This window comes from Falco rusticolus, chromosome 5 (genome assembly GCF_015220075.1).
Source record: "Falco rusticolus isolate bFalRus1 chromosome 5, bFalRus1.pri, whole genome shotgun sequence".
Lineage (NCBI taxonomy): Eukaryota > Metazoa > Chordata > Aves > Falconiformes > Falconidae > Falco > Falco rusticolus.
In genome coordinates, this window is record NC_051191.1 from 88,320,423 (window position 1) to 88,601,283 (window position 280,861).

The window sequence follows — 280,861 nt, forward strand, 5'->3', positions numbered from 1 at the left end:
GCTAATAATCAGTCATTTATCTCCTCCACCAGTCCCTTCCCCAGCCACAGGAGGATGAAGTCTCTGTCCTGTACCGGGGGATGCTGAGAGACTCAGCGCCTTGCAGGGGGGGTGGGCAATCAATCGGTGCAGGTTTGCCTAAAAGCAAGGCGCTGCGGAGCTGGAGCACCCCAGCTAGCTAATTCCTGGAGCAGGGTAATGCTTCTGCCAGTAGTGCAGGAGTAATTCAGGCTTCTGCTGAGCCATCTGCGGGGAAGCGTCTCGCCATTTCCTGACACCCACATGCTGGCTCTCAGCCCTGGGCGCACAGGACTCTTCTGGGCCCAACGTACAAACCTGGGGGCTCTGCCTCCCGCGCTGAGGGCAGCTGGGTGGCTGGCGGGGTGGCTAGCTTGCTCCCGGGGGCAGCAGCCTGGGATGCCAGGGCAGGATAGTGCCAGCCCTCAGCGCCCTCGGTGAAGGAGAGCGGCGATTCCTGCCTGCTCCGAGGGAGCGGTGCGTGAGGATACAGGCAGCGGGTGGGCACAGTCAGGGGCAGGGGCACGGCAGCAGGGAGCGGGGCAGGAGGTCCTCAGAGCATCTCTCTGGCAAGGGGAGAAGTGGGTGAGCGAAGGCACCGGCACACACGCGCCTGCTGCTCTGCCCGTGTTGGGTTCGCCTCTGTGTTGCACTTTGTAAATGTCATTTGGGCTGTAAAATGTCACTTGATATCTTTCCTTCTGAGGTGTTTGCAGCAACAACCTGCTCCAGAAACGTGGCGGAGACCTGCCAGCTAACCTAGGCAGACAGACTTCTCTTGTTCTTCTCCAAGAGCACTTTCCAGCCAAGGATCTCAAAACATTTTGCCCTGCTTAGCTGCTTAGTGCATCCCCCAGCAGGAGCTTTGTTACCTGAAGCCAAACTTGACCAACAAGTCCCCGCCTGAGCCTGGGACTGGGCTACCTTCTGTGCCTCCTGCTCTGGTGAAAGCTGCGGCAACCTCTTCAGGAGAAACTCCTGGGATGTGGCAGTCACAGCCCTCAGGAGAGTAAGCAGGGGGCAGATGTGTGCTGCCCAGCCCTAGGCGAGAAGGCTGGATGGAGAGAAGTCTCTGACCTGGGCTGGGCTGTGACAACCCTCACTTCTCCTGCCTTCTGCATTCGGCCCCAGCTGAGAAGCTGAAGAGTCGCTTCACGCACCCCTTCAAGCAGCACGGTGACTTCACGGCTGGGAGACGCAGCTCTAAGCAAGGCTGGCAGGGCACAACCGAAGTGGGCCCATCTTCTGCTCCCACAGAACCTGCCGGACAAACCTGGGCTGCAGCTGCTCGTGTGGCCAAAACAAGACACCACTCCACGGCCGCCACAGCGGGAAGTGGTTGCACTGACACGTTGCACTAACCTTCCTTGCCCACCTCAGAGCTAGAAGGGAAACTGAGGCACGCAGCAGCGATGTCAGCCACCAGGCAGCGAGTGGGGGTGACCACAGTGCTGAAGCATTGTGGCCCCCGGCTTCGGGCTGTGCCCAGTTGGTTGCCTTATCGTTAGCCATCCCTCCCGCTCAGTTAGCCGTGGCCGGTGGCTCCTCCTTGGAGCAGCCTGAGCCTCGGTGGGGAGCGAGAATTCAACCCAGCGCCCGGTCAGCGGCAGAACAAGCCCCCCGGGACGGATAAAAACCATCGCACCCGCTCGTCCTTCCCGCGGAGAGCACGGCCCGGCCCGGGGGGGAGCCCGCCCCCGCCGCGGGGAGGGGAAGGGCAGGGCCCGGCTGCGGGGGCAGCGCTGCGGTGGTGCCCGGCCCCGCTCGCCCCCCCCCACCCCCCCTCGGGTCGCCGCTCTCGCCCCTTCCCCGCTTAAGGTGGCCCCGCGGGATGCGCGGCGCGCAGGAGCCGGCTGCGGGCGGCCCTCGGCGCTCCCCCACCCCCGGCACAGGGTGGCCTTAAATCGGCTCCGCGCCGCGCGTAGCCGCATCGCCGGCGCCGTCTGAAGGCGTTCGCCGCCATCCACCGGCAGCGCCGACGGGCCGGTCCCGGTCCCTGTCCCTGTCCCGGTCCCGGAGGACGCACCTTCGCCCGGCGGCGGGCGATGCGCCCCCGGCAGCCCCCGGCTCGGTGCCGCCCCGCGCTCGGCGCCCCGGCATCTCCGCCGTGACCCGGAGCATCTCGCCAGGTAAGCGGGAGCCCCCCGCGTTCGGACGCTGGGTGTTTGGGGGTGGGGAGCGCTCGGGATGCAGGGGTGACCTTGCGGTCCCCCCGGGCGCTCAGTGCTTGGCACCGGGAGGGGTACCCTGCCCCGTCACCAGCAGCCGGGTCCCCAAACTTCATCCGTGCTCGGTGCCCAAACCGGCGCCGCTTTTTACGAGGACCCCCTGTCCTTGCACCATCACTCCCCCCGCCCCGGCCCGGGCACCTTCCAGAGGAGCAACATCCCACTCCCAGACTGGAATTTTCCAGCTGTGGGGTGATGCCCCCGGTCCTGGTGTCTGTCCACCCGTGGCTGCAGCAGCCGGTGAGCCGATGCCGCCGGGGTCCCCCACCGGGTCACCTCAGCGCGGGTCCCGGCCACCCCACTTCCCGCCCCCCGCCTCCCCCCCAGGTTTTATTATGCTTCTTTGTGACAAACACCGTGGAAGTACAGGGGGGCGACGGGGGTTATGTGCAGCCCCCGTGGGAGCCGACCCCGAGTGGGCGTCCATCCCCACCAGGAGCCCTAGAGGGGGGGACTGGGAGAGGGGAAAAGCCGGAGGGCTGAGGAAGGTCCCGGCCCTTCTCATCCTTGCCTGGCATACGGGTGTCTGCCCAGGGATGTGCTTGCTGGTTTTCTGGAGCAGAGTTTGGGGGTGGCTATTCCTAGATGAGTTGAAAAGTACTTCTGGTGGTGGCTTTTTTTTTTTTCACCCTCCTGCCACTCACCCAGCCAGCCTGCGGTCAGGGGAGAGGAGTGGTAGGCTCAGCAGCTAGTGAATGAGAGGGAGAAACCCCCCAGGTGCTGCAAATCTGGAGAGAAGCAGCTGGTTCCTCAGGAACTCCTTAGGGAAACCTGCCAAGGGGCAATTCCTGTGTGCACTTGGGAGAAGGGGTGTTGGGATCAGCAGGGCAGCACCGTAGCAGAGCAGTAACGATAAGTGATAAATATCCATCTGGTAAGTTGTAGTCTGCACAGCTCCGCGAGGGAGTGGGAGAACATGAACGATGCAGCCTCTGCAGGTGCTTTCAGCTCTTTCCCTGGACCCAGAGGAGGCCTCTTTGTGCAAAGCACGCGTATGTGGAATGTATAGCAGGGTACAGTGGCTTTACACACAAGTGTGATCACCCACCTTTGCTCAGACTTAAACCTTGTCTGGTGCAAAAAGGCAAAAATGGATGGCGAGGTTCGTGCCTTGCATCCCTGGACCACCAAACGGCCTCAGGCAGGGCTGGGAACAGGGGCCCGATAGCTAGTTGGGAGATGGGTGCACGGAGACGGCAGGATGGAACCCTCACGGAAAGGAGCCTGTTGTTGCTCCAAAATGAGATACCTTGGTAGGAGATCATGGGGAGATCAGACCCATGTCAGAGAGAGGGTTACAGGGCCGGAGGGGGCCACCAGCAGAGCTGCGTGTGACAGCCTGTGTCACATCTGTTTGCAGCTGCGCATGCCATTAATACCCTTCTCTCTGTGCCTTGGAGCAGGATGTAGGGGCCGGGACCGCTTTCGGTCGGTGCCTGCTCCATGATTTCCTAGAAGCTATCCGTTAGCGGGCACGCCTGGGACACAGACCATACGTGAGTGCCGGCGGCCGAGCACACGGTGTGCTGGCCCTGCACGAGGCCAGGAGCCCGGGGGCTGTGATTCCTCCCCTCCCTCCCTCCCGGGAGCTACTTCAGTATCGCTTTCAGGGCACTTCAGTCTGCGCTGAATTAAGGCTCCAGAGGGCAGTTAATACACGGAGGTAGATGCACTGAGCAGATAACACGTAGTATCATCGGGTATTTCGGGAATCGGATGAGATCAAATTAAAGCTCTTGGCTTCTTTGACATTTTCAGTGTAGTAATAATAATTACAATAATTGATAAACCATTTAGGCAACCTTGCAATCCCAAAGCAATTCAGCAAGCTGATACGGAGCACAGCTGAGATGCAGCCACCTTTACAGTGCAAGGGCCTCAGCCTGACTCGCAAGATGTTTAGCAGCCACCAGATAGAAGGTAAGCAGTTGGGCTGAGGACACTTGCTCCCACGGCAAGGATTTCTAATGAGCGAGGCTCCTGCACCTCTGAGCTTTGTTCTGGTGTCATTTGGGAAGGAAGACTGTTGCCTAGGGAGCTGTACAGAGCTATAGAGCAGCTAAATGTATGCAAGAGAGAATAAACTTCCAGAGTACAGCCCTTAAATTCACATTCTTTCCATGGTTTGGGAACATCTTTGTGACAAGTGCTTGTGTCCTCTAATGGCATCTTCCCTGCAGAGTGTCTGAGGTGGTACTGGACAGCTCAAGGCTGTCTCCCGCATACCCAGCATCCTTTCCTCTTGCCTGTGAGGCATCTGTAGAGGTGCTTTCTGGCAGGGAACTTCCCTCTGCTTCAGCGACAGACCAGGAGATGTCCGTGTTTGAGAGCAAAGTGGTACCTAGCAGGCAGCTTGCCGGCAGGAGCCTGGAGTGGCTTCGCTCCAGCCATACCCCTGGATGGCCTTCCTCCCCTCTTCACCTGCCAGCGGCACTGCCCTGCACCCCCCCTGTTTGTCAGTGTCTCCATGGCTCTAGCCCCCCCTGCCCCCCTGCCTCGGGGTGCTGGTGCTGCAGGCACAGTCACCTCCAGCTTCTCACCGATGCCCCAGTAGGCAATGTTGCTGTCCCAGCCATGAGGAGCCACCCCACGATCCCATCACCTCCCAGAGCTTCTTCCAAGGCCTCTTCTTCCTCCTTTTCAGCACTCTCAGTTGTCTTTCTTATTCCCAGTATTTGGGAGCAATAAAGAGATCTCCTGAATTATGCTGCAAGCCTTCATGTTATGCCTACGAGGGATGAGATATTTGATAGGCTCCGAAGATGCCCTTTACTAAGCATGCAAAATTGCTCTGGAAAGCTCTGCAATTATTCTGCAGGATGTACACAGGAAAGATGATATCTGTCCCCTTCCTCCTTGTATTTAATTGTTCCTAATAAAAGAAGAAGCTTAAGAAGGTGATAATAAACCAGACTGGAAGCCAGGTCCCACACACCTGCAGGGGTCCGGAGAAGTCCAGAATCGCTGTGCTCTTTTTGCTCCTGGCCTTTCTGTCTAATAATAAGCATTATGCTTGTCTGCACTGCTTCCCATCCCGAGATCTCAAAGTACTCCGCATATGTGATTAAGAGTATTCCCTGCCCACATACAGAGCTGTTTGTCAGGATGACTACCCCCACTTTACAAGGGAGACACTGCAGCTGACAGCGTCAGAGCTGAGACAGCCCCAGATCGTCTGTCTCCCAGGCAAGGCCCCTGTATCTCTGAGAAGCACTTGCTGGGAAGCAGCTCAGCCAAACCAGACTGCAATTTAAAACCTACCAGTACCATCGGAGACTAGTAAATACGGCGTGCAGATGAGAGCCGTGGCTGTCGGCACCCTCCTCTTGGGTGCAGGCGTGACTGCCTGAAGCCTGCTCTTCGGAGGGGACACTGGTCAGACCCCACTGATTCCTCCAGGTTGGGGAGTATCTCCAAACTGCACCCTGAGCTGTGGTCAGCACACTTGTAATATCTTGGTCCATTATCCTTCCGTGCTCTTTTAAGCTGTGCAGGCTCATAATTAAGAGCTTGAAGTCTCTTCTAGCTCACTCTCATGTGACATTAGTGCTCTCGAAGGACTTTCCTTAAGAGCTCAAATTTATCTACTTTGCCAATGTTCCCAAGTGTTCAATCAACTGCCTTGTTGGCTTCCTCCGCCGCGCGGTGCAGGGAGATGTCTGAGATCCTTCTCCCTGAGACAAAAACATTGCCCTTTGCAAATGCCTCAGATTTATAAAATGTGAGCTGAGTTTCCTCAGGAAACACGACTTCCCAGGGCTGTGACACAGAGCTGGGATACACAGCTCTGGCACAGGGACCTTTAGATTTTGTTTGCCGTTCATCCCTCCTCTGAGCAGGTAATCGCACTAATGCCTGATGCACATAGAGAGACTCGTTAAGATGGGGCTAGTTAGCTCAGGGAGACAAATGAGGAGGGACATTCGGGTGAGAAACAAAGCCATCAACAGCATAGAAGAGGGAGAATGAATTTGTCTCTACACAGCTCTTCTGAGTAGAGGATCTGGATTGCATTCAGGAAAATGTGAAAGGTAGCAATTTGATGATAAAAGTAAGTATTTTCCCATGCTGTGCATAGTGACATACGGAACTCGCTGCTACAAGATGCTGCTGGTGCTGAGTGTAGGATTCAGGAAAAGAGGAGACATTTTGATGGATAGCAGATATTCATCACTGGACAGGACAGTCCATTTGAAACAGATCTAAATCTTCAGGCTTCAACCTCCCACAATTGTCTAGCATAGGATTTCTTGTACTTTCCAAAACGCACAACATTGATCAATGTAAGAGACAAAGGACAAAAGGAGGCAGACATGTTTGAGTGGAGATCACTGGGGCATATTTTCATTTCCACACAGAAGCAAAAAATATGTGTTCTCCAGCCTGTGTGCTGACACTTAGCTCTCATCAGTTTGGTTCTTGTCAGCTGGAGCGGGTTCAGGTTAAGTTCTGATGAGATTTGCGCTGATCCAGTGTTGCTTATGCTGCTGCTTCCCCTGCCTGTGCTGTTGATTTTAACAGACTGCCAGCATCCTGGCAACTTTGTGTGGTGCCGGTTTATGAATATGCTGCATTATAAAAGAGAATGGTATGGTCCTATTCTTTGGATGTTACCCCTGGCAATGAGAGCAAGGGCATTTATTCCCAGTACAGCCAGCCTCTGGCCAAGCAAAGTGCTGGGATTACCCGAAGCTGAACAGGGTTAGCAGTCAGACAATCTCAGCTCTGGATAAAACATTTTAGAGCGGCAATATTGTCTCATTCTCTAAGTTCGCGGTGGGTTTGTGTGTGGGAGTACAGGGCACATGGGAACTGCGTTTTGCTAGGAAAGCAGGATTGCTCCTCAGCAGTCCCTGTGTGGGAGAACTTGGAGGAAAAGCCAAGGACCAGGCAGGCAGCAGTAGCTTGCAGACCCTGAGGTGACGCTCCGTGTGGCATTACAAGGCAGCCTGGCTCCTAAAGACACTTCCGTAAGGGCAGGGGTAGAGATGTGGTTTTAGCAAGGTCCTCTGTGTCCGACAAAAATCTCCCGGTACCTCTTGCTAGAAGCAGCATGGTTGATCCTTGCCTGGCAGGAGCAGGGGTTGCTGGCTCCTCTCCCCTTTCATGCCCCAGTCATTAAGGCAGGATAATTAATAATCATCTCTCCCTCAGCCTTCCTTATTCTGAGAGCATGCTAAAAAACAGCTGTAAGGGGATACTTCTCCTACGAGTGGCAGGTTTAATTTATCATTATGGCTATGTCCATAGCCACAGGTCAGGCAACAGTGCTGGGCTCTGTGAAAGCCCTGGCTGTGACCACAGCAATAGGACTGCCGTTCACCGAGGCAAAACGGCACAAAGCGCCACCTCGGAGGCCACGCTGGGACAGCCTGGGTGGCAGCAAGGGGTCTCGTCGTCCCTGCAGTGCTGGGGTGCCTTCCTCACTGGAGCTGGTCCAGCCTGGTGTGCTCCTTGGGTCCTCCCTCCACTTTCTCCTGCACAGATGCCAGGGCCATCTTAGCTTTCTCCCTCCTGTCCCCCCATCCCCTGGATCCTTCCCTCCCGCAGCCCTTCCCCCAGCCCAGATCCACACAAAGGTGAAAAGGAAGGAGGCGCAGATGACTTCCCTGTATCTGCCAGCTTCTCTCTCCACCTCTGATGTGAATGAGGCCCTTCATGTGCTCCTCTTGAGCAAACACAGATGCTTTTGTTTTATGGGCTGGTGGGACGGGATGGAATTAATAAATCAGAGCGCCAGTGCTGTGCTGCCACATTCCTGCAATTTTAAGGCAAGATCACACACAAAAAAAGGCAGAAGTAAAATAGGCAATCTCTTCAGGGAGAGCTCAGATGCTTTGACTGTGCCTCCTGCTTGCTGTCCCACTTGGTCTCCTGCTCCCTCACCCTTGTTCATTCCTCCTCCTACTTTCCCCCACTCTCTCATTCCCATTAACCTCATCTCTTTTCCTGTTCCCTCTCCTTCCCTCAGGAACCACTTCCAAGTCACACCTTAGTATCTCACCTACACCTATTCTTCTTCCACCACCTTCCTTTCACCTATGCTTCCCTCACCCCCACCCCACACAACCTACCCGAGGCTTGTGCATTCAGGTAGGATGTTCAATGTCCTGCACGCGAGCCCAGGAGCCAGGAGCACGGCAGCTTTGACACTGTGGACCGAAATCCCTCCTTTTATACCTCCTTCCTCCACCCTGCCTCAGTTTCTCCTCACAAGGAGAATGGTGCTGCCTGAGAGAGTCAGTGAATGACTCTGGGAATAAAGCACATGAAGCGTTACTCTTCTCTCGGGCACGTGCCTGTGAGCAAAATTAGGTCCTGCCCCAGAACTGGCAGGCCCTCTTTCTCCTCGAAGGGTAACCAGAAATACTTCGCCATGCTTTGCCTAAAATTAATTCTTTTGAGCCAGATAACAGGTTTTTACCATCTCTACTTGGCTACCACCAGGTGGTAAGGGGTTAGGGGAAGACCTTTTTTCCCCTCCCTATAATTAGCAAACTGTACATCAGGCTTCAAGAGGGCAATGCGGACCGTGTGGTTCGTATAAGCTACTCTCAAGGGGCTGAGGCATTTTTATTCACTGCAAGGGTTGTTTTTTCTCTAATGAGCTTAGGCACTTGAAAGTCATTTCCCCAGAGTGCTTATACATTGTTGTGCTTATCTTACCTGTGGGGGAACTGAGGCACTGAAGCAGGTGAAATGATTTGCCCAGTTCCACATACTTACACATAGTTGAAGCCAGAAAAAGAACCAAGAAATCTTGTTTCACAGTTGAGTGCTTTATCCTCTGGCCTCAGAGGAGGCCAGCAAAGACCTTTATCTTGTTTAGATGAGTGGATAGTCATTCCGAGAGGATGCTGGGGCAAGGGTATCTTTCTGTACTAATATGTGTCTTAATGAGTCCTGTTGCTAAGTGGCTTCAATGATAGATCACGCATCTTCTTCACTAAGCACTGAAATAATTTTTTAATCATTAAAGCTAATATAGAATCCTCAGAAACATCCAAATCTCACAGCAGGGGCTCAAATTAGCAAGCAAACAGAAACCAAATCCTGATTATCCCTGTGCACCTCTACAAAGCCCACAGGCAGCATCTGCTAAAGTCCAACACGCGCCTGGCGGAGCTCTCTCTCAGGGCTGGGCTGGGTACTCGGAGGCAAGCTGGCAAATCCTACTGCTCCAAGGTCCGAACCAAGTTTCTTTCCTCCCTCAGACATGCGTGCCAGCTCCTTGTGCCTGTGGGGCAATAGGAAAGGCAGTAAGGGCTCCAGGCAGCTGAAATATCCTTTGGCATATCTTTAGAAAGGACAAATTATTTGCATTTTGGCAAGCGCTATCAAGTGGTAGATCTCAGCCTGGCCAGCGTTTCTCCCCCACCCCGTTGGTTTTTTCCTCCCCCTTGGAACCACCTCCTCCATCCTATTCCCATCAACTCCTTGCAGTCTCTGTTTTGTCAACAACTAGATATTTCAGGTGTTCTTTCCAATCCAGCCCCCTGCTCAGCCTTCACTCACACATCCCCCCTCCACCTTGGTGTATCGGCTCCTTTTGCACTGTAGCAGCCCGTAGGCTTCTCCATAGCTCCTCCAGTAAACCCCAGTGTGTTTCCCATTCTGGTTAGCAGCTCTTTTGTGTTGTTTTCTGTTTCCCTCAAACCTACAGCGCCTGGCAGCACATTATCAAATTATAAAAGGAGCTTTCTTTACAGCAGAAGTGATGTTTCTAACTTCTGTGTTAGAACAGGACTCCTGGAGCATTAAGGAAAACACAACAAATCTCTTATGACTTGATATGCATCAGCAGCTCCATTACAAGGGAAGGCACAGGACACTGCTAAGCACTTTGCTAAGATCCAGTCATCATTGCTGACCACTATGCACCAAAGACTTTTGAGGGTGAATGTAGTTTACCCCAAAAGAATCTTTGGGAAAGGATAAATAAAAATTCCTCTTGCCACCTCCAAGAGCCTTCGTGCATGGTGCTCCCTTCTCTTGTCACCCTCTTGAGAACAAACCCAGTACTGTTCATGTATCATGAGCAGACTCCTTGCTTGCACTCCCAGTAACATTAGCCCACTAGACAAACTCTGCACACTTCATCCCACCTAGCAGGCTTTTCCAGAGGTGCTGCAAGGGATGCTCGTGGCTCTTCTGTCAATGCTTGCTCCCATTCATCGGCAGATAAGCTGCCATCAGCAAGCTCTGTTCATAGTACCTCAAGACAAGCCATGCTTGGACTGTAGCTCCCTGGAAGTCAAACCAAGTCCTGTAGCTGTTAACACTGGTGCAAAACAGTCACTAGGTATGAATTCCGTGCTCCCTTCTGCATTGCACTTACCAGACAGATAAAATCTGATACTAGGTGTTTCTCTCCTAACCCCAACATGGGTCCTGCCCTGAGCATCAGAACAAACAAATAGCCTAGAAATTAGTTACAACAGCAGGACCACGAAGCTAGTTTCTTCCTTCTTCTTCTTCAAGAGGTTTTGGGATGTTTCCTCTGCCTAGGAACTGTTGCTGGCCCTTCAGGGGTATTTTTTGCAGAGCTGGTGAGGAATAGAAGTAGTTCACGCATGCATGTGGGAAGCTGGGAAAGCCTCATCTGGCTTGTTGACTTCCACAAATGTCCTCTTAGAGAACTGCTTTTGGCCTCGTCCTGCTGTAGCTCAGAAACACCGAGGTGTCTGTCATGCTGAGAACACACTTACAAGACAACTGTTGACAGAAGACTGGCACGCCAGGCACCAGCCAGAGATGGAGGGTGTGTGCACGCTTGCAGGGGTTGGGAGGGGGAAGTGGATGGGAGCAACCTTAGTAACATCACCCTGAGGCCAGTCCCGTTTGGGTCATAGCCAGCATCCCTCTGCTGGGAGACAGTTAATAAGTTGAGGGAGACTTTGCTGCAGAGAGAAAAGACTGTTCACCAGTCACATAATGTACAGAATCTGGTTAAAGACAAAGGCTGTGAGAAGCAACCAGAAGTGTGCTCCGGGGCAGGGGTTCGTTGTCCAGCAAGGACAAATCGGACCTCTGTTTTAAGGTGTTCCTGAGTTTCCAGAGATCCAGTTTCTAGTTCTGCAGCTGCCACTTTTACCAGCTTCACTATCAGTGGGGAGACTTACCCCAGTGCTCAGAAAACTTTTAAATAATTGAAAGGTGCTTTCCTCCCCCCAGCACAAGGAAAGAGCCAGATTCACCCCCAGAATCAGGAGAGAATCATATCCACCTCTAAGATTTACAGCAGCAGCCCATTTCTTGTTTCAACGAGAGCCTGCTTTTTGTCTGCCTTGATGTTTCAGGCCAACCTGATCTGCCTTTGAAGTGAGCTCAAAGGGCTCTTAAAGTGCCGAGAAGGGTTCAAAAAGCAAAGCCCAGTCCATCTTTACCCTCCAAGCAGTTGTATCTGCTTCTCAGTTGCTCTGTCCAAGGCTAACTGGCAGCCCGGGCATGTGGAAGGGAGGCAAGGAGGACAGCACTCCCCAGCAGACCCGAGTGCAGAAATGTAAGAGTTGGGCAGAGGAGCTATTTTCTTGCTCTTATTTGTGCAAAGACAACACTCCAAGCTCAAGGGACAGATGGACCAGACAACTTACCAGCTTGGAGGGTAGCATCCAACCCCTCCTTGCGTCCAGATCTCAAGCTGCCCCGAAGCACACAAATTCACAGGTAAGCCCACAAGTACAGTACAGCGTGGGCCGGCCTCCCTCCCAAGGGCAGGTTTGTACACACCACCTGCAAAGACCACTTTCAGCCCATGTGCAGTTATGGAGCACAGCAGAGAGCAAGCCCTACACAAGCAAGCCCTATGCACTCTAAGAGGGAAAGCAGAGGCTGGTTCTCATGCTGTGAGCGTGTCTGCCCTCAGTTCCCTCTCAGCTTTCCTTGCCTTCCCAACAGACTCTTCCATTTTAACAGTGCAAGACATGGAAAACCAGAAACCAAAACCTACACCTTTTCTTTCTGGTAGGACTGGATTGCTGTCAGAAAGGGGTATTTAGCTCTTGCTGCTCCTCAGCTCTACCTTTCTTTGCCCAAATGCATCCACTGTCTACTTTTTCTACAAAGAAAAACTCAATGTTCATGAGGTAGGCTTATCTTCTGGCAGCTGCTGCTGGTGCCTAAGTTAGATATTTCTACTGTTGCACTGACTGCTCTCCTGGCATTCCCAGAAGGTGGGAATTGAGTACGAGTCTCTTGATCTCAGATGCCCTGGCATCTAGTTTGGCTGTGGCCTGCCTGTGGTCCGGAGGGAACAGCTTCCCTGTTAGGACAGGGGAGGACAGCAGGACAGCCCCGGCAGGACACTGGCTGTCGCCTTCCTGCCCCTTTTTTCCTGTGCTCCCTTCCTCCCTCTTCATTTCACACACAGAGGGCAGGAGAATAAACATTGTCATCTTCTGACTCTCTCATTTTCATTCTGGTGTTTCTTTTAATCGAGCTCAAGCTATACCAATCAGCTGTGGCATTTAAGGTACAAATCAAGCAGCGGACCATAACATATATCTATTGCAAAAGACAATTCTCTAGGTGACACTTTATTTCTCCGTTCTATGTTCGTTTTTAAAAGTGTCTGCACGACACTTGGATGCCACACAGCAAATGGCAAATCTAATGAGTGCTGATGATTTATTCAGAGGAAGAAATCAAAATTAGCATTTTGGACCATCTCAGCTAGTTACAAAGCGAGCGTATTTCACACAGCTCAGAGAGCTGCAACAGCAAAAATGTCCATCAAGGAGACCAAAGTGGTGTTTCTCCTCTTTCCACTTCTCACTTAACCAGCACCTGCGTGATGCGGTGGCAACACATTGGTGATGGCCAGCGTCTGCTCTCTGCTAATCTATGGAGCATCCACCCACAAAAACATTCTCCCAGATTTGCTCTTTGCGTGATGCTTTTATTGATCACTTAATTCAGTCAGCATTCCTAAATAAAAACTCCGGGGGATTGTTGCCCATACCCTGCACGCATCCTCTGCCCACAGCTGTTTCCGTGAAATAAGGGGTCTGGACCCTGATTCTTCAGGGTGCGAGCACACATGTGTAGGCTTTAAAATGTCAGTATTTCCACAGGTTTCGGGAAGACAGTAGACATCTTTAGGTACATCTGTGTTTTAAATGACATAATTACTGTTCCGCTCATTTGCAGTGTGATTTCAGCCACAGCAGCTTCTCCTTCGGTTTCTTTTGCCCTCCCTAGGAGTAACCAGGAAGTCCAGCAGGGAAGAGCATTTTAACATTGCCTTTGAAAGCAGGAGGAAAACAAGCTGTCTAAATCAATCAAGAGTGTGCATTAGTGATAGTGTTTTCCTCTGGAGGTCTGCATTTGATGTCATATTGACACATAGCTAAGATCAAAGCCCATCTCTGCATCCTGGCTGCTACCAGAGGAATAGCACTGGCCTTTGGGCCCCATATCTTTACAAAGAGCTTGTGATCAACGTGATATTTTATTTTTTTCCCCTCAAACAAGCACCTGTGAAATGTAATTATCCATCAACTAATACCTTTTTTCTCTGAAAAAGTAATTCCTCTCCGTCTTTGAAAATGTTCTGGAAGCAAATACTATGGGTTTTTCCTTTCTGCTTTTGTAAGAAACCTGTAAAATGACAGCTCCCACTCCTGCTGAACAGGCATCAGCTGTTAACTCACTAGGGAAAGCTCTGGATAAAATGTACAGATACTTTGGAACAATCCGGTATTGTTTTTGCTTCCTTAGAATTATTTTGCTTTCTCAGAAAAAAGCAAGCCCCCTTTTTTTTTTCCCCCCCTTTTTTTTTTTTTCTGATAATGCAGCTATTGGGCTGATTCATGCTGATACATTTGGAATGATTATTCTGTAATAGTCATCAGTGTCTAAAAAGGATCTCTGTTCTGCCAGAGCTCGGCAGCAGGAGAGAGAAGCCGATGTTTGAATAAGCCCCAAACTTCCCTGTCAGGAGAGGATAACTGCAGGCAGAGAGCTCTGTCAGGAGAGAGCTGGCTTTCTCAGGAGACATCTGGTACCTCCTGCTTCTGTTTGGGCCGGAGCTGCCAATCATTTCCCAGGTATTTCTGGCATCGCTGGATTATGACTTTGCAGCACAGGGAAATTGGGACAGGGCAGAGGGCTGCGTCCCTCTGAGTCACAGCCCACCCTCACAAAAGCTCAGGGGGACAGGAAGGCAATGGCAGGTCGCATGGGTCAATCATGAAGGACATTTGGGTCTGGGCTAATTAAAAATAGCCTGGTTTAGACCTCCTTTGCAGGCTCTGGAAGGCTCCCTGCATAGCTGGGCTTTGCAGCCAAGTTCAAGGTCTAGCCTGTATCTGAAATGGGTTATCTCTGTCCCTGCTGATAGCCCAGATAGGACCTGGATACCCTTGATCTACCTGGGGATAGCAGGCTGAGCCACGTGCTGTCTCGAAAGTATTGGCTCCCGCGGGACCTAGCCAGCAGATTTAATTAGCTTCGTCGACATTTCTTTTTTGTTTTCTGTTGGGTGTTTTTTTGCCTTTTTTTTTTTTAAAAAAAAAACAACTTCAGAACAAAGCCCTGTAAAAAGCATCACCCTCCCCCACTCCGTGCTGCTCAGGCACTAGCCACACGTCTGGGATAAGGATGCTCTTGGGAAAGGTGCCGTGCTGAGCTGTTTATGGACCAAGCTTGGAGGAAGATGCTTGACTTGGGCTTGCACAGGTGGTGGCGGGATGGGGGGGGTGCATGGCGCATTCCCCAAGGACAAGCCTGGTTTCTGGGCTGAAGTAACCGCACTCCCATATGGCGAAGAGATTGGAGCTGGCAGGGAGAGGATGAAGCTTTTCTTTGCATCTGAGGAAGAAGCGCGGGGGCTTGGGAAGGGCGGCTGTTCGGCTGGGAGTGACTCACATCCCGGGGAAGTTGTCCCTGCAGGAGCCTGTGCACTGAGTGACAGAGCGTAGATGGGGCTGAGCCTTGAAACCCCACAGCTGCTGGTAGTTCTGCTCTTCCTGCCCTGGGGAAGGACCTGGCCATCCTTCCCCGTATTGTTTTATTATTTGAAGTTCTCTGGGGTTTGTCTTTCCAGGGGGCTCAGTTAATTTTGCCTTGCCCTCTGTCCCCACAAGCGGTAAGGAGGTGCTCACCCCGTTCAGATGGCAGCATTGCTCACCCCGAGCCATTCCCAAGGTCGGCAGCAGAGGGGTGATTACAACCCCCAGCAGAAGAGCACCCTTCTACCTTCCACCAGGACCACAGTGGTCCTCATTGTCTGTGCTACTGGGAGGATAAGATCCCAGTGGCGGGTTTAGCAAGGAGCCTTTCCCTTCCCTGTTCCATCATTAACATTTCCTTTCCTAGAAAAAAATACTTTTCCTTCTTTTTTTCCCCTCCGCTTTTCCACCCCCCGGTTCCAGCAGAGTTTAAGGGAGAAATTCCTGCTTCTTGAGCAGAAAACCTAATCTTCCGTTCCCCTTTCTGCTTCCTACCCCCACGAGAAGTACAGCTGGACTTGAACCCTCAGGCTCTGTCCTTTAGGTCTAGCCTGCCCTTTCTGTCCTACATCGCTGTCGTTCCTGCGGACCTGTCTGAGGGTCAGAGGAGTCCTGCTGCTGAGAAATATCCTGTTGCGGCTGTGTTTGCACAGTAATTACCCCTGCTTATCCCAGAGCAATAACCCGTTCCACCCACTTCTGTGGTTCCTTGAATCCGTCCTCCCACTTGATTGTGCACATCTCGAACAGGCAGGAGGCTGCCCGGCGAGGGGAAGCGCTGCGGCATCTTGGCGTGTCTCAATTTTAAACAGTATTGAAGTTTCGGCTGAAGGCTCTGACGGGCCCGAGGGAATGGGGGGAGAAGGGACAGCAGCTTCCTGTGGATCTCAGCAAAGCAGAGACAGAGCCGTTGCTGATCACCACAAATACCGGCACCGCCATGAATTATGCATTCCTTGTTTAAAGAGAGGTCGCTCTCATCAATAATTGAAAGCTCCCTGCTCTGCCTTCAACATCGCATCTCCCACACCGGGAGTTAGGGAACTCATGAAATCTGCATGGACTTCCTCAAGGTGGCTGTGGGGAGAGGCAGCACAACGCAGGCAAAACAAACCCAAAACCCTGCTGACAGTTTCAGTGGGTGAAATTGAGAGTCATCTGCACCTGCCAGCAGCTCTGCTCCAGTTCTGCCCCTCCTGCCCCTCTCCCCTCCCCGCACATCTCTCCTCCCAGGGTACACACAGAACAGTAGCTTCACAGACATGGTACAAACCAAGATTACGGGGTGTTTCTGGAAGCTTTTGGCTCCGTTAGCTGAGACTAGTTTGCTTTGGGTGATTGCCTAGAAAATCTCTACACTGGATGGCAGGGTGTTCCCGGGGGACAGTTTGAACTGTGAAATTTGTCCCTCTGGGAAGATAATGATCTTTAGAATCTGCATCTCAGGCTACAGACAGACAGCCCTGGGGCTGGGGTCGGTCCAGTGTTCAGGGTCTTCTAAGCCCAGCTCAGACAGGCTGGCTGCCCTGAACCAGAGGCTGCAAAAGCACCTTTCTTGCAGAGCAAACTTTTTGAAAGGTATGGTTCTCATGCGAATCAGGCAGGTGGAGGGCAGAACTGAAACCTCAGAGCAGAACTACCAAAGGCCGTATGATCCTCACCATTTCTGAGTTATCAAAGAGGATGTAAATTGAGCGGCTTTTTGGCAGGGTTCTGGGAGAATCGCAGGAACCTGAACTCCCATGTCAGCTTTACAATTCCCAGTTAGCTGGGCCTCTTCCTGACTTCCACCTTTCTCTACCATTCACCCTACGTGTCCTTCCAAACTACTCTGCAACTCAGGGAAAAAGTCACATATGTGAACTCTTAAAGTTGTATCTGAACAGTGAAGCTGCCTGAGTTGTTCTCCAGCCTGGGAATCCTTATCCCTCTCCCAACATCTGAGCTGCCCTGCCTGTAACAAATTGTACCCTGTTGGTAATTAGTCAACAGCAGTTGAAGAGATCAGTCACATGCGATGCTCTGAACCTCAGCCAGATCTTGCTTCTCTTCAGCACCAATCTGGGGCATCCAGGCTGGGGCTGGGCTTTTCTCCCCTGCATGTGCTGCTTTCATTCTCTTCTCCTGAATCCTTTCAGGTTAATGCCCCCTGCATCAGCACATGAGCTTAAAAAGAGACTGGCTGGTGTTGTGTCCTGGGAATTGAGAAGACTGTCAAAGCAGCGTGAAGCGAGAGTAGTACGAGAAACATTTTGTCCCTATCATACTCAGCTTTGTACTCTGTGAATGTGTTTTTGTTTATTTTTTAATGGAGAACGGAAGATTGATGGATGAAATTAAGAAGAGGGATGTGTAATTGGAAAACAGCTCAAGAAGGCTACAGGCAGCATATTGAAGGCATCCATCAAACATCCAGCTAATGTTGTTAAGGGTGTGTGTAACACAAACAAGGGCTGCAGGAGACACTAGGGGAAAAAAAGAAAAGAAAACGGAAGGGAAGAGAAAGGGGAATAGGCAGGACAGGGGAAACAGCAAGGGAGGAAAAGAGCCAGCAAGAGAGTGCAATCAATAATATTTGTATTGCAAACGCATCCAAAGGCTCCTGTTGGGATCAGTTCGGGACCGTACAAGCACATTAAGAGACAGTCCCTGCCCTCTACAGTTTAAACCCAGGAATTACGGGATGATCGCTGGAGGTGGGCCTAGATCATCACAAAATTTTCTTCGGATCTTGACTCTCATTTAATAGGACCTGCTCTGAATGGGTTTAAAGGCAGAGGGAAGGTAGCTGGTTGTGCCAAGAATACACACAGCAATGCCTGCCAGCCAGGCACGCAATTCATCTGAGCCACTTAGGAGACTTGGGTTTTAATTATAAAAAGGTAGGTAGAAATACGTGCTGTAAACCTCTGCAAGCCCCACTGGGGCCATCAGCAGGCTACCCAGAGGCATTGATGTGTGACTGGGTTTTGATGCTGTGTTTACAAAAGGATGGGCTGATGCTTTAATGGACCACTTAGTGGGAAATATTCCATGTGGGATGGACATGAAGAAAATGCAAAGGGTCTTTGTGTGGGGAAGGAAGGCGAAAAGACAAAGGCTAAAATTATTAGTAGGCCAGGGGATTCCTCTAGTCCTGGAAACAGGGGGAAAGAGACACTCTCAGCGACTGAGAAAAAGCAGGTGAAAGATGTAAACGAACCAAAAAGAGCACAAGCATGATGGATGCAGGGGATGGCAGTGGGAGAGAGAATGTAATGTTTTAACGAGAAAATAAAATATTCCAAGACAGATTGTCTGAAAATGGGGTTAAAGTCAGCTCCTCTGTGAGGTTCGCAAGCAACCTGGTGCTTTGTGTGGGGTTTAACTTGTTCAGCATTGCATGCTTTGGAAAAGCAATAGAGAGAAGATGTGTGTAGAAATAAATGAGCCAGGAGCACCAGGGGACTTGCACACACAGACAGCATCTCCACTTGTTTGCAGTGTCTGGGAAGCATGAACAGGGCTGGCTGTGAGGAGGAGGAGAAAGAACTAGAAAGGGAATTTGTTAAAGCTCTTCTAACTCTGATCCACTCTCCTCTGTGCTCTCTTGGTAACACAGCTGCCACCACCACCTCCTCCTCTCCTCACTCCAGAAGCGACCTGAGTTTGCAGCAGTGGCAGGCCTGCTGCATAGAAACTGTGCCTGTATTATCAAGGCATTTTATCAAAGGGAAAAAACCCTGGCTGCCTCACTTTAGTGCAGGGACATTTGTAATTGTAAGCATACTAGAGGAAGCAAAGAGCTACAATGACCCCAAGCCAGGGCCCAGGGTGGACCTAGGTGTCTGCTGCCGTTACGAGGCAGTGCAGAACCCTCCTTGTATTTCTTTGGTGGCTTTGTCTGTTCTCATGGCCCTGAGTGATGGGAAGCTTTGCTCTGTACTGGTACACTGGTAAGGGAAGGGATTTCCTGGAAGGAAGGCAACCCCTGGTGTGGGTAACACCGCACCCCCCCGCATCCAGCCTAGATCTCTACCTTACCAAACACGTACACCTTTGGCACTAAAGCTTGAAGGAGACATTTGTACTTGCCCTGGACCCAGCTGTCAGAAAGCAATGGAGTTATGCGAGCCAGCATGTTTGCTGCACAAGGCTGCTGCTGGCATCACCAAAGCACTCCTATGTGCCCCTGGCCACACAGGTTCCTTGGCCCACTTCTTCATCAGTTTTCCATCACTTGATAGTAGAGGAATGGGCACCAAGGTGTTTCCTGAGTGAGGAGTAAGAAGCGTTAGAGATTATCACCACAAACAGTTAGTTTGGGTAACAGTGAAGACAGGTTTCCTTGGGGGTTTGTTCCAACGTTGTACCGTTGGTGTCTGACAAGGAACAAGCTCATGTTACAGCAATTTCCTTGATAGGGCTAGTGAGTATCTACTTGCCTGCCAGAAGACTTGCTGAGACATGCTAGTCTTCTGTCAGATTTGGCTGAAATGGGTTTGATGGTTACTGGGAGTCGGGCACTGATGAGCCCTGCAATTGCATAATCCTTGGGTTTTTAGGATACCAAGGTAAAATGTCAGGGAAAAAAAACAAAGACAGGCCCTAAGAAGGTCCCAGAGGATCAATTTAGAATAGCATCCCCTGACATCTTCCAGGTGCACCATGTGGCTGCTGTCACTGCAAAGCAGAGCCCTGTTGGACCAGTCATCACGTTTCCTCTCACACGGTTCTCTGAGGCTGAAGCAAGGCAACCCTTCCCCTTCAGACAGATGAGGAGCTGCTGAGCCCCGATCCCAGCAAGGAGTTTCCTTTGCACAAAATGTGCCCACATCCCTTTGAGGACCCTGGTTTTAGATGACTGGCCTTCTGTACACCTAGGAAACCCCTGGCAGAGCAGGAATTTAGAGCCAACTGGTTTGAACCTCCTTTCCATCCTTTGTACCAGTGTGATGCTGTCGCTGTCTTCCCTCAAACTGCCTTCAGCCTAGGAGAGCAAGAGGGCTCGGTGGGGCTGTGCTGTTCAGCAGCTCTCCAGTTCCCAGGGCATGTGACTGTAGTTTCCCGACAGAAATCTCTCTGCAGGAGGCTAATGAAAGTTTTATGCTCCCTTTGCCTCCTAGTGAGCATCGCTGTGGTAGTGAGGAAGTCCACCAGGAGAAGTATTTGGCATCAGAAAGGTAATCCCAGAAGAAACAGATTACAGACGTTACCAGGAAAGAGAGGGGAAGGAGAGAGGGGGGAATAAAACCCAACTATCAAACGTCAGGCAGCCTGCTTGGAGTGATAGCAGAAAGGCCTCAGGTGGTAACAAGTCGCTCTGCTCTGCATCCTTCTATGTTTCCACAGGCTGCTGTTGTGCAGCAGCAGAAGTGGATCCCTCTTTCTGGAGCACTGCTTTTGTTGCTGGTGTGTAATAACAGCACTGGGAGATTTTATACCCTGAGAGGGACTAAAGCAGAAGCTAGAAGAAAATGTTCCTGACCGTATGGCCAGAGCCTACAGAAGGCAGCACATGCACTAGGCAAGCCCATCTGATGTTGGATTTCCAGAAGTCATCTCTGGGTTCTCATGCGTCTGCGATTTACTGCACACAAGGGTCTTTCAGACAGGTGAGCCAGGACTGGGATCTCATCCCGCTATGGCTTTACACAGGGCTGAGTTATGTCCCTGAACAAGTAAGTGGTCTGCAGTAGACATCCTGAAACTTCAGTCTGTACTTTCCAAATGGATCATTAATGTTGGATATTTTGTTGAAGGCACGGCTACCTTGAGAAGCCAAGGATCTGACCTCCAGGCAGACGGACCGCTTACTAATCATATTAACTAGTGGGAGCTGAAGGTGCTCAACAATTGCGAAAAATCAAGCACAGGATTAGGATCACTGTATCTTGGACCATCTGTAAATAAGCCACCCCCTGTAGCTGACTGTTCCTGATACTTCTGTCCTTTATTTCTCTTTATTTTCTTTTAGTTCCTCTCATCTTACAGAAAGAGTTTTGAAAATAAATATTGCGATCCCTCAGATCTCACGACTATGTACATCACAGAAATGCTAAGAAAGGCATTAAAGTATTCTGAAGTCTGTGATTTAAACTAATGCTGCTGTGGCCAAACACTGCAAGCCAGGAGTAGAAAGGGACATAGAATAATTAAATTTTCAGCAGGCATCACCAGCACTGTGGAATGACCGAGGCAGGGATTTTGTGGAAAACTCAGTAGGTGATAGTGTACATCCCTGATTGCCTCAATGTATATGCATAAGGAGAATGAATTAAAACTGCAGGAGTGAATGAGATGCTTGCTGTCTTGAAGATACCTGACATTTTCTGGTTTGTCCACTTGCATATGCAGGAACACAAATCTTGCACACAGTTTTAAAAAATTCGACAAAGGAAGCAAATGAAGCGGTCATCACAAAGCTCGGGATTGAATACCAACTCCAGAGAGGGGGCAAGTAACAGTCCTCTCTGGCTTCAGAATCAGCAACATGATCAACCCTAAGTCAAGGACAGTGGGTTCATCACGGGGCAGCAGGAGGTTCTTTATAGCAACATAAATAGATAAAAACTTCTGTTCAATAGCACAGGAATTGGCCAGGGCAGCTGGATAATGGTTCAGGCCTGCCACATTAATGGGGCTCCTTGTAAACTTATACTTAGACAAACGCTTCGCTGGATCGGGGCCCAACATTTATCGTGCCTTCCCTCCAAGCAAGTCAAACACAATCCATTAATTTGGCCTCTAGACTTACTGCCCTAATGTTTGCGGTGACTGATATTTCAGGGCCCTTACACTTTTTTTTCTGCTCTGAAAGTTAGAGAGATGCCTGGGCATTGGAAGCTCTCTGCAGCATGCTGAGGAGACGTAACCTTCTTACCACGCTCCTGATTGCCTTGCCATGGGCTCTTCTCCTAACCTTGTGGCACCAGTACCCAACCACCCACTACCTCAGCCTGCTGAGAAGTAAGTGCAAGAGTTCTGCTGTCAGTGTGCTGGTGGTTGTGATGATTGCTGGTGCGAACCCTCTATAGGAGATGCTCTCTTGAGGGATGGGTTAAACAAAGACAAACTTGCCTGCAGGCCCCCTCAGGGTTTGCCTATAGCAGGCACACAAACTGTTTTTAAGAGTGCGTTAAACATGCACCTTAGGCTGGCTTTGGGGAGAGGATGCTGATGTGCTGAGCCCTGGCTCCAAGCAGATGTGTCCCCAGCACTCCCTGGAGAGGAGGCAGCCCAGCAGCGATTAGTTCTCTAACATCTTTCTTCTTCTTCCTTCCTTCCTTCCTTCTGCCCCAGAAGAAACAGATGAGAACGTGACCTCTAAAGCTCTCCTCAATGGTACATCTGCACTGAGAGAAGAAGGCCTCCCGTCATGCATTCGGCAGCAGCAAAGCATAGGGGCAACGCCTAAAGTCATCCAGAATTATGTGTACTCCAGGCCTCCACCATGGTCAGACACCCTGCCAACCATCTTCGTTATCACCCCTACCTACACCCGGCCAGTGCAAAAAGCTGAGCTGACCCGTCTGGCCAACACCTTCCTACACGTACAGAACCTCCACTGGGTGGTGGTGGAGGACTCGCCCCGGAGGACCAACCTGGTATCCAACCTGCTGGAGAAGGCAGGGCTCAACTTCACCCACCTCAATGTGGAAACACCCAAGAGTCTGAAGCTGGGGCTGTCCTGGATCCCATCCCACACCCCAAGGGGGACACTACAGAGGAACCTGGGGCTGCACTGGCTGAGGGACAGCTTCAGCAACACAGCGCCTCCAGAAGGGGTAGTGTATTTTGCTGATGATGATAACACCTACAGCCTGGAGCTCTTTGAAGAGGTAAGAACTGTAAAATTACTTGGGACAGAAAAGCAGCACACAGCTACAAAGCCTCTTAAGGCCAGGCGCACTTGCAAAGACCTTTAAGAAAGGGCTACCATCGGACTCAGCATCAGCCGGGAGGCAAGGGCTCTGGCACGCTGCCTGGAGCCTTCCTCACCTGCTCTGCACTCAGCGGGAGCTGGGTCTAGGGCAGATGCAAACCTATAGCTATGCAAACCCAGCAGCCGTGCTGCAAAGGGCTGAAAGAGCAAAGAGCACATCTGCCATGGTATAGGCTGCAGATGCGGCTCACACAGCACTGCACTAGCCAGAGCCCCTTTTGCCAGGGACCAGAGGATATATACTCCAGAATTTATACCTCTCCTCAGGGAGCACTGACCTGATTTAAATAAGCATCAAAGACAAACTCCTGGCAAAGCACAAATCTGCACTGTTGAAGGGGTGCGATGGGTAGGAGATGTTAGAAATGTTGACTGACTTTTTAATCCACCTTTTCTCCCTGGCTGCCCTTCTGTACTGTGAGTTCCAGCCACCACAACAGGGCTGTGCCCCTGGGATCACAGAGCCTTGCCCAGACTTCTGCTGGAAACCTGGATTTTTTGAGATGCCAAGTCTATTGTAAACTTGCAAAAATCCAGTAAAGTCCCTCGTTGCCAATTTAAGCCAAACTGTACTATGCCACTTGCAATACAGAGTTATGCATCAGAACACATTTCCAGTTTTCAGAATTTTTGAAATCTCTGTTACGCTCATCTTTTCTTACTTCTTTCCTGATCCTTTCTGATCATTTCAGTAAAACCCCACTCTTTTAGGTAGTAGCCATGGATGGAAGAACAAGGGTGGAGGGAATTCACAATAAATGAGGACAAAGAAGCATCAGTCAGGGAGGGAGATTACTTGCATGAGGGTGAAGCTGGTGTGAGTGGAGTTGATAATACAGAGCTAGAGGCTTGGTAGAAGTTGTGTTTGGCATTTACCAAAATGATAGCATTTTAAAAAGATGATAGAAGTTCAGATGAGAGCAGAAAACCAAAGGTTTTCCTTCTTCTGAGGGACTGAACGCGAGCACAGAAAAGCAGTGAGTTTGGTGGTCAGAGAAGTCCGTGCTGTAACAGCCTCGTGTCTCTGCAAGCTGTAGCTTCAGGCAGTAGCACAGGCGAACAGGAGCTTGTGCTGCCTGGAGCTGTGTGATTGTGTGGGAGCTCCGCGGGGGAGGACAGGTGCAGAAGATGGTACACGAATGGGTCGGGACAGACAATGCGGGGTTGAATTCTCACAGCACTGTTTCTTTCTGGCACACAGATGCGCTACACGAGGCGGGTGTCCGTCTGGCCGGTGGCTTTTGTTGGGGGGCTGCGGTACGAATCCCCAAAAGTGAGCCCAGCAGGGAAGGTGGTGGGCTGGAAAACCGTCTTTGATCCTAACCGACCCTTTGCTATTGACATGGCTGGATTTGCTATCAGCATCAAGCTGATCCTGGAGAAGCCTCAGGCCAGTTTCAAGCTGGAGGGTGTTAAAGGAGGCTACCAGGAAACTAGTTTGCTGAAGGATCTAGTGACTATGGATGGGCTGGAGCCCAAAGCAGCCAACTGCACGAAGGTGAGTAGGACAAGGGACTTTGAAAGATACGTTCTCCTCGCCGTGTCCTGGCTGCTTTTACAGCCTCCTGCCATGCTCCTCCACCCTCCACTATGCCTGCCCTCTGCTGGCACGTGTCAGTGCCGAATGGTGCTGGGACAGATGGGCAGAGCCTGCCAAATTCTTCACAGATGTGAAGCTCAGGGAGTGCTGAGGAACAGTCTGTGCTATGCACTCTGTGTTAATAAACAGCCTCAGGCATAAAATTCGTGTCCAGGCTACTTTCTTTGAAGAGGAGGGTTGGCAGAAGGTTGAGTCTGGGTTTTTGCTCCAGAACAACCCCTCCTCCTTGACACTGTTTCATGAGCATGTAAAGTCTCTCCCAGGCTCAATCCGGTTGAATCATCGCATGCTTCAAACAGCTGTGAGCCCCAGGTTGCTGAGGATCCCACCCGAGGGATGTGTGCTGCTCTCAGCATTTCCATGGCATCCAGAGCCCCTGAACTCTCCATGATTCCTTCTAGGTGTTGGTCTGGCACACAAGAACTGAGAGGCCCACTCTGGTTAACGAAGGCAAGCGTGGATTTACAGACCCCAGAGTAGAGGTGTAAGCAGAGAGCCAGCTCCAGGGTGTGAGTACTCTTGTCCTTATTGGTTTTGGCAAGGCAAATGATCTGTAGCGGTTTCCTTATTTATGCTATTATTTCCTTAAAGGCTCCGTATATAATTGTCCCAGTAACTCCCTTACCATGCCACCCTTTGCATAAGAAGTAGATCCTCATCTTTACCCACTTGTGGTCTGCATTTCATACTCATTCAAGCCTCCCTGCAGTCCACATGGAAGCTTTGCCTGCATACAGACAGAGAGAAAAGTGGCAGAAGAATCCCATGGTTTCACTGACTAATAATGACAAGCCAAATTCCTTGCTCTCCTATTTCTGCCAGGTCCAAACTCCCTTTAGTGTGGGAGTTGTCCTACAGCGTGTGGCAAGACATCACACTCCTGCAGACGAGCTTTTCCCCCAGCAGCCCTACCACCTCTGTAGGTGGCATCCACCTTCAGTTTTCATCCTGCATTAACAGCCGTGGTGGGAGCGCAGCAGGGAAAGGCTGATGGGACACTTACACCACCTCAAAACAGGAACCAGCAAAGCACAACCTATACAGACTTTCAGAGTTTGAGGGGCTTGCTACCAACATTACCACAGCCAGGAATACATCTGTTGTTGAGGAGAAATAATGAAGGCACTCGGAGTGCCTCTGTAGTCCACAGAGCCAGGTTTAGTGGCAGGATGGGGAACTATGGCAACCACCATAGCTGAGGGCAAGAACATATTAGAGGTGATCAGTGATATGTTCTTAGAACATAGTGATGATATGTTCTTAGAGACTGATGAAGAACAGGCTTCAGAGGAGCTGTGACCTCCTCTGCCAGCTGCCATGCCATCTGATCCCAATATTTGCTCTTGGCAGATTCCTAGCCCAAATGTCCCAAAAGAATAAAGGTATCCAGTTTAGGAGTGCCCAGCTCTTCCCGGAATCTGTGGCAGACTACAGGATGCTGAATGATTTACTCCTACTTTGGAAGATATTCCAGGGCTGCTTTCAGTCCTGACCCCAATGTACATCTCATCTCAGCTCTACCAGTGGAAATAAAACCGATAGCTTTTGTATAGGCAGTCATGAGTATTTTAACTTCTGCACTGACCTGCTGTGTGCATTACTAGTAGCTGCATACAGCATTTCCACGTCATCTCATCATCTCTGAATGACAGCTGTACAAAGAGTGCAAAGCAATCCCAGCGCCTGCACACCCAGCAGCAGACAGGCGGGACAGGAGTCAGCTGCCGAAACCAGGCACGTGGTGCTGCCGCAGGGACCCTGGGGTGGCCTACCTGGCCCTCCTGTGGGGCACAGACTCTTTACTGCCTCTGCCAGCTTTTCATTAATACATCAGATATCCTAGCAACCCATAGATGATGCTAGACACCTAGGCTTAGGCAGCAGCCCTTCTTTTAACCTGTGCTTCTGTGAAATCCACTAGCAGTACCAGGCTCATTTCACATACCCATCCATGCTGGGTTTGCAGTAGCTAAAGCTATGACTGCCTAAACTCAGCTCATAATGACTTAGAATCCAGTTAACTGATCTGGAGGTACCACTTAATTTGTAAAGGATGAGCAGGCTTATAAAACCTCAGACAGATTAGACCTGCCTTGCCTACTTGTCAGAGGAGGGGTTGACTGCACCCCTACAGACGCAGAGCGTGGATGGGACGTTTTCATAAATGTGCCGTGTATGTATCGGTGCTTTCATCCTCACCCTCTCTCCCTGGCCAACAACTCTGCCATCCTCTATGAGCAATGCCACACACCCACTATGGATTTTCATGGGAATGGTTCCTCATATGTCATTTGTTGTGGGAAAGGGAAGCAATCAGTCTGAGAGATCAAGCCACTGCCACTCATGCACCAGCACCCTTACCTAGCGCCGGCCCCCCCCGGTGCATTCAGGCCAGAGTGCTGGCTGGGCCAGCTCTGTAGCTTTTGAAGGAGCTTTCACATGCATTAACAGCAAATTCGACCACAGTCCCTTCCACACCATGGTCTGCTATGTGGGGCAGCTGCTCTGACCTAAGTGGGCAGGTGACACCACTTCAGGAGACACCTGCAAGGTAAATTGCTTGACTGGGTCCTTACTATCAAGGCCACTGAGCTTCAGAACCCTGACAGACATGATCTAGATAAGCCATCCCTGAGGAATAAAAAAAAAAAAAAAAAAAAGAGGTAAAATTGCTCCCCTGAGGATATTTTGTTCTTAGACAGAATAGGGAGACTATTTCTGTCTTTCCCTCATGGCAGTTAGTCCTCGTGGAGGATCAGATGAGTCCCAGACCTCCCAGAGGCCTCCTTCCCCTTTCACACCTGCAGATATGAGCCAGGCAGACACTGTCTGGTGCTCTGTTAACCTCTGCTTTGACCGCTTGCATGGCTGCTTGGCACATGTGCCTAGTTGGTGGGTTGCCACAGACACAGTGTCAAGGGACCTGCTGATTATGTGAAGATCGGGCTCCAACAGGTGCTGAATAAATAGCAGATATTTTGTCCCAACTGGAGTCCACCCTTCTCCACATTCCCACCACCCAGCTGAGTCTGGGGGGAAAAAACTCTTTGCGCCAGATCAGGGCAGATCTGCACAGGGGGAGCAATAAAACACATCAGGGTTTTGTTTTTCACAAGAAAAAAAAAAATAATAACTCAACATTTAGAAAAAGGAAAGCATTTTTCTTTTCTGCACTAGAAATTCTGCTTTTTTTGCTGCCCTGAGAACCATCAGGCAGGATCTGAGATATGCTGGGATTGCGGATCAGGGCTGAGAGCCTCAGCTACTTCCCCAGCCTCTTTATGCAAAGTGGAGAAGCAGGAGGGACAAAAAGGGGGTCTCTGAGCCCATCTTCGGCTGGACAAAGGCTTTCACTGTGGAGATGTGGAAGCTGGTCGTAAGCCTGGCCTCTGAGAAACACTGGGGTCACGTAGAGTATGAAGGGGGATGTGGCGGATGAGGAAAATCCTTGGGATTGTCTGGATTGCAACAGGGGCCACAGAGCAACCGAAAGCTGTGACAGACACGTCCCTGCTGACTGTATTGAAACCCCCTCGAAACACAGGTTTGTCTTCTGAGAGTAGGAGACAGACATTAATTTCTCTTCATATTTTCCTTTTTCAAAGCCCTGAAAACTATCACTTTAAGACTGATGTTATAAAACCCTCCCATTCTTATTACTAACATCTATTTACAGGCAACTGAGAGAAGAGTTTGCTTAGGTTAGCATAGAATTCCTCCTTCCTTCTGATATTTGGAAAGGGGGAAAGAAGTTCATCTGCATTTCAGAGCTTCCAAACAGACTGAACAAGAATCCTCAGACCTCATCCTCCTGTTGTTTCTTTACAAAATTATCAGAAAGGTTAAAATAATGATTTTTATGGGGAGGGGAAAAATAATCCTTCAAAACCTTTTTCTAATTTATAAATAAAATCTCCCAGCTAGGACTTTGTAGTGCGGATAGAACAAGCAGCTCTTCAGCCACGTCCCAGCCCAAAGCTGTGCATAGTGTGGTTGAGGAACCTGTTTACTGATGCCTGCCTGGCATCTACCTGAGCCAGGGGACAGCCTTGTTGGAAAAACGTCTCCTGCCCTGTTGCACTGGATGTGGTATCAACACCTCTATCTCCTTCTTACCCCGTCTTGTGTTTCTTTTGACAGAGGCAGTGGGCAGTGATTGTTCCCAAAGTCTGTCAGCAACCAGAGCAGCTGTGCACCCTGCCTGTTCTGCCCAGCGCTCTGCTCCACTGCTGGAGGATGATAAACACCCCCAAACGTCACCACGCCGATCAGCTCCCACTGCCCCAATGGTGGTAACCAGCAGGGACAGAGCTGATGTGGTGCCCTGCAATCTTACAGCTCTTCACCTTTGACTTTGTGCGCTGGCTCCCGTTCCCCACCTGGGAGAGGAGTGCTTCCCTTCCCCTGCAGGCTCTGTGTTTTTAACCATTCGTTAAAATTTATTAGACGTGACCTCCATTCTCGGCTGTGTCAGCATACAGGCTGAAATCCAGGATGGGTGCGGGTGCCTCTGAAGGTCTCTCCTGGCATACTGTAAAACCTGAGCTTCAGTACAGCAGCTGCGAGCTGCGGTGGTTCAAGGACAGGAGTTGTCGCAAGAGCACAAACACAGACATGTCAGCCTGAGGCTGTTATGCTCTCAAAACAGCTTTCAAACAAAGCTAGCCTGAGAGAGACTTTCCCACTGAAGGATGCACTCAGATACCTACATGGATCAGCCTTCAGTGTTGGAGAGGGAGCTGTGCTGAAGCGCCTCATTTGGGGTTTGGGAGTTCGGAAGGGATCTGGTGCTTACGCCTTGGCTGACACCCTGAACTGCCCTCGCTTGAAGTGGTTTTGGAAAATGCTGCCCCAGATCCCCAGGCCCAAAGGCCTCTGGATAAAGTTTCTCTCCCACTCAGGGAGACCCGGCAGATACTGCACCTCAAAGGCCATCCCTCCATGTCTTGCTGCAGAGACCAGAAAGCAGGGGCAAAGATGGGTGGACTTGAAAGTGTTGTTCCTAGCCTGGAAGCCTGCTGCTGCACCATCAGGTGCTTCGGTAGCCGTAAATTGTGTATACAGACTTGCTTCCTAGAGCTCCAGAGAGGGAAACACCTCTCTGAGGTGAAGGTGGGTGAGAAGTGCTTGTAGGAGAGGAACCCTCAGCCTGCACTCATCTCCTGTGAGAACATCAAGAAATGCAGAGAGACATCATTGGGAAACAGCTCTTGGGCACATAGATGACAACTGAAATAGCAAATGTGACAAGCTCTTCCAAGTGAATTTTGAAAAGCATGTGTGGCGCTGTGAAGAGAGAGGAGACGGTGTCACGTGGAAGGGTTTCCCTTTCCCTTGATAAAACAGGAAGACAGCCAGGTGGAAGGCAGCCCACAAAGGAGGAGGTGGCAAATGAGGGCTGAAGGAAGCATGCACTGGATTAAAAGCACAAGTGTTGGTACCATGTGTGTGCGTGGGGAGTGATGTCGCTGTGACTTTTCCAGGAAGATTCCTCAAATGACCCAGAAACCCCTCTGAACATATCTTGAAAACCATCTTCACTCAGGCCATGAGAACCAAGGCTTTAGGCATTCAAAACACATTGAGGTTTTCACAGCTGGGGGAAAGTTATGAGCAATTGAATCATCTCCTGCCCAAGAAGTTCTGGGCTGGCAGGAAACTTATTTATTTGTTGATTTATTTATACTAGAGTTCTTCTCTGCCTATTCCTCGTTTAGTTTTGTTTTTTAGCTTAGATCACCTGATGCGTTCATGAAGAAAGAATGTTTCCCCCTCGCCCTGGAACAGTAGAGCTTAGCGTTCACTGATGAATGTCATATGTTCTGCGCTCCCTGGGGTTTCTTTACAATGGTGTCTTAAAGTGACAAAATAATCAGAAACACAGCAAGGAGGGGAGCACAGCGAAGGGAATTACAGTTCCTTTATGCAAGAGACGTGGGTGGCACTAAGTTTCTGACTCCTGAGCAATCATAGTGAGGTAAAACCTTGTGCAAAGGAGTGCCTGGCTCAGCAGATAGTCCCCATGGGATCTCAGGAAGCCTCCGTGATGGGGGCTTTTTGAAAGGTATCTGGGAGAGGGAGTTGGTCAATGTTCCCTCAAAAGGGAAACGAGCAGCCACATACCCTGCTATAGGAGGGACGCTGAAGTGCAGGAAGGGGCAAGAGGATGAGATGCCTCCTAACAGAGAGCGGGGCAGGAGAAATCAAAGAATAGGCAACAAATAGAGTAATGGAGACAGTGTTTAGTGAGGCTTAGGCCAGGGTCTTTCTGGATGAACACGCCCAGCACGACAAGGCCACCCTGCCAGCCATCTCAGCACGAAGAAATACCAAATGGGCCATGAAAGCATTGTCTTCTCTGTGCCCTAGAAAGGTCCTCACAGAGCAAGGGTCTGACGTGCTGACACTGGGTAGCATGAAGGAAGCCCAGCATCCACAAAACACTTTTCGTTCTCCATTTGTCAGAGCTTTGTGTCCTGTCCTCTACAGGAGGTAACAGGCCTTGCAGTCCAGTGGGCTTTGCCAACCCATCCTGCTCCAGGCAGGTGGGCTCAATGCTTCCACCCAGCGTGAAACCAAGATTAAGTCCTCTTTGAGGTTTCGGTGAACGAGCAAGAGCAAGGGAATAAAGGAGCTGATTTATGAACCTCCGTTTTCTCCTCTGAGATGGGCAGAGTTTCTGCCCGTATGAACAGGAGGGAATATGGTGATTAATTCCCTGGCTTTTGGTCTCACACGGGTCCTACATAGGGTTTTGGCACTGACAGTGGGTGTTTGTAGCAAGGTTCTACTCCAATTGCAAAGGATACCCACACACGTTTTTAGAGAGTTGTTCTCTCTGCATCCCTGTAAGAAAGCAAAATTATTATTCCCATTTTTCCCACTGGGGACCTGGATCCCAGTGGTATGTGTTACACTGTCAGTTCAGTGATGGTCAGAGTCTGCTCTCAAGGCCAGGCCTATCGCACCATCTCTGTTGTTGCCCCAGTGTGGCCCTGTGGAGGAGAGTTTCTGTGAATCAAGAAATTCTGTCAGTCACTGAATTGTGCAGGACCAAGACCTTGTATGGACAGCATGGATGTACAACAGCTGATATTCCAGGCTAGCAGACATTTGGACCTGTTCAGCACAAACACTCTTTTCCCTGTAGAGCAGCCTAAGGACAGCAAGGGCTGCTGCTGCTGGCTGAGGTGTATCAGCTAAGGGTGGGTGAGTAACAGACGCCACACGATGGCTGTTAGCAGAGCTGGGTGGGAGAACCCAGGCGTGGAGCAGCGGTCAGAGTTACAGGCTTCAGGGAAAGTGAATGCAATAAGGAAGGAAGCTGCAGATCAAGCCTGAAGTATTCAAAGAAGAGAAGGCATCCCAGCGCCTGATTTTTACTAGCATATTAGTACCTGATATTCATGTTCCCTGAGATTCATCCAATTCACCAACCAGTGAATATTACTAACATTTCCTGTTGCAGAAAATACTATTGACAAAGGAAAGAGAATGTCAAGAAAGTACTTTTTAATGGTTATTTATTTATATTGAATGGTACTAGCGCGTTATTAAATATGATGTGAATAGTACGATATTGCACCATTGTCTTGTCTTGCAGTGTAAGTGCTTACTCCTTTTCTAGGAAAACACAGCAGACTGTAATGGAGAATGTATCCGTTTTAGCTGTTCTTGTTTCAAGGGTACGCGCTTGAGTCTTCATCTGACCCAGATGCTACAAAAGAAATTCAAGCAAAAATATTTCAGTCCCTGAGACTGCTGCGATATACGGAGGTAAGGGAAAGAGACAGAAGGAGACAGGAGAATATAGCCTAAGCTCAGTAGGCTCATAGCATCTCTAGCTGCCGTTTTGGTGACATGGTGACCATCGCTGATAATGCTTTGCAAAGGTGCTGACCACTACTCAGAAGTGAGTGGTGGTCAAAACACAGAGCAGGCAGTCAGTTCTCCATCACAAGGAGAGGGGAAAGGTGCCACAAGCTCTCTTAGTGAAACAGCAAGCAAGCGGCGTTGCACGGTCACACCTAAAGAAGGCTGCTGCTGGCAGTGAGCAGGCTGCCTGACCTCTGCAGAGGTCTGCTCTGCAGGTGCTCCGTATCCAGTTGAGCTCTGTTGGGCCAGGCAGCTCCTGCTCACTGTCCTCCCCTCTGAGAAGAGCCAGGACAAGCTCTCCCAGCAGCAGTATGGTAAGTTACAGTTGGACTTGATGATCTTAAAGGTCTTTTCCAACCTAAATGATTCTAGCCTCTGTTCCAACCCCCCTGCCCTGGGCAGGGACACCTTCCACTAGAGCAGGTTGCACAAAGCCCCGTCCAACCTGGCCTGGAACAATTCCAGGGATCCACAGCTTCTCAGGGCAACCTGTGCCAGTGCCTCACCACCCTCACAGTAAAGAATGTCTTCCTAACACCTACTCTAAATCTACCCTCTTTCAGCTTCCCCCTTGTTCAAGCTGTTCCCCCTTGTCCTATCACTACATGCCTTTGTAAAAAGTCCCCTCCTGCTTTCTTGTCAGCCCTGTTAAGTACTGGCAGGCTGCTTAAGGTCTCCCTGGAGCCTTCCCTTCCTCAGGCTGGACAACCCCAACTCTCTCAGCCTGTTTTCACAGAGGAGGTGCTCCAACCCTCTGATCACCTTCGTTGTCTCCTCTGCATTCGCTCCAACAGGTCCGTGTTCTTCTTATGTTGGGGGCCCCAGAGCCAAACACAATACTGCAGGTGGGGTCTCATGAGAGTGGAGTAGAGGGGGACAATCCCCTCCTTCAACCTGCTGTCTGTGCTTCTCATGATGCAGCCTGGGGTACAGTTGGCTTTCTGGGCTCTGAGCACACATTGCTGGGTCATGCTGAGCTTCTCGTCCACCAGTACTCCCTTCCACTTCCTTTGATAGAAACCCTGGGGACTGGGAGGGCAGTGGATAAGACACATCAACTGACACTGCATGAGCACCCTGCTTGGTATCACTCGCGCATCGTTTCTTCCCTCTTTGCTCGGCATTTTCAGGGCCAAGCTTCCCAGACACTCTGCTGCATTTTCAACAGGCATCTGGTGCAGGCCCTAGGAGACAAGGCATGGCAGAGAAGGGGAAAGAGCAAGAGCAAGAATCTTATTAAACAGAGTGAGGTACTTCTCTCAGTCTCTCATCACGTTCAGGGCCGATTGGAGGTGAAATTGCACTTGGAGGGAGGGGAAGCCCCCTCCCCTGGGACAATCCAGAGGCTCTCACACAAACTTAATTTCAAGCTCTGTTGAAGATGGTGTTTGTCTTCTTTTTTTTTTTTTTTTTGGTATGCATTCAATTTAATTTCTCAGGCAGACATGTGAAAATGAGAAAGGCAGACCTTTGACTGTGAAGACAGCCCAGTGCCTGCTTCTTACAGATCCAGGCTCACATTGTTTTCCTCCATCACTGCCCTCAATAAATCTGTGCACAGGGGTTGCTAAAATGCCCGCCGCTTCCCTTCCACGCTTTGGTGCAGGCAGTTAATTTTTTTTTTTTTTGCATTTAAGCAATCCAATTCATTTTTAATTCAAAACACACCCCAGCTTTCCATGGCTCTGTTTAAAACAGGAGCACTGTGACCTTGAAAAGGCTCAGACCTGCAGGCACCATGAAGTTCTGATCTGTACTCTGCTCTCCAGTCCATCCCAGCTTGCCACCTTGTGAGAAAAAGGCTCGTGGTGGTTTCTGATCCACCCATTTCAGTGACAGTGGCTGAAGGGGAAGAAGAGGAACTGCATTTGGTTTTGGAAGGCTCCTGAGGGAGATGTTCCTGGAGATTTAGCTCTCCCAGCCCGCCCAGAAGCATGTGCTGTTCGGCTCCTCTGCAGCTGATCTGGCTAGTTGTGTTTTCCAGTCTTGAGAGCACATATGCACATAGGTAAACCCACCGACTGGGGTAGGCTGTTGTCTTTCCAGCCAACCTGCTGCTTCTGCCCAGGGACTGACACATGGTGACAATTTTTACAGCTAAACCCTGACTGCAAGGAAGTCAGCAGAGCCACCAGCGCAGGACAATTCCAGTGGGTCCGGCATCTCCCTACTTCTGAGATGGATGGAAGCAGGCAGGCCTTGCCCAAGTTGTTCCTACATCGTGATTTCCTACTGTAAGCCAAGGAAGGATTGCAAGCAAAGGATAAAGCGTAAAACAGCACCAGGTCCTAAAACAATTGCTATCTGCAACCCCAGGTCATACCATGAAAATCTTGGTTCCTTTGTTTGTTTCACAGTTGACGCAGAGATTAATTCTTTCCTGTCTGTGGCATTGTACTCGCTGGAGCTTTCAGCAGAACAGCGAGTGTTGCTTTGTTTTACGGGGGGAAGACAAGCAGGGTGGGTTTGCTGTGGTCATGGTGGGAACAGCACAGGGAGAATGTAAATGGTAGAGGCTCACAGCAGTGTGCAAGCAAAGCAATCTTTGCAGCAGCAGCGTTGGGTGGGTCTCAATAAAGCAAAGCTTTGCCCAGGCAAAAAAAAATGTTAAACACATATATATTTTTTTTATTTTAAAAACCTATTAAGCTAAAATTAAATGTGAGATTATGACAATTTGCATCCAGGCCTCAAGCAACCCACTGAAACTGAATGTTCTGTGCAGCAGAGTGACTGAGGTCAAATTTCCTGTAGACATGGCCCCTAAGTCTTGGTCCAGCTCTGAAGCAGGAGTACTCCCAGCTCCCCACATAAATGCTGTCACCCTCTCCCATCTGTTCCCCATGCCACCCTGTTCGGAGGGCAAACAGCCCTGGCTTGGGGCCAGGGCAGTGGCAGGGGAGCCAGCACAGGCTGGGCCTTGGAAAGCAGGGTGAAAGGCTGAGCTGAGGGTGCTCTCCCAGGCACAAATTTCCTCTGTGCTGCTCTCCTCAGTGCAAACCCAGCTGCCGAATTTCGCTGAAGCCTTGTAGGGATGCAGCACCTGCACAGACCTTTTCCTCTGCCAAATTTAAGTGAGCAGGGGGAGCATGTTGCGAACCCATTATGAGAGCAGGCAGACAGGCTGACAGTTCAGCTTGTAAGCCCCATCTCGTTAAAAAATCAGTCAGGAATGAGATGGGTGTAAAAGCCCAGATTTGTATGTGCAGCCAGACCATGACAGGAGGCCCCCGCTGTGGAGGCTACGCGCGTCCCTTCAGGGGTAGGCAGCGACTCGTGTATTCATTTCAGTTCACCTCTCTGCGCAGTTCGATCACTAATTTAAAGCCGGGCCGGCGGCCGCGGGTTGACAGAGGCCCAGGGTACAGCAGCCCCGGCCCCTCTCCCCTCAGCCCCACAGCGCCGCTACCCGGCGGCCACCCCGGCTGACGGCGGGAACTACATCTCCCAGCATGCCCTGCGGCATGCCGCCCGGCGGGGGCCGCCCTGCCCCGCTGTGCATGCTGGGAGCTGTAGTCTCGCCTGAAGGCGGGCGGGGGCGGGTGCGCGGCGGCGGGGCGGGAAGGGCCGCGCTGCCGGCTGTGAGGCGGCCGGGGGGGAACTCCCCGCCGCACCCCGGGCTGAGGCGGGGCGAGGCTGGGCAGCCGGGAGCCTCCGGGAGGCGGTGGTACGGGGCGGTACGGGCGAGCCTGTCCCGCGGGGGTAGGCGTGAGGGCGTATGAGGGCGGCCGCTGCCCCCGTCGCTCTCTTTCCTCCGGGCGGCCTTGGACGGCTTTTTCCCTCCCTCAGCTCGCCGGAGCGGGACGGGGCGGCTCGGCGCCCAGCGCCCTGAGGAGGCCGCGCTGGAGGAGCGGGCTGCCGCCTCGCCTCGGGAAGTGTGGCCAGGAGGGTCCCCGGGGCGCGGCCCCTGAAGGCGGCTGCCGGAGGCGGTTACATCCTCACCCGCCTGGCCCCGGAGCATGGGCTGGGAACGATGTCCCTCTCGCGCGTCGAAAACCCTTGCTTTCTGCTCTTTCTGTTCGTCTTCCAAGCGATATTTATCCTGATACTCTACCGAGGTGGACCTTCAAATGTGTTCCGTGGGTTTTTAGACTCGTCTCAGGTGCTGGATTACTCCAAAACTCACGACGTGTACACAAACCTCAGCTTGTTTACCCCGGCCCCCGACGAAGAAGCTATGCCGTACTGCTCGGCGCAGTCACCGATATTCGGTAGGTATGAACCCACGGTGTCTGGTGGCACTGCTTTGGTACGTGGGGACGCTGGGCACTTTGTAAATCCAAGTTCTGTATTTTTCAAACTTTTCCACTTTAAAAGTGGTATACAGATGTAATACATTGACAACGTTTTCGTGTGTTAATTAACTCGGTTTTATTGGTTATGCGAGAAAAAGTAATTAGTTAAAAGAATCTGATTTTAAGGATTTGGCTACACAGAGATTGCAGAACATGAGCGAGCACAGTGCATGGTGTTAATACCAAGTTACTAACCCTTTTTTTTTCTTGGCACTCCTGTATAAAATTTGCCGACAATTGTACTTGAGTAACTGCATTGAGGCTTCTGACTCAATGTAACTCCTGGGTCCTTTGTCTCAGCCCTACATCAAACCTGTAGTTCAACGTAAGTTGGTTGCATTGGCTTTAAATACTGCCTGTATGAGAATGTAGCTTGGTACCTCGCTCTTCATGGTCGTCTTTTTGGCCTAGGATTGTTGTGCATCCTTCAGACTTAGAAACTTCTCCCCTGGTCACAGGTTAATTTGTGTTTACATGAGGACCAAATTGGAGCTGGTACTAGAGGCAGCATTCATCCAGCTGCTGCACAACTAAAACAGTTGAGAAACTTTTAAGTGAACACAAAGTTAAACCCATAATGCAAGTTTGTTGTCAGTAAAGCGGTACGTGTCTGATAATAATGAATCAATTCAACTCTGCCAGCCAAGAATGGATGAGCTCTGTAAGATGCACTTACAGCTGGTTTGGGGACACCTACTTCTTAGAGTTCTGTGTATAAGGTACTCTTTGTCTGGTTTTCCATACTGCACAGGTTGCTGCATATCTGAGTCTTGCATATACTTATTCTTGGAGCACTACTTAATAGTTGGCCTGCTGTTCTAGGAAAGCTGATCACTGCACGTGGAGCACAGTAAGAGCAAATGGCTGACCTTGGTTCACAGGTGAAAGTATTATGGGAAGCCAGCGCTGTGGTTAGTCTTCTGTCGAGTTGCTTACTGCTGGGACGTTTTGGATGAGCCTTTTTAGACTGCAGTCTTTGGAATGATGCTTGTTCTTTAGGGAAATTTTCTTCCTTCATCCGTTGCTGAAGTTAAATGAAATACATGCAGTATGTAGGATGAAATTGTATGACAACTTTTGGGTATATGCTTCAGCATTTCCCTTAGAAACGGCTCTACTAAGTAAATGCTGAAATACAAATAGTACAGAGCCTTTTTGCCCAGGTACCAGTTGTAATGGTCTTGGTGCAGTCTCTGTTCATCACTGTCTACAGCCCATCAGTTCTTTAGGGAAGCTACAATTCCATGTTTCAGACTTAATTGCTTTCTTTGAAAAAGCATGGCAGAAACATGCCTGCACCCTGCTTGTCTCCACTACGGGGAGAATCCACTGTCCTGAAAAATGTCAAATGAGAAAGCTTTGGTCTCAAAAAAACCCAACACCACAACAACAAAAAAAACCCTAACAAAATGAGATGCAATTCTGAGCAGCTTCACTGCAAACCATCAGATAAGCAAGAGTAGTGACGTATATGGAGGAGGCAGACACAGAGTAAAATTACACTAATCGGTGTTCTCAAAGCTATGAAATCTTTCTAAGACTCCTTCTGCTCATCCCTGAGAGTCTTGAGGGGATTGGCCTGCATGTGGTACTTCAGAGTTAAAATGAAAACATCATGTTAGATATAGACAGAAACAAACGGTAGGTTGACTGGGAGCAAAAAAAATAGGAGGCAAAGTAATTGTGGGAGTTTTGCTGCACAAAAAATTAAAGTTGAGCATATGAAGCGTTGCTGTAAAACATTATTTGGAGCATTGATATGGATTCAGCTGAAGTTGCAGCAGAGCACTTGGATTTCTTAATTTCTGCTTGGTGATATTTCCTTTTAAATATAAAAAGTAAATTATTCCTTCTGGTATGACTATGTGCCAGCCTTTTCTGGGTGGTTTGTGTGTTTTGGTGGGGGTTTTTTCACCCAAGAAATGCATACTACTCTGCTAGGTAGCTGCCCTTTGTTTTGTGTATGATGGGTGCATATGAGTAGACATATAAATACTTTATAAATGTCTTGATTGGTTGTTACCATCTTCTCTTGTGGGACTGATCTCTCATGGAAGCATTACATCAGAGAGAATGATGCCTTTTAATATTAATTTCATAAACTCCATTAAATGAGATTTCAAATCAATTCTTGAGGGCTCCAGTCTCCAATTCAGAGCTGGTAATAAGTCACTGTGTCTACTGCAAAGCGTGTTAAAGTAACTGGAAGAATGCCAAATGGCTTAAATGGTTTCTGCATCAGGGCTTTTATGAAGCGCAGCACTTTTTCCACTTATGTATATAGTAGATCATTTTGATAACTTTGAATGTAAGATCAGCTTGCAGCTCATCTGTCTTTTTCCTACCTCCTGAAGCTACAGCATCTTGGTTCTTCTGGGGCTGTGGAGTGAGAATTAAAGTATAATTGCTAAACACCTCTGCCTTGGAAGAACTAGGGAGTTGCTGACTAATGTTACTTTTTTAACACATAGTGGTTTCCGTTCAATCTTTTGTGACCGACAACTTGTAAAGCATTGTACTAGATACTCAGTGTCTTCATTAATATTGTGAATAAATTACTCAATTTCCTTAAAGGTTAAAGTTTCTACAGAAGTAACCAGTTGACTGTTTCCACCACCTTTTGTTTTAGGGGAAAGCAAAATGTTTACATGCTACCGTTGTGCTTACTCAAACTTAACGAAGTAGCATTTAAATTAAAAATCTGACTTTCTTACATTGTACACAAGATGTGTCGCTTCGGTTCATCTTTTCTTCTTACCAGGAAGAAGTTATGCTAGAAGACTCAGGGTTGGGTTTTTTTATTATTTTTTTTTAAAGAGGTACCTTACTTCATGCATAGTATGTGCTGAACAGGTTGGTTTGGCCCTTGAGGACTTTAATAGTTGAAAGTTCTGTTTGTAACTCTGCTGTTTATGATTTGCTCTTGCTACAGAAGATTTACTTTTTTCCAAGCCCTTCTCGTAGTAGTTACTCCCTTTCGCACCCATCTGTCATAACCTTTTCATAAGTGTGACCATCTGTTGTGGTAATGAGTAGCTCCTGCTACATTTTCTAATGGATGCTCTCCCACTGGAGTCTCTTCTCTTGGATTTAAAAATAAGTTGAAAGGTTGTGATGCTGAGATTTATTTTCAGGTGAAGTTGAGGCAGCCTTGTATTCTGCCATTAGAAAATGGTGCTTACATTAAGACTGTTGGTCTGCTTTTTGTTTTCCCCTTCCATTCAAACAGTGGTAGAATTATACAAATACAACTCTGTTAATGTGGTGTGTGGTGCTGTACTTTCTCAGTGAGGTATTCATCCATGCTGCTGTTCCCATTTGCTTACCTTGCGTAAGTTCCTACTTATTCTGGTTGAACTCAGTAATTATAGCTGCTAACTCTAAATGTGCAGCAAGATGCTTAGGAGTTACCTACTTTCTTTCTTAGGATAGATCTGGTCAAAATCAATAGATCCCCCTGATAGTTAAATGTGTTACCTAGAAAGCAAAGCAAGCAGGGAGTATGCTGTCACTGGCAGCAGCTAAGAATACAGACAGGGAATTGTGAGTTTTAACCCTACACACTAAATTTTCATATTAATTAAACACCCTCTGTATGATGGTGCAGGCACAGAAGGATCTTAGGGGCCAGAGTACAGAGAAATTGCTTCGATGCTTCGGGATGTTGATTCTGTCTGTACCTTGTCTGCATTGGGATCCTGTGCTTTCTAGTATGTGTAAGGTGATTTTTTTTGTCCTTTCTCAAAGCTGTGGTTTAGCAGTTTTATTTTTCCCTATTTGATCCAGCCTGCAACTGCTCTGTTCGCATCTGGGTTTGAATTGGATTACAGTGCATTAGCCTTTTGTTAATTGGGTAGGAAGGAGACCTGAGAGCCAGAATTTAGCTTGTAGCCAAGGAATGTAGGGCAGTCAGAGGTTTTGGTGATATACGTCACAGGCTAACTTCTTTTTTTCCCCTTTTCCTTGGCATATAGTTTCTGAGTTTGAGCTGAGTCATCTGAGGTACGGAGCCAGGCAGCTTGGGACAACGTGACATCTTGAAAAACCTGAAGAATGCAGATGTTACCCTAATGGATCATATGGGCCCATGAATCCATTGGGTATGGAAGGAGACGACAGGAGTGAAACTGTTGCACATTATCTTAATCATACCCTTATGTCCAAATTTAGATTTGATTCTTTGGAATTTAAGGATTATTGCTACAGAATATTACTCTGCAATACAAAGAGCCCAAATTCCATTACAGAAAACAAAACTCTGCCTTTGTGGGAGAACAAAAGGGATTAATTCCCTTTCTTGTGTTTTCCTTGGAACAATGATCTTTAGTTGAAATCCAGCCTGAATATAACATTTCTTTAGCAAGCTCCAGTTGTCATCAAATCAGCGGTTAATGGTGCTTTAGTTAAAAGAGCTGATAATCTGGGAGTTCATATATCTAAAAAGCAACATAAACTACAGGTTAAAAACAACCTTGGACTGAAATGTGGTAGTTTTAAAGACAGAATAGGAAATTGTCTGCATAGAAGTAGGTAATAACATCATAAAACCTTAACTGTAAATGTGACCTAGATTTGTGGACCCACAGCATGATTCTCTGAAGAACTACACTAATATTTTGGGTACAAAGCTATGGCAATGTTTTCTAGATTCGTACTTGAGGGTAATTCAGTCAAAATCAAATTCCCCCTGCATTTTAGATACTGAGGGAAGGACTGGAAAGTGATACCTCGGAAATGTGAGGTGTACCAACTTCTACATACTAGCAAAATGTTTCCCAGTTCTGAATCTTACACCAAATTTAGTCCCTGAGCCTTGTTAGTGCTCAAAAAAAAAAAAAAAAACCCAAACAAAAAACAACCCAACCCCAAAACCCAGTGGAGGGATGTTGTTTCTGTGTCAGTTAAACAGGATGTGGGTGAGTGCAGGCTTCATTTTTTTTTTTTTCATTAAAATTATAGCACAGGCTCGAGTATGGAATGGGTTGTAAGAAATATCTTCTGGACTCACCTGCTGAAGTGCTTAGACTGAAGACACGTGTACCTTTCCCTGCTTAAATGAAAGGTACTAAGCACCAGACCTAAATATTTGCTCTTTTTCTCTCATGCTTTATTATAGAAGTTTTTTGACATTATATTTTATTTCAGTGGTTTAAGAGGGAGTCTTGACTTACAAGGTAGTAAAAACTTGCTTTAAGACAGCCACGGCATTAACTATGAGCTTGGAAGGAAAAGAATTTTATTTATAGCTATTTTGCGTCACGGGCTTCTGATGCAAAAAAAAATTGTCTTTGTGTATCATGGCCTGTAGAGAATTGTTGGTCCTACTTAAAACTCATTTGAAATTGTCAAATTGTCTGCTTTTAATTGTGATATAGGTAAAGGTTTCTTCCTAGTTCATTTAAGTAACAGATTTTAATCTGGTTCGGCGAGTGTGCTTTATTTTCTTAAAGTTGATGGTGGTTAGAAACCATTAAGACATGCAGACTTGTGTATAAATATAACTCTTCTGCTAGTTCTGGAATCTTTTCTCACTACCCAGAAGGACAGGCATTTAAATAACTAGAATTTGTTTATTCATATTGTAACAATATGAGGCTTATGTTGAAATGGTGATTGACACCTTATGTTGATTCTTTCTTACTTATGACTTGTCAAGCTTTTTCCATGTGATGAATTGAAGAATTCATATAAAAATGCAGATTACTTTTTTAATTAGGTAAAAACTGTTGAACACATCTGGTATGTTTTGTATTCAAAATTGAGGTGCTGGGTAGAATAACTATTATATGTAGTTTCTTTTGCTACTCTGTGCCTGTTCCTGAAAATGTACCATCTCTCTTCTTCCTTCTCAGTTCTGTCATCTGCTTCTCCCAAAATTTTGAAGTACTGCCTGTTTGTCACAGTGTATAAAATTCAATAATACAGCAAATACAGCCCTTGTGGCATGTGATTAGAACATAAAATTGAACTTGAAACTTCTTTTTAAAGATAAAGCTAACATTTCCTGAAGCAGCTGTATTCACCCAAGCTTTAAACTATTTCTACCCCAACCTGCTGAATATCCTTATGAACATATTTGTCCTTGAAGAAGCTTAGGGACGTTTTCCTTATGGGTAGCAAAAGCAGGTATGTCTGTTCATCTGGGTTCATTTCCAGCGCTATTCTTACAGTGAATACATTTATTCATGAATTTCATCTAAGCAACACAAGGCAAGAGAGTTGCTTTGTGTAGCAGTGAGCCCACACCAGGAAAAAGCAAGCTGTGCAGGAGCCTGGTGGGACTTGCTGGCTGTGCTGGGATTTGGGGTGCGTTGGGCAGGTCGCCTTGCTGTCCTGGTGCTGAGCCCAGCACCCCTCCCTGGGGAGCCCTGGGGAGGTGGCCAGCAGGCTGTGGTGGAGTTCATCATGGGGGCACATCTGTGTGGCACTACCTCCTCTGTGGTGGGGCTGGTGCCTGGAGTAGTAAACATACATAGCTAATCTGATAGGTTTGAATGAAGGTTGAGAAACACCACTGATCTTACTTTTTTACCCCCCCTCCTGTCTCTCCTTACAGTTGGTCCGTTAACCATCACCTTCAGGGTGCTCCCTACTGAAAGAATGATCATCAAAAAAAATCCTTTTGTTCAACCTGGTGGCCGCTACAGGCCACCTCACTGCTTGGCCCGCTACAAGTCAGCCATCCTCATAGCCTACAGGAACCAGGAGAAGTACCTTCACCATCTTCTCTACTATATTCATCCATTCTTGCAGCGCCAGCAGCTCAGTTACAGTATCTACTTGATTCAGCAGGTAAATGTAAATCAAAAGTGCCTGGTGGCGTAGCTGAGCTTCCCGGTTAAGGGCTAGGTTCTGAACAAGAAATGTGGAAGTACCGTTTTATGCCTGGATTGAGAGCAGGTCAGTTATGTGCTGTCCCATCTCTGTGGCTGCTAGTGACTGAAATGTCATCCCACTTGTCGACATCATCATTCTGCTATTGATGGGTTCTGCTATTCCCCCCCCCCCCCCCCCTACTTTTAGAGGATTAAAGTTGTCATTAAGTGGTAATCTGCACTATCAGCTGTTCAGGAGTTGAATGTGGTTTGCCCCTATCTTGGCAATGTGGCTACTGAGCCAAGCAGTTCAGATGGAATGCTAAAGTGAAGTTGGATATTTTTATTTTCTATCAAATAAAAATATCTGGCTTGACCCTGCTGTGGAGCAGCCTGTGCAAGTCAAACGGCCATTTTTAACCGATATGGACTGGTGTTGCAACAGATCAGTGGCAAGAGACCAAGTTTTGGAATCATTAATTAAAATTCATTGTTGATTGGGGTGAAGAAGAAGCTTTTTTGTTTGACCAAGGTTGTTTGGTCCCCATGCCACCCCCACCCCCCTCCTTCTAAGCTTTAATAAGCAGCAGCAGTCACAGAAGAAGTGTCGATGTGCAGGTGTACACCTGAGGATTGACTCGCTGGTCTCTTAAAAGTCAGCTGCTTCGGGTGCCCACAGTATGTAGCCCCTGACACCAAAAAGCTTACAATTGTTAAGAATATCGTGAAGAGAATGGTTGAAATTTTCAGAGTCTGGGGCATGAAATTTGCAGCCAGTTTTGATTCATTCCAATTGAATAAGACTTTTTTTTTTTTTTTTACTAATGTAAATTTTAATTGAGTTATTGTCTTTGTTGTTTTGGTGAAGAAACGCAGGTTTTCTTTTCCAGGTGGGGAATGGTACATTTAACCGAGCAAAGCTGCTTAACGTTGGTGTCAGGGAAGCCCTGAAGGATGAAGACTGGGACTGCCTCCTCCTGCACGATGTCGACCTTGTACCTGAGAATGATTATAATCTCTATGTTTGCGATGAATACTATCCCAAGCACATGGCTAGTGCCATGGACAAGTTTCAGTACACGTAAGTGCCTCTAGTTGCTTTGGATGCATGTATGCTAATCTGTTCGCTTCCTGATAGGAGGTATGAACGAGGACAGTGAGAGCTGCAGCCTTTAGGACATTGTCTGTTAGTTTTGCAGTAGTGACTTCCCCAGAAAATAGTATCCTTGACGGAAGCGTGCAACCTTGAGCAGTTCCTTGCCTGCAGTTCCCTGTTGCGCTGTCAGCTCAGCTTGGCACACGGCCGGCAGATTTCTGTCTGCTTTCCCTTCCGGAATAAAAGTATAGGGGTGGGAATTACTGGATCATGTGGAAGATGTGTGATAGGATGCAGGTATTTTGAACTGACCCAAGCTGTGAATTTCAAAACCAGTTTTAGTGTGGTCTTTGAGGGGGAGGGTGGGGTGGAAAGTGGTAGGAATTACACTGATTTTGCTGTTTTGGGTTTTGGCGCTGTAATGACAGTTGTCTGTAAGGTGTACGAGTAATATATGGGGGACTTGGATCACGTTAGTTTGTGGAGGACTGTATTAGCCTTCAATGCTGATGCTTTTTTTTTTTTTTTCTTTCTTTTGTAGCCTACCATACAAGTCCTTTTTTGGGGGTGTATCTGCTCTGACTCCAGAACATTACATGAAGATGAATGGGTTTCCAAACACATACTGGGGCAGTGGTGGTGAAAATGATGACATTGCTACAAGGTACTAATAATGTACAGGACAGGCTTAAAATAGAACCAGGCTGGCTAGTGAAACATGTGGCATTACCTTAAGAAAGGAACTAAGATATTGTTCCTTAATGTGCTTGTGGTATCATTCTAATCCAAAATGCTGTTGGCGCTGGGAATGGTTCATGTCAGAAGATGCTCAGTATCTATGAATCCAATCCTTGTGTGCTGGGAAGACAAAGCTTTTCTCAGACTTTCGAGGGCAGAATGTTACTTCACATCCTTGTGCCTTCAGTCGCTCTGGAGTGCATCCGAGGGATTGTAACTACCAGTAGTTGACAAGTGACTCCGTTGACATCTAACAGCCCCAAGGGAGGGAAGGAATCTGCAAGCTTGATGAATAAGACAGCCAAGAAGGTACCTATTAATTCTCAGACAGTTGGGAATTTAAGTTATGTTAAGTGCATCTAGACTGCTCCAAGTATTACCTAATGACCGATAGTTGGAATTAAGGAGCACAAGGAATTCTAACTGCTGTCTGCAGTGCTGGGTGATGGAGAAGCCCGAGTGTACTACTGTGAGTCACTGACAGCAAGATCTGATGGGGGGTTTTGTACTTTAGTTGCCATGGCAGCACATGCTATAGAAGTGAATACAATGAGTTTAATTCCGGGTACTCTGCCTAATGTGATTTCTTCAAGTGCAAAATCATGACTGTAGCTGCTTTATTGAGCTTTGTAGTTGCACTGTGCACCTTTATCATCCTGCACTGAGGCAAGCTCCTGGGGAGTTTATAGAACTAAACTGACAATAAAAGCTTTGTGTGTTTTTTGGTCTTGCACAGTGTGACAAGGTACACAGTTTTGGTGGAATGTTCTGTTCGAGGACTGTAGGAGTTTTTACAAAGCAGTATTCTTCTGGGAATTGACAGATTTGCTAACATAGAATTCCTCCTTTTCCTTTCAGAAAAAGCTAACTAAAAGGGTGTATGATTGTTTAGAGATTTACTGAACAGCATTTATTAAAGGAATAGAATGCCAGGAAAATAGATCTTTACATCAAACACTACAATGCTCGTTCTGTTCAGCTGTTCTTAGTACAGCTTAGGCATTTAGTAATGTGGGTTTCAGTGCTGAGGGTAAAGAGACATGCCAGTTATACGTAGGAGTGCACTTCCTCACAGGAATCTCTTAAGGCAGGTAGGTTGGTTATGTGGATCCCAAAATAGCCCTTTCTTGAAGGGAAGGAAATTGTGTTGTTTCTCATGAGAACTTCTACTATGATGAGCATTGTTCTGGCCCGTAGGTACACGGGGGCCATGGACAGTGCCTGTTAATGATTTATTCACATACTGAAGTCCCAACCTGCAGAAGTTAGGAATGAGCTGGCTATTTTTAATGGCCAGCTTGATGCATCTACTGGGATTTGGATTTTTAGTAGGTGCTCAAGCACTTCTAACCATGTAGCAACACAATTAATTAGTATTTGAAATTGGACACTGAAATGTCAAAAAAAAAAAAAGTCCTGTGTAAAGGTGTTTTTTTTTTAGCTGGGATACTGCTTATTAAAGCAGTTAGTGCAAAAACATACTGGCTGCTACGTATTGTTGGCAGACTGCAGTGCTCTATAGCATTAGTCCTAGCAGACACCAGGATCTCCCTTTTATTAGAAGAAAACACTACTCTAACCACTTCTGTGTTAACATTATCAGCTACAGGAAAGCCTGTTGGGTTCTTAACAGTAAGTGAATACATTAACTGTTTCATATTATAGTTTTGGTTTAATCTTGCAATGCAAAACCTGATACAGCAAAGACAGTTTAGCATTCTTGCTTTTTCTTGTCTTTTTCACTGAATGCACAATAAGCTTTCGTTCAGAAAACAAGAAACCTTGTCTAAAACTCAGTCAGACTGTCATACTGTCAGTGAAGTGTTCTAATCATTTGATGGCTCTAGACTAACAAATATTTCCAGTTCTGTTGCCTCTTTCAGCTTTATAACATTCCTGCCTCAGTGCAGCTTGCTGCTGTACCAGATCTCAACAGAAGGCAATCAAACGTTGCAAACATGCCAGTTAGATAACCTCAATTGAGCAAACATTCGTTCTTAACCTCCCCAGGAATTTTCTCTGTCTAAGAGCTGCCCCATGATAACGGAGGTTTGCCTGCCCTAGCACTATTACAGGCGCTTTTTATTGGTGAACTAACACAGATTCCATTAGCAGTGGGTTGCTTGAAAGTCACCCAAAATGCTGGTTTTAAGAGCTCTGTTCTGGAATTCTCAGCCTTTGGTTCACTTTTTTCTTATCTAACTGTCCTGCAGCTGAGCAGCTCGCATTGGTTTGTCTGGTGCCTGTATTTATCGCTAATCTTTTACGAAGCCAGCACTCTAATCGGGGCATCTGAATGAATGGCACCTCTCAAAGAACAGAGGGAGGCTTAAGCTGGATCTGAAACTCGGGACTGGCTTCCTTTCAGCAACCGCAAGTTTGGGTTGTTTTGGTTTTTCTTAGATTTAGGTGAGGGACCTCGAGGCAGTAAAAGCTCCGCTCTTACAAGGAAGTGAAAATAATGCTTAATTGTCAGATTTGTGGGAATTGCTCTTGAATGCTCTGCATGCTGTTGTTCATTCCCTGCTTGCTATAATCCTCTTTGTACCCTGTCGAAGCGCGCTGGGGCTGGGAGCTTTCCAGGCCAAGCCTGGTTAGAACCTGCTAGAGAAGATAACGTGGCACTGTGGGCTTAAAGTCACTCCCTTAATCTTCCGCATTTTGCTTTTATTGCATTAACACTGAAAATCATCTCTGACTGAACTTTCCTCTAACTGAGCCTAGAAATGGCATCTTTATGCCTAAGCAAACATTTTTGTTTGTTTTAAAGGATTCGTTTGGCGGGAATGAAAATAGTCCGGACATCACCTCACCTTGGGCGCTACAAAGTGATGGACTACGATGATGAGGCAGAGAGACAGGAGCTGTGGAGAAGGTAACTGTTCGGGGGGCGGTGGCTGGGAGGCTGCTCTTTGCCTTGCGGCAGGTTGATTCTTACCGTCATCTTCCTCAGAAGAGGCAGTAAGTGTCCTGATGCCACTGCTTGTTTTTCCACCTTAATGTGGCTCTTTAAAGAAGGGTGCCAGGCAGTTTTAACTGAACCATTCTGCTCATCTCTGCAGTTGAAGGATTTCTCCTCGTTTCTGACTTTCTTCCCATTGTTAAGGACGCACGCTAGGTAGGAAGCCAACAGATACCAGATTTAAGCGTCAAATTATTCTGGGAATAAGACTTAAAAAAAAATGCTGCCTGTTTTGTAAATAGGGGGAGTTCAGTTTGAAGAGGCACTTTGTTACAACTTCCCTGTCACAAAAAGTTGCTCTTCGGTCTGGGGGAGTTTACGATGTGCCATTACAGTAGCAGAAAGCAGGATGCAGGCTTGGAGACATGCAAGAGCTTAGCAAAGGCTTAGTTTTATTTAAGAGCTGGAGGAGGGTATTGGGTCAGGTGCGGTGGAGGCTTCTCATACCACACCAACAGTGCAGGTTTCCCTCTATCATCTCAAACCTCAGGTTTCCGTAAGAACCCTGGCTTAACCCCCACCTCCCGCAGGCTATGGCCACCGTTGCTGCCAGCCTCTGGGCTCTCCCAGTTCCCTGGGTCTTACAGGCTGTAGTTGGCACCTCTCTGGTCTCCCTGTCCAGTGAGGTTCCAGTCCCACTTGCCCTCCCTGCTTAGAGCACTCGGCATGAACTTCCTCTGGTCTGTTTAGTCTCACACAGTGCCTTCTCTCTGTACTCTGTGAGAATTGTTTGGGGCTTTTCTGCTAGCAGCTTTCATCTGCTAAGCCCTTGCTGCCTCAGGGAGGCTGGTTTCTTCCGCAGTGTCAGTTGCAAGCATTGCCTTTGTTCTTCTAACTGCAGGTATTCTTCCTTCTTCAGGCCTGCTTCCCGACACAACACCCAAAAAACGTGGAAAGATGACGGAATGAATTCATTGGAGTTCAAGCTCCTTTCCAGGACAAAGCATCGTCTTTATACCAACATCACCGTGGACATTGGATATGTTCCCCCGTTTTCCTAAGAGAATGAAAACAAAAGCAGAGTTTGGGCTCGGCCTGGCAGCATGCATACAGGTGCTCTGCCACGACCTCCTCTTGTCCTGTGGACCCTTCACCACCTGAGGCGGCTACTCCTCTTTCATACATTTCACTGTTCTGTTTAAGATTTAGAAGAAAAGGCTTCAGGAACGGGGTACGAGAGCTAATAAACAGGCTCTGACTTACCCGAAAAGTTGTCAAAAGCACTGTCAAACTGAGCCAGACCCGCCTCCTGGGCCGGGGGGATCGAGGTCTCCGTGACAGTGAGCTGACCCCGGGTTTCTGGACCCTGTGTTCCACAGCTGGATCGCTCTGTCCTGCTTTCTATTGAAGTATTGATCGGGACGCAAGCTGTTCTGTCTGGGCCCCTGAGGGGTGAAGCCAGTTACAGTTCTGTAAATATCTGTTGTGAATTCACTAAAATAAATGGAGTTATGTGTTTGGGTTAAGACTTTCTAGAATATTTCAGAAGAATGTAATAAAGGAGGAAGTTGCCCCAAAACCAGACAAAACTAGAGCTTCCATCTTTTTTTCTGGCCTGATCCGTAAGTGTTTAAATGTTTTTATGGTGGCTCTAAGGGAGGCAGGCTGAATGGGAGCAGAGGCTGTCACCTAGTCTAACCTCCTGCTCAGAGCATGGAAACAGTATTTCAGCTTTTGCTCAAACATTAATTATCTTTCAAGGATCTGTCTTCACTTCTCAGAAGTATTTTATGTTGAAATACTAGAGGAAAACTGAAGTCAAACCTGTCAGCAGTGGAGCTCTGCCCCTGGCAGGGCTGCACTTGTACTTCCCTGACTGGGACTGATGCTGACTGCCCCAGGCCGTGCCCTTGCTGGAGTCTGTCTTCACCGTCAGTCAGCAGCGCTGACCAGCTCCAGTTACTTTGCAGGCACGACATGGGCTGTTGTCACTTGGAGATGTTAAAATTCCGTGTACACATCTATCCCACCAAGACCCGAGAACTCATTTAAAGCTTCAGCCTTCCCTGCAGTTGGAATAACATGCCTGCTAGCCAAGAGTCACTCTTCAAGATTATAGTAAGCCAAAGTTGCTTTTTAATATGTAATTCTTAATATGTTATACCCAAGAGAAACTCTCCCAAGCCTGTTTTGCATCTACCCACAAGGGCCTTGTAGCCAACAAGCAGATGTAAGGACAGTTAGGTATAATGGGGTATGGAGATGCTTTACTCAAGATTTCTGCTTAGTGGGGCAGTTAGCTATCCCCAGGCCGGTACCAGCCTTCTAGAACAAGAATTGCAGACAGCAGCAGCCTGGGCACGTACACAGACACGCTCTAACAGCATGGCCCAAACCACTGAAGGAGGGGGACAGGAATTTCTCTCCATCTGACACAGCCAGCCCCTGCAGAACTGAGCCTCTCCTTTTGCCCTAAGACACTTCAGCAGTCCCACAGCAGCGGGAGCTGGGCTCGTGAAGGAAGGGCAAGAGAAGCCTTTTGAGTTCAATGGAATGCATTTATTGAGAGATTTGTAACATCTCACCCATTACCATTATTGCCCTTCCCTTACACATAAGCAGTTTTTTTCTCAGGCTGGAAAAAACCCTAGCTTTTCTCAGGCAGCGTGTAGTTGGTGAAGAGTCCTTGTGCTTTTAATAAGCAAATTTTTTTGCGGGACTTAACTAAGTCCCTTCCACTGGCCCAGCCCAAACAAGGACACTTTTGCAAAAGTCCCAGCAGCAAGTGCCCAGAGCAGGAGGACCTGTCCCTCGGGGCAGTCCCCACCTCCAGTCCTCACAAAAGGAAACTCAACCAACCAAGTAGATGCTGTGAAGAAAAACTTTCTTCTGTGCTACTGCAGTACTCTTTCAAGGAGCGCACTGGGAGGCACCGGCTGTAACAGCAGCCACAAACACAATCCGTTGCTGTTTCCTGTAACCTGTGTGGTGCTCGCCCTTACGAGACCTTGGGCTGCGTGCTGAAATCCACCGTGATGTTGACATACAAAGGGTTATGTTCCACCGAGAGCAGTTTATAGGAACAAGAGTTCAGCCCATCTGTTTTCCACGTTCTAGACACCTGACGTAGAAGCTTCATTCTGAGGAAAAAGGGGAGAAAAAAAAAATAAAAATCTTCAGTGACATGCATAAGAGAGGAGTTTTGAGCTCTTTCCTACTACTAGTAAACTTGGCAGCAGAGCTACCGCTGTTCTGTATCTACTGGGCGTGTAGAGTTATGCCTTCCCTGTCCTCAGCGTGGACAATCAGATGGGGGATGGAAAGAAAGTCCTTTGGTTTTATCTCTGAAATCATATCCACGTTACTACAACTTAGGTGGTTTCCAAGGAACACCCTGTCGGATGTACAGAACAGCTGCCAGCTGGGGACAGGGGTGTCACAGGGGTGTCCCCCAGAGCCTTGGGTACCACAAACGCCTAGAGCAAGGAACTGGGTGCCCAGGTGCCCAGCTCCGAGCCACAAACCGAGGACCATTCAAGGTGGAACGCTGTTCTTGACTCACCTCTCTCCATTCTCCTCGTTACCGTGGTCTCGTTTGTGGAATATCATCGTGTACCTGGCCACATCAGCAGACGGCCTCACCACTTTCATCTTCTGCATCTCAACCCTGGAAGAAGCAATAGTGCCCTGAACAAGATGTCACCTATAAACAAGTGCTTAAGGAGGAAAACAAAACCCCACAACATCTGGAGACCTGATCTCCTCTAGATGCCACGGAAGCAAGCACAGGGAACTGTAGGAAACTCATCTGCATCTCTTCCACAAGCCATTTTGCCACAGCAATGCGGCGCAGAGTTGCATTTCTGCAGAACAGGTCCAGTCGGGTGACGGGTGCCCCCTTCTTTTGAAGAGAAGCAGGTAGCTACTGCAGCAGAGGCAGGCAGAGCTTTAAGCACACGTTATCACAGAGCACACTTAAACCAGCGTTGTCTGGTCTCGTCAGCACTGCCCCGCGTTACCTAGGAGGGCTGTATTTTGCCACGTGTATATTTCCACGCATGTATATTTCCACGTGTGTATTTCCACAAGCTCATCTCAGCTCCTGAATAAAGCCCCTACACTTGATTGTTCTCCACTTAAAAAATAGTTTGGTTTTTTTTTTTAGTAGTTGGCAGACAGCTGCAAAATTTTTGTTATTAAGAAGGAAAAATTCCTTTCCCAGAACAGTGCCAAGCACTAAGCCCCATGCGTGGATGTAAGTGCCTGACGTCAGGCACCTGATTGGAGCTTTCGGCCTTAAACACAGGTGCCTACATTTAAACCGCTTAACCACTCTGCTGACATTTGCTCTGTCGGCAGAAAGGGTTAACTTCGTGACAGTGGAATGAAGGGAATAGCCCAGGTCTTTGCTAGTCACAGCAGCAGCTGAAAGAGCAATAGGAAACCCAAGAGCTGAGGAAAACCCGAGCCCCTCACAGCTTCCCAATGACTGACCGTCGCAGTCGGTTACCACATAACAACAAGTGACCTGAAAAATCTTCATGGCACGCGCCACGCAAGCACAGAGGCAAAACAGTGGGACCCAGGAGCACCCTGGCCCGGGCTCCTGCCACCGCAGGGGACGCTGCCATCCGCCGGCTCCGCTGAGGAAGCCTGCACGGCTCTGGGTGACAACCCACCGCCCAGCCAGCTTCCCACGGGGCCTGCAGCGGCAGGCAGCCAGCCCAGTCCAAGGTCCCACCCAGGGGAAGGGCATGCGCCAAGCCCAGGGGCAGGGTGACTCTGGGTCATACGATTTGGTTTCCACACCAAGATCTCAACAGCTGCCAGGTTCAGAGGTGCCACGCACAAGCGAGCGGCCCTTTCCGATTCCAACCGCTTGCAAACGTTGCGGAGACCCTCAGTCAATCCTGCTGATGTGCTGCACGGCTGGTTCTCCGCTGCCCGCAGGAACATTTGAAGGAACACTGCTGTCACCTTTGTTTGCTCATTAACTGTGACAGTTCTGGGGACTGAGATGGTACCAAGCCTTACCCCACCACTACCACAGAGGAGCTGGTGTCACTAGCCAGGGGTAGGGAGGGGAAAAAAAGAAAAGAAAAAGTTGTGATTAAGAAGGGACAGAAATCCACGTCTCCAGTAGACCTTTTAGATTTCTTGAGATACAGCTGACTGATCTGCTGAACTGACACAGAGAAAAAAAAATTTCATTTGGAAGTTCTTAACTTCAGCATGCTCGGTTTCACCAGTGGCATTGTTTAACATCACCGGGGATACAAACTGTACGTCCCCAAAATGTTTGTTTGCATATTTAAGCAACTGAAAAGAATAAACACTTCAGAATGACAGAGCGCACCCAAGTTACAAACTGACAGGCTCCGCCAGCAGAGCTTGCAGGGTTGTGGTTTTATGGGGGAGGTGTGTGGGGGGGTGCACGCGCTCCCCCCCCTTCCCTCACTAACAGTGATGCAAGATTAGAGGTTTCCTTCTAGGCAAAGGGCAAAAGATCAACATAAAAGTTTTGTTAACTTTTTTGTCCCACTAAACCTCTCCAGCTAACAAGTTTCCCTTATTTGACAGGCACATCTGCAAAACTAGATTGAACACAAGCAAAGGGCGTACGGATACGTATGCAGGCTTTCTAGAATTCAAGTTATTCACCACCTTAACTATAATCACCACCACCCACATACCAACGACGACCTGCTTGGAGTAAATCGTGGCAGTCAATGAATGCAAAAAACCCCAATCCCACCAAAACCAAAACACTCCCACACTTTTGCAAAGTACCGGAACTCCACACATTTGTGTCTCTGGCAAGCGACACTCCAGACTTCAACCTTATTTCCATTACAACCCATTTCCACATGAGAGTACAAATACTGTGTGGCTGAGAAAAACAAAACAAACCAACCCACCCCCCCCAAAAAAAACCCCAAAACCCAAACAAACCCCTGACAAAAGGCACACACAACCAACAACGCTGCGGGAGGAGGCCCAGATCTCAGGCGCACCTGAACTTTTGCAACGAGGAAACTGTTCACAAAACTGCACCGTGCAGCCCAACTCCCCACTGCAAAACTGGTTTGCACTGAGGCTCCTGTAGTGTTCCACCTCTGGGGGCTAGGTAGGAAGTCACACTGATATTTATTTTTTTTTAAACCAATTCCTCCACCTCTGACATCCATTTCCCTCTAGCATTTTTTTTTTTATATATATTTTACCTGATTCGAAGGTCATCATCTTCTCCACCCCAACCCCAGTAGTTGTTAGAGAATCCATTCACCTTAGAAAACTGATCTCTTGTTAGAGCAGTTACACCTCCAAAATATCCCTGGTATCGTAACCTAGAAGTACACAAGAGAGAATGAAGAATTAAAAGTCAGATTCTAACAACAATGAAAATACCACCTTGAAACTCTGGATCTAGACCTGTCTTTCACAGAGCTAAGGATGCACAAATCCATGAGGTGGCTCTTGTTCTCTTCCTCTTTTCACCAAAAGATGGTAATTTGTTTCAGGCCAGAAAAAGTTAACTCTCCAACTTCGTTTCTCTCTCTCTTTACATAACTCCCCTTGCCAGCCAAAAAGGCACTGCACCTCAAGGCCTCCAATGAGCCGAAAAGGAACAAAGCTACACACTCACGTAGCAGCAGCTTGGCAATCACAATAGCGAGCCACCGACTATGTTAGAGCTGAATCTGAAAAACCTGGAGTGAAATCAGGTCACAGCAGCAGGGCACATGCTATGGAATATCGCAGGACCGTTCCAAGGAAGGTACAGTGCAAGTTGCTAAGTAACCTAATGTGATAAAGCTCGGCTCTAAAGGAGATTAATTTCTACCTTCCTTGTCCTGGAAGCTGCACCTACTTAAAAAAAGGTATTTAGATACCATGCTTATTTATCTTCTTACACCATTTTGCTAATTGCTTTTTCATGATACACTCCTCCTTGGCCCTTAAGGCAAGCATTACAACACAGCCTCTGTGACACTGCAACGCTTCAGAGGTGATGTGCACATGGTTTCATATTGAGTTTTTCTTTCTCATTTAAAGTGAATCTAAACAGATGAGCAAGTGGCCAGGGCTAGGAAGTATCTATTACGGCAATTTACATGGCAGACAAGCAAAGGCACAAAGCATATTACCATTTCTAGTTTACCACAAACCCAATTTAAACACACCCAAAACACACCAACAAACCACCCAAAAAACACCGTACACAGCCTACCCCAGAGTATTTTTCCTGGCTGATTTCTGCTTCTGGTTTTCATTTCATACTGTCCCTGGATTTCATAGTGCCACTGGAGAACTGCACAGGCTGAAGGGCCCCTGGAGATCACGCAGCCCGACCCCTCTGCTCAGAGCAGGGTCCGCTAGAGCAAGTTGCTGAGGACCGTGACCATTCCGACTCTGAGCATGTCCAAGGACAGAGACTCCACCACCTCTCTGGGCAGCCTGTTCCAGTATTTGACCACCCTCACAGTAAAAAGCTTACGTTTAAATGGAATCTCCTCTATTTCAGTACGTGCCCACTGCCTCTCGCCTTTCGTTGAGAAGGGTCTGGCTCCACCGCCTTTACTCCCTTCCATCAGGCGTCGCACTGACAAGATCCCCCTCTGCCGCCTCTGCCCCAGGCTGACCAGTCCCAGCACTCCCAGCCTCTCCTCACGCCAGACACCGCGTTCCCTTACATCACCTCCACGGCTCTTTGCCGGCCTCGCTCCAGTACGCCCGTGCTGTTACCGTGCTGGGCAACCCAGAACCAGACCCAGCACTCCAGGTACTGCCTCAGTGGTGCTGAGTAGAAGGGAACAACCGCCTCCCTCAGCCTGCTGACAACACCCTCCCGACGCAGCCCAAGGTGCTACTGGCCTTTCACGAGGGCACGTTGCTGGCCCAGATCCTGCTCCGTAAAGCTGCCCGCCAGACGGCTGGCCTCCAGCACCTGCCGGTGCACAGGGCTACTCCTCTCCAGGCGCAGGACGCTGCACTTCCCTTTGCTGAACTTGATTCCTTCTGGCCACATTCTCCAGACTGATGAAGTCCCTGGAACACCAACCACCCCTCCAAGATTTCTATCTTCTGAAAACCTGCCGAGGGTGCCATCTGCCCGAGCATCCAGGTTACCAACGAAGACACTAACTAGTACCAGCCCCAGTACCAAACTCGGGAGTCAACCACTAATGACTGGCCTCCAGATGGACTTTGCTCTGCTGATCAAAACCCTTTGAGCCCAGCAGTTTGGTAGTTCTCAGTCCATCTCGTTGTCCACTTACTAGTCTGTACTTCATCGCTTTGTCAACGGGGATGTTATGGGAGACAGTGTCAAAAGCCTTTCTAAGTCAAGACAAACACTATCCGCTATCCCTCCCCTGTCCACCCAGCTAGTCAAAGGCGGCTATCAAGTTTGTCAGGCGTGACTTGTGAGCAGATTTGTTTCCTCACCTTCCCAGGGATTAAAAGGTGAGGTTGACCAGCCTACAGTTCCTGAAAGCCTCCTCCTTGCCTCTCCTGAAGGTAGAAGCAACATTTGCTTTCTTCCAGTCCTCAGGAGCCTCCCCCAACCATCATGGCCTTTCAAAGATAACAGAATGGCCTCACTCTGACAGCAACCAGTTGCCTTAGTACCCATGGATACACCCCACCAGGTCACACAGTTTTATGGTGTATGCCCAGTTTGTTTAAGTATTCCTTAATCTGATCCCACTCCAGCAAGGGTAAGTCCAGGCTCTTCCACCGGCATCAGATGCCTGGGATTCACGAAGGCAAATCTTGCCAGTAAGGATCAAGGCAGGGAAGGCATTGAGTATCTTGGCCTTTTCTTGTCTTTTGTCACCAAATCCCCTGCCACACAGCAGGTACACATTTTTCCTAGTCTTCCCAGCAGCTGATGTACCTGTAGAAGCCCTTCACATTGCCCTTCATGCTTTCAAGAATTTCAGGGGGGGGTCTGGTTTTCATAACTCCATCCCTGCATGCTTACACAGCATCTCGTGTGTCCTCACAAGTCACCTGACTGCTTCCACCTCTTCCATGCTGCCTTTTTCTGTTAGAGTTCTCAGGCATGTGCAGGCCTCCATCCAACTTCGCCTGACTTCCTGCACATGGGAATGGACCATTGTTGAGCATGAAGGAGGCAACTGCTGAAGATCTACCAGCTCTCCTGAACCCCTCTTCTCACCAGGATTGTCTCCCAAGTGATTCAGCCAAGCAGATCCCTGAATAGGAAGTCCAGGGTTATGATCCTGCTATTTGCCTCATTCTTTTCTGTTTTCTAACCTTCACGTCCCTGACCAGTTCTTCCTTGTCTGTAAGTATAAAATTCAGCAGAACACCTCCCTTCACCAGCTCCGGCCACCTGTGTCAGGAAGTTATCATCAATTCACTTCAGGGCACAAGTAATCCAGGAGACTTCTGATGTGTTGCCCTTCCAGCAGATACCAGGACGATTAAAGTCTTCCACGAGGACCACAGCCTGCATACATGAGGCTTCTTCCAGTTTTCTGTAAAAGGCTTCAACTACCATCTGCTGGGACTGTGAGATACTTCCCCAAAGATGGCGTTATTTATATAAACATACAGAAAAGGATTGTTCTAGGCAGATGCAGTCTCTCATGCTCTACCTGCATTTTATTTCTTTTCTACCTCAGGAATTTTTAACTCTCCCTTGCACTGTCCCGTTTATCTCCTCTCCTAGAGGAGACCAACCATAAGGTAGGGCAGGCACTATCAAGTTTTAATTATGCATTACTGCCTTGAGATTTCTGCGAGGAGGGCTCTAGAGAAATGCAGTGAACAGGTGGAACGGACAGCCAGGAGGTCCCACAAACAGCAACAGCAGGGAAGAGCCTTCCCCAGCTGTGCTTTCAGGCTGCACTGCCAGTCCCCGACAGTACCACATACTGCCACCCACACATCCACGTACACACCCCACTGCTTGCTTATGCACCCCATAATTCTCCTGCACCACTGGAGAGGCAGACAGCAAAGGAGCCAGAGCTGTAACTAAGACAATGCTGCCCACTGAGCCCTCCTCGGGCAGAGCGGAACTGGCAGGACCCAGGCACGTCTCACTCCTAGATGCCATCGCCTGCAAAAATCCACCCTGCAACAGGGTTCAACCACCTCATCCCTGAGAACAAGACAGTATCGGCTCCTTTGAGATTTTTAAAATCGGACTGAAGAAACTATACAGTACAAATGGTCTTTAGGCAAGGATGTTGTGCTGGTGTCACGGAAACAGCTAAGATAAAAAGTTTTCCCACCCTTAACTTCAAAGTTTTAATATATAAACTTTTTTTTTTTTTTCCTAATCTGAAACTGAGTTGCACTTTACGTGACTAAACCTAAAGGTACTTGCTCTCTAAAGAAGCACGGCTGCTAAGAACACCACACACTGTATCGCCACAGAAGACATCCCCTGGAAGAAAAACAGACAAACAAAAAAACCCAGGAAACCCACAAAACCCCCACATTACTGCCCAGGATATTTTGGTTTAATGCAGAACACATATGACTTCAGCATTCTCAACCTCATCTGAGCAACGTGTCTCATGATGCCCACCTCAGCGCAAGCAGAACACCGAGGTCACTCAACTGGGATTTCAACCTATGGTCTCAGCTCAGCTTAGGTATCGTTCTTGAGCTCAGGATCTGAATTCCTTCAGATGTGCCCAGGAATTCCCTTGGAAGTGGAACAGTACTGTCTCCACTTCTTGGATGTGTGAACAGAGGTACTGACACAGAAGATAAAGCGTGACTCAAATTCAAACGACCACTGCCCTAGCGAATACCCTGCGTCTAGAATTCACAACTGAAACACTTTGGCCATACTCTTCTAAACAAAAGCTTAAAGCTGACCTGTAACTAACAGCTAATTTCCACAAGCAGAAAAAGCCTGAGGAAATTAATAGTAAGAAGATCCCTTAGCGTAAGCAAAAAATCCATCTGCATGCTTAACTAAGCAAAACACCTGCGGTAACTCGGGCACAGGCGGTTAAGTAAAGCACCTCAAGCTTTGTGCCATGTTGCTAGCCTGGTTTCTACATGGCTGTCAATTAACAAAAGCTATTCAAGGCACAGCGTTCCAGAAGCCTGTCACAAGCCAAGTTCACATGTGTTTGTTCCAGTTTTCCCTAAATGACTGGAAAGTGAATATTATTCCATGTAAGAATTTGCACATCCCATCCCTTTCTTGTATTTGGGAAAGAAAACCCAGAAGCAAAGCAGAGCTTTACTTCAAAGTACTCTGAGATCAGCTTTTGAAAAGCCCACTTCTAATTAATATTTAGAGTGACATGACATAAGAGGTGAATCTTCAAAGAAACAAGTTCAATGAAGAGATTCTAGTCATTGAAATTACCAAGCTCAGGAGCCTTTTTTCTCAGGTAGACTGAACCTGACTTTTCACTTTTAATTATTTATATCACACTGGCACTAAGGGGACCCTTTTAAAAATCATAACGATCCTGTGTTAGACACAGCCCAGCCAAATAATTAAAGGACAACCCCATCCCTTGGCAAATTTTCAGACTTGAGCTCTCAATACCAGATGTTACCTCTTCAGCAGCAAAAGGTAAGTGGCAAGTTTCATTATAGTAAGATCGCACCCTCAGATCACAGCCCTGGGAAACTGCAAATGCATTTCTAGCTTTGACAGAAGGTCTCTGCACAACCTCTGGCACATTGCTTTCCTCTCAGAACACCCTTTGCCTCACCCCAGAAACCAGAAGGATGACCATGATCATTTGTACAGGTGACCACAAGGCTGACTTCAGAGAGGTCTGTACAGTTCTCTTTTGACAGAACACACTCCGCAAAGGTGAAATGTTACCACCAGAAACCTGGTGTGAGGAGGAATGCAGATACCAGCACACAGCACCATCATAAGAGGAACATTATCAGTAACACGGCATTTCCCAGTTGGTATTCTTTCCATATTCCTGGTTTCCTACCTGTATCCAGTATTGTTCCTGCCAACTACAAGGTGCTTTGGTTGTCTGTCACACATGTAAATGTTAAAGTCATTTTCTGGCACCAGATCCACATCATGGAAAATGAAACAGTCCCAGTTTGCTTCTTTTAGGGCCTCTAGGTATCCTACATTCAGCAGTTTAGCTCGATTAAATTTGGTGCTGCCAGCCTGTGGAAGAGAATGGAAAAAACCTCTGAAGAAGGTGTCAAGCCTTTTGAACCAGAACCGCTCGCAGGCATTTGTTCTGATCGCATAGTTTGCCACCGCATTTGTGCGTCATAGAAGTATGTAACAGTAACTACACTAAGTAGTAACTACGCTAAAAGCTGCCCCATAACACTGGACACAGTATCAGACTGGCCAGTGATGCAAAGTATTTCTTTGGTCTCTCCCTTTCCTGAACAAATGCAGCCAGGGCCAGGAGTATGCATGCTGTCCTGGAGTTCCCATCAGGCTACATAGCAAAAGAGGTATCAGTAAACAGTTTAGAAACTGGCACTCCATACACCTGTGTCAGTAAGGCTTATAGAAGTTTTTTTAAAAGCCAAAATCAAAAAAACCAAGCACCCTTACTGCCATACTAATTAGTTTACGGGTGTCAGAGCACCTGCCACAGATGATTTATGCTTACCCACTCAGTTAGAGGCCAGCACTGCTGGAAGAGCTTACTGCGTTCCCCGAGGTCACACAGTAGGTGGCAGAGCGGGAAACAAAAAGCAGGTCTCCATTTTTAACTCCTATCTATAACCTAATTATTACGCTGCAGAGGGACTTTCCCCAGCGTAGGGCTTCGCTTGACTTTTGCCAGTCTTCATTGTTTGCTTTTGCTGGAAGTTATTGCATCTTTGCTTTTGAAAAATACCTTTTTTTCCTTGAGGTATACGTAATATATACACACACCTGGCAGTTTTGCAAGCTACCAAGTCACCATCCACTCTGGGGCAACAGGTCTGCGTATCTTGCTGTTTATTTTTTACTGGTCTGTACAGACACACCAGCCTGTAGAAGGCTTCCTGCTCCTGAGGACAAGGTGGCAGGTTGCCTCAAGTTCCCACCTGGGAGTCAAAGGACCAAGTCCTGCGCTCCCAGAAACTGACAGGACAGTCACATTCCAGAGCAAGGAACCTGATGTACTTGAAAGAATAAAAAAGCGATTTTCAAGAGAAAGGGGTCATTTGCTAGAAGGCCCCTGGACCGAAAGAGGCTTCATGGAAGATGAGAAAGAAGCTGGCCTCCCCAGACTGAGAGCAAGCTATCCACAGGGAAAAGCAGTTGTACACAAAACATGTTTTACTGTTCTAAAAAGTAACACTTTGCACTGAAAAAGCCATTTGTTCACCATCACTAAGAGCCATCTGCTCCTGCACAAAGATGATTTATGGCTCCATACCTGCAGTTAGGGAAATACAGCCCAGTGCCCACTCTGAGAAATCAGTTGCTTCCATTCTGAGTCAGGGAAGGAATTTTCAAAGAAAAATTTAAGTGCAATTCACCCAAAATCTATGACATCAAATTTCTGAGTGGGTTCTTCTTTGTTTGGCTAGTGGTTTTGGTTTTAAGTGTCCTGTATATCCATCAGATAATCTTCTCCTGATGATGAAAACACACATTACTGACTGAACAGAACGATTCAGATGACCGGTAAAGCACATGCAGCAAACTTCACTTGTATTGGGTACCAAACACAGCCTAGTTCAGCAACAGCATCCACAATTTGCTGCAATTCTGTCTCCCCATTGTCAGCCACTACAGCCCACTTCTGGCACAAAGGTAGCCAAGCAACAGCTACAATTGCCTGGGGCATTTTAAATGCCAAACCCCATGCTGAACAAACAGCAAAGTTTACTCTCATCTTTTATTGAGGACAGAATTATCCTTGTTTCTATGGTAGAAGGACACTGACCGCAAAACAAACTTACATTGGGAAAGAAATTATTTACCCTTTCGGAATTTCAATCACATTTTTCAGCACTATACTCTTCTCTGCACGAATGTGCACACAATTGTGTGCAGAGAAACATGATTTTCAAGATGTTACAAGCAGCCCATAAAGAAGAGAACAGGAGTATGGCCTTCAAGGCTCACAGAGAAAAAAACCACACCACAGAAGGCCCATTTCTTAATCTTCCTCCAAAAGTAAGTCTGTGTATTTTAATATTAAAGTCCTGGTTTTACCTATTTCTTCCCTCAAAAGATACTTAAAACAACTAATGACATCACAAACAGAAAGTGAAAATGGATTTTCCATAAGAGTTTTTGTTAGACCCACTTTCTAGTCTTTGGATATGCTTATATACACGGAAAGGCTAAGCAGAAGCTTCCCATCCTCCAAGTAAAAACTCTGATAGAACAAGTCCAGACTCGACACTTCTGCCTGATGTGAGCAGTACTTTCATACTTCTGTATTACTTTTTGCTAACATGACAACGGCCATTCTCCACCGCACATATTTAAATAAAGAACACATGCCCATGTCCCAATGATTTAGTGCTAACCACTGCGTGCTAGCTGGAGTGAGTCATTAGATGTACAATTACAGTACATACTAATGCAGAAGAAAAGCCTCAGTTTTTTCCACTCTACAGGCCACATGATGACTCTAAACAATGAAAGAACAGTCTATTCCAACAGAAAGTATATCCTGCCATGACAGTTCGCTACTCTTCTGTGCCACTGAACAAAAGCATAAGCTTTCACCTAGAATGCACTGCCTCACGCTCGTAATCGACTCTAGCCTCTTTAGAGAAGGGGAAAACTACATTAATTTACCATCTTTTTTCTCCTGCTGTCCGAAGAGCCTGTTTAGATTCAAAGCAGAAGTAGTAACAGTAGAAGAAAGGAAACAATTAAAAAAAAAAAATCAAGAAAAGAATAACCTATTACCAAAAAACCACAAACTATACTGCTTTTAGGTCATGCAGTAGGCAGATGTTGATGAGTGGCACTCCTCAGGGATCAGTACTGGAACGGAGCTGTTTAACATCTTTGTCACGACACGGACCGTGGGACTGAGTGCACTCTGAGCAAGTCTGCTGATGATACAAGCTGTTGCAGCGCGGTCACACGCTGGAGGGAAGGGATGATGTACCGAGGGACCTTGATAGGCTTGAGAGGTTGAGCTTTGTGTGAAGTTCAGCAAGGCCAAGTGCAAGGTCCTGCACCGGGGTCAGGTCAATCCCAGGTGCAAATCCAGGCTGTGTGGAGAACGGACTGAAAGCAGCCCTGAGGAAGACCTGGGGGTGTTCATGGACGCAAAGCTCAACATGGCCCAGAATGTGCGCTCAGAGCCCAGAAGGCCAACTGCACCCCAGGCTGCATCAAAAGCAGCATGGCCAGCAGGTCAAGGGAGGTGATTCTCCCCCTCTATTCCACTCTTGTGAGACCCCACCTGCAGTGCTGCGCTCGGCTCTGGGGCCCCCAACATAAGAAGGACATGGACCTGTTGGAGCGAGCCCAGAGGAGACCACAAAGGTGATCAGAGGGCTGGAGCACCTGTGAAGACAGGCTGAGAGAGTTGGGGTTGTCCAGCCTGGAGAAGGGAAGGTCCTGGGCAGACCTCACAGCAGCCTGCCAGTGCCTAACGGGAGCCAACGAGAAAGCTGGAGAGGGGCTTCTTGCAGGGGCATGTAGTGATCGGACAAGGGGAACAGCTTTAAGCTGAAAGAGGGTAGATTTAGAGCAGGTGTTAGGAAGACATTCTTTACTGTGAGGGTGGTGAGGCACTGGCACAGGTTGCCCAGAGCAGCTGTGGATGCCCCGTCCTGGAAGTGTTCCAGGTCAGGTTGGACGAGACTTTGTGCAACCTGGTTTAGTGGAAGGTGTCCCTGCACATGGGAAGGGTATTGCAGCTAGAGGATCTTTAAGGTCCCTTCCAACCAACCATTCTCTGTGATACTATGACTAGAACATAAGCACCACTATAGATGAAAGACAACACGGCACAAGTCTGTACGCTCAAATTTTACCCCCTTATTCAGCAGAGCTAGGAAGAATGCAAATAGAGAAATAAATCTTTCAGGAACCAAGTGCTCTGCCATGACTACTTCTTCCCACAGCCCTTACTTGGCAAGTCAAAGCACCCTATAAGCAATAGCTGCCAGGTTTAGTTTGAGACAGCAGAAGTACAACCGCATGATACACGCAGCTTACTAAGCACAACAGGCAGCAAGCAGATGGGAGAGAAGAGCTAAATAGGAACTGAGGCCTTTGATCCAAACAACTCCAAATTCAAAGACCAAAACCATGTCAGCCTAGTTAGCATGTGTATACTACAAGAGAAGTGAGTTGAATCAGTAATGCAAAAGACGCTTACCTTGAATGCTAACTCAGAAACAGTAAGTATTTAGACACCAGTAACACTTCCCAGCTCTGCTACAGCAGCCTGAGACCCTGTAGTGCTACCAACAAAGGCTGCACGCACCCCTGCAAACCTCGACAAGTGTTCAAAGCAGGCTGGAGGGCCAACGTTAGACAGCAGAGGGAGCATCATGCCTCTCTTGGACTGCAGAGCACTGACAGCATCCCACCTAAACACGTCTCTGCACAGTGCCTCACCTGGTGAATAACGTAGATGCCATAGTCCAGCTGCTGCCGTTGCAGGAAGGGGTGGAGGTGCTCCAGGAGGTACAGCAGATGCTTCTCTCGATTGCGGTGTGGGATGAGAATGGCCACATGCTGTAATGCTGAGCACTCCGTAGGGTGATACCGGCCCTCAGCTACCTGAGGGTTCTCCTTTTGCACTTCTTCTAGCGTGAGAGATGCTTTGAAGGTGAGTTTGCTGGCACCTCCTGTAGAAGAAGCACAAGAAGCTTTCCCGAGTCATTTCTGATTGTGGCTACTCCAGTCACCTAACGAGGTGCTCTGCAACCAGTGTAAGAAACCCAGGTGCAAGCCCCAGTCACTTTCCTTGCCTTTCCAAGAAAAAAACCAGTAGTGCTACAAGGATATTACGCAGGTAGTGGAACAAGAGAGCATGAGCATTCAGTTGCTTTAAACTGCTTATAGAGTAGTGATGATAAAATACATTAAAAAATAATAATCAGAAGTTCCACCCTCCTGCAGGAGGATTGGCTAGAAACAGCTACCAGGGCAAAGCAGAAGAGAGGGAAGTAGAAAGAGACACAGGACTGTGGTCATGAGAAGTCATCTTTACAAAGCATGAACAAGAGCATCACAGGCTTAAGGCTATAAATTTGTAAGATAAATGTACCAAGGCTTTCTGTAGCTAAATGAAATTTTCATCACTTCCGCACTGAGCTACCATTCCAGCCCCTCCAGATTCCATGAAAGAACAAAGCTGGCAACTGTGACGGCTACAGCCACAGTGCATGAAGCAAGTCAGTCTTGGGGGCAGGGGTTGGCATGCGCACCTAGACAGCAGCCTTTTGGATTACACCGGGGAAGAATCCAGCTTCCCAACCAAATCCCTAACCAGGTTCACAAAAAGGAAGAGGAAGACAACAATGACATGATAATGCAAAGCAGAAGTCTGGTACTGCTAGCAGTACCAAGAAAAAAAAAAATTAAAAACATGCCAAAACCCCCACATGCAAACAGTGGGCTAATAAAAATGGCCAAACCAAGGAAAGAGTCACCTGTTTGAATGTCCATCATAAGTAGTGCTAACCCCAATGCAGCTGTGAAGTCCTTCAGTTGTCAAGACAGAGAGACAAAAGTACATCTAACAGTGAAAAGGCAAAAAACCGAGGAAGGATGAAAGAGTAGATATAAAGATAGTTTAATAAAAAAAAGCAAAAAGTTGCACACACAAGCAAGTCAAAAAGAGAATTTCATTCCTTACTTCCCATTGACAGGCAGATGCCTAGCCATATCCTGGGAAGCAGGGTTTCAGCACATATGGCAGTTGTTGGGAAGACAAACACTGTAACCATGAACACCCCTCCCTTCCTCCTTTCCCTGAGCTTTTATTGCTGAGCACGACAAATGGTATGTACTATGGTATGGAATATCCCTTCAGTTAGTTGGGGTCAGCTGTCCCACCTACATCCACTCCCAACCTCTTACCCACACCACCCAGCCCACCAGATTTTAGGGGGCCAGGAAAGAGAGAAACAAAGCCTCAACAGTGTACAAACACCGTTCAGCAGTAGCCAAGTCCCTGGTGTGTTCCCAGCGCTGTTTTAGCCACAGATGAGAAGCACAGCACCATACAGACTACCCCAGTCTGACCCAGCACAGGCACTCTGTGCTGCAAGTTGCTTCCTCACCCAGAAGTGCTTACTGCAACTGGTTGCATAGTATTTATTTCACAGGAAAAGTGTCCAGCTGTAAAAAGGCTAGTAAGAAAACCAAGTCAGCAGTACCAAAGCAGATGTAACTTGTTAGAAAGGAGTGGAAAGCACCATCACTTACGCAGATACGGAGACACAGCTGGGCAGTGACCCTGAGACGACTTCACCGTGGAAACTTCCACAATTGATTCAATCTTCTCTTCCTTTTGACCGTCCTCCAGGCTAGTTACCTTTCTGAAATCCTCCACCATGCTCTTAGCTTTAGAAATTTCCTGTCTGGAGTCCACAAAGTAACTGAATGTGGCCCATAGCACCATCAAACACAAAGTGACAAGCACCAACACTTTGAACTTATAGAAGAGGTGGAAGATATACAAGCTTGAGGCCATGGCTCTCCCTGATCCGTAAGCTGCTTCCTTGGCTCTGATGCAGAGGCACAGCACTGCACACCCAGCAGGGATGAAACCAGAAGTCCCAAGAACGTGACAGTAAGGAATGAAAGCTGGAGGTAGGGAGGGCTGCCACACTTCCTGCAGCTTTACAATTCATGGAGCCATGGTGCTGTTTGCTCTTCAAATGTCAGAAAATGTGACTTAACCTGAAAAAAAAAAAAAAGTTAGTTCCTACTGCTCTCCGCTGCTGTACCTTCAGAGATATTGTGAAAACAGACTATGACAAAACATGAAAGGAACAGCAAGTATGAACTATTGCTTGCAAAGTACAACACTGAGCTTTGGTCCTAGCTCAACCACAAACCAGCTGCATGATTTTAGGCAAATCACTTTCCTGCTTCGTACTCCGCTCCCACTTCCCCACCCCCCACCCCCAGATCAGAAAGCACAGCCACTACCCCACGTCATGTCTGTGTACAGTGCCTGGCAATACACAGGCTTTACTACTGCTATTCATACCAAAATTAACAGCAGCTGCAAGGCAAGAGATTCTGCTGGCTATGAGTAAAGTTAGCTCCCCCCACCAAAATGAAAACCGTATGAATCTCTACAGAATTAATCTGTTTTCTTCTGAAAGAGTATTACTGATGCTACGTTGCTCTGCACAACGCAGTGTGAACCCCACAATACTTGACTGGCAACAGAAGTTGTTCCTCTGTACCTGCTGCCTGCCTGTCCCACCTTACGGATCTTTGCCCAGTATCCCCCTCTCAATGCTGCTGCAGGAGGCAAATCTTCCTGCTTTTCAAGGGAAAGGTTCAGTTTTTCAGTGTTAGGTCTGTGAGGATCCACTACTTTGTTTTCCTGCCCTCTTTCAAGAGCTCCGTTTTCACACAGCCTTTCACTGCCATCATACTATAGTTGCCATGCGAATACTTTTGTCTGTTATTATTATCTCATAGCAGAGAAAGAATGAAATTTTAATAACAGTTTTGATATGGAAAACACACAAGAAAATTGCCGTCTGTGAGAAGAACAAGGACTGAGGCTAAGCGAAGGCGAATAAAGACAATGCACATGAAACTGGCTGGATCAAAGAACATACACACAGAAGGTTATTTTATACCAGCTTTCAAAACATACATGAGACCCTGGGGAGATACTGCAGGCAGAAGGAATACTTTAACTCCACACTCCCACTAGTTCAGCCCAAGTGCCTTCTGGAAAGTTTGCCAATGTATGCGGGACCAGACCTAGGACTGACAAAATGAACTAGTCAATATACAGCCTGAGATCCTGAGGGTTGGTTGGGAATGAGAGCTGCTATCCCTGCCGGCAGCACTATGTGGAGTGGCTGACCTGCTCTCTCCATCCACATGCAATGCACAGTGCTGCTCTACGGAAGCCACAGTTTTCAGTGACCTTACCACTAACAGGGAAGGATCTCCACATCCACTTCAACCACAGAGACAGATAATAGGAAAAAAAAAAAAAAGAATTAAAAAAAAAAGAGGGGCTACACCAGAGAAGAGAATATTACATGGAAAGGAGGGGGGAAAATGGGGGGGAGGGCAGGGGAAGAGAGGAAGAGGTTCTTGCGGGGAAAGCCATGCAGTCATATTAATAACCACAGTTTTTGAGGCGTTTGGCTAGGGCTTTTTTTCACCCCATCTTGTCTTCCAAGAACACAAGGATAGAATCACCAAAACAAACACAAAAGGAAGCCTGAGCTCCTATCAGTCCTCTCCATGGCTCCCGGCCCTGGAGGCATTTTCCAGTGAATTCTTTCAGCTCTTAGATGAATTACACTGGAGACCACATGGATATCTGCCTCATTGCTTTAAAATGCACAGCAAAATTAGCTTCGTGCCTCATTTACACCCTTTCCCTTGATTCTCCACAAAGGAAACCATCAGAATAGCCTGTAAGGTATTGATAGTATGGGTCTGCTGCTCTCCAAAGGAAACATAAGAACGAACAGAACTAGTTTTTCTTCTGTTGATACCTATTTGAGGTTAAACGTTAAGCCACTGAGGTGCTGGAGCGCGTCCAAAGAAGAGCAACAAAGCTGGTGAAGGGTCCAGAGAACAAGCCCTATGAGGAGCAGCTGAGGGAACTGGGGGTGTTTAGCCTGGACAAAAGGAGGCTCAGGGGAGACCTGATCATTCTCTACAACCACCTGAAAGGAGGCTGTAGCAAGGTGGGAATCAATCTTTATTCCCAAGTAACAAGCAATAGGATGAGAGGAAACAGTCTCAAATTACACCAAGGGAGGTTTAGATTGAGTATTAGGAAAAATTTTTTTCGCCAAAAGGGTTGTCAAGCATTGGAACAGGCTGCCCAGGGATATGGTTGAATTACCATCCCTGGAAATATGCAAAAGACATGTAGATGTGGCACTTAGGGACGTGGCTTAATGGCGGGCTTGGCAGTGCTAGGTTTTTGGTTGGGCTCTATAGTCTTTTCCAAATAAAACAGTTGTATGATTAGCTCTGTTGTCAGAACAAGAAAGAAAACATCCACAACAGAGCAACGCTTATCCAACAAACCTACAAAACAAGGAAGTCTACACAGTTCAGGACAGCTATATACATCTAATTAAAAAAAATAAAAACCAAGAGGATCTGCAAATCTAAGCTGCATGCTGATATTACAAACTGAGAGTAGAAAGTAGGGTGTGCTAACGAACTGGAGAGCAACTTTGAAGAGTAGTCAGTAACATATTTCACAGATATAGTAAGCTCAACAACTTGTTTCCGAAGGTAATTATTTTATAATGCTAAGAGGAGTAAAACAGTATCCAGCATCTGCATTACCCGACAGAACAAATGTAGACTTCAGACCCAAATGCAAGCAAATGTCAGGACTCAGTTACAAAAATCTTCACACTCACTTAGCATACCTCCTTGGTGTATTTACTTACATACCAGGGTAAAACCATACCTCCATCATTTCTCTCTCCTATAAAACCAACAGTGACAACAGAAGAGCAAACTAGAAACTTTCGCTGTTCAGAGCTGTTCAATGAATTTTTACCCCAGGATTAGCTGGCAGGTCCCACATACTGCCTTCTCACACACCCAGGGCACTGCCCTCACTGCTGACAGCTACCCCAACAAGCCATGTTTCTGCAAACACTCAATACTCCTCTCACCACAACCCTGGCACAAGCAACATTCAACACCATGCTATGTACCACCGCCACTTGGGCAGGCACAATACAACCTCCTATTAAAAACAGACATATGAAATAGTAAGGTCATAGAACCACCACACACACCCCAGAGGAAGCCCACCCCATGTATTTTAGGCCATGCTTTCTGACAATCTGCTACAGATGCCAGATGCTGCTACTCCTGGGCAGCGTGCCTGTGAGCCCGTCTGCACCAGCCCACCTGGCAGCCCAATTCTCTTTCTGGTACCTGTCACACAACCTGTTACTTACAGCACAGGGTACGACACATGCTGACCGAGTGCTGGAGAGGGTACCAATGTCACTGTGAAAACAATTCTCAAGCATCTGATCTTTCTGCAGTGCTCAACAACTTTATCTTGAGTATTACAAATTAATCTGGACTGGAATGCAACCAGATGGAGACATTAACAGTGATTAATATAGTCACATAGATATCCCAAAGCCTGGAGATCAATGCAAGAACAGCAAGGATTTGCCCCCCCTTAATAAGGGCACACAAACCTTCTTTTGACCTAGCAACCTTCCTACAGGTTCTGGGTTTTGTAAGCAACCATCCCCACACAGCCTTGGTGGCATTCAGAACAGAATTCATCAACCCAGAGAGACGAGGGAGATGGCAGCAATGGAGGGGGAATCTCCAGCTTCTCCTCAAGGGGGAGATCTGACAGCTCAGTTCTACAAAAGCTTCATTACCTTTCAAAACCTGTGATGATCCCGTGGATTTTAAAACCAGAGGTTGAAATGGAACCTTCACTCTACTCTCCTCTGTACTAAGACTGACTACAGTCAATCATCATCTCTGGAGTCCTGCAAGATCAGAATCTTCATAAGCCCCAAATACTGAAAAAAGAAAGTGGTTAAAAGAAACTGAAGTACTCCTGCAGTTGCTGTCAGTAACCAATGCTATTTATTCTGACAGTCTTTATTCTGCTTTTCTTCATAACAGCTGCAGGTTATAGCTTGAAGTACTGAAACAATATACAAAACACACTACTGAGAATGTGGGCAGATGGGGGCAAGGGGACTGAGATATGAAAAAGCACCAGGAAAACAGGGAAGAAAAAAAAACTAAATTAAGGACAGAGAATAAAAGCACAAAGACAGGTGGATTCACTTTTTAGCAAACAGGACATTCCAGTTCACCCAGGGAAACAGATGAGAGCAATCACCGTTTTACAGTTAAGAAAAATTAATGAAGAAATTTTAAGTGGACTCAAGCAGAAAAAGGATTAAATCCAGTTTAAAATCTCCCCGTGTTTCTAAGAATCTCAATTCAATCAGCCTCTGCAACAGGTGTGGAAGAAAAGACCTCAACAGGAAAATAAAAGTAAGTAGAAGGAAACTAAATGGGAAAACTACATGAAAAGAGAAGACAAAAATGCTGAAATTCTCAATGAATATGATTTGTTTCAGCAGTGAATTTTACTTCTTATGTTCTGCTGACTCTTGCTGGCAGACATGCCATAACAATATAAAATCAGCCATGGTGCCCTACGAGGTGACAGCAGAACTATCTCATTGATATGCTTTGAGTTAAATAGTTGCAGGTTTTAGCTCAATTAACGAGCAGTAAACAAGGTAACATTTGATTTTAACTATTGCTAGCTGAAACATCAGTGCATGCCTTTCAGCCCAGCATGACTTCCCAGTTAGCGGTCATACCAAGGAAAGACACCTGTAGGACAGAAGTGATTCTGAACCGCAGCTTTGTCCAAACTTCAGCTCACGTGATTAGGACTGATTCACAACTGCAGAAACCGAGGAAGTAATGGTCCAAAATTCTTCACCCTATTATCTCACTGGATATCATCACCAAAACAATAAGGATTCAAATACAAGAGAAAATATCCACCATCCCCCGCCTTTGCAACGGTTGCATACAGGAAATCAGTAATAAACTGTATGAACAATCTGAGAACAGTAAACACTGTGCACCCCATGGGTAATATTAGCCTGTAATTACTAAATCAAAGACCTTATAATTTCCTTATCTAAACTCTACTTGCAGGTTTCTAAAGAATAATTTAAATTGCTGCCTTTCATAACCTCTCAGTTACCACACAGCATTCAGCAGGTGAAGCACTTCCCCCGAGGGGGGTAACCTCTTCACAATAAACCAACAGTATCCACTGCACCAGGTGGGTGCATGAGGAGGGAACTTCCTTCACCACCCAATCCAAATGTGTTCCAGATTAACCTGGGCTGAAATGGGCAAAGTTCAGTATCTTACCTTAATGTGCAAAGAATGATTATCAACAGACAGTTGCTAAAAACCAATTTATTAAATTCATAGCCTCCCATTTTATCAGAAGTGGACTGCATTCTTAAAAAAGTTAAGACAGCTGCTTACCTCTGATGCACAGGCTAGTGCAAACGGGCTGTCCCCCATAAGGAATTCATAAGAAATTGCCAGGGTACAAGGATGTCAAATTATGAACATAAACCCTGAACTTCCGGCACCAACCTTATTTCTACCCTCTTCCCCTCCTATTCAATTAGGTAAAATATCACACATGCCAGTTTCTTTTGTCAGCTTTGCAGGATTTCTTTATAAGCAGATGTTACTGAAAGCTCACAGTACTTGCCTCTGACAAATACTCAGACCATACTACTGTCAGCATGAATTATTTCCCATGTTAACTAAAACCACCTCTCCACTGAGTCCCATGGCAGCAACAGAATGTTGCTCTTACTTAAAATACACTTGAGCACTTCAGAGCAGCATAAATATGCATGCATGATCACAATAATTAGTCACTTTCAACTCATCACAACACACACGCAGAAGGGCCTAATTCATGTTTCAAAAACTTGCAGTTCGGTATTTTGATGTTTTGGAGACTACAGTACGTATTTCAAAATGTGGAAAGCATGAAGATATTTTGGGTATTTTAAATTGAAAAATATACATTACTCAATTTACCCATAAGTTGACCTTACATTATTACTTCAAAGGTTAAAAAGTGATGGGGGGGGGGGGGGCGGGGGGTGGTGGTGGTGGGTGGTCTGAGACACCAGAATGGCGTGTGCACAGAAAGGCACATCTGATTCTACTAACAAATGATGAAATACTGTACCCTCCTGAAGGAAACTAAAACCCAGTGAAGAGCTGGCACTATTATGACTACCACCACAGATGGAGAACTTGTGAATGAACTTATGACAGTAACTGGAAATAAAAAGACAAGCAAAAGGTTAAGCCTCAGTAAAAACTTGCCTGTCAGAGAAACAGAAGGAAAACCTGATCATCGTCATTCCTCTGGAGGGTGTTGCTTTACTATTTCATGCTAAGGGCTCTTAATTTGGAAAACTTATCTTTCACCAGCAAGCTTGAAATATCTAGGCTGCTACGTCAGGCAGCTAACCCAGCGTCAAAAATGCCAGGATCTGGGCCTTGTTAAAGAAGAAAAAATAAAAAAAGTTAGGCCTAGGGACTGCTGTTAAAAAGCCACACTTGGACAAGCAGTACAAAAGCCAGAGTACATGCATCCATGAAATCATTATTAATGGAACATCCTTAATAAAATACAGACTAGAGCAGTCATGCAGAATCTACCCCGAGCTTAATAAAGCCCAACAGTCATTCTACAATTCACATGAAACAGCGGAGCAGGTGCTCTGCACTTCATAATTCCAATTAGAGAAAATTAAACCCTTACCAGTTAAGTACAGGTTGAGGATACACAAATCACAGTCACAGAATGGCTGAGGTTAGAAGGGACCTCTAGGTCACCTGGTCCAACCCTCCTGCTCAAGCAGGGTCACCTAAAGCCAGCTGCCCATATCCAAAAGCCATCTGGGCACGGTTATCTCCAAAGATGAAGACTCTACAGCCTCCCTGGGCAACCTGTGCCAGGGCTCAGTGATCCTCACAGTAAAGTGTTTCCTGATATTCAGACAGAACCTCCTGCGTTTCAGCTTGTGCCCATTGCTTCTGGTCCTGTCACCGGGTGCTGCTGAGAAGAGCCTGGCTCCCTCCTCTTTGCACTGTCCCTTCAGGTATTTATACACATTGGGAAGTTCCTCCCTGAGCCTTCTCTGCTCCAGGCTGAACAGTCCCAGTCTCTCAGCCCTTCCTCACAGGAGAGATGCTCTAGTCCCTTCATCATCTTCATGGCCCGTTCTTGGGCTCTCTTCAGCATGTCCACCCCTCTTGTACTAAGAAGCCCAGAAATGGACACAGGACTCCAGGTGTGGCCTCACCAATGCCGAGTAGAAGGGAAGGATCACCTCCCTTGACCTGCTGGCAATACTTTGCCTAACGTAGCCCAGGTGGTTACCATGTGCCTTCTTTGTCACAAGGGCACACTGCTCACTCACATTCAGCTTGGTGCCACCACCGCAAAGTCCTTTTCTGGCAAATTTGGTTCCCAGCAAAAAAGTTCCCAGCACGTAATGGTACTTGGGGTTGTTCCTCCCTCTGGAAAGCAGCACGACCCTCTGGCATACCTGCCACTCCTCACAATTCGGTGCAGTCTGCAGACTTGCTGAGGGCACACTCTGCCCCATCACCCAGATCATTAATGATGATGTTAAACAGGACTGGGCCCTGCACTGACCCCTGGGGTACACCACTAGTTACTGGCCTCCAACTAGACTTCATGCTGCTGGTGACCACCTTCTGGGCCCAGCCTTTCAGTCAGTTTTCAGTCCACCACACTATCTGCTTATCCAGCTCATACACCAACATCTTGTCTATGAGAACCTTACAGGAGAGAGCATCAAAGGCCTTCCTGAAGTCCAGGTACACAATATCCACTGTTCTCCTGCAATGGAATGACTGGCCTGGTAGACAAGAGAAGTTTATCAAGTTGGTCAAGCATGACTTCCCCCCCGGCAAATCCATGCTGATTACTCCCAATGACTTTTTTGTCCTTTAAGTGCCTGGAAATGGCTTCCAGGACTAGAAGGTTCACCACCCTCCAAGGAATCAAGGTGGCCTATAGTTCCCTGGGTTGTACTTCTTGCCCTTCCTGAGGATATTGGTGACATTTGCTTTCCCCAAGTCTTCAGGTGCTTCTCCCAGTTGCCATGATTGATCAAACATTACCAAGACCAGCCCCGCAGTGACATCAGCCAGCTCCCTCGGTACTCATGGGTGCATCCCATCGTGGCCCATGGACCTACGTATGTCCAGGTTCCCTGACCTCTTAAGTAATCCTCTTCCACCGAGGATACATCTTTCTTACTCCAGCCTTTTGCCCTAGTTTCTGGGACCTGGGAATCCTGAATCCCTTTAATAAAGACTGAGGCAAAGCAGCCATTCAATAGCTCAGCCTTTTCCATGTCCTGCGTAACCAAGTTCCCCGTCTCATTGGGCAACAGCCCCACATTTTCACTTGTCTTCCTTTTGTTACCTAGGTACTTATACAGGCTGTTCTTGTCATCTCGGATATCCCTAAATCATGGCTGATATACTGGTCGGGGGATGAAAAATGATCACCCAGTTAGACATTAAAACATGTGCAAACAATAATTCAATCAGAAATTTGACACTAAAAAAATGTTGTTACAAACAATACTGGAAATGTGGTTCGTCCTTTGTCTATACTTCAGGGCAACTAACCTTTCAACATGGGTGAGAAAATGTCTGTGGTGCAACTAAACTCTTCTCATAGCTCTCAAACCTGACTCTAGCTAGATCTGGCCTCCAAAAGGTACAAAGAAACTTTCCCAGGAACATAAAGTGCAACTCTTTTTGTGAAATAAATTATCAATGAAGCATAACCAAACCTAGTTTAGAAATTTACAGCTGACTAAAAGGGCATAGCACTTCAGGCCACAAGGTTAAAAACACCTCAGTACCCATTTCAAAATCCATGGGGAAAAAAAAAAACAGAAAAAAAAGCATTAGTTATCCAAATATGACATCAATCAGAACTCCGAAATCTATGAAAAATGAGAAAGGTCTCCATTTATAGGTAGACATACTCATATCTAGACAGACACTGCAAACTTATTTTAAATAGATCCGTGATCACACTGAGGCACATAAATACTGCATGATCTGTGTTCCCCAGCATTGTATCCATACCAGTAACTGTCCCTGTCCTCTGCAGCTTGTCTGCCAACTCCAGTTCTGTAGCCTGCTATGTTTTTTTGAAGCATATGCCAAATCCTACTTGCTTGCTCCAAGGTTCCTTAGCACTGTTTAGAACAGGCCACCTGTAGAACCGATCAGAATCGCAGTGCTGTATGACCCCTCCATGAACGGGGGGGTCAGTTCTGGTTTTTGAACCTGTTGGCATGAACACAAAGCCCTGACTTGCCCCTCTCCATCCAGGAAGCCCAAAACAGTAAGCAAGGTTCCTGCATGGACAGGACTTCTTCCAAAGGAAACTAGGAAGACCAGAACCCCCAGCGATTTTCATTCAGGGTCTTGCCAACAGAGAAATACACACGCGCTGGAGTCTGACATGCTGTGCAAGCAGAGCAAGCGAGCAACATACATACAAGCTGGCTCCCCACGTAAGGGCTGCAGGGGTCAATCTACCCACTTGCCTAGCACCCCGATCGAAGCCACTAGCATTATAAAGCTTAGAGATACCCAGAAATTCTAGACTAAAGGCTGTTCTTTTTCATCTAAGCAAAATTCCTAGATAGATGAAGACAGTACCAGCAGGAAGACTGGTTGCTGGTAGCCCTGATCTAGATATTAGTGAAGGAAAGTAACCTTATAAACAAGATTTGGTATGTAATTGGAGTTGATAAAAACTCATTATTTTCCAAAGATTTACTTTTCCCCCGATACATTTTTAGATAAAAGTTGTAATGACAACTACGCTGAAGCCTAGACTCACATGACTACTTATCAAAAAAAGTTGCATTCAACAGTATAAATGATCAGTAAGAACACGTTGCCCAAATTTTATTTTCATGTGTTTGTATCTATTAACAATTCACACTGAATGGAACATCTGCAGGACAGCTCCAGAGAGATACTTCCATCTGATGCATGGAAAATTAATTTTTAATTTACACAAACTAATTATCTGACTCTACCTGTTTCGCACTGCACAGTAAAGACAGGTCTCCTATCATGCAGAATTTTCCAGAAGCCCCTGCAACTTCCTCAAGCTCACACACAAATTCCACAGACAGCAGAACAGGTTTAGCAGCAAAAAGGATTCACTTCCACCTAACTTTGAAAATCCTCCTAAATTCAAGCAGGAAATGAAGCATGAAAATGTTCCTTGGGACTGCTTTTATCAGCTCTGTACTATGCAGACTATTATTGAGTATTTTATCTAGGCCAAAATCAAAAGCAGCAATGGGCTAGCTCTGGGAGTATCAAGAAGTATAGCAGTCTTCCTCATTAAATCATCCATGAAAGAATTAAATTCTTGACAACATACAAGATAGAAAGATCACTGTACAGCATCAGCTTCTCTACGCAAGACAGTTCAAGTCCTCAAATTTTACAAGCTAAACCTGCTTTTTTCACAGGCATTTCCTTCTTTTAAACAGATTAGTTTTTTAGCGGGGCATTAAGCTAACAGTTTTTAAACACCTCTTTTACACAACACTTCTATAATCCTATCACCTCTTCCTATTAAAAAAAAAACAAACCACCAACTGCGCTGAGAAATAGTGAAGTCACCGGCTATTAAAAAAACCCAACAAACAAAACAAAAGAAACCCAATCCTCAGACAAACACGCTTTCCACTTCTCCGGATTTCAAGCCAAATGAAGCAAGCACATTAAACCACTCACTGCTGCTGCCACATCCCTCCTTCCTGCAGAGCAGTCACTCCAAGTATGCAGAGCGCCACGCAAGCGGCAGACACTTTTCATCCAGGAAACCCCACACCATAAAGAGATCTCTGTTACCTCTCACGTGCTACAGGAAAGCGCTGAAAACTTGCAGGATGATATGTAAAATAAATAAATAAATAAATAAATAAAAGAACGAAAGAAAAAAACCACCATGTCCCGCTTTTCCCCAGCACTGAGGGGCTCCCTTAGTGCTATCCCACACATCCCTCCCTGGGCTCACCTCGCAGCCAGGCCGGCAGACAGCCTCTCTCCTTTCCTCCCCGCACAGCGAAACCAACACAGGGGCACTCAGGCACATTTTGACAGAGCACTGTGCCAGCTGAAATCCTGCATACATGATTACTGGAATAAACCATCCGATTAGAAACAAAAGGCACAAGCCTTTGCTGCTAAAAGCAAACCACAACTTCTATTAGAGAGCCCTTTTGGCATCTGCTCCAGTTGGAGATTTTTAATGTTAGAGACACCGTTCTTCTGCGTAGATCAAGCTGTTCACCCTCTTGTCCATACCTGTGGAGAAGTCGAGGTGCTACCACTGCGCTCCTCTCCGTTATCAGCCGGCATACCTGCTGCTGACAGTGCCACCACAGACAGAAGCGTGGACTTTATGCAAGGGTGTTTCAACCAGCCTGGCTTACCGACCAGTCTTTTCACCAAAGGTAACTTAGTACTACAAGGTTGTCCCTCAGTGGTGCTTCTTCTACCACTCTGCCCCACAATGCTCTTCTAGCAATCTCACAGAATCAGCAGGATTGAAACAACGAAGGTGTCTCTCTGCCATCTTGCCCATCTGGGGTCCTCCCAGGCTACCAGGGCAGCAGCACCACCACGTTAGCCGTGCTGGCTGAGCTCTGGTCTGGCACACTGCTCCCAGGAAGAGTTTTCTTGCCAACCCACCTGAGCCTCCTCCCTAGCTGCTATATATTAAGCTGACAAACACACTTCCTTCAGTGGAGTCCCACCTACATTTGAGGTATTTTTAAGCACACCCGTGTCAGGGGTGAGGTGGGATTTTCTCATGCTTCCAGTCAACATACAGACAGGAGGAGACCCGAGTACACACAGGATACACGGCTAAGACTGACTGTGTTAGAGGTGGGGAAAGGATTGGTACAGCCTCATGACACGTGTTCATCTCCTGTAACTCACACCTCTTTGAACTTTGTGCGGTATGTAAATTCCAAGCAAGCAGATATTTCAAAGGAAAAAAGTTTGGGACTACTGCATGTTTCAACTGCTCAGCCACATCAGCCAGACCAGCCTGGATCTCAGTTGTCACTGTGTCACTTTCCACTCCAGTCCCCAAACTACACTTTCTCTGCAGCATCAGCTCTCACGCAAACACAGGGTTAGCTGGATCAGGAGGCAAGCAGCATTTCTAGCAGCCTTCTGTGATCCTCGGTCTACCCTTCCCACTGACGAAGGTCAGAACACCTGATACAGCTACATGCAGAGAAGCTTTCAGTGAAATAGAAACGGTTATTTTAGGAGGATGATGATACACATTTCCAGGCAATAACTGGTAACACTCTACAAACTGCTCAAACCAGACAATTTTAAAGTGAAACATATGAGTTAAAAAGAAAAAGACCAAGGTACATTTGTGGAGCCCGATTAGAATAACAGCCACTGCCAGCTAAAGCATTCCAGTTGTGTGGAGAATACTAACAGATGGCTGGCTCCACGCTCTTTTCTTGCTATTTATTACTTGATAACCGTTTGATACTCAATGTAAAAGAAAAGTACTAACAGCTCCAACTCTCTGAATTGCAAACTAAAAAAAGATAAAGAATACATAACACATCAGGAAATAACTGTTGTGGTTTAACCCCAGCCAGCAACTAAGCACCAGACAACCACTTGCTCACTCCGCCCCCGCAGTGCAACAGAAGAAAGAAATGGAAGTGTAAAAGTGAAAAAAAAAAAATCACAGCTTAAGATTAAGACAGCTTAATGGGCCAGAAAAAGGAAGAAAATACTACTGCTAACAATAATAAAAGAATTAGAACATACTAAACAAGTGATTTCTCACCACTCACCGACTGATGCCCAGCCACCTCCCCAGCAGCAGTGCCCAGCCAGCTATCCTCCAGGTTTGCATACCTAGCATGATGTCCCACGGTATGGAATACCCCTTTGGGTCAGCTGTCCTGGCTGTACCCCCTCCCAACTCCTTGTGCCCCTCCAGCCTTCTCACTGGCAGCTCACGAGACGCTGAAAGTCCTTACCTTAGCATAAACATACTTAACACACTGATGGTTTTTAGTTGTTGCTATCTGGATTATTCTCACACTAAATACAAAACACAACACTATACCAGCTACTAGGAAGAAAATTAACTCTATCCCAGCTGAAACCAGGACAATAACCTAGATATTTAGCTTACATAACTTATTATCTCCATGTGCGTGGGCATCACGGAAGAAGCAATTGCAACAAACGTAAGCGAGGAAAGGCCTGGCAGGCAAATACAATAGATCCATTTCATACAAAAGGAGTATCATAGCAGAAAAGCACTGAAAGAGAACTCTCCATACATCCGTAGCTCCAGCATGCAGGATGGAGAAGAAAATATGAGCACCTCAGTTCCAATTTGCTTCGGTTTATGACAAAAGAGCTGAACAGCTCGCTCCACAGGGAACACGCTGGACAAAAAACAGCCCCCGAGTGTTGGTATGAGCGAACTCCATTATCCTTTGAACGTGTGCCACTGATTTTCTGGCTGCTGGACACTCACCCAGCCATTCTCTCACTTCCCCCTTCCCCAACAGGATAGAGGGAGACAATAAGATGAAAAAGCTCGAGGGCTGAGATAAAGACAGGGAGATCAGTTACCAATTACAATGCAAATGCCTATGCAAGACAGACTCAACTTGGGGAAAATTAATTTATCGCCAATTAAAAATACAGTAGGATTGTGAGACAAAAATGACAACACTTTCGCTCTGCTCCCTTCTTCCCAGGCTCAAATTCACTCCTTCATTCCCACCTTCTCTACTCCCCATCCCACAACAGTGCAGGAAGATGGGGAATAGGGTCAGTCCCTAACAGCTCCTCTCTGACACTCCTTCCTCCTCACACTGATCCCCTGCTTCGGCATGGGTCCTTCCCAGGCAGTACAGTCATCAGCTGCTCCAGCATGGGCGCCTTCCACGGGTCAGAGTTCATGCCAGAAAATCTGCTCCTGCGTGGGCTCCTCTCCACAGGCTGCAGTCCCCACCAGGAGCCTGCTCCAGCACAAGCTCTCCACGGGCCGCAGCCTTCTTCAGGGCACATGCACCGGCTGCAGCACAGTGTCCCACGGACTGCAGGGTGGGCATCTACTTCAGCACAGTCCCCTCCACAGGCTGCAGGGTGGGTACCTACCCAGCCCCCAGAGTGCCTCCTCCTTCTCCAACCTTGGTGTTCACAGAGCTGTTCCTCACTTTTGTGGTTCTTTCTTTTCTCCCTCTCCTCACATCTCACAGCTGCTGCACAGCATTTCACACTTTATTAAATGCATTTTCCCCAGCTTTGCTGGTGGGCTCAGCCTTGGCCTGTGGTGGGTCTGTTTTGGGGCTGGCTGGAACTGTGTATTAGCACAGGTACAGCCCCTGGCCTCCTCCAAGAGAGGTCACCCCTGCACCACTACCCCTGCTGCCAACACCTTGCCACCTACACCCAATACAGCTTTTCATTAGCTGAAGCGAAATACTGACTTAAAAGTGATTAAAAGACCCAGCACGTTGCTTGAGATGCATGGCTTCTTAATGATCACTCATACCTATTTACTCAGAATGTATGCCATTTTCTGACTGTGAGTACAGAGCCCTCTGCACCTTGTACCTCAAGCCACAGCACACACCTGTGAGCTACACCTGTGAGCTTCAATGTCCTCTACTGATTCCCAGAATAGTTACTACACACTTCTACCACCTCAGATTAACCAACTGACACTTTTTGACTGTTCATCTAGACCATCACTGGCATGTGTGGCATAACTATTCCACCACAGCTAAGCAAATCTACCTTGAGTTGGTAGACCAACTCACAGTTTCAGCAATGCAGAAGAAATTTCAGTTGACATTTTCACTTAATACAGGGCTCTAGAGAAATCTTGGCTTTAGCATTATTCTGTTTCAGTGCTTTACACTGATCTCAAATATTATATAGTGGATGTACAGCTACTTTTAACATTCCCAGGCAACTTGGTGAGCAAGTTGCAGACATTTTTATGTAGTCACTTATAAAACAGAGGCCCAGCTCTTGGCAAATACTCAGCACCTAAAACATCACATTAAGATTTCTGAGATTACCAAAGGAAAAGCCTATGCCTTCTTTACTAAGCAAGCACAGAGACTTTGCTTCAAATGATCCAACTTCATCATTAACAAGCACAGGCCAATTGAGCAGGTGCTACTCCAATACTCCAGGTACAGTTTGCACTTCCCCAAGATGTAACGAACTGATTTTACACTAGGAAATGCAATCTAATGTCTCCAGGCCAAGAAACACGTTTATGAACAGCCTTTCCTGTTACATTGCTACAGCTGAGCCACTGACCTCACTGACACAGCACTGTTAAGACTGAGCACAAAGAGATGGAGCAAGGCATACAGCAAAGAGTATTGGCAGAGCCTGTAAGCACCTAACTGCTAACCACAGAAATATCTTTTAAAGAAATACAGCACATTTTAAAAATACCTTCCCCTCCAAGGTCAGTGGAATATCCTGAAAAAGCACATGGTGAACCAGATTTCTGTGAACACAGGAATCTCATGTACAATGGGAAGCCAAGGTCATGATTCAGCTCAGCAATGCCCTATCTTTTCCTGGCAGCTGCCGCCTTGCTGCAGTGGCATCAGTCAGTATGGATGTCAGATGTCAGACACCTTGCCACTTTACAAAACAACAAAAAAAAATAAAACGCCATTTCTAGCCAAAATTCCTCACTCGCCTCTCTCCTGCACAAAAAATAACATCTGAGAAAAACACTATATTAAAGCAATGCACATTCTTATTTCAGCTTTAAGTACTTCACAGTACATTTTTTAAACCAAAGTGTCAGCCACATAGCTAAAGCCATACAGGACAGAAGTTGAAGTAGTAAGTATAGACCTGTGGCTACTTAACACATTTCTACTTTTCAGTTTACAAGTATCTATGAACAAAGTTGTAAAAAAACCAAACTAATTGTAGATGTATTATGAAAGCATAACTAAGAACAGAATCCCGTTAATTGTTTCTCATTTTCACTCATGCAGTAGTACTTCAACATAGGAAGCGTACCAAAGACGTTCCAGGTGAAGCTTCCTTAGGCATGAACAGATTTTACTGTTGGGGTTTTTTATTATTATTTTTGCAGTCTTATCTCAATAAGGATTACAAATTGCCAGTGCCTAATGCAGATGTCTATCAAGAAACCATGTAGACAGCACAACTTTTGTTAAGCTATTAAATGCACAGGACCTTTTCCGTGTTAGAACACAATTTACATCTATGCTGAATTTCCACCAATCTGCAGATAGATTTTTATTCAGGAGAAAAGTTTCAAGTACACAATTTAAGAGCTCTATCTCACATCCTTTGAAAGTGTTACGGCCTAGAACAGGATCTGACAGAATTCAAAACTGTTCCAACAATTCTAGTTCAAGATAGCAGCAAACAATTTTAATCAAATACTTGTGGAAGTAATTCTAAAAACATATCCCTGAGAATTGGGATACTATTAAAACCTTTTGGACAAGCAGCTCAGTAAAATTTTAAGCAATGGGAGATAGTGTACCACTCACTCTCACACTGAGTTACTAATCTCTTTCCTTCCCATCTCACCAGAACTTGCTGGGGAGTCTGAAGAACTAACTAGAAGTGAGATGTGATGTGGACTCCTCCTCTCCTACTCCCTCAGGGTTAAAGAGCTCCTGTCCCTCTACAACCCTCCTCCCTCAAGCAGCAGCAGGGCTTTAGCTCTTTTGGGGAGCAAGAGAGAAGGTGGAGGGGTATGATACTTAAGTCAGAAGCAGAGTAGGGGAAACAGGCTCCTTTCCAACCCTTCACTTCTCTTTACTGTGCAGGTATTGCCACTCCCCAACTCACTGATAAATAAAATTAGCTGCAAGAGTTCAGAAGTCAACTACAAGACTGAAGACTGAGGGGCACACAAGATTAGTGCTGCAGATGCCCCACCAGCAAGAGATCCAAAAATTTTGCTATTACTTAGAACTGCATACATTTAGTAGCATTATCCTAACAGTTTAAAAGGATTATCTGAGTTACAGCACATGATAACTTTATCTCACAGTTCGCTGCCTGACAAATGTTACCCAGCTGCTGCTTGCAGCAGCAGCACTGCATGTATGCTATAAAAATAAATACATCGAGATAACACACTGATAGCTGCAAGGCATATTAGCTGGAGGTATGCCAAAGCAACTCCAACAGAGGAAGAAAAAAAACCAACACAGAAACACAATACTTATAAACCCCCTAAATATGTTAAAAACTATGAAGAGAGAAAACAATGGAAGCTCTCTCTCACTGTTTTACAATATTTCAATGTCCCATTTAACACACTACAAAAACCTCTGCCTCTGAAGCAAAAAACAGCTAGCCCAGTTGCACACGTGCCTGTGCTCCAGCTTCTCCATGAGCGAAATGGAGAAAACAATACCAAGTACTGAATTTACTTTACTACAAAGCCATTCAAAAGCCTGAGTTGAAATGAAAACACCGGTACACTACATCCATCCTCCGGACTTATGATCTCCAATCCCAATACAGTAAGTGCTTCCACCTCGTATTTAATTTTTAGACAGGTAACTGCTTCCGACTGTACGATGGAATTACGTACGGGCAGACTTTTCGGCAGGATCGCATCCCCGAGACCTGCCTTTGATGCTGACAGGGGCGGCCGCAGCGGGGTCCCTGCAGCAGGGCGAGGGAGCCAGTGCCCGCCGCACCACCCGCGCACAGGATAAGGGCGGCCAAACCCCCTTCGCTAAGGGATCTCAAACCCAAACACCGTCCGGATATCAGTTATGCCCCCCACTCATTTTCCACCTTTTTTTTTTTTTTAACCCGTCCCTTCACAATTTTATCCAGTCCCAACGCCCCGCTTCCTCAGCAGCCCACCCGCCCACCGACCCACCGACCGACCGCGGTGAAGGGGGGAGCAGGCCGGCCGGGCTCCCCCTCACGGGCCGGGGCTCCCCCTCACGGGCCGGGCACCCCCTCACGGGCCGGGGCACCCCCGGGCACCCCCTCACGGCGCTTATTTCACCGCCGCTCGTACTTACGAGCCCCCAGCCCGCGCCCCCCGCGCGGCCGCCACAGCCCTCCCGGCGCCCCAGGGCCACGCCGCCACGCGCGCAGGCGCCCTGCCGCGCGCCCCCGCCCCGCCCCGCCCCGCCGCTGCCGGAGGCCCAGGGCGGGGGACACGGCGCGGGGCGGGGTGGGGGCGGGGCGGGGGGTCTTCGCTTTCCGAAGGGAACGGCGGTGATGGGCCGCGGCCGGCGCTGACCTGCCGGTAGCGCTCCGCACCGCCGCCGATGCCAGCCCACCGCCAACCATAGAGCGGCGGGGACAGAGCGGCCGCCGCCCGCCACAGAGATCCCCTCCCGGCGGGGGGATAGAGCGACCCCGCGGTGGCGGCCGGTCCCCCCCGCCCGCCGTGGCAGCTCGGCGGCGGGGCTGAGGCAGCGGGCCCTGCCCGCGCGTTTGCTGTAGGATTTCGGAGCCCGCTCGGGTGGCGTGGCTGTGCCAGCACGGCCGGGGGCGCTGGGCTGGGGGCCCGAGCTGTGCCGGGCCCGGCCGTGCTGGAGGCCGGGGGCCGTGCCGGCCTGCGCGCTGCTGCCGCGCCTCAGAACGCACCGCGTGTAGCGCTTCTTTACAGCTACATCAGATGGGGCTGGGCAGGAGTTCTTCGAATCTCAAAAAACGGGAGGTAAGATGCCTGCTTCCAGAACCTCCTTGCTCAGGAAGGTGTTCCCCTTCCTTCATCATCAGAGGGCTTTCTGGGTCGGCCCCGAACGGTGCAAGCAAAACCCCTTCTAGCGTACGTGCCCGCATGCAGGTGGCTGAGAGGTTTTATCTGTTTATCTTCATACTTGAAAAAGCCTCAACATCAAAGGTATTTTCACCTGCGGTACAAATTAGATCACCATATGGATTAACCAAAGTTTGTGTTGTTATAATGAAAACATTTGTTCCTCTGTGCACAATTTTCCAGCCTAACTGGCCCCACCTGCCAAAAAGGAACAATTTATTTTAAATTATTTCGTCAAAATATCAAACCTATTTCACTGGCAACATCAAGAAAAGGAAAAGGGGAGCAGTAGGGGTGACCACGGTGCTGCCCTGCTGAGTCCGCTTGGCTCTAGGGTAAGCCTTCATACGTGCCTGCCAGGAGCTGGAATATACCACCCAGACCTTGAAGTTGCACCCAAGAGAAATCGGCTGTCAACGCTAAGAAAGCCCTTCAAGAAAAAGACAAAATTCATCCTCCTTTGTGGTGAGAAATTACTTCTGTTAAAAGAACCAGAGAGGAGAAAACTTATGTTTAAATTGTAGGAAATTGCATGAAGCAAAATGTTGCAAATGCTTTTACAAGTAAAAATAAACTCCACTGAAACTGTCAGATCTGAGAGAGAAAGGCTAGTGTTAAATTCCTTCTGTTTGTAAATAGTAAAGGATGTTGATAATCCAAAATTAAAAGATACATGAGCAGTTGTCCAGTAAAAGCTGTATGAGTAGTGCCTCTTCTAATGGTATAAGTCACACCTATTAATGGTTTTAGTTGGGTTTTATAATCTTATGTAATTGTAAAATCCAGATGCTGCTTGCTGATTGTAACCAAATCTGCCAAAGCAGCATCGGTCTCAATGATAGTAACTTTCTGATAATGCTGTCAGAGTCAGTTACAGATAAAGAAGACACTCTGCTGAGTGACAGAGAGCATTAGTCATTATTCAACCCAGGGAGAGTGTATTGGCATTATCCAGCTTGTCAGTCCACATGCATATGACCGATTTAAGCAGCGTGTATCTGAAATCCCATCACACACAGCAAATCACATTTTCACTCGTCTGCAGACCAACAAAGATAGGTAAGCAAACGATGAGACCTAAAACTACTATGGTGAGGGTCTCGCAGGATAGGGAAGGGGAGAGGAGATGGCCAAAGGTATGTGTGAAGATGCTAGAAGCAAATTGGGGTGTGCAGAGCATCTGCAAGTGCTGTGTGGACTTGGAGGTGTCGGGGATACTGTGTTGCATAAAGAGGTATAAAGGATGCGTGGGAAACGGGCTATTGCAGTGAAGGCATCATGAGAGATGTGGGAAATAAATACGCTGAGAACAGCAATTAATTCAATTTATAGCCCATGGAATGCTGTGGTAATCTGATATAAGCACTTCTATGGCTACGCTTTTATACAAGTTCTTCTCTGTGTTTTCTTCCACAAGTGTTCTTATCTGGCAAGTTTAACATTTGTCAAACTTACTTTAAACAGGCTTCTTCCCTCTGGACTAGATGTTATGTTTGTTCCAAAAACTAAAACCCTCTCCCATGGGAACGGAGTCGGTATTGGTATTGAGAAGGGTCCTGAGTTTGAGGTCTCCTTCAGTGATCTGTCTTTAATCTTTTATTACACAAAACCTTACATTTCCCCCTACCTCAGTAATTCAGGTTATCCTGGTCTTTCACTGTTGATTTTGATCTCCCCTGTAGAATATGGCAAGGACTGAACGTAAGCTACCCAGAATATGAGCCATGTATCATCGGGCCACACGCCACATGCAAATGTAGTAGAAGCTAGGTTTTCCCAACTGTCCCGGTGACTCAAGGTTTTCAAAGTGTAAAATGGTATTTTTGAAATCTTTGAATGGAAGTAATGCCATCCAATAAATAATTACCTGTAAACTTGGTAGCAGGTATTTCAGTGGAATTCTACATCTCGAGTTTGGAGGACACACAGATGGCACGCTGAGGTGAGGAACAGACATTTTTTTTTCCCTGTCTGGGAAGAGGGTGTGATTGCAGACAGAAAACCTGATGCTTCATCAGTGTCCTTAGCACAGCATAAACGGTTTCCCTCAGAAATCAAATCCATACCAGCAGGTTCTTAGTGCTACTAAAAAATTACCAATGAAGTGAGCAGGAGCATGTAGTTTTACCTCAATGCAGCACCACAGAAATAGCAAAATTTCTGAGCAATCAGAACATGGGTCATTTAGGTCTGTTTCTGTTAGTGTTACTATTTGCTGAGCAGGAGTAGGTTTTAAAGCCCTGTGGGTTAGTTTCCTATTCACATGGACTTTGGTGATCTGAACTAAAATTGTTCCATAACATGACTTGCAGAAGCTGTTTGGAAGCACTGCTTTCTTGGATGTGGATACAAAGTCCACATTGAACGCCTTCCCCTGCAGCAAGTGTGAAAGCAGCCTTTCTCTTCATCTCTGTTCTTCAGTCTCACAGTTTAACCACAGCCCTTTTACCTGAGAAATCTTTTGGATGAAAGCTGTTTGCCTGATGCAGTGTGGCCTCAGGAGGTGAGCAACAGTAGTGACCCTTTCCTGCATGCAGCTGTGATACAGAGGAACCGTCAGAAGGGAGATTTGACTTCCCAGGTGGTGTTTTGCACACAAAATCCAACTGCTGCCTGTGTGGCCACATGGAGGTCTGCCTCAGGTGTTTAGACATCAGTGACTCACGATCCCCATGACACTAGTATTTTCTGCAAGTGTTAATACAGCTGTGTTAAATCCAGAGTTCTGTGCTCCTGTTTTTACTGCCTTACTCAGCTACACCCTCTTTCAAAACGAGGAGCCCAGTCCTAGTACACACTAAGTAAACATTCTGCGGCACACAATAACATCTATGGAAATATGCTCTGGAGGTAATTGCGTACTGTCACCGTTGTGCAAGTCAGCAAAGCAGAGCTCATTTTAATGTGGGTCAGGTGCCGATAACAGTGTGGTGTCAGTAGCGAGGAGTTTAGACTGGGCTTCAAAAGTTATTCCAGCAACTGATGGACATTCAAGCAATTGGTTCGCGCTGGATTTCATGTTGTTGCAGCTATGCTGTTAGTGGTACCCAGCCCCATCTGGATATGCTGTTTTGCTGAGTGACTGGATGCTAAGTAAAAATGAATTCCAAATCAAATATAATAAAAAATGCTGTTTATTATATTACAATATAATAAAGGAAAATAGCATGCAATATCATAAAAGGAAACAGTGCTTGTTATTATGCACAATATGATAAAAGAGCAATAGGAGTGAAGCATCAAATTATTACTGCAAACATTACAGAAACTAAGAAAAAGATACATCACCAATCACCACTTAAATATCATCCAGGCCCACGCTTCGGCTGGGAAGACCCGTTGCAGCTGGTACCAGGAGTCTCTCAGTAACTGGGAAAATTCCTACACGGTGCACCCACCTGTAGGTGAGGCTTCTGGCCCAGTCCCAGTGCTTGCCTGCCTTTATACTCGATGACAAACAAAACTAGTTTACACACCTAGTGTAAGTAAACTTTTAAGTTTAGGCGAAGTGCAGACGTGCGCTATCTCATGATTGGTAAGGTTCACACACGCCAGGGACGTTGGCCAGATGCCCAAGTGTGGGGTTACCGGCACAATATTTATTGTCTGGATGGTCCTGCTCATACGTTGCTTGTTCAGGGGGCTCAGGACAAACACCACCTGCTTATTAAAGTTGTTCTTGAGCTCCCTGTCCAAGTTATGCAATCCCTAATTAAAGACAAAGACTTTTCCATAAGCAGTAATCAATTTCATAAATTTTCACCACATATGCATACACAAGACCAAAGTCACGTCTTTGCTTTGTCAAGGTAAGGCTTTGACTCTTGAGTTAAATAACACTTGTTATCCAGGGTAAATTTACAGAACTGTTCAGGGTCACACCTATTTATGTCCCACAGATTGTGGGGCAATACCCTGGAGTGAAAGGGTAGAGGGGATGTTTGATAAAATTAAAAAGAAAGGAGTTAAATCAGTAAGATTGGAAAGGGATCTGAAACAGGAGGGAGGGAAAGTGAGTGGCAAAGCAAAAGGGTTTAGGTCTTCTAAAGGACAGCAGAAAACAGACGTGAAGCATGGCAGAAGTGAGAAGCAGATGAAAAGGGCATTAACCTGAAATACCAGAAAGGAAATGAGAGTTAGAAGAAAACAGGAACAGAGGTAAAGACAGGCAAAATCAAGTGTGCTGCTGGCTGAGAGTGTAAGAAGTTTTACACCATTAGTGTTTGCTGGGGTACTGTCTGGTGGGGAAAGACGTGGTGGTGCGTGATTCAGGTTGACTGTTCTGTCAAAGTCCCTGCAGCAGTTACACATTTAATCAGAGAGGAAGGGTCTTTTTGAACATGGGTGCCTCTACTTTCCTGGGCTTCTCACACATGTAATCCGGTGTTTCATGTAATAAAGCCCCATGCAAGGGTTAGCTAGCGCACTAGGGGCATTCCGCAAAATGTAACAAGGACGGTCTCATCTTTCCCATTCTGCCTGGGCTGCTCCTTGCTCCTCAGTACTGGCTTCCTTAGGTTGGTTCGTATTACAGTTTCCTTGCAAATATGAGGAGACCAAGGACCCAAACGTTCACACAGCTCTTTGATGAATTCAGTGATAAAACTACAACACACCATAGATTGGCCACAAGGACCCAGGCAGATAAACGCAAAATATTCCTGAAAAAGCATTATCCAGAATCGATGGGAATAAATGGTCACTCCGCAATTGTTCTGGGCTCATGCTGTTTCCGTGTGAGAATGAGAAAGGAAAAGATGAGGCACCCAAGTCTCCATAGCATTTCATTGAATTCTGTAGAGCATAACCATTAATAAGTAGTATGCTAGAGTGGAGGGTATGTAAACCTTAAAATATCCAAAGTTGTCAGGTTGTTAGACTAACTTTTACAAATAACACAGTTACTTCTGTAAGTCAAAATGCACAGGAGCTGTAAGATTCTTCTGCACGTATCCAGGCTTGAACTGGTGTTCAGATTTGCCGCTGAGAAGGAATTTCACCCCTGTTGAATTAGCACAGACCTGTCTCCTGCCTCACTGTGCCCTGCTGCACGGCTCCATCAGCCAAGATCTCCTGGGCATGTTTTACACAAAGAGCAGCTTTCTCTTGGAGCAGGGGCCTCGGGCCTTAAACACACCTGCACTGAGGTTAAGAACAATGTATTTTTTGAAAAATTTCACAGCTTGGTTTGAGGGTTTTTTCCCAGCTGATCCAGAATAATAGAAGGTTTTGGCAGATTTCCTGGTACAAGGTGTGTATCACAGAGTTGCACACAGGGCTATGGGCACGGTCTGCTGGTCCAGCTGGGCTGTCACTGGTCGTTGCTGTGGCTACAGGGGGAGGGATGAGCAAAGCCGAGGCACACGCGGGTCTGTTTGGAGTGTGGCAGCTGCGGTCCAGTTCGTAGACATGACAATTATCTGAAGATGCTGCTGAGGCTGAAGGAAGGAAAGTGAAGGCACAGACCCTGAGCTGTTGGCAGGGAATGAGGAGGGAGAATCCTGTATCAGAAACAAGCCCAACCACCCTGATAAGCCACAGAGACTTTACCAGACCCCTTTCCAGAGCATTGGTTTGAAACAGAACAGTGGAGAGGGTTGGTGAGGCCAGCTCTGTCCCATGTATCGCAGCCGCCCGGTTCTCAGGGTACTTTTAAGTGGTGCGTCCCCACGCAGGATTGCCTACTGCTCACACACCAGGTTCTTTCTTTCCTCCAGTATTTGCTCTCGCTCCCTGGGAGAGCTTTCTTGTTGCGATTGTGAAAGCTAATAAATAATTATTTTGTTTATAATAAATATAATAAAGCTAATAAATACATAAATAAAGCGATTTTCACCGCTATATCTCCCCAGCTTTGGGCTGGCACCTACAAGCTGTCCCAGAAGTCACTCGAAAGAAAGATGCCCCTTTGGGAAAGGCGCTCAGGAAAGCCTTGGCTTGGCTTGGTGGCCAGCCCGTGATGGTTTGCTGCCGCTCGGCGGCTGCTGCAGCCAGTGCCCGGTGTCCCGGCCGCACCGCCCGCTCCCCCCGGCTCCGCGGGCTGACGGGGGGCGCAGGCGGGGACCGGACCCTGGCCCGGGGCCCAGCGGGGCACGTCGAGGCTCCAGCTGTTGCTGCTCACTCGCGGGGTAAGCAGAGTTGCTGGCTGTAATGAAGCTGTTGGTTGTGATTATTTCATTAATTTTTTTGGGGGTGTCTCACGATGCAAAACGTGGCGCTTTCTGGATTTATTATCGTGACTAGAGCGACAAAAGCGTTCCCGGTGCAACGGGGCGCGGATAAGGGACGGAGCATCTCCCCCTGGAGGCTCCGTGCCGTGCCGTGCCGTGCCGTGCCGTGCCGTGCCGTGCCGTGCCGTGCCGTGCCGTGCCGTGCCGTGCCGTGCCGTGCCGTGCCCTGGGGCTCCGCACGCCCCGCGCCGCCCCGGCCCCGCCGCCCCTGCTGCTGCCACCACCAAGATGGCGGCGCGGCCGGCCCGCCCCGCCCCGCAGCGCCCGTCCCTCCCTGGGCCGGCCGGGGCCGCGGCCGCCGCGGTGGCTGCTGCCGCCGCCGCCTGTCGCCCTGTGATGAGAGCATCAGCCCTCACTGCCACGTCTCCCGGGCAGCTGCGGCGGCGGCAGCCGGCGGTGTGCAGGGCCGCGCCGGGGCGCCGAGGCTGGGCCAGCCGCCTCTTCCCGGCCCTTCCCCTCCCGCCGCGGCCGCCCGCTCTGCCTCCTGCCGCGCCGCGGGGCGCCGGGCCGGGGGTCTGCCCGGCGGGACGAGCCGCGCTCCGCGGGCACCCGCCGCCGCAGCCTCGCCCCCCGCCGGCGGGCCGGGGGGCTGCGGGGGCCGGGGCTCGCCGCCGGGCCGGGGACCCCGCTGCCGGCTGATGTCCGAGCCGCGCCGCCGGCCGCGCGTGGATGTGTGAGTACCGGCCCCCGCGGGGGCCCGGGGGGGCGAGGGGCGCAGCCGGGCCGGGCCGGGCCCCCGCAGCTCTGTGTGTCTGTGTGCGTGTGTGTGCTGGCTCCTGGGCTTTGCGTCGGTCCTGCCGGTGCGTTACGGCACCTGCTCCCCGGCTTCTCGCTTTCGGCGTGTCCCCGTGTGCCAGGGCGGCGCAGGGCCCCCGCGCGCTGCCCGGAGCCCGCCGTGCGGGGAAGGCTGCGGGTTAAACGCGAGCAGGTCGGGCTGGGGACACGGGTGGGTTCGCTTTGAGGTTGTCAAACGCGGTAACCAGTCCTACAACGTCCTTCCACCGGCCTGTGGAAGATGAGGCAATGCTCTGTAACTCCGGGCACACCTCACCCACCACCAGGTACCGTTTCCAGAATGGATGTGGGCGCACGTCGCTGTTCCCTCTTGTACCACTAAAAAGCAGTGTATCGCTCACCCTGCCTTACGCAGGGCAGCACAGGCCGATAATTTTCCGTATTACGTGAGGTAGCTCCTTCGCTACTCCAGCATCATTCTGACATGACCGTGCAGTGGAAAAGAAGCAGCTTTGCAGTTGATGGTCACTCTCGTGCATGCTTTTCCCTTGTAACAGGCCCCTCGTGTCACTGGCATCTTTTGGGGCTGTAAGTGAAGGAAGGAGATGTCTGTGTCACAAAGTGGTCGGTCACAAAGTTCTTGGACATGACGCGTCGTCGCTTTTGTAACCGACTCAGGTCTGTTAACTCACTGTGCTCAGAGGATGTTTTCTGAGGGGGATGCAGCAGTACAGGGACAGGACTGGAATGGCTTGGCTCCAGTTTCACAGGGTGCTGACTGCAGAGCAGGGCACCAGCCCTGTAACCCGGAGCCTGCCCCTTTGCTCACCTCCTGGCACTCCTGGGGTGGCAGTGGCTTTGTTTCTCACACCCATTTCTCCTTCCAGCCGCTCCTCGAGGCGCTGGGTATCGCGATCGGATGATGCTTTGCTGATAAATCCTGGGCCCGCTGGCGCGGAGGTGGTAGCCAGGCAATGCTGACCTCTCTGGGAGTTGTGCTGAAACTTCACATGCCTTGTAGTCCCTTGTCGGACTGGAAGTTCTTCAGGTGTAGATGCAGCTGCTTCTTGTTTCTGTTCTTGAGCATCTCTGACTTGGGTTTTGCAGCGCAAACCAGCACGGAGGGTGGGAATGCTGTCCAGGTTTCACTTATTTGAAATGACAGAAGAGCTCAGGTAGTATCAGTGACACAGTTACCTGTGCCCACCGTGATGCACACTCCTCATCCCAAGACTGTGGAATATCTGCGTGTCTCCTTGGCTATCTCGTGGCTGACCTAGTGACTTGCAGGCATTTGAGACCTGATTTTCAGAAGGTCTGGCTGTCCACACTCCTGCTGATGGGGGTATCTGTATTGTCTCAACCTGAGCATCTGAAATCGTTGATAATTTCAAAAAGGTAGGCGTTTCATTTTTATTTTTTACTTTATTTTTTTAAAAGTCTTTCTGACTGTAAAATGGGGATAAACATTTCGCTTCCTACTTTTGCAGAGTACATTTTTATTCTGCTTGTAAGAAGGTAAATTCTTTTGAAAACTTCTTGTAATGTACAGGTTAGCACCTTGCTGAATTATTCTTTTTACAGAGACGCTAATGGCATCCTGTTGTAGCTAAGGAGATAAAGCTATTCTCATCATAGCAGCCTGCCTGTATGAGCAATATTTGTGCTGATGTAACATCGCCAATACAGTTATGTTGTTATGTATTACTCAAAAGCAGACAGGCCTAATCACTTTTTTGTCTATGCTTTCTTCAGACACTGCTTTTTGGTCTGAAATTTTAGAGACAGAATCTATGTATGTAGTATTTGAAGGGGGGGGTGAAACCCCACACCTTTCTGCTCTTTTTCACATTGAGCAGCACTGAACATAAATCTTTCTCTGCAAGTGTCTGCATTGCAAGTTAATTTGGGCAACTGGAGCCTGGCTATCTGGATAAAAAACTAACATTTTTTTTCTTCTGCAGGCATCAAATTTGGATGTTTGAGAATACAGCAAGAATATATATGCTACAAATGTGTGTTAAGGTGACTTCCAATGTCCATGAGCATACAGTTCAGAAGCCAGTCGGGTCACTCGGTCTGACTCTGTAGAGTTCCAGCTCCTAAAGGTGGATGTGGTGTAAAGCAACAAGATAGTACTGATTCTGAGACGGTCCTACCTCTCAGTCTCTGTGCTCCCCCTGTGCCTCAGTATCATGAAATCCTGGAAAGAAGTTTTCTTCTGGCAGTTACAAATGTGTGGTTTAGTTTTAGTTTATGGATGTAAAACTCTTGAGTTGGAGGGGCTGGATGCATGCTCTGGATTTAAAGAAGAGATACTTTATCAATAGGAAGATGTATGTGGTTTTTAGCACTGTTGAAAATCAGTTGGAGGTTTGGATGAATTTTTCTACTATTAGAACATTTATTCTTTAAAGTATTACTGATTTCCGACCATTCTTTTGTTTGTCCATTGTGAAATTTTATGTCCTGCGTTGTTTATGGACTGAGAAATACAGAGGAGGGTTGAATTTGGCTTGCAGAATCTGCTTAAATGCTTGGGATCTTTAGGCTTCAGTATTACCTGCTCTGTCATAGTTCATTTTGCAGTGTGATATTCTGTTATACGTATTTTCCTTTTTGAGGCCCGATTTTCCTTCTTGCACTGCCACCCAGTTGGAGAACTGATGCAGTTTGACCGTACTGCGGTGCTAACCTATGCACAAGAAACCATAAGGAAGAGAGGAAATTGCGACATCCACGTTCCTCTTCCTTCAGTGATCCCTTCTCCTCTGCCATCTCCTTAATCCGCTCTCAGGCTGCAGTTTGGCCTGCCCTGGTATTGGACGGTGCCATGAAGTTAGCTCTCTCCTCTTTGTTCGCCTCGCTGCAGCAGGTCTTTTGTGCTGATGGGAACTTTTGTTCATTTATTTCTAACCGTACCACGATTGGATAAGCGGTACAGCTTTTAGAGGGTGGATTTTTAAAAATTGGAGGTAAATCTCTGTTAGCTGTATGACTTGGCCAAATCACTCATGAGCTATCACAAATTCTCCTGAAAGACTTCCTGCCATTCTTTGTGGGGTGTAGTCAGTGGAGAGTCATTTCTAAGTTGTTTTTTTTTTTTTTACTTTTTGGGCTGAACGTGTTGCAAACGGAGTCTTCAGATGGGAGTGAGTATTATGCAAGCGAGTCAGAAAAGCCGTGATGGCTAGCTAACGTGGTGCAACGGCAGCCATGTATGCTGGGGGTTTGAAATGGTTGGGTTAAAGCAAAATTCTCAGTGTGGCCCAGACATGCTTATAAGGGAGCGTGTGTGCAGGTTTGGACAGCTAAATTAGTCTTGGTATAATTAATTATACCAGGGATTAACGTATCCTACTGCATTTTCCTGACCTGCTAGATTAGTTGCTCTGTAAATGGTGCTGTGAAGTTCTGAGTGCCACCTGCCAGAATAATGCAAGTTGAATTGAGGACTCGTACCGTTTTGCGCGGGGGAACTTGCAGATTACCTGTACCTCTTATTTAAGAGGCAAGTAGAGGGGAATTGATGTATTCTCCTATGTGGTTTATATTTTAATGCAAATTTATGGTTTGTGCAAATTACAATTTATTTAGAGTCCCCTGCAATAATTCTGCTTTTCCATGGTGTCAGGGGTATGCAAATCACAGTCGCACCGATACCTTCCGATACGAATCCCAGCGCAATGACCTGGGGGTAAGGCTTGAGTAAGTGTTTCTTCCTTGTGTTCTACTCCATGCTTTCAAACTCATTGCTACAGATGGCAGATGCCTGCCTTATTTTTAGCTATGTGAGGACAAAACAGAAAACACCTAGTGACTCCCCATGATTTTTCATCATGGCTGATCTCCATTAAATTAACCGTAGGGATTGGCAGAGGAACAAAAACAGCGGGAAAGCTGCTTCTGTTTGTTTTAAAAGCACTAAAATAATTGCAGTCTCTAAAACACTAAAATAATAGTGTAAAAAATATTCAATACTATGTACAGAGACCCCTGGCAAGAGAAACACTTGCCAAACAGTTTATCCTGTTTGGGATAAGGAAATTGAGGTCTAAATCAGGAAAATCAGTAACAAACTTCCCTGGAAGTCAGTTGAAGAGAGATTAAAAAAACCCGAGAGTTCCTGGCTTGCAGGCCTGTACTCAGGCCATTAGAGCATGTGTATGTGTTCGGAGTTGGGAGCAGAACACGTGTTTTGGTGGCTTGCTTGGTTGAAAATTACAAGATGGGCTCTTAAGGCAAGAGCATCTTTTCTACCTCGCAGCTGCTCTCAGCGGTGATCTATTTTGCTGTGCATTTGTCCTGATAAGTTGGAAAAGAAAATTTCAGTGGCCATAGCCAAAATTCCCTTCCTTTCGCAGTCGCACGGCACGGTGTAACGGAGGGCGATCAGTGGCTGTGTTTTAGCAGTGCCGTGCCTGTGCGCAGTGTTTACTGAAGGGCTTTGGTGCAAGACGTTCTTGGCAGTGCACGTTGACAAACTGTTTGAACAGCCAGCTTCGGTAGCTTTGCCAGTGTTGTGTCTGCTGATGCACATTGTCCTAGTGATGGAGTGTTACTTCCCAACCACAGGCCCCTTCTAAACAGAACTTTTGTTTCTGTCGGTAACAGGCAGGTGGAGTTGGAGCTTAAAACTTTGTGTTGTGACATACCCAAATCCTGGTTTGGATCTGGAGCTGAAACTCTCCCGAGCTTTCAAACAACAGCGGAGGTCATCTTTGAGAACTGGATGTCAAGCTTGGGAATTCCCACCAGCTCTTTAGTTGGAGCCTCTTGCTCTGGATGAGGCCAGACTCGCTGTCCCTTCCCCCACATGATTTAGCAGGATGGGAACTGTAGGACCAAAATAGAGCATGACCCAGCTGGTCAGGCCTGCATTTCCCTCTGCTGCTGGAAAAGCTCAGCTTTGCACCTCTGTCTTGTTCTCACACGAGGACCAGCCAATGCTTTCTTTATTCCCAGATCCAGTATTGGGCTGAGTGTCGCTGTATACATCGGAAGAAGCCAAAGAAAATGTTACTGTATTGCAAACTGTGCGACGCTGTTGTCTTGGGGGAGAGTGTCGGCCACTTGTAGCTGCTGAGCCCTGAGGATCTTACGTTGTGGGTTGGGTTTTTTTTAATCTTTTTTTTTAAACATAATTTCAATTCATTCATAAAATTACTGTAGTCATTCATTAAAGTCTTATTAAGCTGTTTGTTCTGACCTCCCGCAGCAGTTAGTTGCAAAGGTAATTACATGGTTATGTGGTATTATTTAGTAGTCCAGGAATTGTGCCTTTGTTCTTGTAGTCGCCAGAGGTTCATTAAGAGCGCTTAGTATGTGTATTTTCTTTCCTCCAATTCACAAAGACTTGAACTCATCTGTGTTCTGAAGAGGACCACATCGCCTGCATACCTCTGGAAATCTCTTCGTCGCACCCCCTGAAGTAAGGTCTTTGAGGGGATTTTTAAGGAATGTGTAGGATTTGGTTTGGAAATCCCTCTCCATTTTTAAAAATTACTTTTTCAGTCTATTGGATAATCTTCTTGATATTAAGAACTTAAGTCTGTGCCCCGTCTTTAAAGAGCACATCTGCAAAATGAGCTGAGTTGAGCTTATTGCACTTCAACCCGGAGAGGCTTTTCCTGGAAAAGTTTTCTCTCCTGCTCCCATTTTTGTCTGTGGGTATTTGAAGTACTGTGGCAGCTACAGATGGCAAGTGCTGCCTTCACCTTGTCTTTAGCTAGAACTTTGATTTTCCCCACTTATCTGTCTGCTTAGTTTTAGCCTTCCTCACTGAAGATGCCCGAGTCATAGGATGTAGATGCCGTTCCTGAATTCTTGCCTGTTTCTTGCTACTTTCACCCTTTGATTTGGCATGTGTGTCAAGGACTGATAGATGGAGCCTCTTCAGCCGGAGCTGTGCTGTAGCAGAAAAGCCTACGCTGAGCTGGTGTTCCTGGGTTGGTTTCGTTATTACAGAGGAGGTTCTTGGTTCTTAGTCACTGAGCAAAAATTAATCTCGCTGGTGCATCACCTGACAGTGGTGATTCACCACCTGGCTCTTGGCCTTTTCGCCTGACCCTGGGCTGTGCTTCAGGGGGGTTTCTGGCTCTCTCCATGCTGAATCTCCTTCTTGATCTGTCGCTCCGTACGGCATGAGGACTTGGAAAACGTGCTGACTTGGGAGACCTCCCTCCTAAGCAGCTTTGCCTGCCGGCGCGGGGCTGGGGCCAAGTGCTGGGCCAGGTGGCGGGTGTGCGCCTGTGGAGCCAGCCTGAGTTGAAAGGTTGTGTTGACTTTAGTGCTGGGGGAGCTCTGTGCAAGCCAAATATTTAGCTTTCCAGCTGATAACCTGTTGGTTGTTTCCTCCCTCGCAACAACTAAACGCTCTTTTGATTCCCCAACCAAGTCAGGGCTTCCACAGAACTTCTGCAGCTTGTCGGCTCTCGGTGTGGCAGATGTGAGGGTGCTGATAAGGTGGCCTCATCACCCAGGCACGGGTGCAGCCATCGCTTTTCTAGGCTCTCTTCTTGATGTTTTGGATTGTGGTTTTTTTTTTATACATATTATTATGATGATGATGATGATGTCGGGTGAATGGGTTACCAGCTTTGTGGTTCAGTTTTTCCAGCTGTCCAAATGTTTTTACTTAAATAAATAAATAGGTCTCACACTAAAAGGAAAAAAAAAATAAGCCATAGTAACTGGGAGTCACAGCAGTTGAAAAGAAAACTTGACTATAAGGTGGATTTGCTGATAATTTGTGAATTATGATTAGGACTGCTGGAGAAATAAGAGTTTGAGATTAGGTTGGCTACAGTGGCTTGAAGTGAGGACATTAGTAACCGAGAGACCTTTTTACATAGCTTGTTTCGCTTTCAGAGACTGATGGGGGACGGAGGGAGGAAGAGGAGAAAGAGCTGTTTGTCTGCCAGCTGAAAGTCTCAACTGTTACAGCATATATTTATTTCTAAAGGTTAGAGAATCCTACTCTTTTCCTCCTCCCATCCTTACGATTTCACCAGGGGCTAGTAACTGTCTTTCGCAGCCTTGCAAACAAAGTTTTATAAATAAACCACTGTCTGGGACACAGTGAGTTGTTGTCACCTGTGGGGTGGTAACAGAAGCTGTGCAGGTGCTTGCTGTGCCCTGGCAGCCCTGGGGACAGAACCTTTCACTCAGGCCAGGGGAAACTGTCCAGGTCTTAAATGGACCCTGGCCTTTGTGGTCTGGGAGCTCGTGCCTTGGAGCTTATCCAGACAGTCCAGTTCCAGGATATATGTTCCTTTTTGAAGGAAGATGACCTAGAAGCCAACGCTCCTGACAGCAGGGGGACAGGTTGCTGCTGCAGTGGGAGGAGGAATTCCCAGATGCCTGGATGTAGGAGCGCTCTGGAGATGGGCAGTGTGGTTTCCCGTGGCGCTGCGGGACTGCTTCTGGCACTGCTGCTTCCGTGCTCCTTGGCTTGCATTTTCCCTGCGCCATTCCCAGTTCCTTCATCCTTTTGTCCCACGCTTGATGCTAGCGATGGTTCGGGGTGTTACCACTAGTACCCAGAGGGGCTGGAAATGTCGATGGTGTTTTCTCAGCGCTGGTAGTACCCTGTGCTTCATGTCAGCGCTTTGCAGTTGTGTCACGGGGGTGGCAGGTGTGTTTCCATCCTGCGTAGCCATAAAGCACAGTCACCTCGAATGGAAAGTCTTGCTAGCAAGCCAGACGATGCTGAGAGCTTTTGTGTTGCTGAGGAGGAGGCAGGCAGAACTCCTTTGCTAATGGCCACAGAGGCGTGTTGCTTCACCCCAAGACGTCGCATGCTTACTCAGCAGGAAGGCGGCTGCTTTGATCAAGATGTAGAGTTGCAGTGAGAGACTTGTGGTCTTCTCAGCCCATGTTGCTGCAAGTGGGGATGGCCACATTTCCCTTTCTGCTCTTAAGAGTAGCCGGTTGTAGGACTTGTGGAGCGAAGGAGAGCCTCTTGAATGTTTTCCAAGCTCTCAGAGTTCTCATGCCTCAGTGCAGTGAGCTTCCCAAGAGGACTGGAGGCTCGGAGTTTTCTCCAAATAAAAAAAACAAAACTGTAATGCCATCAAAATAACTGGCTGAGCATTGTAGCATTTCCAGCAAAGAGATGGGGAACCAGGCAGACTTTTCATTCTGATGAGTCACTGACTGTCCTGGTTTGTCTCTTCTGAGAGTTGTTTGGGCAGCTGCTGATGCAGGAACATGATTCTGAGTGATGGTCCCTGGGGAGCAGGACAGGGCTGCATGCTGCTTCACCTCTCAGCTGGCGGATGGTTTGGCTGCCTAGCTGCCCATCACTAAAGCCTTGCTCACAGCTGTGGTTCTTGCCGGCTTGGTCCTGCCTCAGTCAGGAGAGCTGGGGAGCTGATAGGGAGGAGGAGTGTTGGTGCAGAGAAACAAAATACCAAATGCTTTCTGAAGTCCTAAAAGCAAGAATTGGAAATCAGAAGGTCTGATCCCTTACAGTCCTGGATCTTTTTGTGACCATGTAGGCTGTAAAGCTGAAGGTTTTGTCTCTGTCCCAGAGGAAGAGTGTGGTCCCTCTCTAGCACCCAAGAGCTGTCTGTACCCATATCCATTCCCTTGCGTGTTTTTACGATGCCCACGTCTGCCTGAGAGAGGAGATCTTGGAAGCCAGGCGGTTTCTGTTTTGGGGATGTTGAGGATGAAGGGAATACAAATATGTGACTTACTTTTGATGGAAAATACAGGTGAACTGGGAATAACAATGTGGACTCATATTAATGGACTGAAGAGTCTTGTCAGGAAAAGCTTTTATCTTCCATTACTCACTTTCTGTGCCTGTGACTCTGTATAAAATAAGATTGCCGATGGGGTGGGGACTCTGCAAATAGAGAAAGGAGCCTGGTAGACTCCCAGCTCGCTCCGTGGGCTCGTTATTAATACTTAATATGACTTGGATGCACACAGGAATCTTACCTGTTGGAGTGAAGGGTCATGGGCACTTTTTTTTCTTGTTAGCATATTTTTCACAGTTGAGTCATGCCTTTATTAATTGAAAACTATAAAAAAGCTTTTTCCCGTGTCTGTCTGTCTCAAAAAGGAGGGCTGTTGATTGGTTCAAAGCCAAAAAAAGCAGACTTAGTCAAACTGATCTGTAATCTCACTGCTTTGTTTAACTTTATCGGGGGAGCTTCAGTTTTGCGTGGCTAGTTTTATAAAACAAAAGCAAACAACAACAAAAAAGGAAGGGTTCTTAGGCAGATTTTGCTCTAACAGACACCTGCCTAATTTGATCAGACTCCAGTGACATAAAGTTTTATTTAAAGCTTTTGGCTTGAGGAACTGCCCGGTCTATACATTCATGGATCGCTGTGAAAGGGCTTATTCAAGTGCGTTTAAAATACGGTGCGCTGACATTAAGGAGGGTTGCTTTCCACAGGCATTCTTTTGTACTGGTAGAAACCTGCATTTTACTGGTTTGCAAAACCAGAGGGTGGAAATGCAATTACTCAGTGTCCAAGTGTCTATATTAGCGAGCATGCGAAGCATACTAATGGGATAATACTAATGAAAGCTGTTAAATTATTTACATGAATTACTGACTGTGGCATAAAGTACCTTCCACTGTTAATACTGCTAATTAGACCACCAACATATTGCATCCGTTATCACAAACATCCTGTAGGTTGAATCAGAACAATTGTTTTAGCTTCCACAGTCCCTGTAATAGTTTAATTTGGCTTAAAATAGCTTTCAAAGTTGCTCCTTTCAGAGGTTTTTCTCATATTTTTTTTCACCTTAGCTGCTTATGTGAAGTGTCTGGATGCCCTAAGTGAATTCTGCATTGTCTGTTGCTGCCCCTGCTCATCTTGTGCATTCAGGAGAATTTTCTTCTGTTTAATTCTTGAAATATAAATATTCCCAAATAAAACTCTAGAACATCCCAGAGAAAGTTCTCTGAAAGCTTTAGAGCCTTGACTAGAAAGGTAAGGAAGGCTTCAGTTTTCTGTTGTGGTGGTGTTAGAATTATAATGAGAATTTTGAAGTCTGCCAAAGCACATTATTTTCCTCCAAGCCCAAATTGCCCAGTGTTTGCTCTCTCCTTTCATGCAATTTCACAACTCTTTTTTTTTTTTTTTTTTTTTCCCCTTCCCTTCCCTTTTTTACTCTCCAGGATCTCTGCTTTACTTTTTTTTTCTTTTTTGTGCTAGTGACCTTCATGTGGGTATGTAGAGAGCATTTCCCTTTTGAAGCATCCTGATTTTTGTTGAAATTTTGAGAGTTGGTTATTGGAATATAGATGAAGGATGGGAAATTTTAATACAAAGGATGATTCTTTGAGGGTTTTTTTAGAATAGTTCTGCATGCTGTGTTCATGGTGACAGTGATGTGACTCATGAACAAACTTCCTGGCATTTCTACCAGCTGTGATTTCTCAGGATTTTAAAGGAGGTGATAACTGAATTGTAAATAGACAATAGGTTCCATCTGTAAATTTCAAAGCTAGATCCAGAGTTTCCCAGAAGGTGGAGGTGTTTTTTGGACCCTGGGTTGGTTTTGGCTATGGTATTTTGCTGAAAAGGCATCTGATTAGTCTCCAGACATGCAGATACACCAGAGTCCTTGTAGCAAGATGCCCTCTCACTGTCTTGGTTCTGTACAGCATGTGCGCTTGGAATGACTTCCAGATTCACACTCCAACTCAACACCTTGCTCTTTTATGTCTGCTAGCCATCAGAAACGTACCTGACTGCCGAAATCCTTGCAGTGTTATGTGGGAGACCAGTGAAAGAAAAGCAAAATCATATGGGGAGTGATAAAAGTCTGTGCCAGAGAATCTACCTTTGTTACTGATACTCTGAGTTGCCCAGCCTGTCTCATAGTAGGTCATTTTAAGGAGCTGATTGGTTTAAAATGTGTCATTTAAAATAAAGAAATATTTATAGATTCAGGTTTTAATTATTATTAATATTTTTGAGGGCTGGGATACGTGATTGCTTATATGTGCCTTTGAAGTACTTGTGTACATAGAATCATTTAGGTTGGAAAAGACCTTTAAGATCATCGAGTCTGACTGTAAATCTTGCACTGCCAAGTCCACCACTACACCATGTCCCGAAGCGCCACGTCTACAGTCTTTTGAATACCTCCAGGGACGGTGACTCAACCACTTCCCTGGGCAGGCTGTTCCCGTCCCTTTCAGTGAAAAATTTTTTCCTAATACCCAATCTAAACCTCCCCTGGCACCACCTGAGGCCATTTCCTTTTGTCCTGTTGCTTGTTACTTGGCAGAAGAGACAGCCTCCTTTCAGGTAGTTGTAGAGAGCAGTAAGGTCTCCCTGGAGCCTCCTTTTGTCCAGGCTAAACACCCCCAGTTCCCTCAGCTGCTCCTCATAGGACTTGCTCTCTGGACCCTTCTCCAGCTTTGTTGCTCTTCTTTGGATGTGCCCCAGCATGTGTGTTTTGCAGCACTACTCTGCTAACTAGAACCACTTTAAAATGGACCTCCTGCTGTCGTGTCAGTTGGGATTTCTTGGCACGGGAAGGGAGCTGAACCATGCAATTAACTTCATGGAGACCAGTCTGTCTGTTCAGAGCTCTGGCAGAGGCAGGTCCAAATAACCTACCAGCATCAGACCCTGTCAAGTGATGTGTTGGGTCGTTAAAAAACCCTGCGAATCTCTAGTAGCTTCTTGCAGCAGAACAGGGAGGGGGCTTTTCCCAGGCTTGCTTTTGAAATGAGGCACACAGTTTTGTGGTCTCCAGCACTGGAGATGCTCGGTGGCACTTTCCAGCCAACAGGAAGTGGTAGCAGTCACTGATGGCTAATTTAAACAGCAACTTTTTAAAGACACAGTGTCAGTGGTGTCTGTGCTGTGTATGCAAGCAGACACTGATCCGGTGTCATTGAAATGGCACAGTGTTTTAGGGTGGTGATGGGTGTCCCACAGGGCTCAGAGTGTATGAGAGTGGCTTCCTTTTGCATGAACTTACTTGGCTGGGGTGTGAACTAGGTGACCAGCAGTTTGCAGCTTAAGTGATGTTCCTGCCTCCTTTGCAGACCTGGGAAGGCTTCGGGATCATTTTCTGCATCTTGGGGCACAGCCTGCTGGAGGCACTGGAAGTGGATTGGTTCCTGGTCATGCCCGGTGGAAGGAGGGGACCCAGCCGGCAGCAGCTAAGCCGTTCAGCTTTGCCTTCTCTCCAGACGCTGGTTGGTGGGAGCTGCGGAAACGGTACCGGTTTGAGAAACAGGTAAGGACAACAGCAGGTTTGTTGAGACACCCGTGGCTGGGATAGCGCTGAAAGCTGGGAGCCTTGATCCACTCTGAACTCCGGGCAGGAGTGCAGCTTTGTGGTTAAAGCAAGGAACTGGGAGATGGGAACCTCGAGCCCTCTGCTGTAGTATTAAGAGATGGCCCATGCCAGGGGGAACATGCCCTGCATGACAAACCTCTTCCAGCTTCTCTTCTCAGCTCTGCTGTGGCGCATGCTTACCTCTGCGGCCCCTCTCTTGGCTTCATGCGTTAAGATCAGCCCCATGGGGAGGACTGTGGAAGTGGTCTTAGCCACCCTTCACCGCCGCCACAACAGCCAGGGATGGAAATTGCACAGTGCTCCGTTTGTCTTTCTCTGCAGCAGTTCCCAGAGCAGTGAGTCCTAGCAAATGATGAGTCCTTGTCTCTTGTTCGCTTGCCTGCAGTGCCGCAGGGAGTTAGTGTGACATGTCGGAGCTCAGCTGTGAGTCCCCCTCCTGCGTGGTAGAAGGGCAGGGCAGGAGGATGCCTATATTCTGCTTAAGCCCTGCTGGCTGCAGATGAAACTAATCCTCACAGTTGTCAAAGCTCATCCCCGTTTTCTGGGGAAGCTGGGGGCTGAAAAAGGAACACGTGGTGACATACAGATCTCCACATTTCACATAAAGACTAAAAGGGCCCAGCATTACTTCTGTTCACACAGGAGTTAGCAGACTAGAGAAGTTATTTGCTGCATGTTGAGGCCCTCATCTACTTGGTATACGTGCATTCTTACAGAGTAGAGAGATCCAAGCCATTTAGCTTTGGCCTTTGAAGATTTCTCTGCCTGGGACGGATGGATGGATGGCACAGTTTTAGATTCTTGAGGAAAAAGTCACTATTGAGACCACGGAGTCAGTGCCCCAGGGTCCTGGGGAAGTGTCGCTTAATCCTGGTTTCAGTCAGACACAGCATAGTTTATGCCTGAACTTCCTCCATCAGTTCAGTCTGCTGGAGCTTTTAGTTGTCCTAGCCTCTTCTGAAGGCTAGGAAAGAAGGAAGGGTGAAAACACTTGGGAGGGCAGCCTCTAGGAAGTGGCTGAACTCCTCTGTTCCGTTTTTAGTTACCCCTCTTTTTACGAGAGGAACTGTGGTCAGAAAGACAACGGACACTTTGCAGTACTGGAGGAGGCTGGGCGCCACTGTAATGTCCTAGTGATGGGTGGCAGGAGCCAACATTAAGCTCTTGGTCTGGCACAGAGTCCCTCATTGATTTTTGCTTGGAGTTGCTCCCTCACTCTGTACCTCTGTTCCTCCATCTACAAGTTTACTGAAATATTGCTGGACGCATCACAGCACCTCTAGCAGACCGGTCTGTTGTCTAGAGAAAATGCTGGGTGAGGGTTTTGTCTGAGCTAAGAAGCCTATGAAGCTCACCACCAGTCTTGTGCCAGAAACGTGAATGCAAGACTGCTGCCATCTCTCCTCTAGCAATGCCCAGTCCCAAATTCACAACCTCAAGCACTCGCTGTCCTGGAAAATGATAGAGATGATGTAGAATGTTTACCAAGTGAGTGATACCTGTCTGCTTCAGGAATGGTAGTGCCATCAGCCTCTCCGCGCCTCCGATCACAGCGCTGATTACTCCGGAGCCTGTACGTCACTGTCGGATACCTGAACTGCCGTTGGATGGGAGCCTTCTCTTTGAATTCCTGTTCTTCATCTACCTACTGGTAGCCCTCTTCATTCAGTACATCAACATCTACAAGACTGTCTGGTGGTACCCATACAATCACCCTGCTTCCTGCACCTCACTGGTGAGTTCCCGGCGAATGCCATCCCTCATGCTTTTTCATTACACAGCTGCTTTTCATGCTGCTTCAGTCCAGGAATCACAAGGCATTTGACATTAAGGGCGTGAAGGGAAGTTCACATGCACCCCCATCAGTCAGGGCCATGTCACCCCCATTTTTACAGGGGAGAAAATATGTAAAAGGTGGGAGAGGGATGTCAGCAGGATTCCTTCAGTGGAAATTTTTTGTGCTAGCCCCTAGGGTTTGAAATGGAGTTGAGACTCCAGGAGTCTGCTCTCTCCTGCTGTGGGTGCCCTTTCCCAGTGGAAACAACGGAGCCGAGAGAAGGGAGATGATGCAAGTTTTCATTAGCATCTCACAGCAGGTCAGCAGCCCAGGGGTTGGGGAGGGGGTCAGCTCCTCAGCTTATGTAAAGCTCCCAGTCTCCTCAGTTTCAGTCTTCTTCCTGCCCCAATAAGCTGCGCAACCTGGCAGTGACCTGAGTCAGCAAACTCATCTGAGTGAAGCTAGCTTCTGAGGGGGTCCTTCACTTCATGCTGTGTCCGTGCTGCTTGGAAGCCTGGGGCGGTTCCTTAGTTAGCTGCACCGACAGGCGGTGCTGGTGTTCCAGTTACCAGGTTCCAGTTCAGCTACGTGATGCTGGACACAGCTTGCTTTGAAGAAAAAACATTCTGTTTTAGGCTCCCTACCTGGAAGGTTTTAATAGTTATTTGTTTGTTCCCATCAGATGTCAAGAATTCTTCTTTACCCAAAATGTCCCTGAAGTCCCAAACAGCAGTATTCAGTGTCTGCGAGCTGCTCTAGCCCGAACACATTCAGTGGCTTCACTGAAAAATCATAAGGGGTCCAAGAGCTGTATCTGACTTGATGCTGCCAGAGCCAACATTAAACTTCTAATACAGATTTATGGCCTGTGAAGTTGACGTTTCTCAGATCAACTTGATTAACAGGGAGCACTGGTCGCTACAGACCATCTCTGAGACCAAGAGCTAAAATGAACTGGTGGGCTCACTCTGGACTCCATTTTGGCTGCCCTTGCTCTGGTTGCTCAGTGGCTTTTCCCAGGAGAACTTGCAAGCTGTTCTCCGTAGTAGGATATCCTGGTCCTAGATATCCCTTTGACCCCCAAAATACCTGCCTGAAGGGTGGGTTTGTTTTGTTTTGAGTGGAAATCTCTTCATGGTAAAGAACCTCCACGTGGGGAAGATCTTGCTTCTGGAGACATTCCTGTGTTACTGATGTTTACCCCTCCTCCAGGATAAGAGAGCTTTGGGGAATGCTTACACAAGGTCCTAATGCACTCTCAGCAGCCAGCTTTCTAGTCCCACCCCAGCTGGGTGGTTTCAGAGTCCCTTTCCCTGGTGAAGACCGTTTTTCTTTCCTCCTTCAGAATTTTCACCTCATTGACTACCACCTGGCGGCGTTCATCACAGTGATGCTGGCGCGGAGGCTGGTGTGGGCCCTCATCTCTGAGGTAACATTCCCACTGTTCCCTCTCCTGCCCATAGCACGGATTGCAGAGCATCACCATCCGTGGCCTGAGAAAGTTCTGCAAGCTGGATAGCTGGAGGGTTTCTTCCCCCAGAACAAGCCTGGGTGTGAAGGACTAAGATTTTGGGGATGCCCATCTGCCTTGGAGTTTTCTCCTTGAGCCCATTCGTGTCCTGCAGTATTGGGTAGCTCTGCTGCCTCTGCAGCTATGAGGAGATTAAATGGCCCCACTTGCTTCTTTATCCCTGCCAGTGCAATATGGTGTGTCACTATCTCTATCTCGTGCCAGAGAAATGGCTGAGAGAACTGCAAGTTTGATAGCAGAAAGGCAGATAGGGAGGTTAGCCAAGACTGGATGAATGAACAGGAGACAAGAGGGGAAAGGTCAGCAGGAGGATGTCTGAGTACACTAAAGTGAAATAGGAATAGCTGGTAGAACTGCTTTTCCAGTCCTGGTTACTGAATAACTCTGAGACTCTGGTTGTGTCACGTCAGATTCTGGGACTCTCCCTGTTTGTGAGAGCAGAACCAGGCCAGATGTATGTTTGAGGAAGCTCATTTTAAGGAAAATGGAAGGTCTGTCCACTGAAATGGTTAACAACTCCAGGCCAAGCAACTAAGCGATAAGTGTAAAAATAAATAAAATAAAATAAATGAACAGTTCTATCCTGTGAATAGATGGACCAGATGGGATCTCTGAAGTTCTTTTTTCATCTGTGATTCCTGCCATTTTCATTTATGTTCACATTCTCCATAAAACTTCCCATAGACTGAAATTTCTGCATTGAAACCTTCCATGCAAGTTCTTGCACGTCCCATTTATTGGCTCTAACCCCTAAGAATCTTTTCATAGTTCAGTTGCCTTCTCCCCTCTGGAGACTGGAACAAGCTTTCTTGCTGCCCTTTTGAAGGCGGTGCCTCCTTACTAGACTGCAGCCTGTACATCCAGTAGAGATGAGCGGTGGAAATCTAGTTTTGGGATTGCTATGGTGCACCATCTTCTCTTCCCTTAGCTGAGAACTGTGACATTCCAGTTCTTTAGGAAAATAAATGCTGAGACTTGATCCTTCTATAGGAGAGAGCAAGAGGAAGCGTGTTTCAGGCTATCCTGGACTATCATCAGAGCAATAAGGGACCTGAGCAAAAATATTTTCTATTTTGCAGCTCTGCTTTTTTTTTTTTTTCAAAAGGCCCTATTTTAGTCATGCCCTACAACTTGTGCTTATTTGAATCTTTCAGATTCTATCAGTCACGAATAAAATCAAAGGCATTCACCTTTGTAAGAAAGTCTGCTGCATCTGGAAGTGGGCAGCTGTGCCTTCCCTCTCCCTGCTCCTCCTCCTCCGCAGGCACGTTCTAGCACTAGCATTGCAGAGCAGCTGAATGTTTCCTCCCCATTTGCAGGCCTCTCAGGTGGGTGCGACATCAGTGATTCACTACATGGTGCGCCTGGTGCTGCTCACCCTCTGCGGATGGGTGCTCTGCTGGACTTTGGTCAACCTCTTCCGCAGCCATTCAGTGCTCAACCTCCTCTTCCTGGGCTACCCGTGAGTGACACCACCTTGTACCTGCATACATAGGTGTACGGGGAGCATAGCTGCTTGGGGGCGGCATGAACCACCATGGGAAGCAGAGCTGTTGGCTGTAATCGGTGCCCTCGTTTTATGATTAAAGGGGAAGTAGGAGTGGCCAGGGTATGATGCAAGGAGGTGGTGCTGAGCTGGTGAAGCACATTGCCTCAGCATGCTGTTTGCATGAGGGGCCTTTACTGCGACTGAAGACTGGGATCATTGGTTCCATAAATGAGATTTAAAGAAGCTTCTCTGCACAGCTGTTGAAGCTGCAGCCTCTGGGCTTTTATGGGGGAGAAGAGTTGGCTACTGACTTCTGGAATGAGGGTTCCTCTGTGGTGTCTCTCTCATAAAGGCCAGTATCTGTTGAGAAGGTGCCCCCTGCTTCGTGTTGGAATGGCTGTCATTTCAGCCCTTTTTTTTGCTTTCTTTCTCTGCAGGTTTGGTGTCTACGTTCCTCTGTGCTGCTTCCACCAGGACAGCAGAGCACAGCCCCTGCCTGCAGACTGTGGTTACTTGGTACAGGACCAGATGGTGGATGATGGGGCTTCAGCTGTCAGCAGCCTGGTCAAACCCAAAGATTTCCTCTCGCTTCTGTGGGAATCCCTGAGAGAACAGTTCAATAATCCTACGTCTATCCCCACCCACAGCTGCCCCCTTTCCCCAGATCTCATCCGCAATGAGGTGGAGTGCCTAAAAGCAGACTTCAACCGCAGGATCAAGGAAGTTCTCTTCAACTCCCTCTTCAGTGCCTACTACGTGGCGTTCCTGCCACTGTGTTTTGTGAAGGTAGTTCTTCTCTGGCTCTCTCCGCGCCCCTGCCCGCCGTCTCCTTCTGAATGTTGTGTGAATTGCTGCCAGGCCAGATTCCTGGTTAATTCCCCTTTTCTCTGTCTCCCCTTTGGCAGCCTGGATAGCGGAGCATGGCTGCATCCGGAGTGCACTAGTACTGCTCCTGGTTGGCGGATAGGTATTGCCATAAATGTGATGCACCTCTAGTCCCATCACCCCACTTACTAACTCCCCTTCTCCCACCCCCTGTCCTAGGCAGATGATAGCTGTGTTCTTCCTAGAAAAGGGAACCTGTTGTTACCCGTCTCAGATCCAACATCCTGGCTTTCAAGTGCTTGGATCAGAGGCTTTGGTGGTCAGCCTGCTAGAAAAAAGAGCCAACTAGGATGCTTGGCAAGCTAAATTCGAGAACCTTTTGTCATTGTGAGGGTTGTATTTTTAATCTGTCATTTTTCTAACTTGAACGAGCTCCAGTTGGTGTAGTGAAGTGGGCAGGGCTCTAAATCCACGTAGCAGTCTTGGTGCAATTGGTGCTCCTGGGACAGTTCTGTGGCAAGCAAACCCCCTAGGTATCTGCTGCTGGAGGAGGAGAGGCACCAGCTGCAGCATCATCCCCTGCCCTTTCTCCTTCAGGTCAAGGAGAAGGGAGTCTTGAGTGTTTCCTAAGCTGTAACCCTCCGAAACCACCGGTCCAAAAGCGCATGCCTGTAACATGTGGTGTGGGTCTGCTGGATGCACATGCAGTACGTCCCTTGTCATTCCTTCCTCTGTTTTATGACAGTGGTGCCAAGTTCTTGTCTGGTCTCTTTGCAGAGCACCCAGTACTACGACATGCGCTGGTCGTGTGAGCACCTCATCATGGTGTGGATCAATGCCTTTGTCATGCTCACCACTCAGCTGCTGCCTCCCAAGTACTGTGACCTGCTTCACAGATCAGCTGCCCACCTTGGCAAGTGGCAGAAGCTAGAACATGGTTCCTACAGCAATGCTCCGCAGCATATGTGAGTGTGGGGATGGGGAGAGGTTGGCATACCTGGCCAAGAGAAGACATTCTAGTAAATAAGGAAACACCAGCAGTACTTATCTGTTGAGGACACTTCTCCATTCCCCATGCAACTCTGCTGGTCTTTCTGTTCCCTAGAAACAGAAACATCTACTCTAGCGAGCTATCCGAGCTTCTCTGGTCTCTGCTGGCTCCTTCCCAGAAAAAAACACGGAGATTCCTCTTAGCCACTGGAGAAGTAGCATGCGCAGGGGCAGGGGGTGGCCCCCTCCAATGCAGCAGGCTAGGCTCTTGCACTGGGAGCCATTTCTTTGCATCACTCAGAGTCCATCTGGTGGGCTTGTGATCCTCTGTGCTTTTCCAGTGGGAGCTAGGACATCCCTGTGGCAGAGGCTTTGGTATTTTTCAAGATGCAGTCCATTCCCGTGAACCCACGTCCAGGGAGTTGCGAGCACAGATGCTAACGCTCTGGCATTGTTTCCCCACAGCTGGTCAGAAAACACAATATGGCCACAAGGAGTTCTGGTGCGACGTAGCCGATGCCTGTATAAAGCAGTTGGGCCTTATAACGTAGCAGTGCCTTCAGATGTGTCCCACGCCCGCTTTTACGCAAGTATCTCTTCTCTTGCTTGGTGACTTATGATGGTGGGAGGGAGGAGAGGCGCAAACATAGCTGCAGCAGAGCAGATCGTGGGGAAGAGTTCAGTGCTGTGCAACAGCCTGTTGCCGCTAAAATACCCATTTGCAGCAGAGGGGCTTTCCCGTTGCAGGATGACAGTGATGTCTGGGCAGGATGGAAGCCACGGCTGCCTTGTCAGCGCGTGCTCGTTACAGTGATGCAGCTCTCCCATCAGGCAGTGGCATATTCTTAAAGAGGGTTCTAGTCAATGTCTTCCAAGGAAACATTAAAGTATGTCAGCTGGCCAGTACGTTATTTCACCCATCCTCCCCTTCTCAAGAAAAATGACACTCCTACACACCTTGTTTCTTATGCTAGCAGTGGTTGGAGTACAAACATTTCTTCTGCCCAGCATGATGGTCATTAGCACAGTGGTGCCCAACAACATTATGTATGTACCCCTCCCCACTTTAACACTGCAACAAATTATAGAAATCTGTCTTTTTTAACTGTTTCCCTGCAGTTCCTTTTTCACCGTCCATTACGGCTGCTCAACCTCCTGATTCTCATCGAGGGCAGTGTGGTCTGCTACCAGCTCTACTCGCTGCTGCGCTCAGAGAAGTGGAACCATACCCTCTCCATGGCCCTTATCCTTTTCTGCAATTATTATGTCTTATTTAAGCTCCTCCGGGACCGGATAGTATTAGGCAGGGCATACTCCTACCCGCTTAACAACTACGGACTCAAGGCACACTAGGCCGGCCAAATGTGTACCCCTTCTTTTTCCCTTCCCACAGGCCAGGGAGGGAACCTCAGAAAAAAAAAATATTTTCGTACAGTTCTATTTTTTTCTTGCAGCGTTTATAAATATTTAAAATATTTTATATTTTGTATACTATTGTTTTTGTGGGGCGGGAAGGGAACCAGTGGCAATTAAATGTCGCTTTATAAACAAGGTGTTATTTTATATATATATAAAAAAAATCAATGTGTATATACCGTATATCTATACCCATACATATATCTATGTGAAGCAACAGGATTGTGTGTGTGGTCACTGTGTCCGCTTTGCTCACACAACTGCCTTGCTACTGCATACAGTGGGGATAGAACTGATGTTAATTAGGAACTGGTCTGCTGTAGAACTTGGATAAGTTGACAGTCAGGGGAAGAAAGGAAACACGGGGGCCTTTCACCAGGACAAGTAAAGTTTATCATAGTAAATTCAGTACCAGGGAAGTGCTGCACTGGAAACGTGCACTGATGTGATACCAGTTTAGAGAAAGGGAGGAAGCAGTGTGCAGAAAAGACAGCCAACACTATTGTCAGTCAGTAAAACCTCTCAGTTCTTTCTTCTTCCCACTGTTAGTAGGATGTGAGTATTATTTTTAAAAGACAACAAACTCTTAACTTTAGCTCCTATCATTCCTCCTAGCAACTTGAGCTCCCTCACTTTGCCCAGAGAATTAATTAGATATTGAAATTATAATTTTTCATCATGTGTCATTTAGGAAGGGATATGAAATAAATAGCTTCATCTAGAAGGACTGTAGTTGAGTATTTTAAACATCCATCTCTAATCCCATGAGTAATAGCATTAAATTAGGGAATATTCAGTCACTTCCTTCAAGCAATAATGTTCCTGGCAGAAATTTATTCTTGTCAAACACTTATGAACTCCCTTATTGCTATACAATGCATTTCAGCAGTGTTTCACTCTAAGGTATGTTGGTAGTGTTTAATAACTTAGCATTAATAATAGAAATATTTACTTTTAAACTCTTCTTCATAAAGCTGAACTATACTAGAATCTAGTGAAAAAACAGTTGTGGCAGTATCACATAGGGGAATTAAAAGGCAGTATCAACCATATAATTTAACTGTGGATGCTAGGGGCAGCTGATGGTAGGAGTTGATGGTTTAACTCAGGTGATTAAGGAGATGGCAATGCGATGTTCTTCCATTCAGATGCCGTCTGACTGAACTTTGCCATTAGTAAAGTGCTAGCTCTGCTTAAAGAGTGGGTATGTATGGGGGGGGGGGGGGAAAACCCTCCCAAACCGTACTGAGTTTGGGAGAAACTGCAACTACTTTCTGTTCCTTCTTCCCTTCCAAGCTGAGTAAGAATACAGTTATCTTCTCTGCTCCTATCTATATGACAGCTTCTCCAGCAGCCTGATCACAAGCCCAGGATACCTGGTGAGCCCTGAACCAGAGCTTTGAATCGCCGAGTTGATGAGGATTCATGCTCTACTTTTTCTTACCCTTGCACATAAGGCCGAAGGTAGATAGGACAGCTCATGTAGCAAGCACACCCTTACTTCGTGGAACAGTTAAGAACTGACCTTAGGCTGTTTGTAGCTTAAGGAACAGCAGCACAGCAACACTTCCATAGCTACAGGCTTGCTATATTGCTGTGAGGAACTAAGTAAGGGGCCAAAAGACAAAACTACCTAATTGCAGTTGTGTTAAGATCCTCATCATTCCAAGGGAGCTAGGCATTATTTGCTGTCTCTTCCCCCCTCAAAACAGTACCTTTGTTATATCCTGGAGCAGGAGGAGTTCAGTGAGGTTTAAGGTCTAGAGATTGCACCTTTCCCTGCACAGTAGTATGAACTGCCCACATGCAGTCCTGTAGATGCAATTGTCTTCCATCTTTACACAGGACACTTACATGGAAAGGGGTTGCAGAAGATAGTTGCAGCTTCCCCTGTTGGCAAAAACACAGTGAGGAACTAGCTAGCACAGTTGGTGTCCCCAGTATAAACTGGACCATCCAATAACAAACAGGGAGCAGAAGTGATGGCTGCTAAGCATCAGTGCCTGCTTAGACCAGTGTTCCTCCCCATTCCTCAAACAGGCCTACTACTGAGCCTTACTCAGATGAACACTGAAAACAAGTCCACTCTTAATATTCGCTCAGGTCACACTAGGGAAAAAAAAAAAAAAAAAAAGGCTTAGTCCCCTTCTTGGTCACTCCATCATGCAAGGATGTCGTAATAAATGGATGGTTTTTTTGTCTGGTAACGGAACTGCTCTAGCTTCAGGCCAATCCTCAGAAGAACAGCTTCATCCCACCATTTTGCCATGACCTGGGAGAAGACGAGAGAGGGAGAGAGAAAGGAGGAAGGAGGGGAGGAAAAAAGTAGCATCATCACATACAGGTGCTCTTGAAAGCCCTAGAAAACAATTTCTTTTCCCTCAACAGCACCTAAAGGACACATGTTTTTTTTCCCTATTACATCAGTAAGTAACTTTTTATTTGGGATAAAGGCAGCTGTGTGACTTATCATTACAAGACATGGGCCTTTCATATGCATGAGGTCCATTTCAAGAGGGAAGGTCTTAAAGAAGTTACAGAAATGAGAAATCGGAGATGAAAGTAGTGACAAATTGGGTACTGATGCAAACAAACAAGACGACAGATAAGTCTACCTCCCAGATATCTGAAGAGTCCTTCTACCATTCAGGAGTGAGTTTCTCCGAGGCAAATCTCTTCACCCACAAGTTAAAACTTATTACCAGCGCCTGCCAAGTCCTCAAGTGTGTTATGTGGAACAGCAGGAGCCTGGTTATAGTGGTTCAGGACAAAGTCAGCTGGGGATTTTTATGACCCAGCATTCACAAAGAGCCAATACTCACCTGGAAACTGATGGGAAGCCCAGCAGCAGAATATCCAATGGGGACCACAAGGCCTGGAATCCCAGTGAAGTTACCAAGCTGCATGAACCTGGGGAAAAAGCTGTTGTCAGCATTCCTGCCTTAGGACAGCAGCAGAGACATGCTTTGGGGAAAAGCAACTAGGATCAATCTCTCCTGCTCTACAGCCTGAGCTCCTTCAGTTAGTGCAGCTAGCCTCCAGCTGTTCCCACGCTTGTTACTGTAGTGTAGGCAGTGCTCTTCTTACCTCATGGACCGGACTGTGAAGGACAGGTCGCTGCTCCCAGTCAAGAGATCAGATTCATAGATTCTTGGGGCAGTGCAAGCAACAGCTGTGGAGAGATCACAAATTTAAGAGGACCTCAGGACATCATCTTGTCTACCCTTCTGTCTCGGATGGTCAGCTAGAGCAGGCTGCCAAGGACCATGTCCAAATGGCTTTTAAATATCCCCAGGGATGGAGATGCCACAGCCTGTCTGGGCAACCTTAAGTGCTTAAAGAGCAAAGGAAGAGTCGGGCAGTGGGCAATCTTCAAGGAACAGCTCAGGTCATTAAAGCCATGTTTGATAAACGTTGGTGATGCCAACTCACACCCCTGGAACGCAATCAAGTCACTGGGATTTATGAATTAAGCAGTTCCTTTTTAGAGCAAGAACATTTGCATACACAGAAGTAGACATCCAGTCCCCCCCCCTCATGTCAACGTGCTGGCTCTGCAGCTCCCATTTCAAATACCAAGGAGTTTCTCAGAGTCATGGACGATATAGGCAGTAAGAATAGAAATACACAGCAGATCTAGAAATACACAGCAGCCTTTCTAACCAGACTGCATTAGCTTCTGAAGGCTTGAGACACAGCAAAGTATTTGCACAAAAGTCATGCACAAAAGGGGAAGTTAATGGAGTGACTGTTCCTAAAATGCACCACAGCTTTTGGGGACCCGCTCTTTGGCCGAGACTGCCAATACCTGGTGTAAGGATACAGTTCACAGTGGTGAAGATCTCTTGCAAAAATCGCATGCTCCGAGTTCTCTGTCGATTTGCCTGCAAGCAGAGAGACCACTGTCTGACTGGGCCTTCTTGATCCGCGAGGCTCACGTTTGATGTTGACAGACTCTGCCCATCAGAACCTATGCCTTTGCAAAAGACAACACCACTCGTGCAGTTTAGAATCAAAGATGCAGGACTAGTCCAGATGGTGTGTCCTCTGTAGTGCCCCACCATTCAGCATGCTTTCACAGCAGAAGGCAGTCCAGCTGGGTGATAATCTCCCCATACACGTGGAAAGGTAAGAGAATCCTCTACCCCACCTTTACAATTTCACTAGGTGCCTCCCTCCAGCCCTCACCACAGCACGTTCCTTACCGTAATATAATCCAGAGCTGTGAACTGGGAAGCCAAGGCCAGGTTAGCCCGAGTGTCCAAATTCTGAAAGAAAACATCGACCATGGCTCTGCTTGCAAGAAACTCAATGTGGAGCCCAGAAGTTCTCTTCCAGGTCCGGTCTACTATATCGGTACTCACCCAACTGGTGGTTTGTCACAGAAAAAGCAGGAAACCCTCAGGTTTCTCAGTGACATGACACTTGCTCTGTATCAGCCAGGACAATTACTGCCACCGATCCAAGCTGCTGCTACTTACCATTTCCTGGAAATGTTTATTGAAGTCAGGTTGCAGGAAGTCCCTCATCTCGCTGAGAATGCAGATTACATGTGCTACTCGAACTTCCTCCATCTCTGGAAGAAACACTTCAACCACACTAGCTCCCAAACTCTGCAGGTGCTCCACAGCTGCATACAGAACAGGTAAAACAAACAGCATCCCTGAGTACACCAAACTTCACAGAAGGGCTGCAAATCTCCACTCCCTTGAGAAGTTGGAGACCCCATAGGCCATTACAAGGTAAGCATCTCCAGCACATCATGTGGCATGCAGACTGCTGCAGCTGCTTCTCATAGGTAAAGGCCTTCAGCCTAACTAGAACTCAACATCCCAACAGGGCAGGGGCAGGGGCTTGCAGACAGGTTCCTAACATAGCTGCTGCCTTTCAGGCAAGTTCAGCTCTTCCCTCTAGCCCCCAAAGTTAACCTGAAGAGTAAAGGTGGACCAACAATGCTTCCAAGCACTCGACATGACTGGTATTCTATCAGCACAAAGTGTTTATTTAGCATCACAAGATTCCCATTCAAAGCCTCTTATGAACCATTATGGTAGAGAAACCCAGGGGATACTCAAGAGACCAGGTCAACAGTACAGGTTCACTAAATCCTGATGTACTTTAGTAAGGCTGAACACCAAGATTTCAGGAAAAGTGAATATTTTGCAGTCTAAAAAGAATCTGTATCTTTTTTTTGTCCCCAGCTTCTTCATAAATACCCAGGCTTGCCTATTTCACTGGCTTATGGTGCATTTCTTCTAAGAAAACTCTACACATGCAGAAGCATGAGTGTCTATGGAAATAAGGAGGCTGAAGAAAATCCAGGCAAACAAAGCTTGAATACTGTGAACTCTCTCAGCTCCAATGCGTAGGAGGCCAACTACTTACTATACCAGGCATTGTAGAGTCTTTTGCCCCAGCCCCAAGTACTCACCAGGGTCAATTTTGCTTAGTCTAAAATCTGACAAAGCCACCCTAAAGGCACCATTTGGCTGATTTCAAGGAAATACCAGAGGACTGGATACATCACAAAGACCTAGCCCTGTCTTTGCTACTGAACATTATGTCGTGAAACAAGTCTCTCCCTTAAAAGTCTTTTACCACTAAAGCTCGCAGAGTAAGTATTAAAAGCACAGATCTGTCTTTATACAGCGGCTTAGCACACTGGACTGCATTCTTCCATTGTAACCTGACTAGCCTACAACTGCCGAGCTTTTTAACCCTCAGCAGTCAGGAGAGCTTCCCTAATACAAAGCTACTGCTGTTTGTCCAGCCAGACCTCTTTAAACATCTGCCTTCAAGGACTTCAGGTGAGATCTTTTTAATGCAGATGTAAGAGGAGCACCAAGTGATACCTTGACATCAGGCAGAGTAAGAGACAGACTTTTCCTCTTTACCTTTCTCACAGATGGACAGGACTTCATCGTCACATGCCTAGAGAATAAAAGCAAAGAACTAAGCAGACTTTAGTAACAGCTGTCTTCTCCTTGGTGAGTGCACTCACCAGGACTTTGGTCCTCATGGAGATTTCCTTGCTCTTGTCCCTAATAGTAGTGAAACACAGCCCTCCAGGACTGCCCTAGGCCACCTGCTCCACAGCTTGCAGGTCATACCCCTAAGGAAAAGAAAGGTCATCTTTTCCAGAGGAGAGCATATTCCTCCTCTGCACTGGGGCAGAGCCAGAAAGAGTCCTGGTTTTCCTCCAGGGAAGAAATCCTGAGCACATTTGTGGGGTCGCATTACAGTTGCCAAGCAGTACTAGCTTGCAAGCCCTGTTTCCATATTGGAATGATGAAGTATCACGCAGCCAGCTACAGCATTGTCACCAAACAGATACACTTAATTTTCCTCATTTGATTTTAAACCAACTGCCTTTTGTAATCAGCTCAGAAGCACTGCTTCCAATAGAAACAGCAGTATAAGGAAGCACACTGCCATCAACTGTACAGTCATTAGTTTGCCTCATGCCTCCAACAGACTTTTCCTCAAAAGACTGCCCTAGGAAAAAATCTATCCCTGTCGATGGTTTCACCCAGGGTATATTCTCTTCCAATTACAAGACTAAATATGAAGAGCTCTAACAATGACAGGCAAGGAAACAGTGAATGCACTGAATTCCTTTAAATTCTCATTTTGCAAAGCAGCAGAAAGAAAGAGGTAGAACAGTCACCTTAAAAAATGTCCAGTCCACTCCCAGTTTTAAGCCTTTCAGGTCAGTAGCACACATATCAGATAGAGTTGCTTTGGGCTGTTTTAGTCCTGCAGGGCACAAACAAGAGTTCCTCCTTTTATCTAGGATGCTTCTAGGAAGGCAAAGCACCTGGGCTTTGGGAGGGAGAGGGCTCACCTACCATATGGATAGAGCGGATCTGGCTCAGCAAGGATACTGTAAACAATGGCTGCATCTGCCACTGAGGTACAGATAGGTCCTGTAAAAGAGAGATCAGTTCTAAAAATGTGACAAGGAGTAAACGGTACCCTTCCTCCCAAGGTCCTTCATAGGCACTGATTGCCTCCCCTGTGAGAACAGCACACAGCAAGGTCCCTGAAGCGGAACAGAAGTTCTCTTACCTACACTGACTGTGGAGTAGGAGAGTGGCAAGCTGCCGTAAGAACTAATGCGCCCAAATGTGCCTAGAGAAAAAGAAATGGGCAGTTAGCCAGGTACCAGTAGTTGCTGGCAAGGTCTGACCTAGATGGCTCTGATACCTCTAGTCAGTAAGCAACATACCCTGCTAGTCACTGTTTGCTGTTTCAGAGCGCAGTCACTCATCTTTCAGTGCCCTGTTCTGCTGACCACGATCTGTCTCATCAGTGAAAGAGACAGGTTCAACAAATAGTGAAACTGGTTTCCCCATAAGAAATTATTTAGCTGAGAGGAAATATGTGCAGGGGCATTTTGAAATACATGCATTGAAATATGCAGAAGCAGCACCTATGGTATGGAGGATGGAGAGGCAGCAGCAGGATTATCAACAGCAAGAGATACCACCCCCTGGGAGATTTCACCCACTCCACCAGTGAGACCTCAAGCCTAACACCAATTGTCTTCTGCAAGTACTTGTATCGCCTTTCTGAGCAGTTAGATTTTTGTCATTGTCATCATTATCTTCCTCAGATGAATCAAAATTAGTCAAGTTGATCACATGTGAAGGACAGAAAAACAGTAATGGCTGAGTATCTGCCCTCAAATGAAGCAGCCAAGATCCTTCAGATTGATAAGCCATTCCCAGAAGCTGGCATCTCTTCCATGTGACAATCCTGTCTCACCACCTCCCATGGTGTAGAAACTGCCCTGTGCATTTATGTCCTCTGCACATTCTTCTTGATTACATTAATTTTGTACAGCAAAACCTGCTACTCCTTCTAACACTGAGATAAGAGGGAATTACTACATCCCGGTTATATACAAGCCTATTACCAGGTTTAATGGACCAGATAGTCTGAGCAGCATCAGCCTCTCCATATAATAGGGGTGATGGCAAACCATTGGGGCTGGAGCTGCTTTTCACCAGCTCACTACAGACACAGGTGTTAAGAACACCTCTCGGCAACAAATGGATATTGAAGAGGGATGAGTGAGTAGCAAAAAAAGCAGCACCCGTGTTTTGTTTAGCATTTGACTCAAGTAAGTTTGGGGGTTTTAATATCTTTACAATAGTCAGTATTGAGAATATGTCCACTCTGCCAGTCCAGCCCATGTGACTCCCAAGGTGTTATACTCCAGGGTTTCTCTGGTCAAGTTTTGCTTGACAGGAATTAATGGACTGTGCCTGACTTGTTTGTGGCATCCTCAAAACAGCGAACAAGACACACACTCCCCCTCCATGATTAAAGGACTCTACCTTTCAGCCCCACCACACCACAGAACGAAGCAGGAATCCTCACAGAGCCACCCCCATCTGTGCCAATAGCCACCGGGCAGAGACCTACAAAAAAAACACAACCCACACATGGGCCTGTGATCAGAGACATCGTGTTGCCCTGTCCATTCTACTAGTAGCTGTAGCCAAGACAGTACACAGAGCTCTCTGTTCAGCTACAAGTTCTCTCCAGCTTCTAAACCGCTTTGTAAAAACTAAATGCCTGAGGTACTCTGGCTCAGGACCTTCTTCCCACCACCTCTGATCTCCATTTAGGACCACTTACCTGCTGCTACAGCTGCTGCTGACCCACTGGAGCTCCCACCTGTGAAGTGGTTAGGCTTGTAGGGATTCCTAGGGATCTTGTGGTACCTGAAGCAGACAAACAGTGTTGAATCTTTTCCTAGGAAGGACCACATGCACTACAGGGCAGGAAAAGATCCAGAAACACAGCTCAGGGATTCTGATTTCTTAGTAAAGAGATACCATTTAATCCCAGACAATGCTATGTCCCTAGAAAACAAGATGCAAAGAAGACTTCTACCTCAAAGCCCAATCTCATTATCACAAGCAGCCCATCCAAAAGGCAGGCTCAAAGCAACAGAAAGGATGCCACTCCAGCTCTTCTGTCTGCGACAACACCGTGCCATTACTGCATGCTACAGTGCATTACGCAGTTCCAAAAGGCGGAGCAGCTGGCAGCCAGCAATTCTTACAGACAAGCAAGTCAGCATCCCCACTCTGCCCTTTATCCCAGAGCAACAGCTCCCAAAGTCTCCAGTCTGACCACAGTCCCCAGACACCAGAGACCGGCCAGGAGGCAAGGTACCCAGCCAACCTCACAGGGAGGAAGTGCCCTGGTGTGTTGTTGCAGCTGATGGGGGATCCCCAGTTCCATCCAGCTGCATGTGCACAAGCATGGCTCTCCACACATGCCTTATCAAGGCTCTGAGGACCACTGCTCTGGAATAGCAGTTCTCAGTTTGGCTACAGCTGGAGAATTCTCAACAGTAAAGTAAATTCCAGTGAACCTGTTTTAGCTAGGAAATACAGTAAACCCACTACATTATCCTGAGATGACTACATTTTCTCATCATTCTGGGCCTTTAGCCATTACTGTGACTAAGCATTAGATTACTATTTATCTATTTTCTCTCACCACTTTTGTCTACCACTTATCCTGTAAACATTCACACCTCCAGGCCTGTAAGACCTGGCAAACCAAGTTCCTTACTCAGCAGACACCACTCAGATTCTCTCCTTCCTTTGGTTTCAGGTGCCTTCAGGCTTCCACAGCTACTCTGACCCTCAAATCTACAATGCTGGGGTTTTATACCCTCAGGGTTCTCCCTGCACAGGGTGCTTCAGTCAGTTTTATCCTCACATGCTTGCCCTATTTTTATACCTTTCCCTGACAGTACTGGACAGACTTTTAGCTTTCTAGACCGGGGGGGGGGAAAAGAGAGGCAAAAGGGATTTTTACCTATTAGGGTTGCATCCAGTTGTTCCAGTCCCTAGTTCATGCATGTTTGAGACCCCAATAATGATAGCCCCAGCCTCTCGCAGCTTCTTGGCCACAGTAGCATCTTCTGTTTCAGGCTCTGTCCCAAGATACACTGTTCCCACTCGGTGATGGTAAGGTACCTTAGCAAGAAGACACCTTATTATTCACCCTAAAACCCTGGCAAGGTAGGCAGGCATGTGTGCCTGTGAAGCATGCACACTTCAACTCCATAACAGATCCCAGACATTAGGACCCACAGAGGTAAAGTAGGGGCTAGGAAGCTTCACAGGACACTTAACCCTTCAATATCTGGTCCTTCGCCCATGCAGACGAGTCCTTTTAATACCATGACACAGAAGAGCAGAAACACGTAGATCATCAAAATGTCTGCCTCCCTGCAACAATGCATCTGCTATGCCCAGAGGCTGCAGAACAGTCACCTTGGCTCCACAGCACGTAGGAGCTCTATTTTCCATTTTTCTACAGACAGAGCTGCAGCATTTCAGATCTGCAGTGCTTTGAAGCAAGGCACCAAGATTAGATGAATGCCAAAATACCAGATGGACTAATTTTCAGGATATGCTAAGTACTCCTTGAGGTAGCAATGGAAGACTCTATACAGAAACAGGACTCCCACCTTGTGGGTAGGTCTCTGCAGAACCTACAACAGCTTGATGACACTGTCAGGAGCATTTAATCGTAACTTGTTAGGCCACAGGCAAAACTCCTCATGAATGAAGATTTTCAAAGTAACACATATTTCTGACACGTCCTTTAAAGTAAGGAGAGAGGGATGCTTTGCTGGTGGAGCAGAGGCAGTGCCTGAGAAATACAGGCAGTTACACCCACTGCTACAGATGCTTTCATACATTCTCATTTCATCAGAAGAGGGACTGTTTCCCACTCCCACTCTCTACTTCCCACGGATTAAAGAGATCAGTACAAGATACGAAACACGTCTGCTGTACCCAAGATCTGTCTTCACCTGGCAAAACTTGTTAATCCTACTCATTACAAACATTCTCAGGCTTTTGCCAGGGAGCTGGCCTTAAAACCTCATTAGAGCTGGCCTTTAAACCTCGTTGGAGTGAGCTGTCCATGTTGACCACCTGCAAGATGAACTGACAGCTAGACAAGGAAACTCACCACTTTGAACTCTTCTTTCAGACACACTGGGATGCCATCCAGATATGACAGGGTACATTTATTCCTGTAACGAGCAGTGGAGGCCTCAGCCATCTGCACAAAGGAAAAATAAAAAGTGTATATTATATATATTTAGTTCAGCCAAAGGTCATTACCAGCATCAGAATGGATACCAAAAATGGTTTTCTCAGTCTGCTACTAAGCCAAACTATAAGAGTTTCTTTCTTCTTCCACCATATACTGGTGGGAAACCACTACTTCGAAGCATCTATGCTAATAGATAACACATAAGCACAGAAGTCCCATTTTAAACATATAGTCATCCAGCAGGAAACAGACTGCTTTAATGCTACCTCTCTCCTGGCAGGAAGAAAACTTGTTTGTAGTCCTCTGCACAAGGAGGGAGGAAAACCATACATATTTATCTGTGCAATATATCAGCAGAAGAGCCTCTGCCCCTTCTAATGGATGATACTGCTCTTGGGGCAGCAGAGGCCCCTTTCCTACCAGATGCAGACATTACCAGCATTATTTGCTCCGAGTCCCATTGCACTATCGCTCTGAGTGGGGGCGTGGATTTGTCGCAGTCCTCCAGCATGGCAATGATGTTCTTTGCTACCTGAGATGGCGTCAGCTTCCCACTCCTACAGGGCAGGACAGAAGTTGGGACCTTGTTACAAGACCCCCACACCACACCCACACACAGGGTTTGCCCCTCATGTAGCAAGATGGCAGCTGTCACAGCTGTAAGCAAGAACTATGTAAAAATCTGCATGTGGTGATGATTTCAACACAGTTGACACCACCAGGACAGAAGACTCCCTTCCTTAAGTACAGAATTTGCCTACGCAGCACACCTCCAACCCTTAGAATAGTGGCAGGAACTAGGAAAGTTACCAAGATATTCCTGAACCACCAGATAAACAGGGAAGGCCAGCTGACAGTTTTACAGAGTCCTCAAGCTCCTGAAGCTACGAAACTCCCAGTACTATGAGCTAAGACCAAGAGGTCAGCCTCCCCTTCCTTCCTACAGGTCTCCTGTTACAAAGAAGGGGCTCCCAGCAGTACTGTCATAACAAACAGGCCTTCCCCTGCTCCTGGCAAAAGGCTACATTACACCACAAACACGTCTGTCTCTGGCTGACACAAAAGCCGCACAGTCAGGATGCACCTGTAACACCAGACTAGTGTCGGCTTCCACTCCACAGCCTGCTGGTAGAGGTGGTCCTTGAGGAACCAGTGCGAGGAGCACAAGAGGATTTATGTGAGCACTCTACATGTGGTGCATGCCCCACAGGCAACCAGGAGCTACCAAGCAGCCAACAGCTTGCAGAACTGGACAGTCAGAGATGTACTCCCAGTTCTTTCCAAGCTGGACACATTTACTGGGTGAAAGCAGGCAAACTGCTCACAGGAACACAAGCAGTGGGGAACCAAGTGATTTTTCAAAGATGCACAGTATATGCAACTCGCATCATCCACATGAACCTTCCTTCCTTCTCACTCATGTTTGGGCAAACAAGGTATGTAGAAATCTCCCCCAGAGAAGACTGACAATAAGCCAAGGAAAATAGCATTTAAATATCCTTGCAGGCTTGTAAAAGTTGTGCCAGCTCTCCCAGCTGGTTTTCTTTTGTTACTTTATTAGTGGGAAAGGACTGCAGAGGGTGATGCTAAACAGTGGTACCTCAAGGACAATTCTAACAAAGAGAGAGGCCTAAGAGCTTGTAGAACAGTGGCAGCCCACCACAGGAGGGGAACACGTGAGACAGGTTGTTTCCAGACTGTAATTTCACCTACCGGTAGCAGTCCAGGTAGTCTTTGATCCCTTTGAAGCTAAACCCATTGCTAGCAGAATCAGACCTGCAAAGAAATGATTAAAGGGGCAACTGTGAACCATCAAAGCCACCCCTGTTTAGACCTATAGACTTCAGCATCACAGTCCAAAGCAGGTTTGGACACCACTCACAGTAAACCTGCTGGTCACTGTTTGGACTGCTAGCCTATGCTTTTCAGCTCACACTGTCACAGACTCCTTGCACACATACCAGACACTAGGCACTCTAAGGGTGCCACAGAAATAAGGGGTCAGTCTTGTTGACATTTCCTAGTTGCTTCATATTTCTACTGCAATACAGCAGTCATTAACTGTTCAAAATTTATTCCAGGTTCACATTTGCTACTCACCACTGCAACATTACAGAATAGCTAGAACATACTGGTAAAACTACCCCCAGGATCTTGTTGCAAGTTAGATCCAGAGATAACCAGCAGCACATACAGTGTGTTGTGCAGGAGGGGGAAAAGGCACTATGCAGCACATGCAAGGATACACATCAGCAAGCTGCTTTAAAACTAAGTCAATGGCTCTAGCACATAAGAAATAAACCATTTCTCATCATAACAGGATTAACATAAGATCATGTGAAGAGCTAGCTACAATTACTACTCCTGTGATGTCTCCATGTCATCACCCAAACTAGAAGCCAAATCCTGGAACAGGACAGCACATGGCACCATAACGTGCTATGCTGGGAAGAGGTTAAGGCTCCAGTAACCTGCCCTGTATGTATCACTGGTGGAGGCAGGGACATAAGAACTAGAAGGCTGCACTCACCCTGACCAATGCCTGCAGAAAACATATCCCTCCCTCTAAAGTGAAGGAGCTGAAAGTTTTTTCTTGCTTTAGTTTAAGAACTTGAGCAGGGAGCAAGCTTAATCCTGCTAAAAGCTGAGATACATATAGAGAACCTGAGATGCTGATGAAGTACAGCTCATATTTTCAGTAACTACTGGATAGGCCCACAATAAGAACCAAGATGAGCTGAGGAGAGCATTCACAGCAGCCCAGATGCTCCCATCTCAGCATCAGACCTCAGGAGACATGTAAGCCTTAGTAATGTTTTGCCTGGAATCTAGTGGGATTTAATCAAGTGCAGGCTGCAGTCAAAATGCTGAACTGGCTTTTACCCAAGCAATGTAACTAACAGAGCCTGATTTCTTGTGGATCTTTTTCTTTACAACCCATGTACCTTCTCTCCTCCAAGTAACCCCTGTGTTCTCTTTGAGATTCCCCACAGGCAAGAAACGCCACACCTGCAAACTCATTTCAAGGGTTGTATGCACTGACTAGCCAACCACTAGGTCTATCTGCTCTAACAGTGCAACCAGAGCCCTAGCAAGGGAAGAATCTGGTCTCTCCCCAATAAGCAGGCTCCCTGGAACTTGTGGAAACTTCACATAACTACCAACAATTTATAAGTTACAAAAGGAAAGATGACTGACAGCACTATTTGTTCTGTAAAATAGCTGGGTGTGGGAAAAGATTTTAATCCAGAATACTGACAACAACAGCTTTCCACTGATATAATAGTGCCAAGACAAGTGTTCTTCCACTCCACTCTTACACATCACATACTGACCTTGCAGCTATCAGCTGCTCGATAATATCTGAAGTGCTTCTAGCCTCAGACTTGTCTTCTGCAACCTCCGCAGCAACCTCCGGGATAAACGTGGGATCTTCATGAATGTCAAGCGAACGCATGAGCGAGAAGTTGTTCAGCCTGAAAGAGAGTCACTGCTAGAGTTGCAAGCTCCACCATGACTAATTTTTCAGACTGTTCAGAGGGAACCTTACCCAAGAACATTTTGTTTTAGCAGTCTGCTCTTACAGCAGGGAGTTGCAACAGTTACAAGATAATCCCTTACACCTTTCTTAAAGGCAGCATCAAATCTATCCTGCTTGCTTAACAGAGCCTCCTACCTCTTGACATAAAGCCAGCCAGCCTCCGTACACCCAAGCTGAGAAAGAAATGGTGAAAGTCTTTGATTCACTTTAATTAGACATATCACCCACAGACCAAAGAGGACAGGAATGGAAAGGAAACTGAGAAAGCAGTATAAACCATACATTCAAGCACTAATCCTGTTAGAACAGCACCTCTTCAGACTTTTCCATGACCTGCTTCAACATGGTTCATTTGCAACCAAATACAACCAGCGTAAGTCCAGGGCTTGGAACATGTAAAGGAAAAAACCCAAGACCCTGCCATAGTTGTCAAGGAATGATCTGCTGTGTAACAGCAGTGACACTTGTCTGGGACTGATTCACATGCCCCAAACAAAAAATTGAGGGGTACCAATTATGTGTAATACATTTCTGTGTCCTGGGATCTGCACAGATCATCCACCAAATCACAGGCAAACTATGTGAGCCAAGCGTGAGCTTGAGGTTCCCGACACCTCTTACCTGACTGGCTTAGTGCAATGTACACTTGAAAGCACAGTTTCTAAACAAAAACATAAAAGCGAGAGAAGGAGAAAAGGCTGATCTAAATAGTGGGTAACTTAAAAAAGAACATACTAAAACCACTGAACTTCATGTCCGGCCTCAATTCCACACAACTACTATTCTTTTACCACTGCTGGTGATAAACAGCAGATTTGCACATGCTTTTGCTTTGAAAGGAAAGACTGCTCTTTAGCAAAAGAACAGAAAGGCAAAGAGGCAAGCTGGTGAATTTTATTTCTATCCACTTGCCTGAGTGTGAATAAAGGTTGATTCCTTCTCATAGAGGCCCACTCAAACCAGTTTTTTTTAAATAATCTAGTAAACATTATGAAAATCTTGCTGACTCTCAAGTTATGCAGCTTCCCTCTTAGAAAAGGTCATTTCAGATAACCCATAAGTGGTACACAATGCAAGTACCTTTACAAGAAAAAAAAAAAAAAGAAAAGGAACTGGGAGGGGAAGAACACTCCCCACTCTTACCTTATTAAAAGTGGCAGTAAGCAGATCTGTCCAAAAGCCTAGAAAAAAGCAAGCAGAAACATTGGTTTGCAGTAACTCTGACCCAAACACCTTCCTCGCTAGACAAGGAATGCTGGATGTGCTCACAATTGCCACAGTCTAAAAGCACCCTAGAGAGCATGCAACGCTATGTAGTAAAAAAATAGCACAAATGCTTGTACTTCAGGCCACAAAACTGGCCCGAAATGCTTCCCCTTCTTGCCCCCCTCATATTTATATAATTATAAAGAGAGTGTTCCTTTGGTTCTCCTGCTTTTGTCCTTCCCTGACACAGCCCTGAAGCAGCCTGCAGCTGCAGGGTGCAACACTTTTAAGAGGCATCTATCTAGCTCCCATCCATTACTTTCTTCATGTTCCACAGATTATGCAAACATAGCATAAGGCAGACACTTATTATTATTTTGTTCATCCTACTGTTAGGATCGTTCCTCTCGCTCAACCAGCTCCTGCAGTAAACAGAGTTAACTTGGAAAAGCATGAACAATTTGGAGACTCTGTGGTAGCAGACAGCTGAAAACACTCTTTGAATACCTTGGTTCCCAGTGTAGCGATACCCACGGTCCCAAAGAGAGCAGTCCTTATTCCAGCCTGTCCTAATAGCTCAACAGTGGGCTTCACAGACATGTTAAGGGATGTACACATACAGTACAAGTCTGAAGCAAGACTCACACTCCTAGATCCGCGAAGTGATATGTTGCCTCACACATTACATAAGAATTGCTGCCTCTTCTTGAAAATGCATGGCTCCTAATCTATATCTAATCTAAACCAGCACAGTCCTGTAGGAGATTGAGAATCTCACATCCTCCCTCCAAGGGGGATGTCAGGAAAGATAAGAAGCTCAGGGCCACACACCAGAAGCAGCCACAAAGCAAAGAAGAAAAGGTATTCTGGCTGTTATATCCTGGAAGAAAGCCACTTGCAAGGTATTCTCACAAACACACACAGCCCATCGCTAGTTTTCACCCCAGGCCCACCCAGCCTCCAAGGTCTGCAAAAGGTCACTCTGCTGAAACGCGGCTTTCATGCCTAACCTTGACCCCTGCTCACAAGGAAAGGCCAAGCAGCAACAGAAAGGACCTGCTTTTGGGTGGGCAATGCCGCAAGGCAGGGGACGCAGGCTTTCCCCCCCCAGCCCCCTGCCACAGCCCTCGCACGCTCCACACCAGCCGCAGGCCAAAGCCCACCTGAGGGAGTGCTGGGGCGAGCGCTGGGGCACGGCTGCCTTCCAGGCTCTCCTGAACGCCCTCCCTGAGGGCCGAAGGGCCCGGAGCCCCTCACACCTGAGGGAAGCCGGCGGCCGCTGTACTCCGCCGAGTCTGGTGCTGGCTGCGGGCTCGCCGTGCCACGCTCAGCCAGGGGCCAGCTCACCCTCTCCCCACCGCATCCCACCCGGGGGCCAGGCTGAACCCAAAGGCACGCAGGGAGCGCCGCAACCTCCCCACGATTCCCCAGCAGACCCCCTCCTTCCGAACCCCCTGGTCCCGCTTTCCCCACCAGCCTCGGTGGGGTTTTACCGCCCTGTTTACCCGCTCCCGCCGCGCCCTGAGGTACCGCCTCCGCTGCCCCGACCCACCGTGTTTGCCACATGAACGAAGAGCCGCAGCCCGGAGCCGCACAGCCGCGGGGCCCACTGCGGAGAGGAGGCAAGAAGTGAGCGCCGAGTCCCGCTCCCCGCCCGCCCGCTCGCCCCCCCTCTCCTCCCCGGCGCTCACAGGGTCCCGCGGCGGGCTGCGGCCCCGCGCCTCGGCCCAGCCCGGCTCCCGGCGGCGCAGCACGGCCCCCGCGCTGCCCGTGTGCCGCCGCACGCAGCACAGGTAGGCGGCGGCGGCCGACAGCAGCGGCAGGAGCAGCAGCAGGAGCAGCGCCATCGCGGTCCTTCCCCTCAGCCCGGCGGGGGCACGGAGCCCTCCCGCTGCCCGGGCGGAGCTTGGGCCTCGCCCCGCCCGTGGGCCGGCCCTGCCCGCGCACCCAGGGCGCCTGCGCCCCGCCCGCGGAGGTGGCGGGAGCCGCGCGGGGCCGGCCGGTGCCTGACAGGGCGGGCCGGGCCTCCCCTGCCGCCCGCCATGTCCCGCTTCCTTCAGGCGCTTCGCCGCGCTGCCAGTGCCCGGGCGACCGCTCCAGGCGTGGAGGAGGCGGACATTTACCGGTGGGGTCTGACAGGTCAGCGGGCCGCCGTCGGTAGCCGGGCGGGCCCCGGGCTGCCCGGGGAAGGTGGTGGCGGGGGAGCGGTAACGCGCGCTGCGGGGGTCCCTTCTGTGAGGGAATGGCGGGGGCCCTGCGGCTGGGCTCCGTGTTAGCAACCTCCGGGCCTGAAATCAGGAAAGGTGTCAGTAAAGGTGGCTGCCGGCCTGGGAGCGTGAGCCCTGGATGCTGCAGCGAGCGGGGCCGCTGCCGTGCCGGTGCGGGCCTGCCGCCGCTCCTCACTCGCGCTCCCCTCGGCCCTGCCGTGAGGGGGGTGCCAGGGCAGGGCCTTGGCTCCCTCGGCCCCGATTTTACCATTCCAGTGCCTCAGCGCGGCCTTCGACAGCCCTGCGCTTCGAGACCACATCGACAGGGCCGCGTTTAGCGGCCTCCAAGTGGGTTGATGTTGAGAGTGAAGCTTTTAATGCACTTTCTGCTGCCTGAAGGGTGGATGTTAAAGGGGAATGGCCAGGCCATCCACCCTGCTTGTGTATTTTCCTGAGATGTGGGAAGCCCTTGTTTCAATCCCTGTGCTGCTTTGGGTTTGTGTTTCCTGGGGGCTTCACACTCTCTGCCTGCATGTTTTCCTGGGGAGGAGAGGGCAGCAATGGCACAACGTTATTAACAATAGACAATATAATTAACAGTACGCAACATAATTAACAGTACGCAACACTTGAGTCCAGGTACAAGGAACGATCTTGAGAACTCCTACTTGACTTATTTTGTGTTTGTTTTAACATATTGTGCCCCATCATTATGATTGTAATGGTGGTGGTAGCTACAGTGACCTGCAGTTGAGGTCTGCCCTCAATTCTTAAGTTCAGGAAAGCTGGAAAACATGTGGAGAAACTGTTATTATACAATAGTAGATTGTTACAGACATTTCTGGTAGCCTAAAGCATGTCCGTGCATCTAATACTTACATATTTGAAAAAGTGGCTGGAGCTGAAAATGAAGCTGTCTTTTAGGAATGCAAAGTAGCAACTTGATTATTGGATTAGATTCCTTGTAGAGGCCTTTGTAATGACTTGGGGCATTTTTGTGTGCACAAGTTCCTGAATATGGTTTAATTTAATGGATTTGCTGTAACACTACTGTGTCTGTTCTCCAGGAGCGTAAACCATCTTCTGCTGAAAACTGGTGTGCTTTTCCTGTAGGGCAGATGTTTGGGAAGACCTGTTCTGGGCAGGATCTGCTTCTGGTGGCTTCAAGGAGTAGCTCTGTATAGAGTGTACTAGATGACTGTGTAAATGTAATTAATTGCTTCTATTGCCAGGCATTAAGCTTCGTTCCTATCAAACAGAAGGTGTAAACTGGCTGGTGCAATGCTATGAAGTCCAGCATGGCTGTATCCTGGGCGATGAAATGGGTCTTGGGAAGACTTGTCAGGTGTGTTTTCTTCTACTTCTTCTTATGGAAAATGATCTTTGCCTAACTTTTTTTTTTAGCCCTGTGCTTCTGCAGAATGGAGAAGAAAAAGCATCCTAATGACTGGTCAGTTAAGCAGCTCAATCCTGAAGTCTCTTAAAAGAGAGAGCTCACTGTTTCTTTCATTCTGTAATCACTTAACTGTTAGGTCCTGAATAACACTCTAAAAAAGTTTCAGGGTTTTGTAAAAAGATGAGCGGTCTTTTTATACTGACACCTTAATGCATAATTTGTAGTACAAAGAGTTGAAAGCACAGTACATAGCCAGTACAGAGAGGATGATGTTGTTTTGATGCACCTGCAGCAAAATTATTTTTGAGTTTGCAACACATGGATTAAAATTGACAGGTGTAAATTTTTCAGAGCTTTTATTTTTTGGTAAGTTTTTCAATGGGTTTCAATTTTGTTGGGAAATGACTGTGCTTTAGTTCAGCTAGTTTTATTCAGTCAGTCTTAAATAATAAACTGTTAGTTTCAGAAAATGATGTATGGTAGATCGTTTTTGTGACTGTGGGAGAAAGGCCTTTGGAAAGGGGCTTCAGATATCAAAGTCATGTTTTGGGATCTAAACTTTTTTGTCATTGATGGTGGATCTCATCTGATATTCTGTTAGCTCTGCTTTGTGCTAGAGAACCTGTGGGAATTATCTACGAAGCTTAAGAAGGAGACAGTTTGTGTAGGTTCAGGCTACTGGGTTGAACCCTTTCCTTGTTATCAAAAAAATTATTTTCTTTGCCTTCTAGACTATTTCTCTACTTCTTTATTTAACAAAAAAAATAACGAACAAAGAGAGATTCCTGATACTTTGTCCTCTGTCTGTTCTGAGCAACTGGAAGGAGGAACTGGAGAGGTAAGTTTCAACAGTTGTCCAGCTCATCATATTCTTGCACAGCAAGTTACAAAGATTCTCTTCAAATGTGCTGAGTGCAACAGTTTTCTTCCTTTCAAAAGGAAAAAAAGTAAAAAGGGAAGCTACTAAACCAACAAATCAATGCGAACTGTGCAGTTAATGTATAGTCTTTACAATGCTGTGGTATGCATTAATTCATCCAAGTATTGGCTGACTTTCAGTCCAAATGCCCCTACTAGCTCCTTGCTTTTTATTGATTTATAATGCTCCATGCTCAGCCTCTCTTAGGCAAAATCTGCTGAAGACGGCCAGGATTCTGTATGTTGAAAGGTAAGACCCGAATTGAATAGTATCTTTCTTGGCATGCTCACATATATGCATGCAAAATACATTACATCTGTGCATGCAACCCGTCTTCACAGGGGTGCAGTGACTGTGCTGGTGGCACATTTGCTATGCCTGGGATATGTACATTTTTAAGCTGAAGCCCAAAGATTCTTTTTAAGTGGGAGGGCAGAAAGTTAAAGATGAGAACAGAAGTCTGTCTATGTGGCCGTCACACGATACTGTCTCTTGGCATCTGAAGTTGTCCAGGTTACATTCTGAAGTGAGCTTGCCTGATCTGGGTAGATTTACAGCTGGAATAGTTGGGGCAAAGTGCATCCCTGGTGTAGGTGCAGGAGGAACATTAGGCAAATATCAGTGGTGGGATTAAATGAGGAAGAATTTTATGGTCCCAATTCTTCCTCCATGGAACTGGTTTTATTTGCTTTTTGACTAAGGATAGATTTTTGAGGTCCTGACTTGGACCTGTTTGCCTTTATTTTAGCATGATTTAGGCTGTTTCTTTGGTCCCAGCTGGGCAAACTGTATTCATTCACCTGCTTTTCATGAGCTTTTTCAGTTCTGAATAGCAGATGGGCCATGACTGGTTTTCAGTCTCATGTCAGTTTTCAGTCGTCTGCCTTGAACTTTGAGACCTAGGATAATGTGCTTTATCTGGGACTTGTCCCAATCAGTACCAGCAGCTGAGGTGCCAACCTAAGATGCAAATTAGGAAGGAATTAGATTCAAAAGTTGAGATACAGCCACATCTCACAGGAGGGTAGAGCGTTTGAATAGAGGTTCTCGTTATCTGTGCAGTGTAGCTATGTTTGTTTGTAGGGTCCAAGGTCATAAACACATGAAAGACACAGCTTGGCTTACTGCTTTTGCTCTTTCTTTTGATGACAGGTTTGCTCCAGGTCTTTCCTTTGTGACATACATAGGCAACAAGAATGAGCGACCCAAACTGCAGCAGAACCTGAAAGAGCAATCTCACTTCCATGCACTCTTGACGACATATGAGGTACATGGTATCTTTGTCACTTGAAAGGGGATCTCGAGTTTTTCCTCACCTTTTCCATTCCTCTCTACCACCCAGCTCATGCCTTGTCCTCTGTACTCATCTCTGACCTTCTTCAGGGATTTTCTACTCTGTAACACGTTTCACCCACTCAGATATCTAAGTTGCTGCAGTTTTTGTGTCCCTAAGATAACCTGCTTTAATTCCAGCTTTACCACACAGCTGTATCACACCTTGAGTAAAGAAAACAGACACATATCCATCCTTAGCTAATGCTAAATGGTATCTGCATTGTCTTTGTGTGGTGCTTTACTGACCTTTAGCATTTAATAACGCGTACACACATGTGATGTTTAGTAAGATTCTATTAATCAGGCAATGCAAGAACTCCTAGAGTTTGCCTTTTTTGTGCCCTCTTCAGCATGCCCTCCTCAGGCAAAACTCTCATTCCTGGGCTGCAAAATGGTGAGGGTCCTGTTATAATGGGTAGGTCTTTGAGCTGAATGTGATCAGAGCTGTCCTAAGAAGGTCCTGTCCTCCTCTAAATGGAACCAGCCAGAAGAGGGTTGCTTTCTTGGTCAAGCTTCGGACTTTGCATGACCTGGTGCTTAGTTATCTGCAGTGGGAAAAAGCCCTTATTTTTCTCTTACAAGTCAGTCCCACTCAGGTATTAATTTCGTATCAGCACTTTGATTTTATTTTAGCAGTCTCTTAGCAAACACATCAACTTAAAATAAGATGTAAGGCATCTCTTACAGCTCCTTTTCTTTTTTCCCCCCTTCTGATCTCACTTTCCCTTTGCCCTTTTGCTTTCCTTCTCTTCAAGTATTTCACTGTCCCCTCCTGCTGGGAGCTGTGTGACCTGTGCTGACCACTCTGAACTTGCATCTTCTTCCACGTTCCACAAGCAGGAGTGGGTGGCAGTGATAACCCTTGTCCTGAATGTGATAAATGGCGGTGCTCATACTGTAACAAGTCTGCTGAAACAACTGCATTGAGATAATCACTTAGCTAGTATTTTTCTTGTTTCTGTTGCTTTTAAGGATAAAATTCTGTGCTTTTTAAGGATGTCTTAAGGGACCTGATTTCCCTTCCTCTTTGAGTCTGAAGTTGGGCAAACAATGTGTGCACTTTAGGATATTAGCAGGCCATTGTGATAGCTTAGATTAATCTGCTGAAGCTTGTGCTTGCTTAGAGTCAAAAAGATTGTAGTGCTTGTGCTGGTTTTGGCTGAGATAAAGTTAAATTTCTTCATAGTACTTAGTATGGGGCTGTGTTTTGGGTTTGTGCTGGAAACAGTGTTAATAATACCGGGATGTTTTGGTTATTGCTGAGCAGTGCTTACACAGAGTCAGGGCCTTTCCTGCTCCTCACACTGCCCAGCTGGTGAGTAGGCTGAGGGTGTACCAGAAGTTGGGAGGCGACAGAACTGGGACAGCTGACCCCGAGTGACCAAAAGGATATTCCGTACCATATGATGTCATGCTGAGCAATATACTAGGGGGGAGGTTGGCTGTGGGGGTGCTGTGTGGGGACTGGCTGAGCATTGATCAGTTGGTGGCGAGCAATTGTTTTAATTTGCACCACTTGTCTTTCTTGGGTTTTGTTTATGTTTCTTTGTTATTTTCCTTTTCATTATGATTTATTTTTTTATTTTATTTCAATTATTAAACTGTATTTATCTCAACCCACAAGTTTTCTCACTTTTACCCTTCCAATTATCTTCCTTCATCCTGCTATGGTGGGAGTGAGCAGATGGCTGTGTGGTGCTTAGTTGATGGCTGGGGGTAAACCACGACATGCCATGTGCATGGTATTTCGTGCTGAAGGACGAGGGTATGAAAAACCTTTACAGAGTTGAAGAACATGTATGGTGTCTGTAAATTTCCGTTAATTCTCTGAGGGTTTGCTGGTGCTTTGCCAGAGAAGAGTTAAAAAGTAGGATCGCAACAGCTTGTGGTTACAATAGCTGCCGTGTTACTTTCCTCAGATATTAAGTGGCTTCATTCCACTCTGCTCCATTTCACCATAGTTGGCAAGCAAATAAAAAGATGCTCTGTGTCTGAACGAGTATATTTACTTAAGACATAAATCATGGTTCATTTTGTTTCATTGCAGATTTGTCTGAAAGATGCAGCATTTCTAAAATGGTGAGTCTAGTTTTAATTTTTTTCAAATTTAATTCTGCATTCTGTGAGTGATTTCTTAGGTGTATGTATGTGTGTGAGATCCCATGCTTGTTTCACAAGAGCCAAGGATGTTCTTTGCTTTGATTAGAGCTTTGCCTTTACTAACTTTCAGTGAAGAATCTTTAATGTCAGCTAAGATGTATGTGAACTTCCCCCAAGGACAGTTTTCAAGCCAGTTAAAATAGTATGATCATAGTGACTTACAGCAGTACGCTATATATCAGTCCAGAAGACATATTTAGAACAAAGGAGAACTTCAAGAACTTTGGATTACAAAGTTCTTGCAAAAAATGCAAGATTTACTGAAACCGACCTGCATTATACTAAGATGATCATTTGCTAATACCATTGTAGAGGAATGAAGGCAGGTTAATTAACATTGATTATATACAGCTGTGAGCTGGCTTCAGGGGCGGTGGGTTGGCTGATGTGGATAAGGTGCAGCTGTGGCTGGTTCCTGCTAAGCAGTTAAATAGCTCTGAGGGGTATGGAAGAGGAGCAGCCAATGAAGAGAGATGTGGAAGATGCAGAGGGAAGAGAGAGAGCTGCCCTGGATGTAGGAGAGATAAGGATGCAGTAGAGGCAAGAAGCAGGGTGGACTGGTCTGAAGAGGATGAAGAAACAGCATGAACAGTAGATGAACCTTTGAAACCTTGTGGGGGATTGGTGGCTGCACCGGGGCAAGGCGTGGGAACTACTTATTGAAGTTAATCTGGTCTGGGATGGTAAAAGCCTTTTTGCAGCCTACTGGTTTGCTAGTGCTGCAACATACTATATCCTGAAGTTTGTTGCCTCTTGCCAGTAGTCAGAGCTGTGGAGGGCTTCTGGAGCATTATGCTTTCTAGCAAGACTGATTATACAGCTGAAATTCAGTCTGTAGGAAGTATTGTCATGGTCATATAAGATTTTATGGAAGCCTATGCTTGAAACGGAGAGGAATTTTCATATTTTTTAGTAATAATGCCCATGCCTTACAGTGGTGATAAGTGCTGTGACAAATGCTGTGGGCAGCCAGATATCATGAATGGCTTAGGGCCTTCATAGGAGTAGAAACCTAGTCCCACCCCATGCCCCCGACAGGATTTTGGTCTCTCAACTAGTCAGGCCTGCTGTGGGCACCCTGTTGTCTTCAGCAAAGCACCTGTCCTTGGCCACTGCTGGAAACAACAGGTTGTGCTGGCTGAGCGCATCATGGTAGAAATCAGGCCTAATGAAAGACAGCCATGGCCATATTGTCCTTACAGTTCTGTATCATGTCCTGCACTGCTGTGTATGATTCTACTTATTTTGCAGTTTAGCCCAGGTATGTAGTACCCAAGGAGAGCAAGTAAGTAGCCCTGGTATCACAGAAATGTCAGCTCCAATGCAATTTCCTACTTCTAAGGCTAGCACAGAGCCTCAAAGACATGTCACTCAAGTCTGGATTTTTTTGCCCTCTAGTCTTTCTTCTGGAAAAAAAACCATTGCTGATTGTTTGTACCTTGCCCTGTCTAGGAGCAGTTGGAGCGCTTTGTAAATATGGGACAAAGCTGTCAGATGTCCCACTTCTACTATTCCTTATGAGCAGTGTAGCAGCACAAATGAGTTGTGCAAGAGCCATGCTCTCACATACTGCATGAGAGATCAGACTCTGCTCTGCACACGAGCGTCTGCGATGTTTCACTCTGCAGTGTCTGCTCTCCAATTCAGTTGCTGAGCCTGTGAGATAAGAATAATGACATTTGACTGTCCTGGCAATGGAGAACCACTTTTAAATAGCAAAGAGGAGAATCGAGGCAAACGGAAAGGCTGTAGGGAGAATGTATGTTGTTGTGATTCCTGCCCTTCACTGGGAAGAAAAGCATATGGTAAGAAAAGCCGAGGGTCATGCTTTCACTCCCCTGCCTACTCATCAGTCAGACTTGTCTATGTGGAAATCACTCTGTGACGTGGGAGTTGAAGCCCTAGTGATAAGCAGGCACAAACAACTGAGGGTTGAAAAGATCTGGAGTTTGCACTAAGCCTAGTGGATCTACTAGATCACCAGTGATTCTGCATCCTACCTGAGGAGACACTGCGTATAGCTGTGTGAACCCACAATATGTTGAAGGGTCCTGCCTTGCATGATTTGCAAAAGACTTATAATCACTGTCTTCGCTACCTCATAATAGTTGTTGCATTTTTGCACAGGTGCTTGGGCCTAGTTTCATGTCTCTTTTTTTTTCCAAATCATAGACCTCATTGATGTTTAACTAACTTGTGCTATGTCATTTTCCCCATAGTAATGGGAGTAGAGAGAGAAGCAACAAATTCAAGTGAATTTACTGAGTTTTGTTTTCAGAAAAACTCATCCAGGCTGTAGTTAAGGAGCTCTGCTGGCTTTTAAAAACCAGCACTTGTGAATTCCTCCCACCCAACTCGTGATGTTTGCTTGTTCATGTGGTGGGACCATCTCAAGTTCAGCCAAGCAGAGCCACTGCTTACTTCAGTCTTTTTGTACTTACAAGAATAAATTGTCAGCCCCTAACTGAAGATGCTGGTTTGTGTTTGTTCAGCTTTAATTGGGCTGCCTTGGTTGTAGATGAAGCTCACAGACTGAAAAATCAAAGTTCTCTGCTTTACAAGACGCTGTCTGAGGTAAAGTAACTCCTCTGTCTTCTAGTGGCTAATGACTTTTTCCTTTTCAGTATAGCATACAGATTCTCTGTTTCTTCCTCTGAGTATTTATTAAGCTCTGGGCCGCAACCAGTTTCTATCAGAGTTGGTGAACAGATTCCCCACATTTAGTGGCAGATGGACAAAGGCCTTGGAGGTGGGCAGTATTTGGAGCTTATCTCTCATGCTTGGGCTTGATATGTTGGAGCAATTTGAGAGACTTAAAAATGTAAAGCAGCCAAACGTAGTGCTGAACCACAGCTGTGCTACCGAAGTAGTAGAAGTCTGGTTGACCTAAGACAGTGTAAAGCAACAACAGGTTATCTATCTCCAGCTGTGGGAGGGTGAAGGAGCCCTTGCGTAGTTCATGAGACCTCAAGTCCATGTACTACTGACTTCTGTTGTCCCATTTAATAGAGCCACCCTTTTTTACTGAAATTAGTAGAATTGTTCCAGCTTCCAAAGCACCCTGCCAGAGTGTCAGAGTGAAGGCTGTGTTTCCTCTTACGGCAGTGAAACATGGGCATTAGGTCTGGGCTGGCATCAGCACCAAAGTACTACAGTACCTTGAAAAGTAAATTTTTTATTAAATTCCTGAAAGTCTTACATCTTCTGAACATGTCCATGCTGCATTTCAAGAGCTTTGGTTGTAGTCACAAGAAAGTAGGCATGATTTACCTTAGTTCTTCTGCTAAAATATTTTCTATTACCAAACCTGAGAGGAACTTGCATTTTTTTCAAAGTAGCTGTATTCCCCAAGTCTCTTTACAGAGACTACTGTAAGCAACCAGATAATGTTGCTGTGTGTGTTGGTTAGCCAGCAAGAAGAAATGGAACATAGTCTTTCACAGTTTCATTTCACTGTCCTGTTCTGACAGCATTTTCCAGGCATCTCTCATCACCTAACACTGAGTATGCAGTACTGGACTGTAGAGTACATGGATCTGAGAATTTTAATTTTGTAAAATGTCAGTTTTGTGCTTGTTCTTATTTTGCTTACACTGGCTTTCTTGCATTGGTGCCACCCTACTCTGGTGGAGCTGTTTGACTGTCACACCATACCTTATGCTGTATGGTTTTGGCAGACATTTGCAGCATTCTGCAGGCAGTTCTGGGCCTACTTCATCTTTAAGTTAAAACTTAATAGTGGTGCGGGTGGAGTTGTGTATTGAGTAACTTTTCCAGATATTTTCTTCTAATAAATCTGTTTTGTTACTGGTTCTTTCAGTTCTCAGTAGGCTTCAGCCTGCTACTCACCGGCACTCCGGTCCAGAACAGCCTTCAGGAACTGTACTCCCTGCTCAGCCTCATTGAGCCTGACATCTTTCCTAGGGAACAAGTGAAAGAGTTTGTTGAGTACTACCAAGCGATTGAAAAGGAGAGTGAGCCAGGTCAGTAATAAGCGATGTTGGACTTCAGTCAGAACCAGCTGTTATCTTGACTAGGAAACAGGCAAGCTGTGTCCTCTTTATTTGCTTTCTTTTAATGCTGACTAGTTTTAAAACAAAGCCACTAAAAGTAATAATTACTTACCTTGATGTATCTCTTAAGTATTTAAGATATGCAGCTGTGTCTTGGTTTCTCTGTTAAAATTGGGTTGAATCATTTCACTAATAGATATAAGGTTCCTTATACATTTATTTTGAAAGCATAGTTGTGAAGGTACTGTATAAATTCCTTACATTTAATGCAGTAATCTTTTTTCATCTGCTTCTGCATAGCCAAAGAATTGCACCATCTTCTGCAGCCATTTTTGCTTCGAAGAGTCAAATCTGAGGTGGTTGCAGAGCTGCCAAAGAAGGTGGAAGTGGTTCTGTACCATGGAATGTCAGCTTTGCAGAGGAAGTACTATAAGGCCATTTTGATGAAAGATCTAGGTAACTGAGAGTTTTGAATCCTATCACTTAATTTTAAAAACAAAATTAATTCCTTCTGTAAATCTGTGCTCTGTTGTAGTGAAGCAGAAGACACTTTGGCCTGCGGAGTATATATAGAATAACCATGTCAAATTCAGTGCTTTGGGCTGCTTCATTTGTGATTATAGCTTGTGATAAAATAAGAGACACGTGGATCTAGAACTGACTATTGCAGAGCTAGGGAGGGTCAGTTTCAGGATTCTGCTTTGGGCCAGCCTGTAATTGAAAATACTTATCACAAGGTAAGCCTGTTCGTCTTGCATGTTTTTGTGTTCAGGCAAAAGTGTGGTACAAGAAATTTTGGGTCTGTGAATCTCTACAGATTTTCCAGTAGTAGCACAGGTGGTGTAAAGCAAATCTAAACATACTGGATGTAGATACGAGTTTCTTAGGAAAGCACAGGGCCGTATAGACAATGCAACCACAGGCTCTTACCATAATAGCTTGCTTCTTGTCACTTTGCATCTGAACTGTTACAATGCATCCTGAGATATGAGAAAGTATTTGCTTCTCTCAAATTCTTCCTCTTCCATCTATTCAAACCACATCATATGGCTTGAAAGTGCTTATGTGTTGTAGGGAAAGTAAAACTGGGGGGATGGAGACTCTTTGTTCTTCTAGGACTAGCACTTTGCATGAACATCACCAGGCAATTTGAACTTTCCTCTTCTAAAGTCAGCATATGCACACATATTCTTTTTTCTACTCACAAAATTGCAACCCTGACTGCCTGGGAGATCTTTACTATGCTGTATTACTTTTTTTGTTGGAAAATTCAAATAAGGAACACCAAATGTCTTTCCCTGTTCTTAGTGATTTCTAGGTCTATAAATCACTCTTAGAAAAATGACAGTGACCCTTTCCAGTGAGTCCAGGAAGTTGCAGGGAGTTTGATAAGGCAGAGTAGTTTTCATCATGGTCTTATTTCTAAAGGTTTGTCCAAAAAATGTGAGGGAAAATTTTTTTTGGTCCATGAAAACAGATGTAGTAGCCTTGAGATGGAAAAATCAAATGAAGACGTGATATGCGGAGAGAGATACTCCAGTGCTGAAGCACTTGCAGAGCAGTGCTCCGTACCCAGACCTTCCCAGTCACACTCATTGATGGAGCATGGGCTTTCATGCTCAGTTCCTTTTCTGTGCTTTTTGTTCCAGATATATTTGAAAATGAAGGAGGAAGGAAGATTACACTTCAGAATGTCTTAATTCAGCTTCGGAAGTGTGTTGCCCACCCGTACCTTTTCAATGGTAAGCAAGCAGTGTTCTCTCTTGAAATAGAAAAAAAATAAGTTTCTTAATTTACACAGTGGTTTTCTATTATTGCTTGGCAGCATAATGCATAGAAGAAGCAAGTAATAAACAATGTTGTACTTGAATTAGTAGCAGCTGTGAGTTTGTGACCAGTTCCAACACATGACAGTTCATCAATAATGAGGAATCAAGTAGGGGACTGTGTAAAGTCTGAGTTTCTTACTGCAGCCCTCCATTTGTGCATCTTGTCTCACCTAAACAATGAAGTCACAATAGTTTTCTGAACTACTGAGGGTGTCCTTTAGATACAGAGAAGGACCATCACTTCTCAGGCAAGCATCACGGAGGTCTGCTTAGCGATAGTTGGCAGTGCACACACTGAGGTTGACCACAGAGTCGTTACTTGCATAGTATTAGGTCTGCTTCTGAAACTCTTTTCTGTTCCAGGTGTTGAGCCAGAACCGTTTGAGATTGGAGACCATATTGTTGAAGCCAGTGGCAAGCTGGTTTTGTTGGATAAACTCCTTTCATTCCTGTATGCTGGGTATGTCATGTTGGGGTGAGGAAGATAGGGTGGGGTTGACACAGGGGGAAGAGGTAAACCAGGAAGGCAAACTACCTTGCTTAGCCATAAATTGAGCAGATATTAATTACAACACAAGCGCTGCCCTATTTATTGCATGTTACTGACTACCTGAAAGAAACAATTTCAGTATAAGGAGCTGCATTAGAGGTCGTAGAGGAACCTCAAGAGATTTTTTGAGCTTCCCTTTAAACATTTCTCAAAACACTTCACTAACTCTCTCACGTGTTCTCATATTTGCCATATTTGGGAACTTGGGAGAATAACCATCTGACGTGGTATTCAGCATATCTGGTTTGACCACAGGTTTCCTGAGAGTAGCTTCCAATGCATCAGTTCAGTTCCTTTATGCTATGTTGCTTGTTTCTGCCCGGGAGGCAGAATGGATAGTAAATGTGAAAAATAAAATTTGACTGGACCAAACCCCAAGAATAAGCTTAAACTTCAGCTTTGGGAATGGCATTCAGAACTCCTTGTGTTGAGCTCTGGTGACTCCATAACCTGGAACCCAAGGACCTTGGGTATTTACCTCAGCTCTCAGGTGGGAGGCAAATCAAACTGTGGTTTGCATTCTTGTGCAGTCTGTGAAGCAGTGCCCTCCTGCATGATAAAAGTTCTACCTTCTCTCTTAATTGGGCTGAGATTTCTCTTTGACTGCTTCCAGAGGACAGAGCTTCAACAGACCTCTGGAAGTTCTAATATGGAGGTCTTTGTCCTTCTGGTGTGTAGCACCTTGTAAATGGGTGCCTCTACCTTGAACATCTTTGGCCGAGAACCAGCCCTGTGCAAATTCTGGACTTAAAAATGCCTGTGCTCTGCTCTACAGTGAAGTCTGATTTGAACAGAGCACTGTGAGGCCTAGAGCTTGGAGGGAAGTGACTTGATTTCTCACTTATATGTGATTATAGGAAGAGTTTGATCTTTGAGGGTCGTTTGCTGGAGAAGGAAATGCTCTGCTGTCACAGAGTTGCTGATATTACATTTCCCCACTATTTAAGATGCTTTGTAGCGTGTGATTTGGGAGCAGTCTTTTGTAGCAGGTCATGCGGTGAGGAAGCCCTGGTAATGCTTGGTTGAAGCTGAGATCCTTTTAGACAGGCTCCTTTGGGTCCTCCCCAGGCTGCATCAAGCCAGCAGCAGAGCTGCGCCAGAGCCTTGTTATCTCTCTGTGACTCCACTCTCTAGACATGGCAGCTGATGATGGCAGACAAAGCTAACTGGTTGCATTTGGATGTGGTGCTGAAAATGTGGTGAGGGAACAGGCCATGACTGTGAGGCTTAGTGTACACAAGTGATAAGGCCTTGCTATGTAACGGTGACTGGTTAAGCTATTGTAACCCCTCTACCACTCCGTGAAATGCTATCATGGTATGTTGAGACTCATGGTATCTCATGTTCTTCTTCCAGTGGCCACCGTGTCTTGCTGTTTTCTCAGATGACTCAACTGCTTGATATTCTGCAAGACTACTTGGACTACAGAGGTATGTTCTGCACACTTTGGGAGAAGAGGGCTTATCCTTATGATCTCTGCTATATGTTGTTCCTCTGATTTTGATTGATCAGCCCGGGATGGAGAAGGAACTGTGAGGACTTATACTTCATAGTAGATAGAAACCATATTCTTGCAGCGGTGCTGTGAGTTGGAGGGCCTTGAGTTCAGCTCTTTGCTGTGTTAGCACCTGCCTGAAACGAGCTGGCACTTAAATGTTGTTCTTCAAACTAGTTTCAGCTTTGGTTCCTCAATAAAATGTAGTTAACAGATGGCAGGGTAGCAATGTTTCATTATATACCTGTGTTCAATTATGTACCTGAGTCCTGAAATAATTGCACTGAAGGCAGTAGGCTTGCTCTAGATTCAATTTGTCCAGCACAAAACACAAATTGGGCCACATTCATACCAGGAAATTAATTTTTGATTAAAACAGTTGTTGGCAGCAGGGCCCCAACATGTCTGCAAGGCCAGATTGGATCAGACCACTTTTGGCAAGGTTAGCAAAGTGTTCTTGGGACATTTTCTTTTGTTTCAATCCACATGGCTCCATGCCTACTTAGGATTTCCCATGAAAGAGGCTTTTGTTTGGTGTTTATGGTTTTGGACGACTAATAGTGCAGGATAAAGCCAAATGTAGGGCCATATCCCATACTGCTCGCTCACAGGAAGGCACACATTGAGGGCCATGGGAGTTTGCATAAGGAGGATCCAATGGTTGTTGGCCTGTTTTGTGGGGCCAACAGCCAGCACAGCATAGTCTGAAATGAGATTCTGAACTGATGTTCTTTTACATTGGCTCTGAATTTTCCTGTTGTGTTTCCAAGCAGTACGTTAAATGCTAAGAGTCTCTTCTTCAAACCCAGCTACGTTACCCTTTGTTGACAGTCGACCTGGAAGTCAGGGTAGTTACTTCAGTTTATACAAGGTTTAACTGGGAAGGAATGAAGGAGTTGACTACACTAAAATGAGAATTGAGCCAGGAGGATTTGGCATAAAAGGATTCAGGGCAGTAGTGAGACAATAGAGAATGAGTAGGAGGGTAAGAGCATATACAGAATTTCAGAAGCCTACCTGTTTCTTTTTTGAAAAGGCTACAGCTACGAGCGGCTGGATGGTTCTGTTAGAGGTGAAGAGAGATACCTTGCCATTAAGAACTTTGGTCAACAGCCCATCTTTATCTTCCTGCTGAGCACCAGGGCAGGTAAGTAAGGAAAGGAGAGACTAACAACCCATGTTGCTTCTGCACTCTTCTTTTGCTCTCTCTGGCAGGATTTCAGAGAGTTCTGATTCCTGCAGAGCCTGTTCATGATGAGGATTTTTGAGGGAGACAAGACACATTCTGAACTTGAGTCTCTCAGCTAGGACATCTGGTTTCTGTGCTTTCCTTTTGGCAGCTGATGCCAAGATACTTTTCATATTGCAGCCACTTGAGTTACTTTTTTTATTCCAAGTTCCATAATGCCTGTCCCTGTGCCAGGTTGAGCTTAAGGAATCTCACTAGCATTTTATTTCTGCAAGCACCAGACTTGAGGCCCGAATAGACTTCCCTTAAATAAGCTGGTGGAATTGCTTCTCGAGTTTGCTGAACATGGACATGCTCTCTAGCTGGCAGACAGACTCAAATGAGAGCCTTTTAGCATTCTGAGACTGCAAAGAACACTGTGGGACTGATACAAAAAAAATGGCAGAAAGAAAACCCTCTGGACTTTGTTTTTATAAGTTTAGAAGGCAGGCATTCTTTGTTGCAGTGCTGGGTGCACGGAGATTAGCATCTCAAATCACGTACACCTATCCAATCAGCATTCCTCAATCTATTACAATAAAGCATACATATTCATCATATTTCCCTAGAATCTAATGCATATTATAACAGATTCCCCGATTTACATATGCATAATACATTTGCGTATGCACACTTCGCTCCTGGGGGTCTTTCTTGGAGTCTTTTGAGACCTCTGGTGGTTGACAAGTTGGTGAACTTCATCTGAACTTTCTTGGGGAACATGCGCACTACTTGTTCTTGTATAACTTCATTTGTTCTCTGCGCTGTATGGTTTTGACCACAATGTTCTGTTACCCCACTTCTCTCATCTAGGTGTCTCAGAAAGCTTGCTACATCTTAGTGAGCTTATTCAATAGGTCAAGTTAATCACTGCTTTATTTTCACCCTCTGTTAGTGGTTCTTTACATCTTAGTTATATCAGGACTGCCATCTGTGCTTATTCCCCTCTTAGCTCCTCGGGCAGGTCTGTGTCTTCTACACAGTATCAAACCTCCCTGTCCCTGTTCAAGCAAGGACAGAGGCAGACTTCTGCTTGCCTCCAGGGGAGCAATCCGCCCTGCTTCACCTGAAAGCATTGAACTTAGCGAACTAAGTCTTCATTTGGCCTTCTGGTCAGACTTCCCTGTATGAGCCTGGCTCCAATGATACTGCAGTGCATTGTAGGAAGTATGTAGAGAGACGGAGGTGCTTAATGTAGGAATAAGTGTGTCTCTCACCACAGTGCCTGCACTCTCCCTGCCCATGTCAGTCAGAGTTGGTTTTTACTGCACGTTGCTATGTCTAGCCAAAGCATCTTGTATTCAGCTGGGAACAAGTGTGCTAACAGTATTTCCATCACTGTTATGTTATGGACAGAGATTTTCAGGTGCTTGACTACCTCCGTTTGCAGGGATTTTCTGATTGTCGTGAAGAGGGTTTTGGCATGAGCTGGAAGAAATGAGGCAGCAGGCTCCCACCTCTTTAACTACAGTATACAGTCACAATAGCAGGTATTAAAAAAACAGACTTAACTGTATTTTTTTTCTTTTTATTCCATGAGAGCCCAAACTCTAATCTCAAAAACTTTTAAGTCACATAAATGCCTAGGCTCTGGTTATTGTATAGTTGGGCCTGGTTTTCCACTGTTTAAGCAGTGTATTTACCAGTTGCTTCTGTGCTGCAGCCAAGTCGTGACTTGAGCAGTCCCTTGTAGCCTCAGTGAAGTCAGCCCTTGCTGGGTTATTCTGCCTGCCAGTGGAAGAATATGTCTGTGTTGCACTGGTTCACTTGCCCTGTATCTCTTCTGGCTGTATTGCATAATACAGCTTGTTTTTTTGCTATTGCAGGAAGCTAGGAGCTGGAAATGGGAGGCTCGCCCATCTTCTTAGATCCTTATGAGGCTTAGATTTGGGGTTGAGAGATACATTGAATTAGATGTGGTTGATCAGATCTGAGAGCGCCTTGCACAGCATAAATTGTCCAGCTTCTCCTTTATTTTTTGCTGGTGAACTATTTTGTGACCTTTTTTGTTTGTAGGTGGAGTTGGCATGAATCTGACAGCAGCAGATACAGTTATTTTTGCGGATGGTGATTTCAACCCACAAAATGACTTGCAAGCAATAGCAAGAGCTCACCGGATTGGGCAGCACAAGTGAGAAATGTTCCTACTTATGGTTTGGTTGCTGACTTTGTCGGTCTGTCAGTCCTGCTTGCCCTATCCATGGGCAGTGGAAGGTTGAAGTACAATATATTGAAGTTCAAAAAAATGGCAGAGAGGATTTTATGTCTTCGGGGGTTTTGTTGCAGCTTCATGCAGTCTTGTCCTTGTCATGTGTCTAAGGCGGGAGCTTTGTAGATTTGGAGTAGGAGTGGGAGTCTGGAGGTTTGCCTGCTCTTTTGCAGTGAGCATTTCTCCTGTGTCAAGAAGCAATTGTATCAACATTACATTTCTGCAGATTATTTTTGTTGATTTTGTTCTTGCCTTTTTTTCCCCTGCCAAAGGAGTGGGTGAGAGGATAATGCACCATGCAAGGAAACAGCTTTAGTGCACCTTCTAAAAAAAAAAGAAAATAATAAGAATTTTCTTACACTTTTCAAGGCCTGTAAAAATTATCCGTTTGATTGGGCGAGATACAATCGAGGAAATAATCTACCGAAGAGCTGCTTCGAAGCTCCGGCTGACAAATGCCATTGTAGAAGGAGGTCAGTTTGCTCTGGGAGCGCCCAAGCATCAGGGAGCAGCAGAGTTACAGGTAAAATAAAGCTATATCTTCAATTTGACTCCAGTAGTGTCTTCAGAAATGTCCCAGAGTGTTTCTGCATTTATGTCTAATATGAACCTAGCCAAACGGTTATGTTTTTGGGGGAGATGTGCATTGACATGACAGCTTTTGCATGTCTTAAGAACCAAAATGACATCCCAGGTCCAGACAAGATCTGACATTTGAAGTCAGTTTTTTACAACTTCGAGGCACATCCATTGTTGAAAAAGGTTGTGTTTCCTTGAGGAAGAGGGGAAGGCAGAACCTTTCCTTGTCTTACTTGTTTGTTTTTAATTATAACAGGTCTAAAGTGGAAGCTGACTCATTGTTTCTAGAACTTATTTGTTTCTGATGCTTTTTTCTCACAAACAGAGCTGATGATAAGTACTTAGCTTTTGGTTGCTAGTCTGAAACTTGGTCAACTTTCTGTTGACCTCTTGGCAAATGTAGTGTCTTGGGAGTCAGGGCATGATTTATAATTCTGACCTGAAAGCTGAGGTTTGTGCTGAGAACTTGAGTTGAAAACCTCAAGCAAAGTGACATTTAGGGGAATATACCCGCTATGTGTAGCTAAACCTGGGAGAGGTTTGGAATTAGTATATCCTTTCCCTTGTCACCGCCCCTCCCAACCCTATCAGCATGTATCTCAGCAATTATAGTTTCCATGGGAGAAATGGAACTGAGCCCATAGGAAATTCCATGCTGATATTTTTCTCCCTGTGGATTTTTGTGGTATTTAAGCTTTTGTTTTAAAGGAGTTGGGGGCAAAAACAGGCCTGGTCTTTTTGGCTATGAAGAAAGGTGCTTGAATGCAGTCAGTACAATGCTGTTTTTTTCATCGATCCCTGAAAAAAAATGACTGCTCAAGTCTGGATGAGTTATGTTTGAGGGAGATATGCTGTAGGGGCCTGTCCCATCAGGTGCTGGGAGAGCTGGGTGTGTTAAAGCATAAGTATTTTGACAGGTAACATTAAGGCATAATTTCTTCGCTTGTCCATCCTTTGTATTTAAGCCTTAGAAGCTTGAGACACTGGGACTGACAAGTAATCAGGAGTTACTAATACTGAACTTCCCCTTCTCTTTGTTAAAGCTGAGTGAAATCTTGAAATTTGGCTTGGATAAATTGCTGTCCTCTGAGGGGAGTACCGTACAAGATGTGGAGCTAGAAAACATCCTTGGAGAGACAAAAGGAGGGAAGTGGGTAATGGATGTTGTGCTGCCACGTGAAGAAGAGAGTGAAGAGATGGATACAGAGAGTAAGTTAAGAATCTAAATACCTATGATGAAACACATGACACTTAAGTACTGGTAGAGAAAGCTTCCCAGGGAGGGGTGGCATTTTTCAGGCAACAAGAAGAAACGTGGACTTGTAATTAAGTAAGTTACTTGGATTTTGTTTGCGGCCTATCCACAGACTTTATTTCTGAGACTTCCTTGTTCTTCTTTTTGTGCCTATTTGTTAGATAATGGTAACAATACTTGCCCAGTTGGGGGGGGCTTGGGAGCTGAATTCCTTCATGTGCTTTAAATATTTTAAGACCTCGGGTGAAATTCATGAGAAAAGGGGAAGTATTAAAATTGCACCTGCTGTTTTTCTCACAGAGAGCTATTAAATAGATCTATGGTTTTAGAGATATAACAGTAACTTATGGAAAGGCTGTGTAGTATGTGTTTTGTATTTGTCACCAAACAAAAGATTATTTGCCCTGAAAATTGCAAGTTGAAATGCCCTTTTAAAAATTCCAAAATGTGAGATAAGAAATGGAGAGTCACGGTGTCTAAACAACTAGAGCAAACCTACTCTGTGTTCAGTAGTCTACCCTCCAGTCCGAACGGCACACAATTGTGGTTAGTTCTTCATAGCCCCCAAACTATATGAGAATAGATTCTAAGGATACTTTCCTTCTTCTAGTGTCATCGTGAGAAGAACTGAATTTCTGTTTTGAGTACAGAGTAGTACTTAAATATGTATCTGTGACTGAAGCAGAAATAAGGCCCTGCAGGTTAGGTATTGTCTGTCCTGCCGCGGTTGCCAGCAACAGGTACTTACTTGCTGAGAGCTAGCAAAGAGTGGTATTTTCTGTTGGTAACTTAGAGGAGCAGTGGTACTACACAGTGTAATAGTTATTGGGAAAATAACTCACTTGATGAGCAGTAACTCTGAGCTGCCAAGAGTTTTGCTTTTTTTGTTATTGTTTATTTTGAGGGGAGCTCAAAAGCCAGTTTGCTGTCCCTTTACAAGAGTTGCCTGTAACTAGATAGCAAAGCTAAATGGATTCGCTACTGGCAGAGGTGCAATGACCGAGGAGAACAGTGATGGAGCCACAGCTTAAGACAGTTAATTGACCAAAATAGGAAGAAGAGGTTTTTGCCAGTATAAATGAGTTAAATGAAAAGCTTTTGCCTAAGGAAGCAAATCTTGATTCTTTTGTTTCTACATGATGCTGTATGAATGTCTACATGTATGACAGTGGTCATACAAAAATTGAGGAAAGCGAACATCTTTTTTCTGCTGAGAGTAGAACAGTGCCACAAAGCAGCCAAATTTCTCTTGATCTCACTGTACGTTGTAGGTGTTAGTGGCTTTCGGTTCATTTTTACACTTTTTAATTATTTTTTAAAGCTCACATGTACGTGTATGAAGGCAAAGATTATTCAAAAGAACCCAGCAGAGAAGACGAAAAAGCATTTGATCAGCTTTTGGATCTTCAGAAAGCCTTGACTGAAGGGACCAGTAAGGAAGGGAGAGCTCTCCGGAACAAAGCAAATGTAAGAGACACAAAAAGGCACATGATGCTCTTTCATTTGATTGTGGAAAATGAGGCTGACAGTTTTGTCTCTACCTGCAGCTTTCAGAAGGCATGTAAAAGATTTGGATGTCAATGTAGTAAAGTTGGCTCTTGAATCTGAGGCCTTGACAATTCAGCAATTCTGATATCCTATCTCTGATCTGTTATGTGGGGCACTCATGTAAACTTAGGTCACAAAACCACATATTATGTGACAATTGGGGTCTGATGATTAAGACCAGTGGACAAGTAGGGAAATGGAAAACGAGTATAGGTTAAAGTGGGCACCAGACACGGCTTTAAGATCATCAGTTTGTTTCCGTGATAGTACTTTCTTTCTCCAGGCCCTTCTCACAGGCCTCCGGGAACAGTCAACCAGGAGGAAACATTTGTTGAGTGCAGAGGAGCTGGATGCTAGGCGGAAGAAGCGCCAAGAAGCAGCAGCAAAGAGAGCAAGGCTCATGGAGGAAAAGAAGGCGGCAAAAGCAGAGGCGGAACGCAAGAAAAAGTAGGGTTTGTAATGCATCTACTACTTGTGAGCTGATGTCTGTTACGCTGTACTCTAGAAATGTGTGTCTGGTTGACGAAAACAAGTTGTGCTCTGTATCTGCTCTGGCAGGTGGGGCTGGGGTTGAGGGGAGGAGATGACAAAATGGCTGCAGGCCACCCTTATGAGAGAGTTAACTTCATACAGCAGAATGTTTGTGTGTGGGCTCAAACTGTGTAACACAGGGATGTGAAGGTGGAAAAATGGCTTCAGCCCCTAGCGAGGGTTCTTTTCCCCTGAATACGCTGCCTGACCTCACATCTAATTTAATTCACAGAGAGTGGCTTGAATAAGAACCCCATATCTGAATGTGCACTGAGCTTATGGGAGAAGCTTTCTGAAATGTCACTGTTGGCTCCTGTGTATTGATCTGTGACTTTCTGGCATGCATCTTAACTTTCTCCTCCCTGTTTTCTAGATGTTCTTCCTTTTCACTGCTTTAAGTAGCTCCTTGCCCCTTGCCATATGCTCATTTTTTCCATGCCTGCAATTGTGTTATTGCACTGGCATGTGGCTCTTCATATCACAGGTAACAACTGTGGTAAATTTTGTTCCGGTCTAAAATAGAGGAGGGGAGCAGAAGGAATGCAAGTCAGGGTCTCCTGTGTTTCACTGCAATGATGTAAAACAGAGTGTGTGCCCCACCCACCCCCACCCCCGGCTTTGATTTTCATTGAGCAGCATCTTTCTTCTCTTGTTTTGTTTCAGGATGGCCTGGTGGGAGGCAAATCATTACACATCTACCTGCCTTCCTTCTGAGGAAAGTGACTTTGAGGAAGAGTCTGAGGAGGATCAAGCTGGGCTGAGTGTGGATTTAGATTACAAAAATGCAGACCTGAACTGTATCAAGTACGTCATGGGAGATGTCACCCACCCCAAAGCAGAAGAGGAGGATGCCATCATTGTCCACTGCCTAGGTGGGACTTAAAACAACAGGAATGTTAGTGGACAAGGGGGCTGAATTGTCCCTACTAGCTCAATAGTTTCTAATTCACATCCAGACCGAAATAATTTGGATTTGAGTCTGGCTTAATTTTGAGTGGTACAGAGGCAATACAGCCTCTACCCCACCATGTATAACCCAGACAAGTACTAGCAAGATAAGATGTACACTGGTCTTTTCATGTCCTCACTGGATTTATGGGCAAGCCTCTTGAAAAGTGCCTGTATGGCTTGAAATTTTATGGCTGTGGCCAAGTGGGGACAGTTCCGCCTGAGAGCAGGGCCTTTTGTTCATCCTGTGGTAGCTGTAGGGATTGAACTGAGAGATTTAAAATCATCTCCCTTATATCATCAGCCACAAGAGAAAAGGCACTTCCAGAGGCTGAGATCAGACTTTCTCTGTCTCAGTGTTTGTCTCTCAACATTGTAAGTACAGAGGCTCTAGGCTAGTCTTCTAATTTAAGGACCTCTGTTAAGGCAGTAAAGCTGAGGGAGAAAATTCACATGACAGAGTTCCTTCTGAATCGGTGCTGGAGCTGCTCTCTGAGCTGAGCTGTAGCAGAACATTATACTCTGCTTTGGTATATGTTAAACTTGCACGAAACCTCATGTTTAAAATGGAAATGCCAAGTAGAAGTGAAACCCTGCAAATAACACACATCCGGTTGTGGGAAGCCCAAGGCACCAATCTGAAGACATACTAGATGAATGCTCTATGCACCTATGTGCATATATGTGAGGATACCAGCAGGTTTATATGCTCAGTGCCATGGTTAGTGCTTGTTTGAGCACCCTGAATGGACAGCAAGAAGGAATTCTTCCCAGAGAGTTTTTCTGTGGGAAGTTTGTTTTTCTCAAGGGCTGAGGTTTATCCTCTAGGATGGTCCCTTGACGACTGGTTGTGTGGTTCCTGTATCTGGTTTTGATAATCATTCGTTGCATTTGTACAGAGTAGGTCCCTTTCCTGCAGGGGTGGTCTTTATCCTCACCTTCTAAAAGGAGTCTAATTTGTCATCTCGTTCTAGATGACTCCGGCCGCTGGGGAAGGGGTGGTTTGTTTACAGCTCTGGAGGCTCGTTCTGATCAGCCAAGGAAAATATATGAGATGGCAGGAAAGATGAAAGGTAAGAGATTAAACCACGACCTTAGGCCAAGATACTTGAAAAAGCTTAAATCCTACTGATGTTGCAGGAGTGAGGTGCCTGGATACCTCAGTACTCATGTTTTTTCCTCTTTCTCTGGATACGTGCATCCCTAGCTCTGAAAGTAGTAGTGCAGTGGGTGCTTTGACTTGACTTATCTGGAGTGTAAGAACTCTGCACAGAGGGTTGGTCATTGCAATGCGTACTGCAAGTCATAAAAAAAAGAAGAAAATCGAAGTTATTCATTATTCACAGGATTTTTTCACTATATGCAAGAAAGCACTGTCAAAGTGCTTTTAAGAAGAATGAAAGCCATCTCAGGCAGTACTCAGCTGACCCTTTGGCTCCCTCCAAGCACTAGTCTTCTAAGCATTTATTAGCAGTTTTGAGCTACCTGCAGCTGGTGAGGAATGTACCCCTTGCTGTAAGGTGGACCTGTTGTTTTTCATAATTTCCTGGGAGATGCTTTCTTCTTGTTCCAGCGTCTCTTTCCATTTGTGGTCTTTAACTGGGATGTATGTGTGTCTTTAGGGGGGGGGGGGGGCCGGGGCGCAGAGGGAGCGGTGTGGAGGTAACATCTGTCTTGCTTCCCTGGGCAAAGGGTCTGACTCTGCTGAAACCATAATTAAAAAAAAAAAAAAAAACAAGCCAAGGAGAATAATACAGAACATTGACAGTGAAATCACTGCTCCATTGACTGCCTGTTGACTCTTTAGGACTGTTTTTTTGTTACTGTTCTGTTGTTTTCTGGACAGATTTGGAGTTAGGAGGAACCCTGTTGTTCCCTATTGATGATAAAAAATCCAGGAAAAAAGGACAAGACTTGGTGAGAATGAGAAGCTTCTTTCTGTGTTGTTCTGCCTGCATGTTTTTGAAGCTGTGTATAATGAACATTATGTCTTTTTTCCCAGTAATAATGGCGCTGAATACTAAACATGACTAAGTTGCAGTTAAATGTTAGAGAAAGATCTTTGGCTTGTTTATTAAAGCTAATAGTAATGCCGTTTTCCAGCAGCTATCACTGTGTCTCTTAGCACTGTATATAGACTCCCATTTAATTTTTTTGTATGTTTTCTACTTAGTTGGCCTTGATTGTAGCTCAGCACCGAGATCAGTCCAACAACTTGTCTGGCATTAAGCTGTCTGCTTTGGAAAAGGGCCTGAAGAAGATTTCTTTAGCAGCCAAGAAAAGGAATGGTAAGTGTCTGTGCAGTAGAACAGTGAATCCTTACATATGTGGTTGCATCTAAAGGTGATGACCAATTTCCACCTCTCCTGTACTGTTTTTTGTGAGGTGAAGTAAGAGTGAGACCTCCATGGCAGATATTTTGTGTTCTGAAATACTACTTCTGCTCATGTTGGGTAGCTTGAAGTCCTTACCTAGACCACTTTCTGTATGTGTATCTTGTCCTAAAGAGTGTGCACTCCCTATTCCCTCCTCAGCAACAGTGCATCTTCCACGCATCGGGTACGCAACAAAAGGTTTCAACTGGTATGGTACCGAGCGGCTCATCCGAAAATATTTCACAGCACGGGGTATCCCCACTTTTATGTATCCTTTTGGAGTATTGTCTTACTGTGTTCACGGTCCTAATATTGAAATGATCCCCTAAATATCTTGGTGAATGCAAAGCAAGAAAGCAAGGCAAGGCAGAGATGCCACAGGCCAGCTAAAACTTGGTTTCTTTGACTTTGCTGACATCCAGGAAATCACTCCACGGTGAAGGTGATAATGACAGATTAGTGTGATTCAATATGCCTGTCAGAATTTGTTAGAACTAGGTGCTAGTCTTCTGTTGACAGCCATCAACTTACCTGTATATACCACATCTGTGGGGGAGATGACTGGAATTTCAGAATAACGAAGTGACTCAGAAAGTAGCAGAAGTGAGAAGGTGAAAAAAACATCACAATGTTCCAAGCAAGTGATAACCTGCTTCCTTGGCTGAATGTGGTGGAGTTGGTGTGTGTTAGGACAGGCTCTCCTAACAAAACAGCTCACTGCTTTCACCTTCCAGGAAAAGAAAGAGGTTTACAAGGAGGCTCTGTTTTGTCACTTCTCTAGGAAGACATGCATTTGTTATACTGCCACTGTCAGCGATTCGGTGAAACTGAAAACCTGAAACAAAGACAGTAGTATTCACAGCATTCTGCCTCCTTCCTTGGTGAGTCTCTTAGTGGTCATGTTGTCTGGCGTTCCTTGACATTTGACAGCATTTCCTTGACAGCTTGTATTAGATACTACTTTTGTAGGAATAAAGACTTTTCCTGTGCTTCACAACAATGTTCATCTTCACTGACAGCCTCAAAGCCATGAAGAAGGAGTAATTTCATTGCAAAACATGCTCAAAAAGCTAAGGATCTTTTCAACATCGTGCAGACAGCCTGTATGTATTCACCTTGGAAACATGGCTTACACAGCCACTATTCACCCCTGTATCTCTGCCTTTACTGGTCAGAATGTTTACGTATTGGCAGTAGCTCTGGAGAGGAACGAGACTGCTTCAGAGTTCAAAGAGTCTGGATAAGGATGTTGGCTCAATCCTAGATCTGTTTTGGAGATGGAAAATTAAATTTTCACTGGTGGTTGTTATCCCTTGCAGTAAGTTATTGCTAGGGCTTGAAATACAGTATTGTTTGGCGATATTTCCTTCCCTGCCTTCAAATCTCATCCCTTGTTTCACTATACCCCTTTTCAATGAGCTGTTTAGTAGTTACCTGGGACTTTGTGTACCTGCCCACGTAGACGTGTCAGTGGAAAGGAGGCGGTCAACTATATGACAACCACATAGTATAACCTGTTCATACTGTTCCAGTTTCCCAGAAGTCCATTTGACTTGCATTTGTTCAAATACAAAATTTAGCCACATAATCACGTACTTAGAACCTAGCAAAATCCTGTCCAGTGGTCTTGGCAAAGGCGTACAAGACTGCCAAAACTTGAGACTGGCTTTATAAATGACACTTTTCCTTCTCCCACAACTGCTTTTTCATTAACAGCTCTTTGTTGCAGCTGTTGGGCAAAACCAGTTCCTTATTGCTGTCCAAAAAGCTGTGTGAAAGTTTCCATGACTCTGATTCACTTAAAGGAAATCTTAATGCAGGGGTTTTGATGTTGGCTTTCCTCTATTGCAAGAAAACTTTCCTGGGTTTTGCATTGTTGGAGCTGTTGGCTTTAGCATATTTTCTAGGGTTTTTTTTTTTTAGTACAGCCAGGCAATCATAGCTCTCCTAATAAGTGTTTTGACCAGAGAGACTGTGAGGTGCCAAACTCAATTAAATTTAAAGTTCAGCTTCCAATAGGAAATCATCCCACAAGCAGTGGAAAGTATGTCTTTAAATACCTAATTGCCAACACACATCTCATGGGCTGCGTTTACACTGCCTCAGTAGTACCATCTGGTTGGTTAATAATTTCAGGCCTGATTCTGGCATGGCTCATCACACTGACCGGTGTGCTCCACACTAGAAGAAGCCTTCCTGAGCTGGATACTGTCATTCACTCTTCACTCTACTGGAAAACCCCAAAGGATTTGTTATCTCCTTTGACCCTGCTGAAGTTTAGGAAAGTTAGTGCTGCATAGCACCTCTGTGGATAAGACCTTTCTTGCAGCTGCTCACAGGAACAGCCCCTGTGTATTTGGCAAAGGGCTTGCAGGATCAAAGGCTGACTGTGAAGAGTTTCTGGGGTGAAAGGTGGTGAGTAGAGATGCACATTATCGTGTTTTCACCCAGGTATGCGAGCTGGCGCTCTTCCAGCAGGCCGGCTGGTGGCACTGTTCATCAGCTGCAGCACCAGCACATGTTGGTCTTCAGCATCCCTTCAGAGAGCAGGGCAGTGATCTCCAGCCTGGAAAAACACTTCCTCTTTGCCAGAATTAAGACAACAATTATGCTTTTCCTTTTGCCAGCTTGACTGAAGACGTAATTTCAATCTGCAGACTCAAGGCTCTGTTCCTCCACCTCTTCTTTTCCTGTGTATTTATTGCCCTTCTTTAAAAGGTTTCATTCCCAAGTGTGTTCCAGTGTGTGTAGTCTTGTTCCTCAACTTCACACACACTTAGGACCAAATGCCAGCCCACCTACGGGTTCTCTGGCCACCATGCAGCTACACGTGGACAAGACTTGTCTTGTGGCTGAGTCCCCCAGAACGGGTTGAAGTAGTGCATCTACCGCCACTATCGCCAGGTATTCCTACGTAAGGCCTCATGCCTTGTTTCTACAAGATGATGGGTCTCTGCCTCTGTCCTGTGCCCCCCACCCTGCTGTAACTCTTGACTAGAGTTATAAAGGAGAGGAGGGCATGACTACCTGCCTGTTATGTCCCTTACCCTCTAAGATAAGGTTCACAGCAGGCTGCAGGGTTCCTGGCACACACGGAGGAACGGTCAGGATATGCAATAGCTCCTAGCTCTCTAAGTTAGGAGCAAGTCAGAGAAAGATGTTCTCTTCCCCCCTCTAGTCCTTTTGGCCTGTACAGATGAAATCTACCATATTTTTTTCCCTTTAAATTTACTTAGGAAATGTTTCTGGATTGTGGGGGTTTTGTTGGGGTTTTTTTCTCTTTTTTTTTTTTTTTTTTTAAACTAACTTTTTTTAAATCTGCTGAACCCAAAGAAAAATTCTAACTCCATCTGCTTTGAAATGGAAGTGAGATTTCAGTTGAGTCATGAACTGGGTTTTGCAGAATCTCAGCCAAGTGAGGTTTTTGTTAGTGTGTGCTACCCACCACCATTTTTCTCTGTATTTGGGCAGAAATCATGTATTTTGGATAATTAATTCCGTAAAAGGCTCAGTAGCTTTTATGCAAGTTGCTATACAAAATAAACGTGTCATGCTGTTTCTTCAGCTGTGCAGTACCACGCGTTTTCCCTTTCTAAATAGCAACCACCCCAAAAAGGAAGGAAGGTGTTCATTTGTAGTCATGTCCCTCTGGCCTCTCTTTTCCTCTACACAAGATTTTTTGCAGCGCAAGAGCTGAAATGTGGCTTCTTGTGCATATCTGTCATTGTGTGTTTGCTTAAACTTTAGATGTGTGCTGCTAGATTGAGCTCAGTGGCACAGAGCAAGATCATGCACAGTTCAGACTGGCTGTACAAGCAGTTCCATCAGATAGGACCTATGAAGTGGCATCCAGTTGCAGTGAAAATCTTTCCACCCCATGCTGGAGGCTCCAGCTGATGCTGTATAAGAGTGGGCAGTATTTCAGAATGGCTTTTATACTTGTCCTGGCTTTTATACTTGTCCTGGCTCAGCTCATGCTTATGTTTCTTACTTGACAAGGCCCAGCCTCTGATTCTCAAAGCATTGTGCAGACAAATCCTGTCTTTGGTGAGGAGTCTCTGCGGCCTGTAACTTAAGAATGATCTTTTCATTCTACTCAGGAAATGGTAAACAAAACAAACGGAGAAACCAATCGGGCTTTTTGGACATGTGTAAATATGTGATTTTGTCACTGAATTTTGACACAGACAAAATTATCTGGAGATGTCACTGTGTGTTGGTGAAGGTGGAGTCTGGATCTTGGAAAGAAAGAGGAAGGCTGGTTTCCAGGGTGATAGAGAAAATCTACAGCAAATTCAACCTCAGTATCTTAACAAAAATATTGTATGTATGTGTCTCCAAACAAGGCAGAATTTGGCCCACAAAAATGTTCGGTAGAAAAATACAAGGGTAAGTAGATGGGTTTATTTAAAAATGAGTGCATCTAATGATCCTGGAGGAAAAAAGAAAGCAAACGTTGGAGCAAAGAGATGACTTAAGTGTAACCTACGTGTCAAGTTGTGTGAAAACTTCCACCGCTTTACAATAGATGATGCTAGAAAAGAGAATGAAGAAGCTAATTTGACTGGATAGCAAATTGATTGTGCACTGTGATCAGCAAATCAAAATGTGTGATTCAAAACCCCAAGGGATTTGTTATAAGAAGGGATAATGTCCACATTCTAGAAAGTGCCTTTTCTAGTAGATCCAAGATGACTTGTGTTCCACACAACTGTGACTGCAGATCCATCTCTCCCTGGTTTTCTGTCCAGCTTGTGCTTTTCAGAGTGAAAAATACAAGCCTGAGGAATGCAGCAGCAGGATTACTAGAATTATATATGAGTATTGCCTCTAAAAAGCAGATGTCTGTATCTTTTTGAATGGCCTGTATGCATGAGTTGGTGTGTGTTTTCCATGCTGGGCTCTACCATTTGCCCATCTTGGCCATGGTCAGGTGGTGTTGCATTTGTGGGAAGACACCTAGAACCTTCTGAAAATGTGATGAGGACAAAAATTGTCTGGATCCTTATGGTTCAACCAGGAAGAGAATGTTCCTGCTTGCACTTTCTAACATTTTTCTGAGTATTTCTTCAAAGTTAAGGATAGAAACAATCCCCTCAAGGAGCTACATGAAATAAGAATGTGAGTCATGTTTCCGTTGAAAAAAAAACAAGCTAAAGGAGAGTTAAGGGAATCCAGGTGCTTCTTGTAAGATCTGAAAAAGTCTCAATTTTTGCTGGCTTGAACAAAAAAGAATTATTTTATTAATTTATTTGTTGAAGTAAGTGCAGAGCATCTACTAGCCTTCCTCTGCTACTTCCAATAAACTCGAGGTTGCAGCATCGTCATTCACAAGGATTTTTTTCTTTTTTTTAACGGAATAGAGAGAAATTAGGAGCAAATCAAATGTATTTATGATCTTATGCAAGTCCACTGCAGAAAGGGATGAAGAATCTGAGATCATACCCCTTTTCTGTGTGCCACATTATGAAACAGGCCAAGTTTGGGCCTGGCTTCATAAGAGTGTCCTACTTCTTCATCTGTCTGTGTGTGCATCTTAAGAGCATGCCATAAAGCAGTGCCCTGGTCCACATACTTGACCACTTGCAGATCCTTCCTGAAAGATCTCTTGGCCGCTATGCCAGCAGGAACAGGAAAAGATCAAAACAGAGGGGAACTGAACTGTTCTGCATTACATGCAGACGGAGCGCACGCTGCACCAGAGACCACCTCTGTGTGGCATGGATGTTACTGGAGTGAGTCCAGCATAGGTACGCTAAAATGGTTCAGGGATCGGAGCATCTGACAGGAGAGGCCAGGAGAGCTGGGATTTTTTAGCCCTGGGAGGAGAGGTTTCAGGGTGGAATCAATGTGTGTAAATGTGTATCCACATATATAAATACCGGATGGAATGGAGGAAAAAAAAATAGAACCAGACTCTTTTTGGTGGTATCCAGTGAAAGGAAAAGAGGGAACAGCTACAAACTGAAATACATGAAATTCCACTTAAATGTGAGAATTATTTTTTTATATTTTTTTTTTTTTTACTATGCAGGTGTTAAATACTGGAACAGGTTCCCCAGGGAGGTTGTGGACTCTCTGTCTTTGGAGATGCTCAAAACTTGGCACAGCCCTGAGCAACCTGCTCTAATTGACCCTGTTCTGAGTGGGAAGACTGGACCTCCAGAAATCCCTTCCAACATTCTCCTGTGAATCCATGACATCCGTTCTGGGTACTTCAGAGTTGGTTGGTTGTTGGTTTTTTTTAATCTTCACTATTCAGTAGTGTACAAGAGCATAGCACTTCACACGTTTCTGAATTATGATCCTACCACACAAGGAGCTGGACTTGTAAAACATTCCCTCATGTCTCAGTGGTTTGAACAGATGATGAGAGAGAAGCATGTAACAGTATCTCAGCATCTGCCCCCAGCCCATCTTCAGTGTATTCCTCCTTTGCCAATATTCTGTGTAACAGCTTGACCTGGTTGGGTGCAAGTGGGCGTCACCGCTGGATCTAACAGGTACCTAGACCAGCTAGGTCTGGACGGGGGGTGTAGGTGCAAACTCCTCTGAGGTTTGTATATGACCCCAGTTTACATCCTGAGCAATCTCCTTTCTGTGGGGTACTGCAACAAGCTCTGCTGCTGTAGACCACAAAACCAGTATTTGGCAATCCTCTAAATATTACTGAGCAGCTGCAGGAGCAGCATAGTAGGGGAAGAAATACAGGTTTAGCAAAGTTTCTTGGTTGCTTTCAAAGAAGTCCAGGTAACGACCTTTGAAAAAGACCCCTTGCCTTCCAGGCAGGGCAGCATCTCCCCATGTCCTCTTCCCCAGGTGGCACAGGTAAAACCTTGCTCCTCGCACCAGGCCTCTCCCCCGTGCCAGAGGCATGGCCTCCATAAACCGTTGCCTTTTGTCACGTTTTCCCTGCCACCGAGCAGGGAGGAAGCAGGGGTGGTCCGGCGGCGGGGAGCCCCTAGCAGCCAGCCAGGCTGAGGCAGGCTTGCAGCAGGGTGTCGGATGCTTTCCAGGGCAGGGCCATTGCCTGGAATGCAGCGGAGCGCTCGGGCCTTGGGCAAGTTTAGACACATGTTGATGCATAATACAAGATGGAGCCTATCACTTGATATCGGCCTCTTCCAGTCAGGCACGGGGCTGGGTAAGCATGTACGCCATGCAAAACAGGAGGTAATGTCATTACCAAATCCGAGTGATACGGAAACGTTTCTTCTAATACCGGGCTGACTGTTCCACTGTAAAGTCACACCGTGTTGTATGGATGCTGAGTAGGGGCAAGCACCACAAATAAAAGAGTAGTATTATTTTGGAAAAAGGGGAAATTGCAGAGGAAATATAATAGATGCAATCTACAGAAGCCACAATAACGGAACACAAAAACTATCTGACAGGAATAACTTCAGTGTTTTCTGCATTTGTTCCCTTTGTAGACTGGATCGTTCTTGAGTAGTTCAAAGCGCAGGACTGGAATCTAGGAGGTCTAGATTTTCTTCATGCATTCCCAGCTGCTGGTTCAGTGCATGGCCTGAAAACGTAATTATTTTTGAAGGGTAAGACAACCCAAAGGTGAAATGAAAAAGGACCAACATTAGAATACAGAAAAGATGACCTGCGTGGCACGCAGAGCTCTGCCCATTTCCCTCCCAGCTGCCCAGAGGAAGCAGTGTGAGGAATTTGGGAATTTTGTGCCCAAGGCTGGCCTCGGGCAGCCCGCTGGAGGCTTGGGGCAAACAGGCCCTTCTCCCCGGGGGGCAGGAGGCCCGCTGTGACCAGGCGCAAAGCGCGCAGCCGCTGCAGGCTGCGGGTGGCGGAGCAGGCCGAGCAGTCCCGGGGGCGAGGCACGGCAGTGCCGGCAGGACACCCAGCCGCGGAGAGAGCCCGTGAGCGTGGCGGTGGGTGAGGGCAGAGCCAGAGGGACGGGGGCTTTCTGGGGAGCGATGGTGGCAGGGGAGGTGATGGCGGGGGAGCTGTGGAGCTGTAGGGGTCAGCCCCGGGGGGCGCCGCAGCGGGCGCTGGGGGGGGCGATGGCAGGTCTGGGGAAGCGCAGCGGGAGCGCGCGTAGGAGCCGCGGTGCCGGCGGGCAGCGCTGCGGGGAGGGGTCCTGAGGCGGAACCGGGGCTCCGGGGGGAGCGGCGGGGCCCCGCCCGCTGCGGCTGCAGCACGGCCCGGCCGGGCGCCGCCGGGCCCGCGGGGAGGGCGGCCTCGCCCGGGGGCGGGGCGGGGCGGTGCCGGGCACAGGAAGCGGAAAGCGGCGGCAGCAGCGACGGCGGCCGCCGCCGAGGGGAGGCGGCGGGGCTCGGCGCGGCGGCGGGTCGGTGCCGGGAGCGGCATGGGGCGGCCGCGGGAGGGAGGTGAGTGAGGGGGCGAGCCTGCCCCTGCGCCCGGCGGGCGGGGCGGGGGGACGGGGGCCGTGGCGCTGCCCTCCACCACGCCCTCCCGCCGGCGGGACCCCGCCGCCGCTGCTCTGCCCCGGGGTGCCCGGGCCGGGGCGGCGGGACAGCCTCCTCGGCTCCCGCGCCCGGCGGCGGGGGGCCGTCCCCGGCCGGGGGGGGGGCGCGGCGAAGCCGGCTGCGGGGGCACCGACCCCGCTCCCCCTGCCCGGCGCTTCCCGGGGCGGCTGGGCGGAGGGGGAAGGCGGCCGGGGCGCTGCCCTGTCCCGCGGCGCGGCCCCGCTCCCCTGCCGGCGGCGGGCGGCAGCTCGGCTCCCCGGGATGGAGCCCTGGAACGCCGCCGAGGCCCGCAGGGGCAGCCCCTGGGGGGAGCAGCGCTCCCCCCGCCGAGCCGTGCCCGGGGCGGACCCGTGCGCCGCGGAGGTGCGAGGGAGCCCGTGCCAGAGCGGGGGCTCCGCTGGTGCCTCCGTGCCCGCACCGCAGACCCCCAGCGGCTCGGTGGTTGGGGTCATCCCGCCGGGCAGCGAGCTACAGAGGTGACCGAGGGGAGGGAAGGCACAGGCGTGCTGCTCTGCTTAGAAGCTGGCTCGGTCGCTGAAGCGATGCCCGAAGTCGCGGGCTGGCAGCACTGGAGAGTTGTTTCTGTTCAGCGACTCGGGGCCTGGAAAAGCGCGTGTGGCAGGAGACAGCGCTGCTGCGCCTGGGCCGCGCTGGCCCGGGGGTGCGTGCCCGCGGTGCTGCTGAGCGTACCCAACAGAGGGCAAAGCTTTCGCATTAGCTGTTGGGTTTCTGTCATGGCACGCTTTGGAGAGCCGCTGTGAAACAAGGTTGTTTGCTTGTTTGCAAGACTGTCAGGGTTGTAAGCGATCTGCTTTATGCTAAAGGCTGTACTCTTTGACATGCGGGGTCTATGAAAGCATAGATGGCTTGATGGCAGGGGTTTTGGTCTGGGGAGGCAGACTTAGTGGTTCGATGTCTGAGGCAGTGGGGTTTTTTGGCCCTGGGTTTGTCAATAATGAACTGCCCACAAGATCTTTGCAGCTGTTAAGAAATCAAGGCGCACTGGCTGGAAGAGCAAGTTAGGATGTTGTGAAGTATATTCTGTGATATCATTATTGCCTGTGAGCCCATCACCAGGGCATCCTGACTTTGAGGAGAGGAGCTGGGGAGAAGAGAGCTTCAGCAGTGCCTTCGCATCTTTGAAGAGCTTCATTCTGACTGTGCCTCGCTCTCTTCCTGCACTGGGGTTTGGCCATATAGCTGGATGCAACTATGGGACCAGTGTTGGCTCTGGGATCATTTCACTTGTTAATTGTGAAAAATAAATACGAGTGTCTTACAGAAAGCCTCCTCCCTTAAGAACGCTCCCTATGAGCTGACATTTTGAAAGGATCCCAGCCTGTGTCAGAACCACCCAGGCAAGTATGTCCTAACTGTCCACGGTCATTGGCCAGTGGCTCTTTTTGGCTGTTGCTGGCCTTCTGCTTTTGGTTACTAGTGGCAGTGTTCTTGGTGGCCCTTACCTTATGGATATATGCACCTAGGGAGGGCTTACTGTTACCGTGAGGCCAGGATAAGGTACTAGGAAAATGCTACTAAGATGACTGCAGTTGTCCTAGCAAAGCTGCACGCCTGTTGTGTTGTTGTGGTAGCCTGCCTGCCTTCCACCCCTGCTTCTGACAGCTAAAGCAAAGGACGGCATCAGAAATGGGGCTTTGCTGCTGTAGGCTGTGTTGTGCTGTGTCGGGACTCGAGAGGCAGAGAACTGTGTTGTCCAGTTTTGCTGGTGGGAAACAGTAAGTGCTGTGCTCCTCTGTGTCTGGTACCTTCACTGGGGAATTTGGTGGAAGGAGAAAATGAACCCTTGTGAAAACTATCTTATGACTTCTTCTAATTTCTCATTAGCTTTTACTTTAGAACTACCTGATTTCCGTCAAATTGAAAAACAGTGGTTATTTCCTCGGGGGTCAACACCCTTGCCCTTTCTCCTTGCAAGGTCAGAACCGCTTGGCTTTGTACAGGGTTGAGCAGGAGGCAGGGGATAGGGGGGGTCTCCATACTGTGTAGTTGCGCTGTATTGTGTCGCACTGGGGATTTGATCAGGGTCCGTTGGCTTTTTTGCATTTTAAATCCAAATAGAAAATGCAGGAGGACATGCAGTATCCTAAACAAGGGGGTGCATTTTCATTAGAGAAACCTTTTGCAGTTTATAGCCTTTAATGCTGTCTCAGTATCCAAGTGCTATGGCTAAAAGTAAACTTTAAAAATAAGGTACCTATCCAGGCAGGCAGTACCTGAGGAGTCCTGCAAGAGTCTTTGCCCAGTTTGTGTTTTTCAGTAAGGCTGTGGGGCTTTAAATGTTGGCATTCGCAGCAGCTGTAGTATCACGAGGGTGAGGCCAGGATACCTTCTGCCGTGTTGCATGGCTCTGGGGTTAAGAGGAACACTTGGAGGTCTAGCAGCACAGCAGGGATGTATGAGCGAGGCAGCACATGCTTTCGCTGGTCTGATAGGGTGGCAGCTGAGTATAATTTGCAGGATAGATTTGGATGTTGGTTGTGCTTCAGAAACTTAGTGCGCATGTGGTTCTAGCAGTGGGCAGAGGAGATCCTTCAGGGAGGTGCTTCACCGATGGGTCCCATGTGCAGAACTTCCCAACTTCCAGCTGTGGAACGGCGGGGCAGGAGGCAGGGGCTTGCTGTTCAGGAACATTGCTTGCCTGGGTGGTGCTTTTGGCCAGGCGTTTCTGTTGTCAATTGAAACAGCCTCATTACGTTTTCAGATGTGTGTTGTTGCATGTTCTGATTAAACGTGCAGGTGGATTGCTTCAATAAACCAAGTGACTTTTCTTTTGGAAATATCCATGTCGTGGACTAATGGTTTTCAGCCTGGGGCTGGAAATTCCCGTGAGTCTATGAAATCTTTCTAAGAAACCTCTGAGAAGCAAAAGCGAAGAGAATCTATTGCTATAGGGAGTTTGAATTTGCTGACTACTAAACATTTTTGGGGGATGCGGGGCTTGGCTTGCCAATCAAGAACCACCTCTGTAGAGTAAAAGCCTGGGCTTTAAAATATGTATCTCTGTGATCAAAATTAACCTTATTTAATGACATGCAAAAATAAATAAAGAGCTTTTGGAAAAGCCTTGTTTCCCGAAGCTTGTTGGCCGTTAAAACTGCAAGCCTTGGCTCTGCGAGTAGGTTAGCGTGGTTGAACTTCTGTGCTTACAGATCAAATTGCTGGACTGGGGCCTGGTCAGGAAATTCAAAAGCAAAAGGTTCCTGTGGCATTGCTCACAGATCTCACTATATATGCAGTTGAACATAGCAAGTTACGTAACTTCTCGTTTTTCTGAAGTGAATAATGGGAACACGCTGCAGCCGTACGGTGCGGGCGAGTTAATGCCGGAGCTGGAAGGCTTCCTTGCTGCTTAGCCATCTCTTAATTATTTTTACTCTTGAACCCTAACGCTATCCCATAGCTTAGCACTTGGGGTTCTGCATGTTTAATTTGTAAAGCTCTTCATTTCACTAAAGGAAGGAAAAAAGATTTCTCAGCGTGATAGCTCGTGGGCATCCGTTACCCTATAGACAGCTGGTGCTGTTTAACAAGCGAGGCTGGCAGCGTACAGAGCCGAATGTGCGCACATCCTCACGGACACTTGTGGCTGCTTGTGCTCCAGATGGCACTTCCAAATATGTGTAACTCCATGAACCGACTGGTAAATCAACTCTAATTGATTGCAAGTTTTAAATGGAGTAAGACTGAAACTGTACAGACGAGGATTTCAAAGCTGAGCTACTTTGGAGTTATTTGCCTCAACTTCACAGGGGAAGATCCATCAGGAAAGCACGGGATGTAAAAGAGTGCTCGTTTGTGTTTGCCCTCTTTGATTTAAAGATGTAACTTGCTCTTTTAAATTTCCCTTGGGCTTGGAGCCAAACTGTGCTCCCTTGAAGACGATCACAAAGCGAACTTCATTGGAAAGGGGATTGGGCTCCCAGCATGGAAAATAGCAATTCAAAAGAACTCTTCTTGGAGATTTATGAGCATATGAAAAGAGGGAGTTACAGCGAGTTGTGTAGCTGCGTAGAAACTGTGATTACAGTGATCTCTGCGGTGTTCAGGGGTAACTGAATTTCTCTGCTGTCATTCAGGATGCAGCCATCCTTGCCTGCGTAGGATCCCAAAATTTTCTTTGCAGTATCCTTAGCTTTGTTTTCCATCTAGTACTGGGCATCCTTCTGTCAGTAGTAAGGGAAAGGCAAAGTGAGAGTGCTGGCCGTACTGGGAGCAAACTGCTGGGTGTGCAGTTACACAATTGTCGTGTTTGGAGCGGAGAGGGCATTCCCATCTCCCCTCTAGCTGTTCGCTGGCGTGGCTGTTCACCCTGGTGATGGTTTTACTGTTTGGGGCTGTGCTGTGAACTAGGTCACGGAAAGGATCCAAGACAAAAGCGTGGCGAGCGGGAGAGAAGGGATTTTTTTGTTTTGTTTTCCAGTGGTGCTGTTTGGTCGCTGAGGATTGTGTTGACACAACCAAGAGTGGTGAACTGTGGTGTGGAGGTGGAAGCTACTTACACCAGCTTTCTTGTCAACGCTGAAACACAGTGCAACTGTACGCTCAGGCCAAAGGAGCTTTCTTTCACAGAGGGCCAGGAACTTTGCAAACAGACCATGCCTTCAGTGGAGTCCTGCGAGATGTAATGATCTTTTGTGAAGCCATTTCAGTTGGCTAAATTTGACTCTCAATTCAGACCTGTTTGTGGAGGGATGAGACCCTTGAATGATGGGGCTGCTTTTTGACGCAGCACAGTTGTCCTTGCCCAGCGGGGTAGGGTAAGAATCATCATTCATAGTGATTTAGTCAGGGAGATGTTTAAAGGCTGCACTTAGTTTGGATATGGTTGTGTTATGAAGGAGATGTATACATGGCTTGTGTTCTTTAGCTTTTTCTCAGGCTCTAGTGGTGGGCACTGTTGGGGTGGTGGCTAATTTGGGGTTGGCATCTGTCTGTGCCATTGAAAGAGCTCCAATCTGGAGGTATAGCTTAGCATGTTAGTTGTCTCTTGGTGCCCTCCCTACCTCTTCCCCAGTAGTTCCAGAATCTTTTCTGGGGTAAGGCTGGTCCCCTTCTTTCTGTAAAATAGACCAGTAGGTAGGTAACCGGCTCGGCTTGGCTGTGAGGAACACGTGTTTGGACTGTGCTCCTCCATCCCTGGTATCTTCGTCTCATCCTGCTCAGACTGGGAGTGGTGTCCAGCTAGCAGCCCAGACTGTCCTTTGTTAGCCCAGTCTAGGAAGCCTTATTGATAATTAGCCTCGGGTGTGCACCTGGCAGAGCCAGTGGTCTTCTCCTTTTGCCGGCTGAAGTGGGGCAGATATATTTTATTCCCAGCAGCCCTGTGACTGGCAGGAAGATCAGTGTGGCCACCGGTGTGTCCTGCAGCAGGGGCAAGGAGGCAGTGCAGAGTCCCGGAGCTTGTTGTACTGCTTCTGACAGCAATCCAGGAGACTTAACGTTTTTTGGTGGCCACCTTGTTGACTTTTCGCAGAGCTGTTTCAAAACCGTTGCTGCTGTTTACACAGAAAACCAAAGTTGGCATGATCCAGCCTGCCCTGCCGTTCCTGTGTCAGTCTTCCCATGAGTCTGCTTCTCTGCCTGCTGCCGGGCACTGCCTTGCTTTACACACTGTCAAATGGGCACTGCTCCGTCATGGTTTGTGTTTAGGCAGCCTGTGCATTTCCACAGCAGATCCTACCTGCTGGAATAATCTCTGATGCGTCCCGAGAAGTGTGATGCTTTGCTGCTGGGGCTGAGGGGTCAGAAGAGGAGGTCTGTTCCCAGCCCTGTCTCAGCTCTGATTCTTCTGTCTGGGAGTTGGGGGGAAATTCTTTTATGTTGTTGGAGGAAAAGGCTGGGAGTTGATACTTTCCTAGAAGCCTAGGAAAAATGCGTAACCCTTACTGGTATATGCCAGCAGCTCTCCTTGCTTTTCCTATTCCTGTAATGTATTTGTGAAGATGGTAAGTTGTTCTCAAAGGGACTCCAGTAACATCACAGTCAGTGGTTTAAGCCTGTAATACTTGTCATCACCTTTTGTACAACTGAGGGTGTTTCTGGTTTGCAATGCCTAATGATTGCAAGGTCCTCTGTAGCCATCTCCTCTGTTGGCATCCTACTGCACTTTGAAGGTAGAGGGGTGGTGGCCTCACCCCAATTTATCGGAGAAGGTCGTCAGGCACAGAGGAAGGATTTTTCCATGGTTGCCTAGCAGGACAGTAGCAGGACAGAGGTAAAAATCAGCTTTAATGAATCCCAGCCTATTGCTGGAGCCATAAGCTACAGGCTGTGTGCAAGTCTAGGGAGTTAACGAGTGTTAACATCATGTGTCCCAGGCTGCGGGATTTTTATTCCTGTTACAGTAATGATGCCATTTTCCAAACCGTGCCGTGCCTTGGCTTTATGTTTCACTGTGTTTAAATCCATCTTCATTCCTCCCCTCCCAGAACTGGGGCTTGTGTTCCCATCCTTATTTGTCCTTCCTAGATTCTCTGCTGCTTTTTAGGAGCTTTCTCGAGGCATGATACACACTTAGAGCTTGGGAATTTCTGTACACAAAAGGTGTCGTCCCCCCCCTGCACCTTCTCTCCGAGAGCCCTGGCAAGCCCAAGTGCTGTGCAAATACCTGCAGCTCCTGATGCAGCAGGAACACTTCTTTATTTCATCGCAGATTGCACCGCCAGCCAAGGAACCCTGTGGGGAAGAGGCTTCGTTCTTTGGCGCAGCTTGCGTGTGGTAGAGCTCCCTGCTCGGTTACGAGCTTTTCTGGAGGTGTTAGCGGAGGAATCTTATGGCTGGAAAGAATAGTTGGCCAAGTATAAAGCCCAATTTCTGTTGTTGTCCCTCTGTGTTTGGGGAGGGAGAGGGCTGAAAGCAGCGGTTGACTGTTTTATTGCTAACAGCTTTGAGAAACTGCTGCGAGCAGAAAATAATGGAGGGATTTAATTTGATTTTAGAGCGGGCTTTCGCCCACTCTGGAAGTACAGCATGGCTGTAGTCCTGTGTTGGCTGGAGGCAGCAGTTGTCTGGGCAGGAGGTATGTGAGAGTGCTCCTGCGTGCCAAGTGCTGGGCTGTGCCAAGGTCTGTAGCTGTGACCGCTCCGTCTGCACCTCTTCACCGTTTGCATGTATTCCCCCAAACCGGTGACGGTGCTCCCCTCCGTCCCCTTTCTCTTGTCGCCTAACGCAGGATGTGGGTTTGGAAGGCGGGGGTGGTGTCTACCCTTCTTCCCCACAGCGTTAAGGGTTTTGACATGTCGCTGTTGGGAATTGTTCCGATGTTGCCCTGCTCCTGTTCCAAAACGCGTGACTCTCTTCTGCCCTTTACGGATGGGACTTAAGCTTCTGTTCCAAATGGAAGTACGCCGTAAGAAACGCTGGCCCATATAAGCTAGACGTGATCTCTAATCAACTCTCCCCAGTGTTATTAGTATGTGTATATATAGAGAGACAATTTTTAATAAAATTCAATTCTTCAAGGCCCAAATTAGTTTCTGGAGGCAAAGGTTACAAAGGAAGGGAGGTGCTCATAGCGCCATTGATTGTATAGCAGCTAATGCTTGCAAAATGGGCACACCTTGCAGTTGTGAAAACAAAGCAGGTTCAGACATGGTGGTCTGATCCTCTCCTGTGTTTCTCCTAGGAAAGTTACCCTTACCCCCCACCCCCCTTCCCCCCAGATGCAGAGTGGCAGCATTACAGCCATAGGTAGGGGGATCTGGGCTGTGTGTTACACGGGTGAGGAGATGGGGGTGTGCAGGTCAAGGCCAGTACAGAAATTCTCCCCTAGAAAAAGTAGCTAGAGTGCTGAGCCTTCTCAGAGTCACTCTCTTTTCCAGGTGACTTACGCTGTTTCTTCCCTATTTTTAGATGAATGTGCTGGACTTAACTTCTCTCTGTTTAGCAATCAGTTTATGTAAAGTTCTACAAATGCATGTATTTCACTGGACCAGAGAGAGAGATACCAGCCAGGACAAGCTTGCAAATTGGGCACAGTGTGATGTGGGTGGTGGCATGTGGCCAGGATGAGAGAATTGCTGCAGTAGGAATGATGTCTTGCTTTGATTAGAGTGCACTTCCATGCCTGTTTCTCTTTCCTTAGGTCGATCGTGAGGAGCTGAGCACCCTCCCTTCCCTCCCCTCTGATCCGATTCCTTTTAAGTGAAGCTCACTGGCTTTCTGAGGACCAGACCTCACTGATGACTGGGAAGCAAAGAGTACCCAGGAAAGCACTTTTACCACGGACTCCACCTCAGGAGCACCAGGAACTTGTCTTCTGAGTAAAATCTGTGTTCCTTCCGTGCAGACCCAATGTCTGCTGCAATGGATACAGAATCAACATATTCGGGATACTCCCACTACTCAGGTCACTCCAAAAAAGCCCACAGACAAGGGTAAGGAAATGTTTATTTTTAGTTAGTTACTGCTTTAAGCACATGTCCCGTGGGAAAAAACCTGTAAGCCAGAATGAAATCCGTGGGGCCACAGCTCTGGAGGAGATGTACGTGGAGAGTCCTTATGAGGAACCCAGTCAGGAGACTGGAAACAATAATGCAGCCAACTTAGTGATACTCAACCTGTTGGATGCACACTGGGGTCATGAATGGCCAGAAAGATTGAGATAGTGCCAGCAGAAGGAAAAGATGACTTAACTCCCCTCTTATAGTGCAAGGCCTGAGTAGAGGCTCAGGGGAGGAGACATGTCAGACTGCCTAAACTGATAATTGTCAGTTACTGTCTTCTGATGCCATTTCTTTATTGCATAATAATAAGGTTTCCTATCTCTTCCCACCATCCCCCTGGCTAATCTGTTGATGGTGTGTCAGGGTTTTTTAATAGAATTTGAGTGATGCTTGAGTCCACAAGTCATTTATCAGTATTGATTGGATTAGAAGTCAGGCTTTTTGGAGCTTTTTGGTCCTGTCTGTTGTGGTAGTTCAGCAGCCTCAAGAAACATCTTGCTGTGAAACTTCTGATTACTTGGAAACATGACCCTTTTTCTTTTCCTGCATCACCATTAGTTTTACATGCAAAATGTGTGCCACTTACAGTCTTTGCAACTTAAACTGAGCTGGTCCAAAATAACTTTGCATTTCAGAAGCAATTATCCTGTGTCGTTGGAAAAAGTATTCTTCCATGAAATGAAGTCTCTTTGCTCGCAGTCCAGTTATTGAGTAAATCATCTCATTTGCCTTTCCTCCCTTCTTTAACACCCCCACCCCCAATATGGATCGCTCTTTGAAGCTTAGAATGCCATGTGGAAAGATGCCTTCAAAGTTCCCAGAACGACATAAAAATTCTAGAGCCTCTTATTGTGAACAGGCCATGAAACCTTGGGGGTTTGGTAATTCCAAGAGAGATGCAATGGAGAGAGCAGAGCTGGGGCACTGGATGCTCCTGAGCTTTAAGATGGTCCTTGAGCGCAGTGAGGGTCTCTGGTGCAAAGGCTGCTTTCCTGTCTGGGGAGGAAAGTACCGATGAGCAGATTAGTGGGGATTGTCTCAAAATGAGTTATTGTCAGATGAGAAACTGTGAGTTCTACAAGGGTACTCTGGAAGTAAGCATGAGCCTGGTGCCCTTGGTGTTCTTGCTGTCTTGGTAAGGGTTAACTGGGGGTTATTGACTAGTGGAAATAAACTTCACCAATTGTTGTACGGTGTTGAGGTCCTAGTTGACGAGACTTTACGCTGCAGGAACTGAAGCTGTCTTGGTTAATTCCTTGTGTTAACCCTACATGTCCCTGTGAGACACTTTGTTGCAGGTGGAGAGCTGCGTAGCCCAGTTAACCCCAAGCGGAGCTGCCAGTTGTTTGGAGGATGCAAGCTTCCCTTCCAAGCACAGCGCTGTCGGAAGCTGTTTTAAGAGAAGATGAGGCGGTGGGGATGTACCCTGTCTCCTTTGCTCCCCTCTCCAGTCACTGAGAGGATAGACCGTACCAGCCACCAGGCTGCAGGCTGCTCTGGTCAAGGACCCTTTCTACCTCTTCCAAAGCTTGTTTTGTCACAGATCCAGTATTGATGAAGCGATGGGCAAGCATGATACTGATCCAATGCTTAGGACACCTGCTGCAGGTAGAGGCGTAGCAGATTCCAGGCTCTGTCCTGGAAACTATTTGATAATGTTGTTCTCTTGTTTTCTTTGGAAAAGGAGTCGGGACAGGCACAAATCGCCGCGAAGCAAAGACGGCAGTCGGTCTGAGAAGTCCGTCACTATCCAGACACCTCCTGCAGAGCCACTGCTTGGGAACGATGCCTCTCGGGCGGAGGAGGGCCAGGTAAGGAGGCAGTGAAATTAAACGTGGAGTGTGGTTTCTGAAACGGAGCGTATGACTTGCCAGCATATGAGTAGGAAAAAAATGATGCTCACTTGTAAAGAAGCATGACTTACGGGTACCCTTGATTCATGCCTAATGCCAAGGCCTCAATCAGTCGTGTCTTTTTCTGAGAGCATTAGTTTTGACAGCAGCGGTGCTGATGTGACTACTCCTGGGGCACTAATTTGCCTCTGTCTCCAGAACGTCATCTGCCAAGCTCTGTAGAAACATCTGTTTCCATCATCTCACTGTGCATTATGCAGGTCAACCCTTTCACCTGTATGTGGGCTTTTGGTTTTTAAGCAGGCTTTGCTCTAGGTAATCATGCGAAACACATTAGGACCAGCATCCCAGTAGGAAAAGGAGATGAGAAATGTAAAACTAATGTGAAATAGCTGGGCAGGCGGGTGAACTCAGTGATGAAAACTAGTACATTAACACTGGGTTAGATAAAGAATGGAATAATGCTGGGTTTAGATTGCACCTAGGATGGATCCAATACTCTCTCTCTGCTCTAGCAGCTGATGTGAAGGTGCATATTCATTTTTGAAGAATGGCTGACGCTGCAAGACATGGAATGCAGGATGTTTCATGCCCCCTGGGCTGGATTTGGGGTGTGTTAATCCTTGGCTGTGGGGCTTCACAGTTTCCACCCAAACTGTGTATGGTAGTACTTTTGGCAGTACTCATGTCACTGCAGGTGGGCTGGCTTCATGTGCTGCCACTTGGTATTTTGGAATCAGATGCTGCTTTTCATGGATCCCAGCTATTATTTGAAATAGATCTAAGGTGTCAATGAATTCTTAGGCCCTTGTTTTCATGCAGACCTCCTCAGCGTGAATTAAAGCCAAAGCGAAATAAGTTGATGTGTGAGCAAGACCTTTCTCCTAGGGAGCAGAGTGCCCAGGGTTGGATCCGGCAGCTTTTGTACCACTAGAGACACGCTCATATTTCTGTGTAACTGCACATTTTTTGTTTGTGCCACTTAATGTGGGAGGAATTGTTATAAGGGTAGACTGAGAGCAGGGTTGCCTGCTGTCTTCTGGGTTGTAGCATTAAGCTGCTCTGGTGTTTCTGTCCCTTCTCTTCTGCACAGTTTCTCTCTTCCTCAAATGGAGGAAACTATGCAGAGCTATTTAATGCATAAACATAAAATAGTTGAAATGCTTAGATGCTTTACCAGAGACACTGAAAAAGAGGAAAATGGGATAGGATTATGCTGCTTTTCTTGACAAGCTACAATGCAGATATCTCTTCTGGGGCCTCTGTTTTGGTGAGAAGTGACTCAAAACCCCCTCATATTAATTCAAGATGCTGACTGTTTGTGGTTGGTCTGTCTCACAACCCTACTGCTCTAGGCATAGGAGGTATTCATGTCTTGGAGTGCATTAGAATTTATACCCCTGGAGTTGTTCAAAGTAGTCATCCTGCCTGTCTGCTCCTTTCCCAAAGATTCACTTCTTTAGAAGTGAATAAAGGACTAAAATGATGCCTGTTTCTTTAAAACAAAATGCTTTGATCAGCATGTGTAGCTGCAGAAGTCTGGCAGAAGGTGTAAATCCTTTTAATGGCACGAGCTGCAGGGAGATACACTCGGGAGGATAGGAAGAAGAGCAAAACGTGTGCTTCTGAATGCGAGTTGCAGCTACAAAGGGGTTGGGTGCCACACAATGAAGTGCATGCATTGCCGCCCTTCGGTGTGTGTTTGTGGGAAGCATCAGGAGTCTTCATGTGCATGAGTCACTCCAGCAGCAGCTGTGAGTCAAATCCATACATGTCAGTGTAACTCTTTGGCCATGCCAGCTCCAGGAAGGAGCGATTGGAGACATCATGGGATGGGAGAGCTAGCTTGCAGAAGTCCTCTGATACTAGCTAGGGAAGAAATAAGACTTTCAGAAAACATAATGTAGCCTGAAGCTTGACTATATGGTGACTGTATTTCAGGTAAGCTTCTTTGTGGCTGAGTGGCTTCTGACAATGTCCTGGACCAGAGCTACTTGGCAGTCTTAAGATCCTCTAAACTTAAAGCCCCATACCTGAAAATATCCTGTGTGACCACCTGTGATTTATTGCCTTAACTAAATTTTTATTAGAATGTCAGGTATTGAGGGCAGGGCTACTGGAGAGGAGAATAAAAGAAAACAAAGTGGAGGAATTTGCTGGAAGTGTGGTTGCTTCTGTTACAGATGGCAAAATAATGTGTGAACATGTTTTTGATTGTGTAACAACAATAACTGGCTTGAAACACTCAAATGAGAATTTCCCTTCCAGGTGCTTCTGTGGTGCACTTGCGCTGCAGAGTGTGTAGGCTGGAAGAGCGCTAGTGCTCGCCCTGCACATGGGAACTGATGATTACTGCAGTTTCCAGGAGTTATGTGATATTACTCGTTAAGTGTGCTGGAAGAGGAACCTCTGGGGTACAGTGAGTGGCATAGCAAGCTGAGCTACCTGCTCTACAGTTACAGGGGTTTAACACCTAATGTTTCTAGTCACTGGTTTGAACAAGTTGCTATTGTTTCCAAACTTTTGCTAGTTTTCAGGGTTGACTATCCAGTATATTGAAGGTGTGGGTTTTGCTACATTTTTTTTCTGGGACTTAAGTCTGTTGTAGCAGTCTTTTTCTGAGCAATAAAAATAGAAGACCTGGAAGGAATAATCTGATTGTTTCAATATTATTTTTATCTCTTCCTCCCTCAGGATGACAACTGGGGTGAGACCACGACAGCAATCACAGGCACCTCTGAGCACAGTATTTCCCAGGAGGACATTGCCCGGATCAGTAAGGATCTGGAGGACAGCGTTGGGTTGGACTGCAGACGTTACTTGGGCTTAACAGTGGCAGCTGTTCTCGGACTCCTTGTCTTCCTTACCCCCATTGCCTTCATTCTGTTACCCCAGATCCTGTGGCGGGATGATCTGGAGCCGTGTGGTACTGTCTGTGAGGGACTGTTCATCTCTGTGGCGTTTAAACTCCTCATTCTTCTGATTGGGACCTGGGCTCTGTTTTTCCGCCAGCCCAAGGCAGACATACCGAGGGTGTTTGTGTTTCGGGCCCTTCTGTTGGTCCTCATATTCCTGTTTGTGTTTTCCTACTGGCTCTTTTACGGCGTGCGCATCTTGGACTCGAAGGACACCAACTACCAAGGAATAGTGCAGTATGCGGTGTCTCTGGTGGATGCTCTGCTCTTCATTCACTACCTGGCCATTGTGCTGCTGGAGCTACGGCAGCTGCAGCCCATGTTCACTGTCAAGGTGGTTCGGTCAACGGATGGAGAGTCGCGATACTACAGCTTGGGGCACCTGAGGTAGGTCCAAGCCCTTGAAGACCAGCAGCGTAGAGAAGTGTGGCTATGCTGTGCCACAAACCGTCATCTGCTTTTGTACGTGTGATGTTGCTGGTTTCTGATTCTTCTCCCAGGGGTGTCCTAGAGTCTCTCCAAAGTTACCAAACTGAATCTCTCATCTCTGTGCGTGCGGGAGAGGTTGGCCCTGCTTCAGAGGGTCCGGTGCGTTTCTGTAAGTGAGAAGAGCTGATGGCACAGCTTTCACTTGGTCGTTGGGCTAAGCCTGGTGAGGTCTTTAAGATCTTTTTCTAGGCTTCTTGCCCTGTCTCCTTGCTGGAGGAGAGGGGAGAGGCTTCCTTGCGTAGCCATGTCTGGCTTGTGCTCTTTGGCTGTGCGGGCCGGGTGCCACGTTGAGAGCAGCCCTTTGGGCCACGCGGAGCACTGCTCCTTGGAGCCACCTCGCAGCAGGCTAGTCCGTGTGGCAGGGGCTGGGGGAAGGAGCAAGTGCCCGGTGTGAGAAAGCATTCAGCAACCTAATTTGTTGTTGAAAACGTCTGTTTGCCCTCGTTGCCCTGTGCAGCCAAGAGTTGTGCGAGGAACGTGGATGAGGATGTTCCTTGCGTCGCATTGAGCAGCGTCATTTGGAGCCTGCCTACGCCTTTTGCAGCTGGTGGAAATGCTCGTTCAGGTGTTGGTGCTCTGAAGCCTGCTGCTGACACAGGCTGGGGCTGCCTTGAAGGGCTGACCCGGGCATACACTGGGATCTGAAGGCTGATTCCAGTGACGGGGGGGGTCTTTCCTTGTTTCCAAGATCAGCGTTTTTCTACAGTTTTGTGTTGGCTTGAGGGAAATTGCATTTTGTCCTGCTGAAGCAGTTGCCTTGGTGCAGCTAAAATCTCCCAGCACTTCAGGCATTTAGGAATAATATTTTTAATGAGTACTGAGGCACATGTAGGTGCTTTTGGGTGGTGTTTTTTTTTTTGGCAGTGCTATGCTGCCTCTAGTTTGGTTTTGTAGCTTGATGTGCTTTTTTTTGCCATAGGTATGGATCAGTTTGCTGGGTCAGATGTATCTGGGAGTGTTTGGGAGCAGTGCGATATCCATAGGTATGACAACGTGCCTGCCTGCTTCCACCTTCCTGCTGGGGTTAATGCTTTCCTCAGCAAAGGTACAAGAAGCAGCAGGTGTCTCAGTCTCCTTAGTATGTGCCCTGTGAAGCTCTCTAGAAATCTCTTATTTCCTGTGCCCTGTGAAGCTGGTAGCTGAGCTCTGAAGATGATTCCCCAGACCATATGTGCACTTAAACATCTGTTCTGCTTATCCTGTCCAGACCCCTATGGCATGCATATCTGTTGCAGATGGAGAGATTAGTGTCTGCTGGTTTAAGTGGATGTAGGAACAGTCTCCTGCAGCCATTAGCTTAGCAATGGAATTGCTTTGAAGCAGATTTAGTGGGTGAAGCTCAAATCTGGGAGTTGATTCCTGGATGTTGTTTCTGGTTTAATGGAAGAACTCATGGCCTTTTGGGTGAACTAGATCTGGACTCTGCTGTATTTTCCTTCTCTGTAAAATGTGAAGGAGAGCCCCTCTTCTGTAATGGAAGTGTTCCCATGGATCTAATGTGGAGTCACCTTCAGGGTTTTAAAAAAAAAAAAAAAAAAAAAGCTAATCTCTGTTGGTTTCCTTGTGAAACCAATTTATTTTCTTTTTTTTTTTTAAACTTAGAAATTCTTCTGTGGTGACAGATCCAGCATAGCCTTTAAGACTAGGGAGATGGAAAGACTACCAAAGAGTTCCCCTGTGCCACAGCTTTGTGCCTTGAGGTGTGCCAGGGCGGTTCTCTCGTAAGTGAATTCTGCACAGAAAGTTCAGCACATGTATGTATATACACATGCTGTGCAGGTTTGGTTTGAGAGAGTTTGCTCGTTGCTTGGTGGTAGTTCATAGGTTTGTGTTTGGGGAATTAAGATCCTATACCTGCCAAAGTCTGCATGCCTGGCATTAACCATGTACTAATCTTGCCAGTGGAGGCAAAGAATTTGCTCTAAAATCAAAGCCTATATATTTAATAGCATTTGTTAGAAACAGCATTCTCTCCAGTTCTCCTTCTGCAGCAGGGTTTTGAAGTGCCTTGGGTGATGCAAGGGCAGCAGAAAGTTGTAAAACCAGGGTGAAATCTGAGATGTATGAAAATTAGTAACTTCTCGTTAGTTGGCAAGCTGATTGCAATTTTGTTTGGCATATTGAATCCAAACCATGCGGCATGTAGATGCTTCAGTGTCTTGTGTTACAGGAGAGTCTCGTCAAACATGTCTAATGATGGTAAACTAGTGTTGCTTTTTCTTTAGTTTCTGGCAGATTAGTATAGTGTGTGTTTTGAAGCCTGTGTGTCTTTCCATCTTTACTAATGTAAAGGTAAAACTCTGCAAGTTTGGTCAGTGGCCAAGTGTCTCCCGTCTAAGGGGGAGTTCATTCTCTCCCCCTCGCTTGCTACAAGCAACAGGGAGAGTCACTGGTGCATAAGTGGTGAGAGCTGCTGGTCTTGATCCAGAGTGTTGTTCCAATGTGACAAACACTGAGAAGTGAGTGCAGGTGGCATCTCCTTCAACTTCTCAAGGCTTAGGATTGTGTGGTATTGATGTAAAACATGAGAAATTTGGGAACTTCTGAACATCTTTGCAGCATAATTTAATGAAGCTGCCGTCAAAGTCTTGACATGCTTGGTGGTGAAATGCTAGTCAGAGTTGCAAGGGGCTGCCTTCTGCCTCTGGTTGGCTTTCTTGCTGGGGCTGGAGCGGGAGGTCTGCTGATGGGAAAATGCGGAGGGAGACATGCAAGGACAGTGGATTATTCAAGGAGGCTGGAGAAGCAGCCTTGGGTGTGCTGCAGAGGTGCTTGTAGCTAGGGTAAGGTATGCATATACTACTCATTGCTGCCTCTGGGCTCTCTACTTGCCACCTTACAAGCTTGCCTCACCCCAGCGCTTTTAAAGGGGCCTTTAGGTTGTGGGCTGCCACCTGGAAGAAGGAAGCATGCTTTCACGGGTATAGCAATCTGCCTGCCTCCTGAAATCAAAACCTTGCTGCCTCAGTCCAGCTTTTTGTCATCTTCGTGCTCTGAAATGTCTTAACCGATTTGCTCCCTGGCTGCCCAAGGAGTCTGTCCTCCTCAGCGGTCCAGTGTGCTCTGGAGGAGCTGGTGGCAAGAAGGCTCTTGACACATCTTACCTTGTTCAGTGTTGCTTCTTGGAGTAGCTCTGGATTTTCCACAGGAAAATTGTTGATATCAACCTTTTTAATCCAAGGTGGAAGCTTTCAAATTCAAGGTCTTTTCTGATGAGGTGGAAGGAGCTGCTGTGTAAGTATGAGGGAAACAGGCTTTCTGGGGGAGAAGGGAAGAAAACAATAGCTCAGCCACCCTTCTGGAAAACCATGTTTTTGCCAGGCAGGGTACGGACAGGATTTTCCACCCTCCCTGGCTCCAGACACAGTAAAGAAGCTCAAAGTGCTGAGTTAGGTATTCCACTCCGCCCCTGAGGGCCCTCGGTCCAGGAGGGTAAGCATATTTGGGAGTAGTTCCCCAAATTCATACTATAATCAACCTATTAATAGGCTGGCGTGGTCCCACCCCCAGCATTTTGGCTGTAACCTTCCTTCTGGGAGACTTGACTGCCAAAACGAGCGCTCCTTTGGCATTGATTCAGGAGCTTGGGGGGGAGGTAAAAATTAAATTGGAGTCCCAGTGGATGTGGTGCCAAGTCTCAGCTCACTGACTGCTCTGCTGCTCCTGGAAGGAAGGGTTGCCACGGAGGAGAATGCTTTATGGTGGTATGAATGGGTAAAGAGCAGCGAATAGAGTAGCTGCAAGAAAGGTCAAGCCTGCGAAAATGCGAGAGGTTGGGTGGGAATGCTGGCAACACTTTTGAAAGCAACAAGAAAGGGAAACAAAGGTGGGGGAGAGCGACAGTAGATAACTCTTCAGTTGCAAGGCTTATAGTTATGTGAGGCTTGGGTTTGCAGCTGAGGCTTTGGTTTGTCCCTACAGGCAGGGACACCGATGGCACCTGTCACCTACAGTACAGTACCTTCTGGATGGCTCAAGCTGAGTAGGAAGGATCTTGCTGGAGAAAACCCTCCTTTTCTGTAGTTAGGGTGCTAAACATATTCCCTTCCTCTCCAGTGAATACTCTTTCCCCACCCTAGAGCTTTGCTAGTCTAGACAGCTCAAGAAAATGAATGGCTTCAAACACGTGTGGTAATTACTGATCTTACACGTAGCCTGAATGCTGGGCTGCAGTACAGTCCTGGTTTTCTGAGGTTAGAAGTCTGAGAATGGGTCTTTCTCCTCCCCTTTGCTCATCCTTGTGGTAGGAATATGAGGAGCAGGGCCACGATAGTTCATCATGCATCAGGTTGTACGAAGCACTGAGAGTTTCAGTCTGCTTTTCTGTCCTTGCTGGTATGGGCTTTCCTTTGTGAACCAGCTGGCTGGGAAGGCCTCCATATACCTTTGGAATCGGAGTGCAGACGCTGTGAGCTGGCTGATGTTCTCTGCCCGTCTAATCAAGAGAAGTTGAGTACTCAAATAGCAGCTCTGTATGGAAAAAGTCTGTTAGAGCATTGCCCGTATGTTGCCTGTACCTGTGTTGCCCATCTGCGTTTGGATGGATGTTTGTTGAACTGTGGTTTACAAATCTGGGAAGGGAGCAGCTGCTTCCTCAGAACAGGTACCTGTCTCTGAAGAGCCTGGACCTTCCCTGCAGGATCTATTGATAACCCTACTGAGAAATCGCATGGCTTACATTTGCTCACAAGACAAAGTAGATGCATTTATGTTTTGTGGAAGAGGAAAACATTTGGCCTGCCTCCCAGCTGAGCAGGAGGCAGCAGAGCAGCTCTTGCCTGGGTGGCACTGAGCCCTTGCCTTCAATACAAACCAGAGCTGAAACAGAATTGCACGGTAGAAACTGATGCTGCTTTTGTCCCGGCTGCTTTGGGTTGGCAGTCTTCTACCTGTTGAACCTGTTGCTTATAAAACTGATTTCTGGGCTGTCTGTTTATGGATCTAAACTGATGAGCGCTCTCTTGTCTGTGTCCCTTGGTGGCACTGGGCCTGTGTTCCCTAGCGAGGGAGTACATGGAGGGCTAAGGAGCGGGAATAAGCTGCTTCATACTCCAGCCTGTGTTTGTAAGCCTCACACATCTGATCTTGCGACAAAGAGTTGTTGCTCAAATGTGCCTCCCCTTATCAAGGGTGAAATTTTTCTAATGAAGAACACCTGGTCACCATTGGAACTGTGCAGAGCGCTCTTGCCTGGAATTGTATCAACACTGCTCTCTGTTACGCTGTCCTAAAATCTCCCTGCCCCTCAAAAGGAAAGCTTCCATGGCATATAGACACCTTTGTTTCTGTTGCTAGCATGGTGAAATGTATCAGCTTAACCATGTGTATAGGCAGCTGGATCTCTTGCCTGAGGCAAGAGCTGCTGAAATATTGCTGTTTTCTGGTGGAGGAATTTCATAATGTGTGTCTAATTGCATCGGTCATTCATAGTGTGACTGATCCCATGTGCTTGTGAGCTATTTCTGTTTCCAGTCGGGCTGTCAGAAGTGGGACTGCAGAACGAGCATTGGCGCATGCTCATGCAATGCTGTACCTGCCCAGCTAAACCCAGCTGGGAGCACTCTGGGCTCCTGGGCTCTTCCTCTACCCTGTGTGCGGTTTGCTTGGTCTGTGTTCCTGGGGACTAGGGGAATTGCACTGACCCTCCTTTCTCCTTGGAGCTTCTTCAACCCTCACCATCTCCGTAGTCAGAAACACTGTGATGAAAGGGATTGAGCTGATGAGGTTTTTTTACCTTGTTCTGTGGCAAAGCATCTTATTAACTGTCCTGCTGCCTTGATCACAGGAGCTTCCTAGGATGGCATGTTCCACAGACTAGTGACTTTGCAGAGCAGCCCTGTCACTAGAGTCTCCAGCCTGTATCAAATTAACCATGTTCCTGAATGCATCTTCTCTGTCCTGAAGTCTGTACAAGGCACCCTGATGAGCATTTGTGTGTGTCCCACCCGTCACCAAGCCTGATGAGCACCAGGCTGAATAGTTTGTCCTCCCAAGAAGTTCTGGGATAGCCAGCTAAGTGGGTGCTAATTACATCTGCAAGTGTGAAGCTCCTGAAGAAACTGAGTGTCTGCTCCAGAACAGTGTCTTTTATCACTGAAAGGTGTCAGACTTGTGACCTTCAAGCCAGTGACTTCCAGCACTTCACCTAAGTGGGTGTTTACAGCCACCGTTTTGCAGTTCATCATCTCTGCAGCTGGGCTGCTTCTCCATGCTCCCATTCCTGAGCTTGCAGAACTCTGTCCGCAGCTGTGTCCATGGGCAGTGGAGCATTAGCACCCTTAAAACGCCCCATGCTGTGGAGTAGCCATAAAGCAGGGAAGGAAGGGCTGACTTGGGGCTGAACTAGTAATGACTTAATGGGAAAAGACTTCCAACCACATTCTTAGTCATTCTTAGTCACAGGCTATACCTTTCCTGCTCCTGCCTGTGTCTGCTGCCTGTCCTCTAGGAGGATGGTGCTGCAGGGGGCAGTTCACCTGTTGCTCTTGCCATGAGGGTATCCATGGAATTGCAGAAGGGAATTTTCCAGTAGCCTCTGAAAAAAAAATGTGTGCTGTTCCTTGCCAAGTAGGGAGTAGTCTCCTTTGATGCTCTGGGTGAGTTATGGGAATGGTGCCTTGTTCTGTTTTACGAGGGTCTGGCTGCTGGTGCATGAGGTGCATTGTCAGCAGAGTTCAGCGAGGACTTCTTCCTTGGGTCAGAGTGACACCTCATCAAGAGGATGTATGTTTGTGACGGTGGTGAACAGCAGGCTCCAGGAGTGCCAGGTGCCTCTTGTGAGAGGGGAGGGGAAAGTCCAGGATGGACTGTCAGTATCTGACTGCATGCACAACTCCTCTGGGAGTTTCTGATGTGGTAAAGCCTGGGCGTTCTTTGCTTTTCTGAAAGCAGCATGTTTTCCCGGCCTCTTGCCTTTCTGCTTATGCTTTGCAGAAGGTGTTATGTTATGGCTGTACACACAGAGCTGCTCTTTGTTTTGATACAGATGACAGAGCTCAAGGAGCTGCAGTGCCCATGGTCATCTTTCTACCCCACTCTCCTCCCTTGTTTCATCCTGGGCTTTGATCAGCCCCAGTGCCCCTTTGTGCACACGCCACCGCTCTCCTCCTTTTCACCGGGAGGAGCGTGGAGCTGGGTGCACTAGGTCACAACCCAGGTACCAGTTACATTGTGCTCCTGCAGCTGCACCAGGCAGCATTGGTGAGCGGTGCAGGGTGGTGGTTGTACCCTGGAGCAGTCTCACATTTTTTGAATGGTTAATACTTTAAAAGTTTACAAACCTACTTGTAATTGAAGGGCCCACTGTCAATTATTAATCCCCCTGGCTAGTACGGTATTACTTGGTCCCTGATGTGGAGCTGCTGGGCTTTGTCCTTTTGAAAGACATGGCGAGGAGGAAATGCCATTGGTTTCATCTGCAGGGATTTCCCTTCTTGTTGGCTCATCTTTCAAAATCGACACTGCCCAGAAGTACAGGAACAGCATGTGCTTCAGCCTACCCTGTACTTAAGGGGTTTGTCATGTAATTTCTTTACCCCTGCAGTCGGTGCCCTCCAAAGTGCCGGTGTGTACCACCCACAGAGACAGATGGTCTCCCTAAGCTGCTGAACAAATTCTGTGGCCATGAAATACTTTTATCTTCAAATGCTGAAAAAAAAAAAAAAATCCACCCCCTCAACTTTTGACATCCATTTCTTGTGGTGAATGATGAAATACAAATATTCTGTGAAGGAGTTAGCTGTGTGCCCTTTGGGGGAATGGAGGAAGTTCACTTTTGGTTAAAAGTGCAAGAAACTGAATTTACAGTTCTTGTACAGCACAACCAACTAATGTCCAAGAAAACTGGAAGCTGATTTCTGACCCTACCCTACTGGAATAAGGATTTAATAGGGAGCTGGATGGTAGTTAAAGAAAATTATTTTTCTCACAAAACTGAGGGCGGTGATGGTGTTTATGACTTAATTTCTCCTTCAGCACTTAGTCCCCATAAATGAACCTCTGTGCTTAAATTCCCCATGTGCAGTTCAGGTCAAGTGGGGACCTCAGCTGATGGTTTGGGGAGAGCTATTCCCCAGCTGACAGCAGAACAGGCCCTGGTCCACCGTAAGGACCTTAGCTGTGGTTTGGGGGCTGCTGACGCTGGCGTGTGCTCTCCGAGTCCTCACAGAGGGTCATCTGCATCCTGGTTGGGGCTGGATTTTTGACGCTCAGCTGTGGACCATATCACTATGGCCCAGCGCTGTTCATAGGGGTGCTAGCTATAAAATGAGGTAGCTCTTGCTTGTGCAAAGCTTGCTGGGGTGAGGCTGGTTGGGGGATGCCCCGTGGTGGAGGGATGCTTGCAGGGGGGGCTGGGCTGTAGTTCAAGAGAGCTGATAACTCCTCTATGTGCAGAGGTCTGGTAGCATCGATGTTGCTTCTTCAGGCCTGTCCCTGTAGGCTTGCAGGGAAATCATGCTCTGAAGCGTTGTGAAAGAAATCCTAGAAGTTAAAAGCTGCTGTATTGACTCAAATGGCAAACGCCATTCGAAGTCTGGCTGCGTTAATCTCGTCCCCTGCTGGGGGTCAAGTAAGAGGTGGTCCTCTTTCCTGAGAGAGCACCCTACCAGGCTGCTGTCGGAACAGGAGCTGAATACTGATGTTTCATGGCAGCTGCATCTAAATGGAAAGTCCTATTGCAGCACTGAAGTTTGCTGCCAGTAGAAGCTTTGAACGCTTTCTGTTGTTTCCTTGGAATTAAAGTTGCATTTCTTAGCTTTCACTTTAAAAAAACAACCAATTTATCTCCTCCGCCCCACCCACCCACCCCCAAAAAAAAAACCAAAAACCCAAACACAAAAAACCCCACCCAAACCAAAAACCCAACAACCCCCCCCAACAAACAGCAACAACAATAAAAACTGCCACCCCACACTTAGTTACTTCATAGCTATTAATTTAACTTCAATAATTTCTTGTCTAAAGACTCTGGCCTTATTTGATGCGTGGTCAGGTTTTAAATTATCTTTTGAAAATGTAGGCTCTTATAAACTTCTTGCCATACCTGCCAGTTCCTGCATATATTTTATTTTATTTTGAGGCTCAGACTAACCAGAGGCATAGCATACATGTATGTTGGGAAGAGGAAATGCGTCGCTGTTGCGGGTTATGCTACTCCCAGGGAGTGGAAGTGGTAATCCAGGGTACCATACATTGCCAGCTGCTATGATGTTCCTGAGTGCTTGAGTGGGGCAATAGCTTGAGTTGGAGGCTAACGGGTACCCCGTAGCTCAGGATTTGGGGGAGACTGGTATTTCATCCCTTATGTCTCTGCGCTGAGTGCTTGTTTCACTCTTGCGTGCAGGGTAAGCTCCTGGTCTTGCTCCCGGCTGCTGTGTTCAGAAAGTAAAGCACGCCTTGGTGTCGTCCTGTCCCCACTGACTTGTTTGAAACTCCTTAAATCCTAAATACCACCTCAAGCGTGTAGAAACTTTTGAAAGCAGTTAAGCCTTCCTCATAAATACTCAGTGCACCCCTCAATTACATAATGTTTGCTCATAGTTTCACATCACTTCTTAAAACTAATGCTGCTGCAAAAAAAATATCCTGTCAACAGTCTGATCCTTCCTCACCCCTCCCAAAGAAATCTTGTCCGGTTGCACAGGGATCTGAATGCTGGACCTGGTAATTTGTATCTCTATGATCTGTGTAGCTTTATAGTCTGTGTGTTGTGTCGGTCTTCCTGGATTATCTAGCCCAGCTCCATTTCTGCAGCGTTTGTAACTGCCCTTCTGGTGCTTAAGGGTTACAAAAGCTTGTGGCAGAAGAAAGGTGCGTTGGGGCAGAGAGAAAGAGGCAGGACAGTATCTTCTCATGGTGGTGGTGGTTGCATTGGAAGCAGTGCTGCTGCCGCTGCCTGCATGAGGAGACAGGTTGCGCACATGCGTTGGTGCAGTCTGCCTGCAGTCCTCCTTGGTGGTGCATGGCTCTTGGCAAAAGTGTGCTCCTCTGCTGAGCCTGGGGAAAGGAGAGCCTCAAGTCCTTGCTTCTTACATGCACAGCAAGCCTATGGGGACCAGCTGTGGCCTAAGCATAAGGGACAGGTCTTACGCCCCAGGCCATGTCCCTTAAGGTGCAGAGCCAGACACAGTGTATGTACCACATGGGTGGCAGCTTATTGCTGGGGGCTTGGTGCAGAGTCCTATCTCCAGCTGTGAGAGCGGACTCTAAGTTATTATCTTGAACCATGCAGGTCTGCTTCCACGGGGCTTGTTGGCCTCAGTAGTCTGCTCAGCTGCGGAGGTGTTGACTGTAAGATTGACTTCAGCAGCATCCCTGACTCTCTCAAACTGGTCATGGGTCTGTGTTGAGCTGGGTGCGGATAAGTGATGCCACTTGGGCTGCTGGCAGCTGGGTGCAACACCCATAGGTGCCCGCAGAAGCCACCTCGCCCCTGCTCTGTTGGCATCTGTGTCTGGCGTATGTGCCATGCTGTGCAGGTCCATGGGGACAGCTCAGCAGCAGCTTCTTCCCATCATCTTTTAACTTAAGTTGTCCCCTTTGTGCTCTTCTCTCACTGCCCTCCTTCCCAACCTGCCGATTTGCTCAATAGATTAAGGAAACCCTGCTTTGGTTTTGCCCCAGCGTGAGCAGATGGTAGTTTCTTGTTTGGTTTTGGGGGTGTTTTTTTTTAATCTTGAATAAGCAAGTTAATATTTTCATTAGCTCCTTTGAGGATACCCCACCACTTTGCAAAATCACGGCGTGGAGGCAGACAGCTTGGTGCGCTGGCAGTGCGCTTGGAAAACCCAGTTCTGAGCAGCTACTGGATCCACCAGCTACAACTGCTTTCCAGATCCAATTCAGCTACTACTGGCTCCTGAGGGTGCTGGGTTGGGCTTGCGGTGTGGATGTCTGGCCAGGCGTTGGTTTGGTTCACTCTGGGTGTCTGGGACACGGCAGGTACGTGGCTGGGTACGGGCAGCTCCTTTGCTCTCATCTCTCTCTTCTCAGCGTTGCGGCAGAGCCTGAGGCAGTGAGGTGCTGGTAGCGAGGGCTCGCGCCCTGCTGGATGAGAAGGTAGCACCTTTGCCTGTTTGAATGTGTTTATGTATGATCAAAGTCAAGTGGATGTCTCTAGTTGGAGAGCTGCTGGGGCATCTGCATGTGGTTATTGGTGTCTGAGGAACTGGTTGAAATTCAGCCCAATCTGTTAGTGCCTGAAAGCTGCTGTTGTCCACTGGCTAATCCGTGAGCTATACCGTTTGGATTTAGTGGTTCTGCTAGGTATCAGCACGGTGAGTAAGTGCTTGAAAACACCCACCCACACACACACTGTTCCTCTTGGAGAAGCAGTCTTGGTGTAGGAGGATGCGAGTGGTTTGCTATGGAGCCTGCTCTGCTGGCAGCTGCCTTCCTCAGCCTTCTGGGGGAGGTTTGTCACGCCACGTGCTCAGGCTTTCACAAGCTGCTCTTTCAGATGCTGCCCCTGAAGCTGCTCTTGTTGTGTGCTCACGTACCCGTCCGGACGGATGGGCTGAGGTAATCGGGGCAGCGCACCCTTGCCGCGTGCTAACAGACTCCCCTTTGCTGTTCTGTGCGGGGCTGGAGGACAGCCTTTCTGGTTACCTAGGCTGACCCATTGCAATAAGGGATCCTAGAATGGCATACAGGGAATCTGGGAAGAAGCTTAGCCTTACTAAGGGCTTAAGTTTTTCCTTTCTTGTGAAGAGAGTCCCCTGCCTCCCATAGGAAGCTCTTCTGGTGATCCAGGACCTCCATGGTTTCTAAAATTCACGCTAGGCTTTTACAGCTCATTTCTTCATTTTCTGTCTGTTGAATATTCATGTCGGGGGTAACAAGTGTCCTTAGGATCTTTGCCTCCCTTGGCACTGTATGCCATGAGATGCTCACTGTATTAATGAGGGAGAGAGCTGTGGTGCTGTCACAGCATCTGACCTCAACACAGTGACTGTCTTTTCCTGGTAAATCGTATTATTGGACCTTTTGGACCACTCTTTGATTGAGAGGATTGCACCCTCCTTCTCTTCTTCCTCACTATGTATTACCACTAGTGTCTTGTGGTTTTGTGCTGGTTAATTGTACTAGCTGCCACCTTCAGCTGTTGGAAGTGACAGCAGTGAGGCTGTTGAGAAAGCGTTCGTTGAAATTTGAAGTTCTGCCAATAAAGGTGACTGGGAAAAACATTCAGCCCATGTGCTGGTACCCTGAAGACTGGTTAACTTCCTGAAGTATCAGGCTGGAAGGTTTGCCGGAAGGAGGATTGCAATGGAAGCATACCTGTGGGTTTACAGGGGTTTTGTAGCTGCTTGCTAAAACTTAGCACTCTGTACTTCTGTAGCAACATCTCAGTACTGGCCTGGGAGTACTTTTAGAGGGTTCTTCAGGGACGCTTAAGTAGTTTGTTTGGGTCGTATGACATAAAGGAGTGAATTCGCCACCTCCACCCCACCCCCAAGTTTGGTCATACTTTCCTGTAAAATCCTGTCTTTTAAAAGCTCCTCTTTCCATACTCAAAGCTTCTTTTCCGAATAAAAAAAGATTCAAACGTAACAGCAACATTACTAGTAGACTGGCAGGGGTCCTTTTCTCTTTTGTGCATACCCCGGAGGGTTTTGGCTACATTGGTCTTGAGGAAAACAAACAAAAAAGTCCCAACCTGAAGATGAATCCTGTGCTCCCCCTCTCATTCAGGAAATCTGTATGTTGAAATCCCTTCGGCATCAGCAGTGAACTACTGTATTGCCCAGCTGGTGTGTTGATTCTGGTTTTTGTCTTGCAAATCATGAGGCTTGGTGAAGACCATGTCCGTCTTGGACCATGTAGGGGTCCAAGGGAGACCTGCAGCTAGAGACCTGCAAGGGGAGATCTGCACCTAGAAAATGGGCTGGTGCTCCCCTTAAACTCACAACACTCACGTGACAGTTGTTTGGTGTTGGGAATCGATTGTGACACACTTAAGTTCATGTTTTGTTTTGTTTTTTAAGGGCTAGGAGAGGAGAGAACAGATGGGGTTGCCGCAAAACTGTGGGACAAACCCTTGTGTGTGTGTGTTTGGGCTCCGTATAAATCGCAGCATTGATGGATGGATGTTTGCTTCCTTGGGGCAGCAGCCGGTCCTGCCATCACAGTGACGACCTGTTAATACGCTGAGGTTTCTTTCCCTTCCCCGGCAAAGCCTTGACCTTGCAAATTCTCTTCCCTGCCTGAACAAATGCCAGAAGTTGGGTATCTAAAACAAACTCGTCGAGTCCCGGTCGCCCGGTGCCTGTTGGTTCCAGGGAGGGTGAGGATTGTGCTTGCCTGCCTTAACCAAGTGGAGACTTCAGTTGTGGTTGTCTGACAAGAAAATGTGGTTTTCCTGTTCCTAGGGGCTGTGGTCTTGTTCTCTTGACTCTACCAAACTGAAATGCTATTGTAGTTACGATCATCAAAAGGCGTCTTTCTTTCTGCTCTGCTTGTTTGGCCCCAGCTGCCGAAGGAGTTCCTTGTCTGGGCATCTGTGCCGAGATCTGACTCCAGCTCTTTACTGGAGAGGACAAAACTAGCTAAAGCATCAGCACTACTGCCAGCGCTGTGAAGTGCTGCTGTGTGACCTCGGTGCTCTCAGGAGCCTTGCTCCAAGGTGCTGCGTGGGAAGGACAGCGAGTACCGTGTCCCTTGTGCTCTGCCAGCTCGCAGGAGACAGCCCCTGGCATGGCAGTGCTGCCTGGGGAGCATCTGTCGGGGCAGCCTGCGCTGGCCTCACCCCTAGCTATGGTAGGCAGAGCAAGGTAGCAAGTCTGTGCAGAGGGTGGTGTTACCTTCTGTAACAGTCTTCAGCAGGGAGCTTGGTGTGGGAAACATTTTAATTTCAATTGTCGACTTACGGTTTTATTTCCAAGGCTTTGGTCCTGGTGAGTTTGCTTTGGAAGAGCAGTCAAGGGTGGTGGACCTGGAACTCGAGCCCTAGCTCTGTGCCTAGCAAAAAGAGGATGTGAAAAGGGGTTTTCTGGGAGGGAGATGTGGTTGTAGGATGCTTCTGGGGAGGCACAGGAGTTTCCTGAGCCTGTCGGGTGTGAACTGACAGCCCTGCTAGAGAGTGAGAAATGCTGTGAATGAGCAGCTCTGCACTCCAGGAGACCTCAGCATCGCTCGCAGTAGATAAGCTTGGTGCAGTTGTAGGCTGGAGACAGCTGGTAAGGCAAAGCCAACTCTGTGTGGAAGCTGCTTTGTGCAATCCTTGCTCAGCTTCTCTTTGAGGTGCCAAAGATTGCCAACTGGCTGTGGCATGTATTTTGTGTGCCCAGAGACCTTGGCTTGTTTTGATGCTGTGTCTGTTTTGGGGAACATAAAAAAAAAAATGTTGTTTGGAGGAGAGGAGTCTGTGTTGGGAACCATTTGATTAAATAACCCCAGGCTTCCCTTACCCTCAGCCCTCAATTAGCACAGCAGCGATCAGGCCTCTCTGACTATCCCTGTGGATTTTAGGTGTGTGACTCACCCTAAACTCTGATGCTGCAGGATTTGCATCCATGGCAAGGTAAGGAAGTTGATGCTCTGGTAGCAAACAGCTCAGCTCTTTCTGGATGTGTGTTTGTACCTGTTGCAAAAGCATGAGGCACTCCTGCCTTCGATGATTAGCAGTGTCTAGCTGATGGGTGGTATAGTACCATGACAGGCTACGTTTCTAGCTTAGCAGGAAAGCATGAAACTGCTTAAACCATGTGAATGACGGCGGCTGCAGCCTGCTGGGTTTGACTTGCAGCGTGTCCAATGGCAACTTTGGGTGTAGAGGTGTGGCTTCAATCTCTTTTTTTTTCTTTGGCTTTATTTTCTTGGTCACTAACCTTTTCCCACTGCTTCAGAAGACTGAAAACCCTTTTTTTAGAAACGAGCAGGGCCCAAAACCAGTATGTTGGTTATATAAACGGGCTTCTTGTGCTTTGCTTCAGTATAGCACTGGCTTGTTTTGCTGGAAATCCTCTAAAAACGCTAATTTCAGCATTGGTGTAGATATGTCACGGAAGGCAATGCAAAGCAAAAATGGCCTGTGAGTTACAGAGTAATGCAAGACCTCAGCTATCAAAACCCCACGTAGCAGCAAGAATTCAGGCAGAACTGCTCCTGACTTAACCTTTGGAGAGAAAAAAAACTGGCCATAGTTGCTGCTGCCTTTGTGTCACGTAGTCCCCTCCTCTGCTTCCTTGGGTGCCCTGTAAAAGTTAATTCATTACTGTTTGTAGAGGACTCTGCGTTTCTCTGCTGCCAAATGCCACTGAGGTACCCTGCGCTTCTGTTGGGTCTGTTTGTTTGCTTTCCATCTTGGCAGCATGCTGTGACTTGGCCTTCTTCAGGGTACGAATAATAATTGAAAAAGAAGAAAAGAAACTGGCTACACAAAAATGCAAAGCAGCAGAATGTAGAGCCTTACTGATCCTGTGCAGAAGGAACACTGGCTTTCCAGTAGGCCACTGGCCTTTGTGAGAGGCTTTTTCTCATGTCATAGGTTTTGAGTCTCAACTGTTGCACGAAAATGCGACGGTTTGTGCCCTGATATGCTTTTCTGTATTCTGGTAGTTTGTTACAACGCCTGAAATACATTGGGCTGCCAGATACTCCTCGTAGGACGTGAGGAGGATCCTCACTCTGACCTTCTCTAAACAGGCAATTAAATATTGAAACTTTCTGTTCATTTTCTTCCTGCCCTTCCCCATTCTTTTCCAGCCGTAAAGGCGAGGGAAGCCTCAGATTGCTGAAGTGCAGGGTGAAATGAATGTGGTGACCGAGCGGTGCTGAGCTCCTCCCGAGACACTGCAGCAAGGATGCGGGCTGCGCGAGGGCTGCGGCTCCCGTTGCTGTCGGAGCTGGCGAGTGGCTGGGCAGCAGCCTTGCTGCAGCCGCTTCCCCTGCCTGGCACAGCAGCCCAGGGTCTGCCCCGCAGTGGAAAGTCCCAAAAAACCTGAATTTCTGTTGGGAGACAGCAGGCTTAGCATTTTGCTTTGCTCTTACTCACTCCTCAGTGCTGTTCTGGATGCTTATTTGCTTGCGGTTACGCTCCTCCTTGCACGTGGTGTTGCACAAGCGTGGTGGGTCCCTTGCTGTTTGGGATGGCTGTGCCTGTCTGGGGGGGTTCTTGCTGCTTTGCAGCTCCTGCGTGGGGCAGGTCTGGCTGTCCTGCGCTGTGCAGGGTGAGGCTTCCCCTTGATGTGGGTGAGGAGGTTGAGCAACGCAGCCCAGAAGGCTCTGATTCAGCCTTCTCCTCGCTCTTGCTAATTATTACGACCCTTCTAATTTTCTTGTCTGCAGCATCTTCTCTTTAATTTTTCTTTGAAGGAGAATTTGTAGAGGAGGTGCAGTACCGCTGTCTTCCTAACCTGCCATGCTTCGGATGCGCTACATGGGAAGCAGAAGTGGGCTGGCAGAAATTTAGGAAAGTGATGTTTAATTACAATTCTCTCCCTAGAGAGCAAGACCCTCTGTGTGATTGGGTTATCTCATATGTGGGACTGAGCCTGTGCTGGATTTGCATCAGCAAAAAATCGCTGGGCTTTAATTTTCAGGGCAATGATGGTTGTTTATTGCAGTGTAAAAGCTTTATTGTGTTTGGAATCTGGGTGCATGTGCCAATGAATTGGTAGGGTAGGTTATTTACTGAGGGGATGGAAGGGATAGTAGGTGGGCAGAGCAGGCATCCTGATGATACTGCTCTCTGTGGTGTCCAGGGAAGCGGTCTATGTATTAAAATAGATCGTTCTGCCCTGTGATGCATTGTGTTTTGTCCTAGTTGGTCAGTGGAGCACCTCCCAAACATTTCCCACTGCTGGGATGGAAGTCCCAACGCTGTCTGAAATGAATGCAGTGTATTAAACTCTGTTCATTGTTACCTTCTTGTTTTCAGTTGGTCCTGGTTTTCCAAACATTGCATTTTGAGATGAAACTCTATGGAGTTTTATCTTCCTGGGAAGCGGACATGGAAAAACTCGGTTATGTTTCAATGCAGTCAGAAGGGGGAATGTGTGCTGCTGCTGCCGCATGACTTCTTTTATGAAATTTTGGGTTTAAGCTGCAGCAAATTCAGAGTAGACGTCAGAAGTTTGGCAGGGAGAAGTAAACTGACTTTCACTTGTTCTATGTCAGCGCCTATGTGTGTGTGGCAGTGGGTGGGTCTGTACTACTTCATTAAAGGAAAACTAGTTCCTTGATTAAATAGTGCCTTTTTATTATATATCAGTAGCTGAATGCTTAAGTGGAGTTGCTTTTAACAAATCGGAGGAAATAGGAAGGACCAGCACCTGAAAGGTAAAGCTTCTTTGAGATGCTCTATCTGGATGTAAAAGACCCCATGAAACAGTCCTTAAGGTGGAATTTGCTTCAAAATCTAAATTCTTCATCTTAAAGTTATACAGCTAATCAAATATGTGGCACTGTACCATACCACTGACTGATGAAGGTACGTGGTGAACAAGTCTGGGTTTGTTCTTTCTCAAAATCTCGCGAATGGGCCGGTATCTATGCTTTGTTCACTGTGGGAGTGGGGCGGTTGGAGAACGAGGATGGCAGCGGGTGTCTGTGTGTGTTTAAATTACTGGGGTGGAATGCAGAAGTTTAACATTAGCGCAAGGCACAGGAAAATTTAAATTGCTCCTCTGGGAGCATGTGTTGAATTGGTGGTAGTGCTGAGAATTGAATTTAGGTCTTAATTTGTTGATGTCTTATTTTCCCACGTTACCATCCTTGTAATGTTTTCTTCCTATGTTGTAACATGTGTGAGAATACTTGGTTGCTTTCCTTAGGAGAGGCTTTGTTGGTAAGTGTGAACTTTACAATTAACTGGCAACAAATGTGTTGGCAGTTCCCTTATAATTTTTGTGGGTTCAAAATGAAATTAAGTGTGGGTTCTTGTCAAACTCCAGCTGGCTGAATTGGTGATCTTGGTGATTTGCTGAGAACGCTACTGCCAGCCAAATGCCACACCGGGGCATGGAGCCAGAGCAACAGGGAGAGCGCTATGTCCTAGATCCGGCATGTGTGCTGGCATCTTTAAATGCCATAGCTCTGGCTTGTTTTGAGTTAGTTGTGTTTGTTGGTAGCAGGGCCTCCAGACATCTCTCGCTCTGTTGTCAAAATGATTGCAGAGGAAGATACCTCTGGGTTGAGCCTTTCCGTCATCATTTTATGTGGGGGCATCCCTTCAAAGGGACGGAGGGAGTGTCACTGCTCCTTATCCTGTCCCTGCTGCCTGGAATTTAACAAGCAATACTACGGTAATCCCTTCTCTGGCAGCCATACTCCTCAGGCAGCGATTTTATCTTGCTGTGAAAGCTGAAGAGATTGGGCTCTTGTCTGTGCTGGGATGGAGAGATCTGAGGAGCTGCGAGGTGTGGCTGGTAATGACTCAAAGGGAAAAGCATCCATCCTGAGCTGGTCCCTCCATCTCACTGGCCAGCTACAGCAAAACCAGCGTGGTGCTCTGATCTTCAGCCCCGGCAAGGTCTCTGCATCACAGCTATGGTACTGCTGGGCGGGCTGGGCTCTCTGCGGTGTTTTCCCATACCACAGACAGCCTGGTGCTTCAGTTCGTGCTGCCCTTGTTTAGGGATTTTTCTGTCACCCTGCTGTTGAGGGCAGAGACCTTTATCTTGCATCTCAAATGAAATTTCAGGTCCTAGAGAGAGTAATTAATAGTCTGCACATTGCACAATTCTGTCTGTGTGGCTGTGCTGTTCCAAACAATGTGGCTATTTTCATCTTTCTTTCTTTCTTTTTTTTTTTTTTCTTTTAAGGAAAAAAAATAACTTGTTGCATTGGGGTGGGGGGGTGTCTTGGTATTTCTCTATTTTTTTTTCCTAGCATCCAGCGAGCTGCACTGGTGGTTCTGGAAAATTACTACAAAGATTTCACAGTCTACAACCCAGCCTTGTTAACAGCCTCCAAATCCCGGGCAGCCAAGCACATGGCTGGCCTGAAAGTCTACAATGTTGATGGTAGGTGAGGTGAAATGTAGTCTCTGAGACTGGGTGGGATGGGGAAGGGCTGGGTTGGCTTTATGCTTTGTTATGCACACATTCTCACCTTTTTGCTTTGCCAGATGCTTGTCTCTTGCTGGAAATCTTCCGAACAGTGCTGAGTTTGCCAGTTCCAGATGACTTTACAGATGTGTTTAGCCCACAATAAGTTTTTTGTCTTTGCTGGGTGAAATGGCCAAGTTTTGGGTCAGGCTTAATTATTACATGGCCTGACAAGCGCTTTTCAGCACCACTGCTGGTTTTAGGCAGCCTCTGCTTTTTGTCACCCTTGGGCCATCTCCTTGGTTGTGATAGTACAATAACCACAACTTTGAACCTGCAGCAGTTCCCCAGTCGTTTATAGCGCTGCTTCCACAGGCAACCTTCAGGAAAATGAAGGAGGTTGGTAGCAGGGGGAAGAATTAAGTGTGCAAGCAGCAGTTGCCGGTGGAAGCGGTGCTTGTCAGCCCGCAGCCTTGGCACTACGTTAGCTATGCGTGGCCATGCTCCCAAGGCATAGTGATGCTAAGCAGCTCTTAGAAATTCAGGGGCGGATAACTATCCCCCTTGAGCTTTGCCATTCTGTAAACCTGTTTCAAACTTTTGGGTTTTAAAGAGGCCCGGGGGGGGGGGGGGGAGAACGGAGGGGTGGATCCCTGTGGACACTCAAAGCAGTGAAGACTGGACTTAATCATTTGACACTCTTAAGCCCTATCAGTGGAAGCTGGGCTTGATAAGCAGGGTGTGCCCAGCCATCGCAGCCTTTATAAAAGTGCGCATTCCTTTGATGGAGGAGCTGAAGTTGTGTGGGGAAGTGCTTATGGTGAAGGACAACTGAAGTTTTCTGACCAAAATGTGGTAAGGCACGTCTGTCCATGAATTCATTAGTACTGAAAGGCTTTGAGAGCTGGAAGGGAGAAGGGACAGAAGGGACTTAGCTGGGCAAGGTGGCTCAGCGTGCAGGGTGTGGAGATCTAAATAGGAAGAGTATCTGTCACAGGGAAAACCATGAGACAGGACTGTTTTGCCTTCAGCAAAGTTGCAGCACCTTATGGGTGTGTGGGGTTTTTTTCTTCATTTTTGGTGACTTCAGAAGTTTCAAAAACCTGGTTCTAAATGTTTCCCCAAACCTGATGCAGCACTCCCGAGTCTGTAAAATTAGCTGGGGGTTTAGATCCTTACAGTGGAACGTCCCCATCCTGATGTGAGGGGGGTAGCCGAGGGGAGGGCGAGGGGCAGGCTGTGTCCATCGTGTGTCCCCTGCTGCCTGGAGGGAAGAAGCGCTCAGGTGGCAGAGAACGAGTTGAGTTTGAAGGGGGAGCAGGCTTGCGCTGCGCTTTTCTAGAGGGGAAATCTTTCATTCCAGCTGCTCACTCTCAGTGAGGCTTGGTGTGAGGAAAGGGCTTGCTGGTCCCACAGCGCCTGCACACCGTTCAAACCCAAGAGCCCGCCAGGCTGGCAACAGGACGCGCCGTTCTGGTTACTGCCTGGCTTGGCTTCTGCAGCGCTGCAGCATCCCTTCAGGAGCTGGCAGGGGCTCTGTTCCTGCAGCGCCTGCTGGGGTGTTGGGACTCCCAAGCTCGGAGGAAAAATTGCTGGTCTGATAGCATTAGGAGCTGCTAGCTCGCAAGACTTGGGAAGAGAAGGAGCCAGAAGCAAACTGCAGATGTGGCTGGCAGGCCTTTCCAAGTGTCAAGCTCGTGAGCCTGCCAGCACCTGAAAATTTGTGCCTTCCCTTCTGGGGCAGTACCGGTTGCCTGGGCTGTTCCTTGTGCAATGCCGCTGCCTTTGCAAACGTGGAAATCTCAGGCTTAGAGGCATGTCCTTAATAAGATTCCCATCCATTTTACAAAGCAGAGAGTAGTTCTGGCCGCAGCTCACCCTGGCATCCTGACAGTCTCTTACACCCGCCATGTGAAAAGACAGTAATGCTATTAAGGCAACCTAATTTGTTGGCAGCTTTTGTGTTTGATACTGGAGCAGCCAGGAAGGAAGAACATTTTGCTGTAATCTCTTTTACACAGAGTGGGGAGGCTCACCTTCAAAACCAAGATTTTCATTGCCAGGCATAGTTAACGAGGCAAATTATAGTTCTAACCCAAATGTGGGAGCTAGTATCTCCCTTAAGTCATATCCTCTGTTTCAGGGCTGTCAAACAAAGTCTGAAGTGTTTAGACTCTGAAGAAGCTGTGTGAATGCTTGTCTTTCCCACTGCTGAGCTTCAGACTTCTGTCTTAGAATCTGGTTTATGCTTTTTAGGAAAAATTTTAAAAGTTGCCCTTGCATGAGCAGAACAACTCTTAGCATGTCTGTGCAATGGATTGCCCTTAACCACTGCCAGTTGAGAGTGTGGGCTTTCAGGGCAGTTACTCAGAAAAGCACCTCTTGGCGGTTTGGAGGTAGTCCAGGACTTCTCTCTTCTTCCCTCTGCGTAGACCCATCTCTATCCTCTATCTAGACAGAAGGGTTGGTAGGCTCTTGTGGGACAATTTTTTTTCTCTCTGCCCAAACAGCAAGAGCTTCATGAGGGAGCTGCAGAAGCTACTACGTATTTTAAGGTCGCTAATTAAGGTCTTGTAGTAGACAGCTCTTTCACTTGACTAGGGTGTTACGGAGTAGTTCGCAGCTTCTCTGCTTCTGTAGCTATGTGGGAACTGTTGGCAGCAACAGAAGCTGTAATGGCAGGTGCTGATCAGAATGCCATGAGAAACTACTACACGTAGAGACCCCAGCTGACCCTACCGCAGGACTGCTGCTCTGGCAGCATCTGTCCTTCTGAAAAACCTTATGCTTTGTCTAAAGGTGACCCTGCTGCCTCTGCATCCTGTTTTTACTCCCTGCACGTAACTGTCGAGTTTGGCTTTCGTTCATTCATCTTCATGTCTCATGATGTTTTTGTGTTTGTCTTTCTCCTCTTTCCAACTCCTCACTTCTTGTGCTCTCACACTGTCTTGTTGCTGAAATATGGTGTGTTCCAGCTGCCCTTGCCTTCAAACTGAAAACATACATAATGGGTGGTAAGTTGCATCCTTGGCATGTGCGCTTCACCTCTGCCTTTGTGTATGTTGCGTGAGGTCCTTCATCCCAACTAACTTTCCTTGTCCACGTGCCAAAGTCCCCTCTCCAAGCCCGTGCTGCCCAGCAGGGTTTCTGCCAGAGCTCCTGAGGACGGGGAAGGGTTTATAGCTTCAGCTGGGAAGGCTGGAGCCACAGAGCACTTTGGACGGGTGCTGTGGGGTGCTAGTCTGTCCCAGCCCCCGTCCTGTGCCTTTCTCACGCTGCCTTTCTCATTCCTTTTTGCCCCTCCTCGCCTCTCCAAGGCCCAGGTAACAACGCGTCGGGGCAGTCCCGTGCCATGATTGCCGCCGCGGCCCGTCGGAGGGACTCCAGCCACAACGAGCTCTACTACGAAGAGGCCGACCACGAGCGCAGAGTGAAAAAACGCCGTGCAAGGTACAGCCGTCCCGTGCCGCCCGCTGCTGCGCGGCGCTGCGGTGCTCAGTCGCGTGGGGCTTGGCAAGCCTGACGAGACGGGGAGACCTGTGATTTAAGGGCTGGGGTTTGGCTGTACATCTGTCACGGTGAAGAAGCGTATGAAACCCGGGTGCACAAGGGATGGTGACGGCTTGCAACTGGAATTATCGGAAGAACGTGTATGAAGCAGAGCTCATGTATATTATGCGGACAAGCTAATGCAATGTCATGGATTAGAGAACTGTCCAGTGCTTGACAAATCTGTAGTTCCTGTAGGAAATCCCATTATTTTTCCCCATGCCCAGCCTTGTTGTCTCGACTCAAGTAATCCAGGGATGGGATCGGTGGAGCATTTGGTGTTGCCTGTTCATGTGCAAGGAGAGTATTTGTGTTTGGGGACTACTGAAAGGGACAGTTTGACTGCCCTTTTCAATGAGCTGGGGAGGAAAGATGTGACCAGAAGCAGTTAACATTTAATTTTGGAACATAGGTGTGTTTTCTGCCAGTCAAACATAAGCTGCAGAGCTGATGCCTTGTTGAGGTGACCCAAGATAGTGCCTCTGTTTGCTCTGGAGCCTAATTATGGTTTGTAGCTGACGTACCTAACAGTTTGAGGCAAGCTGCTTATGGACAGGCATCCCTGAACCCAGCTGTGTTTAGAAGGAATGTGCCGTAACTGGAAGGAGCTGGCTTGTTTCATGTTTTCTTTTTGCAGTTTGTATTTCTTTTGGGGAAATCCTGGCAGAGTGTCGTGCATCCCCCCTGGCCTGCTTCAGTCTGACCTGTGCTCTGTAGCCACTGTCTTTTGGGCGCTCTCCCAGCCTCAGAGCAACAGGAACTTAAACTTTCCCTTCCATGCGGTGTAGCATCCTAACTCGGGCACATCTCCCTTGCTCACTGAGTTTGGTTAGAACAGCTGCTTAGTCAGAGGAAAACCATCAGTCACTAGAAGATCAGGCCAGGTGTTTCAAAGGAGGAAGGTCAAAGCTGCAAGAAAAAGACATGAGGAGATTAGAAACGGATTTCCACCCCCCACCTCCCCCAGGTCAAATTAAACGAAACGGGCAGGGGTCAGGGCTTCTCGCGCTGTTCCTCATACACAGTCTGACTGTAGTATGCTGTGTTTCTGCTTGTCACGAGGCAGCTTCCCCTGCCTTTAAGATGCTTTGGGTATTGAGGTCAGCGTGGACAACATTTGGTGACTTGAGCGGAAATCTAGTGTGAAACAAGTCCTGCCAGGAGGGGCAAAAGAGTTTTGTTGGGTGACTTTTTCCATTATTGTTTCTTTTTCCTGACTGCAGTGTAGCCCCTCACTTTCTACTTACTACTGGGCTAAATTGCAGGTGTCGTATGGCATCTGTTTGCCTTTTTATGGTGTGGTCTTGGTGTTTGCTCACCTGTGCCAACACAGGAATGGTTTGCAGAGGGTGTCTCTGGCAGCAGTGTTAGCAGGGAATTCAGAAGCCCCATCACTGTTCAGCGGAGGGGTGCAGAGCAGTCAGCACAAGTTCTGTATCCAGTTGGTGTAAATTGGAGCAGACTGCAGCTTGTGAGCACAGACTCTCAGAGCAGTCTGTGTCCTGGGTCACGCTAATTTATGGCCAGCCTCCTCCTGAGTGCCTGTCCTTACGCTGCACACTGCAGCACTGCCTGCTGGAACCATTGTTTTCACAGACATGCGTTAAACACAGGGGGAGGCGTGTAGTTGATGTTTATGCTGTGTTGGCAGAACCAAGTACAACGCTTAGGCTTTTAAAGTCTTAATCCTGGTTTATGACCCTCAGTTGCTGGATGGCTTAGGCAAGGAAAGAGAAGCTGCTGTCTACACCTCAAGACTGTCAGTAGAGGAGATTTTATGTAAATTTTCTGATGGCAGGCAGCGACTCAGTGACAGAGATGGGAATAGGAGCTTGTAAATTGTGACTCCCGGGCTCTGCCTTAACCACAGACCCATCCTGCTTCTCTCTTGTTATGGCTCTTGCTGTCTTGATTTTCCTTCTGCAGGCTTGTGGTTGCAGTAGAGGAGGCTTTCACCCACATCAAACGCCTCCAGGCAGAGGAACAGCAGAAAGCTCCAGGAGAGATGATGGACCCCCGAGAAGCAGCCCAGGCAATCTTCCCCTCCATGGCAAGAGCTCTGCAGAAGTACCTTCGCACCACCCGCCAGCAGCAGTACCACAGCATGGAGAGCATCTTGCAACACTTGTCCTTCTGCATCACCAATAACATGACACCAAAGGTAATGCTTTCTCTAATGTTGGTGCAGGAAGGAGGGAGAAAGGGGTGGCACATCTGTGTGCACACAGGACAGAAAATTGTGGAGGGAGCTGAGTGGAAGTTCTCATAGCTGCTCTCGGTGATGTGATCAGTGCATTGTAGGTTGGTTGCGTCCGGTCTCAAAGGGAAGTAATGTTTCCTCTACAGCATCTCCTGTCTCTCTTTAGCTGAACGTGTCTATAAGACAATTTTTCTGATATCCATTTCAGCAAAGGGGATACCAAAGAATTGTTTTGAGATGGTGGCCTTGAGTCACAGAGAATTCTCCCAGCTGGCTTGTGGTAGTGGCATGATGCAGGTGGCAGCCTACAAAGGACCATTTTTATTTTTTTTTGTCACTTCTGCAGTGCTGCATTTTGAACTGCTTCTAATTATCACCTAAATCCCCATCTGTCAGACAGTGTTTCTAATTTGTGGCTGCTTGGTGAAATGTCAGTTTGCTGCTTCACACCCTGACTCTGCTGACTTGCAGACGCAGGGAGGGACTGAATGATGAGGGAAAGGGGTCACACGATCCCCCTCCCACTCTCCACCTTCCCCTTTAAGAACACCCCACAATCGCAGAGAAGGATTAAAATGGTGAGAATTTACTCCTGGGCATTTATCCAGGACTTACTATGCTAAGAGCGGGAAGGCTGTCAAGAGATGGGGCTCAGCACCCTTTCACTGGCATCCAGTGGGACCGTGCCCAGGTATGCGAGGGGGACTTCTGCTGCCCCTGGTAAGACTGCAAAGGAGACTTTAAAACACAAGCAATGTCAAACGGCATTCCCTGTTCTGCTTTCGGTTTTGCAGCCTCATCAGGCTGCAGATGTGGAAACCTCTGCTTTCCACCTTAGTTTGGCCTGAAGAAGGGAGGGACAGCTGTCCCACCCACAGTCCAGGACTGCAGTTTTGGGATGGGTTATGGGGCTGGTAGGGGAGGAATGGCCTCTACTCGACTGAACTGCTGCTGGGTGGCAGTGCTTACAGCAGAAGTCTGGGCTATAACTTTGTGAGCTTGCTGGGATGGACAGAAAGAGGATCCTTCTGGTGGCTGTGTCTGCTGCTGAGGTCTGAAAAGCTGGGAGGGACTGGGGGGAGGATGATTCCTAAAGCGTGGAAGCTGAAACTATTTGCAGCATGGCAAACCCATGCTCGTGGAGCTGTGTCTGGGGATGGGAAGAGAGCACTGAAACAGGATGAGTCGTGGGGCCAGCGCTAACTCGTGTCCCTCTCTCGGCAGGCATTCCTGGAGCGTTACCTCAACCCGGGCCCAACCCTCCAGTATGACAGGGATCGCTGGTTCTCCAAGCAGTGGACGCTCGTCAGTGAGGAAGCAGTCACAAGCGGGTTACAAGATGGCATTGTGTTTGTCCTCAAGTGCTTGGACTTCAGCCTTGTTGTTAATGTGAAAAAAATCCCCTTCATCAAACTCTCAGAAGAGTTCATAGACCCTAAATCTCATAAATTTGTCCTCCGCTTACAGTCTGAGACTTCAGTCTAAGGGATTTTGAGGGTGGGTTGTTTGGGGATTTTTTTTTTTTTCAATATTGTGCTTTTGGGTTTAATTTCCCCAATGCTGACTGAAACTGGCAGATGATGGACCAGTAATATTTGACCATCTGCACTTTATTTGGAAAGGGGAGGGGGGAGTTGGGATATCTTATCTAGAAAGAAATATCTTAAGAGGCGACAGGGTGACTTGGCTCGGTTAGCTCAGCCTTGGAGACAGAACAGATTTTTTTCTAACCCCCCCATCCCCGCCTTGCCAGGCATACTGTAAATCTCATGCTCGCTCTTTCTCCGCACGATTGCAACGTTGGTATTTTTGTTGGAGCACTGCCTTACGCCGTGCGCACGCCTGTGCTTTTGTGTCTCTGCTTTTGCTACCTGTAGCTTTTCTGAGAGCACGCTGCTCACTTCTCCGCTATAGAAACCTTCTTGCACGGGGCTGTGGCAGTCCCAGTTCACTCGGGGAGGAGAGGGTGTCACAGGGCAGGTGTGAGAGGGCTGCTTCTGTGAGCCACCTAATCTAGAGGCTGAAGACTTTTATCCTTTTCCTCCTCTCCACGGGCCCTCTTCTGTCAGTGCTGGACCTGTGTGAGCATGGTGGGATGGTTTTGCTCTCTGTGAAGTTGCTTGTTTTGAACTGGATCAGCCCATCTAGCAGCTCTTCAAATTTTTTAATGTTTTTACTTTTTTTTTTTTTTTTTTACCAGTGCTTCTTAGTGAAACTTTTCTGCAGGACACAGCTCCCTGTTATCTCTCACCTGCTTTCCTCTCTTGCTTGCCCATATCTTTGTCAGGCACTCCCGAGGTTCCCTATTTCTCCCCTTCTGTCTGGCTTTCCAAATGTGTTTCTGCAGCCACAGTCCCCTCGGGGTCTGCCTTACCGCCGCGTCCTTTTGCACCTGCAAGGGCTGCGTATTTGCACTGGGACAGGGTAGGTAGGCAGCTGGCTCCTCCTCAGATAAATCACAGACCCTCCCTATGTCTGACAGCCTCTTGGAGGGGGGGGGGGGGGGGAGGCAGGAATGTACCCCTCCCTCTCTAGCTGGCTCCAAGTGCATCCAGAGGGAAGATGGGCAAAAGGAATTCCCTGCTTGGGGAGAGGAGCCAGCGAAGGGCTGACCCCTGCCGTGTGCGTTTGCTTTGGAGAACTGCTGTGCCCTGGAAACACTGCAGTGTGTCCTCACCGTACGCCTTCAGCTATAGCTAAGAAATACCAAACTATGTCTGAATGTTAAGTCCGCCTGCCTTTCTTGGCCTTTCTGTACTGCGGGAGTTCCTGCTCAGTGCTGGGACCCGCTCCTGAGACACGCAGGTTTGTTTGTAGGGCTGCCTTTGCCCGTCAGTGAAGCTTTTGTGTGCAGCTTCAGCGTCACTTGAGTTTCACGGGGTTTTGTAGGGTTTGCTTTTAACAATGAGACTAAAGCGATGTCTGAAGTCTGATTGCCAGCACAGGGCATCATGTGACTCCAGAGCCCGCTCCAAAGCTGGCAGTGACCTGCCTTCAGGCGGGTCCCTCTGAGACCCCTCCAGCTCTGTGGCAGTGGATTTGTGTGTGTGAATGCAAACACTCGATTCATTCTGCCCTGCCTTTTGCCATGGAAATATCTGTCGGGCAGAATCTCACCTACCTTCCATATGGATGTCTTAACACAGAGGGCCCCAGTTCAGTGAGGTACATAAGCCAGTGCCTTTCATTGCCAGGGTGTATTGTCTTCCAAGGGGGGGCTGTGACAGCCCCTCCTGTCCCCTTTGGCCTTCCCCAGCCTTCCCTGGGCTCTTCTAGCAGCTTGTGGGGCTGCCTCCGTGCTCCCACCAGCACAAGGTGGCCTGGCTAAGAGCGGAGCTCTGCTAGTCCTGCATGGCATGGCTGGTGTGGGCTGGCCAGTGCCCACCAGAAGCTGGTGGGAGGGAGCAGCCACCTTAAGCAGGGGTGCTGGTGGCGTGGCAGGGGGGTCCGGCCTCTTCCAGCTTCAGAAGCAATGGAGCTGTGGGTCCGTCGGCACCTGCGGGTAGTCCTCTTTGGGGTCAAGGGAGCACCCTGTGAGTGAGGGTCCCAAATGGTGACTCCCCATCCAAGCGATGCCCGCGGTGTCCTGCACCTTTCTTACAAGTACGTGGCAGTCAGCTGGATCCTGTCTTCTCCATGTGACGTGCCAGATGTGGTTTGTGGAGAAGCTAGGTGGCACAGGACGTGATGGGGTCAGGCCCGTGTCCCTGAAAGGATGGGAAGTAGGTAGGGTTTTCCCTTCTCTAAACTTAGCGTTTGGGTTTCTTTCTAGGTCAGGCTTTCTGGTCTGTATGTGGACTCCTTTATTGACTGTGGCCTTCGCAGTGTTTTATTTTGAAAAAAATAGACTGGTTTCTTCCTTCTTTTTATTTGGGGGGAAAAAAAAAAAAAAGGAAGGGGAGCATATAGTATCTTATCTCACACCTGGCTCTCCTAAAAATGTGTGTATCTGGCGTTTGTGCCGTGCAAAACCAGCAAGGTGGGAGAGACTGGAAGTAGCTTGGGAGACTACGGAGCACTTACGCCTGTGTGGAGGCTACTGCCTGTGGCTGAATTGGCTGATTTCTGTGAAGCTGGAGTAAGAACCACCTTGCTGGGGGGCTTGGGTGGGCTGTGTGCGTGAGAGCGCCTTGTCACAGGCACCTCTGCAAAACTTTCTTACTTTCCCAGGGTTTCCTTCCTCTTTCCTTTTCCCTGCCCCACAAGGAGGGTTGTCTGACAGTATCTTCTCAGGAAACTCATGTCTTAATTGCATTAAATCCTTGAACAGGTGGAGAACCAGGCGGAAGCGGTGTGTGCTTGCTCTAGGTCTGCTTCCTCAGCTGCATGCCGTGGTTCAGCGCTGACTTTTCTGCCTGCTGCTGAAAAGGACACGGTCCACAGGGGGCCAAGTCCCACATTCGATGCTCTTCCCTGTGTCAGCAGTATGAATGCTTTGCCCGATGAATTCTGAAGGAGGGGACTTGGTCTCTCAAACCATCTCTTTAGAGATGCAACCGGCTTGGGGTGAGAACAGACTAAAAGGGGAATTGGGACTCCTGAGTATTCCCTGGTTTAGTTTGGGGTTTTTTTACAACATTTTATTTTGCAGAGCGTCTCTTGTTTCCCCTCTCCATGCAAGATCCAGGGGACCACTGTCATACCTACCTCACTGGGGTGTTGTGAGGCTAAAGTGCTTTGAGATCCACAGATGGATCTGTGGTATCTATGGGAATTCAGACTGTAAAAATACGGATCAGTTAGAGCAGACTGGTTTGTTTAACTCTGTTTATAACCAGCTAATGAGTAAGAGTCAAGTCACAGGGAATGAAGCTCGATCCAAATCCTGCAGTCCTTACTTCTGCAGAGCTTGCCAAGAGCTGAGCACAAAAAAGGCTGGTGGGGTTTGCCAGCCAAGTGCAGGCTGTTCTCCTCCTAATGCCTTTCCTGTCCTGCGCTGTCTCCTTGCACATATTCTCCCTTCTCTCTCCCAGCCTGGATGCTTGTACCTGGCTGGGAAATTTTATTTTATTTTTTAGAATTCAAGTGGCTTATAAGACAACCCTGTTTGTGGTGAATTGGATGGTGTTCCCCTCAGAGGAGAGATCCTTGCACTGGGCGTCCTTCGCTGAAGGCTGAACCATTCGATAGGGTGCTGTGCTGCCTAGCCACGAGTGGTGTTGCCCCGTTCTTTTATGTTGGCATTTTTCCTCTGACTCTCAACTGTGTTGCTCAGATACTTTAAAGGCTTTGGGTTTTTTTGCTGTCTGATTTGTTACAGCCTAAATCCAAAGCCATGCTGAGATCTTCCAAAACCAGATGCAGCTAAGATTTTCAGCTGCTCTGGAGCAGATGGAAATGGCTGTGGGTTTCCATGAAGGCTGGCTTTCTCTTTCGTGGCTGAAGAGTGAAAGATTTCTTGCAGCTTCTAGGAGTGTAGGGGCAGATGCCAGACCCTTAATACCTTGCCAGTCCGGTAACTAGGCCTGAGCAAAGGTGGTTAGCAGGTCTGTTTGCCTCTCATTGCCGTGTGGCTGCAGCCATCCATGTGTAGGCTCTGTGGGGCTGCCCCAGGTCTCGGACTCCTTTGGAGTCTTCTCACACATGGAAGCAGAGCAGATGGCGCTTTCAGAGGGGTAAGCTTTCTAGCTGTCCCCTCTACAGTATAGCAGTCCCTGACCAAGCCCCTGTGGTCACCCTGGGGATGTGGGGGGCAGTGCTTGCAACTGCCAGTTTTTACCCTGTGGAGGGGAGACGTTGCCACCCACGCACCCCTGTAGGCAGCAGGGTAGCCGGGGAGGGATGCCCCGGGCATGGCAAGCGTGATGCAGCTTGCTGGCAGAGCAAGGTCAGCTCCTGCTTCTGGGCTTGTCCTGTCTTGAAGGATGTCCCTTCAAGAGCCATCCTCCCTGAAGGGGGATATTGGAGAGAAAGGCTGATGTGATTTCAGCCTCTGCCAGATATTCCTCTGGCTTCTACCTCTAAAAATTTTCCTGCCAGCAGCTTCAGTCACTCCAGACCCCATCCTCGCCTTCCTGTGGTTCCTTCCCCGCCCCGCCCCCCCCCGCCCCGCCAAAGTTCCCTATTGAGGCAGAACAAGTATCTGCTGGGATGGGAAGTGCTGGGGCTGCAGTTCGGGGCTCAGGGGCAGCTCCCGATTAAGTGCAAGTCTGGGGGAGATCTGAACAAATCCCAACCCTTATGGAGCCTCTTAACATTTTCCTTTGGGCTGGGGATCTCCATGCAAAGCCTTGGCAATCTGCTGTTGCTAAGTCGGCCAAAAGCTGCGGGGAAGGTGTTTCTGAAGCTGGTCTTGCCCTGTGTAAGTAGCTTTTTAAAGTCTTGTTTGAGATGCGCTTGTTTCCAGCACTTGCTGCTGAAGAAACTGGAAAGAGCCATACGGTGCTAAACGTGGAAACCCACTCAAGCCAGTTTCATCTTGCTTACCAAAACTGTAAATCTGCCATTTTCAAAGGCGAAACGAAAGTCTTGCCATCCTCTCACAAAAATGCTGTAGTCTGGTCCCCGACTCCACTCCTCAGTCACGCTCCGTTCTGCCCTGCCCTATGAGAGCTGTTCACGAGGGCTGTGCACAGATGGCTGTTGTCTCATTCCGTTTGTGTGTCTGTGTGCTTTTTCCCTTCTAGGTGTGTGTGTTACACATGTCTAAAGCCTCAAGCCAGGCTTGGTGGTTCAGTGTTTAAACTGTGTTAAGAAGAAAGCGCTCTTGGGATTGAGCTGTTTGTTTTTAAAAAAAAAAAAAAAAAAAAAAAAACAAACATACAAAACCCCTAGATTTCTGTTCTCCTAAAAAGAGATGGCTTTGGGCCATGAAGTCTCCTACAGGAATACGCATCCTCCTGCGTTCAGGATTTTTGATGACCATAAGTTGCCGTTTCTGACAGCTGCTCTGTGACTGGTGCAGATCGCTGAGATATTCCTGAGCTGGGTCCCCGCCGCACCAGCGGTCCAGCTGGTGCCGCCCGCCCCTCTGCATCCCTCCCAAGAGACTGCGGGTTTTTATCCCCGTATCGAACCGGAGCCCTGCGGGCAGCAGGCAGCCAGCCCTGCCCTGGGTGTGCTCTGCCCAGAGAGGGAACCCTTCCCCCTGGCTGCTCCCTGGGCACCTCTCACCAGCGCCAACGATGCTTGGGAGCATCTCCTGCGTGTGTGGCGAGGGGATGCTGTGGCTCGCTACCTGCACAGGCGTAACTGTGAAGGAATCTTACACTCTTCTGTGCCTGTTTCTTTGATTCAGCATTATTGTGTCTTGGAAGGGGGTGGGAGCGAGCGCCCTTCCCTCGCCCTCTTTTGATCACTGTGTAATACTCTTTTTCTACACAAACTGTGTATAGTAAGATGGCTTTTGCCAAGGTTTTCTAATTAATAGACACTAACCAGCATTTCTTGCCCACCCCCTCCCACTCCCCTTTTATTTTCCCCCTCTTCTTTGCACATGTGACTTTAACTGCAATGGTACATGGTCTTTTCTGTTCTTTTCTAATCGTGAACTTAAGTAAGCAAATTCCTGGTGTCTGTGACATTAATGCACTGTGGGTCTAGCCTAGTACACTGTTCTGTTCCAAGCTGGGTTCTCTTAAGTTATAGCTGGATGGGGTTTTGTTGTTTTTTAAACTGAAACATAAAACCGTTTTACACTTTGCATATTTTGTACAGTAAAATTCTGGAAATAAACTGAAACCAGATTTGATTGTTCCACTCCTTCCTCTTATCCTTTCAGACAAAAAAAGAAAGCTTTTCTGGCCTTCAAGCATTCCTTAGCTGTGGCTGGGAGGGGCCCTGCAAACATGTGGTTTAACCTTTTCTGAGGCTGTCTTTTTGTCACTCTTGTTCTAGACCCTTCTGATCTGCCCTGCCACAGTAAAATGCAAACTCATTTGTCATTCCTGAAAAAAGACTGGTAGGTGAGTGCTTTGAACACCTGAAATCTTAAATAATGGGGAGCAAATGCAGCTGGGGGGGGGCGCGCGCGACTGGAGTGGGAACTGGTTTTTCTGCCTCCTGTCTTCTCATGGTTTGCACACCAATTATGAAGTGCAGGATTCGTTGCAGAGTTCCTTATTTGGACCTGGTGAGGAGGAGGAGTGGCGAGAGGTGGAAAAGCCAGTGCTCCCCGTTGGTGTGGATGCGAGCCTGTGCTCTGCTAAAACAACGTGCGGGGATCTCACATCAACAGCACCTGTGGGCGCAGCTTTCCCCACCTCCACTTCCCATCACTGGCACGCCGAGAGCTTGGAAAGACCCGTGCCCACGGAGACGGGGAAGCAGCCTTCTTACCTAGACAGTCTTTGGTACCCAGTTTTCAGGAAAGCCCCGTTTGGCGGGGAGTACCTGGCCTGGCCACTGTGCCCTGCCCCAGCAGGTCTCCTCCATGGGCTTCAGCTGCTGGAAAAATCCACAGGATGCTGCTGCGCAGTTTAAAATAAGAGTGCAGCGGCTGTGGAGATAAGCAGTGCACGTATAAACGCTGGTGGAGAGAAACAGCCAAATGGGTAATTCTCTGCTTGGGGGAAGATGGATGTATTTAGGCTACAGAGCCCGGGAGGAAGCAGGAAGGGTGGGATGGGGCTGTGCTTGGTCCTGCCTCCTGCCCTCCCTTGATCTCTGCTTTTGATCTGTCCCCCTCATCCTGCTGGTGCTTTGGCAGTGCCCAGCCCTGGGCTGTTTGCCCTGCAGCTCCAGGAATGGGCAGGGAAAGGAAACCACACCGCTGGTGCTGCCCTGCGGAGCCCAGGGTGGGTGTGCAGCCGTCGCTGGTCCCCTCCTGCCTTGCGGTGGAAAACCTGACCTGCCGGCCTGGAGCTGTGTGGGTAAAGGCTCTGTGGGAGCTGGCTGCAGGTGTGTCACGGGAAGGTGTGAGAAGCAGGAATTTGGCACAAACAAGATAATGGGCTCGTCAGCCTCGTCCAAGGCTCTTAGCCTTGAGAGTTGTGTCTTCACGTAGGAGTTCAGCATGCTCTGTTTCATTTTTGACTTAGCGCTGATACCAAATCAACACCCGGTTGCTGCCCTTTGTGGCACTTTCTCTCCTGCTGTGGGTTGTGGAAGCTGATGGAAGGAACAGGCTTTGCTGGAGGGACCAGTTCCTTTGGCCTTCGCCCAGAGCTCAGCTGCCTGAATCACAAGGGGCTGTGTGTGTGGCTCAGCAGAAATTAGAGCTGAGGGTGCTCTTCTGGTTTGGCCAAGTCTTTCACTTAAGCTGCGAGGGTCTTTGAGGTGTGATGGAGCCTCAGGTGCAGCGCTGGGTTAAGTTACCGACCCAAACTTCTCTGACGGAAAGGGGGCAGAGGCTTTCAGTGGCAAATGATGCTTGGAGGGACCCTGTGTGCTGAACGAGAGGTAAGTGCCTTCTGGAATGTACCAGAACAGGGTCCCTCGAGGAGGAGATGGCTCTCCTGCAGTGCCCTTCCTGAAGGTAAGGACATAAGGTTATGGCTAGCCTGAGACAGCACAGCAACAGCCGCTGGGGTAGAGATTTGGTGGCTGAAGTGTGGCTTAATACATAAGAAGATCAGTTGACCCCGTTGATTGACGTGACCAGGCTTCGCCGTTACGGATGGCCAGAAGCCACCAGCGTTGGGGAATTGAGTGAGGAGATGTGGGCAAAGGGGCTGCACGCAGCCAGGGTGTAACAAATGGGTTAAGAAAGGGATTTGTCACCTTCGGCAACTAGTTCCAGTGCCTTGTGTGAAGCACCGGCAACACCTCACCGTACAGTATTGCCAGCTGAATTCATAGTTCAGTGAAGCATCTGGCTGCAGAGGTGGGCAGAGCTTCAAACCCCGGGACAGCTTCTCCCGGTGCTACGTGCTGGCGGTGCTGCCTCAGCCCCAGACCTGATCTCCCGGGATCCGCGGGGGGGGATGGAGCTCGAGGGCTTGCGGGGGCCCTGGAGCTCGGGGCAGGCGTGCGGGGCTGGGGGTGTCCCAGCCGGACATGGTGTCTCACAGCAGCATGCAGGAAGGGAAGGTGTGTTGGGAGTTGGCCAAGCGGAGTGCTTTGATTTGTCTTTCAGCACAACTCCTGAGTTGATGTTGGACTGGGAAGGTGGCGGGTTTAGGTTACAGGCCTTTCCGGTACTGAGGGATAACGGGCTGGGGCAGGGGTGCCCGTTCCCTTTTCATGTGCGCATCCATGCGACGCTGGCTCAGGAGGTGCTGAGAGAAGAGGGAGCACCGAGTGTAACATGTCTGCATGTAGGTAAGGACGGTGTCGTGGGGTGATTGAATAATTGCGTATGCATAAATCACTGTCTCTGAACAAGGTTACCCGAGTTGCTTTGAAATGCCGTAACGAGTTTTACAGCCCTGCTGTGAGTGTGTGCGCTGGTTACACCGACAACGTTGTGTGCAAAATGGAGAGGACTCCAAATGGGAAGGCTGTTTTCCTGTTTCTCCCCATCTCGCTGTCTCCCTTCATCATCAGTTTGGAAAAGGTTGTGGACTGGGTTTTTTTCCCCTAGCTACTGCTCATATGGACCCCGCTGCGAGACTGCTAGCCTGCTCCAGAGCCCTGAGCTGCTCCTCCCTTCCTCTAAAATCTGGGGAGCTGAACTAGGTGAAGATGGCCACTTTGTCCATGCCTTGGGGTTTGCCCTGGTTCCAGCTCAGCTGATGCAAATCCCCTGGGGATGCCAGGAGCCCTGACCAGCGGTACTGCTGCTTGCCAGCCTTCGCACCCATGGGTCCTGCCCGCGGGAGGGGGAGAAGCGTTGGCTGGTGGGGCCAGGACAAGGAATAAGCAGCCCTTGGGCTCCATGTGGGCAGCGCTAAATCAATTCAGGAGAAGAAGAAGGGATATAACTTTTACCTTGTGGGTGTGCATTTGGGATAGCTCAGTGTGTCCACCTTGCTTGTCTATTAAAATACGAGACGGTAAGACAAGGAGGAGGCAGTGTGTAGCTGGTGGAAGAGACCTTGGAGAACAGGGTGTGGTTTTTCCCTCCAGCATCCTTAGAAACATGAAGGTACAAAGAATTTAAAAACAGAGACACCAGAAATTGCTCTAGGCATGAAGCTGCTCTGTAAATTGAAACATTTTAAATCTCTTCCAAAGGCAAAAAACAGGCTTCCAAATGCTTAGACATCTACAGCCTTTTCTGTCTTTTATTTGCCTTTTTTTTTTTTTAATTTGCCTTTTTTTTCCCCCTCTACTACTTGAAAAAGTAGCATGAAGGAAAAGTGGATGCATAGAGAGAAGGGAGTTCTTGATAAAACACATTTGATTCAGCCTCTCTGGAAGTTTTAAGAGACACTCCGAACTTTTTCGCTCTTTGGACCTCTCTTCAGCATGAGTCGGATGCTCTGGGCAGGCTTTAAAAGAGAGAATGGGAAGGAGCTGATTGTATCTGGGCCACAGATGTGAAACAGATCTGCAAACCTTTTAGCTTCTATTTTGTAAAAGCTCATTCTTGAGTAGTCATAATACCAGATCCTACAGTTGATTATAATTTTGCTTTGTAAGTGGTTGGGAGAAACTGGTTTAGTAATTCAGTAACTAGACTGTGGGAAGCTGTGCAAATTCCTCCAGCGATTTCATTTTGCGGGGACTAAAATGTTCTTCAAACATTTAGTTACTTTTTGCCATTCAATAGCTTTTTTCTTTGTCGTTAGCAGGAGCAGGGCTTTGGCATGTTGGATTGAATTTTAAAGCAAAAATCTAACACCAGGCAAATTTCAGGGCTGCTCTCTGGTTGAACATAGTTTTATTTTTACCTGTGTTACTGAGGGAGAGGAGGGACCTGATTCAAGCTGGGCTTCCTCCGGATCCAGAAGTGGAGGATGAGGTCGCCCATGGCCATTTAAAGTAATTTTCCACCCATGACCGAAGGTGGGCAGGTAGTTGGTTTTCTGGCTGCTGTTGAAGTATGGGATAACACCGCCAGCAAACTCCATTTATTTAACCCTTGAGGCTTACTTCTCACATTGTGAAGTCATGCCAGTTGTCTTCTGCTCAGGTGGTGCAGTGGTATGGTCGCTGGTGGGAATGGGGGTTACTGTTCTCTTCCCGCAGTGGCAGCGGTTGGAGCGTGGTTGTAGGGTGATGGTTCCTCATCTGGATTTTGGGATGATGGGAAAAGATGCCTACCAAAAAAAAAAAAAAAAATCCTGGTATTGCCTCAGCGCCCAGGCTGGTGAAACAGCTTCACCTTGAGCAGGTCCCACCTGTCCCCCCCGCAAAAGGAAAGCCAGTCTCAGCCTTGTCCGGTTGGCTTTCTCCTCAGGAGGGAAATGTTACGCCCCGCTGTGTTCCCAGCCATGGCTCGTGGCATGGGGGTTCACCGTGGCTGGTTCCTGGCAGTGCTGTGAGGGATGCTGCTGTCTTCCTGGGCTGGGGATGAGCTCCAGCAGTAGCGACAGGGGAGGGCTGTGTCCTGAAGTGACCCTCAATACCATATGCTGTGGGAGTGGGTTGAGGAGAAGGGGAAGACGGGCTAGATAAAAATGCGAGAGAAAAAATATTAGGGGAGCCAGTGAAGATCAGAAGAGTAGGAAGTGAGTAGGGATGAAAGGTGAAAAAGCTACATTTTCACCCTGTTTTCTGTAGCGTTAGGGACAATACCAGAAACCGTTTCAGTGCTTTGCTGATCATCTTCATCACGGGGGCTCACAACAGAAGGGGGGGGGGGGGGGGAAGGGGGGAGCGGGCCCCGGAAGGATCTTTGCCTCCATCCCAAAAGCTGCTTGTAATCTGACTCCAGAAATGGGTCTTCAAGCTCCTAAGGAAGCTCTGTGGTTTTGGGGTTTTTTTTTTCCCTTTCCCTCCCTGCTTTAAATAGTTTTAACACCTTTTAAACCTGGCAAGGAGCATTCTGGCACCCGGGCCAAGAGGGCTGGCTCTGCCCTCGACCCTGGCCCATGGTCTCCATCACCATGAGACATCTTCTTCTGCCAAAGAGGTGTGAGAGTCGTCCCACGCCTGGCCCCGAGGGGTGCTCACCGCTGAAGGGCTGCTTTGCCCAAAGGCCGGTGGTAGACAGGAGCGGGGAAAGGCTGGGAATGCTGCAGCGCGGTGGGTTGACACTCAGGATCGTGGGTCTCAGGTAGGAAACCGTCCTGCCGCCTCATTACCGAGGTTAATTATCCTTCCTGCTGTGCTCTGCTGCTTCCAGTTCCTAGTGGACGGTGTTGCACTGCACAGCCTAGATGTACCGGGGGTGTAAAAGTAGCCAGGAGGCAGTTGGTTTTGCCCTGGAGGGCTTTGGTGCTCGTTGCCTGTTCACCCATTGCCCCTCTTCAGCCCCCCAGGTCCGGGCATCAGCGTGCACGTGGCTGTGTGCAGCCTCCCCAAGCAGAGGGGGACCCAGATGCAGCCCCGGCCTCTTCTCACAGGGCTGCAAGTCAGCGGCAGCTGGGAAGTGATATGTTCCTGTCTAATTAATTATTTCCCTGGGAATAAAAGGCAAAGTTTTTTTGTTTGGTCTCAGTAATGAATCAATCATTTCGGAGGTACGGCATGCAGACAGACGCGGAGGAGCAGCCGGTGTCGTCCACGGTGCGTGCATGTTGGCATCTGGCTGAGCAGCTTGGTTCTGGGATGGGAAGCAGCTGAGAGCTCTGGCTTCACTATGGGGCTGTTCTTCTCCCAAGGGCAGCACATGAGACCCTTACCACCCCTCAGAAACATCACAAAAACCACCAACCCTGAAAATACAGTAATCTGTGACTTCCAGAGTTTCCTCCCTTGTCCTCTCCTTCTGGAGTTGTTTCCTAAATGCTTGACAGAAGCTCAGAGCAGTTTTGGGTTCACAGAGCCTCTCCATCAGCATCCTTGGTGCTGCAAAGGCAAAAGCTTTCTCCTTCATGCTTCTGTTACAGCTGCAGCGCGTGGCTCTTGATGGGTTTCCCTCTCCCTCGGCCGGTGCCCGTGAGCAGTACAGACACAAGATACAAAACCCTCTTCTGTGGCACACTGGCCACTGGCCCCCTGTCTGGCACTGGGAGGAGGTGTGTAGGACTTTGTGTTCTTGCCACATATCACTTGCGAGGGGGGTCCTCGCTGTCGCTGGGGGCTGGGGAGACCAGGGGTTTGGGCACTTTGAAGGGACTGTTCCACTTGAAGCACTTGCAGTTAGATGAGGGCAAAATACAGTTCCTTGTCTTTATGTGTATTAAGACCCATTTAATACAAAGTCTAACTAATGATTTGCAGAAAAAGGAACTATTGGCTAAAAGAGGGACAGGACAAGGGGCAACAGGCATGAAATGAAATGAAGACAGTTCCATCAGAATATAAGGAAGAACTTATTTACCTTGAGGGTGACGGAGCACTGGCTCAGGCTGCCCAGAGAGGCTGTGGAGTCTCCTTCCCTGGAGACATTCAAAACCCACCTGGATGCCACCGTGCAACCTGCTCGAGGTGAATATACAGGAGAAAATAGCTGATCTCCAGGGGTCCCTTCTCACCCTGACCACTCTGTGATTCTGAACAGACTTACCTGCAGAAACACCCAGTGCTGCCCACATGCACAATTTTTTTGTTTGTTTTTAATAAAGAAGGGATTTTGTTTATGGTTCCTCATCCAGACATGCTGACCTTTTGCTTTTCCATGTGTAGTGGGCAGGGTTAGGCTGACTTTGCTCCTTGGGGCCACCAGTGCCTTTCAAATGCCAGTTGTGCTGAATTCTGACAGAGGAGCCCCAGAGTGCCCGTGCCTGGGGTCCTGTGTGTGATACCTCCCCGTACCACCATCCTTCCTGTCCTTGCAAGGAAGACTCCCAAGTTCTGTCTTCTCCTTCACAGGGGGTATTTCCTCATTCAGTGGTTCGGTCACCGTGAACTCAGGGCAGATGAGGTGAAAGGCAGAGGCTTTGCTGCCCACTCATCTTCATTGCCGCAATCCTTCCTCTGCTGCAATGTTTTCTTAAGGTTTTATGTTTTTATCCCAAAAGCTGATGATAAGTTCCCGTTCCTGGGCGAAGAGAATGATGAAAACCATAGCGGGGGATGAGGGAAAGGTTTGTCCCATCAAGGGCTGAGCTGGCATCCTGAAGGAGCAGCAGCTGTAAGATCAACCCTTCTTCTCATAACTCCAGGGAAACTTTCCATAAACCACTGACACCAGCCCGCCAGCCTCAGTGGCCTCTGTATAAGCCTGAGCACCACTACATGGATTACTTTTTTCCCCCAGAGCTGTTGCTTTATGCATTAGAACACGTGCATGCCTGTGAAACACGTGCGCACTTGAACACGTGTGTAGTGCTGTTTGCAGGGTCTGCCTGTGTAAGCTCTGCCTCTCGGAGCATCTAGAGAGGGGCGCATCAGAACAGATGGGGGGAGAGGTACATGGAAAGTACCCAGGCAATCGGGATGTCCCAGACAGTGCCAGCTGGGAAAGGCAATAGAGCAACTCTTCCTTTATTCTTTAGGTTTATAGAAATTCACAGCATTTTGCAGTGACTGATCTGGAGTTGCAGCGTCTGGCCAGGCTGTTACCTTACGCAGGGTGAAACTGTGCACGTTTTACTCCTGGGAATAGCCCCAAGGTAGAGATAAACAAGTACTTTTCTCAGGTCAGCATTTGTCCGTTAACCACAGACTAGGAGACTACCAAAGGGCTGGTTTTGCCTGTTCTTGCTCCTTACGGGTGTGCATCAACGAGACCCTGAGTGCTGCTTGCTCCCTCCCTCTGAGCTGGGGTCCTCCAGCAAAGCTCTCGAGGAAACAGGTGAAAGAAAAGAGCAGAAGGAGGGTGCTGGGCACCCCTCGGGCCAGGAGAGAGGAGGGGGTGAATGGAAGAGAGGAGGAGACCTCGAGGCTGAGAGCACACTCTGCATTTTAAGGCTTTTGGAGGTCTCCACCAGGTCCTCTGGGATGGGGAGTTATGAGTTGTTCATAACCCCAGTGTGACCAGGTGGATGCTCTCCCCAAACACACTTAGTTTGAGTCTTCCAGGCGGTGCTTGTGTATCGTAAAGAAGCAAGAAAGGGCAAATAGTTGACCTGGGGGCTTTGCTGTCCTGTCTGTTCTTCTCACAGACTGTGCCTTAGAATCACGGGTTGAATGTTTGATGTTCCACGAGGAGCTAACGTGGCCTACAGTCGTATATCGTATAAGCACAGCATTCATTCGTATACATAGAGATGCACAGATATCCAGCTGTGTGTTGTTTGTGCTGGCAATTTCCACTGAGAGGAGATGGCACACATAGGAACATATCGGTACTTTTTTATACCAGTAGTTTCAAATTTCTATTTCAGCTAATGTAGAGAGAGTCAAAGAGACTGATCAACAGGCAGGAAAAAAAAAATAATCTATAAAATCTTGCTTTGCAGTTCATCTGATAAAGGAGATATATAGTGTGTAAACCTTGTTTCTCATCAGGCTGATTCACATTTGTATAACGAGCTCTGATTCTCCTGTCCCTCGCACTTTTATTTCCCCTAACATCACTTACCTCTGACACAAGCCAGTATAAGATAGGTCAGAACAATGTTTTTCATCTGTAGCAAGAGAGGACATGTGTACCCTACCTATGCTAACAAGTCTGAACGACTGGAGAACATATTTATAAATGTATTTATAAAGATAAAACTACCTCCAAACTCTCCATTCATTGCACTATTGTCAAACCTAATAAGCTAAGACAACTGAAATCTGCCGGCACGGGGAAGCAGGGAGACCTAACGCTGTGGCAGTGACCTGCACATGGATGGTGCTGCGCTTGCCAGGACTGAGTTGCTGACCCTTTGCTTTGTGAGTAACCCCCTTGACCGAGCTCCTTCTCTGTCTGCAGTCAAAAGAGGCTTCTCACAGGCTACCACGGGACAGCCGAGTCTCTAAGCAGGGAGTAACTGTGCAACTGAATACTTAAACGCCAAACAGCTTGCATCCTTTCGCTGCTCATTGCCCGACGCACGTTACCCAGCATCTGATAGGGTTGGACAGATGTGTTCCCTCCCAGCATCTTGGTCATGGGAAAAGATGCTCTGCAGGCTTTGGGTTAAAAGTCAGCTAAAGCTGGTAGGTGATGTGGCATAGGAGGGCTTCAAGGTGGGCCCCTATGAATGTTTCCGCTGGCAGGAGTGTGCTGTCTGTCTCATGTGCACCACCTTCAATCCAGCTGAGGTTCCCCTAAAAGGGAAGCTTGGCCCAGCCCAGCCCTGGCTGCAGATGTTTGCAGCTGGCCTGGAGTCTGCTCTGGTGTTTCTTTGGGGTTAAGAGCAATGGTTTGGCTTGGTGCCATGATCTTCAGCCACAAGAGCGTGGGCTCAGACCTGGATCAGCCTTTCCAACAGTTCGGGAGCTCACAAGCTTTGACGTCCTATATCCCACCACCTGCACTTACCCTAGCTTTGGCCTGAGCCTTCAAGAAGAAAGAGGTTCAGACAGGGACCGTGGTGTTTGGTTTTACCTTGTGCTGCCAGACAAGAATATCCTGTCTTTATATGGGATCACTGAAAAATTAAATAGCGTCCCTAAAACCTTCCTCCCCTCCCAAAGCTTTTTGCTGCTCCTAGCATGTTAATGAGTAGCTACAGGCTCCCACAGCAGAACTTGCAGGGTTGAGTGGTCTTGGCAGAGTAGCTGCAAAGGGCATTGTGTTTAATAAAAGGACTGAACTTTACAGTCACCTTCCCTATGTCTTGAAGGGAGATTTGGTCTTTGGATGTTAAGTGCTGGGCCGATGAGCATGGAAAATACAAATTGGCTCCCTGTGTCCCTCTGGCAGCGAGCAGGCAGACACTTTTCTCCTGCCCTGGGACACTCGGGGCAGATTCCCTGCAGATTCCTATTGTCCTTACTAAGGAGGCATGATTTGCAGCGGTGCTGGGTGCCTGCAGGCAGTCCTGGCCGCTCAGCACCGCTGAGAATCAGGCCCGGGGGGTCCCGGCAACGGCAAGGGCAGGGAGAGCGAGGCAGGGGGGGAAAGAGGAGCAGCGGTGCTTGCTGACGCTCAAACACAGGTCTTCCGATGGAGGGACCTGCCACGGGCGGGGGGGCTCTCAGCCCCCACAAGTCAAACAGCACAGAGTCACAGTTAGTCATCGTCGTCATCGTCGTCGTCATCGTCATCGTCGTCATCATCATCGTCATCATCATCATCATCGTCGTCATCATCATCATCATCATCATCATCTTCAGTATTTATCTTCCCAGAAAGCACATCCTCTATCCAGTCCTCCAGCTCCTCGGCTGTGGGCAGGTCATCATCATCCCTGATCTCCATCCAGATGCTGTCAGCCTGCAGGGACAGGTCGTGGGGAGGGGGGGGGGGTTAGCCAACCTCAGAGACGCAGGGAAGTGGCCAGGTTCGCTGCTACTGGTGGGGTAAGGGTTGGACCCGAGGTGGGATGCAGGGGTAGGGGGTGGCATCAGCTCCCTCTCTGCCACAGCCTGTGGGCAGGCTCAGCCACCGTGTCTCTCCGCCCACGCGTTGGCTGGGGGCAGTGGGACTGGGCAGTGGGTTCACATGGATGTGTGGTACTTTTTGCCCTGTTAGATGTGTGCCCGCTGCCTGTTCCTGTCCTGCACCACCTACACCTGTGAGCAAAAGCGTCGCCCACCTGATGCGTCATCCTCACCCTGTCTGGCCAGGTCTGTAGACTCCAGGTCTACACAAAGAGAGAAAAAAGAGACCTATGCGAGCTCCCCCTGCATCACCCTGGTTCACAGGACATCACAGCGTTTTCCTTCTCCCTTCCAGAACCCTTCCGGGACCTCCTCCTTTGAGCCTTTGCACCCTGCTGTCAGCACCCCTTCTCTCCAGCCTGTTTTTACCATCACCTTTTCCTCAGGACATTGCTCTGGACCCTCCACATGTGATAATGGTTCCTCCTCTTGGAAGAGCCTTTCCTCAGATCATCTCAACCACACTCCAACTGAAGCATGGTGAAAACCACCGATACCCTGGACTACAGGTGCCCCCTGCTCTTTATTTCCAGCTGTCTGCATTGCTTCCATAGACTGGAGGGGATGTGGGGATTTAGTAAGAAGATGCCGTCTAAACTGCAGTGAGAAGATGCTGTCCAAACCATGGCTGTTACCCGGGGACAGGAAACATAGCTTAGGTGGTCTCTGAGGCCTGGAAATGAAAGATTTCTCTCTGTTTTGCTATAGGTTCCTTGGGTAAACGCCTGGGTAAACACTTTTCCCCTCACTGTCTCCCCTTCATAAAATAGGATCAGCCTCCTCTTTTCCAGAGGTGCTGTGAGGTTACCTCGTTTAGCGTTTGATGTTGCAGAAACAAGTGCTTTTCATACGTCAGAAGATAACGACTAGCTTTTGCAAACGCACCCGCTTTTTTCCCCATCTGCGGTACCTAATTGTCTGGTTTATGGCTTGCTAAAAAGCCTGGCCGATTTCTGCTCATTGAAAGCTGTTTTATCCTTCCAATATTTTCCTCCTAAAACCCCAAAACTGTAATAAAAAAGATCCACAGCTCTTGCTTCATGCAAATGGTCTTGTCTTCAAACCTCAGGACCGTTTGTGTGGCAAAAAGGGACCCCTTTAAACAGCTGGAAGTGGGCCCATCGCACCTGGGCAAGATGCTGTGCAAATGAAGCGGCGATAATTTGCAGAGCATCGTGGCCCTGGTCCTGAGACACCACGCTGTGATGGGCTGGTGGGGGCCACTGGGAGCCCTGCTGTTTGTATTGGCAGGTTTTTAGAGAAGCAATGGGGTCACAGGGGTTATGTCCACCTAAGCCAGCAGCAGTGTTTGTTTTTACTCCGTTGCGCAAGCCCCACTTTGTACCTGTGTAACTTGGCTGAATGCGGTGATGTAACACTGAAATAATGCAATGAGCTCACTGTTTGCTTTAGATATCACCCGCCAACCCAGAACTTTCTTAAATCTCTCTCTCTTGAGGAATAGAAAACAGACTTAAGAGGAGTGAAATAAAAACTGCAAATACTATAATCAACAACCTGAAACATTTACTGTATCAAAGCTAGATAATGCATGAGTTTTTACAGGTCTCTCAGCGACTGCTGGATAATAAGGCATATATTCCTGCCTAACACTGCTTTCTATGTGCTTGTCTTGCCGCTGACAATCCTACTTCCATGAATTCCCATGGATAGCTGTTTAATGTAGCTTTGACATGCCTTAAACATGGCCAACTGCGGTAAATATAATGAAGGGAGATACAGCAAGCTAGTAATAAGGGGAAAAGACTGGAAGACTTGAGCTCTATTTCTGGCTTGTCTGTTCATTTTTCTCATGATCTTTGGTGACAGGTGCCATCTTGGCCCTCTTCCCTTTTGTCTCTCCCTTAACAATTCTGCTAACAAGTCTTAACCCACTGGGTCCTCACTGCCAGTGTCCGTCCCATGGTCTGGCAGATGCTGCTCTGACAAGTAAAGCCCCTCTCACACCCAGCCAGCGCCACGTCCACGCCGTGACTCCCAGGCCAGCCTCTAATTCCCCTCAATGGGACTGGCGAGACCCAGGGCTTCCACTTTCTTCATAACACCATCGCTCTGCTTTCCCTACCACGTCTCCCATCTTACACTCTTGCAGCATTTGTTGTAACAGGAGGCACAATCATCTAGTACAGCCTCACCACCCCTCTTTTTCTGGGGAGGTACAGGAGAGAGGATGTGGGGGCTGGGAGCAAGACTGGTGGTGGGGCCAGGACCAGCGCCCAGCCCCAGACAGTTGTCCCAACTCTAAGTCCCTATCTGCTCTCTTGTAATGAAACATCAGATTCCCATACAGCTGAAGCTTCAAACACAAAGTCATGTACCAAATTACAAACACTTCTGCAGTGGAAAGATTTCTGCTTCCAGACACATTTACATACCCACACAGGTTCATTTGAAAGAGATTAAAACACCCAGCACTTAACCATCAAAAATAGCCTAAGGTAATAAGCGAGCCAGGCTGGAGCACGCTGCACTATGTGCTCTCTGATCATCTGGACTGTTGTTGTCAGAAAGAGGAAAGACGGTTTCTCTCCACAGGTGTGTCAGGGCTGTGATGCACATTACATCGCGCTCAGCAGCTCTCCCCATATCTCTGCTGGTGGGGGTCAGCTGGGTCCCTCTCCCGTCTGCCTTAAAAGCTCACGGTGTGCGAGCAACCTGACATCAGCCCCATGGCTTTCTGGCTTGAAGGTAAAAACAGTAGGTGCTAGAAAGGCAGCCCGACAGGACAGCTGTGGGTGCTGTGGGGATCAGCACCACCGTGGCTGTGCCCAAGCAGCAGCTGCCTGTGCAGTTCTCCCTCTGCAACACTGCCAGCTGTGAGGTGGGGTGGGAACCCAACGCTGCCACGGGGCATGGGGTGGACATGTCTCCTCTTCCCACCAAATCCCTCCAGCACTAGCTGAGGAGGAGGAGGAGGAGGAGGGGGGCCTGCATGGACCCAAACATACCCTCTTCATCCCAGCAGGACCCCTCCGTTACCAGTTGATGTTGTACTCTTATTAAAGCTATGTATTTATTTGGGGGTTTTTCCAAGCTGTGCAGTTTCTCCCTGTCATCTATTGGGGACCATCTTTCCCTCCTACACTCAAGCTGTGCTGTTCTGCTTCTGCTGCAAACCCACCCTTCTTTTCCTCCTCTTCCCCTCCCCTAAGCATGGCTTGCTTCCCCTGCCCCGTCACACGTTGCTTCACCAACCCAGCCAGGTGCAGGCAGAGCAGGGCATGGACAAGGCAGCGCGCTGTGGGTCAGGGTGGAAATGTGAGACCCTGAAACAAAAACGGGGCAAATCCCTGAAGCTCAGGCCACAGGGGCTGGTCCTGGCCTCAGCCGATGCGGCTTGTGTGCCACTTGGCTGCAGAAACATGCTCAGACCCAAGCCCTGAAGCCCGGCATTGGAGGCATTATGAACCCTGCTGCACGTGCCAATGGTGAGGTCCTTACACTTTTTCCCTGAGGAAAACGCCTGGTCTACCTGCACTTAACAGCAGGAATCCCCGTGATTCCAGCAGACCTCAACTCCCATCCTTTCTAGCACCATAATCCTGGAGCGCTGGATTTTCTGGGCACATGCTACTCACGTCAGTCACGTTCACCACTCCAATCTGTGGCCTGAACAGGTCAATCTTGAAGGTCTTCTCCCAGTAAGTGATCAGCTGCAGGAGTGAGAAACAAAGCTCAGACAAGGGTGTCTGCAACACCCTTTGCATCAGTTCCGCCGGCTGGGCTGCGCTGCAGGGAGCGCGCATCCATGGGTGCACCCAGAGAGCTCGGGCTGCCACACACGGCAAAGTGACAACTCTGGGGATGCTCCCAAGACACCATCTTCATGGGAGGCAGACCCAAGCGAGCGGCTCTCAGGGATCACCCGTGGTCTGGGTGTCCCGTCCTTCCCCGTCCCAAATTCCCTGGGGCAATTCCTGCACTTGTGCACACACAGGTACACGCACACACTCTCCATCCATGAATCAAACCAAGAAAGGCGAGGAGCCCCCACCACTCACCAGAGGAAAGTCGTCGGGGTCAATCCAGACAATGCTCAGGTCGGGATTATCGGTGTTGTCCCTGGCAACCTGCTTCAGGATTTCCAGGAACTCAAACCCATCTGAAACGACACACAAACCGCTGCAGCTCTCTCCTGCAAACACGCAGGCACGTTTTGCTTGTGGGGTTTTCAACTTCCCTCACCCCACCATACACGCAGGAGTTGTTTATAGTTCTCATTAAAATGCTGTCTCCCAGATCTTTCTTCTGATAATAAGGCTTTTAATTTCAAGCATCCTCCCCGGCTATTGAAATTAGTTACACATGAATTAAGACTCGTAATCCTTCCATGGAGGGGAACAATGTCACTATTTTCTTGTGGCGAGGGAGGAACCGAGCCCCCGAGAGGCCAAAGCTTGTTGGCATGCCGATGGCACCGAGAAGCATCCACACAATGGCTTTTTAGGAGCTGATGCCCACGGGTTTCCCACTTTCCCATCACACACCCAGCCCTCAGCATTTTCCTGGAGCCACACAGCAAGGTAGAAGCAGAGTTAGGGAGCAAATCCTGGCCCCAGGATGGAGGGAATGACTTATGACATTTTTATCCCAGTCAGCTGGCTGCTTATAATCCAGAACTTAAATCCAGCTGGCACACCTGCTAGTGTGAACACCCAGAAGCATCCCAGCTCCCCAGCCCGGTGGGCTGGGGCTCCCATTCCCAGCCAGGGCACGAGGCTCCACAGTGCAACCAAAGCACATGAAGCTGCGCTGTCCTGAGTGACGGAGAGTCACACACAGAGGAAAACGTCCTCCTACCTGGGTCATCTTCTTCGGCAAAGGCCACAATGTGGATTCCCTCCATGTCATCCTCCTGGAAACAACAAAACCGTTACTGATGGGCCGTGAAGGGAGGACAGAGTCCCGGTGGTTGCTGGAAATGAGGAGCAGTGGGATGTCATCAAACAAACCCGACAAGGCTTGACTGGAGCCCCACCAAGACACCAGAAATGGGAGCCGAGGTGAGGCCAAGCCATGGAGGTATTAGACACCAAAGCGGGTCATCGGGCTGGCGATGCTGAAAGCCTTCAGCTAAAAATGAGGTGGGCACCACGATGGCAAAGGTGAGGGAGCATCTGATGGTGTGGGGCAAAACCTTACCAGCAGAGAAGGTCAAGGGCTCTCTAGCATGGGAGTATGGGCTCACCGTCTGTGCCTGAGGCCACCTGCCCTCATAGATTTGCAGCTGCCAGGGAATGGATTGTAGGGAAACAAATACCTGGCACCATGCTCAGCCCCCCAGCATGCTCCTTCAGGGCCAGCAAAGGAGGTTTCCTCACACTGTGAGAGGCAAGGTGGCTCACTTGGGCCCCTTTCAGAAGGTGGCGGGTCTCTGCTCTAGGTGCAGGTCTCCATCAGCAGCGAAGGGAATGGAGTGGGAGGCTCATTTCGGGGCTCCAGTGAGTGGAGGACAGAAATGATGGCCTGGCTGACTGCTTTCCTCCGTGACGCGTGAGTAATGGGTAACAAAATTGGCAAAGGCCAATGGGTCTGCCAGCTGGTTCATCATCCGCCTGCTATGAATGTCATCTCTGAATTATCCCGCGGATCGGCTTCGCCTTCCTCGCCCGCTGCCAGTCCTGGTTTCCATTTCAATTGGTTTTAATGTGAGGAAAAAAATTCCCATCTAAATGCTAATTTCTTTTCCCTTCTGAGCCCAGAGGTGACAAAGTCACCATCAAAAACTGAAAGGGAAAAAAAAAAACCCCTGAAAGATTAAGTGGAAAACATTATCTTTAAAAACAATAGCGGATGCTGGGCCTTTGCTGGCATCTTCAGGGAATATGTTTTCACCGAGGCGTTCTAGGCAGATTTACTTGGTATTCAGACCATTTACAGCTGGGAAAACCTTCACTGTTGTTCTTTCTCCATATTTGCTGGCAGCATTGTCAGACAGCAAAATAAAATACATACATACATATATATATATATATATATATATGCACGATATATAATTACATACACAGCTATATAATATAGGTCTATTCTGACTTCCAAGGCAGCAAACAAAACTGGAGTAACTCCAGTAAAGGCACCGAGGATGTTCTGAATTTGCAGCGAGATCAGAATCCAGCCTGTTGTCTCCTGTAGGTACGAGTTTTGTGCTTGTAGCAGAGGCAAGCTCCGTATTCCCAGGCTGCTGGTAAAGCGAACAGCCCACCGCTGAGAATTCACACTTTTCCTGAGGTTATTTTAGAATATGTTCAGCATGAAAGCAAAACCACTGTGTGTGAAATTTGGGTCCCACTGAAACCCCATGAAAAAACTTTGAGGGACTTCAGGTGGATGTAGGAAGCTGCCTTCTATACAGGATCTGTATTTCAAAACAGAATTTAAAGCTATCATGCCCTTAAGTGCCTCATAGGTCCTGGTTCAGTTTTATTACTCCTTGCCTTGTGTTAAAGACTCCCAAGGTTTTGGTGCTTCAGAGTCCCGCAGTGTTTCATGCTACACAGCCAAGCAAGGTGGTCTCTGAATGCTGTTAAAAATGTGCCGAGGTTTTTAGAGGAGTAACTGCATTTTCTTTAGCGCCTGTAAAGCACGTGTTCAGCTTTGGTTTTCAGCATTTAGCTGGCACTTGAAGGTCCCTGAGTGGCTATTAACATCGTACTCACTTATGGCAAAAGGATAATTAGTGATGCACAGATTTTCCTTCCTTTTCCACCCTTCCTCACCCTTGCAGACCAGGAGAGTCCTCTCTGTGTGATAGGTGCCAAACTGCTGGTTAGTTCCTCATAATCGCTGACTTGCGCTTGCTCACACTGAGAGAGGTGCAGTCAATGCACGATTTGCTCCATAATCTATATAATTAACTGAACTAACCGCCCTCACTTGCATTTTGAGTGGTACAACTGCTCTGGTACAATTTCCATGAGTCATCTGTTCGGTACAATCTCTGTAGCTTGCCCAGTGAGCAGGCTGCTGAAATCACCCCACCAGCAGCACTGATGCCCATGAAGTGAGACAGCATCCTTGGGAAGGATGCTCTGCTTGCCGAGGATGCTCTCCACGGCTATATCACGGCTGCTGCAGGGGCTCACCACCTGCCTAGCACACTTGGTTAGCTTGCCCAGTTCCCTCTGCAGAGCTAACAGGACCCAGCTCAACTGTCCACGACTGTTGAGCAAAGGAGTTGAGCGCACCGCTCGAACTCGGGCACTGGGCATCACAGCCAAGGCTTTCCCTTCTTCCCAGAGGAGGGAAAGTGGCTTTCCAAGGAAGGAAAGATAATGTTTTGCCCAGCCAGAAGCCGGAGGTCTCAAGTAGTGTTTTTTTGTTGGAAGCTCACAGGGGATGCAAGGCTTCCCACCCACACATGCTTACCCACGTCTCAAACATGTCTTCTGGGCGCAGCTTCCGCAAGGTGGCCCTGGAAGGAAGACAGAAACGCTCTTTGAGGACATGCCTAGCACCATCACACATGACGCTGCCAGCATCACGGGGGAGGTCACCGTGGCACGTTGGGTCGGTGGCTGGAGTCAGTGCCGTCAACCACTGTGTTTTGAATGCAAGGACAGGGGCACAGGAGGTCAGCTTATGCTTTTATTTATGGTGATAAAACCCTGCCCTTGCCCCCATGGAGTCATTGCAGCCACTGTGCTTGGGAAGATGAGACGCCTCTCTGTGCTGGCATGTGCTGGTGATTTAGCCCACACATGGCAGATTGTCCTGTCCACCCTGAGAGCATGAGGTGACCCATTCACTTCTGTCTTGCAGTCCCTGGGACATTCCTAGTGGGCTCTGTTCCCCTTTTCTCCTGGTTTTACCCCAGCATAATTCCACCACAAAAATCCTCCCAAACTCTGCTGCAGTAAAGAAGAGAGAATAACCTCAGGGAAGAAAATTTAGATCCTAACAACCACTGACAAGAAAATCTTAAACATAAAACTGGCCAAAGCAATTTTTTTAGAAGTAGTCCATAAAGGACAAAAAAAAAAAAAAATTAAATGTTTTCAGACACATCTGCAGCAGTCAGCCTGGCAGAGAGCCTGGTAGGCTGAGAGCTGGCTGGGGTGTTAGAGGGGCACCAAAGGAACACGAGGTCATAGTAGACAAGCCCAGGTAATCCTTTGCACCTCTGCTCACTGTGGCACCAGAGACTGGCTCCTCCAGCAGAGCAAGTCTGTCTCCCTGGCTGACCAGCCCCAGGAGCTGTCACAAAGAGAAGTGTTGGTCAGTGAGGTCCTACAACAGACTGGTAAAGGGGGCAGCAGCGTTCTGATGCCAAAACCAGGTGGCATCAGTGAGGTGTGTAACCTGTCACTTCAGTTTGCCTTACAGCAGAAACAAGGAGCATTTTTCAGAGGTTCCTAGTGCCACAGATCTGGAAGGGCAACTTCCTTATGGGCGTAACGCTACCAGCAAAAGTAGAGTTAACAGGCGTTTGAAGGAATATGATGCGATGGCACAAGAGATGCATGGCCTTTAAGAGGAAAGTCATGGCCATGGATCTGCTGAAGTTCCGAGCAAGTCAATGAGCGGATGAAGGTGTCCTGGTCCATGCAGTGAGCTGCCTTCAGAGGCCCATTGGACAAGGTCCCTTCCTGCAGGCTCTCAGAGCAGCTGAGCTGCAGTTAGATCAGAGGAGGGGTCCTCCTGTGGCTGAATGACATTGGGAGATGAAGGGGGGAGATGGATGGTCAGTTTTCACAACAGAGGGAGTTAACTGATCAAGATCCATAGCATATGCTTTGGCATGGTCGTATGCATAACGTATTCTCATATAATCTGAAAAAGATGGGAAATAGGAATATGGAGGCATTTGCTTATCATATTCGATTCTTTGACGACCAACACAGGCCTGACTGTGAGGAGAGACAGAGAGATCTCCTGAGGCTTGAGTGTCTGCGTGATAGATAGACATATAGGAAGTAACGCACTTGCAGAAAAATTACCCTGATTAGACAGGTGCAACAATGGGTTCTAAATTAGTTATAATTAATTACTGCCTCTCAGAAAAGGGGCCTGGGTGTCACAAATTGAGAAAGCAGAAGCTCCACAGGCAAAAGGCAGAAAGAAGGTTACAAACAGTCGGGAAGTGACTAAGGAGTAAAACACACCATACTGTTATGGTGATGGACAGCTGCACTACGCACCTCCAGGGTGGATGTACGTGTGGCTCTGGTCATCTCATCACAGAAATGATATGGAACAACTGAAAAAGGGATGTGGAAACATGCCAGTGGTGAATGAACGTATGAAATGACCTCTGTTTGATGGAGATTAAATAGAGCAGAACTCTTTATATTGTAAAAGAGGTGACTGAAGAGGGATTTGACAGGGGGTCTAAAAGAATCGGGAATGGTAAAAAAGAAAAAAGTGAAACAGGGAATGGCTAGTCATTGTTCCTCTTAACACAAGAGCTGATAGGTGCACAGCGAAATTATTAGGTAGCACATATAAACAGAACAAATAGGAATGCTCTTTTGATGCAATGCATAATTCAGCTGTGAACCCATTACAATTGGATACTTTCAGCATCAAAATAGAAATGAGATAAAAAATTACTATAGAAACGAAAGAAATAGCCACTAAGCACAAGATCAGGGATAGAATTTTTGATCCAGCATGTCTCCTCATTACTGATTGTCAGAAACTGGAGATTGTATCGGGTGGATGCGTAATATGTACTTATGCATACTTGTACCTGGCTTTCAAGCCACTTTCTCTAGCCCTTCTCTGGGAGCAGCTCTTGGAGGAAGGAAACTCAGTGAGAAGGATCTGTTCACACCCACGTGTACTGATTTCTGTGGAGTTACTCAAGATTTACTCTGGTTACTTCCCTGTGCTGGAGGGAACAGGGTAAGTGGAGTTTGGGTGAGTAAGTGGGAGCAGAATCCAGCCCCCACGTCTCTACACCATAATCACAGAGAACGGGGGTAGGAGTTGGGTGTCCGACCCCAGCTTTTTGTGTGTGAAAGAGGCGTAAACACAGAGGCCTCTTGCTGTGGGCAGAGGAGCTGCCGTGTAACTTGCATTTGCACGGGATTTTTGGCACAATTGCAAATTTTTGCACAATTGCAAAATCTGGATTGAGCCCTTGGAGTCACAGCGCCTGGCCAGCATCCCCAGCTGCACACCCAGCTGGCTGTGCAGCCTTGGAAGAGTCACCCCACTGTGCTGAACGCTGCCTTCCTGACCTGCTGGGGAGGGATGAGCTTTCTCACCAGCGCCTGCAGCTGCCCAGGCTGCATACGGGCTCCTCCTGGGCACCTGCTTCAGCTCCTGCCTCGAGGCTGCAGCGAAAGCTCAGCACATCCCGATTTCTGTGCGGGGCTGGAGGAAGAGGTGGTGAAGCCTGCCTGGGCACAGCAGCCGGGAGCCCTCGCTGGAAGGGCTGTTTAAAGCATGCCAAAGGGCCTGGTACTGCGGACCACTGGGAGCTTTTCCCAGCGAGGTGACGGGGCTCCTGCTATGGGATGGAGAGGTGGCAGCAGGGCTTTGCAGCTCAGTGGAGGCATAGCCCCTGCCCGCCGGCTGGGGTGGAGTGAGTCTGCTGTGTGAGGGGGACGAGGCGAGTGGTCCTCTACACCTTCCTGCAGAGGAGAAGATGCTGCCGAGTTCTCTACAGGGAACAAGCAGGTGGCAGCTGCTGAGGTCATTTTGTTTTTCTTGACAGGCCTGATCATCTCCGTGCCTAACTCCACTCCCAGCCTTCAGCTTTAGGCCTTTTACTGGTGGCAAGGCAGGAGAAGCACTTTTCTCTGAGGGACTTCCAGCACTAACTGCTGGGAACATATCACTGTCATCCCAGAGTCTTTCCTCTGCCATGGCAGCATCATGAAATATGTAAGGGGGGGCGAGGGGTTTCCACTACAATTTTGTGCTGGCAAAGACCTTGCCTTATTAGCCTGGCGTTTAGCTGCCTGTGTTTAATCAGCCTCCTGATGCTGCTGCTTGACAGAAAGGGCTTGGGAAAAAGAGATGGGAAGGACTGAGGTCAGGAAGTCCAGGAGGTCAGCAAAGTGACCTCTGAGTACATGGGAGATAGAAGACCCCTTCATATTTCAGAAAAAGCAGAGATCTGTTTCCAAGTCTGGTGACTTGTGGATTCCGGAGATGACCTCCTGCCTCTAAACCCCTGTGTGCGAACACAAACCTCCAGCTCAGCCCGGTTTGGGGTCCCCTAACCCCAGTTGATGGCCCTGCTTCTCTTGCACTCTTTTCTGGTCCCTTGAACGTCTGCTGCAAAATGCAGTTGCAGGAGCAGCAGACAGCCCGTGTCACTATCCTGTGCTGTATTTTTAAAGGTGTAAAAGTACAGCACTTCATCGGTGGTGGTGCCCTTGTATTTAACCCTGTGCTTTTACACGGGATCAGCCTTTCCAGTCACTTCCAGACTGTTGGTAGCTGAGTCCCTAAGCACCTAAACTATCCAATAAACCTGACTGCAAAAAGCATGGAGCATCCACAGCTCCTGTTGAGATGTCAAACACTGTAGGTGCTCAGCACCATTGCCACATGAGGCCCAACACAGCCAGAACAGCAGTGCCTTCCTCTATGTGCCTGTGGTCACCAGGAGCCTCTCAATCCATGATGGTTCCTCCGAGCTTGGCCCAAGCTCAGAGCCCACCTACAGACACATCTGACATCAGGAGAGGGATGTACCATTAGTGAAACTGTTTTGAGGAAAGTTGGGACTGGGCAGAATTTGGATTTGGCTTGAGAGGCCTTGGAGAAGATCATCTTCTGTACGGACCTAAACTAAAAACATGGGCAAGTAGGGCAAGGTTTCAGCTCTCCACTGCCTGCAGGCCTCCCTGCTCTTTGGGGGAGGACTGGTCAGGGAGGAGGAGGAGGGTAGCTGTGTTGTCACAGCCCCATGGTGGTGGGCTCTGATGGTGGCACAGATAGGTGCACCTCTGGTGGTAAGAAATGACCAGCCAAAAGCTCAAACCTGGGTCAAAAAATCACCAAAAAGTGGTCGTTATCCTAATTTTTTCTGAGAGGGATGCCCTAGAGAGGCAAGCCTGTGATGACAGACACCTTCATTTGCTTCCCATGGCCAGGAGGGTCCCATATGCTACGTACCTTTTGTGCTCCTTCACAAATTCAACGAGCTCCTCTTCTGTGTAAGGCTTATCAGGGATGTGAACAGGCTCGTCCATAAACGGTTCATAGAAGTCCACCTCGTTCATCTTCAGACCCAGTTTCTTGGCAACCTGTTGCAGTGCAGATGGTCAGAGGTGAGGAGCCTGATGTGCCTCTTTGCCTGCCCAGCATCTCTCCTGGTGGCAGAGCTGAGGCCAAGGTGCTTGCACTCTTAGGGGTGGCCAACAAAATAAAAACGGATGTTTTCCTTGATTAAAAACACACCAATGCTCTCGGCACTACTGGTCTCAAGCACTGAGGGCAGAGCAAGGCCAGATCAAGGTCCCACAAACCTAATGGGGCTGGTGTTCAAACCTGGATCAGGACCTGCCTCCACACTGCAGGAACAGCCTCTTGTGACAGGGCCAAATCCAAACGCGGACACCAATACCACAGATTACAGGAACACTGACAACGAAAAGCTGGAGCCAGATATTAAATCTGGGAACAGCCTGAGCTTCTGGAAAACAGGTGGTGGAGCCTGTGAGCTCCCCTGGAGACTGTGGATGCTTACCCCTTTGTCAAAGGTGGCAAAGAATTTGATGTAGGGCTGGAAGTGTTCAGCAGCTTCTTCAAATGCCTTGTAATCTGGATGGAGAAAAAGGGAATGAAGAAAAGATTTCACAGACAGCTGGCCGTGCTTTGATCAGCACAGAAGGCATCAGGGAAGAACAAACATAAATTACTGCAAAATACATCAGATGATGGGACTATGTTTCTTCCACCCTTCCAGGGCTTACAAACAAGGACCATTTCATGTGGAGCGAACAGGACACGTTGCACAGACCCACAGTGCTTAGGAAAGCTGCAGATCCCAGCATGCCACGCTTAACTGGGGCTGAAATCAGCAGCCCTGTGAAGCAGGTCCGGGGGCTAGAGCTCCGGGCTGTTGATAAGGGCGTTTGCCGCTGCCCTCTTGCACGAGCAGTAGTTCAGCCTGGGAAGAAGATGGAGTTGCTCCAGCATTAGCGATTGCTGCCATTCCCTAAACAGTCAGCAAGCGCCATGAGGCACGCTCCCCCTGCTGCAGGAGGAGGGGGCAGGGGGCCGGAACCAGGGGCATTTTTACTGTTATTGGTATCAGATTCTCAGCTGGGGTCAAGGAGGATGCTCCGAGCCTGCTGGGAGCTCTTTACAACAGGTATTCCCCACCTTTCTTCAAAATACTTATTACCGAACAGCGTTACCTGCCCAAGCTGCCCATTCTGAGCGGGTGGGGAAGCTGAAGAGAGAGGTGGATGGACTGTTGTGGTGCAGCAGACTTGGTGGCTGCTTGTTCAGGTAAGAATACCTGTCTTTTTGCTAAAAGCAAGCCTTGCAGGCATGGGGTGCATGCTGCCAGCACCGTCCGGAGAGCACAGGGCTGGCAGAGGAGGCTGCCAGGGCTCGTTAGTATTTTATGTGCAGCCTCCTCTTTCCCTTTGCCTCTCTCCCTCTTTCTTCGACCTTTTGGGCTGACTCCTTACAAGAGGGAGAGCTTTGCTCCTTTTAGGTGCTCACCCAGTGTAACTGTAACCTCAGCTGGTTTGGGGTGAGGCAGACTCGCTTCAGGAGCCCCTGGATCATTGCCCCCTTGCAGACGGGTCACCACTGTTGGTGTAGGAATGGGCTCAGGCATAGCAACAGCAGGAACTTGTCTGCACCCCATTTCGTCCTTGGGCAACTCTGGCACTGTCACAGCCTGCCACATACCCCTCACACCCTTAAGGTTCATGCAGAACCAGTGCCCGGCCCCCGGAGCCCCCAGCCAGGCTCCAAGCCCCGTGAGGAACATATTCATCTTACGTTCAGAGTCTTCTCCTTTGAAGTAGCCGATGAGTTTGATTTCCTCGTCGATTTGGTCAAAGGCCTGGAGCTCCAGCTTGCTGTTTATGATCTCCACAGGGTCTTCTAGCAGCTGCCATGACAAATGCATTTGATAATGCAACGGTTTGCAGCACCAACCTATGCCTGGCAGGATGTGTCACTAGCAGCCTAAGTGGGGAGAAAGAGGTCACCCAGTTTCTCTGCTGCTGGGAGCCCTACTCAGTGCTCTCTGCTGTAACGTGAGGGACCCAGAGATGTGGGTCACCTTCAGAGGGAGCCGTTAGTAGGCTCACTGCATAGGTTGAAGCATCAAGAGGGAAGCTGAGTGAGCTCTGGGTAACCCAAATGGATGCTGAGGGACCTGCTGTGACGAGAGAGAGCAGGGCAGCAATGCAGCTGGTTTTAGTGAGGCTGAGAAGAAGGGAGAGCAGCTGAAAGGGGCTGGAATGGGGAATATGAGCTTCTGTGAATGACGGATATATTTGTTTTCAAGTGTCATTTGCTGGAAGAGATCATTGCAAAGGACTTGCTCTTGGAAAATATTAAACTCAGCATGCTAGAGGGTGGCCAAACAGCATTTGGGAGCCACAGAAAGTCTGGATGTGCATTTGCCTGGCTGATCCTCCTACGCAGAACAGGTTCAGCCTATGCTTTGGCCCCAGACACCTCACAGTGTTGACGAGGAAGACCTACCTGCTGCTTCAGCCTGTCATTGATTCAGACTTTGTTTCTGTTTTCTTAACTAGTCACTGCTGGTGAAAAGATTCGGTCTGATTATTTTGCCCGGCAATACTGGTGTAAATCAGGTGTGGCTTTGCTAGTACAAAAAATGCAGAGAGGCCACTGTAGAGCTCACAGAGGAGTAGGGAACCTCTGGGTTTGTTTTCTTTTGAGATCAGGCTGCCAGGGAGCGACAGTTGTGTTTGTTTTTATTTCCCTGCTTTGCTGGGTATTTTCCCTCTTGAGTGGAAAACACACAAACAGAAATCTTTGTTCTCTACCTTTGTTCACAGAGCACGAATTTTCAGTGGCACACCACAAAGCACAGCAAGCGAAACCTCACAAAGAGCCTTACGCCGCTCTCCTTGCGAGAGGAGATGCTGCGGCGTGAGGCTGTGCCTCTGCTGTGTCCGCAGCAGCCGGTGCAGCTCCCTGCTCCACAGTGGCCTGAGCCATGGGAACCAGGGAGCCCACCCCTGCTGGCGTCACAGCAAAGCCCTGTCTGTGCCACTTCTGGTGGGGCAGATGCCCCTTTCTATCGCTGAAGCCACTTGCATCTGTTTGGGCCACAACATCTGATGCACGCAGCACAGACGTTGCCATAGGAGAGCTAAGGTCCTAGGGAGCTGATTCTCTTCCCTGGCCATGCCTCTCCCCACAGCGCTCCTGCACTGTGGGTGAACATTTAGGCAAGGTGCCACCCTGGGAAACAAACCCTGCCAGCTCCGCTGCTCATCTGACCTCCCTTATCTGCATTATTGCGCGGCTGCTCATAAAGGGAGCCTGATATCAAAGGAGAGCCAAGCTGCTGTAAAATGTTTCCACTAGAAAGCAAAGACCATGTTTTTGGGCGGTTGCCTCTCCTAGGAATAAAACATAAAGAACGAGAAGTGCAACATATTGATGAAGGAGTCAGCACCTCTTTTGCATTTCGGCACAACAGTGAGTTGGTAGTTGTGCCTGGGCACAAAATGACCCAAAAGCACTAAATCCTGGGACCTTAATCTTCTCTAACTCTGGCCGTGCAATTCAGAAAGTTTACTGAAAAGGCAGTAGTACACTACGTTGTTTTTGCGATCGTGTCTAGGAAGAGGCAAACAGCAGCATATACTTTTTTCAACAAATTGAGGTCTTTCTAGCTGCTCTTGAGAATGCTACCTCTTAGATTTTTATTTTTTTAAAAATAACTCTTCCTTTTAAAAAAAAAAAAAAGTGAGATTTTACAAATGGCTAAGCATTTGCAGGCCAGCTTGCCGAGTAAGATTGGGTGACCAGCAGTCAGTTACGTGGCACTGTTATTTGCTTCCAATCAAATCCTTCATAAACAGGAAAGAAAGCAGAACATCTTTCAGATATAAGTGGTTGGTGGCATATGAAGGTGCCAGCTTTCCTGGGAACTCATGGTCAGGCAAGTATCTGGGAAGCTGGCAAATGTCATCTCTACCAGTGTGTAGCAAACAGGGATGGAATTTCAAATAAAGATAAACCTGTGGTTTTCAGCAAATTATTTGCAGTCTTCTCTAAGAGGCTTTATCTAGCTCTGAGCTTATCTGTGCTTACATCCAAGAGGAATTCCACCAAGACATCTGTGGCCAGTTCCCCATCAAATTCAATCAGCCGCTCCTCCTTAAAGACATAGAGACTTCCCTCTTCAACCAAGCCTGAAAGAAGGAGACAGGAAACATAATGTGGTCAACAAGTCACTAAAAACATTTTTACTATGGAGTATCTTACTTGTTGTTCTAGCAACACCTCCTGGGAAAACGCAATTGCCAATTCGCCGTGTTGGTCCAGTTAGAAACACCCTGTGCAATCTCCTGCCTGATGTTTTATGGCACGAGGGACAGACCCCAGCCAGAACTTGTGCTAGATTCTTCCCTTCCCAAACGCTGAACTTTTAATTCAGGTCACAGGTTGGCCTCAGCTGGAAAAATTCTGTACCAGGAACTTTTTTTAGCTTGGCTCTCTATCTTGCAGTAAGTAATACTGGGCTCTAACTGACATCCCAAATTTTAACAGCCTGTCACTAGATGGAAATGGATTTCGATGTAAGTTGTGCTCACTGCCCAGAGAAGGCTGAACTATGTGGACATAAACAGTGACCTGAAAGCCAAAGTGAGCTTCAAACTCTCAGGGGCTTAGCTAGCCTTGGCAAAAGGGTTAGAAACCTATGGCAGAGGTGCTGCAGACGGCAGGCTGGCAGGTTTGCATGGTGGATGGCTGGACTGAGGGCTGGATGCCAAAGCATCTCGGTGGCAGGGCACCACGGGGTAGTTTGCTCCGTCTTGGAGAGGCAGAATCTCTCAGCTTTAGTTTAGCTTCCACCAGCATACACAGCCTCTAATCTAGGAAAGAAAACCGCAACCGGTGCACAGTCCAGTATGCTTAGTCTCTGACCTTCAGGCTAGTGGTATATTTGTGTAATGTTGTATTTATGTATTCCCATATTGCTTTGGGGGCTAAAATATGAAGGGACTGCCAGCCCCTGGATGGCAGCTCTTACAGGGGTGGGCAGTGCAGCAGTCGTTCACCTTTACAGCAGGTTTCCTCTTCTGCTCCGGGGAGCAAAGGGTTGGCACCTGACTCCCAAAGCACTGCAAGGCTGTGGCTCCTCTGTTAGTGGCCGGGGATCACCCTGCCATGTGGCTGGTGACATCTGGGAGCCTGTGTGATTTCCCTGTAGGTTTTGGTTCTGAGATGCTGTGTCAGACCTGTCTCTGCGTAGGAAGAGCACGGAGTTACTCCATGGCACCTATTTACAGTTCCTGCTCAGCGAGCTGTGACCTTCCACCCTGTCATCGCCATGGCATGAATTGGCTTTCTTCTCCACTTGGTTTTGGTTTGGCACTCCCAGCCAGGAAGCTTTTTGCTGTAAGGCTCTCGGCTCATCGCTTTCATCCTTGACCCCCCAGCTTGATGTTGCCCATGTTGGGGAGGGCAGGTGGTCAACGGAGTCACCCTCCCCATCCTGGTGACAATGATTTGGCTGTCCTCTACAGGGCTGGCTGCTGGGCATCACTCCCATTCTCTCTCCAAGCTATTCCAGAGATATCAGACATGGGACTCACCTAGCTTTTTGGCAAGTTTGGCATCCTTCTTGGAGTCCACCATCCCGAAGCCAATGCTCCTGGGCTCCAGGACCTGAGCTGCCAGCTGTGGGAGGAACCAGAGAGCCCAACATTAGCAGCATTAACACCACAGGATATCTAAAGGGCATCGTGCCCTGCTAGCATGGCACAACAGACACAAGCAACCCACACTCTGCTTTCGGACAGCACCAACGGGTGCAATGCATCACATGCTGCCTCCTTGCTGAGATAACGCTGCCTGGAGGCTACAAGGGTTGAGTTCCTTCCCACTGTGTCACAGCACCGAGTTTGCTGGTGATACCACATGCTGTTAGCTGCTGTTTGTCATTTGGGCGTCGGGAGAGGGCTCCCAACCACACTGAGGGCACCAAAGCAGAGGGCATGGCTGGGAGAAAGACCTGTACCACCAACACAAAGCAAAAACTGTCTCCTCAGTTGTGTCTCAGTGGCCTCCTGAGGGAGAGTGTGACATGTGGACACTATGGACATTTTAGCTCTGAAAGTGTTTGGTGCCAGGCAGCAGTGGCTGAAAACTGGATGGAATGCAGGGCACTGCAGCACCACATTTCCTTCATACATGTGACGGGGTGGCCAAAGCAGGCTTCCAGCAAAATAAAGCAGAGGGACCTGTGGCTGTGCAAAAGCAGTCCCTTCCCCTATGAAATGCTCTAAGTCACATCTCCTGTCCAGGCTTCAGTCACCCCTCGAGTTCCCAGTCCCCTCTTTTTCCTAAAGAAACGAGTTTAATCCCAGCCACGCTCACGTTTGCCTCCTTGCAGCTTTGCAAAACCACTGCCCCCCGTTCACACCATTTTTGACGAAGGGGCCTCTTGAAGGTATCGGGTTCCTGCCTGTTTTGTGAAAATAGATATCTGAGGAAAGAAGAGACGCTCTGCAAGTGCCCCATGGTGGGAGCGGCCGGGTGAGACCCTGTGAATTCCAGATGGGCTCCATAGAGAACGCAGTGACCCTGGGAAATGAGCCCACTTACTCACCAGATGATTGACTTATCCCCACCACAAGCATGCCAGAGATCATCCAAGCCAGCAATGATGCTCTGAGACCACCAAGCAGCTGTAAGAACCCCGTCCTGCTCCCTCTCCCTTCCTGCTCCATGAATGCCTCCGATGCTGACAGTCTTCTTGCTGTCTCCCCTTCCTAACCCTGCCGGATGTGGGGGGATGATGGGGGTGGGGGGTCAGGGGCCTCCGGGACAGGAATGTCCCTATTAGGGCACAGCTGCCTGTGCTCAGCGGTGGGAGGCTGGCGGAGGGCAGAAGAAAAGCCATATCCAGAGAAATGGCGGGCTGATTTATGAGGAACATGCTCCCCCAGGACCCATTTGGCCATCCCCTTCCAGCCTCAAAGCCAGTTTGAATGTCACCCAGCAGCGCTGCAACCACAGTTGTGCAGCCCCTTGGCTTCTCTGCTATAAATAGCTTCTGCCTGTGCCCGGCCATGGTGAAAGTGAGGGATAATTGAAAGCATAGGGGAGCAAAAGCAGTGGGGTAGCCCCCTTGCCTGTCCGCCAAGGTGTCATGGGGCCAGCCAGCTCCCCATGCCCAGCTCTTCCCTGAAATCCTGGGGGATGATGGTGGGAACCCTGGCAATCAGGGTGCTTAGGCAAAGGGGAGCAATGGAGAACGTGGTTGTCTTCTTTCTTCCACCAAATACACATCCCCAGGCCAGTCCCAAAGTTCTCCAGAAGGACATATTATTCTCCACCCACCACCACAGCATCACTGCAGCCTTGATCCCACTGTGGCTACCAGCTCTGCTGTCTTTATGGGGAAATACCACCATCTGAGGCAAAAGGGGTGCTCATGTTATGCGGGAAACAGGTGATCTCACTGTTCTTTCCTTGCTTTCTGCCAGTGACTTGAAAAAAAGGTGAGGCTGCGTGTTCAGGGCTTGTGCTTACAATGGATACTGCCTGGACAGGGCAGAGCACTGGCCTGTGCACATCCATTGATAAGGCATCCAAGCACTGGTCAGACTGGTCTGGCATCCCATCTCCTGAATCAGGCCATGGCTGTCCATGTCAGAGCACCTGAGAGCAGCTGGTACCCAGTAACGCGGGGAGGGATGGACACCCCTTGTGAGCTCCCCAGCCATCCGCAAGCAGGTGGTGGTGAGAAGCTGCTTTCTGCTCCCCGTCATGGGGATCTGCTTTTCCTGGACAAAAGGATGGAGCCTGTAGGATCATCAGCTTTTGGGGACTTTGTCAGCGTGTCCCCGCTTGTTGGTAGTTGTGTAGACCATTCCTCAGAGTCAACACCTGAGGTTCTGGCTGCACGGTGACCGGAGGAAAAACACAGAAAGCCCAAAGGGAAGAAGGCTCTTCAGTCACGTCCAGTCCAGCCCATACCTGTTAGCCACGTGCCAGGCAAAGCCCAGGCAGTTCAAGCCCACGGGAGATGGTTAGGGTTTCTTGGGGGTGTTTGAAGCAGCTCGGAAATGTGCACAAAAGCTGCAACACCTGCCACAGACAAGTGGTTGGGTGTGAGCGGGGGAGTTTGCAAGAGAGGAGGCACTGATCAGCAGGAACGTATGTCAGCATGCAGAAGGTAGCTCGTCGGAAGGGTGTGGGTGCAGCCGTTTAGCTGTGAGCATGGGATCTTGCTGGGAAAGGGTAAAAGTGTCAAGAAAACGTGGGTGATGGAATGAAAGCCTCTTGGTGAGACTGTGGGAGTGTGCACCTCGTTAGGGCTTGGAAGGCAAAAAAGGTCACAGTAATGCTGGAGGTGTGCCCGTTGGTGTGGCAGGGCTTGTGTGGCTGTATCTGGCGAGACTCTCTTGGGAGGGGTATGTACTGTGGCTGCAAGTGTTTGGAGATGTGCCTCTGCAAAGGTTCATCTCAAGACGAGATGTGCAATGGTGCGTGTATATAGGAGGGTGCATGTGCGCATGTGCCTGGGGCTGGAGCTGGGAGCGCAGCGGGAAGCCTGCCTCCTTCACTGGGACCTTCATGCTAATGGGATAATAAGCTGAGTGGTACAACCTGTGCCCATCCACAGAGCACATGGGCCTTGCACTGGGGAAATCTTTATGCAATGTGAGATCTTGGGAGCTCTTTCCACCGTGGCAGCACCTGGAGGCAGAAGACCTTTGCAGCGTGTCAGTACCAACGGTGGCTTTCTCAAATGCAAGCTAGGCAGGGGCTGGACATTACTCCTGCCCTTGCTGTCTCTCCTTTCCACTGCAGCAGCTGAATCTGACCACTGCTTAGGTGAGGATGTATTCCCACACCTGTATTTGAATCCATAAGGCAGCAAAATACAGAGTATGCCAGAGGCAGAGCAGCTTGGCTAGTTGCCCCCTGCTCATTACAGTATCCAGCATTTATATATCCCCTTACAGTATTTTCTGATTCCATAAAGCTAGTGGGATTTGAATGCAGATAATGTTTCTAATCTTGACAATCCTCTTGGCTCAGGACCTTGGGAGAGAAGCTACTGTAAAGTAAGAACACAACCCCTCCTCCTCCCCCTCCTCCTCCTTCCTTTAAATTCATATCGCTTGAAGCCTTGGCCAGCCAGATCCCTTGCCTTTGTGTCAGCCTCTATAGCAAGTAATTGAGCTTCAACAGCTGCATGGGGAGATGGAGGGGAGAAACTGCCCTGGAAGAACGGGACTTAACTGGTGATGCAGTCCCTGAGGTACAGCAGGAGCTTTGGGCAGGCAGAGCTGGCTGAGAGCATGAGTGAAGATCCCAGTAGCCTGTAAGCTCATATCCCATGCACGTGTTGCAGACTTCCTCATGTGCCCGAAGCCTTTGCCATGCACACTGTCCAGCCACAGGATCACAAACTGTGTCCTGTGCAGCCTTGGGAAAAGGAGGTGTGGGTTTGGGAACACTCCTCCTTTCTCCCACGTCCCTCAGGTAATAGCTATACTGGAATTTGGGTAAGCACGAGGGATTGCTTGGCCCTCTGGGATGTGAGAGGTGCCAGCCCAAAGTGAAGCTTGAGTACCAGCAAGTAAGCAGCATCACCTCCTCTCGGGTGGTGTCAGCAGTTACAGGCAATCTGAATAATGGGGGTGGAAAGAAACAGCTCCTGGCCAGAATGTCTCACCTCCACACCTACTGTAGTTATCTGAACTAGGTGTGATGCTGGGAAGCTTTCGGGTGATTTAAGTCCCACAGGGTCATTCTGAAATTCTAGATTATAGAGCAACAGAAGCATCACCAGCTGCCTGACCATGCTCCTGTTCCAGCCATGGACAATGCTGATTGTGCCAAACCTTGCATTTGGTGTGAGTTTTGCTGCTAAATGGCAGACACCATCCAGCAGAAAGGGTTACAAATGGGGATGGGAGGGGTGGGTGTCTCAGCATGGTCAGTTGTCATTGTGGAGTGACATTATGGCTTTCTGGCCTGGATTTTCTTCCCACTTCTCTAGCAGCTGCCTGGAGCTCCCACAGCCAGTAAAGGCTCATCTTCCCCAGTGGCTCAGGCTGGGAGGCAGTGTTCTGGGGATGTTTGGGTCTCCATGAGAGCCACCATGAGTAAATTTAAGTGTAGGGAGCTTTCTGTTTCCCCAGCTAGTAGCAGTGGAAGAACAAAACTCAAGCAATGCAAGGAGGAGAGCGACAGGAGGTGATGAGGGAACGTCCCTCAAGCAATCTGTGTTTCTCTGCTGTTTTTCTCCTATTCTCTTTAAAGCTGCAGTTTATGTTGATGGTCAGAACCTGGTTGATGTAATGATGATGATTTTCTATCCCAAAATGTTAGGGCTTTATTTTCAGAAACAGCAGGAGGGGGTGGCAAAAACCTAGGGTCTTTCCCCAAAAGATCTGAATCTTTATGCAGGACTCATGCCTTCTACGCTACAGTTGGCTTCTCTGTTGTGCAAGCTGGTGGGCAGTTTGTTGGAGTAGAGGGGGTCACCTCTCCTTCCAAATGCTGTGCTGTCTCCTCTAGCATCCCCTTGCGTACCCCACTAGTAACTTTTTGGATTCTTGCATAATTCAGCCTGGTGAATTAGGGGTCCTGAAGCATCGTGGTTGTCAAGGAGAAGGGGCAGAAGCTTGGTGAGCAGCTACCACTTGAGAAACCACGTTAGTCCCATGTTGATCCCACCTTCCTGCCCTTTTCCACCACCTGAGCTGCCCGGCGAGGCTGTTTATTGCTGAATCTGCTTTCCCAGGGGGTCACTGCTCCTCAGACTAAAAGGCAAGTCCCCAAATAGGGAACAACCAAAGGTCACTCCTGCAGAGGTGGCTTTCACAGGTAGGACTCCAAGAACGCCTCCCTGGGACTTTAATTGCTGCACACTCGCTCAGCCCGGTTAGACATACAATGTGCTCTTTGGCTGCCTCCCTAAAGGTTTCACATACTTAGGGATGTATTTTTATCTGCACCGACCGGGCATCCCTAATTTTAGCGAGCTGTAAGCCAAAGTGCAGCCCCCCCAGCCGTGGAGCTAACCGGGGCCGATGCCCGTGCCACCGAGCACCCATGGGTGCTGGGGCCACCTGCCACTGCTCCCGGCCAGTCCTCGCTGGCACCGCATCATAGATGTTTTGCCGACTCGGCCAGGCAGCTTGCACGCCGAGGACCGCCCAGGGCATGCGTGTGTGCCTGCATGTGCCGAGCCAGGCTGTGGGGTCTGGGACAGTGGCCAGGGGCCACCCCACTAAGCTCCCCTTCGACAGAGCAGAGACTGGAGGTGCAAGGTGGGGGCTGTCCTCGGCAGCAGTGAAGTTGCCTCTGCCTTGTGGCCTTTCTGGCCTCAGAGAAGCTGCTTTGAAACTGAAGGGTGGATGCTGCCGTGAAGCCCATGCAGGGCACAACTGGCTCCTTTCAGGAGGTCCTGGAGGAGGGGAGCATGCTTGATACTCAGCCCGTTCACCTCCGCAGCCCATGTCATTCCTACGCCTCCAGCTCCCAGGAACAAGCCAGATTTCTGGAGTTCCTGCCCGAGTGGGTGTGAGCCAGCACTTCTGGAACCCCGGAGGGTCCAGGATGCTGCAGGCAAGAGCCAGGACCTCCCACTCTCAGTCCGTGGGAAGAATCACCGATGGGGGGCTCTGTGGGAATGGAGGGGTCCTTGAGGCAAGAAAGGTCTTTTACCCAAGGAACGAGCAGAAAGAAATAAGAACTAAGGAAAGCTTTAAAAATGCACAGCCTGCTTTGTGCAGGGTTCGAGGTGTCGGAGGTCTGCTAGCTGACAGCAGTGTCTCCTGCCAGGGCCGGACAGGGTTCCCAGAAAAAGAACATATCATGTACGGCAGCTGGCCTCGGCCAAAGCTGTGCCAGAGAGCGGGCAGGAATGAGCCCCATCAGCACTGCCCAGGAAGGAGCGCTGGGGAGGGCAGGAGCCGCCGTCCTGCTCCACGGCCACCCCTGGGAACCGAGTTCCTCGCTGCCGCTGCTCGCTCTATTTCCTCGGGCAAGGTTTTGTCTCATGTATGTAGGTAAATCCCAATGTGCAAAGGAGGAAAAAAAAAAGACAACTTGGACCTTGCTAAGTCACTTCTTTCCTAGGCCATGGGTTCCTTGCCTGTAATTCAGGGACAGAGGACATCTTTGGTCATCAAACCTGGGACCGTGTCATTCAATCTCCCTCACAAACTAGTCAACGTCCGTTTAAAACTCATTGGACCGTTCTCCCCTTGACGTCTTCCTCCTCTGGTGACTAGGGGCTTCCTAGTTTCCAGACTTGGTTTATTCATAGCCCATTTGTCCTTAGGCTTTGCGCTTAAATAGCTCTTCTCCCTCTTGGGTGTTTAAAGAGAATTATCGTATCCCCTTTCCATTCTCCCCACAAATGAAGCTCAGGCATAAAGGAAGGGCAATCATGGATTTTGATTGGTTTTAGTTGAAGGGCACTAGCAGACCAAGCTCTGCAAGAAGGTCACGGTGGGCAAGCATGGCGTGGCCCACCATACCCCGTCTGCCTTGCAGAGCAACAGCTGCCCCAGCCCACAGGCAGGATCATGAGAAATGTCAAGGTCTGGGGCGAAGAACATGAAATGATAACTGAAAACACCACCCATGCCCAGTGAGTAGGCAAGTGTGCGCTCAAGCTAGTCCTTTTAAGCTGCCCCACCCCCTGCCCACTCAGGATGGGGCAAAGGGACCTCGTTATACAAGAGTGAGACCCTGTCCACTGGGAGCCATCCCAGCAGTATGGCACTGGGAACCCTCACTGGCACTTTTTTGGGAAGCTGGCCAGTGTGGCAGGATGGCTGAGAGCTAAGAGGACGGGCTGTTCGATGTTTCTCCTCAGTTGCATTTCTGAAAGGAGGAGTGACACAGAAGGGAAGGAGATTCCATGCAGCTTAAGGTCTCGTGTGGCACCTACAGAGGTTGTCTACAACAGCTGGACAGTGAGAAGATCTCCTCAGCTCCCTGCTTCGTAGCCAAGGAAGCCAGCAAAACCCAAGCAGACTTGGCCTTGCACTGAGTCAGCAAGCCAACCCAAGCTCATGGGGCTCTGCCATGTCTCCAGCTGACATTTGCATAAAAATTGGGTCTCTGGATGAAACCAGCTAGGTTTTCTTTAGATCCTGGGATTACAGCCAGTCTGTGCTCCGAGAACTGTGGTCAGCACACCTCTCCCCACTCATACTTCAGCAGCTGAGAAAGATGCCTTTCGAAGAGTGGTATGGCATGGGAAGTGGGGTCCTACACGAGGTGCTGCTCATCTGAGCAGACTCACTGCTGGGAACTGATGGAGGGACTTCAAAGAAAGAAACTGGGCAATAACAGGTAAAGCAGCCTTGGAAATTGTTTCTGCCACTGTTCTACAGAAAGACCAAACCACATACTTGTTCCTGGACGTCAGTGTGCCCGTCTGTGAAACGGGGAGCTCTCTGTAACTGGTTTTTGTGACTGGCTTCTCAGTGAGTGAATTGCTCCTAGGTGCTGCTGCTAAAAATCCATGCTCTGCTGACTGTTGGTGAATTGAAACCTACTTACATGGTCTCGAAGGGCAAAGTAATCAGCACACACTTCTTCCTTTTCCATCCCTTCCTTCCTTATTCTTGCATTAACTTAGCTGTAGTGGAAGCCACTGCTTTAGTAGCCTTGGGAACCAGAACACCTCTTTTATTAGAGGTACGGACAAGGCACTGGCACTGTAGGCTCCCGCACATACCTGTCCAGAGGTGTGCCTCATCTCCCACCTGAGGACTTGTTCCGTAGGGACCCAGAGACCTGACAGTTTCTGTGACACTCAGTGAACATGTCTTGTATAAGGCGTCTACCCAGCCCACGAAATTATGTTGAGGCACTGTCTCATGAACATGCCCTTTTTCAAAGAAATAGACCGAAATGTGGGTCTGTGAAACAAACAGAGACGGGTGCTTAAAGAAAGGGCTTGGGTGTATGTTTGTATTTATGTTTATACTCTACCTACAGATGGGGATAAACTAGAATCTTGTCTCCTGGCTCCTATGAATTTCTTGGATAAACTACACAGACCTGAACTTGTGAACCTTTTTTCTGTGTTGCATCTGAAGCAGCGAAGGACTTTCTGCTGTATGTTACATGGCTCTGAAATCCCATGGGAACATCTGCGCCCAAGAGATTTCAAGACCCTGTGGGTGGAACTACCCCAAAACCAGCTGATCTTGCACCAGTTTTTCCATCCTGAGCTGGAAGCTGCAGTTGTTTCAACACTTGAAAATAAATCCTTGCTCTCCAGCGAACTGGGAGGTAGGCTTTATGCACAGTTTAACCCTCGGTTTTTACTGGATTCAAAATCTGACTTTCCCTCTCATACGGCAGGTAGCCGCTGGCTGTGTCTGGGCACTGGGAGGATCTCATGCAATGTAATCTCATGGATTTATACTTTCTGGTTCGTAGGAGGAATTTTCCCTTGTGTTACAGAATGGGCCAAATACGAGAGGAGTTTCACTTTGTTCTGCCATTTATTGTTAGAGGCCTGGATGATGCTCGACCGCATCTGAAAAGGGGAGCACCACATCCCTTTTCTCTTACCTCTAATCAGACTGGTATGTGCTAGGGCAGTTATTAATGAATTTTCAGCCCAGGGCCACTGTTGCATTGAAAAGCCTACAATATCTGGGCTTGACAAACCTCTTTTTTAAGGATATTTATTATCAGACATGCACACAGATGACGAGAGAAGAATGACAGGGGAGCCAGGACTGAGCGAGTTTCAGCAGAGGAGAGGGTAACAGTGCATTGCAGGCAGCCTGCTATGGTAGTGAGACAACCTCAGTTGCTGGGGGGGGCTTCTCAAGTGCAAAAGAAAAGTCCCTAACCCCGCTGCTCGTTATTCTTGCTACATGATTCCTAGAGACAGGGGCTGGCCCACTGGCAGGTGAAACTACTCCAGTATTTAGGAGATTCAGAGATCAGAGGGAGAGAGGAGAAGGTTTGAGAAGTGGTGGTACAAGACAGGACAAAATAGGGTAGGGGAATTATAAAGAAGAAAAGCAGAACAAATGTTTCTCAGCTTTGCTGGTTTGGTCTTTTCCTTATTTTGCCTTTCCTTGTTACAACCGAGACCTTTTAGGACAAGTAGCTTTTTTTCTTACTTACCTAGTAAATAATTATTGTCAAACCTTGTGCCTGGCTGTTGCATTTGCTTCTTCACTGTGCTCAGCTCATGGGGCATGCAGGGCTCTTGCAAACATTGCCACAGAGCAGGAGTAGCTACTGCCCGCGCCAGGCTGCCTGGTTCAGCCTCTGCGTTGCCCCAGTCAAGCTGCTGGTGCTTTTCAGTAGTCACTGGTGCCGAGTGGAGTCATTGAAGAAAGGCATGCAGAGGAGAAGAGCCCTTTAACCTGAGCTGTGAAACAGCCTGTGCTCATGCTCTCTCTGCCACGGGTTGTCTTCTAACAACCCTTCCCCAACCCTTTTCCACCCTAGCCAGAAGGCAGTAGGCAGCGGCATCCCCGAGCTCTGCTTTGACTAGTTTCCTGACAGCCTAACCCAACAGCCCCCAGCCTTCCCACCCTGACCTGACGGGCTGGCACTGCCACTCTTGGAGCTGTTGTCATGCACAAAAGATGGTCCGAAGAAGCTGCTTTTGCTCCCAGAGGGACCCGCTTGTCCCTGGCCCCTGCCCTCACCAGGCAGCACCCAGCAGTGTAGGTGGCAGGAGCTGTCAGGGCTCCGTCACGATCGTCATCACCTTCATTCCTTTTCTAACCTGGAAAGGGACCCTGGGCTCTGTAGGAATCTGGTAACGGTTCCCCGTACTCCTGGGAGCTGAAGACCCCATGTGCTGTCCCACTGTAATTTGTCAGCTCAACGGTGACATCCCTTCTCTGGTGATAGCTGGTCTGCACCCTGAGCTTTTCACAGCGTCAGTCAGTCCTGCACGCTGGGCTCCTGTCCTGGGAGGGACATTTTTCCTACCAGATCACTTTCTTCTTACCCTGCTGTTTAGAGTTACGGTTTGGGGAAGTCCTCAAATATGTGCTTAATTTTACCCATGTATGTCAGGTTTTCAGCTTGATTTCCTAAGGATGAGACCCTTGTGATTCTCTTCTCTCCCCCCCCCCCCCGGTCTGGCTGTCAGCTGCCTCCCTTAACAGTTTTTCTAGCTATTGGCCCTTTTCAGCCAATTTTTTTCTGGAGGCAGGGATCTCAAGCATAACAAAGCTATTGCAAGTTTCATGAAGAGGGACTTGGAAGGGAAGAGACTGAAGTGCCCTGAAAGAAGGCAGTGTTGTCAGGTGAGCTCAACCCCTGTAAGACACCAAAGGACCCAGTTAAGAGAGAGCCTCATGTGCTCCTCGCGTGGGAGAAGCCCCAGTCAGAGCTTGTTGCTGACCATGAGCTACATACTTCAAGGAAACCATTCTGGATCTCTCCTGTTCTCTTCCTGGTGTCTGATATTTCTTCAAGGCTTTGGAATTCTACCCTCCTCATAAGGTGCGTGCGGGAGAAACAGAAAGGGTGGACTCTTCGGGGGGTTTCTGGCCTTAACAGCCATTAAGCCTATTCCCTCCCATGTGCACACACACCCATTCATCAGGCAATAGGACGTAACAACCCTTAACCACCCAGCTCAGATCTTTGCTCAGCTCTACACCTGCCTGTGTTTTAGACGAAGGTTCCCTATTATTCCTAAATGATGGAGACCAGTGCCATTCTGTGGAAGGGGAGCTAAGGACATGATGTTTTCCAGGCTGTGGAAGCACCACATCTCACTGTGAATCAGCAGGTGAATCATCAGCACAGTAAGACGGAAAACCAGGAACTGCTCCAGAAAGGAGCATCTCACCACAGGCAGCACCCTGCGCCAGGAACCTCTCGTTCTGTCCAGCAGGGAATAGCGAGGGCTGGAGTGGTTTTGCCTCTTGGATATCTCATTTCAGGCGTAAAGGACCTTCAGTGCTCAGAGCCCTGAACCTCTACTGAAATTAGATACGTAAAGCCTTCCTGAGTGAACTTTTCCCAGGTTTGGCTGGGAGGAGAGGCCCTATCGCTGCCCCTGTGCCCACCCAGCAGCTCACCATGCCGAGTACTTGCTCAAATTACGGGAGAGCTGGGTTCAGCTGCTGGCTGCCTCCGGGGGTCTGATCCCAGGCAGTTCATCTCCCAGGTGAGTGGCTCCCACCTCAGCCATGGAGCCACTGCAGCCATTTCTTTCCTTCTCCCTGTCCTGGTGAATACGTGGTGGGGTCCACAGCTGGATGAGCTCTGGCAGGGGAGATTGAGAGTGACCTCCATGGCACAACACGTTCTGGCTGGAGGTGAGGGAGTGTATGCTGTCACAAGATGGAGCAGATTACAACCTGGCTTGCCCACTTGCTTGAGTTAGTACAGAAATTGGGAGCACTAACACCTTGCTGGGCTGTGTCCTATGCAGGATAGGACACATGCTATCTTCTCTGTTGCCTCCTGAGCCTCTGTCCCCATGTGATTCCCTTGGGCAACAGAGGCAAAGGAGTGCTCAGTCTGCAGATTGCTCTTGCGCTTGGGCTGTCAGATTGCTGCTGCTGCAGCTCCCAGTCCGGGGCGGGGGATGGGACATGGGGAGTGTGAAAGGTGCACTGAACCAGCATTGCAAGTGCTTGGGAAATTTTGAGGTCAAAGCCACAAGTGCCGGCTGATGCGTGGCACGCTTGGCTGGTGGCTGAGCCTTGGTGGGCTGAAGCGCTACGCTTCTCTAAAGCCTGTGCAGATCTAATCCTCAATCTCTTGCCCAAGGTCACAGAAGAAGTCCATGGCAGGGAGGCAACTGGAAACCAGATCACCCGAGCCCTAAGCTAAAGGACTCACTGCTGAATCAAAGCCTGCAAAATAAAGCTTTAAGCCACATTGTGTTGTAGCCATCGCACCCTTGATATGGCTGATTGTTAACGGGTATAGGTGTCATGGGGGCTAAAACTGATAGGACACAGCAGATACCTGCCTCTGTCAGGTTTCTATAAATACATATCTAGTAACTGCTTGCCATCTATCAGGCATGAAATAGCTATCCTGTTAAATAACAATGCAATTATACTGCCAACCATAAACATTTCAGCTGGAGCACCAGTGTTATTTTTTCTTTTCTTTGACAAATGTTATTTGATTGCTCACCTGAAGCAACTAACTGTTTCCTGACAGGTGAGTAAAATCTGTTTAGGTTTTTATCTTCCTTCTTGTCAGCCTTGCCGAGGACGTCAATAAACTTTGAACTTGACAATGGACTTTGTCAGATCCTAGCCCTCAGCAAGCATATTTCCTAATTCACGTTTGCTATACTCCTAGGGGTGAGATGCATTTTCTCTCTGGATCTGATAAATATAGCTTATGTGTTTCTTCTGCAATTCTCACTTTCTTTCCAAACGTGTCTTTTAGTTAAGAGGGAGTATTTGTAAGCCCCTGGTAGGAAATGAGCACCTAACAATCTAGGCTTGCCGCCATATGATTCCCTAGATTTTCTGCAAGAAATAATACTATGAATCTACTTTGTAATTTTTACCATGATTTATTTTACTGAGGAGTGATTAATCATTCTTTCACCAAAGAATTAACAACACTCTTTTTTCCAGCACATAGTGAATGGTTGCATTAACAAATGACTACAAACTGATTCCAAGCAGGCAACCAAGTGTCAGAAAAACCGAAAGGGATTTAATGCTGCACCAACAGGGAGCTTTTGAGAGAGGGAGCTAGGACACTTGTTTGCAGCACAGTTTGGTAAGGCTTCTTGGCTGATTGCTCCTAGTGACAAAGAAAATGGGACCAAATCCAGAGTACAAAGGGGATACTGGCTTGCACAGGATGAGAAAGGATCTAAAAAATTCAAGCTACAGACTCGGGTCTGTGCTGAGATTTGGGAAAGTTCAGCTCAGCTGAGTTCACGTTGCTGAGGTTTGCAAGGTTGCTTGCTTTTCCCTGCATTTCCGACGCATGATCCAGAGAGACTCTTTCCCGGCAAACAACTCAGAAGAGCACCAAAGAGCTTTTCCCTGGGCTTTGCAGAACTCAGGAGCCAACTTAAATCCAAGTTAACAAACGCAAACTTTTGGATGCTCAACCCCCCCATGCACATGACCCTTTGTCCCACCCCGTAGCTCCTCTCCACAGCTCCAGACAAGGCTGTGGTACTGACCCCAGCTGGGACATGCAGTGGCGCTTACCTCCAGGACCATCTCTGTCATCTGGAACTGCTTCTGGGAGACTTTGTCCGAGCTCACAGGCTCATGGAAGAGCAGGCAGAGCATGTCGTACTTCTTCAGGGCCTGCTTGTAGTTCTTCTCGTTGAGGTCAATCACTCGGTCTTTCCCATCGTAAGTGGGGAAGTTCAGTCCCTCTTCTGCCTTGCAGCAGAAAAGCAGGTAAAAACCTGCCAGGATCCAGCAAGTCGCCTTCATGGGGGAGCCCTTGGTGTGCAGCGGAGGGCAGGTAAGTGTCCCCCTCCTTCTTAATTTGAGAAGAGGGGGAGACGAAAGGGTCCAGGTGAAGTTCGAACCGAGTTTCTCTTTCTGCTGTCTTCCTAGTGATCAGTGCAAATGCAAGGCTGGTGGGGAGCAGCCGCCTTCGCTGTCCTGGGCTCACAACAAAGAGACAGACAGGAGAAGCTGTCTGGCCAAGCCCTGGATACCTTACATAGCTGTGTCCAGCTCCCGTGTCATTAGGAACTCCATTTTTAGGAAGCAGTTGTTTCAGGCTAAAAATAAACCCTGCAATGAATAAAAAGGACAGATATGACACCATTGAGGGACTTGCTGGCACGCTGCATCATCTGAGAGAGAGGGAGCAAGCAAGAGGGAGGGAGTGGAAGATGTCAGTGCTGGGACTGTGCAGGCAAGGTTTGCAAAGGGACAGACCTGACTTGTACAGGGAACCAAGGCACAGCCTGTCCTACTGGGGCTTAACAAAAATAGAAGGTATTTACCGCAATTTATAATAAGGGTATCTCTCTTCGTATCCCCTCGGGCATCACAGTGATTAGGCTTTGGGTAACAGATCTCAGGTTAAACGGTTTCAGAGCCTCATCTGCATTGCTAGAGGAAAAGTCCTGCTTCCTCAGCAGCGAAGGAGGTGAGCGCTCATGGGACTCCCTCCTCCTCCTCCTCCTGCCTGGGGCACCAGCTGGAGCTGCCAGCTGACATTCAAGCTCTTTGCTGAAGCACCTTCCCTACCTGTGGGGTACCAGGAGAACTGCTGGCCCCTGGACCTGTAATCCCAAAGCTGAGGGAAGCTTCTCTTGCAGCCTCCCATGCCCACAGGAATTACCAAGCCCATTACCATTGCTGGTGAGCGGTTAAACCCTTGGTGTGCTATGGGGGATGAAAGGCAGGAGGCATGTGCCCAGGCCAGTGGTTTGGGACAGGAGGCAGTGCTCTCCTCGAGGTGATGGACAGATGCCACCATTGCTGCTGGCCTCCCTTTCTGGGACCTGCCTGTTGGCCTGGAGGGTTTTTTTGACACAACCCTGTTGCATTTCCCAGCAAGCCATCCTGCATGTTCCTTCCTCTTCATTTCCAGGGAACGGTGACAGGTTCCCCCTTTCCGGGGAGCTCAGCACCGGCTGCCGCTTTGCTGCATCACCTGCACCACGCTGCTGGGGGAGAACGGTTCGGTGGCACAGGCTTTCACCTCTTCCCCTCCTCTGACCGGGCTGTCACCACTGCCCCATGATGGGCAGCGACAGGCAGGTGGAGGCAGGCCAGCTGGCTGCAAGCCAGCCCCGGGGCTGGTGTGGATCTGCAGGAGAAGGCATGCGGAGGGGCTGGCAGAGAAGAGCTTGGCAGGGGGCACGCGTCTCCCCGCCCATGCCAAAGTGATGGTCTTATCAGGCCTCCTCTTTGCGTGTTGCTCCATCACAGCCTTGCTCCATCCATGACGGGGAAGAGATGTCCCTTCTTGGTGCATGCAAATCCTGCCCCAGCCAACTTTTCCCATAGAATCATTGAATGATTTAGGTTGAAAAAGACCTTTAAGATCATTGAGTGTAACCATAAACCATTTAATTGTATGGCTGGGATTATTTCAATATTTGGAGTGAAAAGCAAGCATTCCTTAGCAATTCTAGAATCATAGAATCGTTTAGGTTGGAAAACACCTTTGAAAAAAAAAAGATCATTGAGTCCAACTGTAAACCTTACACTGCCACGTCCACCGCTAAACCCCAAATGCCACATCTACATGCCTCTTAAATACCTCCAAGGATGGTGACTCAACCGCTTCCCTGGGCAGATTATACCCATGTCCTCGTTGACTTAGGAGCACGTGTCCCCCTCAGCTTTCACTTCCAACCTGAACAGCCCACCACACACTGACTGAAACTCTGTGGGCAACGGTTTCCAAGTCTCTCTTATTTCCAAAGCCTCCTCTTAGTTTCTGCTCATGCCTTCCCAGAAATTCAACATTTGCCTGCAATTTGAAGTCCTAATGATGAAGCCTGAGGAATCCAGGTAAAAGCCAGGGCAAGACGACATCCAAAATACACTCCCTACTGAGGAGTTCAGGAGTACAGGGGCGTTCATTTTTAGAGGGAGATGTGACAATCCTGGATGTCTGGTTGCTTTTAGTGGGAGCCACAAGACTTGTGTCACAGTGGGTGGCAACGGCTGGCCAGGCTTTTGCTGAACGTTTAGGCTGCAAAACGGAACTGAGCTTGTGGGATGACCAGCCGTACATCAGGCTGGTGGTTGCCTTTGCATGAACCCATGGATTTGGGATGCAGGAGCAGGCTTCCACTGGCATCAGAGTATTTTTTAAAGCAGGCACACATCAGACAGGGCTGTAAAAATGAAATGTTCACAGCTACTTCAACATTGGCTTCCCAGGCTCCTGCCCTCCTTTTATTCTTGTAGATCTTCAGCAATTGCTCCACTTTCATGCTGCTCAAGCTATTTTTGAGGCGCTTTCTCTCTAGTCTGAATAACTTTTTAATCTGCCTAAAAATAGACACAATCCCATTTTCATTTTCTGCTCTTTTTGCTGTCAAAAGAAGGAACAAAAATGCTTTCTGTTCAGAAAAAGTGTTGCCTCGTTACCCCCAGACACATCTATTTTATCTTCCCCTGGCATGAGTAGCAAAGATCCGTGACTGTTCGGCTTCATCTCCGCTCAAAAGGGGATTCCTCCAGCAGGCCAACAGTGGATGTCATGGTCATCCGGAGGGTCCATCTCCTGGTCTCTCTGCTCAAAACCTCAGTGGGACTCTTAGTGCTAAATTCAGTGGACATTTTCTATGGTCTTTAGCTCTAGCTGTACCTATCTGAAATTCAAGATACCTTGTTCAGTAAGCCAGGAGTGGTTTAAATGTCTGTACGCTTCCTAGAACGCAGAATTTATGTGTTTGATTCGAAAGCAATAAACCCATGAAGACAGTCAGGATGGATTCCTCAAAATCTGAACAACTGCCTCGATCACCTGAACTTCTTAACTCTAATGACCTTTAGTGAAAGCAGATGTTCTCCTTATAACCCTGCAGATACAGATCTGAAATCCTGGATTCACGTGTTCTGGGATGTTGAGAACAGCAGTTAAATACAAGTCTGAACAGAGCTGCTTTTTGTCCTGGGGGGCTGTAGGATGCCAATAGCAGAGCTGGGACTGAAGCAGATACTCCCACAGCCTGACAAAGGCCCTGAGGATTGTGTCTTTTTCTTCACCATCTCTCTGGGTCCCAATCGCTGCACACTGAAAGGTGCCCAGCTCTGCCCCAGAAGCAAATCTCCTTGGAGTTCGAAGCCGTCCAGCCACACTCAGATAATAGTTTAGGTTGGGAATTTTGGGGCAGGCTCACTGTCGAAAGGACAGTGTGTAGACCTCACGGATTTGGGGATCCAGAGTTTTGTTGAAGGACCATTTCTACAGGGCGCTGACATAAGGTTTCTCTGTGCATCAGATCCTCCCCCACGGGGTAGGAGCAACAGCAGATGTCCATAGGAGGGAAGGATGAGGGGGACAAAGAGCTTCTCTGCAAAATCTTGGATTTTGCACTCACCAGCTCACTACAAATACCTTGTGCTATCTTTTTGCATAGTCCAAGGTCTTCCTGATCTCCTTTAGCTGCCCACGCTTGCACCACATCTGTTTTTGTGCCATGCAAGGGAATGAAATGGTCAGCGCTGTATCCTGGGCCACTTGCCTTTCAGATCAGGTAGCTCGTTTCCTGGCAAAGCTGGCATTGTTTGCCCTCTGATACAAGTCAACTGCCAAACTCAGCCTCCCAACTCTTGATTACTTAGCCATTGACTCCTTCAGACATTCTGCTACTGCATCTCTTCGTTCTGCCTTGAGAATCCGGTACAACGCTCTCCCCTCTGAGACACTGCCCTCTCTCTGAGCAATGTGCTGACCTGGCTCCATGCCCGTCCACCCGGGCAGGTGCCCACATCGTTCGAACAACCTTCCAAATTGGTGCCAAAACTTCAGGCGGAGAAAGAGAGAATGAAAGGAAAAGCTTGCTGTTGGTTTACCCACTGTTCTAGGCTCTTTGGTGTACATTCATTGAGCAAAATCCTGGCTCCTGGGAGTAAGGTTGGAAAACTACCCCTGACATTTTCATTGAAGCAGGATTTTACTTTGTTTCTTTGCATTTTGTGAGGATAGGTAGGCAGCAACAGCAGGCTTGCAGAAATGCTGGGTGGGGACATAGGGTAAATAAAAATTTCCTTCTTGTTGGCTTTTTTCCCTACTTGTATTATAAATTAGGGATATACATTTGCTGTTCTGCCCTCCTGGCTGCTGCAGCCACACTCCACACTGCCATCTCACCTTCGTTGTCCTTTCTATCTCACACAGTAAGAGAGGTCCCCAGCCACCGCTGATCCAAATGCTTCAGTGAGGCTTTTTTCCAGGGCTTCAGGATTTAAGGTTCTGCTTTAGCTAATCTCTTTTCAAGCTTCTAAGACCTTGTATGTTTTGCAAGATAGGAGTGTTCAGAAAATACGCCTTTTGCCACCAGCTAGCCAAGCAAGGTCACAGCTTGTAATAACTTGCAGTGCACTGCTCTCATCCGGGTTGGGAGCCTCAGAGACACACTGAACCTTCCTAGGGAGACCGAGGGGATCACTATGATCCCGAGGAAAGCTCTGCAGTGCGAGAAAAACTAGTTCTCTCTCCCTTCCCTTCAGCCCTGAAAGGTGACAGGTCCTTTGTGGTGCTTTACGTTGCCTGTACTCCAATGCAGTCATGTCACTGATGGCAAATACAAGGCAGAGAAGTTGTGTCATTTGCTCTCCCTCCCTTTTTCTCCCATTTTAAACTGCCAGAGATCTTTGCAGCACCTGACAATGTTTTGTATATTTTGACTGAGGTGTCCTGAGACCTGCCATGTGATAAGAAGATGCTATAAACCCTTCTGTTTTCTGACACACAGACACTGGCTTTGATGAGGAGAATAAAACACAGCACAGACAAAAGCACTTGCTTATATTAAATTATATAGAAGTTATAAAGGGAAGATCAACGAGAAGACCCAGGAGTCCTGACTCAATCTCAGCCACATAGACATTTCAAAAAAGTCCTGTCTTTTTTAGGCATCGTGTCCCCCAGAGCAAAGTTACTCTGTGCTACCTTACGGGGATCATTGCACCTCTCTGCCTTTGGGATCTGGTCTGGCACCTGTGTCTTCTAGAGGTCAGAAAGTACTTTAGAAGGTCAAAACTGATCCCAGAAGGATTGGGATAGTTACCTCCTAATGGGATTATAAACCCTACACAGCAAGAAAGGATTTAGCTAAGACCTCACTTGTGGCCAAATGGAAATGGGCCCATTGGCATGGATGGAAACTGGGTGGGGAGAAGAGCAAGAAAATGAAAGTGAAAAGTGTAAGGAGAAATACTGGAAGCAGACAAGGCTGCTGCTTCGTGCAGAGGTCTGACAAGGGACAGACGAAGGCAACCTGCTGCAGCCCCTGGGGGACCCGTCAGGTGGGCTGGCGAAGGCTGCAGATAGCCTGCAGCAGGACACGGGCAGCGACCTGCCTGCTCCTCCCGGCCGGGCTGGGAGCTCTGCCAGCCCCTGGGAGCAGGGTATGGCTTGTCCGCCTGCAACCCACCCTGGAAAGGATGGAGGGGCTCCCTGGAGGGCTTCCTGCAGGTAGCACTGGGATGGGAGGATTTTCTGAACTGTTTCTGTTGCTTATGCAGGTGCCAGCAAACAGGTGCTACCTCTAATACACCCCAACAATTTCAAAGAAAGAAGAGCTTAAAAATGGCATTATTATGAATTGCAACCGGAGGGACGGCTTTGCGCCTGGCCGTACCTGCGTTGTGGTCAACATGTTAGTAGAAGCCTGAATCCTAGCAATGGGTGGGCAGAGATGGTAAAAAAACCCACCAGAGCTGCAAATGTCCCAAGAAAGACCATTTCTTATGTTGCGGGCTCCAGGTAGAGCTGATAAGCTCGCAGGGCTACGCTGAGGTGTCCCATTGCTCCCTGTGCTTTTGTCTGCAAAACCGCCTTTCTCATGGAACGGAGCAACTGGCACCCTGCTCAGGGACACCAGCCCCAGGTTTATTCCCCTGAGCCCCTAACGAGACCCCACGTTTGCAGGACGTTGCCTCTGCGAGGCCGGGCAGCAGGGAGCTCTGTGCCTTGTGGGAGCCTTGTGGGAGCACATAACTGGCATTTGGAAGAGACTTTCAAGCTAGTATCTGGTCTTCTGGTTCTCTCTAACCTGAAAATGGGGAGATGTGACAGCCATAGCCTGGTTAGTAAAATCTTCACCTTGCCAGCAATCACGGTGAGCTGGGGTCCTACAGGTGTGACCCAGAGCTCTGCCGATCTCATGCCCGAGGCAGCCCGAGCAGAGACCCAGCACCCTGCTGCCTGCAGCGGGCTCCTGCCCACCTCCTCTTCTGCAGCACCTGGGAGCAAGAAGGGGCCTGACACACATTTCGCACTGGGAATTTCGGGCGGTTTTTGATGTATGAGCTCCTAAAGTCATTCTGATGCCCGTGCAGGTCTCTGCAGAGCAGTTTTAAGCTGGTTGGTGAGAGGTCTTTTTTTTCCCTAGATGTCTCTAATGCACCCTACTTAAGAAAAACTCAAGTGCCACACTCTGAAAAACTCTCCCCTAGGACAAATCCCATGGCATGTCACTGCCACCCTGCCCCATTTTATGTCACCGCCCTGTGCTGTGATGTTAAAGCTGTTGCCCCTGAGACAGGGGCATAATGTCCCCCCTGGGGGAAAGGTGCAGATGGGTGCTTCAGGGGGGACAGGAGGTGATTGTCGGTAGGAGATGGATGTTAGAGTTTTTCACTGCTTCAGGCTTCCCACAGGGCTTCTGAAAAACCCTTCTGTGTCTCAGTTCTCCATGCGGACCATGCCAGCAGGGTGCAGGGATGGGATGATGTTGCAAGATGCTTAGGCACTAGACTGAAGGGGATTAGTGCCTTAGGCAAGCAGGGAGCCTGGGCCAGGCTCCTGAAGGTTTTGTCATCCTGGAGAGCTGGAGAAGGGGATGCAGCTGCTGCTGGCCATGTTTCCAGGAGAGCTGGTTCAGAGACCAGGCCAGGTGTCTTCTACTTAGAGATGCTGAGAGCTGACTTCTGGGCGGTCTCTGTGCAAACCCAGCGATCCACAGCGAAGCTCTGAGCTGGTTTAAAAGTGTGGCCCAAAGCTGGTCTCCCCTGAGAGCTGGGGTGTGAACAAGTGCAGGCTGAGCTCTGGCCCAGGTACCTCAGCAGTTTCGAATAATATAGTAATAATATAACCACTAATAATAAAGTAAAAAAAATAAACCACATGGTCTGACACAGTATGTCCCCTTCTGGAAACCCTTAGGTACAAACAATCTGGCCATTTCCATCAGTCTCCTGCCTTTTTCTTGGAGGAGGTGGGGTCCCTGGACTCCTGCCTAGCTTTGGCCATGATCAGTATGCCCGAGCATATGTCCCTGCTTGCACGCACCCATGCACACATTAACCACCAGTGTTGCTTCCACCCATCCCTCCGGGGCCAGGGTCTAAAACGGGGATCCCATACCAGGCAGAGTCGGGGTGGCCAGCTCTGGGGTGCCACTTGCACCTCGGGTTTCTCCTAGCCATGAGAGCACTGGCGTATTTAATAACATCGTGATGATTGGAGGGTGTTTAATTTAGCGGTGTGGCGCCGGCTGCTGCTGACAGAGCTGTGCCTAGCAGATTTACACCTGTTGCACTGGAGTGGTAGCTCAGTAGCTCAGTTCCCCTTTGCTCCCATCCTTCTGTGCTGCCCCTCAAAACCTTCCCCCTCCCCTTCCCCTGAGCGTGACGCCTGCGGGGCACAGCTGGCAGGGCTGAGAAGAGCTGGGATGAGCTCACTGTGCCACCAGGAACCTCATTCCTTTTGGATGATGAGCTGGACAAGCTTAGCGTGCTCCTTAATTTTGTAAGGGGACAGAAAGGATTTGCTGCTCTTGAATTTCTTCTCCGTTTTAACCTCCCTCTTCTCTACCTGGACTTTGTACAGTCTGGGACGTGCCAGAATCTCTCTAAAAAGTCTGTTGGCAAAGCCAGGCACTGCCATTTCTAGGGTGAATAGGTTTCCAGGCAGTACTGATGTTTTACAGGCAGCCCTTTATGCATGCTCCAGGCATGCCTTTTTTTTTTCTTCCCCCCTTAATGCCAGGCAAATTTTTAATCCAAATTCTTCTATGTGAATAAGCCCTACTGGCAGCAAACCTGCCACAGATATTGGTATGTAGCTGGGGTACAGTTACACAGTGCTCCCAAGGATTCAGAAGTAATGACTCAGGTATCCCCTTCCCTCAGATCATTAAGTCAGCCTAGAATCCAGGGAATCTAAGAAGTGTTTTGCTTGTGATATTTTTTCCCCGCATGGCAGCGTCTGGGTGCCTGTGCTCAAGCTTTTGCTTGCAGCCACAAAAGAGGGCAAAGCTTCTTTATTAAAGCTGCTCTGAAAATGGAAGCTGAAATGCTGGAGTAATAAATAGCACAAAACCTGCTGTCAAAAGCCACACAAGGACCTGAAAAATCACAAACTAGATGATGATACCGTTGAAGTTAACAAAAAGGTGGAGATTTTGCCTCGCTCCTTAGGGATGGCCAAAACCTGCTGTTGCAGCTGATGGTGGGAAGCAGCATGTCTCTGCCTTACTGAAAATGAGCTGTGACCCGTGACTCGGGGTGGCGAGCAGCTTTTTGGCTGGAGGAAACATTTCACCAGCTCCTTTTGATTCTTTTTGCACCTCTCCTTAGAAATTGTCACCCATGCTTGAAGAGGCACTGGTTTGTGTTGCTGAAGAGCCTCCTCATCCCAGGACAGAGCACTTCTGAGCCTCATGAGGCTGGAGCCCAGCCCAGCCCACTGGCCATGCCTTCTGTGAAAAGCTGGGAACTGGAGTCATTCCACGTGGTGTGCTCATCTTTCCATCCACCCGGTGAGGCTGAACGCTTCGTGGAGCCCTGCTAGAAGGGAGAGACCCCCAGCAGCAGCCTCCTGCACCAGCCCTGTCCTGTGATACAAAAAAAAAAAAGCCCAACACACCCCAAAACATGCAGCCAGCACTTTCCTGGAGAAAAGGCTCTAGCTGTGTCTCTCCAAGCCCAGGGTGTTGTGCCGGAGCATGGCTTTGCTTGGCTTTCTAGCCTGGGCTCCCTAGCTAAGCACCACCTGGCAGTGCCCCGAGCTGCAGCCCGCGCCCTGGCTGCCATAAAGGGCTGCTGGGTTCGCTCGTATTTATAACACTCGCCTCTGCTGCGGTGTGCCAGCTTGCAGAGGTCAGCTCTGCCCCGGGCACGGGGCTCATTCCACCGGGGGTGCTCCTCTTTCCATCCCCGCGTGCCAAGGGGCCCCCCACCTGCTGGCAGATGGGACTGGGGGTGGCCGGCTGGGGGGCACGGCAGAACGCTCCAAGGGGGGAAAGGGGATGGGGCAAAGAGGGTGCACAGGCGGTACGGCACCACGTTTCTGGTGTAACCTCTGGGAGGTGTGTGGCTTTCTCTAGGGGTGCAGGGGGAGCATGAGCCACTGCACCCCCGTGGGAGACAGGCCGTCTCCAGGCAGGTGGAGAGTTTTCTCCTTCGGGTGCATTTCAGTTGGCGCTGTGGGTAAGGAGGGTCTCAAAAACAACGGGCATGGCTCCGGCACCGGCTGTGGCTTGGACCGTTCTCCTCTGAGTCTGTCAAAGATGCCTTTGGACTGACTTGTACCGCTGCCAGCTGTACAACATGGTACACTCCAAGTGGCGTGATAGCAAAGAACTTAGGCCACCAGATGCCAGCCTGTGGCCAGCATTCAGGTATTCCTCATGGTTTGCCAGGGAGAGCAACCTAGGACATTGCTCTCAACAGGTCCCTTACTGCGTGCGGTGGCCCTAGTGAAGGCTGGAGACCCCTGAATGGGGGCTATTTTGGTGGGCAGGAGATAGGAGTCAGCTCAGAGGATGTGAGAGGTTTTTGGTAAGGAGTGAGGTTGTACGTTGGTGGTCATCTTTGTCCTGTCTCAGAGCACGTGCGCGGTGTCAGGGACCGGCACTGCCAGCTCAGCTCTTCCTCCTCGGGAGCCGCACGTCACCGCTGTGTGTAGCATCCGCACGCTGAAGGCTGCAACTAAGCTCCTACAAAGCTCCCCAGATTAGCAGGTGTGGATATACAGGGCAGGGAGGGAGTAATCTGAGCCGGAGGGAGTTAGTTAGTGCAGTCAGGCAAATGTCATATGTGAAAAGAGGATCTAAAATGATCCAGCACAGCCATTTGTGATCAGTTCTTACCAGCCAGTAGCAGGAAAGAAATTGCTTTATTTTAGTAAATATAACTGATCCCCACCCTTCCTTGGTCAAGATCTTCTTCTTGACCAATTTTTTGCCCCTTCTATTTTTTCTCTGGTTTGTTTTTGGTTTTGTTTTTGGTTTTTCCTTTCCATTTCAATCTAGTACAGGGGGAAAGATTTGCAGGAGGATTACAGAGCTTCTCTTATGCTGCTCAGGACATTTTGACAAAGATACAAACGCCCGCCTTGCCATAAAGTGACATTTTCTGGACTACTTATATTACTATTTTGTCTGAGTTAAACGCTGCAGATTTATGAACACAATGCCCTTTTGAAGGCCAATTTCAGGCTGCAGTCATTTCTGGATCACTATTCATTTGCAAGTAGCAGATTTGCAGGGTTTAAACAGGCAATTAGATATATAAGGCTAGTCTTGGGAAGATGTGAAACTTCTTTTATTTTCTGCTCCCACAGTTTGTTCTGATTACTGTTTGTCCAGATTAGGCCCACAAAGCAGAGATTTAGGCAGCTAAATGAATCAAGACAGGGCCTGATTCAGTGATGCATTTAATATTTTTCAAATCTGCTGAAGACCCCAAGTACTTAATACTTAAATAAGTCCTTTTGGCTTCCATGTGTTGTGAACATACACGGAACTGTGTGGCTGAACAGCATCATTTATGCTGACAGCGTGAACCCAGATAATGGCACATGCCAAAAAGGGAAAGACTACCTCAGAATCATCTCAGGCAGGTCCTCAATTATATTAGTTGCAGTGCTAATTGAAAAATATCCAGCTAAAACTCTCTTGTGGCAGAAAGCACAGATCCTGCAACATAACGGACTCTACAATTATGTTTTAATTTGACAGAACTGTTCCAATAAAACAGTGACAATATTTCTTTTGACATTTTTAATTGCAATATTTTTATTTTTATTCAAAATTTCCTTCCTGTACTTAACCAGATGAGAGCTGGCAGACCGCTGCTTGAGTATCAGCCACTAGCTCCCCCCCTTTACTGGAAGCACCATGAAGGGAACCTGGAGATCCTGGTACCCAGGGTAAGGGTTCAGGAGTGACCAAACCTGCCCTGAGTCCTCAGGACCTGAAAGACTTCACTTATTGAACCCTGTGGCACCAGACACTACGACCAGCTGCTGTCTATAGCTACCCAGTGACAGTAGATTGGCTTTTTTTTGCCTGTAAATTACTGGACACAGGTAGGGAATTTATTAGCATAAGTAAAATTCGGGAGCAGCACTCCATCTGCCTCCTCACTGATGCTGACATGCTGCGAGACGTTGACCTTCTCCGAAGTGTCAGCTTGTATTGCCCTGAACCCAGCAAAAACACTTAGACCTGTGCTTAATATTGCATCCCATTAGGTTTGCCCTTGCGCTAGAAGTTAAGCAAGTGGGTCAGAGTTTTCCTGGATCAGAGCCCAACTCCCCAAGGTCCTTCAAGATTTAGCTAGATAGAGCTTCTTAAATGATATGGTGCAATTAATACAATGCGATTCTGCTCTCTTTTCTATTAGTGGCTGGTCGGTGATGGGTAGGCTGGGCTGGCCAGGAGCAGACATCCAGTCATCAGCGCTTTCTCACAAACTATCAGCTGTACACACATCACTAATTTCTAATTAACGAAGTCCCTTCTGGGGCGCCTTTTTGTAGCTGACCAAGGCTGTCCCTTCCTGCAGAGCCAGTGCCCGCTTGCCGGGGTCTAAATCAGCACCCCAACTCTGAAACTCAAAAGTGACTTTGCTTTAGCTCGGAGTTGTGGGAAGACTGGGAGCAGCTGCTGCAGGGTGGCCGGGTCATCGGGCTGAGCTGGTGGCTCTTGGGTCTCCCAGGCGGTGGGATACAGCCCCGTGTGACTTGCATGGTGGTGTGCCTGCGGCTGCAGGAGGCAGGGACCCCTCATCTCCTCTGACACAGGCAAATAGGCGCTGGGGTGACTGTGGCCCCTGAGTGGGGTTGCTCCCTGCAGCCTGCTGGCCTTGGCTTCTCTGCCCTGGGCCTGTTCTGTTCCTCAGGTCCTGCAGGGTCTGTGTCCTTCAACAGGAACACAGCGACCAGGCGTCCCTCGCACGCTCAGGGCGCGGAGGAGCCCGTCCGTGAGAGCAGCCACCCATGGCACTGGGTGCTGGGCGCTGGGCGCTGTGCAAACGTGGGGCAGCAACACCGGGAGTGGGGAGGGACACACGGGGGAGGCCAGAGAGCCCCGGCTCCTGGCCAGCACCCACATGGACACTGACACCTCACTGACCCCTGCGCCGTGACGGGGTCGCTCTAGTTCCACGGTTCTGCGTGGGCCACGGCACTGCAAGCAAGGCTTGGTCCTGGGGCGATAACCCAGCTCTGCCCCTGCCCGGCCGCTCCCTCCCCAAGCCTGCAGGCGCCGTGCCGCGGGTTTGAGCCCTCCCTGTTCCCCGGTGTGGGATACCCGTCCAACCAGTTCAGAAGTTACGGGGACACGGGCAGGGGGCTGTCACCCACGCAGCAACACAACGCTCAGGAAATCACCGCTGAGCAAAGACACGCCACGAACTCTGTCCTGTGTGTGTGTCCCCCGCTCCCTTCCACCCGTGTGGGGGCCCTGACCCGCCGCCCTGTGCCCGGCGCGCCCCCGCGCCCCCCCCGCCGAGCAGCCGCTGCCCCCGCGCCCCCCCGCCGCGGGCAGGGCCGGGCTCCCCGCGCCGCCGCCGTCCGCCGCCAGGTGGCGCCGCCGCCCCGCGCCTGGGGCTGCCTGCGGCACGCACCGCCCGCCGGCTGGCACCGCCCCGTGCGAGGGCCAACAGGTAAACCCGTGCCTGGGCGGTGGGGGGAAACCCGTGCCTGGAAGGTGAAGGCAAACCTGTGCCTGGAAGATAAACCCATGCCTGGGAGATGAAGGTAAACCCATGTTTGGAAGGTGAAGGTAAACCCATGCCTGGAAGATAAACCCATGCTTGAATGGTAAACCCGTGGCTGGAAGGTAAACCTGTGCCTGGGTGGTAAACCCATGCTTGGAAGGTGAAGGTAAACCCGTGCCTGGAAGATAAACCCATGCCTGAATGGTAAACCCATGCCTGGAAGAAGCAGCAGCAGTAATGTCCTGTGAGGGATGCTATCTTCTTCCTCACCTGCCTCTCCAGCTCAGAGCCTCCTGACCCGTAACACTGTTTGGTCTGACGGCTGCTCCCTGAGCTGTGCCAGCAGCCTCTCATGGGGCTTACACCACAGTCCAGATCGAAGAACAGGCCCTGTCCAAGAAGGACCTTCTCCTTGTTCCATTGGGTGGTGTTTGAACCAGAAGATTTTCCAAGCTGTGGGCACCAGGGTGATCCCTGCAAACCAGTGCTCGCACAGCCATCAGAGCGGCTAAGGGGTGAGGAGGAGCAGCTGGGTCAGGGGACCTGTAGAGGTGACAGCTTGTATGAAGTTCAGGTCTTGGCTTTCCATTTTTAAAACCTAAGGTTTCCCCCAGCCCCAGCAGTTGCAGAGGGCAGCTCGAAATCATCATCCATGGCAGGCTTTAAAAGTTCAGAAACCAAAGCATAACAGAGCTTGGTCCCTCCCAACCACCACCCCCACCCCCCCCCCCAAAAAAAAAAGTCTATTTAAATTAATCTTACAATTTAAAGTTGGTCATGTAATTTTGAGGGCTATGATTTTGGGGTGGGTGGGGGCGAGTTTTAAAGGTGTGATAAACCCTTCTCCCCAGGTTGAATCCAGCAGCCAAGCAGAGCCCTCCCTCGCCCGCGGTGGGATGTTGCACAGTCTCTCTTCCAGCACGGATGGAAACAAGGCTGCACGGCCGGCTGGGCTCAGGTTTAGCCCCGTCTGCTTCACCCCAGTTTCATGCCAACTCAGCCTGGCATCACTGCCCTTTTTTGTAGACCAGAGAGAGGAGAAAGTCAGGGTGAACCGCAGGGGGGTCTTCAGGCAGCTCTGGGCGAGGGCTTGCAGGCACAGATGGTGCCATGCCCCCCAGGGCCGGGGTGCCCGCAGCTATGCTGGTGTGCGGCTGAGCAGCACCCTGGGGATTTGCAAGTGCCCTTTGCACGCCAGGCGACAGCGATTTGAATGACAATGGGGTGAGGGGTAGGTTGGGTGGAAAGATGTTTCCACGTCTGCATGGGCTGCTGCTGGCAGCTGCAGTCCATCAGCCACCCTCGCCTCCCCTATCAATATCCTTTCCCCTGAGCTGGAAGGACTAAGGGATAATTTAGTCTTTATGCTAGTTTGGACTTTGCCTGATTACCAGCTGAGCCTGATTAAATAGGCCTTGCCGTCCCTTCTGGGAAATACTCCAGACAGCATGGAGGGACCGTGGCTCCTCCTGCCAGTGCTGCCACTGCCAAGCCCTCTTATTTCATTTTGGATTGCGAGGTGGGCTGCTTGTTCTCTCCGCTATCTTCCGTGTGCACCCACCATCTAAGACCAAAGGACCAAGTTTTTTCCTGAGGACCCTCAATCACATAGGCAGGGCTTAAATGCAAATGCATAGAGCCAGCTGCTGGGGAGCTGAGCTCTCCTGACTACTGATAACACAGCTACTGATGGAGCTGGGCCCTGGAGCGAGAAGCAAGGTGGAGCCCATCTTCAGGTGGGCCTCCTTACCCACCTCAGTTTCCCTTTTCTTTGACAGCTTGGCATCTAAGCCCCAGTCTGTGCCATAGCTACACTGGGTGTCTTGTTTTTTCTGTGTGACTGGGAGCAAGAGTGAGCTGTCAGGTAGAAAACGGTTCAAGCAGCAAAGCCGAAGATCTGTTCAAGCTGGATATCCCAGCTTCAGCTCTTTTGGTGACAACAGAGCGCGTGGCAGGCTGGGCAGAGCTGAAGTACCGGGAGCTGGCAGCAGCTAGCAGTGGCAGTCCAGCAGCCAGCCCATCCTCCCCCATCAATAGGGGATTGCCACTTAGGAGCACTTGGATCAGCCAGGCGCAAGATTCAGATCTCCATCTGTATCAGCAGTTCTGCAGAGTTCCGATGAATGCAAATTTTGGCTTTGGACTTTTGCAATTTTCAAAGTTAATTAACGTACAGTGCTTTACTTGCTGTCTCCATCGGCTTTGTATTAGCTGGGATCCAAGTTTAAACACTGTAGGTGGATTAGAATGGTCATGCTCCCACAGCACAGGGGAGCTATGCAGGGCGGTGGAGGGAAATAACTCAAAACTAGAGCCAGAACTGGTTTAACAGCATCCCTGCACAGCTGAGGTATTTCTGGAGCAGCCTCTGCTGCACAGAGGAGTTACCACAACTTTTGAAGCTCAATGAAAACACTTGACCCTTGACTTGCACTGAGACCTCTGGCTATTGATCTCAGGAAAACTTGGGAGAGTGGGCAGCCGCGTCCTGCAGCGGCTCCAACCCCTGAGCCGCTCTGCCTGCTGTCAGGAGCCGTCACCGAGAACTCTCCCTCCAGCCCCTCCGCACCATCTCCGCAGCCTGTGGGTAGCTGGGACTCTGTGAGGGTTTGGCTCCATCGCCTCTGGAGCTCCCTTTGAAATAAGCACAGGCTGCTCTTACATTGCCTAGCAGTGTCTCTTCACCAGGGTACAAGTCCACCTCCTGTAACCTTTTCTCATAGGTTCTGTGCTCCAAGCGCCTCAATGTCTCAGCTGATGCTTGTAAGTTTCTCAATATCCCCCTGGAACTGGGGGGGATCCAAACAGGAGAAAATATCCAGGCACAGCCTCACCAGCGCTGAGCAGCTTGGGATAATAATTTCTCTCAATCTGCTGGCCACCTTCCTCCTAATGTAGCCCAGAAGGTGGGTGGCATTATTTGCGATGAGGCCACTCCGCTTGGCCTCCACATGTAATCGCTCGGTCCTTTCCAGCTGGACACAAACGGGTATTTCTGCACTAACAGATCATAAAGGTCCAAGGAGTGCTGCTGATGGCACTGAGCCCCCCTCCCCCCCTGCTAGCTGGCATTTGGGATGTAGCCCCCTGATCCCCATTACTGGTGGTACCCTGGGGCTGTGCCCGTTTACTGTTCCAGGCATCTGAAAGGATGCGGGAGCTGGGGTACGCCAGGCTGTATCCAGCTGCTGACAGCTGCTGTCCCAAGCAAGTGTGAGAGGATGGAGCTCAAGCAGCGGTGGTCTGGGAGCACCAGGACACAGCCTGGCTCAGGCTGACCCCTCCCGTGGCACTGCAGGCTCAGGTAGCACCGTGCTGTCCTGCGCTCAGAGGCACAGATGGTCTGAAAGAGAGTCTCTGGTACATGATGGAGCAAAACATCACATGCAATTTTGTGACAACTTTATTGGACCAAAGAGCTATCTTTCAGCATCCTGGTTCCAAGCCTGGCTAGTAGCAGCTGAGTAGGGAAAAGGTATAGCTACCAGGAGGAGGATCGCTTTCTACCTACCAGGCTTACTTTTATAACTTTGGGGCATTTTGGAAATACCCACGGAGAGGAGTTTGATCAATCTTCCTATGTCACAGCGTAACTGGAGCAGGACACTCTCAGCCCAAGCTATTTGCTGGCTTTGCAGCTGCACTGTGAGGAACTTCCCACCCACCCCCCGCCCCAAATAATTTAGAGGTGGAATATCTCCAAGTTATTGAAATGTTCTGAATATTTCAAATATTTCATTTTAAAGAAGCTTGTCACTTAGGGTTGTTTGTTGTTGGGGTTTTTTTAAGGTGAAGCAAAATATTTTCATTGACCTGAAATTCATTTCTTTGCAAAGAGATTTTGTTAGATGTGAAACTTAACTGGTTTTCTGGCATGCGGTGAAAGCAAGAGTTGAATTTGTAGAATTGCCTCTGTCAGGAAGGTGGAGGAAAAGGGAGGAACCACAGTACTCCTAGACTTCAGCTGACCCTTCTGACTTGTAAGTTTTGATTTTTCTGGATTGTTGGGGTTTTTGAGTATTTTTTCCCCTTGTAAACAGGTTGTAATAGTCTGGCTGAAAGCATTGCTGGGAAGAGTGAAAGCTGCTGAGCCATATCATGTTTGCCGAGCCCAAACTTCAAGTGTTTTGCTTTGAAAAGCTTGGGGGCCTGCGTTCCTTGGTTGGCTGACTGGGTTTTTAAGAGCAGGAACTATTTTCTATTCCTGGTGCCGTACAGATGTGCTAATGGCAAAGTGTCAGCCTAGAGATAATGATGTTGTTCTTACAGGCTGCTGAGAATGGTGGTTGGTGGTTTGGTCTCTTCTGCTAACCATTGCCTGCCTAAAGTGCTGTGCAATTAAAGCTGAAGTTCATTGCTTGTGGGGTGGGGCAGACCTCGGGGGGGGGGGGGGGGATGCTGCTAACTGCAGGTGTTGGTGGGGAATGGTGCTAACTGCAGGTGTTGGTGTGCTGCAGCCCCAGTCCTGGGCTGGGAGCACTGGGAGGTGTGCTGCAGAGATACAGGGGTTTCTCCGGAACTTTTGTGCCGGGTGATGCTTCCTGGCCCTGGCTCCCTTTGCTGTGCTACTTGCGCTGCGATCTGGAGAGGCCGTGCCATGCCTGCTCGCTGCCCACATGGGCCCACCAGGGTTTATGAGCCGTGCTCTGCACCGCGCTGAGGTGATGCTGCTTCAAGACACCAGCGGTACTTCAGCTAATAAGAGCAGTAAGGCCCGAGGTGGCTTGTCACGGAGCCTCCACCTTCATGGTGCAGCTCACGTGCAACCTGGACCCACCACCCACAGAGCCACCCATAAGCCTTCAGCTCACTCCGTGCCAGCTGGGTGGCAGGGGGCTGCACTGGGGCTCTGCCCCTGCTGCTCTTATTTGTGGAAACGGGGCAACTGCACGTGGAAAAAAGTCAGGAGAGGGTACCTTGCCAGTCGCTCATCTGCTGGCAATAATCTGAAGCTCACATGTCGCAGCAATGATGTGCAAAGGAGGTATGTGGCTGTGGAAACCTGCCTCTGCATGCCCAGAGAACACATGAGAGCTTGTGAGCAGAGGTACTAATGCTTCTCTGCCGCGCGCCCCCCCCCCCCCAACGTGTTCCTCCTGCAAACAGCCCTGTGGGGAGAACCACTTCATTTTCTGCTCTGCATTCGCTATACTTGCCTGGGGAATATATATTTCCCTGGGGAAAAAATGACAGCTATCTTTTCTTGAGACTACATGTCAAATGCCTGGGGCTGTAATGAAATATAGATCTACCTGATGCTGGCCATAGCACACGGGTGTTTCCTTATACACTTGAGGAAAGAGCCTGCCACATCTCCAGCTTGCAGCAGCCTGCAGCAGCTGGAGGAGAGCCACTCTCAAGCTTCGCTCACCTTGTTACCCAGCAGCTAAATAAAGATATGACGTTCGTTAGGGTATAGTAAGGCTCCTGGGGAAATATGATCAAATACAGAGGTCAGCCGGGGGCTTTAACCAAGGACCCTGTTTGGGGAATCGGTTCCTGACTCTACTCGTTTTCACCAGTTCTTGTTTCAAAGCCACCAAGTGCCCATCGTGCTTCTGATCTGGGGGCACTTTGTTGAGCACCTGCAGATGTCTGACATGTATTCCCTTCAGGCCAGACCCCGTTAGAGCTGGGGAGGGCCGGGGGGCGCACACAGAGCCAGAGCTGGCCTGGAAAGGAAGGAGGAGGCACCAAGACCCAAGTTGCCCAAAATCCCTTTCCGTGCTGCAGTGCAGGTTGCCACCAGGGAAGGGGAGCAGGAGAAGCTCTGGATCCAGAGGAGCATAGTCCGAGCACAGTGTGTGGCTGTGGTACAGCAGCTTAATGAGTTGCCGTGTCCCAGCCATGCCGCAGTAGCCACCTCTGTGTGCCCCGCGCCCCTGATGGATGTGTGGTGTGCGGTGGGGTGTTAAGGAACCCACCTCACCTCCCCATCTTCACAAGCCAAGCTAGTTCAAATGGCTTTGGGTTCCTCGCAAGCTGTAGGTGGTCACCTCTGCTTGGCTGCTGTGGGATGGTGAGCCACCAAGCTGCAGAGCTTGGAGCTGCTTGTCCATCTCTGAAGTGAGGAGTCAAGCTTTGCTGGAAGGAGATGTTTCCCCATGTGCTGCCACAGGAGATCATGAGGGTCAATGAACATGCACAATTTAAAAAAAAAGCATTAAGTATTTGTTTACATGGTGCTTCCAAGACTTCTACCAGTAAATATGGAAAAACTATGCAAAAGCCATGATGGCAACAGAAGAACTCAGCTTTCAAGTGTTACAGCCTACCCTGGCTGCAGAGACTGTGAGAAGATGTTCTCAATGGACAGGTGGTCCGTCATGGCTGATAGCAAGTTTTTGAGCACCTTTTCCAGAAGAAGCAGCCTTGGCCCTTGCTGGGAGGCTGGGCTGGATGAACCTTGCCCCTGGTCTGGCAGGTTCAGCCTGATAGCTCTTCGCAAAAAAACCCACAGTAAATGTTCCCAGCTCAGTTTTTAAGCTAATTTGATGACAATCTTTTTCAAGCAGCCTCAACACCACATCAGTTGAAGGTTGTTTTTTCAATTGTGCAGCTGAAAAAAAAAGAAATTACCTATGAGGGCTTTTGAAAAAAAGATATTTTTAATTAGTTGGTGAGGAATCATCCTTGGTAAATGCCTAGTAGCTGGCTCGATGTGGGTCTTCTGTCTGCCTTTGTGTGTGGGTACATATGGTCTCGGTGGATGTGTATGGAGTGGAAGCAGTCCTGTTCTGTAAGGTCCCCAGTGCTCAGGTTTGTGTTTGTGTACTGGGAGCGTTAATGAGAACAGACTGCCTTTCTTTCCCTTCATTCCCCAATCCCATCTGTTCAAACAAAAGGCTGAAAGGGAGAGAGAGCCGAGACCCTGCTGGTCAAGAGGGGATGGATAATAACACATATCCTTGGGCTACATTTCAGCACATGCAACCCTTTCAAGCTGTGCTAAAGCTTTTATTCAGGCAAGAGAAAGAACAACCAATATAAAATAAGTTTTTTTTCTTCTTTTTAAAAAAGCTGCATCAGGCCTGAAGGTTGCTACATTCTGTTCTATCCCTCTAACATTTAAAAAAACTGAATTATCAAAAAAGAGTCTAAACCAGCACTGATTATATATGTGTGTGTGTACAGACAGAGCATGGCACTGGGCTAGAGCAAGCGGCATATGCAGAGGGGCCAGGGATGGCTTGGAAAGTCAATTTTCACTGTGTTTGCACATGGTAACAGTTCCAGATTCGTGTAATTAACTATACATCAAAAGGGTGTGAAGGAAGATATATTCCTCTCCACCTTGGGGATTTGATGGGTACTTTGCAATTCATGGTTAACCCCCATTCACGTATTTGTCATTATGGTCGTGCCAAACAACTCATCTGAAGATCAAAACAGCTTTCTCGGGGACTGTTACAGTGAGAGCAGCACAAGAGACGGCACCTCGAATCCCAAAGCGGGTACTGAGCGGCAGAGAGGGATGCAGCCCTGGATGGCAGCGCTGGTGCTCAGCCCTCTGCCAGCCGTTCCAGGGACGTCGTAATGGTTTACGGGAGAAAAATGGTCTCAAATGCCATTAGTTTAATGCTTCATAATGTCGTTGTGTCTGTTTTAAATGCAATCACGGAGCTCAGGGGACACCCAGGACTAAAATAAAAAGGAGGAAAAGAGCTTCCAGAAATGTAACGATGCAAAGGGAGGCAAGGGAATCTTTGATGAGTAAAGAATGGAGATTCACTGGTTCTTTTCCATAGAGCAGGTAGCACATGAGTCATCAGTGCAGGACTGTTAAAGGGATATTCACCTTGAGAACCAGTTGCACCCAGGTTGCAATCAACATAGCAAAGTAACAGAATCAGTCTTGGGGAGGAGAAGAGAGAGTTTTGCAAAACACAAGATCCGGTCCTGGCCAGGATTTTCAGAAACCATCATTTCAAGTGAGATTTCTAGAGCTATGGTAGCAGTTCTGCCTTGTTTTCAGAAGCGGCGCACAACAGATCCCACCGAAGGTGTCCATCACCCCCTACCGATCCAGCAGGTTCATTGATGTGCGTGCGGGTGCCTCACCCCAGGGTGCCTGACGCCCACCGGCTCAAAAAGAAGGAGCCAGAAAAAACAAAACAGATCAAAAAAAACGAACAAGATGAAGCTGACCTGTTCATGCCAACAGAAATGCAAATAAATACATTTTAAAAGCAACGAGTGCAAGCAGTGGTTATGCTCATGTAAGCTTTAGAAATCTAAGTGCCTCACATCTTGTTTCAATCGCACAGGTGGAGCTGTTTCCTTATGGATGAAATCCTCCCTTGGCTGGCATCTCCCACTCCAAGCGAGGCAGGTACATGCTCCTTTCAGACAGGAGCTGTTCGGCTCCAGCAGGCATCACTTATTCTTCTCCAGGGCTGGATTAGACAAGGTGCAGGGATCATAGGACTGGCCAGCACTGCTCCTTTGTGTCCCTTTCCTTTTGAATCCTAGCGATCGGGAGCAACCTGCTTCTGTGCCTCCATGCTGGGGGCTAATCTAATGTAGAAAATTTGCATGAGCAGCACACCCCCTCTCCTCTCTGCACCTCTTCTCGCAGGGGATCCATCTCACACACCGAGTGCACGCCATGGCTGCTCTCTTGTCTATCATTTGAAAGCAGACCCCTTGAGCCCAGCCTAGCCACACGCTATTGATATATTAGCAGAACGTGCCTCTGCTGAATTCATCCATCAGGCAACCGCAAGAGGCGATTTCGAGGGATTAATGCGCTGGTGGGTGTATGCAGAGGTTGAAAGAAGGGAGCACCGTAGTAGCTGGTTTACTGAAAAGGCAGCAAAACAAATGTGGCAGAAATGGGGCCCTTAGCATTGCAGATAGGGACAGATCAATAGGTGGTTGCTTTCTGCTCCTCTATTTGCTCTCTGCAACAGCTATTTGTAGAAAACAAGAAAACGCAGGTTTTGACAACGCTTTCTACAAGGCTGGTTGCCTTGTAAGAATCTATTCCCGATGTCCTACAACAAAGCCAAACGTAACTTCCCTAATATCCTGAAAAACTGTCCCAGCCTGGCCAGATCGTGAACCTCCAAAGAAAATCAGACTAAACCTCATCTGCGCTTGCCCAGTGGGGTTTTGTCAGACTTTAACAGCCAGACTGCCTGTCCACCCTTGGCACGCCCAGCCACTGTGCGTGACCCATCCCTACTGCTTTTTCTTGCAAGGTGCTTCACCATGTGGGGCTGGGTACCACAAGGTCGAGCATGAAGCACAGACTGTGGGAGTATAGCTGAGAGGTGCACAGAGGAGCGTTTCTTCTGCATTTCACCAATGGCCAAAAGCATAGCCAGATAGACTTACAGCATCTCAGCAGTCACTGAGCAAGGAGAAAAGTCAGTTAGGCAGATATTTGCTGTCATACGTGAAATAGATAAAATTCTTCCTTTAGTTCCTGATGTGAGACAAACAAACTAAAGGCAATATTTTTCACTGCAGGCCCTCAGAGGCAGTTTTTGTGATCCTCAAATATTTTACCTGAACGTGATGTATCAGAAGGCTTCTGGCACAAGGCCTTAGGAAAACAGAACGCTCACTGGCATGTGTCCAACACCCTTTCTGGGAAACATCCCTTCCTTTGAGTGACATTCGGGCTGCGTTTCACATCCTACCCCCCTCCCAGGAAATAGCAGAGAGGCTGGTGGTATAATGTTACTTAGGTCTGCAGCGGTGATATGTGGGTATGGGGAAGAACAGACAAATAGCATGACTGGTGGCTTGGAGGAACCTTGGAAAAAGCTGGGTTTCCATCTGAACAAGTAAAACTGTCTATTTCTTATGATGGAAATGATGTGCCTGAAAGAGAAGTTAACACAGCCAGGTAGGCAAGAAAAATATGTTCGAAGTGATACATCAAAGGTATTCAGGAACTGAAAAAATCAAAGAGGAGCCAAAGGTGTTTGATGATGGCATCAGAAGGCCAGTGGCATCAAGGAAGCTGATGAAGCTTGTCGAGTATCTAGAGATAAGTAGCAGAAATAGTAGGGTTGCCATGAGTGAAATAGTAAGACCACTGCGAATGAAATATGAACAGAAAAATGGATCTGTGTGAAACCACAGGGAGAAGAAATAGAGCAAGGGTGGAAAGGCTGGTCTGTATTGGGCATCAAGGGTATGATGGACAGCAATCAAACCTGTAGACACTGAGGAAGATGCTGTTTATCTCAGGCCTGGACTTCAACAGTGCCCCAGCACGGATAGGTATCTCCTCAGCAGATACGGGCTCTGATGAACAGGAGGACGGCAGCGAGATTACAGCACATCAAACATGTCATTGATCTTCCTGTTATCCCAAAAGGAAGGCAGGAAAATAACCACAAGGTGCCCAAAATGAGAACTCAGAGGTGCTGGGTGCCAACTGAGCCTCAGGTTCACGGAGGCTGAAGTGAACAAGACTCTGAAGCAAAAATTAATCCTGTAAATACAGCTGACTGAAGGACCCATTCCAAAACCAGTCAATTGTCAGCAGTCGAGAGGATTCCATATGCAGGGAAGCAATTTTTCCTGATGCAGTATACCTGACACCAAAATATATGTAGTCCCCAACCTATTGGATTGATTCCTAAAGTACTTACTGAAGAAAGACACAGACCCAGATTCAGAGGGATGCTCAGCACCATATAAAGGTTCAGAGTGGTACCACAGCAGTGTGGGGTGTCACATGGTCAATAGGAGACTGAGGAACAAGAAAAATCCTGACCAAAATGCTGGGAATCAGAGTTCCTGGGGACGCCAACACACAAAAACCCAAGACAAAACAAATAATATGAGATTCAGGGACCCAGGAGTTTCTATTACCCATCCTTATGATAGGAGGCAAAGTTGCAAACGGTGGGATTAGCCCTACCACCACGGAAGGCTGTTGTCAGGTAGATGCATACAGTGAGGAAACAAGAAGCATCTTCTCACACCATTGGTAAAAATGAAGCTGGAGTAAGGCAGCCATCTTTTTGGAAGGGCCTCATGCAAAGACAGCAGGGTCACAATGAGACGGGTGACATAACGTGACCGTATCGAGCAGACTTGCTGCTGCCTGGACCAGCCGTCCTGTTGCTCTTGCAAAGGAAACATTAAAACACAATAGGCTTAGCGTTGTTGGACCGGCAAACCCAGAGATTAACTGCATATTTCTAGTTTTTTGAGGTATTTATGCAAAGTTCTGTGCTGCAGGGATGTCAGGCAAGGATCCTGTTATATGGGGATCCCTGTCGGTAACTGGCTTCTGGGACAAGCAGGCAGGAACAGCTGTGGTGCAGCACATACGGAGACTCATGTCATACTGTACCACCCACTCCAGGAGTGATGATGGATGGTGACCTTCTTGCTTCTGAGCACTTGCTGAAGGGTGCAACCTTTTACTCACGCTCAGGAACTAGGGAGAGTTTCTGCCCCTGCAATGCAGCGGCCAGCAGCAAAGCAGAACTAACCCACTGCTCTGTATCAGAGCAGCCTGGGACGTTGAACCGCTTGAAAACTGGCTCCCAGTTCGGTGGATGGATCTAATGATGCCTTAACAAGTTGGCTGACTGCAGATGGGCAAACAGAGTCCTGCTCAGCTCCCTTCCTCTGCTTCGGATGCCACTGCTAGAAACAGTGATTAGATCCCCACGCGACTCCCCTCAACGAGTAAGAGCCAGTTCTCTTTTCTTCAGAGGCACACAGCAGAGTAGCTCCATCACCTCACGAGACTGAGCAAGCACCTGTGTGAGCCAAGGGTTTATACACCTCTCGCGGTGGGATGGAGCTAGGGGGGACTCGTCGGCTTCAGAGACAGGGTGGGACTGGGCAGGCTGTGAATTCTCCCACTGGGTGTGGGTCAGGTCCTTGTACCGCTGACAGAGCATTTGCAGTCTAAACACGTAAAGGGTGGAAAAGGGAAGCATATGTTGTCTCCCAGGAGGATGTGAGGCACAGAGAAATACCAGACTGGCTGTGAGATTCAGAGATTCAGAGAAATGGCTTTGCTGGTGTCAGTCAAGCCAGAAGCTGCAGCTCTTAGGGAAACTCCAGGAGTCACCATGCAAAGTAAGATACCAGGTCCATACCGATCTGGTATGGACAATTCTCAGAGTGTGACAATGGTATAACTTTCGTTTGACAGAAATCCCCCTGCTGAAGATGCTATTGTTTTGAATGCAATTATCTTTTACAAGGTTCTTCCAATCCACCTAATCATCTTTATTTGAATGTGCTTTCCCTTTCTACATTGTCACATAAAATCCATTTCCTTTCAATTTACTTCAGATCTGTCTGCATCCAGATTACTGCAACTTGGACGCACGGTAATTAAATGCGGTTTGTCTGAGCAGAAAGGCAATGAATGCTATTACGGCTTGTTTATGCTAGCAAGCAATGCAGGTTTCACTCTGCCATCCCGCCAGCGTGGCTTAACCCTACCCTAGAGAGACTGTGTTTTAGGCCAGATGCAAGCTTCACCGTGCGTTTAGTCCTTGGGCTGTCTTCTGAGATGGCTGACAAATGCCCCTTGGGTTTCAGGTTCTGAGACTCTGAAATGTTCATCCCACTAGGATCTGCCTCAATAGCCCGTACTGAGCTGGCTCTCACCTGAACCTCGATTTCAGATGGAAATATTTAAGAGACTACTGACACCATCTGCATGGTTCAAAAGGTCGCAGGGGCATTCTACCCTTTGGCTTCAATGCAGCTGTGTGCTAGAAACCCTGTGCCACTGATGGGTCTTGGCCCTGGCCTTGGCTGCTCATGACACTGTGCACTCTGGGAGCCTGTAAATCTGTACTCTGAATCCTGTTTCATGAAGTGCTTTTTTTGCTTTTGCTTTTGCATGCTACTGAGAAGCAAGTTGTTCGGTAGCAAGAGTCCTGGATGTCTTGAAGTGATACAGAGGATGTGCTATGAGTGTCTGTAGGCCAAGCATGCACTGTAAACCCAGCACTGAGAGCGGCTTTAAGAATGGTTCAAGAAAATGTCAAGTAAGGTGAATTCACCTTTACAGAGTAAGGTTCGAATCCTGGATGCTGTTACAGGGTGAATAGAGTGGGGAAGTCTTGCATTGATTTGCTTTGCAATTTGTCTGAAGCTACTTCATGGGGAAAGAAATCTGGTAGTTCTCAAGAAATCCTTTGGCACTGATGAGCTTTGTGTGAGGAACCCTGGCCCGGGAGAGCTGAGGGGCTGCTCTGCAGGTTTTTTAAGATACTTTCTTTGAAAGCCATGCTTTCTCTGATATAGGCTGAACTAGAGAGTGTAGACTTTGAGACACACGTATGACTATATACAGGAAAGTGATTTTTGCCTTCAAAGATAATTTCTGAATCTCTGGGTCCTTTCTATGTTCTGTTTCCCCACCTTGAAATCAGGGATGAGCATCCCCAAACCACTTTTGGAGACTCCACAGCTGCACCTAGCAGAGCAGCAAGACCTGGCTCATACTGGAGACTTAGGCTGGCCTGTTGGTACTGGGATTGTCTGAACAACTGCACGTGGTGTCTGAGTCTGCTTGGCTGTCTGAGACACCTTAGAATAGATAAGAAGCCCCAGCTTAGCTTAGAAGATGACTGACTGTTCCCTCCGTGTTTCATGCGCTCCCCTGTTCTCCCTCCTCTTTGTCACCATTTTAACTTCTCCTTCCTCTTCCTCTTCCTTGTTTCTTTCTGCTTTCTGCAGCTTGACTCTAAAGTATGTCAAATTTTGATCCGTTTGGATGACCAGGATAGCTGAATCTAAACTCTCTAGTCTGTCAGCAGTCCTTTCTTCTTTTAAACACTTTGCTAGAATAATTAAGGTCTTAGGTTTGCCTGGGGCAATTCAAGCAAAGTAAGAACCTGTGACCTTGACTATTAGGACCTACCTGTCCAGTAGGTAGTCCTGTCCAACTAAGGACAGAAAAAACCATCAAGACAAGAAAGACTGGGACCAAATTCAAGGCAGGACCCCATCCTACTGTGCCATGATTATCTTCAGGATCCTTCTTAGGCTTGTTACTCTGGTGACAATCATAAGTAACTCCACTGAGATCAGGTTTGCCTTTGTGTGTCTGACATCAAACTCCAACCCTTTGGCTTTGAGGCTTGAAAGAGGCTGGTCTCTGTCAAAGCTCCATTTCCCTCAGCTCATGATGTATATAAGAGCTGCTGTACTGAGCCAGGCCAAACATCCACCTGGCCCAGCATCCCAGTTCAAATGGGGGCCACAACCAGATGCCTGGGGAACACCACAAGGGAGGTGTGTGTGATACTTCCAGCTAGAAGTCTGCTGGCCTTCAGCCATCTATGGCCCGAGGACAGCCTGAGCTGGAAGTAACTTCTACACATATAAAAATCCTCAGCAGATTTTTCTTCCGTAAGCTTCTGTCCTTGAACATCTTACAACGTTCTTGCTTTCACAAAGAAGGAGCTCCACAGCTTTGCTGCACATGGTGTGACGAGACACCTCCTTTTGTTTGTTTTGAACCTGGCACCCAACAGTTTCTTTTGATGCCTCCTGCCATCAAATTGTATTGGAAGAGACAGGGAACAACTTTTTTTTTCTTTTGCACCATCCCCTTCTTAACTGGGATACGATTGCTTTCTGCAAAATCATCTCTGACTCAGTCCTTTCGGCTCAGTCATTTTTTGTACGGAAGCTGCTCTGTGCTCTGGGTTATTCTTGCTGCCGCTCTCAGGTGCTTTCAGACTTTTACTCATTCTCATTGAAAGACTGGAGGACCAGAGCTGCACATGGGATTCAGGACACAGAGTGACTTTGGTTTTGTGCAATGGCATAATGATGCTCTGTCTCTTGTTCTCTACCCATTCTGTTCTCTCTACAATGATAACAATAGCTAACATTTCATTTTCTTTTTCCATGCCACCAAGAACCGAGCTGATGTTATCATGAAACAATAAATCATAACTACAAGATCTTGCTTCCATGGCTGGCTCAGGACCTATCAGTTATATGTGAAGTTAGAAATGTTATTCTCTGCATGCATCACCTTATCACTCTATTTAGATTGAATTTCTTGTGCTGTTTTATCAGTCTTACGCAGTCCTTCTGCAGTTTTTCATGGTCAGTCCTTGTCTTTATTATCTGCAATAACAAAAGCCCAATACAGGTT

The 280,861-nt window shown here is 48.2% G+C and overlaps 8 protein-coding genes and 1 long non-coding RNA gene across 19 annotated transcripts; 6 read left to right on the top strand and 3 right to left on the bottom strand.

Moving 5' to 3' along the window:
- The first annotated feature begins 1,033 nt into the window (after nt 1-1,033).
- LOC119149287 (galactosylgalactosylxylosylprotein 3-beta-glucuronosyltransferase 1-like) lies at nt 1,034-32,309 on the top strand. Of its 3 annotated transcripts, none has more exons than XM_037390389.1 (6): nt 1,034-2,147; nt 21,996-22,144; nt 22,481-23,016; nt 24,322-24,618; nt 25,122-25,229; nt 28,861-32,309. In XM_037390389.1, the coding sequence occupies exons 2-5, from the start codon at nt 22,033-22,035 to the stop codon at nt 25,206-25,208; spliced, it is 1,032 nt and encodes a 343-aa protein (XP_037246286.1). In that variant the 5' UTR covers nt 1,034-2,147; nt 21,996-22,032; the 3' UTR covers nt 25,209-25,229; nt 28,861-32,309. The 3 variants fall into 3 exon arrangements, with proteins under 3 accessions (XP_037246286.1, XP_037246285.1, XP_037246284.1); XM_037390388.1 differs by having other exon boundaries at nt 1,036-2,147; nt 22,000-22,144; nt 22,478-23,016; XM_037390387.1 differs by having other exon boundaries at nt 1,037-2,147; nt 22,478-23,016.
- Nucleotides 32,310-36,164: 3,855 nt separating this feature from the next.
- On the top strand, nt 36,165-50,025 carry LOC119148193 (beta-1,4-galactosyltransferase 3-like). Of its 3 annotated transcripts, XM_037388021.1 has the most exons (8): nt 36,709-36,806; nt 40,865-40,990; nt 41,850-41,952; nt 43,447-43,682; nt 44,596-44,786; nt 45,343-45,465; nt 48,310-48,414; nt 49,361-50,025. In XM_037388021.1, the coding sequence occupies exons 3-8, from the start codon at nt 41,946-41,948 to the stop codon at nt 49,500-49,502; spliced, it is 804 nt and encodes a 267-aa protein (XP_037243918.1). In that variant the 5' UTR covers nt 36,709-36,806; nt 40,865-40,990; nt 41,850-41,945; the 3' UTR covers nt 49,503-50,025. The 3 variants fall into 3 exon arrangements, with proteins under 3 accessions (XP_037243916.1, XP_037243918.1, XP_037243917.1); XM_037388020.1 differs by having other exon boundaries at nt 40,865-41,952; XM_037388019.1 differs by lacking the exons at nt 40,865-40,990; nt 41,850-41,952 and having other exon boundaries at nt 36,165-36,806.
- Nucleotides 50,026-50,978: 953 nt separating this feature from the next.
- Nucleotides 50,979-85,554, bottom strand: B4GALT4 (beta-1,4-galactosyltransferase 4). Of its 3 annotated transcripts, XM_037388017.1 has the most exons (8): nt 85,309-85,355; nt 70,951-71,064; nt 66,791-67,267; nt 64,973-65,205; nt 60,399-60,586; nt 54,666-54,788; nt 52,004-52,108; nt 50,979-51,581 (listed from the first exon to the last, which is right to left on the bottom strand). In XM_037388017.1, exons 3-8 carry the CDS (start codon nt 67,056-67,058, stop codon nt 51,440-51,442), a joined length of 1,059 nt encoding a protein of 352 aa, XP_037243914.1. In that variant the 5' UTR covers nt 67,059-67,267; nt 70,951-71,064; nt 85,309-85,355; the 3' UTR covers nt 50,979-51,439. The 3 variants fall into 3 exon arrangements, with proteins under 3 accessions (XP_037243914.1, XP_037243915.1, XP_037243913.1); XM_037388018.1 differs by lacking the exons at nt 70,951-71,064; nt 85,309-85,355 and adding an exon at nt 85,533-85,554; XM_037388016.1 differs by lacking the exon at nt 70,951-71,064 and having other exon boundaries at nt 85,309-85,407.
- A 131-nt stretch (nt 85,555-85,685) lies between these two features.
- TMEM39A (transmembrane protein 39A) lies at nt 85,686-114,559 on the top strand. 4 transcript variants are annotated; one of them, XM_037388014.1, is made up of 10 exons: nt 93,155-94,420; nt 94,987-103,857; nt 105,057-105,250; nt 106,826-107,048; nt 108,436-108,519; nt 109,941-110,083; nt 110,548-110,896; nt 111,713-111,900; nt 112,391-112,511; nt 113,045-114,559. In XM_037388014.1, the coding sequence occupies exons 3-10, from the start codon at nt 105,138-105,140 to the stop codon at nt 113,276-113,278; spliced, it is 1,455 nt and encodes a 484-aa protein (XP_037243911.1). In that variant the 5' UTR covers nt 93,155-94,420; nt 94,987-103,857; nt 105,057-105,137; the 3' UTR covers nt 113,279-114,559. The 4 variants fall into 4 exon arrangements, with proteins under 4 accessions (XP_037243908.1, XP_037243909.1, XP_037243911.1 ...); XM_037388011.1 differs by lacking the exons at nt 93,155-94,420; nt 94,987-103,857 and adding an exon at nt 85,686-85,955; XM_037388012.1 differs by lacking the exons at nt 93,155-94,420; nt 94,987-103,857 and adding an exon at nt 92,632-92,960.
- On the top strand, nt 85,962-89,151 carry LOC119148195. The gene is made up of 2 exons (XR_005104328.1): nt 85,962-87,999; nt 88,370-89,151. It is a non-coding gene; the product is annotated as an uncharacterized LOC119148195 (long non-coding RNA).
- On the bottom strand, nt 114,158-131,092 carry LOC119148191 (fatty acid amide hydrolase-like). The gene is made up of 20 exons (XM_037388015.1): nt 130,877-131,092; nt 130,738-130,794; nt 129,123-129,160; nt 127,774-127,914; nt 126,152-126,214; nt 124,875-124,995; nt 124,352-124,444; nt 123,185-123,345; nt 121,988-122,073; nt 121,684-121,767; nt 120,410-120,472; nt 120,190-120,267; nt 120,009-120,097; nt 119,236-119,272; nt 117,823-117,971; nt 117,547-117,609; nt 117,150-117,225; nt 116,429-116,513; nt 116,164-116,251; nt 114,158-115,613 (listed from the first exon to the last, which is right to left on the bottom strand). The coding sequence occupies exons 1-20, from the start codon at nt 131,030-131,032 to the stop codon at nt 115,503-115,505; spliced, it is 1,839 nt and encodes a 612-aa protein (XP_037243912.1). The 5' UTR covers nt 131,033-131,092; the 3' UTR covers nt 114,158-115,502.
- A 47-nt stretch (nt 131,093-131,139) lies between these two features.
- On the top strand, nt 131,140-159,326 carry CHD1L (chromodomain helicase DNA binding protein 1 like). 2 transcript variants are annotated; one of them, XM_037388008.1, is made up of 23 exons: nt 131,140-131,324; nt 132,625-132,737; nt 133,520-133,626; nt 134,860-134,974; nt 137,090-137,121; nt 139,695-139,776; nt 141,023-141,185; nt 141,516-141,671; nt 142,865-142,957; nt 143,408-143,504; nt 144,951-145,024; nt 146,126-146,236; nt 148,334-148,448; nt 148,896-149,049; nt 150,149-150,314; nt 151,682-151,827; nt 152,192-152,355; nt 153,103-153,311; nt 154,362-154,460; nt 155,234-155,304; nt 155,561-155,675; nt 155,922-156,030; nt 156,717-159,326. In XM_037388008.1, the coding sequence occupies exons 1-23, from the start codon at nt 131,228-131,230 to the stop codon at nt 156,793-156,795; spliced, it is 2,667 nt and encodes an 888-aa protein (XP_037243905.1). In that variant the 5' UTR covers nt 131,140-131,227; the 3' UTR covers nt 156,796-159,326. The 2 variants fall into 2 exon arrangements, with proteins under 2 accessions (XP_037243905.1, XP_037243906.1); XM_037388009.1 differs by lacking the exons at nt 131,140-131,324; nt 132,625-132,737; nt 133,520-133,626; nt 139,695-139,776 and having other exon boundaries at nt 134,892-134,974.
- A 4,733-nt stretch (nt 159,327-164,059) lies between these two features.
- On the top strand, nt 164,060-210,373 carry VANGL1 (VANGL planar cell polarity protein 1). The gene is made up of 8 exons (XM_037388763.1): nt 164,060-164,116; nt 172,320-172,611; nt 174,365-174,491; nt 177,228-177,835; nt 196,769-196,902; nt 200,244-200,376; nt 202,402-202,636; nt 203,900-210,373. Exons 2-8 carry the CDS (start codon nt 172,529-172,531, stop codon nt 204,158-204,160), a joined length of 1,581 nt encoding a protein of 526 aa, XP_037244660.1. The 5' UTR covers nt 164,060-164,116; nt 172,320-172,528; the 3' UTR covers nt 204,161-210,373.
- Nucleotides 210,374-218,722: 8,349 nt separating this feature from the next.
- Nucleotides 218,723-252,779, bottom strand: CASQ2 (calsequestrin 2). Its single transcript, XM_037390576.1, has 11 exons — nt 252,355-252,779; nt 238,774-238,858; nt 237,266-237,366; nt 234,965-235,076; nt 233,694-233,767; nt 233,120-233,250; nt 228,413-228,458; nt 225,848-225,902; nt 225,049-225,149; nt 224,626-224,700; nt 218,723-220,859 (listed from the first exon to the last, which is right to left on the bottom strand). Exons 1-11 carry the CDS (start codon nt 252,586-252,588, stop codon nt 220,656-220,658), a joined length of 1,218 nt encoding a protein of 405 aa, XP_037246473.1. The 5' UTR covers nt 252,589-252,779; the 3' UTR covers nt 218,723-220,655.
- Nucleotides 252,780-280,861: the final 28,082 nt, after the last annotated feature.

Coding starts and splice junctions, on each gene's coding strand:
- CASQ2 (XM_037390576.1), bottom strand. CDS start 252,588: ATGAAGGCGACTTGCTGGATCCTGGCAGGTTTTTACCTGCTTTTCTGC. Junction 228,459..233,119: donor TTTGTGAAGGAGCACAAAAG/GTACGTAGCATA, acceptor TCTTCCTTCCAG/GGCCACCTTGCGGAAGCTGC. Junction 225,150..225,847: donor TGCCGAAGAAGATGACCCAG/GTAGGAGGACGT, acceptor GTGTCGTTTCAG/ATGGGTTTGAGTTCCTGGAA.
- LOC119149287 (XM_037390388.1), top strand. CDS start 22,033: ATGCTGAGGAGACGTAACCTTCTTACCACGCTCCTGATTGCCTTGCCA. Junction 22,145..22,477: donor CTACCTCAGCCTGCTGAGAA/GTAAGTGCAAGA, acceptor CTTCTGCCCCAG/AAGAAACAGATGAGAACGTG. Junction 24,619..25,121: donor AAGCAGCCAACTGCACGAAG/GTGAGTAGGACA, acceptor GATTCCTTCTAG/GTGTTGGTCTGGCACACAAG.
- VANGL1 (XM_037388763.1), top strand. CDS start 172,529: ATGTCTGCTGCAATGGATACAGAATCAACATATTCGGGATACTCCCAC. Junction 174,492..177,227: donor CTCGGGCGGAGGAGGGCCAG/GTAAGGAGGCAG, acceptor TTCCTCCCTCAG/GATGACAACTGGGGTGAGAC. Junction 202,637..203,899: donor CCAATAACATGACACCAAAG/GTAATGCTTTCT, acceptor CTCTCTCGGCAG/GCATTCCTGGAGCGTTACCT.
- TMEM39A (XM_037388011.1), top strand. CDS start 85,914: ATGGGGCTGGGCAGGAGTTCTTCGAATCTCAAAAAACGGGAG. Junction 85,956..105,056: donor CGAATCTCAAAAAACGGGAG/GTAAGATGCCTG, acceptor CCTCCTTTGCAG/ACCTGGGAAGGCTTCGGGAT. Junction 110,897..111,712: donor TGCCACTGTGTTTTGTGAAG/GTAGTTCTTCTC, acceptor GTCTCTTTGCAG/AGCACCCAGTACTACGACAT.
- LOC119148193 (XM_037388019.1), top strand. CDS start 36,569: ATGTCCCTCTCGCGCGTCGAAAACCCTTGCTTTCTGCTCTTTCTGTTC. Junction 45,466..48,309: donor AATGATGACATTGCTACAAG/GTACTAATAATG, acceptor TTTGTTTTAAAG/GATTCGTTTGGCGGGAATGA. Junction 48,415..49,360: donor AGACAGGAGCTGTGGAGAAG/GTAACTGTTCGG, acceptor TTCCTTCTTCAG/GCCTGCTTCCCGACACAACA.
- CHD1L (XM_037388008.1), top strand. CDS start 131,228: ATGTCCCGCTTCCTTCAGGCGCTTCGCCGCGCTGCCAGTGCCCGGGCG. Junction 150,315..151,681: donor TGAAGAGATGGATACAGAGA/GTAAGTTAAGAA, acceptor TATTTTTTAAAG/CTCACATGTACGTGTATGAA. Junction 151,828..152,191: donor CTCTCCGGAACAAAGCAAAT/GTAAGAGACACA, acceptor TTCTTTCTCCAG/GCCCTTCTCACAGGCCTCCG.
- LOC119148191 (XM_037388015.1), bottom strand. CDS start 131,032: ATGGCGCTGCTCCTGCTGCTGCTCCTGCCGCTGCTGTCGGCCGCCGCC. Junction 120,098..120,189: donor AGATCCGCTCTATCCATATG/GTAGGTGAGCCC, acceptor TGTGCCCTGCAG/GACTAAAACAGCCCAAAGCA. Junction 117,610..117,822: donor ATAAACATTTCCAGGAAATG/GTAAGTAGCAGC, acceptor GTTTTCTTTCAG/AATTTGGACACTCGGGCTAA.
- B4GALT4 (XM_037388018.1), bottom strand. CDS start 67,058: ATGGCCTCAAGCTTGTATATCTTCCACCTCTTCTATAAGTTCAAAGTG. Junction 54,789..60,398: donor AGGAACAATACTGGATACAG/GTAGGAAACCAG, acceptor GTGTACTTCTAG/GTTACGATACCAGGGATATT. Junction 52,109..54,665: donor GATGATGACCTTCGAATCAG/GTAAAATATATA, acceptor TGCTTCTTCCAG/GGTTGAGATGCAGAAGATGA.